The 287,001-nt window shown below is 48.3% G+C and overlaps 4 protein-coding genes across 11 annotated transcripts; 1 reads left to right on the top strand and 3 right to left on the bottom strand.

Annotated features, from left to right (window-relative positions):
* Positions 1 to 124,001: 124,001 nt before the first annotated feature.
* PCMTD2 (protein-L-isoaspartate (D-aspartate) O-methyltransferase domain containing 2) lies at positions 124,002 to 149,095 on the bottom strand. 3 transcript variants are annotated; one of them, XM_016188751.2, is made up of 6 exons: positions 148,973 to 149,095; positions 145,494 to 145,824; positions 143,530 to 143,632; positions 140,465 to 140,636; positions 130,348 to 130,471; positions 124,002 to 126,813 (listed from the first exon to the last, which is right to left on the bottom strand). In XM_016188751.2, exons 1-6 carry the CDS (start codon positions 148,988 to 148,990, stop codon positions 126,437 to 126,439), a joined length of 1,125 nt encoding a protein of 374 aa, XP_016044237.2. In that variant the 5' UTR covers positions 148,991 to 149,095; the 3' UTR covers positions 124,002 to 126,436. The 3 variants fall into 3 exon arrangements, with proteins under 3 accessions (XP_016044237.2, XP_007524502.1, XP_060027657.1); XM_007524440.3 differs by having other exon boundaries at positions 148,877 to 149,018; XM_060171674.1 differs by lacking the exon at positions 148,973 to 149,095 and adding an exon at positions 146,628 to 148,870.
* An 8,145-nt stretch (positions 149,096 to 157,240) lies between these two features.
* MYT1 (myelin transcription factor 1) lies at positions 157,241 to 234,328 on the bottom strand. 4 transcript variants are annotated; one of them, XM_060171675.1, is made up of 23 exons: positions 233,992 to 234,328; positions 213,248 to 213,348; positions 204,084 to 204,138; positions 203,310 to 203,340; positions 199,908 to 199,970; positions 198,431 to 198,681; positions 194,664 to 195,572; positions 192,187 to 192,321; positions 191,938 to 192,028; positions 191,118 to 191,231; positions 189,177 to 189,391; positions 186,449 to 186,573; positions 184,587 to 184,856; positions 177,279 to 177,433; positions 176,000 to 176,062; positions 175,817 to 175,885; positions 172,083 to 172,145; positions 170,640 to 170,723; positions 166,012 to 166,233; positions 164,859 to 164,950; positions 162,906 to 163,009; positions 160,406 to 160,549; positions 157,241 to 158,984 (listed from the first exon to the last, which is right to left on the bottom strand). In XM_060171675.1, the coding sequence occupies exons 3-23, from the start codon at positions 204,136 to 204,138 to the stop codon at positions 158,844 to 158,846; spliced, it is 3,396 nt and encodes a 1,131-aa protein (XP_060027658.1). In that variant the 5' UTR covers positions 213,248 to 213,348; positions 233,992 to 234,328; the 3' UTR covers positions 157,241 to 158,843. The 4 variants fall into 4 exon arrangements, with proteins under 4 accessions (XP_060027658.1, XP_060027660.1, XP_060027659.1 ...); XM_060171677.1 differs by lacking the exon at positions 170,640 to 170,723; XM_060171676.1 differs by lacking the exon at positions 175,817 to 175,885.
* Positions 234,329 to 263,766: 29,438 nt separating this feature from the next.
* NPBWR2 (neuropeptides B and W receptor 2) lies at positions 263,767 to 264,780 on the top strand. Its single transcript, XM_007524490.1, has one exon. It carries the CDS (start codon positions 263,767 to 263,769, stop codon positions 264,778 to 264,780), a length of 1,014 nt encoding a protein of 337 aa, XP_007524552.1.
* Positions 264,781 to 268,278: 3,498 nt separating this feature from the next.
* Positions 268,279 to 283,803, bottom strand: OPRL1 (opioid related nociceptin receptor 1). Of its 3 annotated transcripts, none has more exons than XM_016188748.2 (4): positions 283,500 to 283,573; positions 282,879 to 283,114; positions 272,256 to 272,611; positions 268,279 to 269,992 (listed from the first exon to the last, which is right to left on the bottom strand). In XM_016188748.2, exons 2-4 carry the CDS (start codon positions 283,097 to 283,099, stop codon positions 269,469 to 269,471), a joined length of 1,101 nt encoding a protein of 366 aa, XP_016044234.1. In that variant the 5' UTR covers positions 283,100 to 283,114; positions 283,500 to 283,573; the 3' UTR covers positions 268,279 to 269,468. The 3 variants fall into 3 exon arrangements, with proteins under 3 accessions (XP_016044234.1, XP_016044235.1, XP_016044236.1); XM_016188749.2 differs by having other exon boundaries at positions 282,894 to 283,114; XM_016188750.2 differs by lacking the exon at positions 282,879 to 283,114 and having other exon boundaries at positions 283,500 to 283,803.
* Between the last annotated feature and the right edge of the window lie 3,198 nt (positions 283,804 to 287,001).

Below are 287,001 nucleotides of genomic sequence, written 5' to 3'. Positions count from 1 at the left end.
AGAACCATCCAGTCTTCTGTTTGGGTCAATTATTAGTGCACTGATCTATAAGAGACACTTGCAAGTAAGGATGAAGGTCTCTGTGTTCGTCTTTCCATTTTGCATTGTGGTTGTGCTGGTCATGAATAAAATGCGTTTTTTCTTCCCAGTTTTTCTTTCATGATTTGGGATTTTTGAGGTTATGAAAGGTTCTGCCTCTATGTTTTCTGTAAGTACTGTAAGAGTTTTGTATTTTAACTTTTTTTTTGTATTCTAACATTTACACTCTAATTCTTTTTCTTTTTTTTCACCAGGGTTATCTCTGGGGTTCAGTATATGTACTGCTCTACCATTTTTTTCTTTTTGGTAAAGGCTGAGGAGACAGAGAGGCATAAAGAAAAAAGGCGCCTACAGCACTGCTCCTTCACTCATGAAGCTTCCCCTCTGCACTTGGAGATGTGTGTACTACTTAGTGAGCCACCACACTCAGTCCTTATCTGTGGAGACACTGCCTTTGCCACCACCAGCCTCAGCCTGCACTCTGATATTTTCTGGACTGTGCTCTGGAATCTGCAGAGTGGACCAGCAGATACACAGAGCTGGATCTAGACAGTTCTGCCTGCCTCTTCCTCTGTTTCCTCTTCCTTCTGTGGACGTGGTTAAGCAAGACTGACTTGAAGACAGAATGTCTGAACTGCTTATTTGCATGTGTCGATCTCTAGGGCTACTAAGGGGTTGTCTGGGAGTGCACAATGGCTCCCTGGTACTACTGTGATACTATGCATCTTGGGGAGGAACAAGTGTTCTGCTGGTTTTGTGGCGCTTGACCCGGGGTTGAAGTTCAGATGCTATCAGCTCTTGCTTACTCCTCACTGCTTAGCTCTACAAGTTTTGCTCTCTGCCCTGCTCTGTGGCTGGTCTGGGAGATGTCACTGCTCCTTTGTGGGCCATGTCACCTGCTCAGGTTACCTGTTCAGGTGTGAGCCATGTTACCTGCTCAAGTATGGCCCATGCTATCTGCTCAGGTGTGGCCATGTCACCTGCTTAGATGTGGCCATGTTACCTGCTCAGGTGTAGCCATGTCACCTGCTCAGGTGTGGCTCATGTTATCTACTCAGGTGTGTCCATGTTACCTGCTCAGATGTGGCTCAGTTACCTGCTCAGGTGTAGCCATGTTGCTCAGATGTTATTCAGTCAAAGCCCTTCCTGACCAGTAGCAGAGTAGTGGCTCTGTCTCTTGGACACTCAGTTTCCTTGAGCATCTGTCATAGGACAGTGAGGAAGGTATGTCCACAAGCCTGAGTCTCTGCCTGGCTGAGCTCTGGAGGTGGGGTCAGTTTGGCAGGTGTGGTGGACTTAATTCCAGGAGTGTAGTCCCTGAAATCTGAAGCATTTCATTAATATTATTTTTAACCTGGAGCAAGTTTCAGATGTGCACAACCCAATTTCTTCACCAGGTCACAGGCGTGGCCAACTAGCTGACCACCTAAAGAGTGTGAGACTCTAAAACAGCCTGTGTGAACCACTCCCAACCTTAACCTCTGTTTTTCCTGCCTGGTTCCCCAGTGCTTGTCCCAGGGGAATGACCACACAGGTGAAGTCAATCATCTCCCCAACATACCTCTTCCTCCTCCACTGTCACCGCTTGGATGCATTACTGCTCCTGGCTGAGTTATTTTCTCCCTGGCTGTAGTGGTCCCTGGAGGGGAGACTCTAGACAGCCACCATGTTTCCCTCTCCCCCCACTCCCCACTTTTCCTAGCTTCTGGTGTATGTTAAGCAGAGAGGAACATGGGTGGGATCTTGAGAGCTGGGGGGTCCCGAGTTGCTACCATTCCTGCTGGGCACCCTGGGCTCTGAGCTTGCCAATATCTTCATCTGAGCTGTGGACTGTTCACTGGGTGCCAGGGGGCTTATCTGCCTGGGAGCAGCCTGGGAGCAGCCTGGGAGTGAGCAGAGGCCAAGCCGGCATCTTCCTGAGCTCTCATGAGGACCCTGATGTCCATGGTCAGTGATCTAGTGCACGGCCAGGATATGCCTGGACCAAAACCTCAGGGCCTTGGGAGGAGCCACAACCCCAGCATGTGGTCAGTCCATGGGTATCACCCAGCAACACTGGAGTGGGGTGGTACTTCAGTGCACATAGAAATATGCTGTGTAAATACAGGAGACTAGCTTACTTTCCTTCCTTCTTTCCTTCCTTCCTTCCTTCCTCTCCCTCTCCCTCTCCCTCTTCCCCTTCCTCTCCCTCTTTCTCTTTTTTTACGTGGGCTCTTTAGCCCAGGTCCTCACACATGGTGGCATAGGGTACATCATTGCTCAGTCCCTCATCTAAGTTTTCTCTTACCTGCCTGATATTATGTGTGGTTAATAGGTTCCTCCAGAAGCTGAGACCTCAAGGGTAAGAGCCCACGTGGGGGGTGGGATTTGGGCCAAGAGGAACATGGTGCTCTGTCCTGGGCATAGGAGGCTCTGCCTGGGGTCACTGGGCTCTCAGGCCGGAAGCCCCACCCTCCCTCCACTCTCACTTCCTCTTCCGGTATTTTTGTGGTTTAGATGTCAGGGATAAAGTGGAAATTTGAGGCCAGACGCTGTTACACATGAATCAGGGTGCTGGTGACTGGTGCTGCTACACTGGGTGACTTGTCTCCCAAGAATGCCTGAGTCGGATCCCTGCAGACAGGAGAGATGAGTCAGAGGGTCCCCCATGCCCCACTCTTGCAGTCATGTGATGCTTCATTCTTAGAGTCACTTTCCCCTCTCTCTCCTCCAACCTGCAGCTCCTCTTGGGGCCCCCAAGGTCACTGACTACCTGTGGTGGCCTTGTCCATACCTGTTAACACGCTGACCAGAAAGAGGCCTGGACTTAAAGGAAACCCTGGGGACAGCTGGTAGGTAGCTCAGGGCGTGGGCTGAGGGCTGTGCAAGGCCGGTCATGGAGGGAAGCCCTGGGGTTATGGTGTCTCTCCCTCTTTCTCTTTGTCTCTACCTGTTTGTCACTCTGTACCCAAGTAAAAATGTGACCTAGAGGACTGAGAAAACAGCTCACTTGGACAGTGTGTTGCTTTGCCATGTGTGCGACTCCGGTTTAAATTCGGCCTCCACTGCAGTGAAGGACGTTTTGGTGTTATGGTCTCTCTCTCTCTCTCTCTCTCTCTGTGTGTGTGTGTGTGTGTGTATGTGTTTGTCTGTCTCTCTATCTAAAAATAAATAAATAACCCAGAAAGTTGACGCCTGGCTTCTACCATGCTGAAGGAAGCTTCGGTGCTATAATCTCTGTCTTCATCTGTCTCTCTCTGCCTCTCTGTCTTTATTTAAAAAATTAAAATAAACCAAAATCAAAAAGGTATGAGCCCAGCCTCCACAGCACTGAAAGAAGCTTGGGTGCTGTGGTGTCTTTCCCTCTCTTCCTCTGTCTCTGTCTTTCTATCTCAAGAAAGAAGGAGAAGATAGAAGAAGAATAAAAGGATCTTGGAGAAGTGAAGGCCCCATGACAACAACAACAACAACAAAAAGTAACCAGACTGGTAAGAGTACATGCACGAAGCCTTGACTCTGAAAAACAGCCCTCAGGTACAGAGAGAGCCCCCATCAAGTGTCTGGAGGTGTGTGTGTGTGTGTGTGTGTGTGTGTGTGTAGGGAGAGGGTGCAGAGGCTGGAGCTGGGCTTGCACCTTCTGAAGAAGGTATGAATACCCCCAGATTGAGGGACCACACTGATTGGGGGTGCAGAGTTATGGGAGAGGGGACCCTTAGCCCTCGTCACTCTGTGTCCAGGGCCCTCACAGCTCAGCCTTCGGTCACTCTAGGAGGGACCAGGACCTTGGACAAAGTTGAAGGCCCACCCGAGAGACCCAGAATTGAGGCAGGAGCAGCCCCACACACCCCAGGGGAAGGCACTTTACTTCTGCTATTGCTGGGAGGATGTGCACATCACACACCTCTGCATCACACTCAGGAGGGTGTGTTGCTTGTGAAAGCTCTTTGTTTGGACGCCCAGAGTTCAGTGGAAAAGGGAATTAGTTAGAAACCATTGGAAGGAAATGAGGAAATTATAAAGAACCCCAGGTCCTAAGAGAAGCCCTGCCCAGAACCCAGAGGGGTTCTTGGAGGAGGTTTTCAAGGCCACCTCTAAGAAATGAGTGCCCACTGGGGGTGGAGTACTCAAAAATCAGGGAGCCCACGTCTGCCCAGCTACCTGTTAGCCAGATAAAGTATTCTTTGAGTGTGAAGAAGACCAGGGGTCAGAGACTCAGCTCACTGGGTGGGGCCTGTGTCTGCTTGCTGCTCAGGTTCCATCTCTGGCCCTGCATGGGAGGTGTAGTAACACTAGAAGAAGCTCCAATGTCGTGTTTTGTCTACCTTTCTCTGAATAGGAAAGAGGAAGGAGAAGGAGATAAAGAAAGCAGCTCAGGAGAGGTGAAATCACACACATGTCATACACTAAAAGGGCAAAGACAAAATAAAAAGACTTCAAATAACACAAACCCCATTGATGAGAAAGTGTCAAAAAATAACAGCATGGAGATAACATGTCTGAGTGCACATTTGTCAAAAAGTTCAAATTAGAACCATGGCAGCGGTCTACGGCCATACCACCCTGAACACGCCCGATCTCGCCTCATCTCGGAAGCTAAGCAGGGTCGGGCCTGGTTAGTACTTGGATGGGAGAACCATGGCAGCAGATTCGGAAGGGCTGAGAAATCATACAAAAAAGACTGACAAAAATCTCATCCATTTCCCTGTATATGCGTGTATGCTCAATGCTGAATCAAGGAGGCAGGCAGCATGTCCCAGTGTCAACAGAATTATGTGCATTGTAGAGAATGGAAACCCACAGTACAAGGGGCTAGGGAGATAGTATAGCAGTTGACATAACAGATGTTCACGCCTAAGGTTCAGAGATCCCATAAGCTAGAGCTGAACAGGCTCTGGACTCTTTCTTTTTATAAAAATATAAAAAATAAATAAACAGTATGTAATGGAAATATAAAAATAAATAAATAAATGTTAAACAAGAAATTTACATACATGCCTGCAAAACATGAGAAACAGGCCAGGTGTGGCACACCATATTAAGTGCACATATTACCAAGCACAAGATAAATAACCTGGGTTTGAGCCCCTGCTCCCCACCTGCAGAGAGGGACACTTCACAATCAGTGGAGCAGGTCTGCAGGTCTCTCTCTCTCTCTCTCTCTCTCTCTTTTTCTATCTCCCTCTCTAGTCTGGTCCAGCCTGACCTGTTTCTGGGGCAGCTGATTCTAGAAATTGCTCAGAAGGCTGCAGTCTTATCTTTGGAGCTGCTGTGACTTGGTGTCTGCTGACTGTGGAAGTTCTGAGGATAAGGACCTCTGCCCTGTACCTGCCCAGCAGGTTGGGTGTTAAAGGCTTTCTTTAGCAAGTGCTTGATGTGATACTGTCCATTGCTCAGAGCACTGGGGGAGGAGTCGCCATGAGGGGTTCCAAAGAGTCCTCAGTAGAAGCAAGTACCTGCAGGGTGGTCGTGCCCGTGGTCAGGGGCAGTAGAGAGGGGTGGGGGGCAGGGGTAGTGCTGCCAGCTCATGTGAAAAGCAGCTGTGCCTGGCTTTAGAGTTTTCAATAGGGATCACCCTGGGTTTACAAACTAACTTGGGGAGCCCCTTCTTCCCTCATTCTCCCTTCTTTCTTTTCCCCTTTTCTTCTTTCTCCTCCTCAATTCTTCTCTTTCTCCTCCTCCTCCTCTTCCTCCTCCTCCTCCTTCTTCTCTCCCCCCTCCTCTTTTTTTTTTTTTGCCTCTGGGCTTATCACAGGGGCTCAGTGCTAGCACTACAAATCCACTGCTCCTGCAGCCATTAAAAAAATTTTTGTTTTTGATAGATAGGACAGAGAGAAATTGAGGAGGGATGGGGAAAATAGAAAGAGAGAGGGAAAGATAGACACCTGCAGACCTGCTTCACCACTTGTGAGGTGACCCCCCTGCAGGTGGGGAACTGGTAGCTTGAACTGGGATCCTTATACTTCATACTATCCGCTTAACCCAGTGCACCATCACCCAACCCCTCCCCCTTCCTCCTCCTCCTCCTCCTCCTTCTTTCTCTTTCAGGGACTGTGGAGGCTCAGGCATGAAAGGCTTATGCTGTCCCTCCCACCTAGGAATTGCTTTCAACAATGTGCAGTTTTTGAAGTCTTGAACATGTCTCTCCATTTGTTTAGATTATTTTATAGTTTCTAGTACACAAGTTTTGCACTCCTCTTGTGAGATTTACTCTTAAGATGAAAATAAACTGATGCTACTATGGATTGTCTTCTTAATTGAATTATTTGTTGTTCTTATCAATAATCTAAAGAAATATAATTGACTTTGACACACACACACACACATTTATTTTTGAACTAATCAAGCCTACCACTTTTTTCTTAGGCATCCTTCTATCTTTTCTTGCCCAACCCCTGCCTCAGATAAATTTAGTTCTCTTGTCAATGTCCACTGGATTTTTAAAAATTTTATTAATGACTTAATATTTGTTTACAATATTACAACAGTGGTATAATTTCCCACCTTTCCCACCACTGGAGTTCTGTATTCCCATCCCCTCCATTAGAAACTGCAGTAGTACTCCTAAGGTTGCAGATATGGGTTAATTATTATTTTTACAACTATCTGTCTATATTTTTATATATTGCCTTTTTCCTATGGTCCTGCCTTCTCTTTATTTCTTGACTTTTTTAAAAAATATTTATTTATTCCCTTTTTGTTGCCCTTGTTTTATTGTTCTAGCTATTGATGTCATTGTTAGATAGGACAGAGAGAAATGGAGAGAGAAGGGAAGACAGAGGGAGAGAGAAAGATAGACACCTGCAGATCTGCTTCACTGACTGTGAAGCGACTCTCCTGCAGGTGGGGAGCCGGGGGCTCGAACTGGGATCCTTATGACGGTCCTTGCATTTTGCACCACCTGTGCTTAACCCACTGCGCTACCACCTGACTCTTCTCTTCCTTTCTAAGTCATACCAATCCTTGAATGTCCTTCTTTTGTCCTCTCTCTGGGTCCTGATGGAGCTGGTGTTCAGAGCCCTCTGGTCATCTTCCCCTAATATTTCTCTGCCTCTGTGAATATGGACCAAAATTCTTTTTGGGGTGCAGAAGGTGGTAGTTTGTATCATTTTTATTTTGTTTTGTATATTAAACTATTTTATATCCTTGTATTCCTGCATAAAAATCCTTCTTTATCTTTCTGACTTATTTTGTTTCACATAATCTCTTTAGAGTTCCTTCTATTTTACTATGAACATCAAAATGTCACCTTTTAAAGAACTGACTAGTATCCCACTCCACGCATGCACACATACCTGTATGTGACATCTTTATCCAAGTATCTACTGTCACACTTTAGCTGTTTCTATATTTTAGCTATGGTAAATAGTGCTGTAATGACTTGAGGAACATATTCCTGAATTACTGATTTCATGTTCTCTGAGTAGTTACCAAGAAGCAGGACTGGTAGCTACACTTTAACCTCTGGAAGAGGAGAAGTAGTGTTCTCTTAAATGGTTGCACCAGGCAACACTTGCTAGGCGAGGAGACCAACACTTGCTACTTTGGGTGCTAGCCATTCTTACAGGCGCGAGGTGATGTCTCCTTGGGGTTTTGATTTGTATGTTGCATATTTTGAGGCATTTGTCTCCAACAGTATGATTTTGCTGAACTTTAGGAGGACACAGTTTTAGTATTTGTTGGTGGATTTCTTGGGATTGCACACAGGATCATTTGCAAAATAAGACAGTTTCACTTCTGCTTTGCTCATCCCGCTGTTTTTATGTCTTTTGTTTCACTATGCTGCACTGGCTAGAACCTCCAGTTTGTTGTTGTGTAGAAGCAGCAAGAGTGAACATTCTTCTTTTAATATTTATTTATTTATTCTCTTTTGTTGTCCTGGTTGTTTTATTGTTGTAGTTATTTTTGTTGTTATTGATGTCATCATCGTTGGATAGGACAGAGAGAAATGGAGAGAGGAGGGGAAGACAGAGAGGAGGAAAAAAAGATAGATACCTACAGACCTGCTTCACTGCCTGTGAAGCGACTCTGCTGCAGGTGGGGAGCCGGGAGCTTGGACCGGGAATCCTCACGCTGATCCTTGTGCTTCATGCCACGTGTGCTTAACCCACTGCGCACGACTCCTGAGAGTGAACATTCTTGCCTTATTTAGCCCTTGTCTTAGAGAAATGTGCTGCTTAAGTCTTCCAAGTTTTATTAGCTGCAGGTTTAACCAAATGTGCTTTATCAAGTCAGAAGTTTCCTTAATTCATTTTAGACCTCTCTCTCTCTCCCTCTCGCTCTTTCTTTTACTTCTGGGCTCAACTCCACTGTTCCTGGCAAACTCTCCCCTTTCCCCTTTTCATTTTCAGATATAGAGACAGAGAGGGAGAAAGAGGGAGAAAGAGAGACACTAGAATACTATTTCTCTGCCCAGGGAGCTTCCCCTGATGCTGGGTATGATATTCCCATGTGGTGCTGGGGTCTGAAAATGGAGTCCTCGTGCACGGTTAAGTGTGAGCTCTACTGGGTAATTGCTCTCCCAGTCGCTCCTTTGTGTTTTATCATAAACAAGTATTTTATTTTGTCAGATCTCTCTTGCTGAGTCTATTGAGATGACCTCATGGCTCTGTTCTTTTCAAGGGGCACACACGATTCAGTACTGGATGTTAAACCAATAGCCAGATGTTATGCCCTCTTAAAAAGACATATAGGGAGTCGGGCAGTAGCGCAGTGGGTTAAGCACACCTAGTGCAAAGCGCAAGCATTGGTTAGGATCCTGGTTCGAGCCCCCGGCTCCCCATCTGCAAGGGAGTTGCTTCACAGGCGGTGAAGCAGGTTTGCAGGCATCTCTCTGTCTCTTTTCCTCTCCATCTCCCCATTCTTTCTCAATTTCTTTCTGTCTCTATCCAATAACAAATAAATAAAAAAAATTTTAAAAAAGAATTTAAAAAAGGGATATAAATTCCCTTTGACTCAAAGGACTATTTTTTTTTTTTAACTTTCCTTATTTATTTATTAGATAGAGACTTATTTCCTTATTTATTTATTAGATAGAAGTGGCTCACTACATTCCTGTCCCACATGTTGGAATCCGTATCTATGCCCAAAATTTGGCATCGTGCGAAGATAATAGCAATTTTGAAACCAAAGAAAGACCCAACACTGGCCGCCAGCTATAGACCAATTTCTCTCCTCTCCGTGTATTACAAACTCCTTGAGAGGCTGCTTCTGTCACGTATTTCTCCTCTTACAGAGAAATTCCTATCACCCGCCCAAGCTGGTTTCCGCCCAGGAAGATCTACCTGCGAACAAGCCCTGGCCCTCTCAACTTACATTGAAAATGGATTCCAGAAGAATTTAAAGACGGGTGCTGTCTTTGTTGATCTCACAGCAGCCTATGACACGGTCTGGCACCGTGGTCTCCTAGTCAAGATCTCAAGATGCCTGCCTCCATGGGTGGCCAACACTATATCATTTCTTCTCCAAAACAGAAGATTCCGGGTGCATCTGGGTGACAAGTCTAGCAGATGGAGACTTGTCTCAAGTGGCCTCCCCCAGGGCTCTGTTCTGGCTCCTACGCTATTTAATATTTACATCAATGACCTTCCAGAAACTTCTTCAAGGAAGTTCATCTACGCCGATGACATCTGCTGTGCAACTCAGGCATCCAAGTTTGACATCCTCGAGGAAACACTCACGAAAGACATGTCTCTGATATCTGATTACTGTAAAAAATGGCGACTAATCCATAGCACTGCAAAAACGGTATCATCTGTTTTCCATCTACACCATGCCTCGGCCTCACGTGAGCTTAATGTGCAGCTTGACAATACGAGAATCCGGCATGAAGCCCAGCCAGTCTATCTTGGCGTTACTCTCGATCGCACCCTGTCATTTCACGAACATCTCATAAAAACTGCAGCAAAGGTGGGCGCGAGGAATAACATCATTGTAAGACTGGTCAGCTCCTCATGGGGCACGAGCGCTTCCACACTACAATCATCCTCTCTGGCATTATGCTATTCCACTGCAGAATACTGTGCCCCAGTATGGTTCCATAGCCCCCATGTCCACTTGGTCGATTCCAAATTATATTCCTCCATGAGGATAATTTCTGGAACCATCCGTTCCACCCCGGTTCCATGGCTGCTAGTTCTTAGCAACATCGCCCCGCCAGATATTCGTCGGGATGCGGCATCATCTAAGTTCATTTCCCACGTCTACGCTCGACCGGACCTGCCAATATACGCGGACATCTTCGCCCACCCTGTCCAACGCTTGATGTCTCGTCATCCAATCTGGTCCCCTACGCCTACACTGAACTTCTCTGTTCCAGACTCTTGGAAACAGAGTTGGCAGTCAGCTGAGGTAAAGAACAAACACCTCATCACAGACCCCTGCAAGCGTCAACCCGGCTTTGACCTAGCACGTTATGATTGGGCCCTCCTCAATCGCTATCGAACAGGCCATGGCCGGTGCGCCGCTATGTTCCATCGCTGGGGAGCCAGAGACAACCCGAACTGCCCCTGCGGCTCCAGACAGACTATGACCCACATAGTCAACGACTGCCACCTCTCCAGATTCAAAGGAGGTCTCGAAACTTTACATCAGGCTCAACCTGACGCTGTTGACTGGCTACGGAAGAAGGGCAAACGCTAGAAGAAGATAGAGACTGCCAGAAATCAAGAGAGAACAGAGTGACAGAGAAGAGAGACATATTCCTGCAATACTGCTTCACCATTTGTGAAGTTTTCCCCCTCCAGGTGGGGACTGGGGGCTTGAACCAGGGTCCTTGTGCATTGTAACATATACACTCAACCAGGAGCACCACCACCAGGCCCCAGACGACTTTTCTAAGTTGCTAGACTTAGATTGCTTATGTTCTTATAAGGAGTTTTGTGGCTTTTTTTTTTTGTGTGTGTGTGTGTGTGTGTGTCTGTCTGTGTGTGTGTGTGTGTGTGTGTCTTTGTACTTTTTTTCCCCTTGTGATGTCTTTAACTTTGATTTCAAGATGATGCTGGTATTCTTGCCTCCTCGTGTATGTGTGTGTGTGTGTGTGTGAATCATGTGTGGAGACTGGTATCATCTCTTCCTTCAGTATTGGTAGAACTTGCAAGTGTAGCCGAGCCATTGGACTACTGGTGGGATGGCTTCACTCCTTAACTATTATCTTTACTTTCTCTAGGTCTAATCTGAACCAGTGTCTTATTGAGCGGCTTTTGGTGACGGGTGTCTTTCTGGGAATTCAACATCATTGTAGTGGACCCACTTACTGACATAGTTATGGCTCAGGGGTATTATCTCAGCGCATTGCTCCGCTTTCCTTTCCTGATTTTGCTCACCGTGTCCCCTCTCACCCTCCCACCCCACCCCCTGCAGCCTTAGTTTCTTGACCTTTGACCCTGATCCCAGACTCCCTCTGGTTCTGTGTCTCAGTCCTGAAAAGTGCAGTGGCTGACACAGAAAAGGGGGTAACTGTGCTTCCCCCCTAATTCTTTGTTTTCCTATCTGGGCTCAGGGACCCACGCACCTGGCCCGGGGAGGGGAGTCCTGCTCTAGCAGATGATGCTGGCTGGGCACAGCAGCTACACTGACCAGAAATTCCTTCTCCCAAGGGCAGCACCTGTGTGAGGGCTGTCTAGCCTAGGTGGAGGGTGCTTGGGGTTCAGGATAGGGTAGCACCCAGGCCTTAGGGGACTCATCTCTGCCAGCCCAGACACCACAACCATGTCCTCTGTGACCATCCTTTCAGGATACTGGGACTCTGCCCAGTCACCTTGCTGGCTCAGCCTCCTCTAGGGTGAGGCTGGGGCAGGGATGTTGGGAGTCTCAGTCACACTGGAGAGTGGTCCTTTGCCAGGGCCACTCAGATGACTCAGTCTCCCTTCCATGGTTGTGTCCCCTTAAGAGCCTTAAGAATAATGTTGGGGGTGGGGAGGCAGCTGGTAGCGTACCAGGTTAAGCACACATAGTGCCAAGTACAAGGATCTTGGTTCAAGCCCTTAGCTCCCCACCTGCAGGGGAGTCACCTGGCAAACAGTGAAGCAGGTCTGCAGGTGCCTATCTTTCTTGCCCCCTCTGTCTTCCCCACCTCTCTCAATTTCTGTCTGTACTATCCAACAACAATAATCGCAGTAACATCACTGAGTCCCAGTGATAACCCCAGAAGAAAAAAAAAAAAAGAATAGCATTGGGGGCCAGTGGTAAGCCAGTAATGTTGACTTACCCAGTGTAACAGTGGCTCTGCCATGTGCAAAGACCAGGGTTCAAACGCCCCTGTCCCACCCACAGGGAGAATCTTCACCAATGGTACTGCTGCAGATGTCTGTCTGTTTCTTTCTCCCTCTTTAACTCTCTCTTCCTCTATTGAAACAATGGCCACCAGGAGTGGTGAAGTTGTGTGAGCAACAACCAGCAATAATAAAGCCAGAGGCAAAAAAAAAGGGGGGTGGGGGGAGGGGATGGTGGCATACCTGGTTGAGTACACGTTACAGTGCACAAGGGCTCGGGCTCAAGCACCTATCCACCCACTCCTGCAGAAGGGAGCTTCATGAGTGGTGGAACAGGACTGCAGGTATTTCTCTCCCTCTCTCCCTCTCTCCCTCCTGGCACCTTCTGTTAGTAATGCAATGCAATAGGCACATATATGAATGACTACACCATCCTCACTGATTCCTAACTGCCAGGTACCCTGCTTACTTCATCCCTCTCTAGTTTCTTCCCTTCCACTCAGCCTTGATCCTCCAGAGGCCCAGAGGCCCAGATATGTAACCTGGAAACTTCCTCTGCATTCTCTTCAAAGCCTCTTCTCATTTAATTATACATGTCAAGAAGTAAGTATGGAGAAAAGTACACAAGAAGACACAACCCTTGCATTTAAGGAAAAACTTAGCTGGGAGGTAGCACACATTGTTAGGCCTACAGGTTACAATGTGCAAAGATCCAGGTTTGAGCCCCCACTCCCCACCTGTGGGGGAAGCAGTGCTGCAGGTGTCTCTCTTTCTCTCCCTATCTCCCCCTAACCTCTCTACTGCTGGCTGTCTCTATCCAATAAAGATAATCATAAAAGAGAAAAGGAAAGGAAAGGAAAGGAAAGAAAAGAGAAGAAGAGAAAAGAAAAGAAAGACCCTGCCCAACCACTGAAGTCAACAAGGACAGAGCTGAATCTGGCCTTTAGATTTCACTTTTCACTAAGTGGAGGGATAGAACCTTGTGTTTGTGTCCACAGTCCTCTTAGCTGCATAAAGATGGGGTGTCCATTACATCTGCAGAGGAAAGAGAAGACTGTTGGATAGAGCTGAAAGGACCTGGGGGCTGCTACCCACTGCCCAGTCTCCCAGGAGGCTGTGTTTGAGTCTCCCCGATGGTGAAGGAAACTTCCACAACTTGCACCTCTGATCATAGTTCTAAGCGATTTCTCTGCAGAGACCTGTGTAGGCTCCCTACACCTCAGCTTGTGAGCCCCCCACTATCCATCCCCCACCCCCGTCTTTTGATGACTTTCTCATTTTTGATGGAGCCAAACATGCCAGCCCTTTCCTTGATGCTGTGCCCTGCATATCTGCCCAGCCCTTCCCAACACGTAAACCCTCCTGCCTTTTTTTTTTTAACTCTAAAGTATTGCTTTTTCACATGTGAGTGCCTTTCCATCTGGAAGCAATTTCTTCTTGTGTTTGGTGGGAGATAGGGATCTGGTTTCATGTTCTTAACAAGCAGAACCAGTTCCCTGGCCTGGCCGTCCTTTCTCTGCTCCACACAGCAGCTCCTTGGGCGCCAGCTTCCCAGCTGGGCCCTGCACTGCCCTCCCCCAATGCCATGCCCTTCTGGTGCTTGCTGTGGGGGGCCTCCCTGCCCACCCCTCACCTATCTCTCACTCCATTGATCATGGGCACCCACCACATGTCAGGAAGCTTCTGGGTGCTGGGGATAAGTCACTGACAAGAGTTAGCTGCCTTGGGCTGGGTCATAGTACAGTGGTTCTGCCAAAGCCTTTCATGCCTGAGGCTCTGAGGTCCCAGGTTCCGTCCCCAGTAGCACCATCAGCCAGAGCTGAGCAGGGCTCTGGTCTCTCTTTGTTTTTCTGTATCACTTCTCATTTTAAAAATAAAGAAAAAAAGAAAAAGGAGTGTCTGCCTTCCCCAGCTCCTGTTTGAATGGAGAGCATGCATGAGGGGGACACAGACCGTGAATCTGGTGACAGAAGGTCCCATAGAGAAAGGTCACAGGGGGCTGGAGAGATAGCATGATGGTTCTGCAAAAGGACTCTCCTACCTGAGGCTCTGAGGTCCCAGGTTCAGGTCTCAGCACCACTATCAGCCAGGGCTGATCAGGGCTCTGATATCTTTCTCTGTCAATGAAAACAAATGAAATATATACTAAAAGTCACAGGGGTGTGGAGATGGAGAACATGCTGAAGTCTAAATGATTGTGATGGTGGTAGTTGGGGGGGGGGCAGTGACTTCCATATCTGTACCATCAGCCATGCCCCCATTTCCAGATGATGTGACCCCACAGTCCCCCCCCCCCAGCCTCTCTGCTTTATCTCTCCTGCTGGACCTCTGGTGCTTTCCATATGAACAAGAGGCCTTGTTCACCCAGCCCTCCACCTGGGGCCTGGACTGATGGCTCTTTGCCACTGACTAGCCCACAGGGGCTGCCAGAACCCCACAGGACAGCCCTCCCCCCATATGTGGGGTGCAAGTCCCATCTTTGCAGTGACTCCCCACTTTCCACTGTGGTGACCCCTGAGGCTCTGCCTGCACAGAGGACACCCCAGCTCTGTCCTGGCTCCCTACCCCGTCTGGCACCCCCTGACCCCGTACCATGTGCTGTGTGCCAAGGTTGAGTGTCTTCCCTTATCAGGCCCCTCTGTGCATCCCCCACCCCCAGTCTGGGCTCTGTGGCCTGGGAAGCACCATGCAACCGTGGTGTCTGGTGTCCTGGGCCCTGCACCCACCCACGCAGCTCTGGCCCCTGGGGCCCCCTCCCCCGCTTTTCCCCCCATTCCCACTCTGATTCATCATCTGTTTATTAAACATGTGCATTTCTCGAGCTGGCGCAGTCCTCCCAGCTGTTTGCAATCCATCACCAGCGGTGTCTGTGAGCTCTTCCCACCGCCCAATGGGAAGAGGGGGGACCCTGGGCCCAAACACGGGGCTCGCTGCCCCTCAGTCTATCCGCATGGCCTCTCCAGAGGCGGCTCTATGCTCAGGGTCGTCTGGAAGCAGGAAATGCTGCCCTTAGTGGGTGAGGCCTGAGACAGTGGGTGTTGCCTCAGTATTAAATGAGGGTGTCAGGGGGCTGGGGGGCACAGCCAACCTCACCCACAGAGGCACCCCAGCTGTGTCCCAGCCCTGTCCCAGGAGATGAAAGGGCCAGGCCATGTATGGGATCCCATGATGGGCACAGTCTCACGGCAATAAACTAATCCAGCGGAGGAAATGCCTCCCTCCCAGGGACACAGCAAACCCTGGTGTGTGTGCAGGTGTGGCCCCTGGGCAGCTGGTCCTGCCCCACCTTCTGGAAACAGGCATCCACCTGGCCTGCTGTGAGACTGCCACCTTTGCCCCCATCGTCCCACTCCTGATAAGCCACCCTGAGGGACAGGGATGTGCACAAACATCCAGGCACACGTGTCAGTCTGAGTGGTCACCCTATAACCTGTACCTCAGGGTGCTATAACCTGTACCTCAGGGTGCCTGGCTCTCAGCACAACTGGTTGAGAAAACCCTGCACTGGAATATTACACAGCCCCAAAAATCAGGTGGAGGGAAGATGACAATGTGGAGACACTATGACATGCACAGTGGGAGGTGACGAGGGTTGAGCCATTGTCTGAGTGTTGGCAGGCACAGTACTGGGCTTTTGTGGGAACCCAGGATATGTGCAGCTGGGTGTGTGGCTGCGTCACAGAAGAGGCAAAGTGAAGGACACGGTGTGAGAACTCATGTGTCACCACCCCCATGACAAATGGGAAGGGGACAGGCTAAAATGCCACTGGTGGGGGAGTAAGATGGAGGCCTTTCCTTCTTTTTGTTTTTATTGCCACCAGGGTTATCTCTGGTGCTCGGTGCTGACACTACGAATCCCACCACTCCCAGCAGTCATTCCTCCTGATTTTTTATTGGATAGGACAGAAAGAAATTGGGAGGGGAGGGTTTCCTGCTCATGAAGCTTCCCTCCTGCAGGTGAGAAGTGGGGGCTTGAACCTGGCTCTTTGTGCTTCTTCTCACTTTTGCTGTCTTCAGTAGACCCCGTGGTGGGTTAGCAGTGACCCAAAAAGGGCATCCTCATCTTATCTCCCATATGTGTGACCCTAAATGTAAGCAGGGTCTTCCTTGATGTTCTGTCACTAAGCTTTTAGGACAACCTAGCCCAAGGGCTCTGACAGACAGTGTCACAGGAGAGAGTTCAAGATGGCAGCACAGCCCCAGCAGCTGGAGGGGTTGAGGGTCCTCCCTAGAGCCCTGGGGAGCACAGCCCTGCATGGGGCTGGACTTCTAGTCCCAGGCCTGGCAGAGGGCAAGCTTTGTGCTGATTCTGGCTGCCCTGGGAACAGCCACGGCCAGGGAGACCTTGCTCACGAGGGACATGTATCACCGGACAGGAAGAGGGAGAGAGACCTGCAAATAGGGCTGGAGAAATATCAATAGCTCACCTGGACAGTGTGCTGCTTTGCCATGTGAGAGACCCAGGTTCGAGCCCAATGTCTACCACATTGAAGAAAGCTTTGTTGCTGTGGTGAATTTCTCTATATGCCTCTCTGTCTCTCTCTAGAGAAAAAGGAAGGGAGGAAGAAAGAAAGAAAGAAAGAAAGAAAGAAAGAAAGAAAGAGAGAGAGAGAGAAAGGAAGGAAGGAAGAAAGGAAGGAAGGAAAAAGAAAGGAAAGAAGGAGGGGGTAGGTGGTGGAGCACCTGGTTAAGCACACATAGTATGAAGAAGAAGGATCTGGGTTTGAGTTCCTGCCTCCCAGCCTGGAGAGAGGTCATTTCATGAGCAGTAAAGCAGGTCTGCAGGTGTTTCTCTCTTCCTCTCTCTCTCCCCTTTCCCTCTCAATTTCTCTCTGTCCTTTCCAATAAAAAAGGGGGGGTGGTTTCTGGGAGCTGTGGATTCATAGGGCCAGCACCAAGCCCCAGCAATAACCCTGGAGGCAAAAGAAGAAGAAGAAGAAGAAGGAGAAGAAGGAGGAGATGGAGAAGTAGGGAAGGAAAAGAAAAAGAAGAAATGCTATTTCCTGGGCATTTGGGTGGCTTCCACTCTTTGGCTATTGTGAATGATGCAATTCTGAACACAGGCATGCATATGTCCCTGCGAATTAGTGCCTACATATACTTTGAATAAGTACCTAAGAGTGGCATTGCTGGATCATAAGATACTTGCATTTTGACTTGTTTAAGGACTCTCCATACAGTCTTCCACATGGGCTGCACCAGCAGTGGAGCAGAGTCCCCAAGGAGTCTTTTTGGCACCCCAGTTCCCTCTGGATCTTGGGGTTCCAGTGGCTCCCATATGTGAACAGGAGGCAGAGTGTGTGTTTCTGGGGTGCCACCATCTCTATTTGCACTTGACACAGTTTTGTTTATAGAACACCCTGAGGCATTCACTGAAAAATCTACTACTCAGGCAAACAGACAAGTCTGGCAAAGTGACAGGATACAAGCTCAAAGTACACAAATCAACTAAACCTCGACAATGAACCATCTGAAACCAAGATTCAGACAAGCATCACAGAGAACAAACAAGGACGATGTAACAGGTGGAGGGTCCCTGGCACTCCTCCTCTGGGTCCCTGGCACTCGCTGTCTTGTTCTCATGGCTAAGTGTCCAGTGTTTGTTGAGTAAATGTTTGCTCTTTGGCACCAAATGGAATAGCCTCAGGCCCAGTGTGGACTGGAGAAGGATGTGGGGAGGAGGTGTCCCCCACTGGTAGAATGAGAGTTAGAAGAAGCTGGACTTCAGAGGGGAGGGGCAACTTTTATGCTTCAAAGCACCCGAGAACTCTGAGGAGGTCACCACCCCATAGTCCCATGGCGGTGAGCTGCCATGGCGGTGCCAGTGGTTCTCTGAATCAGAGGGAGAAGTGGGGGGAGCTGGTCTTTCTGTTGACCTGAGGACCTAATGTCAGGCAGGGGCCAGAGGAGGTACTGGTTCCTGGTACAAAAGACTCCTGTCTTTTGTGCCAACACAGTCACTGAGGGCCACCATAACACGCCATGCCATCTTGTACAGAACACTCTGGAATGGGTGTTGGGCCAGCCTGGGGGTGCACAAGCTAGGGGCAGGCTGAGTGGGGTGTGTGTGTGGCCAAACCCTGCCTTCTGCAGATGGTCCACAGTGCCCAGGAAGGGGGACAGCGGAACCGCTGTTCCTGTGCCCAGTGTCTCAGGCTCCAGGTGAAGGCTCAGGAAATGCTTGAGGTTGGGGTGGGGTTTGCTGGGTGGTGACATACTTGGTTGACTGCACATGTTACCATGCATAAGGACCCAGATTCAAGCTCCTGGTTTCCACCTACAAGGGGAAAGCTTCATGAAAGGGTTAAGCAGGGCTGTGGGTGTTTCTCTCTCTTGATTTCTTGCTGTCTCTACCCAGTAAAATTTAAAAAGAAAAAAAATTAAAGAATATTTCGAAATAGATAAATTTAAAAAAAAAAGGAAATGCTTGTGGGGAGGACTCACCTGCTGGGAATTGCTAGCAGGGAGCACGCTAGGTTCTGAGTCAGGAAGCTGGAAGCTCCTCCCATCCCCCTAGTCTTAGATACGGCCTGGGATCACCTCCTGCTGGGTGAAAGCTGGGTGATATGGGTGTGAGCCTGAGTGCTTGAACACAACCTCCCGCAGACAGTCCGCTGAGGGGGTTGTCGGTGAGGCGGTGGGTGGGGCTTTTGTGTGGTGGTGAGATAGTGCTAGGTGGGCTGGGTGTCCGTCCCCTGCACTCTCCCCGTGTGTGGGGGTGTAGTAATGGGCTGGGGTGGCTGGATAGGGAGCAGAGCTGTTCTCCCCCGTCTGCACTGGGGCTCTGGAGCGGATGGGGGCTGCAGTGTGATTGGGAGGGGTCCCGACTCAATCTGCCTGTATGCTGGGAAACTCCTCCCGAAATCCCAGCCTAGTCTCCCTCCCTGCGGGGCAGAGCTCTGGAGGCCGGAGGCACGGGGGGGGGGGGCGGGGCGGGGAGGGCAGGGGGTTCAGGGGCGCCCCTCGTGCCCCACGCTGCCCCCTAGCTTCTGTCCCTAGGGGGGAGGTGTTAGGACCAGGCCTCCTGCAACTCTCCGGGAGGGCATTTCAGGCTGTCCCGAGCAGGTTATATAAGGGCACACTTAGGCCTGCTTTGGTGGTGGGGGGTGGTGGCCTGCCAGGCGCCCCCCTCCCGCTGGGAACCTCATTCTTGCGCAGATGTTCTCTGGGCGGCGGCACTGGGAGCAGCTGTGGCAGAGTCAGGCCCAGCGCTTGTCCATGACCTTGACCCGTTCCTCTGTCCTGTCCTCCACCCCAGTGGCGCCCTAGGGACTCTCAGCTCTGTGACACCCCCCCACCCCCTGCCAGCCGCTCAGTGGAGAGTGCAGGGGCCCTGCTCTGACACCTTGGGGAGCGGGGAATCGTCCCTGTTGACCTCAGGAGAGTCTGTCTTCACTCTTCCCCCAAATGCACCTACCCTTCATCTCTGCACTTGACCTCTCCCTCTGAGGTAATGTCATCAGCCTCAGCATGCCCAAGTGTGTGTGTGTGTGTGTGTGTGTGTGTGTGTGTGTGGTTTGATAGTACACTGGTGCCCCCTTCCCCCACACCCATGTGTTGTGGAATGCCAGTGATACCTCTGAGCCACAGGACTGGGATGCTTCTCTGAATGGCTCTTTGTGTTGTAGCCCTAGGCTTCTCTGGGATGCAGGCTTGGGATTCACATGGGGGAGGCATTTAAAGACTTTTGTCATTGGACTTGCCACTCCTACAGAAACTCAAGCTCGTTTTTTCTTTTTCCTTGGGGGAGGGAGGCTTATAATGCTGGGAGTCAAGTTACCACTGGACACTGACCCAGCTCCAGTCACTCTTGAAGAGTCCCCTGTGCTCTGTCCCCTGCCTTCCTGTGACAGGAAGGAATCTGTTTCTGCATGTGGATCACACACCATGCTGCTTTCTGAAGTGACCTTGGCCCTACTGGAAAGTGTGAGGCAGTTCACTCAGCAGAGCAGATACATTATTCTGCATGAAGACCTGGGTTCAGGACTCCAGGAAACCAGGCAAAGGAGGTATTTTCACAAGCAGGGGATCCGTGCCAGTCTTTCCCCCTCTCTGTCTCTTCCCTTCTACCTAAAGGGTAAAAACGAGTCACAATGGCACACCCTGTTGAGTGTACATGTTGCCGTGGGCAAGGACTCAGGTTCAAGCCCCCAGTCCCCACTTGAAGGGGGGAAGATTCACAAGTGATAAAGCCATGGAGCAGGTGTCTCTCTGTCTTTATCCCTCTCCCCTCTCCATTTCTCTGTCTTGTCAAACTAAAAAGAAAAAAGAAGTCTGCTAGGAGTGGTGGAATCATGTAGGCATGGAGTCCTGGCAATAGCCCTGGTGCCAAAAAATAAAATGATAATCTGGGAAATGCAGCATCAGACCTCCATGAGCTGCCTCCTGCAGGCTGGTGAAATGACCTGAGGAGGGTGGAGGGTCACAGAGGATCAAGAGGTCCTGTCTCAATGGCTTCTCTCAGTGAGGTTAAAATACCATGAGAGCAGGAAGGGGTGAAGCCCTCACTGAGGCAAGGGGGTCTGGCCTGGCCCCTCCAAGGCCCCATCTTCAAGCACAGAGCTTGCTCCTATGGGGCCTGGTGGTAGCTCACCCGGTTGAGCACATGCATTACAGTGCGCAAGTCTCTGGCCCCCCACCTGCAAGGGGGAAGCTTCATGAGCTATGAAGCAGGGCTGCAGGTGTCTCCCTATCTATTCCTCTTTCCCTCTGCATTTCTCTCTGTCTTTATCTAAACTAAATAAATAAACATAAAAAAGACTCACACATGGTATTACACTGGACGTAACAGGATTCCACATCACACTGAGAGGACATTGATGTGGGATGTCCTCTCTGCACTGGGCATGGTGCCTGGGGTTTGGGGACACAGATAGCCGGGTCTCTATACATGTGTGTGGTTAGGGGGCAGACACAGTGTCTGGTACAGTTGGGGCTTAGAAAGATGCTTAAGTTGTCCAGGAAATAACCCAGTGGGTAGAGGACAAGACTCACAGGTCCAGAGTTCAGTCCCTGGCGCTGCATCTGCCAGAGAGATGTGCTTTTATTTTTTAAGTGGGTATTTCCTTTTAAATTTTTATTTTATTTATTTATTTATTGTATAGAGGCAGAGAAATTTAGAGAGAAGGGGAGATAGAGAGGGAGATAGACAGAGAGACACCTGCAGACCTGCTTCACCACTCTGAAGTTTCCCCCTTGTTGTGAGGGCAGGGGCTTGAACCCAGATCCTTGTTCACTGTAATGTGTGCACTCAACCAGTAGTGCTCTTATTCTCTCACTCCCTCTCATGTTAGTAAATCTTCAAAAGAAGAGACTAGGGTGCAGAGTCTGGGTGCCCCGGGGTCAGGACATGGTCTCTTCAGCTCTGTAGGGCTGGGCCAGGAGTGAGTGGCCAGCACCAGGCTTGTTTTTCATCTCATGGCTGTTTTCCATCATCTGGAACTGGAACTTATTGGTTCCAGACGGGCTGCAGCCTGGGCTCCAAGCAAGCACACAAAGGTGGAGCAGACTGGGCCAGGGCGACCCAGCTGGCCAAGGGCAGGGGTGATTCAGACAGACACGCTTTCACTTCTGGGAAGCTGGGGCAGGTGGAAGCCCAAAGGCTGGCAGAGCCTGGAGCAGCTTGGCCCAAGTGAGCTTTTTGGAGCGGGTCAAGTCAGATGTGGGAGAAGAGATGGAGAGAGGTTCCCATGCCCAGAGCTAAGTAGGACTGTTGGTTGAGGTCTCCTCCAGGGGGCTAAAAAGGGGGGGGGGTGGTCCGGGAGGTGGTGCAGTGGATAAAGAAAGGGGGAACTGGCAGGTGGTTTTCCCAGCAGTACACACATGTCACCATGCATGAGGACCGGGGTTCAAACCACAGTCACTACAGGGGAGCACCTGTGGGGAGGGAAGCTTAACAAGCTATGGACGTGCTGGTGTCTCTCTACCTCTCTATATTTCTATCTCTCTCCTTCTCTCTCTTTTACTCTAGCTAGTGGGAAAAAAAGCTTCTAGAAGCAGTAGAGTTGTGCAGTACTAAGTCCCCATGATAACGTTGGGGTCAAAAAAAAATAAAGAACATAGGAGCTGGGGCCTAAGGCATGCCAGCTTGCATGCCTTAGGCTGCAGAGGCCACAAGTTCAATCCTCAGCACTGCCACTTATGTCAGAGCTGAGCAGTATGCTATCTCTCTCTCTTTCTCTCTCTTCCCCCCTCTACCTCCCTCCTCTTTTCTCTCTCTTTGTTTTAATACCTTATTTATTTATTGACTAGAAACAAACAGAGAAAAATCTACATGAGGAGGGGGAAATGGGGGGGGAGACTCTTGCTTTACCACTTGTGAAGCTTACCTCTATAGCTGGGGACTGAGGATTGAAACCTGGTGCTTGGGCACTATAATTTGTGTGTTCAACCAGGTGTGTCACTGCACAGCCCCTCTCTGCTTCAGAATAAATTAAAACAGTTAAACCTAAAAAGAAGGCAGTACTTGGACAGCAAACAATCAGGACAGCTATAAAAACAACCTTCCAGCTCAAAACAGTTCATGTGTCCCTGAGTTCAGCTTTAGACCCTAGGGGTCTCCAGGCACCAGGGATGGGGTCTCCCCATGTTCTGCATGTTTTCTGCAGCTTCCTCTCTGTGCTCGGGATACAGGAGCTCAGAGACTTGGTCCAAACGGTGACATTGGTCTCTGTGTTCCCCCGGGGGGCCCTGGTGTGGTCTTGGAGGGAGGCTGGTAGGGTGCTCAAAGGGCATCAGCTTGGGCCCTGGCATCCTGCAGGTCCAGTGAGGACTTGTGTGACTGCTCCATGATGGAGAGGAGCTGCCTTTGGTTATTCTCGGGCTATAGGAATGGGAGCTGGGGCCAGGAAGTTGCATTGGGTGGCCAGGCCCAGCGGGAGGTGGTGCCTCTGCCTCATGGAGGTGCCAGGCAGGGCCATGCCAGGTAGAAACATGCAGCAAGGGCGGGAGACACAGCTTCCCTTAAGGCCCTGCTATAACCAGAAGGGAGGGCAGCACCTGCTGCTCCAAAGATCAGTCACTTGAGAGGCCAGGGCTGACATCAGGCAAGCAGAGTTTAATCTGGAGCTGCCAAGACCTGAGAGGATGGTGGACTCAGGTCTCCAAAGACCACCTTAGTCTCAGGGTGCCCAGGGGAGAGTTGGTGCTGGGAGGGTTGCAAGTGGAAGCTTCATGGTGGTCTCACCACACAGGCCAGCTTTTTTGCTGGCTGTCATTGGTGTTCTCCAGAAGCCCATCAGTTCCCCTGAGAACATTCTGTAGACCTGGAGGTCCAGAGGGGGCTGCAGTTTCTCATGATGGTGGGGGGAGCTCCTGCTATGCTCTAGTCTGAATACAGCTGGCCTGACCCATGATAAAAGTGTCAACTTCCCAAATGAGAAAGCATTTTACACCTGTGAGAATGCCATACACTAGAAAGCACAGTAACAAAAAGTGCTGGAGAGGATGGAGGGGGGTAGGAATCCTTTTGTGGGTGGGAAAGCAAATTGGTCCAATCCCTGTAGAAAATAGTCTGGATATTGTTCTGGACATTAGAAATGGACAGAGACTGTGACCTAGCAGTTCTCTCCTGGGGACATCTCCAAAGACACCTATCAGAAGAGATCTATGTGTAACTATATTCAGAGTAGCACAATTTGTAATAAAACCAAATTTGGATGCAATCCAGATGCTCAACCACTAAGGGCATCTGAGTGACTAAGGAAGTTTTGTTACATATCCACATGTCCACAGTGGAATACTACTCAGCTGCAAACATGGTGGAGTTATCTTCTTTGCCTAAATGAGAGTGAGTGTTCTGCAGGCACCTGCCCTGGGAGATGAGAAATTGTAGCTATGTGCCAACAACTGTTTTATAAACCATCATCTCCAATAAAATAAATATATTTAATAAAAATAAATAAACACACAGCTACTTCACAAAAATGTCAGCTTCTTCAAGGCTAGCTCTGGGGATCCCGTTGTGGGGGGGGGGGTTCTGGGGGTCAGGGCTTCTGTCCAGGAGTTCACAGATACTGGGAGAAGAACAAGGGGTCTGTAGTGTTTGCTCACTAGCTCCTCCATGGGGAGTGCCCACGAAGCCTCTGGTTCTTGTCCCCCTCATCTGCCCACCTGCTCAGCTCCTATCCAATTGCTCACTCAGGTTTCCCAAAGTCCCAGCAGGTTTGAGGTGATTCCCCGAAAACTCATCTCGACTGGCTACCACGGCTACCCTCTCTCCCTTTCTGACTTGTACCATCAGAACACTGTTAGCAGGGACCAGAGCCCAAGCAGGGCAGGCCTTAGGTCAGATGTGCTATTTCATCTTGTCGGATGGTGGGAAGCATTGGTTTTCCAGAAAGTGACTTCATTTTCCAGAAAGAGAACCTGTTTGGGGGAAAGCAAACAGGATGTGAAAGCTGGTTTTGGCTCTAAGGCCAGACAGGGCCCGTGTCCTTGCTCCTAGCCTGGACTTCTGTCTGGCACAGGAACGCACAACTTCCATCCTCTCTGTCTCTCTCTCTGTCTCTCTCCATCTCTCTCTCTCTGCCTCCCTTCCTCCCTCCCTCCCTCCCCCAGGGCACTTCTCAGCTGTGGCTTATAGTGGTGTTGGCGATTGAACCTGGGACCTCAGAGCCTCAAGCATGGAGGTTGTTTTCAGAACCACTAAGCTACTCCCGCCCCTCCCCACATAGCAGTCCCCAGTCTTTTACTGTTGAAGCTCTTTGTCGGAGCAGCTGCTCCATGTCCACCCTGTGGACACTGCCTGACCCAGCTCCCATCCTGGGTAGAGTCAGAATGGACTCAGTGGCCAGCGCTGGGTCCGGGGACAGAGGGAACCTAGTCCCACACTAAACCGGCTCTCCTAGTGGTCTTCATAAACAGCTACCTATGCAAAGACTGAGGAGTATGATGAAGGTGCCCTGGCCTTGTACTCTGAGGGGGCTCTGTGGTGCTCAGCTCTGCCCACACTGCCCATGAAGGATAGGGGCAAAGGCCCTGGTGATGACATAGGCTGCAGAGACAGAGGGATGGCATGCTTGGTCAGGCTGGGCACAGGACATCAGCAGAGTACTTTTTAAATTGCCATCAGGGTTATTGCTGGAGCTCAGTGCCTGCATAATGAGTCCACCACTCCTGGTGGCCATTGTTACCTTTTTTTTTTCTGTTTATTTGACAGGACAGAAAGAAATTGAGGGGGAAGAGGGAGATAGAATAGAAAGGGAGAGAGAGAGAGAGCAGCCCTGCTTCACTGTTTGTGAGACTTCCCCCTGCAGATGGGGACCAGGGGCTTGAACCCAGGTTCTTGTGTATCGTAACATATGTGCTCAACTGGGTGTGCCACCACCTGGCCCCAAACAGAGCTTTTAAAAATGGATTCCATGCATGCAGTGGTTTCCTGCTGACCACTTGACCTTTGGGGTGGCTCAGTGAAAACAAAAGCCCCATCATAATCCCCAAAATGGGGCTTGGCAAGAAGACAGTCACCTGCCAACCTGCCTTTCCCGGGCAGACGACATCACCAATGTGTCCTGGAACCCCACCTCCCCAGAGCCTTACCCCATTAGGGAAAGGTAGAAACAGACTGGGGGTATGGGTAGACCTGTCAATGACCATTTCCAGCAGAGAAGTAATTATAGAAGCCAGACCTCCAACCTTCTGTGTCCCATAGAGATATTTGGTCTATATTCCCAGAAGGATAAAGAATAGGGAAATTTCCAGTCGAGGGGATGGGGTATGGCACTCTGGTGGTGGAAATTGTGTGGAATTGTACCCATCTTATCCCACAATCTTGTCAACCATTATTGAATCACTAATAATAAAAAAAAAAAAGAAGTTGAAAAATAAGAAAACACAAAGCAAAGCTTGGACTGGGTTTGGTGTATTGCTCCAAAGTTAAAGACTCTGGGGTGGGGGAGAGGGGTCAAGTCCTGGAACATGATGATAGAGGAGGACCTGGAGGGGATTGAATTGTTATGTGGAAAACTGAGAAATGTTACACATGTGCAAACCACTGTATTTTATTGTTGCCTATAAACCATTAATCCCCCAATAAAGAAAAAAAAAGAAAAATGAGGAAGTCACCTTCTTCACCTCATCTGTTTTTTTTTTATTTTTATTTATAAAATGGAAATATTGACAAGACCATAGGATAAGAGGGGTAAAATTCCACACAATTCCCATCACCAGAACTTTGTATCCAATTCCCTTCCTTGATGCTCATATGTGAATATAGAAGCCCAGACCAAATGAACATGCAGAAACAATGGTGACCAAACTGTCTCTTTGACTCTGAGAAAAATGGTGGTAGGGTCGGGGGGCTGGGGAGGGGACTCTCACAGAACTTTTTGGCGGAGGATGTGGTGAAATTATACCCCTGGAATCTTAGGATTTTGGTTTTTGGTTTTTGATTTTTGAAAGCATTTTTATTATCTTTACTTATTGGATAGAGACAGCCAAATTGAGAGGGAAGGGGGAGATATCAAAGGAGAGAGACAGAGACACCTGCAACACAGCTTTACCACTTGTGAAGCTTTCCCCCTGCAGGTGGGGACCAGGGGCTTGAACCTGGGTTTTTGAGAAGTATAATACATGCACTCAACCATGTGTGCTACCACCTGACCCTGTATCTTAGGATTTTGTAAAACACTGTTAAGTCATGAGTCAAAAAAAAAAAAAAGAAAAGAGAACATATAAAGTCCACAAGAAGTAATGGCATTTCAGAGGCACAGAGCTGCAGCATCCCCTTAAGAAAAAATAGAAAAGAAAACAAAAACAAAAAGTTAGAGTCATTCTGCAGAGCCCCAACAGTCCAATTTCTTTTTTTTTTTTGGTTTTTAATTAACTTTTAAGAATACTTTAAATATTTATTTGTTTATTCCCTTTTGTTGGCCTTGTTGTAGTTATTATTGTTGTTATTGATGTCGTCATTGTTAGATAGGACAGAGAGAAATGGAGAGAGGAGGGGAAGACAGAGACGGGGAGAGAAAGACAGACACTGCCTGTGAAGCGACTCCGCCACAGGTGGGGAGCGGGGGGCTCAAACCAGGATCCTTACGCCGGTCCTTGCGCTTTGCGCCACCTGCACTTAACCCACTGCGCTACCGCCTGACTCCCAATTAATTTTTCATTTTATTGGGGAAGGGTTAATGGATTACTATACAGTTGTTAACACATAGGCATAATTTCTCCTCTCCACATGTCAGGTGTCTGCCGAACACTTCTTCCTCCCATCTTGCAGCAGGACCCCAACACCCTCTCCACCCTCCCCGCCACCTTCCCCAGAGTCCTTTGCTTTGGTGCAGTGCACCACACCCAGTCCACAAGTCACCCTGTGCTTTCCCTCTCTGTCCTTGTTTCTTAAGTTCTGCCTATGAGTGAGATCATCTGGTATTTGTCCTTCTCTTTTTTGGCTTGTCTCACGTAACATGAGTCCTTTAAGCTCCATTTAAGACAAGGTAAAGTAATTTTATTTATTTTAATTTATTTTTTATTGGGGCGAGTTAACAACAAATATAGTTGTTTATATATGTGTAAAATTTCTTGATTTTCTGCAAAATACCCAGTCTAGGTCTTCTTCTAGCATCATGCACCAGGACCTGAAAGCCAGCCCTGACCCTACCCACTTCCTCAAAGTCCTTTACTTTGGTGCAATACACAAAACCCAGTCCAAGTTCTGTTTTGTGTTTCCGCTTGCTATTCTTAAGGATTTTTTTTTTTTTTTTAACACCAGAGTCCTGCTCAGCTGTGGCTTGTCCCACCGTGCTGGGACTTGAACTTGGGACTTCAAGGCCTCAGATATGAAAGTCTAGTGTGCTTCCAAATGGTGCTGTCTCCTCAGCCCGGCAATCTGATTCTGAGCCCTACCCTCTTGAGCAGTCTGATAGGGGTGGGTGTGTAGCCCTGGGCTGTTGGGGCGAAACCTGTCCCACACGCTCATCAAATGGGTCACGGTGGAAGTGTAGCAGTAAAACTAGCTGAGCAGGGGCCGGGAATAGCGCACCTGGTTGAATGCATATGTTTCCATGAGCAAGGACCCTGGTTCAACCCCCCTGGTCCCCATTTGAAGGAGAAAAGCTTCATAAATGGTGTTGCAGGTGTCTCTCTCTCTCTCTGCTTCTCTATCTTCCCCTTCCCTCTCAATGTCTCTCTGTTTCTATCCAAAATATATAAATAAATATTTAAAACAACTTAAAAAAAAAGCTATCTGAGCAGTCACTTATGACTTCTGAATCCAACCAGGAGGTGTGAGGACACACACACACATAGCCTTCCTTGGGTGAGCCTAGGGGGTCCTGTGCTTAGTGAGACAGGCCAGAGAGAGGAAGACAGACACCAGAAGACTCCACTCAGGTGTGATATAGAGAGACATAGGGGGAAAAAAACTAAACAAAAAAGAATCACGTAGATGATAAGACCAATGAAGTGGCAAGGGAGGGGGACATGAGTGGATAACCAGGGCAAAAAGAGAACTTTACAGTGGAGGGTGAATTTGGCAGAGAGAGAGAGAGAGAGCGCCAAATTCACCCTCCACTGTTGGACCTCTGCAGCCCCCAGTATCCTCTCTGCAGACAGGACTAGCTGTGTGCTTAGATGAGCCTCTACTTTTTTAAAAGCATATATATATATATATATATATATATATATATATATATATATATATATAATTTATTTATTCCCTTTTGTTGCCCTTGTTATTTTATTGTTGTAGTTATTATTGTTGTTATTGATGTCATCATTGTTGGATAGGACAGAGAGAAATGGTGAGTGGAGGGGAAGACAGAGAGGGGGAGAGAAAGACAGACACCTGCAGACCTGCTTCACTGCTTATGACGCGACTCCCCTGCAGGTGGGGAGCCAGGGGCTCGAACTGGGGTCTTTACGCCGGTCCTTGTACTTTGTGCCACCTGTGCTTTACCCGCTGTGCTACCACCCAACTCCTACTTTTTTTTTTTGGCACTGCTGGCCATTTTTCCTTTTCCTTTTTTAAATTTATTCTTTCTTTCTTCTTCTCCTCCTCCTCCTTTTTTTAAAAAGATTTTTTAATATTGATTTATTTATACCTTTTTGTTGCCCCTGTTGTTTTATTGTTGTAGTTATTATGGTTGTTGTTATTGGTGTCGTTGTTGTTGGATAGGACAGAGAGAAATGGAGAGAGGAGGGGAAGACAGAGGGAGAGGAGGGGAAGACAAAGGGGAAGACAGAGGGGGGTCTCTCTGTCCTATCCAACAATGATGACATCAATAACAACAATAATAACTACAACAATAAAATAACAAGGGCAACAAAAGGGAATAAATTATATATATATACACACACACACACACACACACACACACACACACACATATATATATATATATATATGCTTTTAAAGATAGACATCTGCAGACTTGTTTCATGGTTTGTGAAGCGACTCCCCTGAAGGTGGGGAGCCAGGGGCTTGAACCTGGATCCTTATGCTGGTCCTTGCCCTTCGCGTCATGTGCGTTTAACCTGCTGCTCTACCACTGCTCCCTTCCTACTTCTTTTTTTATTAGATAGGACAGAGAATTAAGAGGGGAGAAGGAGATAGAGAAGAAGAAAGAGATGCCCTTCTGCTCTCCCTCCTCCTCTCCATTCTCCCCCTTCATTCTCTCCTTCCTCCCCCTCCTCTCCAGTCCTCTTCTCCCTCCCCTTCCTCCCCCTCCTGTTCCCTCTTCCTCCTCTTCTCCTTCCCCTTCTTCCCCCTGACCCTCCTCCCCTTTGCTCCCCCCTCTCCTCTCCCTTTTCCTTCCTCCCCCTTCTCCCCTCTCCTCCCCCTCCCCTGCCTCTACCATCTCACCAGTGAGCTTTTAAAGCACCTGCTGCTGTTGGGGTCCTTTTCTAAAGAGCCTGTGATGTCTGCTCTCTCCCAACCATAGTCCACCAAGACTCCAACAGTCATTCTGGTTTGTCTATGTGGGTGTTGGGACTCAGAGAGGTTAAGACACATGCTCAGGGCCACACTGCTATGAACCCAAGCTGGCTCCAGATCCCAGAACTTTTGATTTCCTTATGGCTGCCCCACACTAAAGATAGCAATCTTAACTTCCAGAATAGTCTCCCTTCCCAGGACAGTCTCCCTTGCCAGGATGAACCCGTTCTTGGCTGCAGCCCTGGGGACTGAGGTCACAGGTTCCCTTACAAGAGCAGGGGGCAAGGGATCTGAGGCCAAGGTGAACCCCTTTGCCATGTGCCACTTGGGGACAGCCTGGTGAAAGCAGGGTTGAAATTACTTCCCCCAGCAGATATGTTCAGTGCTCTGGGCGCAAGCCCTTGGGCCTCATGAGGGCACCATACATGGCATCAGGGAAGCTCTTTGAGCAGTGGCATGGTGCTGTGGTCTCTCTTCAGCTGTGTCTCTCTGATTTTTTTTTAGTTCGCTAGGACCCATGGAAATAGCACAGATATGAGTCCCAGCAGGCCCCAAATAAATAAATACACAAATGCTCACAGGCAGAAAGCAGAAGGTGAGTATGTGAGGGTCAGCTGGGGCCACGGCTCAGTGCCCCCGGCACACCCCTGTGCTTTGTCTGTATCAGCACGCTCCCCCGTGGCCTGTTTCCTTCATAACAGGATGACAGGCGGGGCGGTCCAGGGGCTGAAACATGGAGATAAGCCGCCATGGCATGGGTCCCCCCCCCCACCCCAGAGTTGCCCCCCTTCACATTGAAGCTGTGAGCCAGGTGGTTGGCAAGGACCCCAGGGACCCCGACTGGCCCCAACCAACTGTCAGCAGATTCCTCTTGCTCACGGTGGAACTGTATTCATGACTGACTGGAGCAGCAGCCTCAACTGACCGCCGGCAAAGTTCTAGGACTCCCCACGTGGGGTTTGCCACAGGTCCCTGCTCCTTCCTAGCTGCTCTGCCTTCTCCAGGCACCTCAGCCAGCAGGCAGGATGGACTCCAATGCTGTTTGCTTTGGAAAGTTCACCCAGCTGCATTTTCATGAGGGAACTTTCCTGTTTTTCAGGTTGTTGCAGAAACCAGTTTTGGGAAGAAAGAAAGAAAGAAAGAAAGAAAGAAAGAAAGAAAGAAAGAAAGAAAGGAAGGAAGAAAGAAAGAAAGAAAGGGAAAGGAAGAAAGGAAGAAAGGAAGAAAGAAAGAAAGAAAGAAAGAAAGAAAGAAAGGAAGGAAGAAAGAAAGAGAGAAATGGAGAGAGAGAGAAAGAAAAAGAAAGGGAAGGAGAGCAGGAGGCAGGAATGGAAGGAGGGAGGGAGAGAGAAATCTGGTGGTGGCACACCCAGCTGGGCACACACATTACAAAGTACACAGATCTGGGGTCAAGTCCCCAGTCCCCACCTTCAGGGGAGAAGCTTCACCAGTAGTGAACAGTGCTGCATACAACACTCACTCACTCTCTCCCCCTCCCTCCATATATTTCCCTTTTAATTTTTTATTTCTGTCTATCCAATTAACAAATAAATAAAATATTTTAAAAGAATGAAAGGAGCAAAGAAAGAAAGGCCAATGCTTTTTACCATTTTATAATATGTCACCATTATTCCAACAGTCTAGAAACATCTCCACCACCTAGTCTGTTAGCTGGCACTATGGCATCTGGGTACATTATAGCTGGACCTTGAGTTGCCACCCCAAACTCTCCCCTGGTCGGCTGCAGTGATGCTGTTCCAGGGTTCAGAAAAGCCACCCCATGTCTCAATCATGGGTTTGAGGGTCAGGATGAAGGTGGGTCTCCGTACTGTGTCAGGTCCCTCATTCTAGAACCCAGGTCCAAGGACTGAAGCTTCCCTGGCACTGCCTCTGAGGCCATGAGGGCACCTTAGCTCCTGCCACCCTGTCCCATCTGCCCATGTTGCACTGGTCACAGCCCCCACGTGGCCTGACACAGGAGGGACGGAGGGAGGGAGCAACAAAGCATCTCAAGACTGGCTGCAGGGTTGAGGGCCCAAGTCAGCATAGGTGGAGGTGTCCCCAAGGCCCCCAGGTTCCCTATGTCCCAAAGAACCATGCTGACAGACCGAGGAGGGTGCAAGCTCACAGAATGGCTACAGGTGCACCAGCGAGCTACATAGAATCCTGAGCCCAGAGAAGTCCCCCATTCACATTGAGGTTGGGCCCTGGTGATGGGGGAGCATGACAAGGCCCTGCCTTGTGGAACTCTGGAAACAAGCCCCAACCCTGCCTCCTCCACCTGTCTGTGGCAGGCTGCAGTGGGCCTGCCCCTGTCCCAGCTCTAGTCCCCAGAACCTGTGAATGTGGCCTTATTTGGAAAATGGATCTTGCAAGAAAAAATGTGAACTTTACTATTATTATTATTGTTATTGTTATTGCCAGAGTTTTGTCTTTTGTCATCTGTAGGCTTTTTCTGAAAGAGAGAGAGAGAGAGAGAGAAGGAGAGACAACCCAGCTCTTAAGCTTCCCCCAGTGCAGTGTGGTCCTGGCTCTGATCTGTGCTTCATGCATGGCCAAGCAGGTGCACTGTCCAGGTGAGCTATCTTGCTGTCCCTAAAGATATGATTACATGGGGGCCAGACTGTGGTGTACCTGTTTGAGCAAACACATTACAATGAGCAAGGACCTGGGTTCAAGCCCCTGCTCCCCACCTATGGGGGAGGGGGCTTCATGAGTGAAGCAGGTTTGCACGTGTCTCTCTGTCTCTCTCCCTCTCTGCATACCCCTTCTCTCTTGCTTTCTTTCTGTCTCTATCCAAAAGTAAATAAACAAATATTTTAAAAAGAAGTGAAAGCCAGTGTGGTGACCCCAGCAGGAGTTTGGGACTATCAGCATACAAATGATGTCACCCTGAGGAGGTGCTTCAGAGAAGGGAGTGTATAAAAGCAGGGACTTGGAGCACATGAGTCTCTTTGGCTGCTGCTGCTGCTGCTTCTGGTCAGAAGCTTCTTCTGGTCAGGTATCCGCCATGGCTGCTTCTCCTGGGAACTGAGCACGTGTGACTCTGCTAGCCGGTAAACTTTTAGACCCCTCTACAGCCATGAGCAACCTTTACCAGAGCTGATAATTGTTTATCTTATGGGACTCAACTTCGATAACCATATTCAGACTTTATAGACCTAGCGTACGCTTAACCCTTGATGCTAAGTGCTTATTTTGCCTTTTACCTGTTTCACCCTAATAAACCGTAAATTGATTAAACCAGTTCCCAGCTCCCGCTGTGAATTCTTCTATATGTGCCAAAAGCAGCCCCAACCCCCATACCTCTTTTTAAGTTAATTTACAACAAGCCAGGAAACCGAGGGTGGGATGAGGGGCTAAGGGAAAGCCAGGCAGAGAGGGGGTGAAGGTGGGAGTCATGGTCACAGGCTGCAGAGTAGGTAGGCAGAGAGAGCCCCATCTGGAGCCTCAGAGTGGTTGCAGACACTGTGTCATGGACTTCCAGTTCCAGCAGCTGGTTAGGGCAGTGACACAGCACCTTCTCACCCCCCAGAAGGCCTCTGTTTGATGCCCATTTTCAGGAGGAAAAACAGAAGCCCAGAGTTTAGACTATTTTTCTACAGTGGCTGCTCAGTGGAAAGGGAAGAGCTTGTTTCCTCCAATACCGCTGCTTTGGCCCTCAGTCTCTGGCCCAAGAGAATTTTGGGAGACGGGGTGCTGAAAGCTAGCTCACCAAGCAGGGCGGGCACCTTGCTGTGCATGTGACCTGAATCTCAGCCCCAGCATCATGTGGGAGGTGCTGTGACACTGGGGAGGCCCTAGTGCTGTGGTATCTCTTCCTCTCTTCTCTCTGTCTCTTTCTCTCTCTTGAATAAAAGGAGCCAGGAGGGGTGAAATCATATACATGCAAGGCCCTGACTTGAGAGTATGGAGAATTATTCTCAAGAGACGTCAGAGAATAGGAGACTTGAGACTTTTTTGTGGGGAGGGGGGTTCTTGATGAGGAGCAGAGAGAGCAGTGGTGGGCTCCTTGGCCTGCCTGAGCTGGAGAGGTTAGCTGAGCCACAAGAATTTTCTTGTGTGTGGGGAGTGGGGTGGGGGGGGAGGGGGCTGTCCTGGAAGCTCTCCCAAGAGCCCCCAGCAATAGCAATACCTCACACGCAGCCCTGACATCGTTGGGCTGGAGAAGTCATGCTCAGCCAGGCCAGTTTGTTTTCACTTAGACAAACACCCTGAGCCGAGCACACAGGACGCTTAGAGGGGCTGGGGCAAGGGTCAGCTCTGTTTGACATTCCTCAGCGTGAAGGGCACGCTTAGAACAACAGGCGGCCGTGGCTCCCTGGAGCGGCTCCAGCAGGCGCCAACCCCCCGGCCCACATCTGCTGGCTTTGTGGGAAACACGTTTGGGATTGTTTGGGTCCGAGCCTCTGCTGCCGGCTGCCGCTGAGCTGTGTTTACCAAGTGGGGGCCATGGGCCGTCAAACTAAGACAGGCCCACCCGTGGAATCTGACTTAGGGCACCCAGTTGTAGGGATCCCCAGCACATCTGACGTAGACTGAGTCAACGCTCCCCTGCCCAGAGGCCTAGTGCCTCCCTTGGTCCATCTGTCCATCTGTCTTTGAGGCCCTGGCAGCACACAGGACTGCTGAGTGTCCTGGTGTCCTCAGGTATGAATGCAGACATGACTGAGGGGAGGGGAGAGGGGGAGGGAGGTCATTGAAGGAAGCTCAGTCTAGACGTGCTTGCCCAGCTCCTGACATGTGAACCCACCTCTGTGCTTTCAACCTCAAGGGGGCCCACTCTTCTAGCACAGAAAACACATCCCACACACATCTGTTTCTACCCACCCTTCCTGAACATCTGATCATCCAGTCAGCCACTCTTGGCACTATTCACCCATCATCCATTCATCCATCAGTCCATTCATCCATCATCCATCTACCATCCACCCATCATGCATCTACCTCCACACACTCATCCATCCATCTACCACCCATTCATCCATCCATCCATCCAACTATCTACCATCCGTCTATCATTCATATGTCCATCATTTATCTATGTATTCAGCCATCAATAATGATGGCTGAATACACACACACACACACACACACACACACACACACACATTCACACACTGCAGTCCCTGGGTTGCTTCCATCTAGCTGACCCCAACCTCCCCCACCCCTGGTACACATTCTAATCCCAGCTGGGCCTTTTGCTCCCTTTTGGGGTGTGTGGGGGGTGGCTGCCAGCTGCTCCCAGCCCTGTCCCCTCCTTGGAGGCCCTACCCTTTATAGCTGGATTAAAACTTTCCTCTGCAGCCAGGGAGGTGGTGTAGTGAATAAAGCACTGGACTCTAAAGCATGAGTTTAATCCTCAGCACTGCAAGTACATGTTAACCTCTCTCTTTCTCATTACTGAATAAATAAAATCATTTACAGAGATTTCACAGGAACTTCACCTTGGTCTCCTGCCTGTTAACATCATAGAGATGATAAAATCTTAATCGTGCAAAACACAGCAACCCAAGTTCCCTTTGTGCAGTTGGAGGCTATCTGCAGGGAAGTGGTATCACTGAAGGAACAAGACCTTTTAGTTTTATGCCCACGACAAGCTTGAAGATGGAGCAAAGGGAAAGCTGTGAGGCCCTGAGAAAAGCCTCCATCGGGGTGGCTATACTGTCAGGCAGAGGCTTTGGGGTGTCAGGCAGAGGCCCTGGGGTGTCAAGCAGAGGCTTTAGGGTGTTTGGCAGAGGCCTTGTGGTATCAGGCAGAAGCTTTGGGGTGTCAGAGACCTTAGAGTATCAGACAAAGGCCTTGGGGTGTCAGAGGACTTGGGATGTCAGACAGGCCAGACTCCCTCTGGGGTGGACACTGTAGTCAGTGGGATCTTTGGCCAGGGCAAAGCCCCTACCACTTGGAAAACCTGATTCCAGAAGGAGGCATCATGCCTGAGAGTGTTTCTTAGTAAAGGGGGGATGAGGTAGAGTTGAGTACAGAGCAGTCAGCCCCCAGAGCATGTGTACAGGAGTCTCTGAATGTCTGTCACCTCAACAGCTTAGTGAGTCTGTGGGGGAGGAACTTAGGGCCCCCTTCCTCTTGCTTGCAGGGACCCCTGGCACTGGGCTCAGGAGCAGAGGGGCCTCACCCCTGCTGGTGCATAGAGAAGGGGGACACGGAGTGGTCTGGGGTCTCTACCCAGCTTGGGTCATGTGGGCCCAGTGAGAACCACTCCTGAGGGGGCCACAATCCCAGCCCTGGCCTGAGGTGTGTGAGTGTGCCTTGCTGCATATGTGTGCACATGCGTGTGGACTGCAGGGCTTCAGGGCACAAGCAAAGCGGGGCTGCAGGGTGAGGCAGAGCATGGGCTCAGCCTGGGGTCCCTCACAGGCTGTGTGGGGGTGGCTGGTGCTGAGGCCACAGGAAGAGCCTGGGACCCCGGGAATGTGTGGGGGACGCTGTTTCCCACACACTTTATTTCCTGTTGTAACACACGTCAATGTCATGACAGAAAAAGCAAGCCCATGAGAACACACAGGTCTCCTCAAGCTTCTCCCCTGCAGCTCTGGAGACTGGCTGCTGGCCTGGTGTGGGGGTGTCTGAGGTTCAGCTCTGCCTCCCAGCCTTCTTCTGTTCTGCCCCATTAGATAAAATCTGGAGGAGGGCTGTGGAGGGGCTAGGCCTTCCCTCCCTCTGGAGCCTCTGTGTGTGCCCAGGCCCCCAGCCCCCTACTGGTCTCAGGGCCCTTGGGGACCTGGTGTGGTCCTTGCACTGTAGGATTGGAATCTTTGGCCACTGTGAACTTGTCTGTCAGGGCAGTAGGACCGCGGCCTCTGGTCTCAATGTCCACCAAGACCACACTGGAAACTGGGGTAGGGCTCTGCTGGAGGGGGACTGGAGGGTGGGGCAGGGGGGTGAGTTCAAGATGAAGCAGAGGTTGGGGTGGGGGGCAGGGACAAGGGATGAGGGCATGGGCACCAGAGATGAGGAGGGGTCCAGAATGGGGGAGGATGCAGAAGTGGGGGAGTGGGCTAGGGACCAGGGAGGGGGAGGGGGTCAGAGACCAAGCATGAGGGTAAGGATGGTGGCAAAGACGAGACATGAGGACCTCAGGGATGAAGGAAAGGATCAGGGGTGGGGACAAGACCAGGGGTGAGGGCATGTGGACCAGGGATGGGGGGATGGGGACCAGGGATGGGGAGATGGGGACCAGGGATGGGGAGATGGGGACCAGGGATGGGGGGATGGGGACCAGGGATGGGGAGAGGAGTTCAGGGATAGAAGTTTGGTGACAGAGCTGGGGACAGTTATGGGGCACAGCTACTGTTCCTGAGAAAGGGACACCTTTTTGGTCCCAGCAGAGCCCATACAGATGACAGGAATGGATATGGACCCAGCAGGTTAGGGCCTATACCCTTTAACTCTGGCCTGAGCTCTGTGAGCCTAGCACCTTCCTCCCTGACACCCACCTCCCCCAAGCTCAGCAGGTACATGGAGAAATCAAGGTGGGAAGAAATTAAGGTCAAAGAATAGGCCAAATGCAGAAAGACCCCCTTGCCCCCAGAATCCCATGGGCCCTTCACCTGGGTGGGGGTAGGGGGTTGAGGAGAGAGATGCAGGCAAGGTGGCTGCTTGGGGGAATGTCTGATCTGGGATACTCTGGCAGGCTGGGGAGACCCCACTTCTGCTGGAACTGTGTTGGGGCTACTGATGAACTTGCCTGGCTGTTGGCAGGGTCCTGCCTGCCGGGCAGGGGGCTTGGAGAACCCCCAGGTGGGGAAACTGATCCAACTGGGGGAGTTGGGGGAGGCTGTATTCAGCCCCAAGGCCACTCTGTTGTTCTTTGGTGGAATTCAGGACCTGGGCTTGCAGTGCTGTTGGCAGGCTCCTTCCAAGGGGCAGGCCTGGCCAGAGTGCTCCCACCTGGTAAGGAGGACCAGCCCTCTTGCCTGAGAGTCCACACCACTCAGGGGGTCTTCACAGTGGTCCTGAGCCCAGCTGCCTCCCAGCAGTGCCCCCTTCCCTCACTGGCCTATCCTCAGCTGCTGGGTGGGGCAGTGCCCAGTCCCCTCCCTTGGCCCCCTCCCTGGACTGTGGTCTCCGGGATGTGGAGGAAGCCGGCCTGTGTCTCTTGGACCTGGACCCGGCCTGCGGTCACTGCCTGCAGACACACCCTGACTGGGACAGGCCGTCCCCTAGAACCTGGGCTTGGGGCAGGAAATGGGCTCGGGCTGTGTAACCGAAATAGCTCCTAACATCCCAGAGCCTTATCTGAGGCTTGGCCAGAGCCTCTGCTGCCTGGCATCCCCAAGTGGAGGAGGGCAGTTGAGGGGGTATTGCAGCCTGACACAAGGCCAGATGCCCCATTCCCACTGGGCCATGTGGACTGTGGCTGCAGCCTGTGCAGTGGCAGTGGGAATGCAAGGTCCCAGGCCCAGGGTCTCCAGTCTGGCTCTGAATCACAAGCCTGGGGGGCAGCAGAGCAGACCCCACATGGTCTGATGTCCCCAGTATTCCTGTGGGGGCAGCTAGGAGAGGCCATGGGGGATGGCCTCCCAGAAGTGGCCCCAGGATGAGAGGAAGGAGTGGGTTCAGAGGGAACCTGGCCACATCATGTCAAACCCCCCACACCCACATGGGGGTACACAATAACCCCAGAAGCTCCCTGAGCCCACCCATGCAATTGGGGAAGGAGGCCTCCTGCTGCCACCTGTCTCCACAATCCCCTAGCCCACTGTGGGTTGAGAGTCCTTCCCCAGCTGGCCATCATGAGGGCTTGGTGTGGGATGGGGAGGGGGGACACAGCCCCATTGCCCCGCCCCTCCCACTACAGTACCCACTCACACTCCCTGAGGCCCCAGGGTGTGGGGGCAGGAAAAGTACCTGGACTGGGTCCTGCTGCTGTTTCTCAGGGAAAAGTCGGCCCCCTTTCCAGACCCCACTCCCTGATCCCCAAGCTGAGACTCACAGCAGCCTGCCCCCGCTGGGTCCTGCCCCCACACCGCATGCTCTGCAGGCATCTGGATCAAATAACTGGCTGACAGCGCCTGTATGAGTGAAAGGGAAGGTTCTGGAAGGCACAGCCACCGCAACTCATTCCAGTGCCCTGCACCAAGGGGATGAGAGGGAGACTCAGAGCACACATGGGGGGTGGGTGGGTGGGGGTGGACAGTGACTGAAAGGGCGTGGGGAAGGGGCAGTGAACACATCCTGGCTATGCCCCATGCCTTCCCATCTCCTGCCCCTGCTGTGTGACCCGCACCCTCTCTGCCCTTCCCCTGGGGAGCAGTAAGAAAGCCTTCCTACTGAAGCACTCCTGGGATGCCTGTACCCTGGGCTGGCGGGGGGGTGGGGTGGGGTTGGCGTGCTATAGCCAGGACCCTCCAAACCCACCCTACCCATCCTGGGGTCACTTCCAGGAGGATGTCCTCTATGGCTATCTGCCATCCCTCCTGGCTGGCCCCACAGGGACACTGTAGACAGCAGGCCACATGGGGGTCTGCTCTGTTCCCCCAATATCCTGTGGCTCATAACTGAGAGCCAGGCTGGATCCCTGGGCCCAGGAACCTGCATTCCCACCTCCCATGCCCTACATGCTGCATGGAAAGCTGTCTGAACAGGAGAGGAGAGGGTCCCTCTGAGGGTCCAGGTTGCTGGGCTGGGCTGGGCAGGACACCTGCTGAGTCCTGGTGGTTGTCTTGAGTGGGAAGACCTGTCTAAAAGTAAGGTCCTGGAGGAAGCCTTCCCTGAGATAGAGAGGGATAAACCTCACCACCCCATTCACAGGACCCTATTCCCCTGCTCACCCCCTCTGTTCTCCCAGGGCCAAAAAAGTCTCCATGGAGTACCAGACACACCCTGGGCAGTGGATATAGGGTGTGCCTACAGTGTGGCCGCCCCAGCCCCAGCAGATGACACCCAGAGCCTCAGACCCCATGGGTGCCCCACTCAGGGTTGCCTGTGGTGTCAGGGGCTACTGCTTCTCCTGCAGTGACTGCTTGGGGCTGCTCTAGAGTCTTCCTGGAAAACCCTCCCACCCACTCATGGCCATCCACACCAGACCTTCTTCCTCTTCTTTTTTTTTAAATTTCTTTATTGGGGAATTAATGTTTTACATTTGATAGTAATACAATAGTCTGTACATGCATAACATTTCCCAGTTTTCCATATAACAATACAACTCCCACTAGGACCTCTGTCATCCTTTTTGGACCTGTATTCTCCCCCCACCCCCACCCCAGAGTCTTTTACTTTGGTGCAATACGCCAATTCCAGTTCAGGTTCTACTTGTGTTTTCTCTTCTGATCTTGTTTTTCAACTTCTGCCTGATACACCCAACCTTCTATGCCCACCTGAAGGGCTTCAAGTCACATTCACAAAGCCCTGGGCTGATGGTGGCTTCTTCTCTTAGACAGCTCTGGCTTTCTCATTGCCTCTGCTTTCGACTTCTTACCTGTCTGACAAGCATTAAAGATCACACTGTGCTCATGGAATTGCTTTTAGAATTTTTCTCTTGCTCTTTTGTCACTTTTCTATTCAGTGATTTGATTGTTTCCCCTTCTTTCTTTTTCTCTTTCTTTTCTTTTCTATTTTTTCCCACCAGAGCCCTGCTCAGCTATGGCTTATGGTGGTGTTGGTAGTTAAGCCCGGGACCTCAGAGCCTCAGGCATGAGAGTCTTTTTGCAGAGCCATTATGCTGTCTCCTGAGTCTGGATTTTTTTTTTTCTTACCGGTTCAGGGAGCTCTTGACTCTGATAACAGCATCTAGGTTGACATTTAAATATGTGCTCCAAACATGTCACTTAACATTTTACCTCTCAGGAGGCTAGGAGATGGCTCAGGTAAAGAACAAACATCACCACATGAAAAGACCCAGATTTAAGCTTCTGGTTCCCACCTACAGATGGGGAGGCTTCATGAGTGGTAGAGCAGTGTTGCAGGTGTGTCTTTCCTTTTTCTCACCTTCTCCCTCTCTGTCTTTCATCTTCTATCAGAAAAATAAAAGGAAGAGAGAAAGAAAGAAAGAGAGAGAGAAAGAAATAAAAAGAAAAAAGGAGAAAGTGACCCCTGGGAATAGTGGAGTCATATAGGTGTGGAGGCCCAGCAGTGACCTTGGTGGTAAACACAAACACATTTGACCTCAGGGCTGGGTGGTGACACACCCAGTAGAACATACATGCTTTAATACTCAAGGACCCAGGTTTGAGCTCCCAGTCCCCACCTGCAGGGGGAAGCTTCATGGATAGTGAAGCAGGGCTGCAGGTGCTTCTCTTTTTCCCTCTCTATCTCTTGATATCTATCTCTCCTCTTGATTTCTCTCTCTCTCTCTCTCTCTATATATATATATATATATATGTGTGTGTGTGTGTGTGTGTGTGTGTGTGTATAATAAAATACTTAAAACACTTACAAATAAAATATTATAAAACCTGTTATATTTTGTAAATATTTATTCTGAGATGGTAGTTTCACATGCAGAGAGAGAGAGAGAGACAAGCCAGAGCACAAGTCTCTCACATGTGGTGCCAGGGGCTGAACTGGGAACCTCAGGCATGAAAGTCCAGTGCTTTACCAGTTGTGCTACTTCCCCAGCTGTTCTCAGAGTGACTGTCCTCCCTGGGAGCCCTCACATGTTATGTAGTGAAGTTCATAGCCGTTGCCTCGAAGGCCTGGGCTTCCAGCATCTTCCTGCCTGCTACACACACACACACACACACACACACACACACACACACACACACACACACACGGCCCTGCCTTCTGCAGCTGAGCTTCCATAATCCTGCTTTTCTGCCTTTAATCTCCCTAGTTTATTTTGGGGTCTGGGGCGAGACAGAGTGGAACCGTTTTTTCCACATTAAATCCTAGATATCACAAGTTCTGGAAGACACAAATTACAGTTTAGGGGCTGGGTGTGCAGGGCCTGGGGCCGCCTTCAAGGGCTGGCATCCACACTCTGCCCTAACAGCCAGGGGTAGCCAGTGGTGGAGGACATCCTAGCCTTTTTCCAAAAGGCTGACTATGTCAATTAAATGCTTCCCTTTGCATGAATTACTGGGGACTGGCTGGGGGAGTGTCTCTGGGCCTAGAATGAGCCAGGTGGTCTGATAGAGCCTCTGCTGGCCCTGGAGATAGGGGTGGAGGCGGGAGTTGGGGTGGGGTGGGTAGGAGGGCATCTCCCCAGCCTCTGAGTATTCCCCAGGCTTTGTGAGGGATCCCCAACTCTTCTTCAAGCTTCCAGAAGAGATGAGGGTGAGGTAGGGCAAGGAAAGGAAGTAGCGCAAATATCCAGGTGATTGTGACCCTGGGTCACAGGGAGGAAGGGTGAGGTCAGGGCATGGCTGAGAGCTAAGCCAAGGGCAGGTGAGTTGTGGCAATCTGGCCTGCAGAGGGACTCCTCCCCTGAGCCTGTTAATAGCCTGACCACAGTGTCCTCTTGCCTTAGGAATGGCCCCGACACCTCACTGCCCCCCAAGGGCCCGGGCATCTCAGACACCCCGACCAGCCTTTGGAGTAAGAAACCAGCTCAAGTTGGGGGTGGGGTGGAGGGGAGGTTAAGAGCGAACAGCTCCAGAGGAACCCCAAAGACCTGCACCCTGCCCTCCCAGATATTGAAGAAGCAGTAGCCTTCCCTAGCACCAGTTTCAGAGTTCCACAGCCAGAAATGGATGCTGAGTGTCCCTCTTGTTACTCAGGTTGACACTGGGAACACCCCAACCATACCCCTATCTGCAAAGGCAGTGGAAGCTACCCCCCTCCAGTTCCCAGCTCCCAGCTCAGGGCTCGGTTGCAACACTTCCCTGTAAAAGCAACTAAAACAGAAGTTGATGTCTTCCTCATAAGGAAAATCCATAAACCAGTTAAAAATAGTTCTTGGCACAACAGTGTCTCTCAGCTGTCACAGGAAACACGTGAATTAGGCTCATCCCGAATGGTGGGACAGTGGATACAGGGTTGGGTAGGGATCCCTCCAGGGGTGCCCCAGTGAGGACAGACCCCAGACTATCCTCCTACCCCCCTTGAGGACACAGAAACCCAGCTGACTTTGCTGATGGTCACTTCTTGGTCCAGAGCTTATCACCAGCTACAAGAGCTGAGCCACTTCCAGATCAGTGGGCCCTGGCACAGCATGGACTCACAGGTTGCTGAGGGGGGCGGGGGTTAGCTCCCCATCCACTCAGAGGGAAAGGGGCACCACATAGCCTCTGGGTCACTCTGCCTGTGTGCTTGCAAAAGACAGAAACTTCATGCTGTCCACAGACGCAGAGACCTGGCACGCCCCCTCAAAGCCTACCACAGCAGCTGAGGCCTGGTCATATGTCAGCTCTGTCATCATCCAGGAAGGGCTGTCTCAGGCACTGGTGCAGGCCATGGAGAGGGGACCCTTGGTCTCCAGTGACTCTGGGACTCAGGGCATGGGAACATGTCCACAGCACACAGAGGGCCCCTGGCACCTATGGGTGCAGGCTCACACTTGGAGGTAGAGGGGAATAGGGTCTGTCCCCAAGCACACAGGCATTTCCTTACCTTCTGAAGCTAAGCCAGCATTGACCAGAGGCTGTGGAGGGAGCTCTGCCTTCCCGGGGTGTGGGGTCAAGGGGCTGAACCCCAACCCCAGGGCCTGAGTGGGGAGAGACAGACTTCCCATCTGTTGCTCACCTGAGGCTCCTGGCCAGGGAAGTTGGGTGCCCAATGCACCCTGCATGTCAGAGGGGGAAGGCTGGCCTGGATCAGCCTGTGTTGGGGCCTCTCTCTGCCTACTGGTGGGGGGGTGGGTAAAGGAGGTGTGTTTGGGGCAGAAAAGTCCTCCAAACCAACACTGTGAGGGCTTCCTAGAAAATATCCCTGAGGATCAAAAGTAGTTTTCCTTTTTAAAAAAATCATTTATTCATTTATTTTGGGTAGAGACAGAGCAAAATTGAGAGGTAAGGAGATAGAGAGGGAGAGAGATAGAGAAACATTTGCAGACCTGCTTCACTGCTCTCAAGGTTTCCCCCTGCAAATGGTGGGGGCAGGGGCTCAAATTCAGGTTTTTACGCATGGAACTGTGTGTGTTCACAACCAGCTGAGCCACTGCCTGCCTGGTCTGAGTAGTTTTCTTATCATATACTAAAGTCCATGAAAGTACTTGGCCATGTTTGACTCTCCCACCCCACTTCAAGGATCTTTGTAGATCCTTGAAGCCTTTCAGACCCTGTGCCCTAACCTTTAGGGCCAGCTGGCTGAGGAACCCTTGTGTCTAACTGGCCTCCTGGGGACAGCCACCCTGCTCTGCTCAGCATGACCTGAAGGGTGGCAGCCCAGCCCCTCCTGCCCAGTGCCCACATGGGTGTGCCTGCTTCCCATGCAGGAGCACATAGACATGTGCATAGGCCTGCGTGCATGTGTGTTCCTGCATGTACAGACATGCACACCAAGGTAACAAATATGCACACACATGCACAGATGTGTTTACAGTCCTACATGCAAACTGACACATACATCGTGGGTATGTTCATGTACATACATATACTCACATTCTTGCACAAGTGTGTGTCCCTGTGTGCACAGACTGACATGCATGCCATGATTGTGTATTATATACATGTATACATGTGTGCTTCTGCATGAGCAGGCTGACATGTACATCATGGATATGAATATATGCACACATGTGCTCCTGTGCAGACATGTGCTCTTGTGTGCACAAGCTGCCCTGCACATCCTGCCGACTGCATGCAGACACACAGGTGCTCATATGCACACACAGGGCTGAGGTCCCACTCCTCCTGCCTCTTGGTGCCTGGGACCCCGCAGTGAATGAATGGTGGACGTGCAGGCAGCCTGGACTCTGACAGCAGAGGGAAAGAGCCAGCAGACAGGGCTGAAGGGCTGAGCTCTGAAGCCCAGGCTGCCTTCTCCTCAGGCCTCTCCCAAGCTCCCAGCAAGGTTATGGGGCAGATACGAACTGGTGGGAGCTACTGGTTGCTGTGGGGTCTTCCTGTAGGGTGACACTGTTGCTCCATCTCCTCACCTCCTTGTGGGCTCACCGTCCTACTCCTGCCCTCTTTCCTGTGGGTACCACTGAAATAAAGTATCTCAGCTGGCTGAGGTCTCCTGGGATGAGACTGGCACCCCTCAGCAGTACAGCAAGCTCTGCTCCTCTCTGGGCCCTATCTTGCCTCTAGGAGCTGTAAACCCCAAGATACTTGTTTGGAAGAGTCCCTCTGGTGGTCTGGGCAGTACCCCTATCCCATCTCCTGGGAGAATGGAGAAGCTCACCTGGACAGTGCGCTGCTTTGTCATGGGCACAACCCTGGCTCAAACCTGGCCCCCACTACAGTGAAGGAAGCTTCAGCACTATAGCCTCTCTCTCTCTCTCTCTCTCTTTCCTGTCTCTATCTCTATCTACAGAAAATAAAAGAATGCAGAAGCCTCTTCCCCCACTATCCCTCCAGCCACACACTCCTTCCAGCACCTTAAACCCTCTTTGTGGTTGAGAGAGAACTCACCTGGACATGCACCTGCTTCGCTGAGGGCATGACCCAGGCTCAGACCCAGCTCCCAAGGCCTTGGAGAAAGCTTCAGTGCTGTGCTGTCTTTTCTTCTCTCTCTGTCTCCATCTTTCTCTTTCTATCTGGACAAGGAGAACCGGAGCCGTGAAACCCCAGTGATAACAACAAAACCTAATAAAAATAAAATAAACAGAAGCCACCTCTCTTGGGCTGAGAAAGAGCTCACAGAAGGACATGAGCTTTGCCACATGCACAGCCTGAGTTCGAGTCCCAGAACCACATGGGGAGTGTGTTAGCAACAAGGAAAGTCCAGGAGCTGTGGTGTCTCTTTCTGTCTATAAGAAATAAAAGTGAAAAAGTCAGCCTAGGAGTGGTGAAATCACACACACAGGAATGTCTAGAGTTTCAAAACCATCAGCTCCTTGCAGACTGACCAAAGACTGTGGTACAGACCTGGGGCTCCTACAATTATCTGGGGTAGCAGCTGCAGGCTAGGCCAGTAGCATCCCATAGCTGTGTACTGTGACCCACTGGCACCCAAGACTCCTGTCCTTCCTGAGGTAGGGTGCTCCCCAGGGAGGGAACGGTGCTCGTGTGCTGGAGTCACCTGCCAAAGGGGCCTTATGTGTCACACCCTCCACGCTTCCCACTGGCTGTGAGGTGCTGGGGTGCCCAGGCCAGGGTTTCCTGAAGACACCAAGGGCTGAGCTGGCACCCCTGCTGTGTGGGCAGAGGCGTGCTGGCCTCAAGGGTGGGGTGCAGTCCAGTCAGGAGCTCCTCTGGCTGAGTCACCCTCTGGCTCCAGGACGCCCAGCCGCATGACTCTCCCCACAACCTCCCAGGGCACTTTGACTGCTGGATGTGAGCTACTGAGTACCCAGGCCAGGGGATGGGGGCTCATTCAGGGGGTAAGAACTTTCAAGGCTGTCCCCAAGTCAGCAGGGGTGTGGCTAAGGGTCCCAGCAGGGCGAGAGAGACCAGCCTTCCTCAGCTGGGTAGTGCATCCCGGCTCCTTTCTCCCTGCCATCAGGACCCTCACAGGAGCACCAACCCATGCTTGGGAGACATTGGGGCTTTCAAGTCCTCACCAGTGCCTCTTCCTTCTCTGTTCTATTTTTGTTTTGTTATATTTTGCCTTTTTTGTTTTTATTGCCACCAAGGTTATTGCTGGGGTTCAGTACCAGCACTATGAGTCCACCATTCCTGGGTAGCCATTTTTTCTTTCCACTTTATTTGCTAGGACAGAGAGCAATTGAGAGGGGAGGAGAAGATAGAGAGGGTGAGAGACAGAGAGACACCTGCAGACCTGCTTCACCACTTGTGAAGCTTCTTCCCTGGATGTGGGGACTGGGAGCTTGAACGTTCCTGCAGCTCCACCTGCTGGTTTTGGAGAGCTCGTGCCTCCTGACATCTAGAAGGGGCCGCCTCCTCCCCAGCCTTCCTGGGCCTGGTTCCTTTGTCCCCAGGTCTCTATGAAAGGCAACACTCTCTCGGAAACCTGTGTGACAGTTAAGAGCTCACCTGAACAAGTCACATAGAGTTGGGCCAGGTCTCCAGTTTCCCACTTTCAGCAACAGCAGCTCATAACTTCACCCCACTAGCTCTCACCCCAAACCCTGGGTGTGGAGAGCGTGTGTGTGTGTGTGTGTGTGTGTGCGCGCGCACGTGAAAATCTGCCCTCACCTCACCTGCTTCTCAAAATTGAGACCCCAGACACCCACCTTGCCTGTGCTGACTGAACTCTTTCACCTTCCCATCAGGACTCATTTCATCTGAGACCCCAACTCTGTGTGGCAGTGCTCCTGGAAGCAACCTGCTTTAGAGACCCTAGAGGTGGTGTAGTGGCTGGAGGATGGACTTACAAGTGCCAGGTCCTGAGATTGATCCACAACATCACATGTGCCAGGCTGGTGCCCTGGGGCGCGCTCTCTCTCTCTCTCTCTCTCCATATATATATATATATATATATCTTCCACTTTTCTTTTTTATTTTATTTATTTATTTATTTATTAAAAAATATTTATCTATTTATTCCCTTTTATTTATTTTTTAAAAAATATTTACTTATTCCCTTTTGTTGCCCTAGTTGTCTTCTTCTTGTAGTTATTATTGTTGTCGTCATTGTTGGACAGGACAGAGGGAAATGGAGAGAGGAGGGGAAGACAGAGGGAGAGAGAAAGATAGACACCTGCAGACCTGCTTCACCACCTATGAAGGGACTCCTCTATAGGTGGGGAGCCGGGGCTCGAACTGGGATCCTTAAGCCAGTCCTTGCGCTTTGCGCCTCGTGCACTTAACCCGCTGCGCTACCGCCAGACTCCCCTTATTTTATTTATTTTTATCAGAGCACTGCTCAGCTCTGGTTTACGGTGGAGTGGGGAATTGAACCTGGGCCTTTGGAGCCTCAGGCATGAGAGTCTCTTTGCAGAACCATTATGCTAACTATCTCCACAACCCCCACTTTTCTTACATTAATAAATAAAAGATGTTTTTAAAAGTAGACAATCTGCTTTATTAGGGAGGAAACTCTTGGAGACAAAGCCCCAGTTGACATCCTCAAATCTTCTCCTTCTCCTTCTTCTTCTTCTTTCCTCCTCCTCTTCTGCTTCCTCCTCCTCTTCCTTCTCCTTCCACTAGTTATCACTGGGACTCAGTTCCTGCATGGCCCCACTAGATCCCAGCAGCCATTTTTCCCCTTTTTGATAGCAGGTGAGACAGAGAGAGATGAAAAGGAAGAAAGACAGCTGTAGCACTATACCACAAACTTCTGAAGCTTCCTCCTGCAGGTCAGGACCAGGGAAGGTCTTAAACACATGTACTCTACTGGTGTTCCAACCCCCTTGAGTCTTTTCTCTGCCCCCTCTACACACACACACACACACACACACACACACACACACACACACACACACACACACACACCAAAAATGAGACTATGCTTTGTAACAGTGTGACCTAGAACCTGTTGACTCAGACATGGTCACACAGATAGAAGATTCATAGACAGAATAGAGTGTGGGGTGGGTCAGTTGAAAGATGATTCAGATACAAACATATGGTTAGATAGGTTAGGATGATAGATAGACAGACAGACAGACAGACAGACAGAAAGAAAGACAGAGTAAGGGAGTGGATATATAGATAATGGATAGATGGAGGGATGGATGGGATAGTGGATAAATAAGTAGATGATAGGACAGATAAAATGGAATGGTAGGATAGTAAATAGATGAAAAATGGATGGATGGATGAATGGATGGATGGATGAATGGATGGATGGATGGATGGATGGATGGATGGGATGGGATGAATGGGATGATAGAGATAAACGCTATGTAGACGATACATAGATGAATGATCTGATAAACAGGTGATAGATTAGGTAGATATAAATATAGACTAGCCAGGTGACAGGTAAAAAGTCTGAGAGAGCAGAGTGGTGGCTCCCTCATGAGCTGTCCGAACTCAGGGCCCTTGGGAACAGGGACAACCTGCTGGAACAGAGCTGTGGGCTCAGCAGTGCTGCCCCCTACCCCCACCACATGGGCTGAGGCCCAGGGAGGGGAGAGGAAGACATGGGGGCCCTGTCCATCCTGGGCTCCCAGAATCCCCTCCTGGGGAGGATCCTCGGTGTGTGTGCTCATGGAGGGACATGAGGGGGGCCATTCCCACTCCCTAGCCTCTGAACAGTGCTGAAGCACTGCAGGGCCCATCAGAAAATGCCAGAGGGCACATCAGTGAAAATCACTTGTGTCCTTGACACTGTCCCTGCATCCACCTTTAAACTCAAGGACCTCAAACTGAGTCAGCCAAGCAGCCGAAACAAACACCCTCCCTGTGAGGAGAGGACAGGACGGAGACACAGGGACAAGGCAACATGATCCATCCCTAGGGATTTCTGAGACATGACCCCTCATGAAATTGCAGCCAAGGAAGAGTCCTGGGGACTGAGGCTCCAGCCACCAGCCACCCACCTCCCTGCTGCTCCTGGCCCCTCCAGGCCTGGCTATTCCTACCCCAGTTTCCTAGTTGCTAGCAGTCCTAGCTTTGGGGTCCACCCCCGGGAGGTGGATGCTTCCCTGTCTTGGGGGTCCTGGCTGTGTGGTGGGGAGGGAGTGGTTCACTTCATGAGCTTGTGTTAGGAGTCCTCCCCCAGGAGTCAGAGCTGAGTGCTCCTCCTCCACACCCACGAGTCCACTCTCAACACGAGGAAACTGCTGACAGGTCCCACAAGGTCCTTCCAAGCCTGGCAGGGGGCATCACGGGAGCCAGAGGCTGAAGGTCACAGGCAGAGAAGGAGCACAGATGGAGCCAGACAGAGCCAGGAGAGCTAAGAGCAGTGTGGGCATGGGCGGCGTGCCTGGTAGAGAACAGGTTACCATGCACAGGCCCCAGTCCCCACTTACAGAGGGGAAGCTTCACGAGCAGTGAAGAAGGGCTACAGGTGTGTCTCTGTCTCTCTCCCTATCTCTTTCTCCCTTCTCAATTTCTCTGTTACATAATAAATCAATTAAAATGTATTTCTAAAGGGTGTGACTATGATTGTGCCTGGTGAATGAGGTGTGCATAGGTGTGTGAGTGACTGTGTGTGTGCAGATAGTGTATGTGAGTAGGTTGTGTGAGTGGGTACACACAAGTGAGCACGTGTGAGTGAGCAGATATATGTGACCGTGGATATGATCACATGTGTGGGGCATGGATCACTGCATGTGTCTGGATTGTGTGTAAGCACATGAATGTGGGAGGGTACATGTTCAGGGGATGTGAACATGTGATCCATGTGGGCTTTGTATAGATGATGTGTGTGGGGGGGGTGTGAGTGTGCAGTTGTGTGAGAACAGTCATGTGGCATGTAGTTTGTGAGATCTGTGTGTGTGACCCGTGTACATGAGTGTGCAGATTCCTCAAATGCACAGATGTCTGTGAGAGTATTGTAGTCTGTGTGTAAGATGTGGGTGTGTGTCAGCATGGAGTGGCATGTGGACAGGTATGTGTATGGTATCATATATGTGAGTGTATGTATCATATATGTGAATGATGTGGGGTGTACACATGTGTGTGTTTGTGTGTCTTGTGAACTGTGGTTCACACAGCCCTGCACCCAGAAGCAGTGACGGTCAGGGACCCAGGACACTGGGGGGTGAGCTCTCACCACCCAACAGCCCATCAGTGGCTTTGCAGGTCTTCATGGGGACAACCACTGAGGTGATGGTGTCAGGAGAACTTGAAGGGTGGTCCGAGGTTCCCCTGAGCTCACCGAGTACATTCTCAACTCCTTGTCTCAACTCCTGGCTCCCCTCTGTCCTGCACACAATTCAAGCTTGAGCCTGACCCCCACAGCCTTGGTGCTGTGGTCTCTTTCACCCTCTTTCTCTCTGCCTCTGTCTGAAAACACAACAAAACAAACAAACAAACAGCAATGGTCCCCACAGCTGGCTCCTTACTGAGCCCCATGAAGGAGCCTATCATCCTGTGAACACAGATTCCCTGGCCCTGGGGGGGGGGGATGGGAGTGGGGGCTCTGGCCTTGCCCATTTGGAGTGGGTCTTGCTGCTCTCTGCTGGCTCTGCAAATTCAGATGGTTAACTTGCCTCCCTCACCCTCTGCTGAAGTTTCTTTCTTTCCTTCTTCCTTCCTTCCATCCTTCCTTTTCTTTCTTTCTTTTAAAATGCTTAGAAACATTTTATCTACTTATCTTTACTTATTAGATAGAGACAGCCAGAAATCAAGGGAGTAGGGAAAGACTGAGGGGGAGAGAGACAGAGACACCTGCGGTACTGCTTTAACACTTAAGAAGCTTTCCCCCTGCAGGTGGGGACTGGAGGCTCAAACCCAGGTCCTTGCACATTGTAACATGTGCACTCAACTAGGTGCACCACTGCCCAGCTCCTGGAGTTTCTTTTTAAATTAACCTGTAAGTGGTGACCAGGTCTGCAGTTTCCAACAACTGGATTCTAGCTTTGGGTGCACTGCAGGCTCCATTACCCACAGTTTCATCTTACAGACAGACATGTGCACAGTTCACCTCCTGCACCTGCATGTTGAGATCTTTTTAACCAGCGTGGTGCTCTGCTCTAGCTTATGGTGGAGTGGTGATGAACCTGGGATCTTGGAGTCACAGGCATGAAAGTCTACAGTGCAACTGACTGATGGTGTCATCTCCTTCCCCAACTGGAAAGGCAATTCTTTTATTCTTAATAGAGATAGATATTGAGAGGTGAGGGGGAGAAAGAGAGAGAGAAAGGGACCAGGCTGTGGTGCACTGGTTGAACGCACATAGCACAAAGCACAAGGATCCAGGTACAAGCCCCCAGCTCCCCACTTTCAGGGAGGTCGCTTCACAAGCAGCGAAGCAGGTCTGCAGGTGTCTATCTTTCCCCATCTATCTATCTATCTATCTATCTATCTATCTATCTATCTCTCCTCCCCCTCTCAATTTCTCTGTCCTGTCCAATAAAATGGAAAAAAAAATGCCTGACAGGAGCAGTAAGTTCGTAGTGCTGGCACTGAGCCCCAGTGAAAACCATGGAAGCCAAAGAGATAGAAGAGAAGAGAGAAAGATAGACACCTGAAGACCTGTTTCACCTCTCCTGAAGCATCTGTCTATCATAAAATTGTCCCAGAGCAGTACATTCCTGATGAAGGAGGGGGAGGAAAGGTCATGACCCTCTTCTGTGCTCTACATGTAATGAAATCCAGTCATTACCAGAGTCAGTGGCCTGCTCTGACCACCCAGCTAGCTCCTACATCCCCATTGCCCTGGGCTCTGGGGCCCCCTACCACAGGGCCTTTGCATATCTCATTTAACTGCTAGAAGCCCCTCCCCAGGTGTATGCACACTCCTCACTGCTCTGACAACTCTGCTCATGTCTTATTTTCCAACCTGATATGTCTCCCTGCAAGAACCACCACTCCCTGGACACAGGACTCTCTCTTTCCTCCTGCTTCCCAGGCACAGGTGTGATGCTCACTCACAGCAGCTGTGAATAAACTGGTAAAGAACCAGAGGGGAGGGGCTGCCTCAGTCCCTCCTATGGCCCCAGCCTCAGTTTGTGGGCACAGAGCACACAGCTGCCTCCTCAAGAAGCAGCCTTCAAGCCTGAGTCCATTCTGCACTGCTGGAGGCTAGTGACACTGTTCTGGGCCAGAGTTCCATACATGGGGACATGTCCCCAACAGGAAGGGAAGAGGCCTCCCTGATGCACCTGCTTCAGTAGTGCATCGGGAAAGTCTCCAGCTGTTTGGGGGGCCAGTTGCCTCACTGTAAGAACCAGCCCCATTGGACTGACAGTCCCCAGGTGTCCAGTGCTGTGTCTAGCCCGCCCTCCTGCCTGGAGCTTGCTGCAGCCAGTATGACGGATGCCAGTGCTGCGTACCAGGTGCCAGAGATTCCCTGCTCTGTGTCCTGGACAGTCTGTGTTAGCAACTGCCCCTGCCTGCCTGGCTCCTGAGGGTGAAAGACAGACAGCTGCAGCCTCAGGAGGACATGGGATGCTCTTTAGGACACTGATTAGCTGTTTGTGTTTGTTTGTATGTTGTTTTTGCCAGAGTACTGCTCAACTCTGGCTTATGGTGGTGCTGAATATTGAACCTGGGACTCTGAAGTCCCAGGCATGACAACCATGATGCCCCTTTTCACACTGAGATGGATCATGTTGTTTCTGCAGCAACAGCACAGCTTGCTACCTTCTTTAGTATGCAGTGGGGGCCTTGTGGTCTCCTGTCCTTCCTGTACCCCCAAAGTTCCTGGAGCAGGAGCCTGTTGGGGAGCCCTTCCTTGCTCCTGTGTGCTGTGAACAGCTCCAGGAGGAGGATGAACAGCTGAGTTTGTGATGAAGGGAGAGGTCTGCATCTGACCATCCCACACCTATGCTGGTGCTGCATGCCTTGGCTTGGTCTCCTTTTTATTTCCTTCCCCCGCTCATCCTTTCTTTCTTCCTTTCTTTGAGACAGAGAGGCAGAGAGAAAGTGAGAGACCACAGCACCAGAGCTTTCTCAATGTAGTGGGTGATGCACATGGCAAACCAGCACACGATCCAAGTGAGCTATTTTTGCTGCCCCCTGATCTCCTGTTCAGTATGGGAAACAGCAGTTCTGAAAACTCAAAATTTGCCCAGGGTTCCACAACCACTGGCCACACCCCAAGGGCTGGTAAAGTCGTGCCTAGTTGTAGGTTCAAAACATCTCCTTAATGGTGGGTGCTGGTATCTAGAACCTTCCCTGAGGGAGCTCAGAGCAAGAGAGGCAGGCAGTAGGAACCACAAACCACTGTAGCAGCTTAAGGGAATCAGCAGCTCCCCTGCTGTAGCAGTGGGGACTTGCCCCCCCAAAAAACTGCCAGCTACTGTTCAGAGTTCATCTTTGCCTTTCCTTGGCTGCTCCCCCCTGCAAGTGCTCCCACTGAGAGGTTGAGCAAAAGCCTTTCCCTTCAAACTCAGTTCAACATCACTGAGGTCATATAGCCCTTTAGAAAGATGCTTAAATATGAGGGAAATGTCCCTTTTACAAAAAAATGCAGACACAGAAGCTAGGTGGTGGTGCACCTGGTTAAATGCACACATTACAGTGCATAAAGACCCAGGTTCAAGCCCCTGGTCCCCACCTACAGGGGGAAAGCTTCACAAGCGGTGAGGAAGGGCTACAGGTGTCTATTTGTCTCTCCTCCTCTCTATCTCCCCTTTCTGTCCCAATTTCTCTGTCTCTAATAGTAAATAAATACATTTTTTTAATACAGACATGCAAGCTTGTAAAATCACCCCTTAGTCATGTAGCAAGGATCCTGGGTAAACAACACCCTTGCAGAAGACGCAAGAGTCTGGATTTTAGATAGGGAATGGTGTCATTTCTCTACGCCCATTTAAGCCTTGATGCTCTGTCACCAGAGGGAGGTGGCCCAGACTCTGGTGACAGTGGCTACTGCAAAGATCTGCCAACTGAAGGCATACCAAACCAAGATATGTCAGAGAGAGTTCAAAGGTGGCCCATATCAAACCAGGAACCAGCTTCTGAGTCCATGAAAGCAGCAGATATAGTAGGAGCTTTCCAGTCTGGAGAGAAAGAGTAGAAACAGTGCCGGGATAAACGCTGGCTACTTCAGCATTTGCTCTGTGGTCATGCCAAATCCTGATAGCTTAAAACCTAACATTTACTTGTGATTCTGCAGGTGGGCTGTTTGAGTTGGCTCAAGAGGATGTTGATTTTTGCTGGTTTCCCCAGCACTCACATACTCATTGGCTACAGGACAGAGGCAATTGTTCATATATAGATATTAACTGTTTTCTGTGTGGATTTCGAACCCTGCCACTTCTCTGGGTTCACTTGTTAAACCCAAGGAACAGTTCCCCTCACTTTAACATTCTCTCACTCGCGCACATTCTTTTTCATTTTTGTCAAATCAGAATTTCACAGCGAACCAGAATCCCGGGTGTTTCCACTCCGTGGAGAGAAAAATGGGTTATACAGATCAAATGCAATTGGGTTGCAAAACTAATTAAATACCCGGGAATGAAACATACACCTTACCTCACAGGCAGGGATGGCTGCCAAAAGCGTTGTAGGAAATGTAGTCTTTCCCCCCGCCTAGTGGTCCAGAAGAGGTAGCGGGGAAATTGCCTGGGTTGTTTTGCGCATGCGCGACCCCACCCCCATTCCTCCTGCAGTGGAAATTCTGCGTCCCGCGATTTTCCGAATTCGAGTGTTGGAGGTGGCAAGGACCAGACTCCTCAAGGTCGGTGTGGGATGGAGGGAGGAGGCTGGGATGCGCGAACTGCGAGCGGCGGGAGGGGTGGACGGTGCAGAGGTTGCAGAGGTGAGTGCTCCGCGCAGGGTCTCGGGTCCCCCCGCCTCCACTTCCAGACGTGACACCCCGCGGGCTGCTTCTCTGTAGCTGTCCAGAAGCGCCTCACCCCCAACAAACATTTTTTTCTGTTTTATTGGATAGGACAGAGAGAAATTGAGAGGGAGGAAGAGATTGAGAAGGAGAGAAACAGACAACTGCAGACCTGCTTCACCGCTTGTGAAGCGAACCCACTGCAGGTGGGGAGCAGGGGGCTCGAGCCTTGAGCATGGTGACAAGTGCGCTCAACCGAGTGCGCCACCGCCCAGCCCACAGATAAAAAAAATTTTTTTGAAAGAATTTGTTTATTGATTCATGAGAAAGGCAGAGAGAGAAAGAAGCAGACACCACTCTGGCATATGTGCTGCAGGGGACTGAACTCAGGACCTCACGGTTGAGAATCCAGTGCTTTATCCACTACGCCACCTCCCGGACCACACAGATAAAACTTTTTTAAAAAAATTTTTTTAAATATTTATTTATTCCTTTTTGCTGCCCTTGTTGTTTTATTGGTGTAGTTATTATTGTTGTTATTGATATCATTGTTGTTGGATAGGACAGAAAGAAATGGAGAGCGGAGGGGAAGACATGGGGGGAGAGAAAAATAGACACCTGCAGGCCTGCTTTACCACTTGGGAAGTGTCCCCCATTCCTGCAGGTGGGAAGTGGGGGTTCAAACCCAGGAGCCAGGAGCTCGAACCAGGATCCTTATACCGAGGTCCTTGCGCTTTGCGCCACTTGAGCTTAAGCCACTGCGATACTGCCCGACTCCCCAGATAAACCATTTTTAATTGCCTTCTCCCATCTGTCATGCATAGAATATTGCAAACCACCAAAATGGGATTTTTTTTCACCCCTAGACTTCTCCCTCCCGTGCTTTCAGGATTAATCTCATCTACTGCTTTGAATGTTGTATGATGTCTGCATTGGTGATTGCACATAAATCTAGGCACTTTCTCCTTTACCTTAGAATTGTCGTTTCTTGGCAGAGTGGGAAGGATGGGTTTGCTCAGTGGGCAGGTTTGATTTTTCCTAAGCTGCCCCATGGTCTTCATCTGTGGTAACCACCTTGGGAGTCCAGTGAGAACATTTAGAAGTCAGACATGTTTCAGCATGGATCAAAACACAGATTTTATTCTTAACCTCTCTTCCTTTCTTTCTCAAGACACAAATCTTAATTTTTAAGCTTCTTTCCACCAGCGCTTCTGTCATTTTTATTTAATATAAAATATGCAACTGTGTTTTTTTAAATTTATTTTTAATTGCCACTGAGGTTATTGCTGGGATCTACTGCTTTTTGTGTGTGTGTCTCTGATAGGCTAGAGAGAATTTAAAGGGGGTGAAGGAGATAGAGAGGGAAAGAAAGATACCTGCAGACCTGCTTCACTACTTGGGAAGTGTCCCCCATCGCTGCAGGTGGGAAGTGGGGGGTTCAAACCCAGGTCCTTACGCATGGTAATGTGTGCCCTTAACCAGGTGTGCCACCACCCAGACCCTGCAATTGTTTATTTTGAATTAAAAGATGACCTAAAGTGTTTTCAGACTCTTTTATTTAATTCTGTTATAATCTCAACTGATCACCTAAAAATTAGTACGGCATGCCAGATGGTGGTGTAGTACTCAGGGACCTGGATTTAAGCCACCAAACCCACCTGCAGGGGGGAAGCTTCAAAAATGGTGAAACAGTGCTTCTCTCTCTCTCTCACTCCCTTCACAATTTCTCTGTCTTTATCCAATAAGTGAATAAGTAAATTATTTTTTTAAAAAATTAGGGAAGTGGTCCAGGAGGTGGCACAGTGGTAAAGCATCAAATTCTCAAGCATGAGGTCCTGAGTTCAATCCCTGGCAGCACATGTACCAGAGTGATGTTTGGTTCTTTCTCTCTCTTCCTATCTTTCTCATTAATAAATAAATAAATTTTAAAAATAAGTCAGTCTTTAAAAAAAATTAGGGAAAATTGAGTGTGTATTTGTCATAGTAATAATGATTATGGATTCTGTTCTATAGTTGGTTACATTTTTGACTGTGATAAAGTATACGTAATCTCATGTTCATCATTTTAACTATTTTTCCACACACACCAGTTCATTGGCATTTAGTGTGGTTAGTGTTGGACAGTTGGTACCATCTTCCATCTCCAGATTATTATTATTATTATTATTATTTTGTCTCCCACAAATGGAACTATACTCTAAGCACCAACAGTTTCCTCAGTCACACCCCCTGGCTTCAGTGACTTTGACTGTCCTAAGATCATCATCTAAGTAGAATCATACAATGTCTGTTCTTCTGTGATTGTATATTTCACTTAGCTTAATGCCTTCAAGGTTTGGCCACAGTATAGCATGTGTCAGAATTCATTATTTTCTTTTTGTTGTCACTAGCATTTCTTCATCAATATTTCATCACTCGGAACCAACTTCTCCTGCTATCAAGACAAACAAAGGGGAAAGACACCACAGCATTGAAACTCCTTTTGGTGCACTGTGGACAAGACATGAACCTTAGATAAGACCATGGCAAAGTAGGCAACAACTCAGGTGAGCTGTCTTTCTGGCCCTAAAGTTAAATTCTTCTTAAAAGCTTACAAAGATCTTGTAAAAATGGATCTCCCATCCCTAGATTTATGGGGTAGAAAAGTGAATTTCAGTGTGGTTTTAAAATATCACATTTTATAGTTGGGTATTTAAAAAATATTCCTTTGGGGAGTCAGGCGGTAGTGCAGCAGGTTAAGCACACGTGGCACAAAGCGCAAGGACCAACATAAGGATCCCGGTTTGAGCTCCCATCTCCCCACCTGCAGGGGAGTTGATTCACAGGCTGTGGAGCAGGTCTGCATGTGTCTATCTTTCTCTCCCCCTCTCTGTCTTCCCCTCCTTGCTTGATTTCTCTCTGTCCTATCCAACAATGACAACATCAATAACAGCAACAATAATAACTATAACAACAAAAACAATAAGGGCAACAAAAATAAATATAAAAAATATATATTCCTTTGAACTTGGAGCTTTGTGAGTGCCTGTCTGCATGGAACATCACAGCTTTTGGTCCTAGAACGTTCTCGGGGTGGTGGGATCTGGGGGCTTTGGTTCTAAGGTAGCACAGCCATAGGAGTACTACAATAGATGTTGCTTGTCCCAGTAGTAAAGGCTGCTCATGTGTAGAGGAGGGCACTGGGGTCCACTCTGACAAACACTGCAAGGTCCTCCACTGTGGTAACTGAGGTGCCTGTAGCTATAGTTGGGGCTGTGGATGTTCTGGAGGGGGAAAGCTGCCCTGGTCCTCTGTAGAACAGGCTTCCAGGCACCATGATGGTGCTCACCACATGACTGGTAGGGCAACTCCTACCTTCTGTGTTCCTGGACACTGTAGCTGAGCTGTTTCCCTCACAGCCTTTTCTGTGCAGGTCTCTAGGCATTGAGTCATGGTGCTGCTTTAAGCTCTTCCTTGGACTCTTGAGCCCTCCAGAACTGTTTTCCATTTATAGATAGAAGATTGTTTCTTGTGGGGGAAATAGTGGCTCACATTTCCAGGCTGCCTTGTTGCTGGCATCACTCTTGAGTGGGGCATCTTATAAGGGTCCTCATCAGGTGAGGCCAGTGTAGGGAAGAGGGAAGGCATACATCAGGGGGGCGAAAGCAAGGGGCTTGAGAGAGAAATGAAGCGTCAGGCTACCAGGGAGCAAAGTTCAGGCTTGTCAGAAGTTTCCTGTCCCCCTGTGAGACAGTCCCCACATATCTGATCCCATACATTGTCACATGAGTGCAATCTCTCATCCTTCCTTCCTTGATAAGTGTCTGTGCACTGGGTCTCCAGTGCCCATTCAACCCCCTCCCTTGGCAGCAGCTCTGACCTTACAGATTACATTTGCAGTTGCCTCATAGCTCCACAGGAAAACTAAGCATCATTTATCTTCAGTGAAGCAACTTTATGGTGCAAGGTGTAGTATTTTTTATCCCAGACTCCATTGAATATATTGTTGGCATAGTTCCTCTAGCATATTATTCTACATATATGTTTTTAATGGTTTACAAACCAGATCACACGGTCCTTTTTTAAAATAGTTTTAGTATTTGTTTTCCCTTTTGTTGCTCTTGTTTTTTATTGTTGCTTTAGTTATTGTTGTTTTTTATGTTGTTTTTGTTAGATAGGACAGAGAGAAGTGGAGAGAGGAGGGAAAGACAGAGAGGAGGAGAGAAAGACAGACACCTGCAGACCTGCTTCACCGCCTGTGAAGCGACTCCCCTGCAGGTGGGGAGCTGGGAGCTCAAACCAGGATCCTCGCGCCAGCCCTTGCACTTCGCACCACGTGCGCTTAACCTGCTGTGCTATTGCCCAACTCCCCACAAGGTCCTTTGAGGAGCATAATTTACCTGTTAACAAAGACAATTTCAGTTTTGTAAGTGAAACCTTACCAGTACTTTCTGGAACTAATGGGTTAATGGGGCGAGGGGGTGGGGGTGGTGTTAGGCTAGTTCTTCTGTAGTAGCTTAACTCACAATCTAAAGAACAGAGTATAGTGTGTCCTATACAAGATAAAACACATGAAAAAGAATGAACTTCCAGTTCAGCCTTGGATTGAGGAAATGTATGTGCTATTACAGGGGATGGTGTTGCTTGAGGACATGAATATGAAGTTCACCTGGGAGAAGTGGCAGGCCCTGAGTCTGAAGGCCCTTTACAGTGATTTGAAAGTGGGTGAGTGAAAGTCCCAAGTTAGTGCCAGGGACACACACTGTGTTTTTTTTTCTTTCCCCTTGTTGTTTTTCAGTGATCTGAAACTTGATGAGATTAAGTGTTACTTAAATTCAGTATCATAGGCCAAAAAGAATGTGGGTTATCCACCCTCCTGGTCAAAGGTTTAAACTGTCCCTTCTTGGCACAGCTCTTAAACCTGTATTGACATCATTCCTCAAAGGCTGTGAAACAGTTTGGTGAGGGCCAGCATTATACTTTACCCACAGGGCTTTGTGCTACCAAACCTGAGGTGATCCTCAAGCTGGAGCAAGCAACAGACCCATGGACTGTCAAAGTACTGTCAGACCAGAACCTCTCAGGTCAGTCAGTGCACGCTGGGCAGGGGAGAGCCCAGCAGACATTGTCTGTGTGGACCTGTGGTTTACATGTGACTGTCCCTAGAACCCCACCATCCAGTTATTAGCCTGCCTGCATGTGGTCTTTTTCTCCATTTTAAAAATGTTTGCTTAGACTGACCCCAACTCTCAGCCCTAACTGCTTCCTTCTCTTGCTTAGTTACTGTTTCTAGATTCTTAGTTTCACTTCATGCCTCATCTTTCATAAACTTACTTTCTCACAGGCATGTATTTGTAATTTGTTTACGTCTTCATGTTAAATGGAAGTGTTTGACATTGATGAGTTTTGTAGTTGTAGGGACCACAGCAGTCATAAAAAAAAAAAATGGTCATTTTATGGTGCTTGTGTTGAGAAGAAAATAGAATGAATATATGTGTTGAAGTGAGCCCCAGAGAATGTTTGGCCAGAATGAGAGAGAGAACAACAAAATGTTTTAAAAAGTATGCTCAGAGGCTTGTTTAGGAAGATTGTTAACATAGTAAGTCATCTACATTGGCAGGAGTAAAATTTGAGATGACAGTTTCCTAATTTGAGTATGTATCGATTACATATGTCTATGTGTAGAGAGGCCCAGGAGGCAATCCTTGTGAGTCGCATCAGAATTGTGACACAGAGATGGCTCAGACAAATTGTTGCACACAGAAAAGGTTGGTTGTGTAACTTAAGAAGTGAGTTAGTTGCGTTGGTGAGCATAGCTGCCTTCCAGGAAATTAGTGTGTGAGTCCAAGAAGCATGCCAAGGGTTTTAGGTTGGGAAGCTCAGGTTTTGGGAGTAGAGTTTGAAGTTAACATTGTTACCTTTAAAAACAATTGTGGAAATTGTTTTTTAAAAATGAGAAACATACATGGGACTCCAATTTTCCTGTAACTAGGAAATAGAGGCAACTCAATACAAGATAAAAAAAAAAAATACCTTAAGCAGAATTATCAACTAGGGGCATGCATGCCAAAAAGGGGAATAAGTATACAGGGATTATTGTTTGAAAAGGATCTGGAAAGAGGGCTTTACAAAATTGGTGGGCACAACGTAAGTTGCACAACTTAAATTTAGAACAATTAGAGTGGCATAAAGTCACAGATCATAGTTTTCTGTAATTGTTGGGGTTCTGAGAAATGAGTGATGTAGTATATGATTAGAAATTTACAGAGAGCTATCTTTTTTTTTGGTGTAGAAAAGACAAACTTTTTAGAAAATTCTACAGATGCCTATAGTAGTTCCCTAGAAAGAAGTAAAAATTAAACCAATGGAGATGCAACATCCTTGCTCCTTTGCATTGTTCCAACTTTAATAACAGGCAGGTGGGCTGCTTCCCCATATCTAGTGATTAGCTGACCCAAGAAAAGCAGTCCCTCTCCAGAGCTTGAATGATCAGGAAAAGACCAACACTTGACACCCATAGTCACTCCATTAGAAAAAGAAAGAGGAGAAACAAGATAAACACATTGTAATTAAAAAGCTCTCAGCTGAGGGGGACTGGGCAGTGGCGCATCTGCTGAGTGCACATATTAACATGTGTAAGGATGCTAAGGAAGAAAAAGTTCTCATGTGGAGGAGTATAAGTTCTTTGCTCTGCCCTTTAGTTTGTACACCCCATCTGTTACAACTCCAGACTTAATTGGTATACAAGCAGCATTGTTCATGAGAAAGAGACAGGCTGCCTTTTCAGCTATCAGGTGATCAAGTCCTCATCTGTTTTGTAGTAAAAGATGGTTAGTGAGTGGATTTGGTCTTGTATTGCTACCAGCCAAAGTACAATGTCCTCAAGACTTTCTTTCAGCACCCAGGACACTTGAACATATTGGGGAGTTAGACAGTCCCAATCCTGCTGTTCCTGTTTCTACTCCTGTCAGGATATCCAGACCTTCCCAGAAAGAAGTCAGCTGGACAGCTTGAGCTGGGCAAATGGGTTGGGTAAGGGAGACAGGAATACGGAAGGGATCAGAAGTGGAAGCAAAGGAGTCAGACAGGTGATCTCTTACAGACTATGTAGAGTAAATGTAACAACCTTAAATTGGTCTTGACTCACCAGCATCTGATTGTCATACTCTGTCCATTTTGTCCTCACCTTCCCTCTCTCTGTGTCTTTCCTTTTGCTATTGTTTGTGCTCCTGGTTCAAGTCTTCTACTGATCATCTCAGTTAGCTTGAATCCCTTTGCTTCTTTTTCTGAGGGACTCCTTTCAGTAGCTTTTTAAAAATTTTTATTTATAAAAAGGAAACACTGACAAAAACCATAGGATAAGAGGGGTAAAACTCCACACAATTCCCACTACCAGAACACCATATCCCATCCCCTCCCCTGATAGCTTTCCTATTCTTTATCCCTCTGGGAGTATGGACCCAGAGTCATTATTGGGTGCAGAAGGTGGAAAGTCTGGCTTCTGTAATTGCTTCTCCACTGAACATGTTTTTTAAAATTATTTATTTATTAATGGGGAAGATAGGAGAGAGTAAAAGAACCAGACATCACTCTGGTATGTGTGCTGCCAGGGATTGAACTCAGGAATGCATGCTTGAAAGTCCAATGCTTTACCCATTGTACCACCTCCTGAACCACCTTTCAGTAATTTTTATTTATTATTGGATAGATATAGACATTGAGAGGAGTAGGGGAGATAGAGAGGGAGAGAAAGACAGAGAGACATCTGTAGCCCTACTTCACCACTTGTGAAGCTTTCCCCCTATAGGCGGGGGGACCAGGGGCTTGAACCTGGGACCTTGTACACTGTGTGTGTTTAACCAGGTGTGCCACCGCCTGGCCCCTTCAGTAATTCTTTTAAGACAGGTTTAGTGGTAGCAAATTCCTTTAGCCTCTTTATCTCTGAGAAGACTTTTACTTTCCCCCCTCACATTTGAAGTATAATTTAGGAGTGTATAGTATTTGTGATTGGCGGTTCATATCTTTTAGTACTTCAAATATGTCATTCCACTCCCTCCTTGCCTCAAGGATTTTTGATGAGAAATCTGATGAGAGCTTGATATGTCCATTTCTTCCTTTCTTTAGCAACCTGAAATGTTTTCTTTGTCCTTGCTTTTGGATAGTGTTTCATTGTGATGTGTTTTAGTGTTTCATTTTAGATTCAGGAATTTGGGTATTTTTTCACCTTCCTGGATGTCTAATTTGAATGTTGCCCAGGTGAGGTAAATTTTTTGTTGTAATCTCTTTGAATATGGCCTCTGCTCTTCTCCCTCTTGTCTTCTTCAGGGATCCAAATAACTCACATTTGCCTTTTTAATGTAGTTTGCTACACTGTGGAGAATTGCTTCATTTACACTAAACCACCTATGCCCAGCATCTTTAAATTCAGAGTGTTTGTTGTATATTCTAGCTCTGGTATTCTCTCTTCTACATGATTCAGTCTATTTCCTAGGCCTGCTATGTGAGCCTGAACTGCATTAAAAGGGTCCTTTGCATATTGTAATGCTATAGTTTTTCTTTCATGCTTTCTAGCCTCAGTGAACTCTTGAATTCTTTTGTATTTTGTAACTCCTTGGTAAAATGATCTTATAGTTCTTGGCTATGTTTCTGCATACACATAATGAGTTTTCTAAACTCTTTATCTCATGTGTCCTCCAGTTGTGTATATTCCTAGAGTTCTTCTGTAGCCTGGTTATGTTTGACCTTTTAGTGTTGTCTCTGTTGTTGAGTCAGCAGGTGGTGCTGTGGCTACAGTGCTGGATCTCTATATATTATAAAGGGGGAGGTTTAGGGGAGTGTCTACTGAAAACCAGTGGCTCGATGTATGCCTTAAATCAATAGGACCTTCAAGTAGAAGCAGAACTTACCTTTCCAGCTAGCTGCTGGAAACAGGTTACCCTCCATTGAGTCCTTAGTGGCAGTGATAGACTGCACAACCTTAGTTCTCAGCCAGGTTTATTTCTTGTCCAACTAGTGAGTCCATGCAAACATTTCAATATCCTAGTGCCCCTAGGGTGGTCACAAGTTAAGCACCCAAGAATTTCCCTGCCTGCCTTTATCCAGCAATGTACTCCACTACATAGCTGCCAGTATGGCATTGGCTGCTGACACATATAGTGTCTTCAGTACTGCAGATCTCTTCCTCACCCCTATTCTGCTCACTGCCTATGTGTACCTGCACCTACCTGTGACTGTGTTTCTTCAGACTCTTAGCTGTCATTTGATGAGGTTTCAGATGATTTTTTTTTTGCTGCTTTTTTCTAGTTTTTCAGGGGAGCAGATATGTGACTACTATTACTCTATGACCATACCTCTGGAAGGCTTCCTGATGTTCTCTTTATGTTTACCTTAATAACAGGTGTAAGGAATCTGGATAGGCTTAGATTTCTCAGCAACTAGTTGCTGTCTATAGTTAGTAGATTGGTCTTAGAGGTGTATATATAGTATCTGAAAAACGTGGAATGCTTCACAAATATGCATGTCTTTTCCAGGAGCCATGCAAATCACCGTATGGCTTCATTTTTTTATCCATGCTGCTGAAATAAACACTTTTTAAAAATAAGATCAGGATAGCTTTGAAGTATATGGGAACATTCTCATATAATAGTATACAGTCAAATTATTTGTTAATTAGGAAGCTATATGGTGGGTACATTTATTCTCAACAGTTTCCCAGTTTAACCAAGCAATGGTAGAAATAGTAAACAAATAGGCCAGCCTGTCATTTTTTCTACATAAGCAACAATTCATTTTTACTTTCTTAAATTTTACTTTAAGTGGTATTGTATGTTTAAGTCACACAACTATTGAAACATTGCAAAGTGGCAATAAAAACTATACCATTGGAATAAAAACAATTAGATCAGTGCAATATAATTGAAAAAAATAAACTCAGAAATATATGAGCACTCAATCCTGACAGTGAAGCCATGTCAGGGTTTCTGGCGGGGTGATCTCCAGGGGAAAGGTAACAGACCGGTTCTTTCTCACTCAAGACAGGGGGACGACATGAAGTAAAAGACACTGGGGAGAGCTGCAGCGTGCTCAGACCTCAGATCTCAAGTCTCAGGTCTCAGGTCTCATTTATTAGCAGGTGGACATGAGTTAAATAGAAACCAAACAATGGGAATTATTGAAATATGTCAGAAATTACAGGTTTCTTAAAGATCAGCGTGCCCTTATGGTAGGGGGCTGGTATGACAAGAATTGATGAGATACAAGACAGTTATTCTCCATGACGCAAGCAACTTAATTATCCAAAGGTATTTGAGAGAAGCATAGGGGTTAAACCAGTAGGGTGAGACAGAGAGAAGATGGATATCAAAAGGCCATATAGTTTGGAATTTCTCTTGTCTGGGGTCTGAGGTGTATGATGGAGTATGTGATAAGGTGTGTTCTTCTGTGATCAGGAGGTAAGTTGACTTGGGTAAGTGAATCTTAAAGTAGGCATCCATGTGGCCTGCAGTTAATGGGGAGAAGTATTAGGGTTTCTGTGGGCCTGAGAGTCAAGAAGGAAAGAACTAAGTCTGAGTTTCTCCCCTTTTGCTCACCTCGGTTGAAAGAGACTAACCAAGAGGGTATCTTCTCAGACCTCATCCAAGGATGGGAGAGTTCTCCCTAAGCTCTATCAAGCTTACACATAGTCCCAACAAAGCCATACATGCACAACAGATACTAAACAATCTCAACTAAGCTGTTCAGGTAAGTAGGCACTCACATGCAAAAGAATCAAAATGTATTACTGTATAACTGTATATGCAAAAATAAACTCAAAATGGAAAACAGATATGGACATATGATCAAAACCCATATCTATATAACTTAATGATAATATATAATACCACTAGTATTAAAGTTATCTTCAGGAAATCAATCCCAATGACAAAAGGAATACAAACAAAGCTTACTAATTAGTACTATATCAAATTTTTAGTCTTTTTTATAGCAAAACTAAGTGTAAACTGAATGAAAATATAGCCTCAATGGGAAAAGATGTCTGCACATAATATTTCTGACAAGGGGACGGGCGATGGTGCAGTGGGTTAAGAGCATGTGGCGCAAAGCGCAAGGACCGGTGTAAGGATCCTGGTTCGAGCCCCCGGCTCCCCACCTGCAGGGGAGTCACTTCACAGGCAGTGAAGCTGGTCTGCAGGTGTCTATCTTTCTCTCCCCCTCTCTGTCTTCCCCTCCTCTCTCCATTTCTCTCTGTCCTATCCAACAACGAACAACATCAATGATGGCAATAGTAATAACCACAACAAGGGCAACAAAAGGGGGGAAAAGTTGCCTCCAGGAGCAGTGGATTCATGGTGCAGGCACCGAGCCCAGCAATAACCCTGGAGGAAAAAAAAAAAAAACATTTCTGACAAGGTTTTCTTAGGTTATACATACTTATGAAACTCAGCAACAAACAATATAATGAAAAAATAGGGAGAATATTATAATAGATACATGGCCACTATAACATGATGGTCATTATCACTTACTAGGAAAAGAAATCAAAACTACAACTACTTCAAATCTATGAATATGACTTACATTAAAATGAACAATAATAGACAGACTTCTGGAAGCGGGGCTACAGAACAGCAGCAGCTGTGTTTCTCTTCTCTCTTCTCCTGGGTCAACTAGAAATACCATAGGAGATCACCTGGGACCACAACAAGACAGGACTAGAACAACTTCAGGAACCCACCAGATCACCGGTAAGTGCAAAAATGTGTGGCTCATGGACAGAGAGGAGCCAAAGGAGAGATTGAGTGGCTGGTAACAGTCAAACAATTTACTGGTTGAGGCACCATCTCCAGTCTGTTTTACCAACAAAAAGATGGGTGAAGGGAGGAGAGGACTTTGCTAAGACTCACCAAATGCAACTGCGAGTCTCCATTGCTACTACCCCCAGAGGTTGGAGCAGCAGGAAGGAAGCTTTGTGCTGACATCTGGGGACAGAGAATGGACCAGGAAACTCAGGAGAAGATCTACACCCTGGTGGCCTAGCAGTGGAGCTGTGTGGTGGGAGCCTTTCCACATTGTTCTACTGATGAAAACATGGTGAATAATTGCCTCAGAACTTACAGACTATAAACGGGACTTGTTTAGAAACTCACAGGGCCTGGCAGTGCTGCCTGACTTGGCAGAGAAGCTGAATTGAGTCCAGAGCTTTGGATTGTTGGGGTGTAAGAGACTCTTTGCATGACCACCATATTATCTCTCCCACACCTTGCTTTATTTTTTGGTCAGGAGTGAGTGATTAAGCTAAGAAGCCTACTTATAGTTTAAAAGCCCTCAGGGCTCATAGCCTACAGGGAAGAAAAAGAACAAAAGAGGCTTTAACAGCCACTGTGCTCCAACTCAGGGATTGAAGTAATATTGAAACAACTGTTAATCTCCACAATTGTGAACTCTTTAAGTACTTTACTTAGACACAGGTCAACCCAGGCAAGAGTGATCAGTAATTTGAAAAGTACTGAGAGATGGACCCCATAACACATACAATGGATAAACCAACAAGAAGAAATATTGGAGAAATGAAACAGGATAAAAGTCCAGGGCAAGCCCCCCAAAGGGTAAAGCACAAAATAACAAGGTCAACATCCAAACACTAGTTAAGGAAATAGTCATGGGAGTGAGTAAAGAGTTTCAAAGAATTGTCATCAGAAATGCAGAAACAACAAATGAGACTCTGGAAGAAAAAAATTATTATCTCAAAGTCATTAGAGAGCTGAAAGCTGAAATAGCTGAGCTAAGAGCACAACTAGCTGAACAAGCTAATACAGTATCAGAACAGGGTAACAAAATAGATGAACTACAGAAAACAGTAGAGGGGAGAGAGAATAGAATAAAAGAGGCAGGAAACAGAATTAGCAAGATCGAGGATATTCATAGAGACAACTATAAAAGAAGTAAGAGAGCTCAAAGTGATTAAGAGATACTTAAAACAACAACAGAGACATATGGGATGACTTCAAAAGAAGTAATATATGTATAATAGGCCTACCAGAAGAAGAAAGATAGGGAGAGGAAGAAAGCATTCTACAGGACATAATAGATGAGAACTTGCTTAGTCTAGATAATATAAAAGACATAAAGGATCAAGAAGCCCAGAGGGTCCCAAACAGAATCAACCCAGACTTAAAGACACATCATATTTAGAATGGAAAGGAATAATAATAAATAAAGGATCCTGAAGGCTCAAGAGAAAACAAAGAGTCACTTACAGAGGAAAACCCATAAGATTAGCAGCCGATTTCTCGACACAAACATTACAGCCAGAAGAGAATGGCAACATATTGAGTGCTCGATGAGAAAGGCTTTCAACCAAGACTACTGTATGCTGCTAGACTGTCATTCAGACTAGATGGAAGCATAAAAACCTTCTCAGACAAACAACAGTTGAAAGAACCAGCTAGCACCAAGCCTGCCCTGAAAGAAGTTCTGAAAGTTCTCCTATAAACAGTCAGATCACCATAAATATGCCATATATCAGAACACTCTAAAAACTACAGTAATGGCATTAAAGTATCTTCAATCTATGATATCAATAAATGTCAGTGGCCTGAATTCACCTATTAAAAGGCAGAAGATGGATCAGCAAACAACCCAACCATATGTTATCTGCAGGAATCCCACCTAATTCAACAAGACAACACACAGACTCAAAGTGAAAGGATGGAAAATTATCATACAAGCCAATGAGCCACAAAAAAGGGCAGGAACAGCCAATTATTCTTATATCTGACACAATAGACCTTCAAGGAAGAGTTAATACCTCTACTTTTAGAAGTCTTCCAGAAGATTGAAGATCCAGGAATACTCCCTTCCAGCTTCTATGAAACCACATCACTTTGATGCCAAAAGCAGAGAGGGACACAACCAAAAAAAAAAAAAAAAAAAAAAAAACTACTGATAACTCTGATTAGCATAGATGCTAAAATATTGAACAAAATTCTAGCCAACCAGATACAGCAGTCTATTAAAAAGATTGTTCATCATGACCAAGTGGGGTTTATCCCAGGGATGCAAGGTTGGATTAATATATGGAAATCAATCAACGTGATCCACCACATCAATAAAAGCAAGACCAAAAACCACATGATTATATCAATAGATGCAGATAAAGCCTTTGACAAAATCCAACATCCCTTCACAATCAAAATGCTACAAAAAATGGGAATAGTTGGAGAATTCCTGAAAATAGTGGAGTCTATATATAGCAAACCTACAGCAAACATCATACACAATGGTGAAAAACTGGAAGCGTTTCCCCTCAGATCAGGTACTAGACAGGGCTGCCCACTATCACCATTACTATTCAACATAGTGTTGGAAGTTCTTGCCAGAGTAATCAGGCAGGAGGAAGGAATTAAAGGCATACAGATTGGAAAAGAAGTCAAACTCTCCCTATTTGCAGATGACATGTTAGTATACATAAAAAAAACCCTAAAGAATCTAGCAAGAAGCTTTTGGACATCATCAGGCAATACAGTAAAGTGTCAGGCTACAAAATTAACATTCAAAAGTCAATGGCATTCCTCTATGCAAACACTAAGTTAGAAGAAGATAAATGGAATCAAATGGTAGCACAGCAGGTTAAGCACACATGGCGCAAAGTGCAAGGACTGGCGGAAGAATCCCGGTTTGGGCCCCGGCTCCCCACCTGCAGGGGAGTCCCTTCACAGGTGGTGAAGCAGGTCTGCATATGTCTCTCTTTTTCTCCTCTTCTCTGTCTTCCCCTCCTCTCTCCATTTCTCTCTGTCCTATTCAACAATAATAACTACTACAACAATAAAAACAACAAGGGTAACAAAAAGAAAATAAATAAATGAAATCCAGAAATCAATTCTTATTACTATAGCAACGAAAACAATAAATATCTAAGAATAAATCTCAGCAAAGAATTGAAAGACTTGTTTACTGAAAATTATGAGTCACTACTCAAAGAAATAGAAAAAGACACAAAGAAGTGGAAAGATATTTCATGTTCATGGGTTGGAAGAATTAACATCATTAAAATTAATATACTACCCAGAGCCATATACAAATTTAATGCTATCCTCATCAATATCCCAAACACATATTTTAGGATAATAGAATAAATGTTACAAATGTTTATCTGGAACCAGAAAAGACCTAAAATTACCAAAACAATCTTGAGAAGAGAGAACTGGAGGCATCAAACTCCCAGATCTCAAAGTGTAATCAAAACTGCTTGGTACTGGAACATGAATAGACACACTGACCAGTGGAATAGAATTGAGAGCCCAGAAGTAAGCCCCCACACCTATGGACATCTAATTTTTTACAAAGGTGCCCAGACTATTAAATGGGGAAAGGAGAGTCTCTTCAACAAATGGTGTTGGAAAAACAGGTTGAAACATGCAGAAGAATTAAACTGAATCACTATATTTCACGGCAAAGAAGTGAAGTGGCTCACTTCATTCCTGTCCCACATCTTGGAATCCGAATCTATGCCCAAAATTTGGCATAGTGCGAAGATAATAGCAGTTATGAAACCAAAGAAAGACCCAACACTGGCCGCCAGCTATAGACCAATTTCTCTCCTCTCCGTGTGTTACAAACTCCTTGAGAGGCTGCTTCTGTCACGTATTTCTCCTCTTACAGAGAAATTCCTATCACCCGCCCAAGCTGGTTTCCGCCCAGGAAGATCTACCTGTGAACAAGCCCTGGCCCTCTCAATACATTGAGAATACATTGAAAATGGATTCCAGAAGAATTTAAAGACGGATGCTGTCTTTGTTGATCTCACCGCAGCCTATGACACGGTCTGGCACCGTGGTCTCCTAGTCAAGATCTCAAGATGCCTGCCTCCATGGGTGGCCAACACTATATCGTTTCTTCTCCAAAACAGAAGATTCCGGGTGCATCTGGGTGACAAGTCTAGCAGATGGAGACTTGTCTCAAGTGGCCTCCCCCAGGGCTCTGTTCTGGCTCCTACGCTATTTAATATTCACATCAATGACCTTCCAGAAACTTCTTCAAGGAAGTTGATCTACGCCGATGACATCTGCTGTGCAACTCAGGCATCCAAGTTTGACATCCTCCAGGAAACACTCACGAAAGACATGTCTCTGATATCTGATTACTGTAAAAAATGGCGACTAATTCCTGGCACTGCAAAAACGGTATCATCTGTTTTCCATCTACACCATGCCTCGGCCTCACGTGAGCTTAATGTGCAGCTTGACAATACGAGAATCCGGCATGAAGCCCAGCCAGTCTATCTTGGTGTTACTCTCGATCGCACCCTGTCATTTCACGAACATCTCATAAAAACTGCAGCAAAGGTGGGCGCGAGGAATAACATCATTGCAAGACTGGCCAGCTCCTCATGGGGCGCGAGCGCTTCCACACTACGATCATCATCTCTGGCATTATGCTATTCCACTGCAGAATACTGTGCCCCAGTATGGTTCCATAGGCCCCATGTCCACTTGGTCGATTCCAAATTATATTCCTCCATGAGGATAATTTCTGGAACCATCCGTTCCACCCCAGTTCCATGGCTGCCAGTTCTTAGCAACATCGCCCCGCCAGATATTCGTCGGGATGCGGCATCATCTAAGTTCATTTCCCACGTCTACGCTCGACCGGACCTGCCAATATACGCGGATATCTTCGCCCACCCTGTCCAACGCTTGACTTCTCATCATCCAATCTGATCCCCTACGCCTACGCTGAACTTCTCTGTTCCAGACTCTTGGAAACAGAGCTGGCAGTCAGCTGAGGTAAAGAACAAACACCTCATCACAGACCCCTGCAAGCGTCAACCCGGCTTTGACCTAGCACGTTATGATTGGGCCCTCCTCAATCGCTATCGAACAGGCCATGGCCGGTGCGCCACTATGTTCCATCGCTGGGGAGCCAGAGACGACCCGAACTGCCCCTGCGGCTACAGACAGACTATGACCCACATAGTCAACGACTGCCACCTCTCCAGATTCAAAGGAGGTCTTGAAACTTTACATCAGGCTCGACCTGACGCTGTTGACTGGCTACGGAAGAAGGGCAAACGCTAGAAGAAGAACTATATTTCACCAAACACAAAAGTAAATTCCAAGTATATCAAGGACTTGTCCATGTTAGACCAGAAACTATCAGATACTTAGAGGAAAATATTGGCAAAACTCTTTTCCACATAAATTTTAAAGGCATCTTCAATGAAACAAATCCAATTACAAAGAATACTAAGGCAAGTATAAATCTATGGGACTACATCAAATTAAAAGCTTCTGCACAGCAAAAGAAACTACTACCCAAACAAAGACACCCCTCACAGAATCTGAGAAGGTCTTTACATGCCATACATTAGACAAGAGGCTAATAACCAAAATATATAAAGAGCTCACCAAACTCAACAACAAGAAAACAAATGACCCCATCCAAAAATAGGGAGAGGACATGGACAGAATATTCACCACAGGAGAGATCCAAAAGGCTGAGAAACATATGAAAAAATGCTCCAAGTCACTGGATTGTCAGAGAAATGCAAATAAAGACAACAATGAGATGCCACCTCACTCCTGTGAGAATGTCATACAACAGAAAAGGTAGCAGCAACAAATGCTGGAGAGGTTGTGAGGACAAAGCAACCCTCCTACACTGCTGGTGGGAATGTAAATTGGCCAAACCTATGTGGAGAGCAGTCTGGAGAACTCTCAGGAGGCTAGAAATGGACCTACCCTATGATCCTGCAATTCCTCTCCTGGGGATATATCCTAAGGAACCCAACACACCCATCCAAAAAGATGTGTGTATACCTATGTTCATAAAAGCACAATTTGTAATAGCCAAATCCTGGAAGCAACCTAGGTGTCCAATAACATGAGTGGCTGAGCAAGTTGTGGTCTATATACACAATGGAGTACTACTCAGCTATTAAAAATAGTGATTTCACTGTTTTCAGCCCATCTTAGATGGAGCTTGTAGGAATCATGTTAAGTGAAATAAGTCAGAAACAGAAGGATGAATATGGGATAACTCACTCACAGGCAGAAGTTGAAAAGATCAGAAGATAAAACACAAGTAGAACCTGAAGTGGAGTTTGTGTATTGCACCAAAGTAAAAGACTCTGGTGTGGTTGGGTGGCTGAATACAGGTCCTGGAAAAGGATGATAGAGGACCTAGTGGGGGTTGTATTGTTATGTGGAAAACTGAGAAATGTTACACATTTACAAACTGTTGTGTGAACACTGAGTGTAAAACAATCCCCCAATAAATAAATTTTTAAAAAGAAGAACAGTAATAGTTTTGAGTAGGATGTGGAGAGAAAATTGAAACTTATACATTGTTTGTGGGAATTTGTTGCTGCAACCATTTTTGGAGCACTGGAACTTCCTCAGAAAATAAAAATAGAGGTACATATGAGTCAGTACTTATCCAGAGAATATAAAAAATTAATATGAAATATTTGCTTTTGAATAAAAATTCATCCCCACCCCAGTGTAGTTTGCAGCAGTGTTTACAGCTGCTAAGGTATGGGAAAAAGCTGGATAATTTAGGCGTATCTGATATGTAATATATGATGGAATTTAGATATAGAAATGGTGAAATTTGGGGGTTGGGCCGTAGTGTAGCAGATTAAGCACACGTGGCGCAAAGCTCAAGGACCGGCGTAAGTACCCCAATTCGAGCCCCTGGCTCCCCATCTGCAGGGGAGTCACTTCACAGGCGGTGAAGCAGGTCTGCAGGTGTCTCTTTCTCTCCCACTCTCTGTCTTCCCCTCCTCTCTCCATTTCTCTCTGTCCTATCCAACAATGAATGACATCAGCAACAACAATAATAAGCACAACAAGGCTACAACAACAAGGGCAACAAAAGGAGGAAAAAATGGCCTCCAGGAGCAGTGGATTCCTGGAGCAGGCACTGAGCCCAGCAATAACCCTGGAGGCAAAAATAAATAAATAATGAAACTTTTCCATTTGCAGCAAAATTAAAGGAACTTGATGTTTATACAAAGTGAAATAGGACAAAAAGTAAAAGACAAATTATAGATAATTTTACCCATAAAATTGAACAGATATAATGATATTAAGGTAAACCACTTAATATTAACAATCGAACCACTACCTCAATGAGTTGTGCTGAAAATAAACAGCTTCATTCAGAACCAAAGAGAGGATGTAATGAGAGCACTGGCACCTGTCCTCTTCCAAATTACTCTGTCTGACTAGGGCAGTCAGAGTAATTTTGCTACTTATGAATTTATTCTCATGTAAGATGCTTACTTCCTGATCATAGACATACATCATCATTTGGAGTATTCTGATTATTATTGGAAATGGTAGCTAGTAGCACTGTTGCTGATGCATCTCCAGTTACATGTAATAGAACATGTGTCCCATGGAAAAAATGAGTTGAGAGTCCAGGTAGAACTCAGTACTTATCAAAATGCTGCTCAAATTTGAATTTCCAGTGACTTGGGTCTCTTTTCTCTTGAAAACAATTCTTCCCTTGAATACTGAAGTGACACATTGTTTTGAGAATGTATTGAGGTCAGGAAATAGCTACGCATGTTGTCTGCTGCTTGCCTTAATTTGCGTAGGAGCATGGGCTCAGTCCTAGCACCATGTGAGAACCCCATGGAAGATGGAGTGATTTGGTGTGTGTGTGTGTGTGTGTGTTTCCCCCTTCACACCCTCTTAAAGCATAAAAAGTTATCTGAGGTAGACAGTCATGAGTTCCCCAGTACTACATTAAAAAATTAAAAACAGTATGATTCTCTGTTAAAAGGATTTCTAACTGTTTTTCATTAAATAATTCCCCTTTTAAAATCTCAGGGAAGCTGTTTCCTATCAAATCAAACTGATAATTTTTAATATTTATTTATTCCCTTTTGTTGCCCTTGTTTTATTGTTGTAGTCATTATTGTTGCTGTGATTGATGTCATCGTTGTTGACTAGGACAGAGAGAAATGGAGAGAAGAGGGGAAGACAGAGAGGGGGAGAGAAATATAAGACACCTGCAGACCTGCTTCACTGCTTGTGAAGCAACTCCCCTGCAGGTGGGAAGCCAGGGGGTCAAACCAGGATCCTTAAGCCAGTCCTTGAGCTTTGTGCCACCTGCGCTTAACCTGCTGCACTACTGCCTGACTCCCCAAACTGATACATTTTTTATTGCACTATTTTTTTGTTGAGGGGGTTAATGCTTTACAGTGCAATCATAGATATATGTATATAATTTCATTATATAAAAGTCCCCGAGTTTTCTTTATTGCACATTTTTTTAAAGCTGGATTTTTTTTTTCTCATTTTAGATTCCACACTGTAAGTGGTCAGTTTGTCATCAACCTAGAAAATCAGAACAGACATCCATGGCACAAAGGCAGACTCCAGCAGAAAATCAACTTTAGAAAAAACCGATGTTTTGAAAACATTCAATTTGAAATCAGTCCATAACAAACATTTCTTAAGAATAATGCTTGAGGAATTTGATGTATCTAAGAATGAGTTCCATCCTGTGACTCTGATGTAGAAAAATCAAGGGACTATATAACTATCAGTTCTTCCGAGCATCCTGGTCTTTATCATATAGTTAAAATTTTGCACATACCTTTTGAATGTACTTTCAAATTGCTATCAAAACTTAGAAAACTTTTTACCACAAGTCACCCCTCACTGTACAACAGAGAGCTCATGCAGAAGAAAAATCCTATGAATGTAAAACATGTAATAAGACTTTAAAATGGAAATTGATCTCAGAGAAGTCAAACAAGTGAGAAGCCTTATGCTTCTAAATAAAGAAAAATGTTCATCTGAATTCAACCATTAGTAAACATCAGTCAGGTCACTAAGGAGAGAAACCCTGTGAAATGTCAAAACTGTAGGAAAACATTCTACCGGAAGTCAGAACTTGGTGTCTGTCATACAAACCACATGAGAAAGAAGCCCTATGAATGTAGAGAATGTGGTAAAACTTTTGCCCATAGGTCAGCTCTCATGGTACACCATAGAATTCACGCAAGGTAGAGACCTTATGAATGTTGAGTGTAAGAAAACTTTTGACCAGAGAACAACCTTCACTAATCATCTTAGAATACACACTGGTGAGAGACCAAAGAATGTAGAAAAACATTCTGTTGGAAATCATGTCTCGTTAGCCATAAAAGGAGTCACACAGGAGAGAAACCTTATGAGTTTGTAAACATTGTGGGAAAACTTATACTTATAGGCCAGCTCTAGTAGCACATCATAGAATTCACATAGAAGAGAGACCCCATGAATGTTAATGAGTTCAACCTTAACTTGATCTGAGAATTCACACTGGTGAGAGATCCTATAAATGTAAAGAATGTAGAAAAACTTTCTGGTAGAAATCACATCTCATTAACCATCAGAGAAGTTACACAGGAGAGAAACCCTATGAGTGTAAAAAATGTGGTAAAACTTTTGCCCATAAATCATCTTTAACATTACATTATAGAATTCATACAGGGGAGAGCCCCTATGAATGTAAACAGTAAAAGAAACTTTCAACAGGAGAACCCTCACTAAAAATTTGAGTATTCACACTAAAGAGAGATTCTACGCATGTAAAAAATGTATGAAAACTTTTTCACCAGAAGTCATATCTGATTGTACACCAGAGAATTCATGCTGAAGAGAAACTCTTGAATGTAAATAATGTGGGGAAACTTCAACCAAAACGTATCTGTATTGTTATACCAGAGAACTCATGAAAGGGAGGAACCTAAGAATGTAAGAAAACTTTCAAGGACCATAGCCCTCACTGAATACACTCAGAAGTCTTTGACTTTAAAGAATGTAAGATAACCGTTAGCCAGAGTTCAACCTTTGCTGAACACTGGGAAACTCGCCTGGGAGAAAACTTATGAATGTAAAGAATATAGGAAGACTTACCATGAGTGGTCAGTATTCAGTAAATGATTTCATTTTGGAGAGGTACCCTATAACTGTAAAGGGATTAGGAGCACTATGAGAACTCATATCTCGGCATCACAGAGCTCACTCTAGATTGTAATCGTGTATGGCAAGGATTTACCATGTGTTCACCCAAATGTTCCTTTCCTCCTGGCTATACAATTTTCATTTCTCTGCCACCAGTTACTATGGATAGGCTCCTGTAACACCTCAGGCAAGCAATGAAGATTACCTCTAAACCAGGCAAAGAATAAAGTCTTCATTTGCCTCTATTTAAATCCATGTCCATCTGCCATTAAATGAGAGTGTCCCAATTCTACCCAGTGTCTCTTGCCTGTATCTCATCGTCTCTTGAATGAGTGAGGGGGAACCGGTCACTTGCCTTCCTAGCTGAAGAGCCAGCCCACGTAAGCACCGGCAAACACATATGTTGACTTAATAACTGGATTAAAGCTATATTTTTCTAGGTTGATATAAATCATTTTCATTTATCATTCTCATTTGCAGCTACCTGCACACCTCAGTCATGACTCATCTGCACTATGAAGCTATTCTCAATACTGTTTCAGCATACCGGTTGCTGCTCATTCAAGGGAAACCTCTCGTCTACTTTTAAGTCTTCAGTCTTCAACTAGGCAGTTTCTTCTTTCTACAAAATATAAAATTGCCTACCCTTTTTAAAAATCACTAACTTATTTGCATTGGAGAGGAGGAGATTTTGGAGAAAAGAAAGCACGTACTGTTCTACTAGTCAAATGTTTCTGCCCCCCCCCCCACGCCCAGTCTTTGGTGCTCTCGCATGATGCCAGGGCTCAAATCCAATGTCTCAAGTATCTAAGTCATGACCAACTTCCCCATCGTCATTCTCTACTCAGAAGAGTCTAGTCCAGCCTTAAATTTAATCTCATGGAGAAATAGAGACACCTGTTTCATGAAAAACTATATATAATTACATTCTAAGTATCCATCAGCTAAATGAAGTCATGTAACCACAAATAATTTTATCCTAAAGACACTAAGTGACAGCAACTGTACAAACCCATATTAAGAGCTATATGTGGGGCCAGGTGATGGCATACTTGGTTGACCACACACATTACAGTGTATAAGGACCCAGGCTCAAGGTCATGGCCCCCAGCTGCAGGTAAGTTTTTATTTTTCCTAGTTCCACAGGAGAACTGTCCTATGGTCCTATGGTCCATTTCTTTTTTCTTCATATTTTTATTAATTATATTATTGGATAGAGACATAAATTGAGAGGGAAGAGGGATAAAGAGGAGGAGAGACACCTGCAGGCCTGCTTTACCACTTGTGAAACTGCACCCCTGTAGGTGGAACTAGGGGCTTGAACCTAGGACTTTGAGTACTGTAATGTGTGTGCTTAACCAGGTGCACCACCACCTGGCCCCTCGGTCCACTTCTTTATTTGGCCTTTTCTTTCACTTAGCACAAGTTAGTAAATCCTTGTGGGCCAGTAGTAAATACAGTCATATCATTCTGCAGTTTCCCAATACTCTCCTTCCATATGAATACATTCTATCCTAGAGTAGCACATCTTAGAGACTAAACATAAATTGGCTTGCAGCGCTGGATGCTGTGGCAATCTGATGGTGTGTGGACTCAATGTATCCACTCACCTTCTTCAACCCAAGCTGCACAGACTCCCTGGCTCCATCACCCTCAAAATCAGCCAGTGTGCTTCTGTGCCAGACTCTTTGTACTTTACTGTCTCTTTGCTTGGAACTGTTCCCAGCTGCCAAGATGACTTTCCTCTACCACCTTTAGAACTCTGCTGAAATATCACTAAGAAGCCACAGTCTTACTTGCCCATGTAAGATGGCAACCTCTTGACGCACCCAATCTTCCATTTCTGCTACATTTTGTTTTTCTCTGTAAAACATTTCACTTTTTTTGTAAAACATTTCACTTTTTGAGTATGTGTTCTGTCAGTTTCATCTTTTCATCACCAAAAGTACATGTCCCATGAAGTTCTTTTGTTTTCTCAGTGCATACTTAGGGCTGAGAATGTAAGAAGTGCTTGACAAGTATCTGTTTTGCTCATCTGCATGGGGCCTCTCACACTGACTGTCAGCAGCCTCCTGGCCTCAAAAAGTGTGGGGATGGAGGTGCCTAAGTCATCGGCATGGCAATGTCATCAGATGGAAGTGCTGGTAGTCGGGGGCCGGGTGGTGGCACTCCTGATTGAGTGCACATATTACAGTGCACAAGGACCTGGGTTCAAGCCCCTGGTCCCCACCTGCAGGGGGAACGCTTTGCAAGTGGTGAAGCAATGCTGTAGGTGTCTCTGTCTCTCTCCCTCTCTCTCCATCTCCTCTCAATTTCTGGCTGTCTCTAATAAATAAATAAAGATAATAAAAAAGGAAGTGCTGGTGGTCGTGGAGGTGGGCTATTAGCAAACTGTCCAGAACCAATATCTTTGGATTACCCTTCTGTGGGTCGAGCCCTTCGGACTCCATGCAGACATGTGTCTGCTCACCATGAATCCATGGAGCTACAGAAAACAATGAAGACCAACTAAGTGATAACCAGTGAAGCTCACTGTCATCAATATTTGGGCAGCGACTCCAAGGCAGGCAGAGAAAGAGGACACTTTTAGGTGTTCCCTGGATCTGCAGTCGGAAGGAAGCTAGTCTCTTGTATGAAGAAGCTCATCCCATGTGGCGTAGGGGTGCGTTTTTGCTTTCCACAGGTTCTAGTTGGTGTTGGGGAAGAATATTCAAGATGTTCTCAGGAGTCAGTCAAGCCCTAGAGAGTTAATCGTGTAGAAGGCATTAGTTTGACTCCTGAGCTCTGACTTCCTGTATGTTTCATTTGTAGAGAGTAGGCTGGATGGATAACTACTGGCTGGATTTCCTGGTCTCCTTGCTGCAGAATGAGAGCTGGAGTCTTATTTGTGTAGGTAGCCAGGCCACTGCAGAATGTTCTACTTCATATTCATTCTCATGAAGGGCTGGTCCAATCCAGGGGAAACTAGAGTTCCCGTCTCTGCTGCTGAAGATGCGAGTCTTCATTAGAGAAAACTGTCTAGAAAGATATACATTGACTTTGTTTAGTCCATCTGTATATGTAATCTGATTGCCATCTGTATCTTTCACCCTTGGTCCTCACTTGTGGTTATTATCTCACTTGCGAGAGATTGTTCATTTCTGAGAAAACTGTGGAGTCCTCATCTTCACCTCTGAAGAGTGTGGGTTTCTCTTTGGAGTTAACTGTCTGAGGAATGGAAGCCATGGTGTGTATCATCATATCACCGTGACAGCAGGTCATCATAGAACTTTCTGAAGGTTCTCCACACTATGATCCAACTGTGGGTCCATACACCAGTGTCTGAAGGTCAAGTCTCTGACCATGTGCCGTTATTCTCAGCTTCTGTTGCTGCAGGTGTTGGGATCTCTTCCTGCCGGCGCAGGCTCAGAATTAGCTCCCAGAGGCCACTGGAATTCCTTTAAATTTGTACATTGACATATTGAGATTCAATGTCTATGTGACTGAACTTTCCCTTTTCTTTACTCTCTCTCCTTTCCTTCCTCTCTTTTTCTATTTATCTTTCTTTTTCTTTTTTATTAGTAAAGTTACCACTGAAGTTTGGTGTCTGTCCTACAAATTCACTGCTCCTGGTGGCCATTTTTAAAAATATTTTCTCTCTTTGATAGGACAGAAAAAAGGGGAGGGGGGCGATAAGGAAGGAGAGAGAAAAATAAGAGACCTGCGGTACTTGTGGGTAGGGGTGGGGGCATGGTTTGGACCTGGGTCCTTGCACATGGTAACGTGTGTGCTCAACCAGGTGTGCCACCACCCACCCCCCTGCCTGGCCTTTCTGACTGAATTTTTTTAATGATATATTATGTATTATTGTATAGAGACAGAGAAATTGAGAGGAGAGGTGGAGATAGAGAACAAAAGAGACAGACACTGCAGCCCTGCTTCACTACTTGTGAAGCTGTCCCCCTGCAGGTGCGGACCAGGGACTTGAACCTGGGTCTTTTTTGTACACTGTAATATGAGTGCTTGACCAGGTGCTCCACCACCTGGCCCCCATAGGCAATTTCTGGAAGTAACTTTTTTTTTTAATTTGGTTTCCTTTTTTTTTTTTTTTTTTTTTTTGCCTCCTGGATTATTGCTGGGTCTCGGTGCCTGCACTACAAGTCCACTGCTTCTGAAGGCTATTTTTTTCCCTTTTGTTGCCCTTGTTTATCATTGTTGTTGTTGTTGTTGTCTTTGTTGCTGGACAGGACAGAAGGAAATCGGGAGAGGAAGGGAGGACAGAGAGGGAGAAAAGACAGACACCTGCAGACCTGCTTCACCACTTGTGAAACGACCTCCCTATAGGTGGGGAGTTGGGGGCTTGAACCGGGATCCTTATGCCGGTCCTTGTGTTCTGCATCATGTGCGCTTAACCCGCTGCGCTACCACCCAGCCCCCTGGTTTATTTCTAAGTATATTTTATCTTTAGTTCTTGTAAAACTTTTATTTTCTGTTTTATTCCTAGTGCACAGTGAACATTTATTTTGTATACTTTGTAAATGGCAACACTGTAAGGGAATATTTATGTGCTTGCACACAGTTTAAAAAGTAACAACAAGGGGAGTCGGGTGGTAGCCCAGTGGGTTAAGTGCCCATGGCGCGAAGCGCAAGGACCTGCGTAAGGATCCTGGTTTTGAGCCCCCGGTTCCTCACCTGCAGGGGAGTCGCTTCACAAGCGGTGAAGCAGGTCTGCAGGTGTCTATCTTTCTCTCCTCCTCTCTGTCTTCCCCTCCTCTCTCCATTTCTCTCTGTCCTATCCAACAATGATGACATCAACAACAGCAATAATAACTACAATTAAAAAAACCAAGGGCAACAAAAGGGAAAATAAATACAAAAAAATTACAAAAACTAACATCTTAAAAAATATAAAGGTAACATACTTTTTGAAGTTTCTGTTATCTTCCTTTTTATCTTCTATTCTGTTATAAAAAGATGGGGGCCAGATGGTGGCACACCTGGTTGAGTGCACATGTTATAATGTGCAAGGACCTGGGTTTGAGTCCCCCAGTCCTCAGTTGCAGGGGAAGCTTTGAAAGTGGAGAATCAGTGTTGCGTGAGTTTCTCTGACTCTCCTTCCTATCACCCTTCCCTCTCTATTTATGGCTGTTTCTATCCAATAAATAAACATAATAAAAATATTTTTGAAAACATTTTATTAGTGGTTTAACAATGACTTACAACATTTAAGGTAATGGGGTGGAATTCTATACCATTCTGAGCAGAGTTTTGTGTGTCCCTCGTCCCTTCCAGCAGTGTTTATCCCAAGGTCACAGATACGGGTTGGCTATATATCTAAATTTATCTGACATCTATCTATATATCTATTTTTGTCTTGCCTCCGCTTCCTTTTTAAGTAACACCTACACCTTTAACTGCTTCCAAGTGCCCTTTTTCCTCTTCCTTCACAGATAAGAGAAGCAGTGCCTGACTTCCTCTGATGTTTTCCACATTCTCTTCCCTTTCGGTGGTGTTATAAAAACAAATGTTTCGGTATCCCAGTGGAAATGGAATTCAGAGCCCTCTGGTCATCTTCCCCTAACATTCTCTCCCTCAGGAAGTATGGACCAGAATTCTTTTTGGGATGCAGAAGGAGGGAATTCTGTCTTCTTTACTTGTTTCTCTCCTGAATGTGGACATTGGCCAGTCTATCCATGCCCCCAGCCTGAAAAGTGACAACTTATTCAGATATAATTTATATACCAGAAAGTGCACTTTAAAAATAGTATTTTTATTATTTCATATTCCATAGTTTTACACTGAGAGTGAGAAGCCAGAGTACCACTCTGGTACATGGATGCTGGGCTCAAACCAGGAGCCTCAGGCATGAGAGCCCCTCACTGACAATTGAGCGCTTTCCCAGCCACACCACTGAGTTCACTTTTTTTCTTCTCTTTGAAAATAAAGAGATTTCTAATTGAGCCCAGGGTTTACACATGTGGGATATTGCTCAGTGACCTCTATGGCCTCATTTAAAAAAAAATTATATTTATTTATTTTCCCTTTTGTTGCCCTTTTTTATGGTTGTTGTAGTGATTATTGTTATTACTGATGTCGTCGTTGTTAGATAGAACAAAGAAATGGAGAGAGGAGGGGAAGACAGAGAGGGGAGAGAAAGATAGACACCTGCAGACCTGCTTCACCACTTGTGAAGCAATTCCCCTGCAGGTGGGGATCCAGGGGCTTGAACTGGGATCCTTAGGCCAGTCCTTGTGCTTGGCACCACGTGAGCTTAACCCACTGTGCTACTGCATGACTCTCCATTATTACACTTCTTAATAAACACTTTTTCTTTTCCTTCTCTCTTTCGTTCCATTTTTCTTCCTCCCCCCCCCCCCCACAAACAGAGAGAGAGTGTGTGAGAGACCACAGCACCAAAGCTTTCTTCTCTGCAGTGGGGCCTGGGCTCGAACCTGGTCACTCACATAGCAAAGCAGTGCACTATCCGAGTGAACACTTGGGCTGGCTCATAACAGCCTTACTTTCTTTTTGCCCCCAGTGCCAGGACCTCACATAAGTGATTCCACCACATCCTGAGCCAGTTTGTCCCTATTCTTTTCCTCTTAGAGGGGAAGGAGAGAGAAAGTCACTTCAGTACTGCTCCATCATCTCTGGTACTGCCACCCCGGAATTATGGAACTCCCATGTGGTGCCAGGGCTTGACCTGAGGGCTTCCCACATAGTGAGGTCTGTGTCCTACCTGGTGAGCTGTCTCCTGGCCCGTGATGTTTCGTTTTAATAACATACTGATATTTATGGCAAATGTCTCGTGTTTTCTCTTTAGAGTGGATGATGAACTTACTGTTGGATACAGTGCGGGATAAAACCTCTCCAGCTGACCTTGTCCACCTGGCTTTTAAGTTTCTTTATATCATCACCAAGGTAATGTTCACGTGACACTTTACAGTTGAAAGAACACTTGGTCCAGAAGTTTACCTTCCAAATGCTGTTTCACAGGAGGGATGCTTCTCAAACCCAAGTTAAGGGCATTTTTCATATTTGTTTATTTTTGCCTCCAGGGTTATCGCTGGGGCTCAGTGCTTGTGCTACGAATCCACTGCTCCTGGCATCCATCTTTTTCCATTGTTGTTATTTAGGGTGTTTTTCTTTTTATCACGTATTGGGGATCAGATGCTATGACCCCAAGGGGCCCTTTGACTAACGGATGGATGCCCAAGATGCTTACCATTTTGTCTTTGCATAGCTCAGACACCTTCTAGATAGTGAAGGAGGTGGGGGGGGGGGCAGAGATGACTAACACAGGAAAGTCCTTTACATGAAAAACAACAGTGGCCCTCGCTAAGGGGCTGCCTTAATGCATCTGGAGGCCTTTGAGGTTCTTGGGGACTTAGTCCTTATAAATGCCAGAGGGCCACCATGTACAACAGAAAAAGCCAGTTTTTTCCTGTGACATGATCTGTGTTTCTGATGAACCACATCTAAGATCAGTTGGGACAGAACACTGGTAGTGAACTGATTAAAGACAGAGAGACCCGTGCTGAGGCCGGCTGTGCTGCTGCACTGGGCTCAGTGCCGTCTTCTCTGCTGAGTGGGTGGCCAGGTCATGACATTGCTGACAGGGAGAAGATGATGCTTTTCCTATTGTCTGTCTACATAGCGGGTCAACGTTGTTGTTTTAATCTGATAGGTCCAAGGATATAAAACGGTTCTTCGTTTATTTCCTCATGAAGTAGCTGATGTGCTGCCCGTTTTGGATATGTTCACAGATCAGAACCCAAAGGATCATGAAGTGAGTGTGCAGCCCCCTTCTTCTTTTCTGCTTTCTTCCCTTTTGCTCTGACCCTGCATGGGCGGCCTCACTGCCCTGTGCCCTCCATTTGATCTCAGCATGCTGTTTTATGCCACTACCCTCCCCCCTTTGTCCTGTGGCCTTTTTCTTCATAGTTAAGAACATTATTCTTTTCTATGGGAAGGCTAATGGTTCACAGTGCGGTTGTAGACACACAGGCACACTCACTCTTCTCATTCCACGCTTTTAGCACTTCTCTGGTTAGTGGTGGTGCCTGGAATTGAACCTGGGACTTTAGAGCCTCAGGCATGAATGTCTTTTGCATCACCACCGTGCTATCTTCTTTGCCAAATTGTTTTTTTTTTAATAGGCCTTTTGTAACATGGGCTCAACCAGGTGCACCACCACCCAGCCACCCTAGGCCTTTTGTAACAAAGGAAAACGTGTGCAAACAGTTTGGCGATCTAACACATGCAGGTTTCTATAGCTTGCTCATCACTATATTGGGGACTCCTGCGATCAGGTTTGGTACCTCCATGGGACTTGTAAGGACTGAGCATTTGGTTGTTCTCATGTGAGTTAGTAACAGCAGAGTCAGCGGAGGGAAATGACACACAGTAAAGCAGAGGAGAGCAGGAGCAGGCTTCTAGCTTCCTGCAAGTGGACAACATGCATGCGGAACCCTGGGCAAATTGTGATGTGTGAATTATGGTCCAGAGACCAGAGCCCAGGGCCCAGGCTCTTACCAGGGTGGTCATGTGAGTATTTTCTGTTGAGCGTGTCCCACAGATGCAGGCTCCCAGGAGGACAGCAGCCTCAGCATAGGCCTTGGCATAGGCCCCAGGCACAGAACCGCCCTGCTCAGGCTCTGGGTTTGCCCTCATGCCCAGCCTCGTAGGAGTGTGGTCAAGCCATGAGCTGTGTTCTCCACATCTTGAGAATGCCTGCTTCTGATTTTTTTTTCTGCCAGGATTATTGTCAGGGTTCTGTGCCTACAGAACTCCTCCACTTCAAGTGGGCTCAATTTTTTTTTCTTATTTCTTTATTAGGGATTAATCTTTTACAGTCAACAGTAAATACTATAGTTTATACATGAGTAACATTTCTCAGTTTTCCACACAACAATACAACCCCCACTAGGTCCTCTGCCATCATGAACTCTCCTCCCGCCAGCCACCTCAAAGTCTTTTACTTTGTGCAATACACCAACTCCAATCCAAGTTCTGCTTAATGTTTTCTTTTCTGATCTTGTTTCTCAACTTTTGCCTGTGAGTGAGTTATCCCACATTCATCCTTCTGTTTCTGACTTATTTCACTTAACATGATTCCTACAAGCTCCATCTAAGATGGGCTGAAAACAGTGAAATCACTATTTTTAATAGCTGAGTAGTACTCCATTGTGTATATAGACCACAACTTGCTCAGCCACTCATGTTATTGGACACCTAGGTTGCTTCCAGGATTTGGCTATTACAAATTGTGCTTTTATGAACATAGGTATACACACATCTTTTTGGATGGGTGTGTTGGGTTCCTTAGTGTCGTATGCTTTACATTGGTTTGTTCTAGCCCTCCCCCCGCCAAGAGAATTGGATCAGGCCTGTTAATTTCGCGGGCCTGCTTGGCCCCGCCCCAAGGAACCCCGGGAGAGGGTTCCTGAGTTTGAGAGTGGCAGAGTTCCTGGGTTCCTGAGTTCAAGAGTGGCAGAGTTCCTGGGTTCCTGAGTTCGAGAGTGCGAGAGTTCCGGAGTTCCTGAGTTCGAGAGTTTCAGGGTTACAGAGTAAGAGAGAGTTCCAGTGTGCCAGAGTTTCAGAGGGTTCCCGAGTACAAGATTTTGAGAGTTTCTGAGTTCGAGAGTAAGGGAGAGGGTTCCTGAGTTCCAGAGTTCGGGAGTTCGAGAGTTTGAGAGTCAAAGAGAGAGAGTGCTTGTGCCGCCGCAAAGAGACAGCCGAGTTCTGTTTGGTGATTAGTTTGTCTTAGTTTGTGAATCGTTGTTCCTGAATAAAGAAATACAGCTTCCCTGCCCAGCCGTTGTCTCCGCGTCTCTGTTACCCGCTGTGAAGCAAGCCAGCCCGGCAAGAGCTTCCGAAATTTTAACAACAAATGGTGCCCACGTGGACCTGACCTGCGCATCTCTCAGATAAGTAAAGACAATTTGGCTACCTATGCACTATGGCCTTCTCTTCTGCTTGTGAAGAGATCTCCAAAGGCCTCTGCTCTTTCTTCACGAGACTGTTTTGCTGTTTCTGGCACATTTATCTCTGGACCACTCTGTGGTTTCCACTCGCTCGGGCGAACTCAGAACAGCCAGCGGGAAGAGCCAGCGGGAGAGAGGCGAGGCGCGGAGCTGCTGTTTCCACCTGGTTAAACAGCCAGCCAGTCGGCTGCGCCCAGACAACCCCGCGCACCGCACCCGCAGCCCCGCAGCCCCGCAGCCCGCAGGAGGCTGACGCCAGCCCGCAGGAGCCCGATGCCACCATGCAAGAGCCCAATGTCAACACGCTGGAGCCCGAAGCCAACACACTAGAGCCCGATGCCAACACGCTAGAGCCCTATGCCAACACGCTAGAGCCCGAGGCCAGCCCACAGGAGCCGGCTCTCCACCTCGTGGCGCAAGACACTGGACGCGTGATCCCTCCACACTGCTCAGCCACTGCGAACAGGGCAGCAGACATGGCAGGGCCATGGGGCAGGGCCGCGGCGGCCTATCATGGCCGCCACCCCTGGGCACCTAGGCCCACGCCTTCTACAAAGATGGCCTGCCTGCCCTCTTTCTATGAATTCTGGAACCATCCCGGGCCTCCCGGACCCCCGGGCTCCCTGCCGAAACTGGGCACACGAGATCTCCAGCCGCAGGTCCGGTCTGAAGGCAGACAAGCTGGAGTACGCAGAGATTTGTACAGAGATCACAACCTGCAATTCCTAGAAGTGGAGCTACACGGGAAGCCACCTCCAGATGGTGAACCCCCCCCCCCAACAACTAAGACAGTACAGATTTAAATTCGTGTTTAAAATGACATGTCTTCGTAACAAAGGTTTCTCTCCTTGTGTATTAATGACCATGTTTATGTGTATGTTTAAAGTTTGGTAAACAGTAGCTTTAAGGCTAAATTCTTACTAGTCAAAGTTAAATGAAAAAGGTTTTCAACGTAATTCTCATAAAGATAAAAATTAACTTACATTTAAAGTCTGAGGTAAAAATTAGTTAACAATCAATATATTTTAACTAAGTTGGTCTAAACAAAAGGTTAAATAGACTTGTTGATATGTAAAACACTACCTTCTCTATTAGAAATGGTAGATCGCACAATGGCTATGCTAATTATTCTCATGCCTGAAGTTTCCTCTCCGGCCCACACCTAGGGTGTGTCTCCATCTTGAATGGGTGTAACAAAAGGTTAAAAGATGTTGTTGATATGTAAAAGTCTCAAATTCCTTCTCTATTAGAAACGTTGGATCGTGCAGTAGATATGCTAATAACAAGTTTTGTTTCATAGTAAGTAAGTTGCAGCCAGCTGCCTGTGGGACCCTAGGCCGTTCCCCGCCCCCATGCAATTGCCCGTCGAGGCAAGTAGCCCCCCAGAGGCAAGAAATGTTTTTTTTTCAGATATGGCCCCCTCAGGCCTTCCCTTGGCAACATGCTGGGTTTTTTTATATATGTTTCTGTTCACCCCACACCCTTGATACTATAGTCATTTAGTTAAAAAGAAAAGGGGGAATTGTCGTATGCTTTACATTGGTTTGTTCTAGCCCTCCCCCGCCAAGAGAATTGGATCAGGCCTGTTAATTTCGAGAGCCTGCTTGGCCCCGCCCCAAGGAACCCCGGGAGAGGGTTCCTGAGTTCGAGAGTGGCAGAGTTCCTGGGTTCCTGAGTTTGAGAGTGCGAGAGTTCCGGAGTTCCTGAGTTCGAGAGTTTCAGGGTTTCAGAGTAAGAGAGAGTGTCAGAGAGAGAGAGTTCCTGAGTCTCTGAGTTAGACAGAGTTCTTGAGTTTCTGAGTTCCAGAGTAAGAGACGGTTCTTGAGTTCGAGAGTAAGGGAGAGTGCTTGTGCTGCCGCAAAGAGACAGCGGAGTTCTGTTTGGTGATTAGTTTGTCTTAGTTTATGAATCGTTGTTTCTGAATAAAGAAATACAGCTTCCCTGCCCAGCCATTGTCTCCGCGTCTCTGTTCACCACCGTGAAGCAAGCCCGGCCAGCTAGAGCCACCGAAAATTTTAACAACACCTTAGGATATATCCCCAGGAGAGGAATTGCAGGATCATAGGGTAGGTCCATTTCTAGCCTCCTGAGAGTTCTCCAGACTGCTCTCCACATAGGTTTGGCCAATTTACATTCCCACCAGCAGTGTAGGAGGGTTGCTTTGTCCTCACAACCTCTCCAGCATTTGTTGCTGCTACCTTTTCTGTTGTATGACATTCTCACAGGAGTGAAGTAGTATCTCATTGTTGTCTTTATTTGCATTTCTCTGATAATCAATGACTTGAAGCATTTTTTTTTTCATATGTTTCTCAGCCTTTTGGATCTCTCCTGTGGTGAATATTCTGTCCATGTCCTCTCCCTATTTTTGGATGGGGTCATTTATATTTTGGTTATTAGCCTCTTGTCTAATGTATGGCATGTAAAGACCTTCTCAGATTCTATGAGGGGTGTCTTTGTTTGGGTAGTAGTTTCTTTTGCTGTGCAGAAGCTTTTAATTTGATGTAGTCCCAGAGGTTTATACTTACCTTAGTCTTCTTTGTAGTTGGATTTGTTTCATTGAAGATGCCTTTAAAATTTATGTGGAAAAGAGTTTTGCCAATATTTTCCTCTAAGTATCTGATAGTTTCTGGTCTAACATGGACAAGTCCTTGATATACTTGGAATTTACTTTTGTGTTTGGTGAAATATAGTGGTTCAGTTTCATTCTTCTGAGTGTTCCAACCGGTTTTTTCCAACACCATTTGTTGAAGAGACTCTCCTTTCCCCATTTGTCTGGGCACCTTTGTCAAAGATTATGTGTCTATAGGTGTGGGGGCTTATTTCTGGGCTCTCAATTCTATTCCACTGGTCAGTGTGTCTATTCATGTTCCAGTACCGAGCAGTTTTTATTACACTTTGATATCTGGGAGTGTGATGCCTCCAGTTCTATTCTTTCTTCTCAAGATTGTTTTGGTAATTTTAGGTCTTTTCTGGTTCCAGATAAATATTTGTAGCATTTGTTCTTTTCTCCTAAAAAATGTGTTTGGGATCTTGATGGGGATATCATTAAATTTGTATATGGCTCTGGGTAATATATTCATTTTAATGTTAATTCTTCCAACCCATGAACATGAAATATTTTCCCACTTCTTTGTGTCTTTTTCTATTTCTCTGAGTAGTGACTCATAATTTTCAGTATACAAGTCTTTCACTTCTTTGGAGAGGTTTATTCCTAGATATTTTATTGGTTTTGTTGCTATAGTAAAAGGAATTGATTTCTGGATTTCAACTTCTTCTAACTTAGTGTTTGCATAGAGGAATGCCACTGACTTTTGTATGTTAATTTTGTAGCCTGACACCTTACTGTATTGCCTGATGATTTCCAAAAGCTTCTTGCTAGATTCTTTAGGTTTTTTTTATGTATACTAACATGTCATCTGCAAATAGGGAGAGTTTGACTTCTTCTCTTCCAATCTGTATCCCTTTAATTCCTTGCTCCTGCCTGATTGCTATGGCAAGAACTTCCAACACTATGTTGAATAGTAATGGTGATATTGGGCAGCCCTGTCTAGTACCTGATCTGAGGGGAAACGCTTCCAGTTTTTCACCACTGAGTATGATGTTGGCTGTAGGTTTGTTATATATGGATTCCACTATCTTGAGGTATTTTCCATCTATTCTCACTTTTTGTAGTGTTTTTTAAAAATTGTCTTTATTCTTTTATTGCATAGAGACATCCAGAAATTGAGGGGGAAGGGGGTGATGAAGAGGGAAGGAGACAAAAGAGACACCTGCAGCCCAGCTATACCAATTGTGAAGCTTTCCCCCTGCAGGTGGGGGCCGGGAGTTCGAACTAGGGTCCTTGTGGATTGTAGCATGTGCACTCAACCAGGTGCACCACCACACAGCTCCCTTTTGGTAGTGTTTTTACCATGAAGGGATGTTGGATTTTGTCAAAGGCTTTCTCTGCACATATTGATATGTATTTTGGTCTTGTTTTTCTTGATGGGGTGGGTCACGTTGATAGATTTATCTATATTAAACTAACCTTGCATCGCTGAGTAATAGCACTTGGTCATGATGAATAATCTTTTTAATATACTGCCTTATCTCGTTGGCTATAATTTTGTTCAATATTTTAGCATCTATGTTCACCAGAGTTATCAGTCAGTAGTTTTCTTGCTGTTCTTGTATCCCTGTTGGCATTTGGTATTGGAGTGATGTTGGCTTCATAGAATCTGGAATGGAGTATTCCAGTGTCATCAATCTTTTGGAAGAGTTTGAAAAGTATTAGCTTTTCTCTGAAGGTTTTGTAGAATTCATTTGTAAAAAACCATCTGGTCCAGATCTTTTATTCTTGGGAAGGTTTTTGATAACTATTTCAATTTCTTTGGCTATGATTGACCTGTTAATATTTTCTAGTTACTCTTTCTTTTATTTTGGAAGTATGTGGGTATCTAGGAACTCATCCATTTCTTTCAGGTTCTCTAGTTTGGTGGTATATAGTTGTCTATAGAAGCCTCGCATAATATGTTGAATTTCAGCGTTGTCTGTTGTGATAATCTCCTTTTTCATCTACTTGATTTATTTGGGTCATCTCCCTTTCTTGTTTTGTGAGTCTGGTGAAAGGTTTGTCGATTTTGTTCACTCTTTCAAAGAACCAACATTTACTTTCATTGATCTTTTGTATGGTTTTCTTATTTTCAATGTTATTTATTTCTGCCCTAACTTTAGTTATTTCTGTCCTTCTGGTTGCTCTAGGGTTCCTTTGTTCTTCTTCTCAGGCTTTTATGTATGTAATCATGTTGTTTATTTGAGCTTGTTACTGCATGTGTGCTTGTATGGCTATGAACTTCCCTCTCAGAACTGCCTTAGCTGTGTCCCAAATATTTTGATAGCTTGTATCTTCATTTTCATCGAATTCTAGAAACATTTTTATTTCTTCCTTAGTTTCCTCTTTGACTAAGTAGTTAAGTAGTATGCTGTTGAGATTCCATATTTTGGGACTTTCACCAATTTTTTTATTGTTAAGTGTTAATTTAATTCCATAGTGGTGTGAGAAAATGCTTGGGATTATTTCTGTGCTCTTAAATTTGCTTACACTGTCTTTGTGGCCTAACATATGGTCTTTCCTTGAGAATGACCCATGTGAACTTGAGTAAAATGTGTATTCCAGTTTCTTGGGGTGAATTGCTCTGAAAATGTCCAATAGTTCAAGTTTATCTATCTCCTCATTTAACTCCCTCATTTCTTTATTGTCTGCCTGGATGATATGTCAAGCTGAGATAATGGGGTGTTGAAGTCCCCTACTGTTACTGTGCTGCTGTTAATACATTGATGTAGTTCTTTCAGTAGATGTTTTATGTATTTAGATGGCTTCTCATTGGGTGCATAGATGTTAATAATTTTTAAGTCCTCTTGATTGACTGATCCTCTGAGCACTAAGTAGTATCCATCCCTATCTTTTTTTATTTTGTTTATTTTAAGGTCTATTTTGCCAGATATAAGAATGGTTGTTCCTGCCCTTTTTTGTGGTTCATTGGCTTGTATGATAATTTTCCATCCTTTCTCTTTGAGTCTGTGTGTTGTCTTGTTGAGTTAGGTGGGATTCCTGCAGACAACATATGGTTGGGTTGTGTTTGCTGACCCATCTTCCTACTCTCTGCCTTTTAATAGGTGAATTCAGGCCACTGACATTTATTGATATCATAGATTGAAGATACTTTAATGCCATTGCTGTAGTTTTTAGAGTGTTCTGATATATGGTATGTTTATGGTGATCTGATTATTTATAGGAGACCTTTCAGAACTTCTACAGGGCAGGCTTGGTGCTAGCTGATTTCTTTCAACTGTTGTTTGTCAGAGAAGGTTTTTATGCCTCCATCTAGTCTGAATGACAGTCTAGCAGCATACAGTAGTCTTGGCTGAAAGCTTTTCTCATTGAGTACTCGATAGATATCTTGCCATTATCTTCTGGTTGTAATGTTTGTGTAAAGAAATCCGGGGCTAATCTTAGGGTTTTTCATCTGTAGGTGACTCTTTATTTTTCTCTTGCAGCCTTCAGGATCCTTTCTTTATCCTTATTCTTTTTCATTCTAAATATGATGTGTCTTGGTGTCTTTAAGTCTGGGTTGATTCTGTTTGGGACCCTCTGGGCTTCTTGATCCATTATGTCTTTTATATTATCTTAACTAAAGAAGTTCTCATCTATTATGTCCTGTAGAATGCTTTCTTCCCCTCCCTTTCTTTCTGCCTCTGGTAGGCCTATTATACATATATTACTTCTTTTGAAGTCATCCCATATGTCTCTGTTGTTGTTTTAAGTATCTCTTAATCACTTTGAGCTCTCTTACTTCTTTTATAGTTGTCTCTAATTCATCCTCGATCTTGCTAATTCTGTTTCCTGCCTCATTCATTCTATTCTCTCTCCCCTCTACTGTTTTCTGTAGTTCATCTATTTTGTTACCCTGTTCTGATACTGTATTAGCTTGTTCAGCTAGTTGTGCTCTTAGCTCAGCTATTTCAGTTTCAGCACTCTAATTACCTTGAGATAATTATTGTTTTCTTCCAGAGTCTCATTTCTTGTTTCTGTATTTCTGATGACATTTCTTTCAAACTCTTTCCTCACTCCTGTGTCTAGTGCCTCAATTAGTATTTGGATGTTGTCCTCATTCAGATGTGCTTCTACTTTTAGGGGGCTTTTAACTGGCTTTTGTCCTAGTTCATTTCTCCAATGTTTCTTCTTAGTTTAACCATTGTATATAGTGTGTTATGAGGTCCCTCTCTCAGTACTTTCAAAACACTGATCACTCTTGTCTGGATTTACTTAAAGGCGCTTAAAGCGTTCACAGCTGTGGAAATTAACAGTTATTTCAATACTATCTCAATCCCTGAGTTGAAGCACAGTGGCTGTTAAAGCCTCTTTTGTTCTTTTTCTTCCTTGTAGGTTATGGGAGCCTGAGGGATTTTTAACTATAAGTAGGATTTTTTAGCTTAATCACTCACACCTGACCAAGAGATAAAGCAGAGTGGGGAAGAGATAGCACAGTGGTTATGCAAATAGTCTCCCACAGCTCAAGGATCCAAACCCCTGGGCCCAATTCAGCTGCTCCACCAGCAGCCACAACCAAGCCTGGCAGCAACACATATCCTTGTGAGTTTCTTTTTTTAATTTTTTAATTTTTTTATTGTTGTAGTTGTTGTTATTGGATAGGACAGAAATGGAGAGAGAGGGGAAGACAGTGAGGAGGAGAGAAAGACAGACACCTGCAGACCTGCTTCACTGCTTGTGAAGCAACTCCCCTGCAGGTGGGGAGCTGGGGGCTCAAACTGGGATCCTTATGCCAGACCTGAGCTTTGCGCCACCTGTGCTTAACTTGCTGTGCTACCGCCCAACTCCCGCCTTGTGAGTTTCTAAACCAGTCCTATTTATAGTCTGTAGGTTTTAAGGCAATTATTCACCGTGTTCTTATCAGGAGAACAATGTGGAAATTCTCCCACTATACAGCCCTACCTCTAGACCACTAGGATCTTGAGTTTCCTGGTCAGTTCTCTGCCCCCCAATATCAACACAAGGCCTCCCCACTGCTGCTCCAGTCTCCAAGGGGCAGTAGCAATGGAGACTCAAAGTTGCATTTGGTGAGCCTTAGGGGAATCCCTCAGTAATCTTTTTGTTGACAAAACAGACTGGAGGTGGTACCTCAACTGGAAAACTGCCAGACTGTTACCAGCTGCTCAGGAGCATATATGGGTTTTAGCCACAAGAATCTCTCCTTAGGCTCTTCTCTGTCCACGAGCCACACACGTTTGTACTCACCGGTGACTTGGTGGGTTCCCAAAGTAGTCCCAGTCTCATCTTGTTGTAGTCTCAGGTGATCGTTGACCAGGGAGAGGAGAGGAGAAAATCGCAACTGCTGCTACTCTGTAGCCCCACCTTCCAAACACATTCTATGAAACTAACATCACATTAATCACTAAAGCAGAAAAAGAGTCTACCAAAAACAGAAGAAATATAGATCTATGTCCTTGATGAACACTGATGCAAAGATCCTCAATAAAATATTGTCATAAAATTCAACAACATTTCAAGAGAATAATTCACCAAGACAAAATGGGGTTCATCCCTGGGAATCAGGGATGGTTCAATATTTTCTAGTCAATCAATATAATTCATGTGTCAACAACAAGAAAAATAAATATAAGATGGTCATATGAATTTAGGCAGAAAATGTATCTGCCAAGATCCAAAATCCATTTATGATAAATTACCTCCATTAGGAATAGAAGGACAGCTTTTCAGCATAATAAAATCCATATATAATAAGCCCACAGCAAACATTATTTTCAATGGGAAATACTGAAAGCTTTCCCTCTAAAATCTGGAACCAGACATGGATGTCCACTATCACTACTATTATTCAACGTAGTTCTGGAGGCCCTCACCACTGCAATCAGGCAAGAAAGTGACATCAAAAATATACAGATTGGAAAAGAAGAAATCAATTTATCACTATTTGCCAATGATATGGTAGTATACCTAGAGAATCTCAAAAACCCCCGTAAAAAAAGAAAATAATAAATTCAGTAAAGGAGAAAGATGCAAAATTAACATTCATAAATCTAGCATTTTTATATAGAAATGAAAAATTAGAGGAAAGGCAATCAAAGAATTTAATCCCATTTACAATTAAACCTAAAAAAATAATAAAATACCTCAGAGTGAACCTCACAAAAGAGTTAAGGACCTTTATAAGGAAAAATATAGAACACTGATAGAAGAAATAGAGAAGGGCATACAGAAATGGAAGAGCATTCCTTGTTCCTGGATGCCGGGCTAGCATGGGGGTGCCTCCTCCCCGTGTGTGTGCTCTCTGGGTTGGAGAGAACTCTACCTGACTCAGGCTGGGCTGCTACTCACTCAGCGATGTGGAAGATAGATGACTCAGGAACTCATGGCAGCGTGGTAATGCAAAAGGATCTATTTATCAGAGAGCCAATGCTTTTATAGGATAAAGCCAGAAGTGGCAAGTCAGAAATGGAAATGGCTAGGAAAGGGGCTGGAAAAGCAAAAGCATGCTGGGAAGGTAGAAGCTTCCTTAGCAACTGTTGCGAGGGTTTTAATCAGTGTGATCAATATTACCCTGCAGGCAGGGTGGGTCTCAAGGTAGAAAGAAGATAGATCAATGGGATGGGTGGGGATCTTTCAGACAAAACAATGACTATGTAAATAGACAATAGTATCAGCAATGCAGGATGGAGGGGAGGGGGCTGGCTTAATGCCCGAAACCTGGATTGGAAGAATACACATTATTTAAATGGCCATTTTACCAAAAGTCATCTACAGTTTCAATACAATCCCTATCAAGATCCCAATGGCATTTTTTCAAGGAAATTGAACAACCTGGAAAAGAAGGTCATTTCAACAAACAGTGCTGGAACAACTGGACAGACATATACAGAAAAATAAAACTAGATCATCATCTAATACCAGGCACCGAAATCAGATCAAAATAGATCAAAGATCTAGACATTAGACCAGAAAGTTTATAATGTATAGAAAATATTGAGGGGGCTTGAACCTGGGTCCTTGAGCACTGCAACCTGTGCACTCTACCAGGTGTACCACCACCTGGCCCCACCCCTCATTTTCAACCACTATGTTCTTTCCAGAAGCAAATGCTAATGTCATTCTTGCATACAGACATACTGCATACACTTGTAGAAAAGGTCTCTGCATTCACAACTGATAGCAAAATGCATACACTGTGTCACACAACTTTTTAAAAAAATATTTGTTTATTTATTAAAAAGAAGGAGAAAGAACCAGAGCTCTACTCCACCACTCCTGAAGCAGGTATTGACCTGGGGCTTAAACCCTGGTCCTCACTCATGGTAATATGTGTGCTGTACTGGGTGTGCTGAACTCTTACCTAAATTAAAAAGGAAAAGGAGTTGATCATGGTCTTTAAAATTCTACAAATGCCTAATTCCAGAGATATAGTAAAGAATCACTATTTGTGTTGTGGCGTACCTGGTTGAGCACACGTTACAATGTGCAAGGACCCGGGTTTGAGCCCCTGGTCCCCACCTGCAGGGGAATGCTTTGTGAGAGGGGAAGCAGTGCTGCAGGTGTCTCTCTGTCTCTCTCCCTCTCTATCACTCCCTTCCCTCTCCTTTTCTGGCTGTCTGTATCCAATAAGTAAATAAAGATAATAAAAATTTTAAAAGAATCACTATTTTTAAAGCAAATTTGTTTAACACATCACAGGGAACGGAATAATTCATGCAATTCACACATTAAAATTCACTGTTTACAAAACCTCTGTCCTCGAGAGTTGGACAGTAGTGCCACAGGTTAAGTGCATGTGGCGCAAAGCGCAAGGACCAGTGTAAGGATCCTGGTTCGAGCTCCGGCTCCCCACCTGCAGAGGAGTCGCATCACAGGTTGTGAAACAGGTCTGCAGGTGTCTGTCTTTCTACCTTCCCCCCCCCCCCCGTCTTCCCCTCCTCTCCATTTCTCTCTATCCTGTCTAACAATGATGACATCAATAATAACAATAATAATAACTAAAACAACAAGGGCAACAAATGGGAAAATAAATAAATTTTTTTTAAAAAAAAGAACAACAACAACAACAAAACCCTCTGTCCTCAATACTCCTCCAAATGCTCATAAGCAACCTGACCCAAGGTGTTTTGCTGCCACTTGGTGGACATGCCATGGAATGCTCTAAATAGAGAAAAAGTGTAAAGTCCCACTTCTTTTTCCTTTGGTAGTTACCAGGGTTTCACTGCTCTGGGATGACTTTCTCGGACAGAGACAAAGAAAAAGAGGGAGAAAGAGACTGTAGCACCAAAAATCCATTCAATATAGTGGGTGCTGGGCTCAAGCCTGGACCATACATGTACAAAGCTGCAGACAATCCAAATGAACTATTTTGTCAGTCCCTCAATGCATTCTTTAAATATTAATAAATATACACATAACTTCATCTTAAAAACAATAGTGTGGGGCAACAAAATAGGTCACTCAATAGTGCACTGCTTTGCTGTGTGCATGACCCAAGTTCAAGGCCAGCCCCCACTTAACTGAATGAAACTTTGGTCCTGTGGTCTCTTTCACTCTTTCTCTGTGCCTCTCTAAGAATATCAATTAATTAGTTAATGAATATAGCAATTGTGATGGAACAGTTAGTGATAGAGGAAGAGAAATGACAGCCTAAAGACACCCTGCCCCAGGGTCTTCTGGGAGGATTGAATCAGTCCCAGCTGGTGAACCCATTTCCAACAGGACTTGACATCCTCTGGAGTGGAGATAGTGTGAGAACATAGGGTGGGGGTGGAGGGAGGAGTTCTTAATTTGAAAACATTTTATTAGAACCCAAGCAACTCCTATACAGGTCCCTGCATATGTTCTCTGGTTCACTTTTCATTTAAGACATTTTTACTTAGTCTGAAGAAAGAGACAGAAGCTTACATGAGACACAGAGAGATGTCGAAGCAGTAACTGGGGTGACAGAGGTTTAGAAGCTGGAGCCTCAGGCAAGCAAGTTCTGTGCTCTGCCTCATCGAGCTGTTTCACCCAGTACTCTCCAAGTCCCAATAAAAGGTGGATTAAGAAGAAGTTCTAAGGCAGACTGCTTACCTTTGTAGTGGCTCTGCACAAAGCCCTTCATGCCTGAGGCAGAAAAGCTTTAGGCTCAAACTGCAGTCTCAACCAGAAACCAGAGGTACACTCCTCTGGTAAAAACAAGTAAACAAAAACATTTTAAAGGGGACCTGGTGATGGTGCATCGGCTTAAGTGCACATAGTATGAAGAACAAGGATCCCAGTTCAAGCCCCCCAGCTCCCCACCAGCAGTGGAGTCCCTTCAAAAACAGTGAAGCAGGTCTGCAGGTGTCTATCTTTTTCTCCCCTTCTGTATCTTCCCCTCCTCCCAATTTCTCTCTGTTCTATCCAATAAAATGGGAAAAAAAATGGCCACCAGGAGCAGCAGATTTGTAGTGCTGGTACTGAGCCCCAGTGATAGCCCTGGAGGCAATAAAATAAAATCAGAAAAAAGAAGTTCTAAGGGGTCAGGCAGTAGCATACCAGATTAAAAGCATACATTATCAGGGAGTCAGACGGTAGGTGCAAAGCACAAGGACCGGTGTAAGGATCCCGGTTGGAGCCCCTGGCTCCCCACCTGCAGAGGAGTCGCTTCACAGGCGGTGAAGCAGGTCTGCAGGTGTCTGTCTTTCTCTCCCCCTCTCTGTCTTCCCCTCCTCTCTCCATTTATCTCTATCCTATCCAACCATGACATCAATAACAACAACAATAATAACTACAACAATAAAACAACAAGGGCAACAAAAGGGAATAAATATTTTTTTAAAAAAGAGAGCACACACTTCTGCAACCCACAATGACCCTGGGTCCATGCTCCCAGAGGGATAGAGAGTGGGAAAGCTATCAGGGGAGGGGGTGGGATATTGGGAGATTGGGAGATTGGGTGGTGGGAACTGTGTGGAGTTGTACCCCTCCTACCCTATGGTTCTGTTAATTTATCCTTTCTTAAATAAAAAAAAAAAAAGAACACACTTGGAGTAGGGCACCAAAGTAAAAACCCTGGGTTAAGGGTGAGGGTGGATGTTCAGCTTCACGGGGGGGGAGTGGTAGTGGGGGTGGAATGGGACACAGTCTTTTGGTGGTGGGAACGGTGTTTATGTACACTACAATTAATCTGTAGTCATGTAAATCACTATTTAATTAATATGAGAGGGAAAAAATGGATTAAATATCTCAAACTTTTTAATGCACAGACCATAGGCTGAGTCTTTGATGTGCTGACTCTTCTTAAAAGCTTAGGCCAGGGAGGGCAGAAGCAACTGGTGGCACAGCTATATACAAATAATGTCAAAGGACATAAATTAACCATAATTTATGGTTTAATTAATTAATCATAATTAACCATATATTTATTTAACCATAATTAACCATATATTTATGTTATGGTAATTTATGTTATGTTGTGTATGATACAGCAAATCCTAACAAAGAGATTTTTCAATGTTAAACCAATTGCCAAATAATGTGATTATAGCAATAACTATCTATTGCCTTCTTAAGCCCTAAGACAGCAGGAACCTCCCACTTCCTCTATAGAGCCTATATTTCCCCAGTCCTGGAAACTCTAGAGTGGGGCTCACTTTCCTGCAGGCTTCTCTTAATTCATACCAAATGATATCGCATCTGCTGATCCCAACCTAATCAACGCAAGGAATACCACCCAGATATGCTTCACTTCCGACTGTGTCCAGAGAGGTCAGGCATGGAATGTCAACCCTTCAGCCTCATTACTCGGGTGAGGCCTTTCCTTTCATAGGATTCTCTCATTCCATTCCAGGTGGTTTACTTCCTAACAAAGTCCCAAAACATAGATATAGACCAGGTCCCCTGAGATAGAGAATATGTTCACATGTATCCATAAATCAGGGCAAAATATATAACTGGAAGCAAAAGTACACAATAGTCTGCAGTGAGTCAGTATGAAGTTCATAATGAAAAAGTGTCTACTTAGACTTAGCTACCCTCCTCACCTATTTCCTATTATACTTCCCTCACTCACTCCCAAGCTATCCTTATTAAAGCAAGAACTGCAAAAGCTGAATAAGGGCAAGAGACTGGCATACTTTAACAATGACTCTTTAGTCACTATCATCAGCTGGGGCCCTATTCAGGGAGTCCAGAGATTCCCAAATAGACATGATGGGCCTAGACCTTGAATAAGTCCCTCTCTCCATTGTTACTGGTCATCTCTATCAGGAACGACAAAAGAGACCCCTCTGTGGGCCCCCACAGGACCTTGCCTTCAATGTGGATCAACAATGGTAGAGAATGTTCCATCCTCCGAAGGGAGGCTGGACAACATACTCTATGCTACACCTGAGGAAGATGGGTCCTGATATTGGGGCAGCTTGGAATGTTCATAGAATGTGAGGTCGGATCTACAGGGATGCAGTGTCACACAGACTCCTCAGCTGAATATGGGCCCCAGATCAGATCAGATCAGATAAAATCAATGAGATTTACAGTTAACAATATTTATATACCTTTCCCATATTTGGGAGCTACTCTCTTCCCAGATCCATCTTTTTGGTCCTTTTTCCAGCCATGACATTATCTTCCCAGACAATAACTAGGATCTACCTGCATACCAGATTGCAGGGTCAGGGGAAAAAAAAAAAAACTATTATAGCCACAGGCTCTTTAGAATATAACTAAATATGCCTACTAGCTATCTACAGAATGGAGATCCCCCCCCCCCCCCGCAACTCTTCAGCTGCACTACTCCAGCCTTTAGGTTCATTATTAGCCAACAACTTGTTTGGCTTTATATGCCAACTCTCTTTTCAGCCACCAGGTTCCAGATGCTATCATGATGCCAACCAGACTTCCCTGGACAGACAACCCCACCATTGTGTCCTGGAGCTCCGATTCCCCAGAACCCCACCCCACTAGGGAAAGAAAGAGAGAGGCTGGAAGTATGGATTGACCTGTCAACACCCATGTTCAGTGGGGAAGCAATTACAGAAGCCGGACCTTCCACCTTCTGCATGACCTTCTGCCAGACCTTCCACAATGACCTTAGGTCCATACTTCCAGAGGGATAAAGAATAGGAAAGCCATCAAGGAAGGGGATGGGATATGGAGTTCTGGTGGTGGGGATTGTGTGGAGTTGTACCCCTCTTATCCTATGGTTTTTTCAGTGTTTCCTTTCTATAAATAGATTTAAAAAAAAAAAAAAAGCACACTTTATCATGTGTGAGGACCCAGGTTTGACGTCCCCTCCCCACCTGAAGAGGGGAAGCTTCATGAGTGGTGAAGCAGGTCTACAGGTGTCTCTGTCTCTCTCCACATCCATCTCCCCTCCCTTTCTCAATTTCTATTTGTCCTATCAATTAAAATAATAATAATTTTTTTTATTAAAACAAGGAGAATGGCTGCTGGGAGTGGTGGATTTGTGGTGCAGGCATTGAGTCTCACCAATAATCCTGATGGAAAAAAAAAGTAGTTCTGGTCAACTGACTTGATACAGCATAGAAAAATGAACATCTGTGCAGGAAGCCAGGGAATTCCATCAGGCAAGAAGGCTTAGGGTGCTTATTGTGGTGATATGTCTCCCTCGTGTGGACATACAGTAGAATGCACCACAAGAGATGGCATAAAAGGTATTTTTAGATATTATTAAATAGACTTGTAAATTCATTATAAAGAAATAGAGTAGTTGGGCAACTAGTTCAGTGGTGGACAGGGAGTCATGCATGTCTGAGGTCCCAGGTTTGATTCCTGCTGCTCATTTGCCTGACTGCTGCTATGGCCTCTCTTAACGCTTCTCCTAATATGTGAACATCTTTTGGCAAGAATGAATACATGAAAAGCATGGAAAATGGAGACTACCCAGGGATATAGAAAGAGAGGGAAAAAGGCACAGCTGATTTTCCAGGGCCCTTAGATCCAGAGATCCTGGTCAGAGATCCAGGAAGAGCAGAGAGCGGGATTTTTGTCTCTCTGGACACTGTTCTGCTCTTGGAAACAGCCTGGCACTGGGCTGCAAAGACCACACCTGAAAACTTAGCTTGTTGGGAAATAATGTTGTGACCGAATCAGCAATTGGCATTACTTTTGCAATGACCCAGTACTACTTCTTTTACCTTGAAAATCTAATTTGTGAGCAGAAGGTAGACAGCATAATGGTTATGCAAACAGACGCTCATGCCTGAGACTCCAAAGTCCCAGTTTCAATCCCCCACACCATAAAAAGTATCAAATTTGTATTTTTCTCAGGGATCTGGAGCCAGGGAAGTCTTAAAGGAAAATGCGAGAAGATCCCCTCTCTGTAGAACCTGCTGCCTCCTGCACAGAGGACTAGCTTGTTCTGAATATTACCCTAGAGGAAAGGGCCAGATTTGGAGTTCTATAGGTGCTACCCCAGAACTTGGTGATTTTAGTTGACAGTGGATTTCTGTCCCTATCATCAAGTGACTCCAAAGTATACACAGCTATGTATACAAATCTAAGTGTACATAATGCCAACAGAACTGGGTACTATCCCAGTGCCAGCCCTGGTGCTCTGTGCTCTGGCATGACTACAAAACATGCCAGAGAGCAAGCACTCATCAGGAGGCTCTGCAGATGAGGAAACTGAGTCTCAGGGGCTCTAGGAGACTTTACTGTGGTAACATATTTATAAGCATGTGAGCCAGAATTTGAACTTGGACATCTACAGTTTTAACCACTGTGTCCTCGTTTGCTACACACTGAAGACTTTGGCCCCAAGAATGTCCCATAGCCACTACACCATCTCTTGCTCACTGTCTGTGACATGGAAGGGACTCAGAGCCCAGCCCGTCCTAAGTGACCTGGATCTGCCCTGCTGTCTCCTTGCCAAGAACCCACCAGCTTCCACACCTGCAAGGACACAACCCTGAATATATTAGCTGGGAAGATACCCTCTTCACCAGCTAATCCACTTGCTACAGGAAATCCCGCTCTCACAGAGTATGTCTCTACAACATGTCAGCACATGCGTCTAATTTCTGTCCTTTGTGAGACACAGAAAAAGGCAACCCACTTCCCCCAACAGTCCTCTACACATTCTGGAGACAACTGTGCTGTCTTCAGATACACCACCCCTCCTCCCCAGCCCTCACACAAAAACAAACCAAGACACTCATTTACCTGTTGAGACTGTCAGTAAGATGCAGCTGGAATCCACACCACAGAGCAAACACTCTGCTGTCTATGCACTCAGGGGAACATGGAGCTGGGACTCCAAGAGAGATGCTGAAACACTCACACAATCATTTTACAAGGTGGGGAATTAAAGACTCTGTAAGAATACCTGGAGGGGTATGTTGAGACTCAGAGGAGAGCTCTTCCAGCTGGTCTAGAAGTGAGGGTGAGCAGAGGACACGCTTTTTCATCTGGACTTGAAGAAGGTTCTTGACCATTTGCTGTTGCAAAGAGCCATGGTCTGGGGCCCCTGGGTGTGTAATGGCAAATGAGTAGGCTGGACTAAGTCTGCTACTGTAGCTGCCTCTCCCTCTTACCTCACCTACGAAGTGGAACTAACCACACCTTCCTAGACTCTGCGGGGGGGGGGAGGGGGGGGGCATGAGATCAGGTGCAAAGGGGACCACCTGTAGACCACAGGCTCCCTGCCGAAACTGGGCCCCCTGGCAGAGATCCCAAACTTGGGTCTGAAGGCAGACGAGCTAGAATACGCAGAGATTCATCCAGAGATCGCAACCTACAATTCCTAGAAGTGGAGCTGCGCGGGGAGGCCACCTCCGGATGGTGACCCCCCCCAACAACTAAGACAGTATAGATCTAAATTCACATTTAAGATGACATGTCTTAGTAACAAAGGTTTCTCTCCTTGGGTATTAAAGACCATGTTTACGTGTGTGTTTAAAGTTTGGTAAACATTAACTTTAAGGTTAAAAATGTAACTTTAAGGCTATATTCTTACCAGACAGAGTTAAATGAAAAAGGTTTTCAACATAGTTCTCATAAAGGTAAAATTAACTTACATTTAAAGTCTGAGTTAAAAATCAATATATTTTAACGAAGTTAGTCTAAAAAAAAAAAAACCTGCGCAAACCTAGGGTGTGCCTCCATCTTGAATGGGTGTAACAAAAGGTTAAAAGGATGCTGTTGATATGTAAAACTCTCAAATTCCTTCTCAATTATAAATGTTAGATTGTGCTATGGTTATGCTAATGATTCTCATGCATGAGGCTTTTTTCTTTCCATGCTTCTTATGTTTACCTTTCCACATTCTATTGTTTAAACTTTAAACAACCTTAAAATCATACTAAAAAAGACTTCCAATTGTAATAGAGTTATCAGTTGTGATAAACTAACCTGCTACAAGTTTGTTTCATAGTAAGTAAATTGCAGCTGTCAAGTTCTCTACAGAAAAGCAGAAGTCCGAGAGGCAGGAAATGTTTTTTTTAAGCTGATAAAGTTTTGCCCACAGAGACAAAAAATGGCCCCCTCAGGCCTTCCCTTGGCAGCACACTGGGTCTTGTTACTCGCTTACATGTTTCTCCATGTTTGTGCCAGTTTCTTCTTTGAAAATGCCTGTACGATATAGGTTTCTGTTCACCCCACACCCCTGGTACTGTGGTCATTTAGTTAAAAACAGAAGGGGGAATTGTTGCTATGTTTCATATTGGTTTGTTCCCCTTCCCCCAACTCTGAGAGAATTGGTTTGGCCCTTGCTAGTTTCGTGTCCAGCTTTCTCCCCGCCCCCTATGCTAAGGACGTGCAGAGTCCCAGCAGCAGCCGCGGAGGAAGAATGATAGGGAAGCACATGGTGTGGTGATTTGCCTGTTCGTGAATAAAGATTAAACTGCAGCTTCTCAGCCCAGCCGTGTGTCCCCGAGTCTCTGTCTCTGTCTCTGTCTACCGCCGCGAAGCTAGCCCAGCCTGCTGGAGCCTCCGGAACTTTAACAACAAATGGATGAGACGATGAGGAGGTGAAGAGAATACTCTCAGTAGCAGGAAGAATTGGTCAACCATGTTTTCTGTTTTGGAAATGACTCTGGCATGTCCCAGTTTGGAGACAGGTGGGGAGATGAGAAGATATGAATCTGGGGGGACAGTCCTATGGAGAAGCCTACTGAGAGGACAAGACACTTAAGTCAGAGAGTTTTCACTGCATCTGGGGACTGGCGAGTTGATCGCACAACAGGAGGCCCCCTCATTTGCTCATTAAACTCATCACCTGTGGAAGCAGAGCTGTCCCAGCGCAGGCTCAAGGACGTTAGGGGGTGCAAGGTGTGCAGGGACATGCAGACACCCTCTGCCAGGAGTCTCACTGCATAGAGGCACAGCACTTGCCTCCACAGGGACACTAACAGGGCTCCCTCTGAGTCAGGGCTCTCAGTCAGGGAAAAGGAAAGACAAAGCCAATTTAGTCTGAGCAGGCAGGCACTCAATCAGTCCCCCTCACTGTAATCTCTGAAGCCTCTGAGGCCCCTACAATTCTATAAACTTACACCTTGTCACAAAAAAATGAAATATATATGATGAAACCCAGAGCTTAAAGATAATTTGGTGCAATGTGAGTGGACCAGAGTTGAAGAGCCAGGCAAGAGAACACATTCTCACAACCAGGCTGTGGAATGAATGAGTCCAGCTGTAGTCGGAAATCAGGATCTACAGTGTAAGCAGTCGCCCTGGGAAGGAAAATCAGTTACAGGCAGCCAGAATCCAGGAGCCTACTTGTATTGGCAGCACTCTGACCTTGGACGGCTGGTCACTCCTCCAGGACATGGGACTGACTGTCCTGTCCTGCAGTGTGAAGGCTGGGCTCATGCATCACTTCCAGCCAACACAGGCTGTGAAAGGGAGACAAGTACCCACAACCACACACATTGGCTGACCTGAGGAGGGAGGGTGACAGCCTTAGTGAGATGTGACAACATGGACCCGAAATAGCCTATGAGTGACAGGAGGGGTTCTTCACTGCTGTGGAGTCTTTCCACACTCACAATCTCAGGCTAATTGTGATTAGACTGAGTGGCCTCAAAATACACCCAGTCTGCTCTCTTCAGAACCACTAAGTGCACAAAGGGAGAAAGAACCCACCATACCCCCAGCAGAATGTGGTGGCCTGGGGTGGCCTGGAAGGACAAGTGCGTGCGTGCGTGCGTGCGTGCGTGTGTATGGTGGGGGAGATCCTAATGGAGCTAAATTAATACTGACACATTAGTAGCCATGTACTAACACTTATTCCAGAGTTTCAGCAGATGTAGCATGTTGTTTAAGGGAAATCTGGGAGAGGGCATTTGGGAATTTCCTGTATATCAAAAAATACAATACAAGGACCGATAGCAAGGAGACTGCTTCAGAGGGGAAGGGCATGGAAGGCCTCATCACAAAATAAAAACATTGGTTATTCTTTATAAACACAGCTGCAAAGAAGTAGATAAACCAGGGAATTGGGCGGTAGTGCAGCAGATTAAGCGCAGGTGGCACAAAGTGCAAGGACCGGCATAAGGATCCTGGTTCAAGGTTCCGGCTCCCCACCTGCAGAGGAGTCGCTTCACAGGCAGTGAAGCAGATCTGTCTGCAGGTGTCTGTCTTTCTCTACCCCTGTCTTCCCCTCCTCTCTCCATTTCTCTCTGTCCTATCCAACAACAACTACAACAATAAAACAACAAGGGCAACAAAAGGGAATAAATAAATAAAATTTAAAAATATATAAAAGCTGTGAAAAAATAAATGTATCTTTTAAAAAAAGAAGTAGACAAACCAACTATTTGGGTAGTTCCCAGGAATTGGGAGACAAAAACAACTGGAATCCAGGAACCATCAAAGGACAAGTCCTGGCTTTCAGTGGAGCCCATGCTGGCCTGGCTTAGAAGAACACATCAGGAATAGACACCCAGCCCCACTCAACTAAGTTTGCCCAGCCCACGGATGAGATAGGCCAATCTGACCATACTCTTCCTGCCAAAAGGAAGTTCACATGTTCTCAAGATAACTTTATTCAGAGTCGCTGTGAATTTTCACATAAGATACTTAACACAAAATATAGCAGGCCTGACAGGAAAGTGACAAAATCCAATTTGTTTTTAATTGTATTTATTTTGGACATAGAGGGAAACTGAGAAGGAAAGGGGAGATAGAGAGGAAGAGAAAGACACTTGCAGCACAGTTTTGCCACTTGTGAAGCTTGCCCCCTGCGGGTAGGGGTCAGGGGCTTGAACCCAGGTTCTTATGCACTAACATGTACATTTAACCAGGTACATCAGCACCTGGCCCCACAAAATCCAATTTTCAAACATCAAGCAATGGAAATGTACTAACATACAACCCAGATGTTAGAATTAGAGGGGACAAGATTGTAAAACTTATTAGAAGTATCTACAAAACAGAGACCTCTACCCAGCTCTTCATCTGCACTATTCCAGCCTTTAGACTCATGCTTAATCAACAACAATTTGGGTTTATATGTTAATTCTTCTTTCAGCCACCAGGTTCCATATGCTGCCATGATGCCAACCAGACTTCCCTGGGCAGATGACCACAACAATATGTCCTGGAGCCCTGCTTCCCCAGAGCCCCCACCCCACTAGGGAAAGAGAGAGGCAGGCTGGGAGTATGGATCGACCTGCTAACGCCCCTGTTCAGCGGGGAAGAAATTACAGAAGCCTGACATTCCACCTTCTGCGTTCCATAATGTCCCTGGGTCCATGTTCCCAGAGGGATAAAGAATAGGAAAGCTATCGGGGAGGGGATGGGATGTGTAGTTCTGGTGGTGGGAATTGTGTGGAGCTATACCCCTCTTATCCTATGGTTTTTGCCAGTGCTTCCTTTTATAAATAAAAATTATATAATAAATAAATAGAAGTGATTCGATCCTGAAGGGACAGAGAGAGAACTCACTGGGTAGAATGTATACCTTGCCGTATGCATGACCCAGGTTTAAACCCCAATACTGCATGGAAGGTACAATGGCACAAGAGAAGCTCCAGTGCTATGGTTCCCTCCCTGACTCTCTCTCTCTCTCTCTCTCTTTTTTTTTTTTACATTCATGCTACAGTGTATTTTTTGACATAATGCTCTATACCTGGAACTTTTAAAATGTTATAAATCAAAGTTACTTCAATAAAAATTAACTATATTAAGAAGAAAATTAAAAGACTGATTCAAGCCTAGAAGAAGAGTTGTGAGATTGTAGTCATTGGAAAACTTGCTACTATAACCATGTTTTCTTTACAGGTAAATCTGAGTTTCTCCTCAGCCCAGGGTTTGCCAACCTCAGACACCAATGTGAAAGTCACTGCCACTCCTCAGTCCCTCTGTGCCCTGCGGGGAGTAGAACAGAGTGTTACTCATGAAGCCTGAAGCTGAGCTCACACCTCAGTCAGTAAGCCCCATTTCAGTATGGAACGTCAGAAAATGCATATATGCAAAAATTATTTTGGGAAGTTGAAAGTTAGAACTCAAACAGCCAAGTTCTTCAGTCTCAGGCATAATGAGTAAGTTATATTTGAGTTGGTATTTAGTTCAAATAGCTAGCATTGTGTATCTAGAAAAGTCTTTTTGTAAGTAGATCTTGACTAACAAACATTTGCTAGAACTGCTTTGTCCTTCATTTCCCTCCCCTATTTGCTTGTTTTTCCTATTTCTAATGTGTTGTTAGTTCTAGTCTACTGCTATTCACCCACTTGGAACGTGTGTTCCTTTGCTTCCTCCTTTCTCGTGAGACTCGGTTCAGTAGTTCTTGTAAGGTGGGGTTGATTGTGGCAAATTCCTTTAGTTCTTGAATATTTGAGGAAACCTTTATTCCTCCCTCATATCTGAAGAATAATTTAGCAGGATACAAAATTCATGGCTAGAAGTCCCTCTCTTTTAGAACTTTGAATATATCATTCCACTGTCTCCTTCCCTCTAGGGTTTAAGAGAAATTTCCCGTAAGTCTGACAGCAACTTCTTTCCTTTCCCTAGCAGCCTGTGACATTTCTCTCCTGTAATTGAATTTTTATAGTTTTACAGTAATGTGCCTTGGAATTGGTCTTTTTATATTTATAAATCTGGGTGATAGTTCTGGCTCTTGATTGAGACTGTTCTGAGGGTTTCCTAAGTGAGGAAAGTTCTCAGCTAAAATTGCTCTGAAAATGGACTCTGGGCCTTTGGCCTTGTCCTCCTCAGATGAACCTATGACTCTTACATTCCATCTTTTCATGGAGTCTGCAATTTCACAGAATTGCTTCAGTCTTTCTGAACCATTCCTCTCCATCTTTGAATTGAAAGAGTGGAGTAGCCATATCTTCTAGATTGGAAATTATTTCTTCTGAATTTGTGAATCTGTTTCCTAAACCTTCTACCTGGGCGTGGAATACAGTTAGAGTTACTCCCTGGAGTTCTGTTTGAAAATTTTCCTTCATGCTTCCTAACTGCTTAGTGAGTTCTGACTGAAGTTCTTCTTTCAAGCTTTGAAGACTCTTAGTGAGCTCTGTTATGAGTTCCTCTCTTGAGTGTTTTAATTCTATAATAAAATGCTTTTTCAATCTTGCTTAGATTCTTGGAGAGTCCTCACAATGAGCTCTGTGTAGTCTGTCTCTGAGAGTCTCTCTAAACTTGGATTTCCTCTGTTTCATTCCTGTTTGGCTGATATGGCATAGTTAGCTGTTTACATCACTAATAAATACACATTAAATTTTTTTAAATGGATAAACAAACCTTTTTTTAAAAGCCTGGTCGGAGTGGAACTGCATAGATACATAGCCCTAACATATAAATAAACCGACAAATAAATAAATGTTCCTGAAACAGATGGAGAATTTTGCCAGTGAGCAAGAATATAATTTAAGGCCTTTCCCACTATGAGACAAGTTCTCAAGATCTTCCCGCACAGTCATCACCGCCCAGCTATCATCCACATTGGTCTCCAGCTCCCACTGATTCTGTGCTCGGAGAAACTAAGATGGAACTTTCGGAAAGCAAACTGGCATCTGTTCAGTGATCTTACCAACAAATATATTCCTGCAATTCCAATTAACTCTATCTCCTCTGAAGATTCCTATAGGCGCTTCCGCCAAGCCATCTTCAAAGCAGCTTCCCAAGCCATTCCTCGTGGGAGACGTGCTAACTATACGCCTTGTCTTGATGCTGAATGTGAGCAACTACTAAAGCAGTATGATGAGTCGGGCGACCCAGATGTGGCTGACCATCTCATTGCCTCCCTGGATGCAGCACGCCAAGCCCGCTGGCAACAACTCACGGAAAGTCTGAACTTCACCCACTCAAGTAGGAAGGCCTGGAAGCTTCTTGACAGACTGGGTGCCGGGAGCCAACCCCCTCCCGTCTCCCATCCTCCCATATCTCCAAACTCAGTGGCCAGTCAGTCACCTAACTCAAGTTGGACGTGCTAAGATCGACCCAGTCTGGAAAAGAGAAATTTCCCATGAGTGGTCATCCCACTTCCGGTTATCTTGTCCATCTCCAAAACTCTCTCCCTTTACACTGTCTGAACTGGAAGACGCTTTGAAGAGGGTTAAACCAGGAACAGCTGCTGGCTATGATAACATCACCCCAGAACTCATTCTTAACCTGGGTCCCGCGGCAAAGAAGTGGCTCACTTCATTCCTGTCCCACATCTTGGAATCTGAGTCTATGCCCAAAGTTTGGCGTCGTGCGAAGATTATAGCGTTTTGAAACCAAAGAAAGACCCAACACTGGCCGCCAGCTATAGACCAATTTCTCTCCTCTCCGTGTGTTACAAACTCGAGAGGCTGCTTCTGTCACGTATTTCTCCTCTTACAGAGAAATTCCTATCACCTGCCCAAGCTGGTTTCCGCCCAGGAAGATCTACCTGCGAACAAGCCCTGGCCCTCTCAACTTACATTGAAAATGGATTCCAGAAGAATTTAAAGACGGGTGCTGTCTTTGTTGATCTCACAGCAGCCTATGACATGGTCTGGCACCGTGGTCTCCTAGTCAAGATCTCAAGATGCCTGCCTCCATGGGTGGCCAACACTATATCATTCCTTCTCCAAAACAGAAGATTCCGGGTGCATCTGGGTGACAAGTCTAGCAGATGGAGACTTGTCTCAAGTGCCCTCCCCCAGGGCTCTGTTCTGGCTCCTACGCTATTTAATATTCACATCAATGACCTCCCAGAAACTTCTTCAAGGAAGTTCATCTACGCCGATGACATCTGCTGTGCAACTCAGGCATCCAAGTTCGACATCCTCGAGGAAACACTCACGAAAGACATGTCTCTGATATCTGATTACTGTAAAAAATGGCGACTAATCCCTAGCACTGCAAAAATGGTATCATCTGTTTTCCATCTACACCATGCCTCGGCCTCACGTGAGCTTAATGTACACCTTGACGATACGAGAATCCGGCATGAAGCCCAGCCAGTCTATCTTGGCGTTACTCTCGATCGCACCCTGTCATTTCACGAACATCTCATAAAAACTGCAGCAAAGGTGGGCGCGAGGAATAACATCATTGCAAGACTGGCCAGCTCCTCATGGGGCACGAGCACTTCCACACTACGATCATCATCTCTGGCATTATGCTATTCCACTGCAGAATACTGTGCCCCAGTATGGTTCCGTAGCCCCCATGTCCACTTGGTTGATTCCAAATTATATTCCTCCATGAGGATAATTTCTGGAACCATCCGTTCCACCCCGGTTCCATGACTGCCAGTTCTTAGCAACATCGCCCCGCCAGATATTCGTCGGGATGCAGCATCATCTAAGTTCATTTCCCACGTCTACGCTCGACCGGACCTGCCAATATACGTGGATATCTTCGCCCACCCTGTCCAACGCTTGACGTCTCGTCACCGAATCTGGTCCCCTATGCCTACACTGAACTTCTCTGTTCCAGTCTCTTGGAAACAGACCTGACAGTCAGCTGAGGTAAAGAACAAACACCTCATCACAGACCCCTGCAAGCGTCAACCCGGCTTTGACCTAGCACGTTATGATTGGGCCCTCCTCAATCGCTATTGAACAGGCCATGGCTGGTGCCCGCTATGTTCCATCGCTGGGGAGCCAGAGACGACCCAAACTGCCCTGCGGCTACAGACAGACTATGACCCACATAGTCAACGACTGCCACCTCTCCAGATTCAAAGGAGGTCTCGAAACTTTACATCAGGCTCAACCTGACGCTGTTGACTGGCTACGGAAGAAGGGCAAACGCTAGAAGAAGAAGAATTTAAGGCCTTATTTATTATTTATTTATTTACTTATGAGAAAAACAGCAGCATCACATATGCTGCCAAGGATCAATCCCAGAGCCTCATATAGCAGACCATGTGCTCTACCTGCTGAGTCATTATCCCTGCCCCAAGAAATCTATTTTTAAAAAGGAAATAAGTGGGGAGGGGGCGGTTAAGGGGGAAGCTAGCATAATGGTTGTGCAAGGACTTCTTCACTACTTCGTATATACTACTTACAGAATATATACATATACATATGTGTTGTATGTTTCATATTGGTTTGGTCTCCTTCCTCCACCTCTGGGAGAAATTGGTTTGGCCCTTGCTAGTTTTGCGCCTTACTTTCTCCCCGCCCCCTATGCTAGATAGTGTGAGAGTTCTTGGCACGGCCGCGTGAGGAGAAGGATGGAGGACAGATCTGTGTGGTGATTAGTTTGGGTTAGTTTATGAATCGTTGTTAGTGAATAAAGAAATACAGCTTCCCGGCCCAGCCGTGTGTCTCTGGTCATCTCTGTCTACTGCCGCAAAGCTAGCCCGGCCTGCTGGAGCCCCGAACTTTAACGACACATATGTATATATATATATATATGCTTGTGTATATAAGGTATCTAACGTGTCCTTATATACCTTACAGACACATGTATCCAAGGTGTCTTAGACACATGTATCTATGGCGTCCTCCTGCTGGGAAACATTCATATCAGATGTATCTAGGCTAATATCTGATAGGTTCTGCTTCCATTGAGCCATCTGAGTACTCCTCAAACATAGCCAGGTCCACAGGCCTGAGCCTGAGGGTAGCCAAAGTTCCTGGACATTTAATGTCTTAGTCATTGATATGGAAAAGGCTAACAATAAGCTAAGTGATAAACAGCATTCATGTGTTAATTTTAAACCTGCTAGCTTTTGATTCAGTTGCCAATACCTTTATTTCAGGTACCTTTTAAAAATTTTTTATTTATAAAAAGGAAACACTGACAAAACCATTGGGTAAGAGGGGTATAGCTCCACACAGTTCCCGCCACCAGAACTCTGTATCACCTCCCCTCCCCTCATAGCTTTCCTATTCTTTATCCCTCTGGGAGTATGGACCCAGGGTCATTATGGGGTACAGAAGGTGGAAGGTCTTGCTTCTGTAATTGCTTGCCTGCTGAACATGGGCATTGGCAGGTTGATCCATACTCCCAGCCTATCTCTCTTTTTCCCTGGTGGGGTGGGGCTCTGGGGAAGCAGGGATCCAGGACACATTGGTGTGGTCATCTGCCCAGGGAAGTCTGGTTGGCATCATGGCAGCATATGGAACCTGGTGGCTGAAAGAAGAATTAACATATAAACCCAAACAAATTGTTGACTAATCATGAACCTAAAGGCTGGAATAGTGCAGATGAAGAGTTGGGGATCTCCATTTTGTAGATAGCTAGTAGGCCTATTTTAATTATATTCCAAAGGGCCCACAACTATACTAGTTTTTTTTTTTTTTTCTTCCCGAGCCTGACATCTGATTATCTGGGGAGATGGTGTCATGGCTGGAAAAAGGATGAGGAAGCTGGATCAGGAAAGAGAGTAGCTCCCAAATATGGGAAAGGTGTATAAATATTGTTGACTGTAAACCTTTGGGACCCCATAAGACCTTGCCCCCAACATGGATCAACCATGGTAGAGAATGTTCCATCCTCCAAAGGGAGGATGGACAACATACTCTATGCTATACCTGAGGAAGATGAGTCCTGAAATTGGGGCAGATTGGAACGTTCCTACTCATGACCACAGAATGTGAGCTCAGACCTACAGGGATGCAAAGGTCACATAGGCTCCTAAGCTGAATATGGGCCCCAGATCAGGTATTTTTAATCATTTACCCAGGGTTGTTGCGATTTGTATCTGAAACTCTGCATGTTTTTTTGTTTGTTTTTGTTTTCCTCCAGGCTGGGACTTGGTGCCTACAAATCCACTCCTGGAGGCCATTGTTTTCATAGCATATGATGGAGAGAAATTGAGAGAGGAAGGGAAGATGGGGGGAGAGAAAGATCGACATCTGTAGACCTGCCTCACTGCTTGTGAACTGACACTCCTGCAGTTGGGGAACCAGAGGCTCAAACTGGAATGTCTGTGCAGGTCCTTGTGCTCCTTACTATGTGTGCTTAACCCGGTGTGCCAGTGCCGGGCCCCCACTCCAGATGTTTTGTAAACCTTGTTTATAAAAGGGCCCTAGGCCTAAAAGAAATGTGTTTTTTGCTAGCCATTTCTCACTTCTATGATGGTGAAGGTCAATGGAAGGACACTTGCAAGCCCTCAATTAACACACAAAACTCTAGTCTCTTTAAATAATCTTTTGTGAAGCCTACATTTTCAGGCACTTCTACAAATACAATCGTCTGGCCAGGCCCCTATATCAGGTTCAGCTATAAAGCCTGCTGTGTGGGGGTTGGGCAGTAGTGCAGCGTATAAGGACCAGCATATGGATCCCTGTTCGAGTGCCCAGCTCCCCACCTGCAGAGGAGTCGCTTCACAGGCAATGAAGCAGGTCTGCAGGTGTCTATCTTTCTCTTCCCCCTCTCTGTCTTCCCCTCCTCTCTCGATTTCACTCTCTCCTATCCAACAACGAGCGACATCAACAACAATAATAACCACAACAAGGCTACAACAACAAAGGCAACAAAAGGGGAAAAAATGGCCTCCAGGAGCAGTGGATTCATGGTGCAGGCACTGAGCCCCAGCAATAACCCTGGAGGCAAAAAAAAAAAAAAAGACCTGCTGTGTGGGAGTCTGGCAGTAGCATAGCGGGTTAAGCGCACGTGGCGCAAATTGCAAAGACGGGTTAGGATCCCGATTCGAGCCCCCAGCTCCCCACCTGCAGGAGAGTTGCTTCACAGGCGATGAAGCAGGTCTTCAGGTGTCTCTTTGTCTCTCTTCCTCTCTATCTCCCCCTTCTCTCTTAATTTCTCTCTGTCTCTATCCAATAACAATGAAAGAAAGAAAGAAAGAAAGAAAGAAAGAAAGAAAGAAAGAAAGAAAGAAAGAAAGAAAGAAAGAAAACAAAAAAAGACCTGCTGTGTGCTGAATAAGGGCAAGAGACCAGCATACTTTAACAATGACTTTTTAGTCACTATCAGGCCATCCCATCAGCTGGGGAGTCCTGAGATTCCCACACAGACAAGATGGGCCTAGACCTCGAATAGATCCTTCTCTCCATTGTCACTGGTCATCTCCATCAGGAACAACACAATATCCCTTTGTGGGCCCCCATAGGGCCATGCCCTCAATGTGGATCAACAATGCTAGAGAATGTTCCATCTTCCAAGGGGAGGCTGGATAACATACTCTATGCTACACCTGAGGAAGATGGGTCCTGAAATTAGGGCAGCTTGGAACGTTCCTACTCATGACCACAGAATATGAGCTCAGACCTACAGGGATGCAGAGGTTACATAGGCTCCTAGCTGAATGTGGGCCCCAGATCATATCAAATCGATGGGGTTTACAGTCAACAATATTTATACACCTTTCCCATATTTGGGAGCTACTCTCTTCCCAGATCCAGCTTTCTCATCATCTTCCCAGCCATGACATCATCTTCCCAGACAATAACTTGGGTCCATCTGCGTATCAGAGTTGAGGCTCAGGAAAAAACTAGTATAGTCATGGGCACTTTGGAATATAACTAAAATAGACTTACTAGCTATCTACAAAATGGAGATCCCCAACTCTTCATCTGCACTATTCCAGCCTTTAGGTTCATGATTAGCCAACAATTTGTTTGGGTTTATATGTTAATTCTTCTTTCAGCCACTAGGTTCCAGATGCTACCATGATGCCAACCAGACTTCCCTGGGCATGTGTCCTGGATCCCTGCTTCCCCAGAGCCCCACCCCACCAGGGAAAGAGAGAGACAGGCTGGGAGTATGGATCGACCTGCCAACGCCCATGTTCAGTGGGCAAGCAATTACAGAAGCAAGACCTTCCACCTTCTGCACCCCATAATAACCCTAGGTCCATACTCCCAGAGGGATAAAGAATAGGAAAGCTATGAGGGGAGGTGAGGTGATACAGAGTTCTGGTGGTGGGAATTGTGTGGAGTTGTACCCCTCTTATCCTATGGTTTAGTCAGTGTTTCCTATTTTTATATTATTATCTTTATTTATTAGATAGAGACAGCCAAAAATCAAGAGGGTGACAGAGAGGGAGAGAGACAGAGAGATACCTGCAGCACTACTTCACTCACAAAGCTTTCCTCCTCCAGGTGGGGACCAGTAGCTCAAACCTGGGTCCTTGTGCATTGTAATAAGTGCGCTCAACCAGGGGCGCCACCAGCCGGCCCCCAGTGTTTCCTTTTTATAAATAAATTTTTTTTAAAAAAGACGTGTTTTGTTTTTGGCCAATGTGATTTTAAATGACAGGCTGTATGCTTGAATGAGATTACACTTTGCCACTTGCTCTCCTGCAACTCTTACATCACCATGAGGCTATCCTGCTGGAAGGTATGGGGTAGATGCCTGCCACAGGGACTTCAGTTTACATGAGCTGATCAAGCAACTGATCGCAGACATGAGGGTGTGTAGCTAGGAACAGCAAAATAACAACTTAGCTGAGCCTTACCCACTAGATTCTTAGACTGGAAAGAAAAAAAGGTGCAAATGCCAACCAAGTCCATTGCCCAATCGCTGAAATGGCGACTTTTCCTTCTCTATTGTACTTCTCCTGAGCCATCCTCTCCCACCTCCACACACACACACAAAAGGATGTATTTAATGCTACAGTATTCCTTATATATTCATTTATTTATCACCAAAGACTAATACAATGAACATAATAAGGCACTAAATAAATTAGTTAACATGGATAAGAAATGTTTAGATAGAAATATTAAATGTTGGGGGTCAGGCGGTAGTGCAGCGGGTTAAGCGCACGTGGCGCAAAGTTCAAGGATCTGGGGAGGGATTCCCGGTTCAAGCCCCCAGCTCCCCACCAGCAGAGGCATCGCTTCACAGGCGGTGAAGCAGGTCTGCAGGTGTCTGTCTTTCTCTCCCCTTTCTGTCTTCCCCTCCTCTCTCCACTTCTCTCTGTCCTATCCAACAACGAATGACATCAATAATAACAATAATAACCACAACAAGGGTACAACAACAAGGGCAACAAAATGGGGGATATTGGCCTCCAGGAGCAGTGGATTCATGGTGCAGGCAATAATCCTGGAGGCAAAAAAAAAAGATGTTAAATGTTGTGATGAAAAATATTTGATGATAGGCCAGTTGTCCTCTACTAGAGTGACTTTGCCTCCCAAAGGACATTTTACAATGCCACACATGATATTACTACAATGCCACTCTAACACTTTCCATTGTTCAGTGCAGTTCCAGGGGCTATGAAAAGTCTGGGGAATGGAGAACCAGACTCAACTTCTCGATGGAAATATTAGAACACATTGTAGAATATGTGAAATGGGGCATATCAGTGTATCCGTCTTTTATTTATTTATTTTTTATATTTATTTATTTATTCCCTTTCGTTGCCCTTGTTTGTTGGTTAGTATGCCAGCTCCCCCGGCTTAAAGCTTCTGTCTCTAATCCTGCTTAACCAAGCACCGGCTTGCCTGCATGGCATTGATTTGATTCCACTCAAAGCTGCGGTCTATTTACATAAACCATTGTTAACTAAGCACCACCCTCCCTCCAGGGCATTGGTTTAATTCCCATCGGTTCACCATGTCTTTTTGCTCTGCTCCCTCTCCTTGTCACACCCTGATTTTTCACCAACCTCTTTTTTCACTCCACCCTCTCTACGTCACACCCTGTACAGGTTCCACCCTACTTGGCTAGATTGGCTCCAGTTGAGTTCTCTCCAACCCAGAGAGCACTTGCTCGGGAAGAAGCACCCTCAGGCTATCCCAGCACTTGTTTTATTGTTGTGGTTATTATTGATGTCATTGTTGTTGGATAGGACAGAGATAAATGGAGAGAGGAGGGGAAGACAGAGGAGGAGAGAAAGATAGACACCTGCAGACCTGCTTCACCACTTGTGAAGCAACTCCCCTGCAGGTGGGGAGCCAGGGGCTCAAACCGGGATCCTTACACTGATCCTTGCACTTTACGCCACCTGTGCTTAACTCGTTGTGCTACCGCCTGACTCCCTAGTGTATCCATCTTTAGGAGATACAGAATACACTGTCCACTTTCTTGCCAGAAAGTTCATAATACTTCCTCATAACTATTTTCACATTCTACTAGGTTTCACAAAGGTCTCTTTACAAAGTTGTTGTGTTGAAGTCTGTTGATAGACTCTATAAGCTCAGTGAGCATGTGGGCACTTTGGGCACTGTGTGTGATTGCTTTTATAAGATGACTTGTGACATGACATGTCTGGCTACTTGTCCTGCACAAGTAGTAACACAGAAATGGGCTATTAGAAAATAAATAGTTCATTCAAGAAGGCAGAGGGTTGGAAGGCACTTATTGTCACTAGTCCATAGAAATTTTAGTCTTCTTTTTTTTTTTTTTCCCTCCAGGGTTATTGCTGGGCTCGGTGCCTGCACCATGAATCCACTGCTCCTGGAGGCCATTTTCTCCCCTTTTTGTTGCCCTAGTTGTTGCAGCCTCGTGGCGGTTATTATTGCCATTGTTGACGTTGCTTTGTTGTTGGATAGGACAGAGAGAAATGGAGAGAGGAGGAGAAGACAGAGAGAGAGGGGGAGAGAAAGATAGACATCTGCATACCTGCTTCACCGCCTGTGAAGCGACTCCACCGCAGGTGGGGAGCCAGGGGCTCGAACCGGGATCTTTACGCCGGTCCCTGCGCTTTGCGCCACGTGCGCTTATCCCACTGCACCACCACCCGACCCCCAGAAATTTTAGTCTTCTAAAGCACACCATCAGTCCCTGGGAATGACTTCAAAGAATTTTTTAATTGATATTCATTTATTTAATTTTTATTTATAAAATGGAAATATTGATAAGACCATAGGGGTACAATTACACACAATTCCCACCACCAGAACTCCATATCCCATCCCCTCCCTTGATAGTGAGACTTCAAAGATTCTTAATGTGCCCTCTTGATTCATTTTCCCTTTACAAGGTAGCTTGATTTTTTTTTAAATAAGCAACTGTTATTTTTTTGTTTCATTCTTTGCCCAGAGAACTCTTTTCTTTTATTTCAAACACATTTATCTTAAAACTGATTGGATTTCTGATATACTGAATTCTCCATCAGCCAGAATCATGCCCACATTTATTCTGGAATAGGAGCCAGTCATCCTTGAGCTGAAAGTGACATGATATGTCCCCCCAGTAAAGGTCCTCAAGAAAGGGTCTTACAATAGCACTATTTACTATTTTTGTTCTCCTTTACTGCTTATGTGTGGATGAGTTCCTTCGACTGTTGCTTGTCTGAAAATTCTTTGTTGTCCCTCCATCAAGTCTTGTTGATAATCTAGCAGGATAAACTATTCTTGGGTGGAGGTCTTTTCTACTCAGAAATTTGAAGATACCATGCCAGTCCTTCCTATTCCTTAGAGTTTCCTTTGAGAAATCAGCTGGCAGTCTTATGGGATTTCCTTTATATAGAACTTTGCTTTTCCCTAGCAACCTTCAGAGAATCCACTTTGTCTTTTATCTTTGCCATTTTAATTATTACGTACCTTGGCAAACTTGGGTTTGGATTCTTTTTTTTTTTTTTTTTTTTTTGAAGCCTGTTGAACCTCCTGAATCTGGAGGTCTGTCCCTTTTAGTTTGAGGAAGAAAGCCATGCCCAGGAGAGCACAGCCCTTCTCCCTAACACTGCTCTGAGCAGGCACTTCTCTATTCACCAGCAGCAACTGCTACTGTAGGGATGGGAAGACTGAGTTGTCTACTGTCAGACCACTCCCAGAAGGCAGGAGCACACATACATAGCTTCAGTTCATCCAGGGTTTCAGTTACTAGTGATTGGGTTCCCAGAGTTTGACATAGCGAACCAGGCTGGAAACTAAGCCAGAGTGTTCCAAGCAGGACACAGGTACTCACCATGCATGCTCAGCCTGGCCCCTCCCTTCAGCATCCCTGTGAATATCAGTCAGTCTCCTCCCACAAAGGGCAAGGCTAACTCCAGGGCAGGCAATATTTCTTCAAGTGTGAATTCTCTCCTTACTTCTTATATTCCTACAGCACAAATGTTCTTCCTCTTGATGCGATCCCTTAACTCTTACTTGTTTCAGTGGTTGTGTGTTTTCTTACTGTTTTTTTTTTGGGGGGGGGGATGACTTCTATTTTATAATTCTTCTTGATTTTTGGTGTCTGTCTCTGCTGTTTTAGCCCTGCCACTGCACACTCTTCATTGCTCTGATCACTGTTAGGAACTTCTCTATATATTCCCTCCTTCTCTGAGGTTGTTTGTCCTCCACAATCCTCAGTTCAACGGGCATTTGTAGGATTATAGCTTTGGTTAAATTTGGAGTTTTCAAGCTGCTGTCTGGAACCAACAGTGAAGATGAGTTATACTGGCTTCCTACGATGTGATTCTCCAGGAAGGCGCTGAGTCGGTGGGTGTCAGGGTCCTTACAGAGACAAACAGAGACAAGAAGTAGGAAAGCTGTACCAGGCACAGGCTGAAGCTGGGCAGGCTTGACTGGCATGTGCAGAGTTGGCAGCAAGCTGAACCCAGCAGGTACCACAGTCGCAGGCAGCAACAACAGACACAGCTAGGCAGTGATGAGAACCCAGGTGAGCACATGCCTGGAGAGATGTGGAAGGTTGTAATTTTTAAAAATCTGTTTCTGCCCTAAGTTCATCCACAACAACCAAAACAACAAATAAGGGAGCCAGGAGATGACTCACCCACACATGCTTCCCCACATACAAGAACCCAGCTCAGAGCCCCTGACCAGCATATGGGAGCAACTGCACCTGGACCTTCCACAAGTGCTGGGGTGATATGTTTCCTTTCCTCCATCTCTCTCTCTCTCTCTCCCCCCAGCTTCCCCCCCAATCTTTAGAGAGAGAGAAATAGCTCACTTAGTGCACTGTTTTGCCATGTGTCCAATCCAGGTTCCAGCTCAGCTCCCACCACATTGAAGTTTTGATGTCTCTGTGTCTCTCTCTCTCTCCCTCCCCTCCCTCTCTGTCTTTGAAAGAAAGGGGGGGACAGTCCACTGGGGAGCAGAATTTTGCAGGCACAGAACCCCAGCCATAATCCTGATGGAGAGGAAAAGCACCAAGTGCAACAGCTGGGAGAACTGATCTGGTTGTGATGGGCCTGTAACCATCGTAATACCTTCACCACTTCTCTAGTGTGGGAGTTAAGTAATTCACCTTTCCCTGATGTTGTATTACAGGGAACTGGAAACAGAAGTACAAATACTCTTCGTGTGAACATGGAATTGGGGCTTTGGGTATTTATTTCACTGCTCTGAGCCACTTTTTCATTCAGAAAGAGATTGGAGGCGAGGGGTGACGCCATGGCACTGAATCCTCCTCCTCTGTCACGCTATCTCCAAGCGGTGCCAGACCTCAGACTGGCAAGCACACATGGCAAAGCACACAACCTACTCAATGAGCGATCTCTGACCCATATAACAGACTGACTTGGTGCACGCAGATTCCTCACCTGCTGTTGCTTTACACACTTTCCATCTCTTGAAACATTCCAGTTTCTTTGACCTGGAACAGGTGCTGTCCATGCAGTGCTCCCTTTGGTGAAGACACCAGGGGCTCCACATCGTCACCCAGCCTCAGCTTTCATTACCTCCCCCAGCTCTGTAAAAACGTTTCTGACCCCCCTCCACATCTCTTCTAGACCTTCCTTAAATGCTGCCTCCCCTCCACAGCCTCGAAGGGTTTAAGGTGGCTCCAAGCTGGGGGCCCATTCCCCAAGCCTCTTGCCCTGCATGCTTGCAGTTACCACCAGGGGTGTGGCACAGCTCAGCGCTTCCTGATAGGACAGTGACCACTTCAGCCACATCGTGGATACATGTTCATGGTGCTGGTCACGTTCCTGTTGCTGTGTGAACAGCCCAAGAGCTTTTCAAGCTCCTTCATTGAAACCCTAAATCCACTATGTGCTCATTGCTGGTTTCCCACTCTTGCCACCTCTAGTGACTGTCCCGTCTCTGATTTGGGCCACTGTGCGTCCCTGTGCTGCTAGCCTATGTCACTTAGTACAGTGACTTCAACCCAAGGGTGTGTCTTCACATCCACTTCACACCAGAAACTGAGTGCAGACACTTGGAGAGCCTCAGGGGTCAAGAGATGACTCACCAGTACAGTGCGCACCCGACCACATGTACAGCAACCCTCGAGGAAGGCAAAGGCCACTGGGCCTGGACTAGTGAGCAGTGTTGATTCTTCAGCTTCTTTCAGAAAAAGCCAGGACAGTGGTGACTGGACACTCTTCAGTCACCATAACTCAGATTTCTAGGAAGGAAGCAGTCTTCCTTGATATATCCAAATACCCCCACAAAAGCCATCTCTACCTCGCCTCCAGAATCCCACTTGTGAATCAGACCCTCTGCCAGAAAGAGAGTTCAAGGTGGCAGCTGTTCCTCCCCTAGACCCCAGTCCTTACAGACACCCCTAGCCCTCTGTTGCCCAGTAAGGGTCACAGCTTTTACTGTTTTCTGCAGAATGGGAAAATGCCGTCAAAATGGAAGCCCACTCTTGAGACCTCTGTTCTTTCTCTCATGTGGTCGGAGCAAGCACTCTTGCCTGGCTAGTCCATCTCTGCCTGTGTTAATGAATGTTCTTGGTTGGTACACAACTAAGTAATAATGCACATTGTTGTAAAAAACATAGGAATCAGGGCCAGGCGGTGGTACACCCAGTTGAACGCACATTACAATGCACCAGATCTGGGTTCAAGAGCCTGATCCCCACCTACAGGGGGAAAGCTTCACAAGTGGTGAAGCAGTGCTGCAGGTGTCTATCTCTCTACTCCCCCTTCCTCTCAGTTTCTGGCTGTCTCTATCTATCCAATAAATAGATAAAACATTAAGATTCTAGGAAAGAAGTGGTTTATTTCTAAGATTTGTTTAATGTCGCCAAGCATTTCGATCCCACCTCAGGAAAAGAAGTGATGCCAAGGTTATTGTGCAACATTTATTGATACCCTTTGTTTATCTGTCTGTGTTAGCTCATTCAAGTCTTTGTTGCCTTTCCTTGTATCATCCCCCTGAAAGTGCCAAACTGGCAAAATAACTATTACATATACAGTGGATTTTTATATTACAGTCTTAATATGTACACATCTGGTATTTGTTTTGCACAAGTCTATGGCTTTACTACATTTCCAGGCACAAGTTACATATAAAAACACAGACTACTCAAAACCTAATAGTCAACAGTTGTCGGAATATGGTTTACAACAGAGCTCCAGACCAACAGACTACAGAATTCATCTGTCTGGAAACAAAAAGTAATGCATCGGACTGAGCTGTGGCATAAGGTGCTAAAAGTTACCATCCTCCTTTATTTGAGTAAGATAGACACCAAACTATTTCACATATATTATATCTGTATATATATATATATATATATATATATATATATACACACACACACACACACACACATATATTTAAACCAAATTCTGATTTAACAATCACAGAATGGCAGCATGTAAATACAAAGTGCTAGGGAAGGCTTAGCATACATTGGAGAAAACTGTATCTTTTGCACTGTCATGTTTTTACAGTTTAGCATAAAGGCAAATTTGGTTGAAACAAAATTCATATACAACTACGGAGGGTGGCTGAATCAAGCTTCCTGAAGTGACAGATTCCATATATACTATTTATTTAATATTATCTCAGAAAGAAAGGTCCACGTATTTCAGAGATGTCTGAATCTGCAGACTATGGAGTGTGACCAAGCACATGTCAATCATGCACTTCTCCAAGGATGAAGCCTGACTGAGTTAACAAGATAGCTGTGAAGTAACTGTCTTCAGTTTATAAATCTAGGGTAATTTACAGATTTTTCTCAGCTATTCTAATGTACATAGTATCTTGTGATAACATTTAGTAATTAAATTTTATTAACTAAAAAAAGGCAGAAAGGTAAAAAGAAAAAAAAAAAAGGCAGAAGTCAGTTAAGACAGTAAGAATGCAGGCATCAAACCCCAGCAATTCCCAAGAGGCTAAGGAATAGAATCAGTGATGAAACTCTGGATGCTTCCTCTGGATCATCTCTGGATCTAGGTATTTTGTTAAATTGTGTATTATTTTCTTTGAGCTAAAAGGTTTGACAAGAATGAATGTTTTGGAAGGAGAATATGATGTCAATACATCCTGCCATCTGACAAGACAGGGCCTTCTTCTAGACTCATCAGATGCTTACGATAAAAAGCTCTCAACACTCCAGGCCTGGAGAAGACTGATTTTTCAAGACACTGAGAGTTAAGCTGTTTTAAAATAAGAGAGCCACTAAAACATAATGATTTGAATAAAACACTAAAACAAAATGATTTGAATAAAAATCCCAAAGCTAACAAACTCATCTCCCAGAATTCTAAAAGAGAAAAATCTATGAAATCAGTACTCCAAAAAAAAAAAAAAAAAAAAAAAATTAAACTGAAGTTAAAATGGTGCAGTGTCTGCAATAAAGCCCCTAATCTATTTCTTTTGGTCTCCACACTTTCCCCCACTGGCTGCAGGGGGTAACCATAGCCACCCACAGGGGCAAACAGTCATCCTTAACATGAGGTGACAGTCTTTCACAACTGCCACACAACACTGGTTTCATTCCTCAGGATATTCTTTAAGGAATTGCTCAATATTGGCCCTTTTGAAGGAAACATAAAAAATGCCTTGAATTCTAGAAAAACATCTGAGTGTGTCCAGTATTTTTATTCTTTCCATGTCGCAACTTTTCTTTTTGCAAATTGTAATTCACAACCCATAGATCTAATCAGTTTACCTGAAGTAGGGGAGGCTTGTCAGTTATGTTCCCTCTGTGTGGAAAACCGAAAGTGAGTGTAATTTGGTGCCAATAATTCAAAGGCTGATGCTATAAGATGCAAATTGGGCCTAAGTGTGTTGGTCACCTCCACTTAGCAGCTTGTGTTTTGCTTCACAGTTCATAGACCACAAAGGTTAATCGCAGCTTCAGTTTTCGTTTTTAATGCAGACACGTGTATGTTGTGAGAAACAGCCATCTCTACGTGCAGATTTGGTTTCCTCAGAGCTAAAAAGTACAGACACTCCACTGGGAGTCTCTACCTACTGGGCAAACATCCTCCTTATGCACTTTACACTAGTCAGATCAAGTTTAGGGAAAGCAGACCCACTGGATAAAATTCTAGAGGACAATCAAGAACAAACCAGGAAAAGCGGTGTGGAGAGGGAGGTGTGAGCTTCCTGAGGCATGGGGCCCTCAGGGTAGCAGGTGGGGTGCCAGGCTGCAGGCTGCTCTGCCGCCCCCAGCTCACAGACCTACTTTTCTCTGTAATAGAGCAAGTAGTACTTGAGAGGTTCTGGGAGGGGGAGGCTCAGGACTTTCTCTCGGAGGAAGTTCACAGGGGGGTCTGGCTTCGATTCAGTCTGGGTTTTCTCTTCTTCCCTCCCCTCCTCTTCCAAGTCTTCGCAGCTGTTGTCATCCGAGGGGTTGGAGATCCTACTGGCAAAGACCTCTTTGTCCAAGAAGACGATCGTCTCCATGCGGCGGCGGCGCACTCTCCTCCGCTTAAACCTGGGTGTGTTCTTCAGTCCATTTCCATTTTTTATCACTGTTTCCTGGTTGATGATCTTTTTAATGGTGCCTCGGATGGCGATGCGGGCCAGGTCCTGGAGGCTGCGAACTGCCAGGGGTGCTGTGGCACAAGGAGTGAGAGTCAGAGCCCAAGTACTGCAGACCCTGGTGCCACACTGGCCCACCAAGAGCAGCCAGGGGAGCTGGCTCAGCAAGTAGAGGGGAGACTTGCATGTGTGAAGCCCCAGGTTCCATCCCCAGCATCATAGGTACCAAGTGGTGCTCTGGCTTCTCTCTCTGAAATTCTATATACATAACTATGTAACTATATAAGTAACTAATATCACAAAACTATGAGAGTATTCCATACTAATGTCAGTTAGTGCTCTAATTTGTAATCATAGAGTACTTTATAAAAGATACTTTTCACATTGTACTTGTTAACTTGTTAAGGAACCCTTAACAATTCTTCGTGGCAGGTCAGCCAGCTGCAAAATAAAAACCCAAGTTACAGTTTCTATCTCCATAAGAATTGTCAAGCTGCACTGCCTTCATTCAAATAGTGTGTCTTGTTTGCTAGTAATACAGTTAATATATAATCTTCAGTAGTCCTTATCTCTTTTTTTAAAATAATTTCTTTTTGTTTCCCTTGTTGTTTTATTGTTTTAGTTAATGTTGTTGTTATTGATGTCGTTGTTGTTGGATAGGACAGAGACAAATGGAGAAAGGAAGGGAAGACAGAGAGAGGGAGAGAAAGATAGACACCTGCAGACCTGCTTCACCACTTGTGAAATGACTCCCCTGCAGGTGGGGAGCCAGGGGCTCAAACTGGGATCCTTACGCTGGTCCTTTGTGCTTTGTGCCACGTGCGCTTAACCCACTGTGCTACCACCCGACTCCCAGTAGTCCTTATTTCTATTTAATATCTTCATAGTATTTTAAAAATTCAGTATTTGCACATTTTTTATCAAAATACAGAAAAGCAAATCCAAATATTTTTTAAAGATTTATTTCATCTGAGATAGAGAGAGGGAGAAAGAGAGACACTTTCACATGAGAGAGGGAGAGATCAAAGCACAATTGATTCAGATAACATGAGGTGGCAGAGATGGTACTGACAGCCTCTGGTATGCAGGTTCTGAGTCCCACAAACTAAGTTGAACTATTTTACCAGCCACGCAAACATCTTGTTAAAGACCTGCTTCATTTATTTCATAAAATCTAGAGAGTTGCACACAATAGAGGCCATAGCACCACTCCAGTTCAGGCGGTGTTGGGAACTGAACCAGGAGCCTCAGGCATGTGAGTCCTGAGCTCCACTACTCAAATTACTCCCCCAGTCTAAACATTTCTGAAAGAAGAAAAACTCCAAAGCACACCAAGGAAAAATCAATGCTGGCAATTAGATAAAAGCTCGCAATTAGATAAAAGCGCACAATTCATGCCTGGAAAGTATCTAGTGGGCAGAGTGCATGCTTTACCAGGTCAATTCTCCTTCACCAAAGTGGTGTACCAAGGGAGCCCCATGGAGGGTGAAGGGTGGAGCAGTGCTCTAATGGCCCTCCCCTCCTGGCCACTGCTTTTTTGTTTTGGGTTTTTTTTTGTTGTTGTTGTTTTGTTTTGTTTTGTTTTTGCCTCCAGGGTTATTGCTGGGGCTCAGCGCCTGCACTATGAATCCACTGCTCCTGGAGCCCATTTTTTCCCATTTTGTTGCCCTTGCTGTTACCTTTGTTGTTATCTTATTATTATTGTTGTCATTGCTATTATTGTTGTTGGATAGGACAGAGAGAAATCAAGAGAGGAGGGGAGACAGAGAGGGGGAGAGAAAGATAGACACTGTAGGCCTGTTTCACCACCCATGGAGTGACCCCCCTGCAGGTAGTAAGCCAGGGGCTTGAACCGGGATCCTTTCGTCCGGCTTTACGCTTCACACCATGTGCACTTAACCCACTACACTACCGCCTGATCCCACCCCCCACTGCTGCTCTTTTTCAAAGTACAGAATGAAAAGAGCTGGGCCAGGAGATTTGCCAGCTGGGTCAAACATACACAAGCCCCTGGGTTCATTTCCCAGTGCCATAGAAATAGGAAAAAGCTCATGATTGAGTTTAGGACAGACAGTACACATGTGACTTTTCTGACAAGTCTGGCTGTGTGTTTAAATCCATTAAGCTGACAACCAAAACTACTTTTCCCCTCTAGTACTTAACTACTCAAAAAGGACATGACAACCCGGGGGCCGGGCGGTATCATGGAAGGTTAAACGCACATGTTGCAAAGCGCAACAACTGGTGTGTGTAAGGATCCCTGTTCAAGCCCCGGCTCCCCACCTACAGGGGGGCTCGCTTCACAGGCAGTGAAGCAGGTCTGCAGATGTCTATCTTTCCCCCTCCACTATCAATTTCTTTCTGTTCTATCCAACAACAAGGGCAACAAAAATGGGAAAAATGGCCCCCCAAAGCAATGGATTCATGTTGCAAGCTACAAGCCCCAGCAATAACCCTGGAGGCAAAAACAAAAAAGAAGAAGAAGAAGAAGAGGTGGTCAAGTGGTAGCGCAGCGGTTAAGAGCACATTGGTGCAAAGCGCAAGGACCAGTGGAAGGATCCCAGTTTGAGCCCCTGGCTCTCCACCTGCAGGGGGGTTGCTTCACAAGCGGTGAAGCAGGTCTGCAGTTGTCTGTCTTTCTCTCCCCCTCTCTAGACTTCTCTCTGCCCCATCCAACAACAGCAATGGTAATGGCAACAATAATGACAACAAGGGCTGTAATATAAAGGGCAACAATAAATGAGAAAAAATGCCCTCCAGGAAAAGTGGATTTGTGGTGCAGGCACCGAGTCCCAGCAATAACCCTGGAGGCAAAAGTAAATTAAATTAAATTAAATTAAAATAAAGAAGAAGTGACAACCCATACCACAGGAGGGCTTATATGTTGTCTGGACTCCTTCTACCCAACTCAGCAACCTGCGTGGTGTCTCTGCCTACCCAGCATTCCCCAGACCCAGAATGATATAGAAGAAATTCTACAAACTCTATTAACTCTGGATGGTAGAATCATGGGAAAATTATGTTTCTGCCTTTTTTTCTTGCATTTTTCAAAATTTTCAAAATGATTAGACTGAAGAACACCACACCAAATATTTTATTTTAAATAAAATCATTTTAATTCTTATTGATGTCAGTTTTTCTTTAAATTGTTTTTGTAGATTAGGATTAATGCTGTCTGTGGTGTTTGATCCTTCCTAGGCTATGCCCTGGAGGGGTGAAAGGCCAGGCAGAGTGAGCCCCAGCCCCAACTCAGCAGGATGGTATGCCTGGGAGGCATCTTGTGACATCACAGGAGCCCCTGGTAGAGGTACAGGGCCCCTTCTCTGCAGAACCTCCACACCAACCAGCTCACTCCCTTCTAGCGGTCTTCTGCTTTCAATGGTGTGAACAGCAACAGCTCTTTCTAATATAAAAGACTAAAATAACCCAGCAGGGACAAAAAAGCAGACTGAAATATTTTAAGTGTCTGAAACTCTTTTGTAGAATCTTAAGGCTTCAGTGTGGGAGTAGTGATTTTCTTTAATATTAAAAGGTTCTTTACACACATTGTTTCCCTTTAAATTCTAGAAAGAAATAATCTCAAGCTAAGTAAAGTTCTTTGTACTTACGTAAATGAACAAGTCTTGACCTTCCTGACTCTGAATGGCAGGGCTGGATCAGAGGAGCAAAAGAAACAGCCAGGATCTTCTTGGTTTCCCAAGCAGAAGGACCAGTGCGTGTTATCTTGGTCAGCTGTTCAAAAACCAAAATAAGGATATTTTCTAAGGTTTGGCTACTGGCACATTATTTCTAAATGTAACCTCTTCCTTCATATAATCTGATCAAACACAGATACACTAATGAAGTCATCTGAGAGTTCAACAGAGTCAATGTTGAGGTTAATCTATAAGCAGTGTGTGTGTGGTGGGGGGAGGGCTTCTAAAGTAAAACACTGAAGAGGAGCTGGGGAGACAACAAAGAAGACTTTCCTGCCTGAGGCTCTGAGGACCCAGTTCCAAGCCCAAGCACCACAATCAGCCTGAGCAGTGCTCTGGTCTTTCTCTCTGTATCTCTCTCATTAAGATAAAACAACAACAACAACAAAGTACTTGTTGTACTTTGTTGAGAGAGAGAGAGAGAAAGAAAGACATTGAAGACACAGCTACCTGTGATGCTTCAACCAGGACTGAATCTGGACTTTTTTTTCCCCTTCTGGTTAATGGGACTTCAAAGGCTTTCTTGCATCAATGGGAATTTTGTGAGCAAACATCAAACAGCAGCTACTATTACAGAATCACCATTAGTTCCTAAAGGGAAGCATGTCATCCTGGTGTGTAGGAATTGACCCTCACTCTTAAACAATGATGCTGGAGAAGTTAAAAAGAGTTCCTTCTGATGTGGCCCTAGAGAGCAGTACAGGCCGTCAAAAAACAATTCCTGTGAACCACAGTTATGTGGAGCACCAGAAGAACCAAACTGGACAACACACCCCTCATGTCAGATGCCAACTCTGCCAATCTCGGAAAGGCCCAAATAGGTCACAGTGCTATTTCTGGTCAGCTCTGTCATGCTAAGATTATATGCTCTCTTGTCTAAAAATATCTAAGCCAGATGCAAATCCTTTAAAAATGAAGATTCTGTGTCATGGATCTTAAAACTAAAAAGGTTAAGCACCCATGTACTAAATAAACACCTGCAAGTTAACAGTGTCCTTATATATTATCAACTACTTTGTTTTTCAAAAACATTTTTAAAAGAATTTCTAGTTATAATAAATTATAACTAAAATTTCTGTATATAAGTGTGAAGCTTTAAGGCTAAAAATCCATACTTCATATTCTAGATGAGTAGATAAAATATGTAAAAATGCCTACAATCTTCAAATTAATCTAAATGTGCACAACTCCAACAAAAAGCACAACACAGGAGTCGGTAGCGCAGCGAGTTAAGGACACGTGACACAAAATGCAAAGACCGGCATAAGGATCCCCGTTCGAGGCCCCGGCTCCCCAACTGCATGGGAATCGCTTCACAGGTGGTGAAGCAGGTGTCTGTCTTTCTCTCCCCCTCTCCATCTTCTCCTCCTCTCTCCATTTCTCCCTGTCCTATCCAACAATGACGACATCAGTAACAACAACAACTACAACAACAATAAAAAACAAAGGCAACAAAAGGGAAAATAAACTAAAAATTTTTTTTTAATTTTTAAAAAAAAGCACAACAAATTTATGACATGGCAAAGACATCTAATGCCATCTGTATGAGTAAACACACATTTAAAACAATATCCTGGGAAAGCAAAGAAACCGGGAGAGATCCCGCCCAGTTTTAATTACTCTAGTGTAATTGAATAGGTGGTACTGTCCTGTACCTTTGAGGTACCTGCTCCTATGCTGCTGGCGGTTACCTATAAGCAATCAGTGGGCTGTCGAGACAGCATGATGGTTATGCAAAAGACTGTCATGCCTAATGCGCTGAGGCCCCAAGTTCAATCCCCACCACCACTTTAAGTCAGAGCTGAGCAGGGTTCTGGTAAAGAAAAAAGAACAGCGATTGGCAAGGCAATAAATATAGTGTAACCAAGCACTTATGCTTTTGAGCCGGTACCTGGAGGAGGCCATGTATACTTAGACAAAGACTAACAATGTCCAGGGAGTCCAGTGGTAGCGCAGCAGGTTAAACACACGTGGCACAAAGCACAAGGACTGATGTAAGGAACCCAGTTAGAGCCCCCAACTCTCTAACTCCCCACCTGCAGGCGAGTTGCTTCACAGGTGGTGAAGCAGGTCTGCAGGTGTCTATCTTTTTCTTCCCCTCCTCTCTCCATTTCTCTGTCCTATCTAACAATGACTACAACAACAATAAAAAACAAGGGCAACAAAAGGGAAAATTAAAAAAAAATTTTTTTAAGTAGGGCACCAAAGTAAAAACCCTGGGTTGAGGGTGAGGGTGGATATTTGGCATCATTGGGTGGGGTGGGGGAGAAGGGGGAGGAGGGTGGGATGAGACAGTCTTTTGGTGGTGGGAATGGTGTTTATGTACACTCATATTAATTTCTAGTCATATAAATCACTAATTAATATGAGAGGGGAAAAACTGATTGAATGTCTCAAACTTTTTAATGTACAGACCATAGGCTGAGTCTTTTGATATGTTAACTCTCTTAATAGCTTAGACCAGGGAGAACAGAAGCAACCGGTGGCACAGCTATATACAAATAATGTCAAAGGACATAAATCATGGTGATGTATATGATACAGCAAATCCTAACAAAGAGATTTTTCAATGTTAAACCAATTGCCAAATAATGTGATTATAGCAATAACTATCTATTGCCTTCTTAAGCCCTAAGACAGCAGGAACCTCCCACTTCCTCTATAGAGCCTATATTTCCTCAGTCCTGGAAACTCTAGAGTGGGGCTCACTTTCCTGCAGGCTTCTCTTAATTCATACCAAATGATATCGTATCTGCTGATCCCAACCTAATAAATGCAAGGAATACCACCCAGGTATGCTTCACTTCCAACTGTGTCCAGAGACATCAGGCATGGAATGTCAACCCTTCAGCCTCATTACTCGGTTGAGACCTTTCCTTTCATAGGATTCTCTCATTCCATTCCAGGTGGTTTACTTCCTAACAAAGTCCCAAAACATAGATATAGACCAGGTCCCATGAGATAGGGCATATGTTCACATGTATCCATAAATTAGGGCAAAACATATAACTGGAAGCAAAAGTACACAATAGTCTGCAGTGAGTCAGTATGAAGTTCATAATGAAAAAGTGTCTACTTAGACTTAGCTACCCTCCTCACCTATTTCCTATTATACTTCCCTCACTCACTCCCAAGCTATCCTTATTAAAGCAAGAACTGCAAAAGCTGAATAAGGGCAAGAGACTGGCATACTTTAACGATGACTCTTTAGTCACTATCAGGCCACCCCATCAGCGGGGGCCCTTTTTGAGGAGTCCTGAGATTCCCAAACAGACATGATGGGCCTAGACCTTGAATAAGTCCCTCTCTCCATTGTTACTGGTCATCTCTATCAGGAACAACAAAATAGACCCCTTTGTGGGCCCCCACAGGACCTTGACTTCAATGTGGATCAACAATGGTAGAGAATGTTCCATCCTCCAAAGGGAGGCTAGACAACATACTCTATGCTACACCTGAGGAAGATGGGTCCTGATATTGGGGCAGCTCGGAACATTCCTACTGATGACCACAGAATATGAGGTCAGATCTACAGGGATGCAGAGGTCACATAGGCTCCTAAGCTGAATGTGGGCCCCAGATCAGATCAATGAGATTTATAGTCAACAATATTTATACACCTTTCCCATATTTGGGAGCTACTCTGTTGCCATATCCAGCTTTCTGGTACTTATTCCATCCATGACATCATCTCCCCAGACAATAACTAGGATCTTCCTGTATACCAGATTTCAGGCTCCAGGGGGAAAAAAAAAACTAATATAGCCACAGGCCCTTTGGAATATAACTGAAATATGCCTACTAGCTATCTACAAAATGGAATAACCCCCAACTCTTCATCTGCACTACTCTAGCCTTTAAGTTCATGATTAGCCAACAATTTGTTTGGCTTTAACTTCAGCCACCAGGTTCCAGATGCTACCATGATGCCAACCGGATTTCCCTGGACACCATTGTGTCCTGGAGCTCCGATTCCCCAGAACCCCGCCCCACTAGGGAAAGAGATAGGCAGTATAGATACACCTGTCAACACCCATGTTCAGAGGGGAAGCAACTACAGAAGCCAGACCTTCCACCTTCTGCATCCCATGATGACCTTGGGTCCATACTCCCAGAGGGTTAAAGAATAGGAAAGCTGGGAGCGGGAGCTAGTGCAGCGGGTTAAGTACATGTGGCGCAAAGTGCAGGGACCATCATAAGGATCCTGGTTCAAACTCCTGGCTCCCCACCTGCAGGGGAGTCCCTTCACAGGTGGTAAAGCAGGTCTGCAGGTGTCTTTCTCTCCCCCTCTGTCTTCCCCTCCCCTCTCTATTTCTCTCTGTCCTATCTAATAACGACATCAATAACAACAATAATAACTACGACAATAAAACAACAAGGGCAACAACAGTGAATAAATAAATATTAAAAAATTTAAAAAAAAGAATAAGACAGCTATCAAGGGAGGGGATGGGATACGGAGTTCTGGTGGTGGAAATTGTGTGAAGTTGTACCCCTCTTATCCTACGGTTTTGTCAATGTTTCCTTTTTTATAAATAAATTAAAATAAAAAATAAAAAAGACTAAGAATATAAAAAAAAACCTGTATACCTATTCATAGCTGCACTGGAATTTTGGGCAAATGGCCTAAAAGGACCCAAATGCCTATCAAAACAAACAAATCACATTCTTATATTACAAAAAATTTGGGGAGCAGAAAGGTGATACTAATATATGACTAAAGTAATCAGAAAACAAAAGCTGAGACTTTTTCATTATTACTGTTATCTTCACTGGTGATTTGAGACCACCAAGCTTTCTGATGCTACTACTCTCACTGTTTCGGGGTCTGAAAATCACCACCATATTAAGATGGAGAACTAACTGATAAGTGTGTATATTCAGACCAAACCACCACAGCACTCACCCATTTCTCTCCCTCTTCTCTGACCTCCCTGGTCCCTGAGATACAACAGTGAAAGCAGCCAGTACGTAACCCTATAGCTTCTAAGTGTCCAAGTGAAAGGAAAGTCACACATCCCTCACTTTAAGTCAAACATTAAAAATGATTAAGCTTAGTGAGAAAGGCATACTGAAATCCAAGACATGTCAAAAGGGAGGTCTCTTGTGGCAAAAAGCTATTCAAACTGTGCTGCAAAGGAACAGGTCTTGAAGGGCATTAAACATGTTGTTCCAAACAAACTAGTTAGTTGCTGATAGAGAGAAAGTCTAAGCAGCCTGGATGGAAGGTCACCCCTGAGATTACTGAATCCACAGTCTGGCCCACAGCAAGGTTTCAGTGCTTTTTAGTTCTCTGAAGGCTGAGAGAAGTGAGGAAGCTACAGAGAAGCCTATGCCCAGCAAAAGCTGGGAATCCCTAGCACAAAGGTACATGGTGAGGCTGCAGAAAACGTAGCTGAGAACACTGATGAAGGTGAACACACTCAGCAGCAGATTTCCACGCACACCAAGCTGCCTTCCCCATGAGAGATGTCACATACGAGTTTCACACAGGCCCTAAAGGTCAGGCTGCTTCCTGCTGGGGCTAACACAGCAAGTGCCTCGGCGTTGAATCCAGTGCTCATTTACTATCCTGAGAACCATGGGAACTTAGCAATGACAGTAAATGAACCACAAAGCCAAAGTGACAGCATAGCTGTTCACAACATCCACTGCTCATGAGTGTTTTAAGTAGGTTTCTGATATACTACACAGAAAAAAAAAAAAAAAGAAAAGATTCCTTTTACCATATTACTGCTCTGTGGTCAGAGGACTATAGCAAATTCCTTGCATACAAGAAAGCCTGGACACCACATACCAAGAGCTCGCTCCCTCTCTTACATCTACACATACACACAATATATAGGGACATGCAAAAAGATTCTGAATTGTGCTAACACAATTCCGTTCTGCAGTGCATGGACCAAGGAGTTGTTTCACCTTTACAGTCTCACTACTTAGTAAATACATTTCATACAGCTCTAACTGCTGTAGTGACTCCTCTGACGGATCTTGGCAAAGGAAACTGAAAACCTTCTGGAAAGTAGTCACCATTCTAGATGCCACTAAGAACATTTGTGATTCATGGAAGAAGTCAAAATAAAATATCATGAACATGAATTTGGGAGAGGTTGATTCCCACCTCACCATGGACTTTTAGACTCAACACTCCAGTGGAGGTAGTAACTGCAGAATGGTATAAATAATGAGAGAGCCAGAATTACAAGTGAAGCCCCAACTGTAGCCAAACTGCTGCAAAATTGGGCAGCTGCTTCTTACAGATAAGTAAATAGTTTTTTGAGCTGGGATCAACTGATGACAACAAAGGATTTAGAATATAATTATGTGTATATACAGTGTATAGACTTCAGGCTGCTGGCCACATCCCCGTCCCACGATATACAGTGTATAGAAAGAAAAACAGATTACAGAAGAAAATATTCCTTCAGTGCGATGGGGGCTGGGTTCAAACCTGGGCTGCGCACATGGCAAAAAGTGCACTATCACCAGCCTAAGGATTTAGAATATTACGTAAATTTGATAAAGTAGTGGCAGGACTTAAGTGGACTTACTTCAATTTTGAAGGATTTTCTAAGGCATATAAAATGCTATCAGGGGAGTCGGGCTGTAGCGCAGCGGGTTAAGCGCAGGTGGCGCAAAGCACAAGGACCGGCATAAGGATCCCGGTTCGAACCCCGGCTCCCCACCTGCAGGGGAGTCGCTTCACAGGCGGTGAAGCAGGTCTGCAGGTGTTTATCTTTCTCTCCTCCTCTGTCTTCTCCTCCTCTCTCCATTTCTCTCTGTCCTATCCAACAACGACAACAACAATAATAATAAAACAATAACTACAACAATAAAACAACAAGGGCAACAAAAGGGAATAAATAAAATAAAGAAAAAAATAAAGAAAAAATAAAATGCTATCAAACAGCATCCTATGCCACAGAGAACTCCATCACAAATGGAAGTCAAATGAAGCAGCAGACTTCATTGTTGTCTTATGTTAAGAAACTGCCAAGACTTTATGAAAATGGCTACGGTAGGGCCTGGGCGTGCACAGCATTTTATAGATGTAACGTTGTGCACTCTTCACTAGACTACAGCTTATACAGTGCAGCTTGAACATGCACTGGGAAGCCCAGAGACTCTTATCACTTGCTTTATGGCAATCTTCCCTTTATTCCTTTATTCTGGTGGTCTGAAACCAACACCACAAGATCTCCACAGTGGGTCTATGCCAGTATGAACTAATGGCGTGCACTGTGTATCCATGTGAACTCCCAGGCTCTAGAGGTTCACTGAATTAACTCACCTACCACTAAAAAGCACCCAGAGGTTCCAGATGTGAGCTCCAGACACCAAGTCCCATTGAACTGAAAATGAGCAGGGGTCCTTAGAGTAACAGGTAATTCTAAGTTTGCAGAAAATATATATATACACACACATACATATACACACACACACAAATATATATATAATAAAGTTGAAAAGCAGAATTTATCATTTATCCTTATTATTACTATCACCTCAGGATAACCAAGAAACTGATGAGAGTATTTCTCTTAATGTAAGTATTCCAACTACTAAGTGAAAAATAAATGGTGGGCTCAGAAAGTGACCGCCCCTGGTGAACTAGTGTGTAAAGCCATGCTCACAAGCTGGCACGAGGAGAAAGGTGGCAGCAGACATGGTGTCAGAATTTGTGTGGAGTACTGTGGACGATGACATGATAGGGGTCTGAATATACAGGTGGACTTATAATCTGGCTTCTTCTCTATCTGTGGGTGCTACTTGTCTGAATCCGCAGTGCAAAGCCCACTTAGATAGAGGGCCAACTGCCAAGTTATTTGTAGATTTTTGATTTTGAGAGAGGGGTGTGTCTGTAGTCCCTCCATTGTTCAAGGACCATTAGCACTGTGACACTGCTAAGTATTCTTATTCCTTTTACCCCCCAAAATGAGTAAACTGGAACCCACTCAGGTCTTGAATGCCAACTATCACTTTATAGGGAATACAGAAAACAGAAAGAATAGACTAAAAACTTATACCCACAGGTGCATAATCTCCAAATCCAGGGTGTAGGAAACTCTAACACAAAAATAACCTGATTTATTCAACAAATTAACAATAAGGAAAAAATAAGGCAAGAGGAAGAAAATGAACTTACAGATTCAGAAACACAAGAAATGTATCAAGTATATTAAAAGGAGCCTCATCTGAATTAAATTTTGAGACAATCAGAAAAATTTAAACAAAACTGGGACATTTTTAAAGATACTGAGAAATGGCTAAGTAGCTTCAGGCTGATAATGATGTGGTCTGTTGAAAAACCAGATGTGGTCAAGGGCTAGGAAAATACCACAATGGTGATGCAAAAAGCCTTTCAAGTCTCAGGTTCTGAGATCACAGGTTCAATCCCCAATGCCACCATCAGCCAGAGCTGAGCAGGGCTCACGTTAAAAAATAATAAACAAGGAGGGAGAAACAGCCCTGGAGCAGTCCACTCACCTACAAAAAATAGTAAATAATAAAAATCAGATGTGGTGTATTTAAAAAAAAAAATCAGAGTATTTATCTTATACAAATAATTGCTGAAATACTAATGGATAACTTTTTTTTAAATTCCAGATATTCACTCCAGGCTTTCTACAGCAGTAACACTGAAGACTATGCACAGGCTAACATCCAGGTGTTGAGAGCTAGATAATAAACTATGATCAAAAATCAATGGCTCCAAAGTCTACTTGTGGAGTTGGGCGAGAGCTCACCAGGTTGGGCATGTGCCTTGCCAAGTGCACAGCCCAGGTTCAAGTCCTGTCACCACACAGGAGGTGCTAACATTGGAGGAAACTTCCCATGCCTACCTCACGATGTGAGTGAGAAGTAGCCTGAAGCTGTGAGATCACACACCCGTTAGGCTCTATCTCCAGAAAAAGAAAAAAAGAAATCTTATATTAATGAACTCTCTCAGGTTAAACATATATACAGTAACATTTTTTAATTTATATGGCCCAGGAGGTGGCACAGTGGATAAAGCACTGGACTCTCAAGCATGAGGTTCTGAGTTCAATTACTGGCATCACATGTGCCCGATTGCTGCTGTGATTCCTTGATTCCTTCTCTAGTTCCTCTCTCACAAATCATTTATTTATTTACTTTAAATCAGAGCACTGCTCAGGTGGGGCTGGAGACTGAACCTGGAATCTGAGAGCCTCAGGCAGGAAAATCTTTGGCATAACCACTAGGCATCTCCTGAGGCCATTTTTTTTTTTTAAGATTACAAGACTTCTAAATAACTGTCACTACAGTACAGATCGTGAGCAGTTTTTCTAGTGCTTCCACTCCAGGGGGTTTCTAAAATGAAGAACTATTTTTCAGGTGGGGGAGACAGCATAATGGTTATGCAGAGAGATTCTATGCCTGAGGCTCTGAAGTCCCAGGTTCACTCCCACTAACCACCACAAATCAGAGCTAAGCAGTGCTCTGGGAAAAACAAAAATTATTTTTCCGATCAAAAAAATTTATTTTTTAAAAAATGCTAATTTTTTTTATTTAGAAAACTGTGCAAAAATTTTTCACAATCTTGTAACATTTTTGTTTTGCCAAGTTTTTTGTTGAGAGACATTTTCCTGATGACCAATTCAAGTCAGGATAATCTGCTCATTTAATAGAATCTGCTTTCCCCAACGAAAGATAGCATTTAAAACACAGAAAAACATACATGAGCAAATAGAACTCTCGGGCAAGATTCCTACCAAGCAAGAGATTCTAGTAAAATACTGCCACAGTATGAATAATAAGAGCAGGATGACTCTACTGATTTATACAGCTGTGGAATAGGGGTGGAGAGAAGGGAGGGGAGAGAGAGAAAGGAGGTGCCAGGGGCTCACAGCATGGGTCCAGCTCCCACTCAGGCTCTTATTACCTGTCCCTGCTTCTTTCCTCATTGATGATAAAGGGAGTTAGGAGAACAAAGAAAAACACATGGAACTTCCTGGAACAGACCTTTATAAATAATGTAAAGAGATATCAGCTATGAAGGGGCTCTAACCTTCTCTTCTAGAGGCATGACAAGGATACCCCCAACTTTGAGAAGATTCTTCATATATTCCTCATGTTCTTTCTGTACACCGGCCCCACAGTAGACTCGATCATACTGAGAGCAATCTGGAGAAATCTCCAAGCAGTTGCCAGTCACAAAGGAAGGTTCGCAGAAATCAAACCTAAAGTAAAAAGAGCTTCCAGTAAGTAAAATAATCTATTAACAAATCTGTACAGCAAGTCTATGCTAGCAACAGGTTATGTTTTCACTGTAAAAATCCCAGGACCAGGCAGATAGCAGAATGGTCATACAAACAAATCTTCATGCCTAAGGCACCAGAGGTCATATTCAATCCCCAGCACCACCATGAGCCAGAGCTGAGTGGTGCTTTCGTTTAAAATGATGATGATGGCAGTAACAACAACAACAACAAAATAAAATTACATGCAGTTTACAAGTCTAAAACCTAAAAGCCAAGGCCCAGGAGTGTTGTTAAAATTCGGAGGCTCCAGCTGGCCGGGCTAGCTTCACGGGTGGGTAACAGAGACGACCAGAGACATACGGCTGGGCAGGGAAGCTGTATTTCTTTATTCAGAACAACGATTCATAAACTAAACCAAACTAATCACCAAACAGAACTCTGCTGCCTCTTTCCCCCGCGGCGGCGCCAAGCACTCTCTAACTCTGGAACTCTGGAACTCTCTCGGGGTTCCTTGGGGCGGGGACAAGCGGGCCTGCGAAACTAGCAGGACTGAACCAATTTTCTTAGCAAGGGGAGAGCTAGAACAACCCAATGTAAAGCATACAACACAGGAGATTACAGCAGCACACAGGACTGCATGCAAGAAGTCCCAGAGCTTAATGATGTTCTGGTGAAATTTTTTTTTTAATTTATTAGGGAATTAATGTTTTACATTCAATAGTAAATATAATAGTTTGTACATACATAACATTTCCCAGTCTTCCATATAACAATACAACCCCCACTAGGTCCTCTGTCATCCTTCTTGGATCTGTATTCTCCCCACCCACCCACCCAGAGTCTTTTACTTTGGTGCAATACACCAATTCCAGTTCAGGTTCTACTTGTGTTTTCTTTTCTGATCTTGTTTTTCAATTTCTGCCTGAGAGTGAGATCATCCCATATTCATCTTTCTGTTTCTGACTTATTTCACTTAACAGGAATTTTTCAAGGTCCATCCAAGATCAGCTGAAAACGGTAAAGTCACCATTTTATAGCTGAGTAGTATTCCATTGTATATATATATATACCACAACTGCTCAGCCACTCATCTGTTGTTGGACACCTGGGTTGCTTCCAGGTTTGGGCTATTACAAATTGTGCCGCTAAGAACACATGTGTACACAGATCTTTTTGGATGGGTGTGTTGGGTTCCTTAGGATATATCCCCAGGAGAGGAATTGCAGGATCATAGGGTAGGTCCATTTCTAGCCTTCTGAGAGTTCTCCAGACTGTTCTCCACAGAGGTTGGACCAATTTACATTCCCACCAGCAGTGTAGGAGGGTTCCTTAGACCTTACAACCTCTCCAGCATTTGCTGCTGTTACCTTTTCTGATGTATGACATTCTCACAGGAGTGAAGTGATATCTTATTGTTGTCTTTATTTGCATTTCTCTGACAATCAGAGACTTGGAGCATTTTTTCATGTGTTTCTCGGCTTTTTGGATCTCTTCTGTGGTAAATATTCTGTCCATGTCCTCCCCCCATTTTTGGATGGGGTTATTTGTTGTCTTGTTGTTGAGATTTGCAAGTTCTTTATAGATTCTGGTTATTAGCCTCTTGTCTGATGTATGGCATCATACATACAAAATATTTTTTAAAGTAGTAGTAATTAACAAATAAAAGCTAACATCAAGACTTCTGAAAAGAACTATAAACTGTAGACATTCTTTTTCTATATATATATATTTATTTTCCCTTTTGTTGCTCTTGTTTTTTTTACTGTTGTTGTAGTTATTATTGTTGCTATTAATGTCATCATTGTTGGATAGGACAGAGAGAACTGGAGAGAGGAGGGGAAGACAGAGAGGGGGAGACAAAGATAGACACCCGCAGACCTGCTTCATGCCTGTAAAGTGACTCTGCTGCAGGTGGGGAGCCGAGGGCTTGAACCGGGATCCTTAAGCCGGTTCTTGCGCTTTGCACCACATGCGCTTAACCCACTGCACTACCGCCTGACTCCCAAACTGTAGACATTCTAAATAAAGCAGCCTGGTAGACAGCTCAGTTGTTACAGTGCTGAACTTGCAAGCATGAGGTCTTGAATTAGACCCTAGCACCGCATGTACCAGAGTAATGCTCTGGCTCTTTCTCTGTCCTCTGTCATAAATAAATATCTGAAGAAAAAAATAAAATAAAATAAATGATGAAAGTGAGTTTCCAAGTTTAAAACAAGGTCCAATCATTTGTTGTCTTTATTGTTTTTATAAATCATCATTTTACCCAATATCTACTGAATGAGTGAGATGAGAGTGAAAATGTATTTGATCTCCCTACAAAAATGTAACCCCTGTAGTCCAGGAGGTGGCTCAATGGTAAAGCTTTGGACTCTCAAGCATGAGGTCCCGAGTTCGATCCCCAGTAGCACATGTGCCAGAGTGATGTCTGGTTCTTTCTCTCTCCTCCTATCTTTCTCATAAATAAATAAAATCTTTTTTTTTTTAAAAGTAACCCCTTAAGTAGGACTACTGTCTTATTTTCAAATGGTAAGTGCTCGTTACATGTACAGTTTAAGGGAGGAGGAGGAGAAGCAGTTCTATTTAAGAAACAACTAGGTAATAAAATGCCTGAATTGGGAACATGAAAACCAAGCAAAATGAACGCTCTTCTTCTATTATTATACCAATATAAAATTACCTGCTGAAAGTCACCAGTTAAAAAAAAAACTAGTCCTCAAAAACAAAAAGTATGTCAAAATAACTAGAACAGATATATATGTCACTATCTTGCCACAGTTTAGTGATTTTTGCTGGTGTGTACTGGTAACTGACTTCACTCTAGCTAGCCAAAAGTATGTTATGATTCACACCCTAAGCCAGTGTTGGGCCTTACTTGTCAAAGCTGTCACTTGTTCTGATGAAGAAGTCCAGTTTCTGCTTTGCATACTCTATTACATCCGAATGAAGCTCCACTCCATGGTTTACACCAAAGGGGCCTAAAAGGTTTCAGAAGAAGAAAACTTTTAGAAGACAGGGAGACTCTTGATCTGTTTCTATTTTATCAATTCCAACACAAATAATTTAGCCTAAATAATGTAGGAATTCAAAAAGGTTTTGAGGTCTGGCTACATTATTGGGCCTAAATAACCAAGCTTATTGTGCAGGTGGCTTCTACTCACCAAATACAATGAATGCCATGACACCACCCTTTCCCACAGCCCTCTGAAGACTGGGTTACTCTGCTTTCAAACTTTAGAGTCATTTTAAAAGGTGAACAAGTCAAGGTCTGAAACCAATAATTCATGGTTTGGATAATGAACTGAAGAATGCACCTATATTTTCAAATAAAACTGGGTGCAGGCCTGTTTTCAATAACAACCTCCTCCCCCCCCAAAAAAAAAGTCATGAGAACTTTTTAAAATCAAAGAAAATTTGTTAATAATTTCAAACAAAGCTGTAAGAAAAGCTGTGAGCTGACTTCATGGTTCACCTGTTCCCTCCAGGTCAAGTCTGGGTGAGAGCAAGCTACACAGCTCAGTGAAGAGCTCAGGTGAATCATTCACATCAAGGTCAAGAACAGGCAAGACATATCCTTGCTGATGGACGATCAACAGCAGTCCCCTCTCTGGAGGGGTGAAGAGCATCTTTGCCACTGGGGTACTGATTCTACTCTGCACCCTTTCTGGGTCATGCTTACATGGAGATGAATACACACATGTGCATTTTTGCCAAGTTTCACAAGTCACAATTATTCTTGCATTATAGGTAAGTTGTATCTCAATTCTTTTTCTTTTTAAATCAGCATATAAAAATCAACAGGGCATGTGGGCATACATAGATACTGAAAGCACAACGGGGGGTCAGGGAAGTGGTTTAAGTGTTAAGAGCCCAGAACTTGCATACCTGAGGCCCCAGAGGTACAAGTTCAATTCCAGGTGATAAGAATAGAGCTAATCAGTGCTCTGGCCTGTGCCCACCGCCACCCTGTCTCTCTGATAAAATAAATAAAAGCACATTGGAGGGCTCAGTCCTACAGTCTCAGAGAAATTGTGGTAAATGAGCAGCCTCTGCACATCTTTTTCTTTTCTTTTTTTTGTACTTTGTCCTTGTGTGAATTTTGCCTCATTCCTAGCACAAGAGCATTATTCAAGGTCAAGCTCCCTGAGACAACCGTATTTGTGATTCTTTCTCTCGTCTTTCACATACATATTCTCTCAAAAAATAAATAAATAAAAACTGAGGCCAGGAGGTGGCACACCCAGTTAAGTGCACATATTCCCATGCATAAAAATGCAGATTCAAGCCCCAACTGCAGGGGGAAGCTTCTCAAGCAGTGAAGCAAGTCTGCAGGTGTCTATCTTTCTCTCTCCCTCTTCACCTTCCCCTCCCCTCTCAATTTCTCTCTATCCTATCCAATAAAATTAAAAGAAAAAGAAAAAAAAAAGGGAAAAATGGCCACTCAGAGTAGTGGATTCATAGTAGCAACACAAGCCCCAGCAATAGTCCTGGTGGCAATTTTAAAAAAGAGTTAGTTAATTTAACATATTTTAAAAGTTATCTAATACCACTGTGATCAATTCTCATATGCAATCTCACAACTCACTTTTTTGGGAAAATATGCTAAATGGCTTCAAAAAGGGTTAACTTTTGCAATTCATTTCTTCCCTAAAACTTATTTTAAAATAAACATTATACAAATAGGGACAGGAACTGGAGGGGTCTCTTGCTCACCTATCCAGTGTGAACAACCCCAGGTAATTTCTAGAAGGCCCAGAGCAGGTAGACTCAGCCCTACAAAGAGGATACCACCAGGGAACTCTCCTCCTGGACCATGAGGCCTAGTTTCTCTATATTTACCTAGAATGAGCCCCACCATGGAGCTGAGGTACCCAGTTCCGCTGCCCAGGTTCAAAAACGAGAGCCCAGGCTGCAGGTCCAGGGCTTCCATCACCTCTGAGTAGATGCAGGGAGCAGACAGGTGGATGTTGCCATGCTTCCACGCCAAGTCCTTATAGGCATTTTCCTTGAATTCTTCAAGGTAGTAATCTGCACGATCGATAGCTCGGAAAGCCTGCTCTACCAGCTCTGTCCGGATGTACTGTGCTTCTTTCAGATTATCGATGAGCTCATCGTTGTCTTCACCGGCACTCACAGCACCTCCCATCTTCAAGATCACACACAGGCAGTGCTGCAGGGAGACATTATTTGAAAGCGTTATTTTCACTAAAGAACACAACAATGAAGCTCAAACCCACACCAATTTCAAACAGTGACTTCTTAAAATAACAGAGATGGAATACGGTGTGCTAGCAACTTATGCCAGCCCTGAGGTTGTCAGATTTAGGGGGGATTATTTTTTCCATTTAAATTTGTTCAGTTCTATCGATTATATATCCGTAACTTATAAGGACTGAATTTGCATGAACTTGAGGTCCATGAGAGACTCCTAACAACTTTGTATCCTCAAAGTATGACTTAAAAAATTTAATGAAAGTTGCCAATATAAAAAATATCTAGGATTAAAATTATCTTGAATTACCTGCCTTATAGGAATATGTCTACATGGACTGTAAATATGAAAAGAGAGCCAGTATCTAAAAAAATCATTCTAGTATCAACTCTTCTTTGAATATTTCAAAAGCTGAAAACCTTTTTTTTTTTTTTTTTGGTAAACAACTCTTTAGGAAAAAAAAACAGCTGAAACACAGGTTATTTGTTGTTTACTTGAAATCCAAACTCAACTGGAGTCCTGTATCTTATCTGGCTAATCTACACCCCTACATACACATAAACATCAAGTCAAATAATCCGTTCCTGTGAATTGATGCTCAAAGGTGCAAGTTTTAGGTAAAAACATCAACGGAAACCCTCCCGCGCAATGGATCCCCTTTAACTGTGTAAGTTCAGAATCTGCTGCAAGGTTCCAGCTCCCTGTGCAGTGTAGCTCAACAAGATTCCCTACAATTCAACAATGAAAAGTGCGTTTCTTACCTTCTTCCCAACAGCCTTCAAGTACCAGCCTGTTCTTCCCTCTGAGCCAACTACTAATAGAAGACACACCTTCATCTAATTGTGGGGAAAATACTCTAGTCTCCGGAAGATTGACTCTTCATACTTACCCCAGGTTATGTTTTCAATAATAGTTTTACTTCTAGAAAATGGCAATGATTTATACAATGTCTGATAGAAATTGCTGGAGGGATGCACTAGATGTCACAGAAATTAATACGACTGGTCATAGTAGCAGTATTACCAAGTTGATATTTGCTTTCCTCCCTCACAACCCTTTGAACCACAGACTCTTTTAAGGATGGACACACACACATAGGTACAGGAGTACACAACTGGCAAGAGTGAAAATACACCCTTCCCAAGTGCACCGAGTGTGTGCAAAGTGGGAGTGAGTGCAGACAATGCTCTCCCTTGGTGGTCAGGACAGTTTCTCATTCTCAGAGCTGAACTTTTCAAATCAGCAGGGTGACCCAGCTATTATTCTATACTTTGTCTGTGTTTTGTGTTGTTTTGGAGCCCATTTAGACCGTGGCCCATGGCCAGCTCACTCAGCCAGGTGGGAGAGCTATGAGGTGCCACTTAAGCCTGGCTAAACTGCTGGGTTCTGATGGTGAACACACCCCACCTGCCCCAACATAAGCCTGTGTCACTTCAGTCTGAATGGCGTTAACAGTTCTGTCTGGGCTGAGGAGACAACAGAAAGGTCCAGCAAAAGCATTTCCTGCCAGAGACTCTGAGCTCCCAGGTCCAGACCCCAGCACCACCATCAGCCAGAGATGAGCAGGGTTCTGGTGTGTGTCTCTCCCCCTTCATAGCTCATTGAAATAAGTGAGCAAACAAAACGTAGATATTTGAAGATTCTATTGATTCTATTTCAGGAGGTGGGTATGAACTTTATATGAGGTATATTTCGTTTTCTACTAAGCACCCTTCACTTACTGTCTACTTTGCCTCACTTCAGAAGGAAGGCCAAGGGCCTGTGTGAGAGACCTTGTCCTGAGTGCTGGGAGAGGCGCCCACGTGTGATGTCACCACAGTGAGGGAACAGCTGGGATTCAAACCCAGGGCCTCTCACAAGCTATTCACCCCTGTCCACGGTCCTGGAGCAAGTCACTCTGAGGGAGCCTGGGGGTGGGGGGTGGAGCCACCAGGCTCTGCACCCCCCTCTGTAAACAATCACTGTCCACTCCCGAGCAGTCCTGATGCCAACAAGCCCAGGCTGGACCCGATGGATCCAGGCCCTGCCCTGGATCAGAACCTGCCCTCGGGTCTGCAAGCCCCCCAGGTGGGGGCAGGTGGGCCGGGAAGGCCTGGGTGGGGGAAACCCAAGCTGGAAGCCCGGCGGTGTCCTGGCGTCTGTGGGTCTATCAGAGCGGGTGTCACAGCTTAAGGGAGACATGGGGGGCCAAGGCCAGGTGCACTGCCCCCACAGGGCTGTGACAGGAGACGGGCTGCCTGCACACCCCACCTGGCCCAGGAGCCGCGGGGTTCATAGAGGTCGCCCCACTTTCTAACAACTGCCAATTGTAGACAGGAGGCTGTTCTCGTGGGGGAGGGGTGTCCCCCAAGCCCTAGACAGGGGCTGGGAGATCCCACCAGGAGAGCTGAGACCCCCACCCAGTCTGCAGCTCAGGCTACACCCAAGCAGTCTGCACCCTGCTCCCAGCTCCCAACACTCAGCAGAGTCGCCTCCTCCAGACTGCACCCAGGGGAGCCGAGGGCGGGAGGCGGGTCAGTGTAAGGAGTGCACCCCCTCCCCAATGCACCCCAGCTTGGTCCCCCAGGTCCCCCCAAAGTCTGAATGGAGGTGGCGGGGGTCCGGGTCAGGCGGTGACCCCGTCCTGGGTCAAAGGTCCCGAGATGGGCGGCGCATTCACCCCGCCTGAGACTGGGGGGCCCTGGGGAATCCTGGGGGCGGCAGAGGCCACCCTGCTCTTGGGGCGGAGCTGGGGGTGGGAACCTGCCTGGGGAGATGGGGGCATCGGGAACTGGAGGGGCACCCCGAGACGCCGATGGGGGCGCAGGGGAAAACCCCCCCAAACGAAACCCGTGGTGGAGACGCCCCCATCAAGAGACACCCATGGGGGACGGGACGCCCTAAAAACAGACGCCCCCACCACCACCAAACAGACGCCCCTGGGGGAAGGGACGCCTCAGAGGCGAGGCGGGTCGGGCGCTCTGGGTGGGGCGGACGCCGCCCGATCGCCCGTCACCACAGGCGGCTCTACCTCGGGGCTCAGCCAGCCCGCATGAAAGACCCCGGGGCCTCGGTCTGCAACTCCTCAGCCGCGTCCCTCGCGTCCGCCCGGGTGCGCTGTGCAGACCTCCGCCTTCGTAAACATCCGCCGCCGCCACTGCGCCTGCGCGCTCAACGGCCAGACTGCGCGTGCGCCGGAGTGCAGTGGGGGGCGACGGGGTTTAAAGGGGTGACGCCACCTGGAGTGGTCCCCTAGTGCTGGTCACAGGGCGCGCTTCCTGCCCTAGGTGCTCCACCCTACTGACCTCTGACCTGTGGAGAGGAGGCCAGCTTGGATGCAGAAGTCAAAAGGCAGTCACACGCTGAGCCAGGACCCTAGAGTGGGCCTGCCCTGGGCAAGGGACAGTGCAGGGAGAGGTGCTCAGTGACAATGATAATAATGGGGACTGCGGAAGGGGCCTTTGCGATGCTGTTGGGGCAGGGGAGTGGAGGGCAGGAGCCCACTGTCCATCCCCCTTCCTGGCTTCAGCCTCAAAAGACACACAGACCAGCTGGGTCTGGCAGCCCAACACCTGCCTCACCTAACCTATGGGTGCATGTATTCCACCACCTGACCTGCGGGTGCGCCCCCACCAGACCTGCAGGAGCACGCCGACCTGACCTGTGGGTGCACCCCGCCTCCTTTCTGGACCTCAGCAGTGAGGCATATAGCTGGAGTCTAAGCTCTCTAGCAACGTGAGCCAATTTGCAGAGTAAATTCCACCACAGACTACTGAAGACACCCCCCTCCCCCCATGACCAAAAGACCCAACTGAATGGAGTCTTCAGAAATGACATGCTGCCACAAGGATTGCGTTCCTGAGAGATGGTGGGGCTTGGGCAGGGAGGCGCAAACTGGTAACATTTCTGTGAGTCTTAACAAGCAAAGAGAAACTGCTTTTCTAGTAGGAATAGAAATGGAGATGACATGGCAAGAAAATGGATTACAGCCCAAGAGGTAGCACAGGGAATAAAGCCGTGGAATCTCAAGCAAAAGGCCCTGAGTTCAGCCCCCAGCGTCGCATGTGTCAGAGTGATGTTCTGGTTTTTTGTTAGGTTGGTTGGTTGGTTCGTTGGTTGCTTGGTTAGTTGGTTTTTTTTTACCAGAACACTGCTCAGCTCTGGCTTATGGTGGTTCGAAGGATTGACCCTAGGACCTCAGCTATGAGAGTCTCTTTCCCTAACCATTATGCTACCTACCTCTACTCCTATCTTCCTTTCTATCATAAATAATTATTTTCTAAAAAAGAAAAGGGATACTATACAGATGTGACCTCCCTAGAGCTGGGGGTTGGGGTGGGGGAGTGTTGCTCCAGGACAGCATGTTGAGTGGGCACTCAGGATGCCATTCCAGATCCTGTGTGTGCACCAGTGTGTGCACATCCCACACAGAAAGTGCCAGGCCAGCTTCTTGTCTGCCTTCTTTATTTGTGGCTGAGTCAGAGCTGCTTCACACCAGCCTGGGCTCCCCTGGTTTGGGGTGGACAGTGTAGACTGAGAAAATGGCATGAAGGGTAAGGAGTACATTTTATTTAGTCAGTGGTTTAGTATAGGAGTCTGAAAGGCTCAGGCTATCTTTTGGTTTTGCAAAGAAGGCTTGGTGTTCAGGATACATAGTGCAAGCAGATTGGACAGTGAAAGCAGCAGTCTCAATATAGGTGACCTCAGGCTGCAGATACTTTGAGAATGAGGCTTTGCTCCCTCCTCCCACTGGGCAGAGTCCTACCTCCAGCATAGAAGGGGGAGCAGAGAGGCAGAGTCAGGTCAAGGGGCAGAGACAAGCAGGATGTGGAGTTGAAGGGGTGCCCTTGCAGCTAGCAGATGTGCAGGACAGGCGTTGCTGGGGCTGAAGAGGCGCTTTGGAGAGTGAGTTCTCCCTGTAGAGACTTCCTCTTGGGACCTGGCATTCTCTGTAACTTACAGAGGGGATGGGGGTGGGGTGGGGCTGCACAGATTTGTGGGAGCACTTAAAGCCTGAGGACCATGGGACCATGCACAGAGTCACAAAGTAGGGCTGGGGAGACAGCATGATGGTTCTGCAAAAGACTTTTATGCCTGAGGCTCTGAGGTCCCAGGTTCAATCCCCAGCACCACCATCAGCCAGAGCTGAGCATGGCTCTGGTCTCATCTTTCTCCATCACATACTCTCTCTGATAAAAATAAATAAATACATATTTTAAATGACAAAGCAGTTTATTAGCATTCTACAAACCAAAAAGCTTCATCAAAAACACCAGATCCACCTTTACATTGGAGCAGACAGCTTAGTTTCTGACCGGGAGCAGGTCTCAGTCATTGTTGGGTATTGACTCTGTGGCTGTGTGTGGTGCCTCCTGCTGGCACCCTGGAGGCTCTGCAGAGGCTGCAGCAGGTGCAAGCCTGGCCTGGTCATCAAACCAAGGGCTGTGGTTTGCGGCAGCTCCTTTGTCTTCTTGGAAGGAGATGGCCACACATCACTTCTGCCTCTGGGCATACAACTGCAAGCCCAGGAGGAGGGCAGTCAGCACACTCTGCACTCATATCACTGTCCTCATTCAGATACCACCCTGAACCTGGGAAGCCCAGAAGGATGCCTGTCCTGCTTGTGTTCACCAGGAGGGGCCTGAGGCTCGCTCTGCTCCTAATACAGCTTCTGGAAAGTGCTCTGGGTGGGCAGTCCAGCCCCACCTCTCACCCTGGCTGTGCCTGCTGCAAGCCTGCTCTCAGGGGTCTAGTGTGGGTAGACCAGCAGGCCTGTCTCCAATCCCCCCAACAGCTGCTGACCCAACTGGAAGTATGGTGGCCCTGTAGCTCTGGTCACTTGTGCTGGCCCCCCAAGGTGTCACAGGCTCAGGTCCAGCTCTGCTTGGTGGGGTTTGCAGGATAGACTGGGGGATACTAGCTACCCAGGGAGGTGACTGTCCCTATGGCCAGGACAGAAATGAGGGAAGAGCCAATGGAGGGCTGTGACGGAGAGACGTGCCCTCTGCCATCCATGGCAGGGACGGTGGAGTTGTGAGGCTGGGAAGGTGTGGGTACAGGGCAAGGTGAGTGATCGGCACCGACAGCAGATCAAGGGAGGCACCTGTTCCTCCCCAGGTACGGGGTCTGGGTATCCATGCTCTAGCCTTCTGGATGCCTCCTCAATTCCGAGTCTTCTACGATAAGCACATGCTGGATCTGGGAGATCTGGCAATACTGGATGGCCAGAATTAACCAGGTTATTGATATGTATGGTGAGCTGATCATGGGTGCAGTTCCAGTCAGAGTGGATTTATTTAAAAAGAGTCTTCTATTAATTCCGATTCATTTGGAAGTCCACTGGTCTCTTGTTACTTTGACACTTTCTAATCTATTATATTTTATGATTCCCAACACAGTCAATTTTTTTATATTTATGTATTTATTTTCCATTGTTATTTTTCATTGGTGTTATTGTTGTTGTTATTGATATTGTCGTTGTTAAATAGGACAGTGAGAAACAGAGAGAGGAGGGGGAGACAGAGAGAGAGAGAGTAAGACAGACACCTGCAGACCTGCTTCACCGCCTGTGAAGAGACTCCCCTGCAGGTGGGGAGCCTGGGGCTCAAACCAGGATCCTTATGCCGGTTCTTGCACTTTGCACCATGTGCGCTTAACCCGCTGCGCTACCGCCTGACTCCCCCAATACAGTCATTTTAAATTTTGTGTAGAAAGCAGAAGAAAGTATTTGCTTACTGAAGCCGGGGTAGGGGAGAAAACCTGTATCTGTTCAGGGTCGGCAGGCTGCTGTTACAAAGTGCATTGTATTCCACAATAGAAAGATGACAGTGATTGTGGACCATCTGCTCCAACTTGGTCAGACTTTGCGAGAGTCCCTGCTGAGTTTCAGTCCACAAGTTGACACTCAATTAGGTCCTTATGATGCCTCTTCCATACTTGGGGCATGTCTTCTTGGGAAGACTGGAAAGGCTGGTCTAAGGCACTTGCAATACTGGAACACAACAACTCCATGGTCACTGTCATCTTTCTATTGTGGAATACAATGCACTTTGTAACAGCAGTCTGCCAAGCCTGAGTAGATCCAGGTTTTCTCCCCCACCCCGGCTTCAGTAAGCAAATACTTTCTTCCATTCTCTACACAAATTTTAAAATGACTGTGTTGGGAATCCTAAAATAAAATAGAGATCCCTTGGTATTTGTCCTTCTCCATTTGGCTTACCTCACTAGGTATGTCTTCAAGTCCTGTTTCACTTTTATCAGTAGTACCTCTTACTTTCTTCTCCAGTGATGCTGAGAGTAATATATGTCCCCTTTTTGAGGATGGGAAAGAAGTATCTGTAAACTTACTGCTGTAGTCCCCATTCCAAGGACCCCCCCATTCCCAGAGGCCTCAGCTGTCCCTGAGGGCTGTCCCTCCTTCTCCCTGCACCCCAGGTGCTGTGACACCCCTGTGGATGCTGCTCACAGTCGACTTGACTAACTTACTAAGTGGAGACTGACTTACTAGCAGACACTATGTCTTGTTGATTTATTTGTTTTGCCAGAACATTGCTGAGCCTTGGCTTGTGGTGTTTTTGGGGACTGAACCTGGGACTTCAGAAACTTCAGATATGAGAGTACTTTGTAGAATTACTGTACTGCCTCCCCTATCCCTGTTGCTGAGCTGAGAACCTGGCACTGGCTAAGTATGTTCTCAGAGAGTCAGGAAGCCCAGGGCAGGCTGCAGCCCTGAAGGGGCATCTCTGGAGAAGTGAACCCCATGTCTGGCTCAGTTGTGCAGCAGGTAGTCAGGCTAGTTGCCCCTCTGGTCCTTGATGTCATGAGTCTGATCCTCATGGACTCTGGTGGAGGTCATGGAGTACTGAGCACTGAGAACCTCTCTCCCACCTCTCCCACCTCTCCCACCTCTCCCACCTCTGATTCTTGTTCCTTCCAAGGAGGCTGACTCCAGACTACCAGAAATAGAAATTCAAGGCCTGTTTTTTTCCCAGAGGTGTTGCTATAGAGATTTGAGATAGACAGGCCCCTGCCAGGTCACTGGACTGACCTCATGTCCTATCAGGCCTATACTCAGTTCCATCTCACCCAGGATGAAAATAGACATGGAGGCTTTGCTCAGAGGGGAAGGGAAGAGAAGTATCCAGGCATGAAGACCTGGGAAGATAGAGAGAAAAGGAGTGGGGCTGCAAGGAAGGAAAGAGGGCTGAGAAGAGAACACAGTGCAGAGAGGCCTGAGCGGAGGCCTCAAGAAAGGAGGCAGAAGGAATGGAGGGAAGGGAGGCAGGCCACTTACCTGCCTCAGGGCTCCCATCTCCATTTCCAGTCTGTTCCCTTCTGGTCCTGAGGGAACAACCTCCTAACTGGCCAGTCTCCTCCCCAGTCAAACAAAGGCCCAGAGGACTTGTCCCTTCTGCTGCTGGGGTGACATCCCTCACACTGTCCCTCAGGAGTGTCCTCAGGGATATTGCCAGGCTGAGCTCTGTACTGGGAGAGTGGGGGCTACAGCTCCACAGAGCCCCTGAATATAGGCCAAGCCTTGTCTTGTCTTCTCTGTCACCTGGTATGGGGACATGTCCCTGTGTGCAGGCTAGTTGGTTGGGGGTGGGGGGTGCAGTTGCTGTGGAGCCAGAGGCCTTCAGGCACTTCCTCATGGGAGTTATTGATGCCTCAGAGGTGGCTCTCAGTCAGATCAGACCCCCATCCCCCTGCTGCAATGCTGGGGTGCTGGGGTGCAGTGGGAAAATGCCAGGTCCTGAGAACAGCTCAGGTCATACAGTGGCCTGGGGGCCCCTGTCCAGGTGTCCTTCTTTGCTGAGGCCCTGTGGCTGTCAATGACTGGTCTACAAATGGGGAGCAGTGAGTCCCAAAGAAGCAGGGGCAGTTTCCCATCCCCACATTCCATTCAGGGACCTCCAAGAGGGCCCTGCTACAGCCTTCCCCCCATCCTCCCTGTGTGCATGGACCCTCAAGGAGCCATTACCCCTTCCAGGCCCGGGCAGCTCCCCTACAGGACAGCGTCTAGGGGACCCTGACACGGTGAGACAGGAAAGTGCCGTTGGAACCCCATCCATGCTCAGACATTCAAAGCCTCTTTGCCCCACTTACTCCTACATTTCCACAGTAGTGACCTCTCTGCTCCAACAGGCAGGGCTAAGCCTCCTTTAAGAAAACATTTTATTGGGAGGTTAATGGATGACAGTGTAGTTGTTGACACACAGGTACAATTTTTCATCTCCCTGTGGTGGGTTCCTAGACAACAATCTCACCCCCAAGGCCATTTCCACCATCATACACCAGCACCCCAAGTTCCTCTCTGCCTCCTCCCCTACTTCCCCATAGGTTTTTGCTATGGTCAGTTGCCACATGTGCAACTGAGCCTCCCTCTCTGCCTTTCACCAAAAAAAAAAAAAAAAAAAAATTTGTTGCTGGGAGTATCACAGAGCCCCAACTAGGCCCTGGCAACAAAGGAAGGAAAAACAGAATAGTTATAAGAATATAAAATTCTGGGAGCCAGGTGGTGACATACCCAGTTGAGCGCACATTACCATGCACAAGGACCCAGGTTCAAGTCCCTGGTGCAGAGGGAAAGCTTCATGAGCGGTGGAGCAGGGCTGCTGGTCTCTGGTCCCTCTCTCTTTCTCTATCTCTCCCTCTCTCTCTCCCTCTCTCCCTCTCCCTCTTTCTCTTCTCTCCCCCTTCTCTCTCGATTTGTCTCTATCCAGTAAATAAAAAATAGAGCATTTTTATAGATGTAAATATTTTTAACTTAATTTTATTTAACTTGATAAGAAAGAGAAATTGAAAGAGAAGGGAGATAAAGAGGGTGGAAGAGACAGAGAGACGACGGCAACACTGCTCTGCACATCGTGACGCTTCTCCCACCACAAGTGGGGAGTGAGGGCTCGAACCGGGGTCCTTGTGCATGGTAATGTGTGTGCTTAATCAAGTGCACCACCAGTTGCCCCCCAAAAAATATATATAATTATTTTTTAATAGGAATCCTGGGTTACTCATCTTTACCAGCACCTAGAGCTGGGCCTTTGCTGCTGTTTTGACAGATCCTGAGGAAAGATCAGATCCCTGCTGGTGGGTGAGTGGTATGATAGGGGGTCCCAGTAGGGGGTAGGGCATAACTGGCTTTCTGTGTGTCTTCCACGTGGCACCAGGGCTTGAGCCCAGAGACTTGAATGTGCTCTACTAGGTGAGCTCTCTCTCAGCCAGGGGGAGCCCCAGAAGGTGCTAGAATCAGGAGGGGCAGGCTTGGGGGTGGCCTGGGGACTCCCTGCACAGAGAGGATGAGGGGCCTGGGCATGGAAATGGAACAAAACAAGCAAAAGAACAATTTCTGGGGAGGCCATGTTTGCCCTGAGACTGGTGGGGTGCAGGGAAGGGCACACCTAAGGAGGGGACGGCATGAGCATGGGAGACAGGCATGCAGGGTAGAGGCTCCCCACTATTGCAGGTCCCACTGAGAGGGTTGCTTCACGCCTCTAAGACCCTGGCACTCTCCCAGCCTTGCTCCTTGACTCCGGGAGTTTATCCTTGGGGCTCTGGATCCTCCGGGGGGGGGGTGGATGATGGGGGGGGGGGACACTGGGGTGGCACTCCAGCAGAGGAGTGGCCCAAAAAGAGGTTTCAGAATATCTCTAGGGGGTTGGTCAGACAGATATCTCACTGGGTGGGACACCTGCCTTGCCTTGCTCATAGCCCTGGTTCAAACCTTAGCACATGGGCAATACCATGGCTCCAGAAGCAGCTCCCTCAGAGCAGCCCCCCTTCCACACCCCAGCCTAAGAACCCCAGCAGAAAGATTTATCCTCAGTTATTTTTAAATAGTTACTTCATTTATTTTAATGATGAGATAGGTACAGAGAGAGACCAGAGCACTGCTCAGCTCTGGCTTATGGTGGTGTTGGGGATTGAACCTGGGACCTCAGAACCTCAGGCAGGAAAGTCTTTTGCAGAACCATTATGCTGTTTCCCAGCCCTTTTTTAAATTTATTTTATTTATTGGATAGAGACAGAGAGTACTTGAGAGGTAAGGGGGGAATATTAGATAGTAATGACAGTGCTGCTCATGATATTCCCATGATGCTGTGGGGCCAGGGACTTGAACCCAGGGTCTCTCTCCTATGGCCAAGTATGCACTCTACCAGGCTATCTTCCAGCCCCGGACTTCTCCCTGCTCCTGAGACAAAAGTGACTGTGTGGGCAGAGCCAGGACACCATGAGCGCACATCCTGAAACTACACCTCAGGTGGCCCCTCAGTGGAGATGTGTGGGTCCCCAAGTGCTACCCCACCCCCACTCCAGGAGGGTGTGAGCACATCCCAGAGTGAACTCCCTGGAGCTCAGGGACAGAGACAGCGACATGACAACACACATGGCTCCCAGGCACAGTCACAGTGGACTTTTATTAGGAAATCACCCTGCGGACACACCGTGAAGTGCTGTGCTGTGGGCTCAACGCATTTCCTGAGGAAGGAGGGTCACAGTATTGAAGCTGTCAGGGGAGCGGGGAGCCGGGGGCACCTCTCCCTCACAGCTATAGGACTCAGCCGCAGAGAACCGGCACACAGGCGCAACACAAGCAACACACCAGGGCACACACGTGTCCCCTCACGGCAATAAATAACACAGACGCAACTCCATGGGCTGCAGGCCAGCCCTCCAACCAAGGGGAACAGAAAGGCAAGAAAGAAAACCGGCAAAAGTCTCTCTCTCTCTCCATCAGACCATCAACAGTGAGCTCATCCCCAAATTATCAAAAGTCCTCGGTTACAAAATACTTCTTTAAAAAAGTCTATTCTTAAAAGAATAAATAACAAAATATATGAAAAATAACTTGGTCGCATCAAAATTATAACTGGAAGTTACAGCAAGTTCTTCTTTTTTTTTTTTCTCCCCTGTGGCCAGGCCTGTAGTCAAATAATTTTGCTTTGATTCCATTCTTTCCCCTTCTCGTGATGCCTCGCAGTGGCGTCCCACTGACATAGTATAAAATCAATAAATTAAAATGTGAAATAAATAGCAGACATTAACATAAGGGGTGGCAGATATAAATACTCACATCTTCGGACAAAAATTAAATACTTTACAGGAGAATCAAACTAACTACTTTTTTTAAAAAAAGGATTTGTCTTCTTCTTCCAGGAAGTGCAATTTCTCTACTTTTAAATACTAACTTGGAATGGCAGATACAATCAATTTGGACTCTATTTACACATTAGGAACACCGTGTTTTGAACACAGGACAAGAGAAATTTGCTTTTTTTTTTTTCCATATCTGGAATGGACAAAAAAGGAAGTGGCCTCCAGTGAGGGGTTCAGCTCCTGACCTCACCCATGCTGTCCCCACCTGGGTCCAGCTCAGCCCCACTCTGGGGTATGTGGCAGTTGGGGGTGGGGTGTTGTCCCACTCCTGGGTTGACGCTGAGAGCAGGAGACCTCAGCCCCAGGAGGAAGCAGGACCATGGGCCTGCTCTCACTCAGCCTCCAACAGCACTGCTTTCCACCCTCAACACAAAACTGAATCAAATGAAAACAGAAGACACATTTGCCACGTGGGCCTCACAGAGCAGACACATGGCCCCGACGGAGGTTCGGGGGATGCCATGTCCCTGCACCCCCACACCCAGCTGCTCTCCAGCCTTGACAGACAAAGGAATACTGTGGTTCAAACTCCAAAACTTCCCTGAGAACCTAGTCCATGAGCTCCCGCTGGAAACTTTGAGATGCTCTTCAGTTTTCTTTCAGAAAACAAAAATATAAATTGCTTTGTAACACTCCGTGCTCCCCCCCGTACCCAACACACACACACACATACACACATACACACACTCACTCAGCAAGCACTTCTGAGGGGGCCGCTCACCCCTCCTTCCCAAGGCTGCCAACCAGAAGTTGTTGTGAGGTGTCTCTCCTCAGGAAGGGCAGAGCCAGAGAGGTAAACGGTGGAGCTGAGTTGAGGGGCCCTGGGAACCCCACCAGGGCCAAGCCTACACCTGGATGCCCCTCACAGCCTGCTTGATGCTCTCCAGGAGGTCTTTGTTCTCAGGGTTCTGGTAGCACTCCTGGTTGGAGTACATGTCAGTGAGGGTGCTCACGTAGGCGTCGAAATTCTGCTCACATATTGGCTCCTGGGGAACAGAGACAGTTAGGGGGCCCCCATCCACACAACCTGACTCAGGGGTTTCAGAAACAACAAGGCTAGTGTAGATATGTCTGCCCTCTCATCTCCCTATCCACACCCATGTGAGGAAGCACTCCACCCGTCACTGAGACAACCACACGCTTTGGATTTGTTGCTTTTTTTTTTCTTTCTCTCTCTCTTTTCTGCCACCAGGGTTATCATTGGGGGGGGGGGGTAATCTGTGCTTGCACAACTACCACTCCTGGTGGATTCTTTTTCTTTAAAAACAAAAACAAAATAAAACTTGGGAGCCAAGCAGTGTGCATTACCATGAACAAGGTCCCAGGTTCAAGTCCCCACTCCATAACTGTGGGGGGGGGAGGCTTCACAAGCAGTTAAGCAGGTACTGCAGGTGTCTCCCTGTCTCTCTTCCTCTCTATCTCCCTGACCCCCTCTCAATTTCTCTCTATCCTGTCCAATAAAGAGAGAGATGGGGGGCTGAGTGGTGGCGCACCTGGTTGAGAGCACATGTTGCAATGCTCAAGGACCTGGGTTCAAGCCCCAGTCTCCACCTGCAGGGGGAGAGCTTTGCAAGTGGTGAAGCAGTGCTGCAGGTGTCTCTCTGTCTCTCTTCCTCTCTGTCTCCCCCTTCCTCTTGACTTCTGGCTCTCTCTATCCACTAAATAAATAAAATTAAAAGATTAAAAAAGACAGAGATAGGAAGGAAAAATGGCTGCAAAGAGCATTGATTCATTATGCAGCACCAAACCTCAGCAATAACCAAGGTGGCAATAAATAAATAGCTCTTATGTGTGTGTATGTATATATATATATATATATACACACACACACACACATATATATTTGATAGAACGGAGAGAAATATAAAGGAGAGATAAAGAGGGAGAGAGAACACCTGCAGCACTGCCTTACTGCTAATGAAGCTTTCCCCCTGCAGGTTGGGCCTGGAGGTTTGAACCTGGATCCCTGTACATGGTAACATGTGAACTCAACCAGGTGTGCCACTGCCTGGTACACATCTTCTCCCTCCCACCCACCCCCCTCTCTTTTAAGATAGAATGTGAGAGACAGAGAAGTATCAAAAGGCAGAAACATAGAGAGGGAAAGACACTAAGCCACCACCACAACCTTCATAAAATTTCTTCCTGCAAGTGCTCCCACAGGGCTGCCAGGAGCTCAAACCTAGGCCCTTGTGCATGGCTATGGGTGAGAGTCTGGCTGTGTGTGCCCTCAGGCACCAGCATTTGGTTGCAGACCCCTAGGAGGCAGAGTTGCCATAGAAACAGTCTCCACTGCACCATGTGGGCAGAGAATTCCCACAGAAAGTGAGGGTGCATGGCCAGAGGGCCCCTCCCCAAGTCCCTCCCCATCCACTGGCACTTGGCAGTGGGCAGCAGGCCTGCCTACCATGTGGGGAAGGCGGATGTTGGCAAGACTTTGGATGAGGGCCTGGCTCAGTCCTGACAGTTCCAGAAACAGGGCTTCATTCTGCTCCTCGATGATCTTATTCTCCTCCTCAATGTTCTTCAGGCTCTTCTCCATGGAAGAGATCTGCAAAGGGCAGACAGCCACACCCAGGCACTGGGACCCTGTGCAGTGTCCTCATGCCCCCACCCGGGCACCAAGCACACAGGTGCACTGTGATTCACTTGTTTATTTATTATTGGATAGAGACCGAGAAATTCAGAGGGGAGGGTAGACAGAGAGGGAGAAAGATAGTGAGACACCTGCAGCCCTGCTTCACCACTCCTGAAGCTTTCCCCCTGCAGGTGGGGACCAGGGGCTCAAACCCTGGTCTTTGTGCATTGTAATATGTGCATAATATTTATTTATTTATTTATTTATTTTAAGATAGAGACAGAAATTGAGAGAGTGTTGTAGACAGAGAGAGAGACAGAGAGACACCAAAGAGACACCTGCAAACATACTTTACCACTTGTGAAGTGTCCCCCCTGCAGGTAGGGAGCCAAGGGCTGAACCAAAATCCTTGCACAAGTCCTTGCATTTAGTACTCTGTGTGCTTAACTGGGTACACCACCGCCTGGCAGGTGGTGTACCCCCCCCACCACAGGTGCACTGTGCATGCCCCACATCCCAGACCCTGCCCCTGGGTGGAGGAGGGACATGTGACCCAACCTGAGTTGTGTGATGGTCACTGTTCTGTGCCACAGGGACATTGAGAGGCACGGAAGCCAACAAACCCCCGACCTCCACTGTCAGTCTTTCTGCTCATTTTGCCATGCTTCTCAGTGGCTCCCTCTGCAGCCCACAGCGGTAACTGCAGCGCCCTCTGCAGCTCACAGCCTTGTCCGCTGCAGTTCAGAGCAGTAACTGCAGCGCCCTCTACAACTCACAATGGGCAACTGCAGCTCACAGCAATATTTCATCCCCACTAGTTAACAGCTGGTGACTTGTGCATGGCACCCTGAAAAGTACCCGAGACTCCTAATATGAACAGTTTTCTGGGCCCAGGTGGGCACAAGAGAGAATTTCTAGTCTGAACCAAAAGTTTCTCCCAAAGGGACTCTCAGGGTCCCAGGTTGGGATCTCAGAAACTTACACAGGGCAAAAGCCGGAGCAGTCCCGCCTGCTCCAGGTAGCTCAGGCCCTGAGATTCACAGCCAGCACAGGGAAGAGACACTCAGCCAGGGCTTGACTTACAGAATCCTGCTGGAAAGGGCAGATCTCAGTACCCTGCACTTCCTCCCCTGTGACACACCTTTGGTTCTGAAAGGTCTGAGTGGGGTGTGGGGACCTGTCTCCTCCCGCCTGCATCCTTTTGATTCAGATCATCCTGGGGTGGGGGTGAGGAGGAGAAGCTTGTAAATTCTTCTCAATTTCTATCAATCCTGACAAATAACAACAGAAAGAAAAAAATGGCCACCAGGAGTGGTAGATTTGTAGTGCCAGAGATAACCCTGGTGGGAATAAAATAATAAAAAGAAACATTTTTGCCAAATAAAAAGAAGTGATGGAACCATCCCCAGAGCACTTGGACTCTCAGACAGGGAAGAGCAGAAGGTAGAGAAGGAGAGAGCCACACAGACAGCCCAGCCCTCCCCTGCATCCTGTGCCCAACAAGCAGCCATGATGCCCAGTGAAAATCCCTCTTGATCCCCAGGGCGGCTGCTATTTTTAGAAGGGCTTCTGAATAATAGGAGGTCAGCACCAAAGCCTGTTCCCCGGAGGAGGGAGAGACAGTGTTACAAGACACAAAGTACAGCAACATGTCACATGGAAGTCTCCGGAAAGGGAGCAGGCCATCCCTCCTCGGCCTCTCCACCTAGAGCCCTTCAAGGTCTTCAGTCACCTTGCCCCTCTGGCCCCCTAGCCATGGGGGACATGGTGATATGAGGTCACTCCTCTATGCCCCCAGGTCTGCCCTGTTCTTCACTCATCAACCAATGATGGGGAGTGGCATCTTTGTCCAGAGAAAACCTGTGCTGCTTTTTGTTGTTGTTCATTCATTGGTGGGCGGGGCAGGAAATCAAAGGATTTTGATCCAGACTCAAGGATGCTCACTGACTCCATCATAGAATCATTCTATGCACCTTGCAACAGTCATATGGAGTGGAATCCTTTCAGTCCCTCTATTCTGCCCTGGAAGGCACAAAGGTGCAAAGAAGTCTGGCATGTGGGACAGTACTGGGCTGGAACCCAGGTCTGGCCAGGCTCTGAGTGCCAACAGGACTGCCAGCCACCAGGCCCACATGGCTGCTGACACTGAAAGTATCTCCTGCCTCTGTGCTGGGCCTGGAGCTAGCCAAGCCTGCCTGCTGGCTGCCTGGAGGAAGCCAAGGGCTCAGAACCACATTGTACCCTGCCTAAACACTCCAGCCAGGAGGCTGTAGACTGGACACCAGGGCTGGGGAGAAAGGGATGGGAAGGGTTAGGGGGAGGCACCCACCTGAGACTGCAGCTGTACCATGGCTGCCTCCATCTCTGAGTTGGACTCATTCAGGTCATGGATCTCCTGGTTCAGCTGCTTGATGTCCTCATCATTGTCTAGCACTGCCCAGAAAGAATTGGGGGTCATAGAACTGCCCCTTTACCCAGGCCAGCATGGGGGGTTGTGGGAGTCAGGCTCTATGTTGAACCAGGGCCCCCCCTTTCCAAGCAGCGGCCATTTGGCCTGGTCTCCCAACTCTCATGTACCATGCTGGGTGAGTCCATCTTGACTCTGGGCTGAGTGTCCAGAGTGCCCCCCCCCCAGCCCTGGGCTAGAGTGTACACATGCAGACCTCTGGTGGCAGCAACTGCTAAGATAAAAATGGGAGCTCTGGGGCTGGGCAGTTGCACACCTGGTTGAGTGCACATGTTAAAATGTGTAAGGTCCCAGGTTCAGACCTGCACTCTCCACCCACAGGAGGAAAGCTTCACGAGTGGTGAAACAGTGCTGCAGGTGTCTCTGTCTCTATCCATCTCTATCGCCCCTTCCCTCTAGATTTCTGGATGTCTCTATACAATAAATAAAAATAATTTTTAAAAGTTAAAAATGAGAGGGGTCAGGTAGTGGCACACCAAGTTAAGCGCACATAGTAAAAAGCAAAAAGACTAGCTCAAGAATTCTGGCTTGAACCCCCATCTCTCCACTTGTGTGTGGGGGGGGTCATTTGCTCCACAGGCATTGAAGCAGGTCTGCAGGTGTCTGTTTCCCCCCATATCCCCCCATCTCTCTCAATTTCTCTCTGTCCTATACAAAATAGAGGGGTGGGGGAATGGCCACAGGAGCAGTGGATTCATAGTGCAGGCACTGAGCCCTAGTGGTAATCCTGGAGGCAAAAAATAAATTAAGTTAAAATTAAGTTTAAAATGAGAGATATTGAGTCAATATGACAGTGCACAGCCTAGGCTTTGAGCCCCCCCTCCCCCTGCACTGAGGGAAGCTTCAGTGCTATTGTCTCTTTCACACTCAATCTCTCCTTCTCTGTCTCTATCTAAAAGAAAAATAGAGAGAGAGAGATGGAAAGAAAGAAAGAAAGAAAGAAAGAAAGAAAGAAAGAAAGAAAGAAAGAAAAAAAGAAAGGGAGGAAGGGCAGGTAGTGGCACACCTGATTAAACACACAAGAATTTGGGTTTGAGTCCCCCATATGCAGGGGGTCTGCTTCACAAGCAGTGAAGCAGGTCTGCAGGTGTCTATCTTTTTCTCCCCCCTCTCTATTTCCCCTCTCCTCTCAATTTTTCTCTGTCCCATCCAATACAAATTAGGGGGGAGGGGAAAAATGGCCACCGGAAGCAGTGGATTTGTAATGCTAGCATCAAGCCCCAGCTATAACCCTGCTGGAGAGAGAGAGAGAGAGAGAGAGAGAGAGAGAGAGAGAGAGAGAGAGAGGAAGAAGAAGGAGGAGGAGGAGGAGAGAGAGATCATAGCACCAGAGCTTCTCTGGTGCTGTGGCATTCCCCATGCTGTTCTGGGGTTCGAACCTGGGTCATGGCCTGGCAAGGCATATTCCCTAACTGGTGGGTTAACTCTTTACACTAGAGAGAAAGAGACAAGGGGGAGAGGGTAGGCTGGAGCATCCTCAGCTCTGTAGTGTCAAGGACTGAACCTGGGATCCTAAGAGGACTCTGAGACCTGAGGCTACAAGGACTGTGCTCTCACACTGAGGTATCTCCCTAGCTCCACAAAACCAGAAGAGGGATTCTGGCACTGCCAATGCTCACCCACTTTCAGGTCAGAGCAGCAGCCATGCATGGTGGGGGCCCAGCACAGGCTGGCCAGAGGCTCAGAGCCATAGCCAGGACAACTGCTAGGAATCCCTCCTGGTGGGGCTCTGCTCCAGGGATCTGTCCCCCTTTGTATCACCCACCACCTGGGGGACAAAGGCCATGGACAGGGCTTGCAAGAGGGCACCCTTACCATCACTCGTCTTGAACTTGGTGCTGAGAACCTCCTCCCCTGAGAGTTTCCCTTTCTTCCCAGCAAAGGTGGCTCTGGGGCAGCCAGACAAACTGGAAGCAAAGGGCACACGCTGTGGGTCGGGCTGGAGACACGATGGGCTCGTCCACACGTGGACATGAAAGCTAAGCCGCCAATGATGGGCAGCCTGGGAGAACACCCACCTGAAGTGTTCTGGCTCCTGGCCCCCCACCCCTGGTCCCCGGCTCCCTGTCCTCACCCCTTGCCATGTAAGACCAGGCATGCCCAGCTCAGCCACTGCCCTCAAACCTGGCCAGGTGGCAGGTAGTCTGGGACAGGCACCTGCCTCCTTGTGGGATAGCCCTTCTCACTCCTCCCTGCTGTCCACCTCCCACATTGCCCTCTCCCAGCTGATATGTATTTACTCCTCTGCAGCCTGTGCCCTCCTGCCCTGCCCGGAAGAGGGCAGGCCTCTCTGCTCCCAACTCCAGAGCCGACTGGGCTCTCCATGAACTGGATAGAGAGAGAAGAAAAGGGCCAGATGGCAATTCAGCCTGTAGAGTGCACACGTTACCATGTGCAAGGACCCATGTTCAAGACCCTGGTCCCCACCTTCAAGGGAAGCTTCACAAGCAGTGAAACGGGACTGTAGGTGTCTCTCTGTGTCTCTCCCTATATCCCCCTTCCTTCTCAATTTCTCTTTCCTATCAAATAAAATAGAGGAGAGGAGAGGAGAGGGGAGGGGAGGGGAGGGGAGGGGAGGGGAGGGGAGGGGAGGAGAGGAGAGGAGAGGAGAGGAGAGGAGAGGAGAGAGAAAGAGAAAGAAAAGGCTGCTGGTAGTGATGAATTCACAGTGTAGGCACTGAGCCCCAGGTTCAACCTCGGTTGGAAAAAGGAAAGAATAAGAAAGAAGAAAAAGAGAGGAAGGGAGGGAGGGAGGGAGGAAGGAAGGAAGGAAGGAAGGAAGGAAAGAAGGCAGGCATGCAGAAAGGAAGGGGGAGAAGGAATGAGCCCAGCCCTGTCTGCTGGTACTAAACCTTTCTGTGGCCCTATACCATGGCTTCCAATCTGGGCCTTGCTTCTCCAGAACAACCTTCGGTCCACACCTACCAAGTAGCAGCTGTGGCCTGAGGCTATGGGGGAGGCCAGATACCTTCGGTGTGTGAGGAAGCTCCCGTTGGCATGGCCGGAGCCATCGCAGCCTGGCGTGGGGCAAGTGGGCCCCTCGTTCTTGAGTGACTTCCAGGAGAAAGGCGCTCCGTTGAGGGAGCCCTCCTTCTGCCGGCGTGCGGCCAGCGGACAGCCTGATGCGCTGCGGTGAGAGGCGTACTTGCCGCTGATGTGGCCCAGCCCCACGCAGCCTGGCACTGGGCACCTGTGGGCAGATGGGGGTATGGGTGGGCACAGGTTGGGCAGGGAGGGGCAGAGACCTGAGGTCCAGACAGCCAGGCTGCTGGGGCTCCAGGCCACACTGTCACTGACAGGGGGCGGGGGGGGGGGGGACAGCAGGAATTAATGGCAGCAGCTCACTCAGTCACTCTGGGGATCTGCCACCCATGTCTCACCCCCAGCCACCATGACCCCAGCCCGCTGGGGCTGGCTCTCAAGGGCCTCAGGGTGCACAGGTCATCCCAGCAGCATGGAGTTGAGTTGCTGTTTGACCTGAAAAGAGGTCTGTGACCTGCTAAGTAGGTCATACTTTCTGAATTTTTTTAAATGGGGGGGGGGGGGGGCGGGGGAAATGGGTGGTGGCGTACTTGGTTAAGTCCACATAGCACTAAGCACAATGACCTGTGCAAGGATCCAGGTTTGAGCCCCTGGTGCCACACCTGCAGCAAGCAGTAAAGCAGGATCTCTCTCTTTTTCTATCTCCCCCTCCCCTCTCAATTTCTCTCTGTCCTGTCCTATAAGATGGAAAATAATGGCCACCAGGAGTGGTAGATTTGTAGTGCTGGTACTGAGCCCCACTGATAACCCTGTAGGAAAAAAAAAAGTATTGGATCAGAGAGAGTTCACAGGTGGAGTGCATGCCTTGCCACACATGTAACCCAGGTTCAAGCCCTGGCATCACAAGGAGCAGGGAGGTTCTGCTGCTGGCATGTCTCTTCCTTTCTGTTTCATTCCCTTGATCTCTCCCTCATATATATGGCAAAAGGGGCAGAAAATTGCATATATACAAGGCTCCAGCTCTGCCAAAGAAATAAACAGATAAAGTCATCTGATTCCACCAGGCAGCCCTTGCCAAAAATTTGTGCCAGGCGAGGGCCAGTGTCACATTAGGTCACAAGTGCACCCTAAGCCTGCAGGGTCCTCATCTTAGAACCCCAGACTAAGGCCAGTCAGAACATGGTGTCCTGGCACCCTGGCTTTGCAGAACCTGAGGTGTGCATTCTCAAAGTGGGACATGAGGCCACAGAGCTCACGTGGGAAGGACTCCACTTCAACATCCCAGCTGCCCAGGGCTGGCATCTCCCACTGTTCATGATGCTTACCCGGAGGAAGAGAATCTTGTAGCAAGAACCAATGCTCAAGATACAGGTGTAATAACTGGAGGAAGGTTCAGAATAACCATCCCCCTCCATGCTGGCTATAGAAACCATATGAGCACAGAGAGCAAGGGCTTCCAGGTGTCTCCTCACAGCCAAGAGCACCTCCCTCCATGTCAGATTTCTAGCATCTGGCTGGAGCATATCTCCCAGGAACCAATTCCTTATGGCCCATAAGTTCCCATCTCCCACTCCCGCTGATCCTATCTACTCCCCATCAAAAAAAGCCCAACTCACTCGACTTGCCATTGGTCACCCACTTTCTGGGTGCTGAAGACCCTACAGACACATGGTACCCCAAAAGGTGACATGCTGCCCCAGTTTACAGAGAGTGCCTTGGGCTCCCACTGACTGCTAGGAATGTCACCCAGAACCATGACCCCACACTCCTGACACCTGCCCCAGATCCCTTCTCATGATGCCCCTCCCACAGTGCTGAGCCTGCCCTGCCCTCCTACCTCCCACTGGGGGCTACAGGGGCCAAAGAGGGCACTCGGCCACCAGCCAGAGTCCAGGGACCCCTGTGGTAGGCTTGGGAAGCTCCATTTCCCATGCTCCCCAAGCCATGGGGTCCTGAATTTACACAAGTCAGGATCTCTGCTACAAGACCTGAAGGCGGGGCAGCACAGCCTAAGCCACAGCCTCTTCACTTTTTGCAAAGCACTGAGCTTCTGGAGACTGATTTCTGACTCATCCTTGGGGCTGGGCAACAAGGGACTTGACAGTCACACTGCTCTTTCCCTTTACTCCCAGGGCCCAGACTTTTTCATTCTCTCCCTCTCCCTCTCCCTCTCCCTCTCCCTCTCCCTCTCCCTCTCCCTCTCCCTCTCCCTCTCCCTCTCCCTCTCCCTCCCTCTCCCTCTCCCTCTCCCTCCCCCTCCCTCCCCCTCCCCCTCCCCTCCCCCTCCCCCTCCCCCTCCCCTCCCCCTCCCTCCCCCTCCCCCTCCCCCTCTCCCTCCCTCTCCCTCCCTCTCCCTCTCCCTCTCCCTCTCCCTCTCTCTCTCCAAGAAGGCAGAGAGAGTGACAGAGACAACAGCAACAAAATTTCCTTCAATACAGTGTGAACTGAGCTCGAACCAGGGTGCCACACATGGCAAAGCAGTGCGCTGTCAGGGTGAGCTATTTCACTAGCCCAGAGGCTCAGATCTTCAGAACCCGCGTGTAACTCACTCAGGAGAGGCAGGAGGGGCACCACTCTACACTCCCAGGGGGGCTGGTCCTGGGAAGAGGGGGGTCTACAGGAATGACTTGTTACCAATACCCCTGGTCAGAGCATATCTGGCTTGCTAACTGCTAGCTTGCTGGGCCCAGCTGGAGGCCTTCCTGCCACCCCCATAAGGGAACAGCCACCTTATTTTTTTCAATGACCAGGTGTTTGGTTGTGACCAAAGGGATTCGCCATCAAGTGCTGGTAAAACTTTTTTTTTTCAGAGCTCTGCTTAGTTGTGACTCATGGTGGTGCTGGGTGAACCTGGGACATTTGGTGCCTCAGGCATGGAAGTCTTTTTGCATTGCCATTATGCTGTCTCCCCAGCCCTGATGTGACTTCATGTCCAATGCTGCCATCACTGATGGTCCTAAAAGGCACCTGTGATGGCTCTGGCCGCCGTCTGCACAGGCTAGGAGGTAACAGCTGGTTATACACACAGCTAAAGTTCAAGGCTAAGGAGAGCCCTGCCCCACGCTGCCCCCCTCATCCCCATCTCTGCTGTGCTGCCATGAGAGACTTTGGTGTTCTGATGGTGCTGCCTAGCTCCTGAAAGTCACAACCTCCTCTTGGCTGCAGGAACCATGTTTAAGAAGGAAAACAAAAGGAGGAAGAGGAGGGGGCACAAAAGGGAGGAGGAGGAGAAGGAAAGCAGTGTTTGGCAAGGAACTAGAAGGAAGGTAACCATTTCCCCAGATCGCTGATCTTGGGGAAAATGCTGATCTTGGTTTGACAGTTTGCAGAGGCAGCACAATCCACCAGTGACATCAGAGCCCCGTCTGTCTGCTCCCTGACATACTTGCCAGCACCTGGGCATCCAGCAGCAGGTGCTCACACACCCAGGATGGTGTCTTTTGCATTTTTGATTAACATTGCTTTTTATTATTAACATTTTTTAAATTAATGCCATAAGCTAATTCCATGCTAAGACTGTCACTTTTGAGGGGCTGATGCCCCCTTTCCTGTGAGATGAAGAATGCAGACATACTGGATTTCAAGGCTCAGCATCTTAACCACCCTTTCCTCCTTTCCCCTTCACCCAACCTTTTCCTGCCATGCCAAAGTCACACAAGTTATAGTACCTGAGGGGAAGGGTTGGTGGGGGCTTCCTGTGCCTAGGAAGCAGGGGCTTTGCTTCTCTCAGACTCGTCAAATGTCTCAAGTCCCCCACAGAAGCCCAGAGGCCCCCATGCCTGTATACTTTCTGCATACAGTGACACAACTTTTTCCTCTGTAGGCATCCCTGTGTGTGATGTGATATCTCTCTAAAAACAGTGATAGAAATAAATCTAGAAAGAATTCAAAAGTAGCTGCCTGGGAGGTGGTTTAATGGGCAAAGCGTATACCTGGTAGGTATGAGGCCTCGGGTTCCATCCCGGCACTGCATATGCCAGAGAGCTGCTCTGGTCTACCTCTCTTTCTTCACATTCATGGAACAAATCAATATGTCTAAAAGTATAAAAAAAATTACTAAAGGGGAGTCGGGCAGTAGTGCAGCGGGTTAAGTGCAAAGAGCGGTGTAAGGATCCCGGTTCAAGCCCCGGCTCCCCACCTGCAGGGGAGTTGCTTCACAAGTGGTGAAGCAGGTCTGCAGGTGTCTATGTTTCTCTCCCCCTCTCTGTCTTCCCCTCGTCTCTCCATTTCTCTCTGTCCTATCCAACAATGACGACATCAATAACTACAACAATAAAACAACAAGGGCAACAAAAGGGAATAAATAAATAAATATTTTAAAAAATTACTAAAGGGCCAGGACAGTGGCACACCTGGTAGAGAGCACATATTACCATGATCAAGGACCCAAGTTCAAGCCTCTGGCCCCCACCTGCAGGGAGGAAGTTTCATGAGCAGTGAAACAGGGCTGCAGAAGTCTCTCTGTCTCCCTCCTTCTCTGTCTCCCCCTCTCAAATTCCCTCTGTCTCTGTCAAAAACATATTTAAAAATAATAAACAAATCATTTTAAATGGCTGAAGTCAACAGGCAGAGGAAAATGCTCCTTGTGCAGAGTGAGGCCGGGTGCCGACTCACTTCATGAGCTCAGGGTCTTCCTTGTCGTCCTTCGTGGGAGTCACCTTGGTTCCGCTTTTCTTGGCACGAGGGCAGCCTGACAAGCTGGTTTGGAAAGAGGAAAAGATGCCCCATGTTTCCAGGGGGGGCAGCTTCTCACACCCCTCTACCTTGCCCCGCCCCTCGAACCCTGTCACCAGAGACCCAGACAGAACCCCAGGAACCTGTGGGTTAAGATAAGAACTGTGACAGAGACTGTGTAGTGGCACATCCAGTACAGCACATAAATTACTTTGTATGAGGACCTGGGTTCAAGTCCTGGCTCCCCACACACAGAGGAGAAGCTTCAGGAGTAGTCTCTCTCTCTCGCTCTCTCTCTCTCCCTCTCTCTCTCTCTCTCTCTCTCATACACACTCTCTCTCTCTCCTCCTTCTCTCTCCTTCTCCCTCTTTCCCTCTCTCCCTCTTTCTCCCCCTTCCTCTCTTTTTTTTCTTTTTCTTTTTTCTTTCTTTTTTTTTTTTTGCCTCCAGCGTTATCGCTGGGGCTTGGTGCTGGCACTACGAATCCACTGCTCCTGCTATCATTTTTTTCTTTTTTTTTTTTAATAGGACAGAAAGAAATTGAGAGGGGGAGGGAAGATAGAGAGGGAGAGAGGAAGATTAGACACCTGCAGATCTGCTTCACCACTTATGAAGTGACCCCCTGCAGGTGGAGAGCTGGGACTGAACCAGGATCTTTGCACTTTGTATTATGTGCACTTAACCCAATATGCAGCTGCCCAGCCCCCCTTCCTCTCTTTTTCTATCATTATTACTCACTCTTTATTTTAAAAAAATATGGCTGTTACTTCTGGTAGAGCACTGAGCCTTAATGAAATCTCTGGCTAGGAAAAAAACAAAACATGTATAGGGCCAGGCATGGTGTACTCAGCTGAGTGCACATGTTATAATTTGCAAGAACCTAGGTTCAAATCCCCAGTCCCCACATGCAGGGATGAAGTTTCCTGAGCGGTGAAGCAGTGCTGCAGTCCTCTCTCTCTCTCTCTCCCCCTCCCTCCCTCCCTCCCTCCCTCCCTCCCTCTCTCTTCCCTCTCCATTTCTTTATGTCTCTATCCAATACATAAATAAGTCAAATATTTTTATTTTATTTTTTTGTGAGCAGGAGCCCCAGGCCTTTGCTGCAAGGGGTAATATCTGGAACCATCAACAGTTCAAATGAAAGAGGTAGAGTGGACTCTAGCTTCCCATTTTATCTTTTTTTTTTAAGTACATTTTATTTATTTATGTTAGAGAGAGAGAGAGAGAGACCAGAATACTATTCAGCTCTGACTTATGGTGGTCCTGGGGATTGAACCTGGGATCTTGGAGTCTCAGGTATGAAAATCTTTTGCAGAACCACTAGACTGTCTCCCAGCCCCTTTCCGAGCTTTGCAGCATTGGAAGGCTCCAGGCCATGGAAACTCACCTCCGGTGTGATGCATAGTTCCCCGTGATGTGACCTGAGCCATCACAGCCAGGTGTGGGGCACCTGCAGAGGACAGAGGAGCTGGGGCCAAGGCCTGTGGACATGCTTGGTCCCACAGGGATGGCATCTGACCTTGACCCCAAAATGGGCCCAGTCTCTCCCACCCCAGCTCTGAGCTGGTGCACTCCAGCCTGCCTGCTCCACTGTGGGAAGCCTGACATCAAGACCTAGGGGCTTAGAGCTCTGCCACTCAGTCTTCCAAAGGTGTCCAGGAAGGTCAAGAGACAGAATGTGTCCACTGAGGGTATGATAGGCTACTGACTCTGCCTTCTGTGAGGGTCTAGAAGGTTCCAGAACACATATGGGCTTGCTTTCTTTCTTTTTTTCTTTTCTTTTTTTTTTTTGCCTCCAGGGTTATTGCTGGGGCTTGGTGCCTGCACTATGAATCCACTGCTCCTGGAGGCTATTTTTCCCATTTTGTTGCCCTTGTTGTTACCCTTGCTGTCATTATTATTGTTGTTGTCATTGCTGCTATTGTTGTTGGATATGACAGAGAGAAATCGAGAGAGGAGGGGATACAGAAAGAGGGAGAGAAAGACAGACACCTGTAGACCTGCTTCATCGCCTATGAAGCGACCCCCCTGCAGGTGGGGAGCTGGGGGCTCAAACCAGGACCCTTAACCCGGTCCTTGCACTTTGCACCATGTGCTCTTAACCTGCTGCGCTACCGCCTGACTCCCACATATGGGCTTTCAATATGAACACTTGGGAAAGCAATCGAACATTTGAGACATGTTTCTCTTTCCTGAAACTTGGGTAGGTTCTCACAGAGGGCTGATAAACAGAAGTTCCTTGCAGACACATAGATACACACATGCCATCCCAGTACTGACCATCTGGGGGCGCTCTCACTCAACAAGTGCAGACAGAGGTGGAAACACAAATCACAGAAGCCCAGCTCTGTGCATCCCACCCAGTCTTTCTAGAATATTCTCAACTCTCCTCATCCCTGTTTTGGGGGCCACACTTCAGAAGCCTCCCTGGTCTGTCAGCAAGAAACCTAGCAGAGCACCGTCCTGTCTGTTTTGGGGGTAAGTCAGACCAGTGGAATCTGGGCTGGCCCCAGCCCCATCCTGTGTGGTCACCCATCTCTGCTGAGGAGAGGGTGGGGGTGGTGGTGTCTGTGCTTGAATAGCAGCCTCCCACTACCCCCACGAAGGCTGGTGATAGGCTTTCTGGGAACAGCCACACTCCTGCCCACAGTCCCAGAACACCACCTGCTCAGGGTCACACTGTGCATGGAAGTTTCTCCATTCCAGCCCTGTGTCCCCATGTGGCTCGGCCAGCAGAGTCCCAGGCCCCTGTGACAGACAGCAAGTGGACTCCTGGTCTGGTACACCTCCAGCCAGCCAGGGCTCAGGTCCACTCTGCTCCCCACAAGGTTCAGCACAGAGGCACAGGTGAGCTGCCTTGGAGGTTCTGCTCTGCTGACACAGTGGGAGGCAGCCCAGACCCGCATGTGGGGGTCCCTGTCAGCCCCAGTTCTGGGCGCTCAGGGTCCCCCCCTGAAGCATATAGCCCACACTCCTTGCTGAAGCCCAGCTTGGTGACTTTTGCTAAGAGTCACACCCAAGATAAGATTTGCTGCAGTGGGTGCAGAAGCAGGCATCTGGGGGACTGCTTTAGGGCTCTGGGACCCCTTTCTTCCCTGCATAGAAGTAGGACCTCCCCTACTACAACTTGGGGTGTACCAGCTATCACCTTGGACCCCCAATTGGTCTTATTGGGTCACCCCCTCCTCTGTGCAGAGCTCCTATCAGCCTTTAGCAGACTGTGGCTGCACCCCAGGTACCCCCCCACCCCTGCCCACACACATCACAGCCAAAGTGAACTGCATGGTCAGAAACAGCTGTGGCCCCAGCCCTGCACATCAGACATGTGGAGGGGAAGAGCAGGTGCCCTTGGGATTCAGTGAATACACAGAAAGAGCCCCCTAGTGTTGTATGCTTTACGAATTTTAACAACACCCTAGACTGTCACTGTTCATAGCTGTTGCTGGGAAGCCCCCAAACACACACACACAAAACAGCCCTGTGGGTGGCCCCGTGGGGGATGAGCCACCTTTACCCACTGTGGCCACAGGAATGGTCAGTCCCCCCACTGGACTGAAGGAGAGTGGGGACACCAGGGACACAGTGGAGCCTGGCCTGTGCCCAACCCAGGCTGACACTGTGGTCTGAGGGAGGGGTGAAGTGGGGTACCCTGACGGACAGACGGAGGAGGAGGGAGGGGGAAGGGTCCTCAGCCCAGGCTGGTGACACCTTCATAGAAGGGAGACATTCTGTTGCTATGTCCCATCGCTCTGTGGGCTCTGAGTCTAGCTGACCCTCCCAGGCAGGTGTGGTGGGGGGCTTGACCTTCAGGTTCAAGGGCCAGAGAGCCACATGCCACCCGCAGAAAGTCACCACATCATCCAAGGAAAGAAAGCAGAAGTAGAAAAGACAGTGGGAGGGAGGACTATGAGGACAACATGAAGGGGAGGTAAGGTAAGGGGAGGGGAGAGGAGGAAAGGAGCTGTAGGGGAAGGGTTGGAGCCTGCAGGGCTGGGTGTTCCTGCTGGATTTGGGGGGCTTGGCACAGAGTGCAAGAGTGCCCACAGGCTGCCGTGGTGAGCTGAGCCTCAGAAAACACTTAGTTCCAGCTGTCAAAATCTGGAAGGGGCATTTGGTGGCAGAAGGCAGCAGGGAGCCACTGTTAAGGAACAGCATGGACATGCCTGTGCCCTCAGCAACCCCAGAGCAGCAGAGGCCAGGCTGGCAGGGTGGGGACACCCAGAGGACCACAGGACCTCCTGCCCTGCTTCTAGATCAGCCTTGGAAGCCTTGGCATCATCAGCAGCAGCTCATTCAAGAGGCTCCAGCCCCCCAGCCCCTGTCCGGCCCTGGAAGCCCAGGAATCACGGCCTGGACACTGAGCCCCCCATGAGGGGACCCCAGGGAGGGAGAGGAAGGGCCTTCCTTCCTTGGCTTCACAGCTCATCCTGGGAACCCAGGGCCGGTACCACATGGCTGGGGATCACACCAGCTGTCACATCACAGGCATGAAAGTCAAAGGCCGTGACAGCCTCCAACTCCAGCCCTGAGGAGACAGGGACATCTGGGAGACCTCTGGGTGCTGGCAACAAGCAGAGGTGCCAAGCAGGCTAGCTGGTGCCCAGGGAGTTAGGGACAGGGTAGAGCGGAAGCTGCAAGGGGACAGATCAGCAGAGAGGGGACAGGTGAAGAGGGAAAGCTGGGCTGGGCAGACACCAAGGGCCTGAGACAGAGGCAGCCAGAGATGGAGGCAAGGAGGCGGGAGAAAGGAAGGGCAAGTGACCTCATCAGCCTTCGGGTCCTTTAACAAAGCCTGCAGCCTATGGAGCTGTCAGAGCATGCAGGGAACCTCAAAGGTAGAGAGGAAAGCTCCGGGCCCTGCGAGGGACAGACAGGGGGCAGCCCCCAGCCTGCAGGGACCTGGGACTGCAGCTCAGAGCAGAGGGCACAGACAGCAGCGGGGACAGCCCTAGCCAAGCAAAATCGGCCCCCTCCAGGGCCCTCCACTCCACTGTGTCCACTGGGTGGGCTGGCCCAGGCAGGGGGCCCTGGAAAAGGCCGATTGGGGCTGAGCCTCTGGGAAGGAGAAAGAGCAGAGCGGGAAGCCGCCCCGAAGCTGGGCAGCTGGGAGGGCAGACATACTTGAGGTCAGCAGAATGGGCAGCCATGAGGTTTCTGAGGCTCTTGTCAGCAAGAGGGCAACCAGAGAGGCTGAAAGAGAAGAGAGTGGATATGGGGTGAGCCAAAGAGGGGGAGCAGAGGAGGACAGCCGGAAGCCCCACCGCACAGCACCCAGGCCCAGCGGGCCCCGGGCAGGAGACAAACCTGCGGTGGGAGGCATAGTTCCCAGTGATGTGGCCACTGCCGTCACAGCCGGGCGTGGGGCAGCTGGACAAAGGAAAGAGAGGGTCAGAGCCAGAAGCCCCTGCCGCCTGCCTGTCCACTCCCGCCCCAGCACCCTGCTGCCATCTGCCCCATGGGAGGCATTTTCAAAGAGAATCTCTATGATCAGGGGTCCCCTGTCCCCCTCGTCCTGCTCTGGGGGTGGCCCAGGCACATGCACCCCCTCCTCTGTGCTGTGGTGGAGCCCCACTCAGTGTAGAGAGGACAGGCACACTGTGGCCACAGGAATGGTTAGTCCCCCACGGGACTGAAGGAGAGCAGGGACACCAGGGACACAGTGGAGCCTGGCCTGTGCCCAGCCCAGGCTGACACTGTGGCCCAAAGAAGGGGTGAAGTGGGGTATCCTGATGGACAGATGGCTCCACAGGCCAGAGAGATCGTTCACTGGCTAGGATACCTGCCTTGCCTTGTGTGCAGACTCAAGCCCCAGCACCATATGGAAGTGCTAAAACCCCAGTGGAAGCTCTGGTGCTAGATATCTCTCCTTTTTCTCTCTGTCTAGCTCTGTTTCTATCTCTTGAAGAAAAAAAATTAGCAGGGCTAAGAAGAAAGCATAATGATTCTACAAAGACTTTCATGCCTGAGGCAGCAAGGTCCTAGGCTCAATCCCCAGCACCACCATAAACCAGAGCTGAGCAGTGCTCTGGGAAAACAGAAAACACAAACAAACAAAAAACTAATACAAAAAGTTAAAAACAAAAAGGTAAGGAATTTGTATTAAAAACAAAGTTAGGGCTGGTGGTGACATACCTCGTCAAACACACATGTCACCATGCAGTAGGACTCAGCTTTAAATTCCTGGTCCCCACCTGCAGAGGGGATGCTTCATAAGTGGTGAAGCAGGGCCACATGTGTCTCTCCCTCTCTCTCTTTCTCTCCTATCTATCTATCTATCTATCTATCTATCTATCTATCTATTTCCCCTTCCCTCTCAATTTCTCTCTGTTTCTATCCAAAACAAATTAAAAAAAAAAAAAAAGTGAGCAGGAGTAGTAAAGTCACACATGCATGAAGCCCTAGCGTGCAGAGAGCAGAAAGAGGGCTCTAGGGAAGGCCGCTCACCTCTGCCTGAGGGTCAGGTGGTCAGGCCAGGGGGACAGTCCAGCCTAGGCTAGGACAAGGAGGCCGTGGTGTCCGGCTTGGAGCTGGGTTTTCCCACAGCAGCTTGGGGAGGATTCCTGGGGCCCCAGCAAGGACTTACGTGAGCAGCTCCTTCTTTATGTCCTTGGAGAGGAACTTCAGCTTAAAGTTGGTCAGGGTGACTTCCCCCGGGTACTTCCGCTCCTCAAAATTCTCTTCCGACACTTCCTGGTCATCTGCTTCAGAAGAAGCAAAAGAATGGGCTGCTGGCTCTGACTGCAAAAAACCAGCGGGGAGAGGCTTTTAAGCAGCTGGTGGAGGGTGGGGGTTGTGGGGGCAGGCGCCTGACCCCAAAGCTGAAGGCCAGGGACCCCACAGGTCTGTGCTGTGGCCTTCCAGGGGGCTCTCTTGTTTCGCAGGAGACAGTGCCCCTCAGGGGCTGGCACACACCCCACCTCTGCCAGGGTGTCAGAACTGTCCCCAGGAACATGGGGGCCAGGATGCCCTCCATCAACCAGCTCCCAAATAGCAGGTGCCACCCTGAAGCTAGGTGCCCTAAGTAGTGCCACACTGAGAGCACTCGAGCAACATACCAGCTGCGACACACACAGCTTCCCTGGACCATCCCGCTCTGCGCCCCCACTATGTAAACCAAGGCTGGGTCACTCCCCTCACAAGGGTGCTGTAGACAGAGGGTGACAAGGACAGTCTCAGCCATTGAGGCAGGGCCACAACAGTCAGGACGGCCAAGCAAGCTTGAACCAGAGCAGCTCACTATTGGAGACAGGACAGGACAGAGGGGCCTTTCTTTTTTTTGGGGGGGTGGGGTGGGGGGAGGTCCTGCACACAGAGAGTGGTGTGAAGCTGCATCTCACACTGCACATTGGAAGGCAAAGGAAAACCAATGGAGCTTTGATTTGAAAATATAAGTGGAAGCGGGGGGGCTGGGCAGTGACACACCCAGTTAAGTGCACTTAGTGTGACATACAAGGACCTGGGTTTGAGCCTCTGCTCCCCACCTGCAGCAGAGACACCTTACAAGTGGGGAAGCAGGTCCTCTGCAGGTGTCTATCTTTTTCTCACTCCCTCTATCTCCCCTCCTCTCAATTCTCTCTGTCCTATTGAATGAAAAGGGGAAAAAAAAAAAAAGCACCAGAAGTGGTAGATTCCCAGAGCTGGTACTGAGCCACAGTGACTGAAAGCAAAATAATAATAGTAGCAATAGCAGTAGCAGTAGTAGTAGGTAGCAGTAATAGTAGCAGCTGCTGCAAAAGAAGCATGCCAAGAAAACATGAAGCAAGTCCCAGTGTCATTCCTTCAGCCTCTTAGGGACCAGAACAGCCCCCACCCCGGATTTCTGGGGAAGAGGAGGCTAGACTTGAGAGATCTGGGAGTCACAGTGTTTCTCTGTCCCAGAAAGAATGAGAACAGAGGAGCCAGGAGGAAGTAGACAGTCACCATGGTTTGAGCCCCAGCACCAAGGGAAGCTCTAAGAAAGGTAGAGTGGTGTTTTAGTCTCTCTCTCTCTCTCTCTCTCTCTCTCTCTCTCTCTCTCCCCACTTGACTTAAAAAGGAAAAACATTGGGGGTTGGGTGGTGGTGCAGTGGGTTAAGCGCACATGGCGCAAAGCGCAAGGACCGGTGTGAGGATCCTGGTTTGAGCCCCCGGCTCCCCACCTGCAGGGGAGTCATTTCACAGGCAGTGAAGTAGGTCTGCAGGTGTCTATCTTTCTCTCCCCCTCTCTGTCTTCTCCTCCTCTCTCCATTTCTCTCTGTCCTATCCAACAACGAACAACATCAACAATGGTAATAATAATAAACACAACGAGGCTACAACAACAAGGGCAACCAAAGGGGAAAAAAATGGCCTCCAGGAGCGATGGATTCATGGTGCAGGCACCAAGCCCAGAAATAACCCTGGAGGGAAAAAAAAAAGGGAAAACATTAAAAGTCTGCCGGGAGTACTTTAACTGTATATACAGAAGGCCCCAGCAGCCAATAGAAAAAGGAGGGGAATAATAACAGGGCTGACAGACAGTTCCCCCAGAAGAGCACACACTTTATTGATCTGGGGATTCAAGCCCCAGCACCAACTGGGAGCATCATGGATGACACCATGAATAGTGGAGTGATGCTGTAGTGTCTCTGTTTGCTCTCTCTTTCCCTTTCCCTCACTAAAACTTTAAAAGGAATGGAAAAGTCTGATGGGCATAAGCACAAGGACCTAATTCCACTGGAGAAGAAAGAAAGAAAGAAAGAAAGAAAGGAAGGAAGGAAGGAAAGTGCCAGATAGTGGCACACCTTGTTGAGCTCACAAGTTATAGTGTTCAAAGACCCAGGTTCAAACCCCCAGTCTCTACCTACAGGAAGAAAGCTTCACAACTGGTGAATCAGTGCTGCAGGTATCTCTTTCTCTATCTATCTGTCTATCTATCTATCTCTCCCTTCCCTCTCAACATCTTTCCATCTCTATTGAATAAATAAAGATTTAAAAATTTATATAAAAAGACCCTATCTGCAGTGGGGACACTTCACAAGTGTCTCTCTTCCTCTCTATTTCCTCATCCCCTCTCAATTTTTCTCTGTCCTCTTGAGTAAAACAGAAAAAAAGAAATAGAGGGGGAATGGTAGATTTCTAAAGAGAGAGAGAAATAAAGAAATATAGATAGAGGGTTGGGGTAGATAGCATTGTGATTATGTCAAAGACTCTCATGCCTGAGGCTCTAAACTCCCAGGTTCAATCCCCCTGCACCACCATAAGCCAGAGCTGAGCAGTGCTCTGGTAAAAAAAAAAAAGAAATATAGATAGATAGACAGACAGACAGAAGTGAAAGGAGAGAGGGAGGAAGGGAGGGAGAGAAGGAGGGATGGAGGGAAGGAGGGAGGGAGGGAGGGAGAGAGGGAGGGAGGAAAATCAGGCAACTATAGACATACTGTTTGGAGGCCCTGCCTGGCTTCAGCCTTCCTCTAACAGTCAGGGAGGAAACAGAAAAATTAGTGACTCAGGCCAGCTCCCCTCCACTTGGGGCTCAGTATGAGAGGTACACCTCTTCTGGAGCCTAGCACCCCTCACCCCCACTGAGTCAGGTGCCCTCAACCAGGGGAACAGCCCGCTCCTCTAGCAAGGTGGGGGAGTGCAAGGTGGGTGTAGGAAGCCAGGTCCCCAGAAGCACCAACCATGGGTGGCAGGTCTCCAGCCCCCTCCTCCCTCACAGGTCTGGCCTCCTGGTGCTGGGACTTGGCAGGAGGAAGGAGAGCAAGAGAGGAGGAGGAGGTGACCAGCAAGCCCCGCATGCACCCATATAGCCGGGCTCTGCTTCTAAAAGCACCCCTCTTTGAGGGAAAGCCCCACCTCAACCCCATCTCAAGTACGGAGGATGATAGCCAGTGGACCAGTCCACTTTTCCCATGCCTTGACACTGCTCAAAGAACCCTGGCCTGGTGCTTTTTGCCAGTGGGCACTATTCCCCAAGGGGAGGAGGCTCCCAAACCCCCAAGGGGACAGGCATGCTGGGGACACCTGGGGATAGTAAGGCGGGACTGATGCTGAAATTCAGGACATCTCTGTACAACAAGCAGATGAAAGCTGTGGGGGTGGGGGGGGAGGTCACAGAACCAAGGAATCTGGAGTTGTACCCAAGTTGTCCTATGAAGAATATTTAATTTATTTAATTAATTAATTTGTATAGATTGAGAGACAGAGACAGAAAGGCGAGACACCTGCAGCACTGCTACATCACTCATGAAGTTTCCCCCTTATAGGTGGGGATCTTGGGCTGAACCTAGTTCTTTCCCCCATGGTAACATGTGGGTTCTACTGGGCACATGACCAGCTCTCTACTTATTTGTTTTTAAATATTTATTTATTTCCCAATTGCAAAGAATACTAAAGCAGAAACAAACCAATGGGACTACATCAAATTGAAAAGCTTCTGCACAGCCAAAGAAACTATCACACAAACAAAGAGACCCCTCACAGAATGGGAGAAGATCTTCACATGCCAGACATCAGACAAGAAACTAATAACCAAAATATACAAAGAGCTCAGCAAACTTAGCACCAAAAAAGCAAATGACCCCATCCAAAAATGGGCAGAGGATATGAACAAAACATTCACTTCAGAGGAGATTCAAAAGGCTAACAAATATATGAAAAAGTGCTCCAGGTTGCTGATTGTCAGAGAAATGCAAATAAAGACAACATTGAGATACCACCTCACTCCTGTGAGAATGGCATACATCAAAAAGGACAGCAGTAACAAATGCTAGAGAGGCTGTGGGGACAGAGGAACCCTTCTGCACTGCTGGTGGAAATATGAATTGGTCCAGCCTCTCTGGAGAGCAGTCTGGAGAACTCTCACAAGGTTCTAGCCTTCCAGATGATCTGGTAATTCCTCTCCTGGGGATATACCCCAAAGATTCTCATAATGCCCAGTCAAAAAGATATGTGTTCACCTATGTTCATTGCAGCACAATTCATAATAGCTAAAACCTGGAAGCAACCCAGGTGCCCAACAACAGATGAGTGGCTGAGAAAGCTGTGGTATATATACACAATGGAATACTATGCAGCTATTAAGAACAATGAACCCACCTTCTCTGACCCATCTTGGATGGAGCTAGAAGGAATTATGTTAAATGAGCTAAGTCAGAAAGATAAAGATGAGTATGGGATGATCCCACTCATCAACAGAAGTTGAGAAAGAAGATCAGAAAGGGAAACTAAAAGCAGGATCTGACTAAATTGAGAGTAGGGCACCAAAGTAAAAACCCTGTGGTGAGGGGGGAGGATGGACATTTGGCTTTCCGAGGTGGCAGGGGGGCAGGGGTGGGTGGATGGGATGGGCCACAGTCTCTTGGTGGTGGGAATGGTGTTTATGTACACTCCTATTAAATTGCAGTCATACAAATCACTATTTAATTAATACAAGAGGGGAAAAATTGATTGTATGTCTCGAACTTTTTAAAACACAGACTGAGTCTTTTTAATACATAGGTTGAGTCTTTGATATGTTGACTCTCTCAAAAGCCTAGGCCACGTAGAACAGAAGCAACCAGTGGCACAGCTATATACAAGATGCTGGGTATTATACAGCAAACCCTAACAAAGGGACCTTTCAAAGTTAACCCAATTACCAAATAATGTGATGATAACAATAACTATCCATTGTCTTCTTGAACCCTAAGACATCAAGAACCTCACATTTCCACTATATTATATATATAGAGCCTATATTTCCCCCAGTCCTGGAACATTAGGGTGGGGCGCACTTTCTTGCATGCTCCTCTCAATACATATCAAATAATATTGCATCTGCCAATCACAACCTAATCAACACAACGAGTGCCACCCCAGCATGTTTCACTTCAGACTGTGTCCAGAGATTTCAGGTGTGGAATGACAACCCTTCAGCTTCATCACTCGACTGAGACCTTTTCTTTCATAGTATTCTCTAATTCCATTCCAGGTGGTTCACTTCCTAACAAAGTCCCCAAATCTAGATATAGACCAGGTCCCCTGAGATAGAGCATATGTTCACATGTGTCTATAAACTAGGGCAAAATATATACCTGAAAGCAGAAGTACACAAGAGTCTGCAGTGAGTACCCCCCCTCCCAACACTTCATCTGCACTATTCCAGCCTTCAGGTTCATAATGGTTCAACAATTTGTTTGGCTTTGTATGTTAACTCTCTTTTCAGCCACCAGGTTCCAGATGCCAGCATGATGCTGACCAGACTTCCCTGGACAGACAACCCCACCAATGTGTCCTGGAGCTCTGCTTCTCCAGAGCCCCAACCTACTAGGGAAAGAGAGAGGCAGATTGGGAGTTTGGATAAACCAGTCAACGCCCATGTTCAGCGGGGAAGCAATTACAGAAGCCAGACCTTCCACCCTCTGCAACCCACAATGACCTTTGGTCCATACTCCCAGAGGGATAGAGAAATAGGAAAGCTATCAGGGGAGGGGGTGGGATATAGAGATCTGGTGGTGGGAATTGTGTGGAGTTGTACCCCTCCTATCCTACAGTTTTGCTAATGTCTCCCTTTTTAAATAAATAAATAATAAAAATTTTTAAAGATTTATTTATTTACATCCTCATGTTAGCTCTCAAGCTCAAGCAAAGATTACTAATACATAGGCTCCTATAAATATTCCTAAAATAGACTTCCTTCTACCCTAAGGTCCCTACTTTCATCTGCTCTATTTCTACTTTATGGTTCCTGTTTATTAAACATTTTGTCCTATTTTCCATCTTTCAGCCACCACATTCCATATGATACTATGATTCCATCCTCACTTCCCTGGGCAGATGACCTCATCAATGCTTCCCAGAACCTCAGCTCTCCAGAGCCCTACCTCACTAGGGAAAGATAGAAACAAGATGGAGGTGTGGATGAACCTTCCAATGCCCATGTCCAGTGGATAAGTAATTACAGAAGACCCCACCTTCTATATTCAAAAATAATTTTGGTTCATAATCCCAGAGGTATAAATGATAGGAAAAGTAATCCAGAGAGCTCTGTACCCCTATTCCATCAGGACCTGGAGTGTTTGTCACCAAGAATCTTGCTTTTATAGCATCAATGAAAGGGAATCAAATCTGGAGAACACCAAAGGAAGCCAGGAAGTATTTCTCTTATGTGAGAGAGAAGAGGGGGGGAAAAAAAGACATTTGGAAGTAGTAATAGGTGTATGAGGTGAAGTAGAAAGGAAGTGAAGGCAGGACTGTTGAAAAAATGGGGAAAATTATATATAGATAGTTAAAGAATCAGCCCATATCAGTGACATTGGGAGAACTACTGCAATTTCCGATAGAGTGGACGGGACACAGAACTCTGTATGGAATTTACCCCTACTATCTTACAATTTTGTAAATCAATATCAAATCACTAATAAAAAATAAAAATTATGGGAGTCGGGCGGTAGCGCAGCAGGTTAAGCGTACGTGGCGCAAAGCCGAAGGACCTCCCTAGGGAGAGAGGCATGCACTCTGGCCAACCCTACCAACCCGCCCAGTTGCCACCTCAACCCTGCCAACCTAGGCCCCCTGCATAGTACCCATCTCGGCCCTCCTGCAGCCACCTCGGCCCCGCCCACTTCCACCCCACCCACTACCTCCCGGCCACGCCCAGCGTCCAACCCAGTCACGCCCACCTAGGCCCCGCCCAGCACCCACCTCTGCCTCCTGCAGCCACCTCGGCCCTGTCTAGCGCCCACGTGGCCTCGGCTTCGCCTCGCTCACCATCCACCCGATCATATCCCACCTCTGGCCAGCCCACCGAGCCATGCCCACCACCCGACCAAGCCCAACATCCACCTAGACCACGCCCACCACCTAGGCCACGCCCACCACCCACCTCGGCCACGCCCACGTAGGGCCAGGGTCCGCTCAGCACCCACCTTTGCCCACCCACCGCTGCACCCACCTCCTCGGGCTCCTCCTCCCGCTGGCGGCTGGACTTGGTGTAGTCCAGCGGCCGGTCCCACTCGTCCTGGCGAGAGGCCTGGCTGGACTGGGGCGAGGTCATGGAGCTGCTGGGGGCGCTAGTGCTGCCGGGCCGCTGAGGGGCGTCGGGGGACTTCACGCTGGGGCTGCTGCCACTGCTGCCGCCGCCCGGGAAGGCAGCGTCCCGCCGCCTGTGCTTGTGCATGCTCAGGTCCAGGGTCCCGTTCTCGTCCACCTCAATGTCCACTGACTGCAGGGAAAGGGGGCCCAGGTGAGAACCCGCCCTGACTCCCCCCCCCCCATCCAGGGCCTGAGGCAGACGTGCCCTCAGAGGGAAGTAGAGAGAAGAGGTACAGGGAGGGGGGCCAAGGAGATAGCACAGCAATTTACACAACAGACTCCCATGCCTGAGGCTCTGAGGCCCCAGGTTCAACTCCCAGCACCAACATAAACCAGGACTCTGGTGAAAAAAGGAAAGGATTGAGTGAAAGAAAGAGGGGGCCAGGTGGTGGTCACGGGGTTGAGTATACATGTTACCATGTACAAGGACCCAGGTTCAAGCCCTCACTCCGCACCTGCAGGGGGGAAGCTTCACGATTGATGAAGCAGGTATCTCTGTCTCTCTCCCTTTCTATCTCCCCCTCCCCTCTCAATTTCTCTGTCCTGTCAATTAAAATAAATAAATAATGGAGGTATAGGGGGAGGAGGGAGCAAGAGAAGGTAGGGAGGTAGGGTGTAAGGGAAAGAGAAAGAAAGTGAGGAAAAGGTCCTCACAGCACTGAAAGAAACTTAGGTGCTATGGTGTATTTCTCTCTGTCTCTTCTATTTTGTTTATTTATTTTTTTATTGCCACCAGGATTATTGCTGAGGCTTGATGACTGCATGACAAAGTCACCTCTCCTGGAAGCCACCCCCCCATTTTTTTATAGAGCCACAAATTGAGAGGGGAGGAGGCAGGAAGAAAGAAACTTGCAGACCTGTTTTGCCACTCATGAAGCTTCCCCCGAAGATGGGGACCAGGGGCTTGAACTGTCTCTGGCTATCTGAAAAAGTCAGCCTGAAGGGCTGGGGAGACAGCATAATGGTTATGTAAATGACTTTCAAACCTGAGTTTCTGAGGTCCCAGGTTTAATCCCCATCACCACCATAAGCCAGAGATGAACAGTGTTCTTCGGTTAAAATAAATAAATAAAATGGGAGTCAGCCAGTAGCGCAGCAAGTTAAGCGCATGTGGCACAAAGCGCAAGGACCGGTGTAAGGATCCTGGTTCCAGCCCCCAGCTCCCCACCTGCAGGAGAGTCGCAGGTCTTTCTCTCCCCCCTGTCCTCCCCTCCTCTCTCCATTTCTCTCTGTCCTATCCAACAATGATGACATCAATAACAACAACAATAATAACTACATAAAAACAACAAAAGGGAATAAATAAATAAATAAATAAATAAGTAAAATAATAAGCTAAGAAGTCAGCCTGGAGTAGTGAAGTCCCAGCAATGACCAAAAAGAAGAAAAAAGGAGAAAGAGGAGAAAAATGGAGTGGGGAGGAAGGAAAGGTCCTGACTTCCTGCTTCCAGAACTCTGCTCTCTCCCTCAGCCCCCGACACCACAGAGCAGATCCTGGAGGTCAAGATGAAGTGGGCCCCTCAATGTCATGGACCATGCTGGACAGGTGTCTGTGTCCCTGCTGGCCTCCACCTCCTCAGGCACTGTACCCCAAGACCCCCAAGCTGCATCCTCGTGAGTTGGTGACACAGGGTGGAAGCTAGGTACCCAAGCCTACTGTGTGCAAGCAGCACTCAGCCTGTGTGGAGTCAGTACCCACCCCTCCTGGAAGGGGACGCCCACCTTGCCAGGCAGGTCCTGGGGCTTGGTGCTGAGGTTCTCAGGCATCTCCCAGCAGCGGGTGGAAAGGTTGAGGATGGCAGTGGCGGCCATGTGGGCGGCCTCGGCGTCGTGCGCGTAGTCGAAGCCTGCAGAAGAGCAGGGGGTGGGGAGTCGGGCTGTAGCGCAGCGGGTTAAGCGCAGGTGGCGCTAAGCACAAGGGCCCGCATAAGGATCCTGGTTCAAGCCCTGGCTCCCCACCTGCAGGGGTATCGCTTCACAAGCGGTGAAACAGGTCTGCAGGTGTCTATCTTTCTCTCCCTCTCTCTGTCTTCCCCCTCCCCTCTCCATTTCTCTCTGTCCTATCCAACAACAATGACTACAATAATAACTACAACAATAAAACAACAAGGGCAACAAAAGGGAATAAATAAATAAAAATAAATAAAATAAATAAATAAAAATAATATAAAAAATTAAAAAAAAAAAAAAGAAGAAGAAGAGCAGGGGGTGTAGGGGCTGTGCCCTGGGGGAGAGGCCTTGGGGAAAGGCTTGGCTGCAAAGGGAACAACACTGTGCTGCACCACAGGAGCAGCTGGCAGGCGGGGGAGGGGGGCTCCTGGGGGGCTGGGAGCATAGGGGCAGCTACAAGACAGGCTCACAGCTGGAGGTCGCCTCTCCTCCCATACCGGCTGCTCTCCTGCTGGGTGTGGAGGGGATAGTTCCAAGTCAGACCTGAGCAAAATCTGCACAGAAAACAACACCCTCCAAAGACATCCATCGGCCCTGCTAGTCCTTCCTTCCTTCCTTCCTACCCCTCCATCCTTCTCTCTCTCTCTGCCCCCAGGGTTATCACTGAGGTTCAGTACCTGCATTGTAAATCCACTGCTCCTGGTGGCACCCCCTTTTTTCCCTTTTCTTTATTTGGTAGGGCTGAGAGAAATCAAGAGTAGAGAGGGAGACAGGAGAGAGACACCTGCAGCCCTGCTTCATCATTTGTGAAGTGTCCCCCACACACACACACAGGTGGGGAGCAGGGGCTTGAACCTGGGTCCTTGTACATGGTAATGTGTGTGCTCAACTACATAAACTACCGCCCAGCCCTCTGGCCTTGCTATTTCAAAGAAAGCGGTCTCTCTCTAAAAGCATCTCTCTAGATGCTTCCTGAGATGCTGAAGGTGGGAGTGTCTTTAACTAAGATGGGTGTTTAGGTCATTCAGATAGAGACATTTTATACCCAAAAAGGGCTTGGCTACCCCACTCAGGAAAGCTATAAACAGACTGCGTATATGGATCAACCTACCAAGGCCCATGTCCAGCGGAGAAACAACTACAGAAGCCAGAACTCTCACCTTCTGCACCCCAAAAAGAATTTTGGCCTAAATTCCCAAAGTGGGAGAAATATTAGGGAAGATGACTAGAGGTCTCTGAAACCCAATTCCATCAGGACCCAGAGAGAAAAAAGGAAAAAAAGAAAGACATTTGAAAGTAGTAATAAGTGTAGGTGTGACTTAGGAAGGAAGAGAAGATAGAACCATAGGGGGGGGGGGGAATGGACAAAAAAATAGATCATTATAGAAATAATAGGGAGCCGAGTGGTAGCATACCCAATTAAGCACACATTGTACTATATATGTAAGGACCCACCTCGGCTTCAGTCATCTTGATTATTAATAGAGTTCCTTAACATTTTGGAGGCTTTTTCCAGTGAGATTGACAGGCCACAACCCCAACGTGGCTTTTGAGGGTTTTGAGCCCCTGCTCCCCACCTGCAGTGGGGACACTTCACAAGCAGTGAAGCAGGTCTACAGGTGTTTATCTTTCTCTCCCCCTCTCTGTCTTCCCTTCCTCTCTCCATTTCTCTCTGTCCTATCCAACAACGACGACAACAATAATAACTACAACAATAAAACAATAAATGGGGGCTCAGGAGGTAGCATAATGGTTATGTAAAGAACCTCTTGTACCTGATGTTCTGAAGTTCTAGGTTCAGTCCCCTATACCACCATAAGCTAGAACTAAGCAGTACTCTGGTTAAAAAAAAAAAAAAGTTGATGGTGGGTGCCAGGAGACAGCTCACCCAAAAGAGCACACACTTCATTAAATGCAAGGATCTGGAGTTGAGTTCCCAGCTGTCACACCGGAGCTCTGTGCAAAAGAGGAACTTTACGAGTGGTGGAGCAGTGCTGTGATATCTCTCTTTCTCTCTTTCTGTCTCTCTCTTTCTCCATGTGGATAAAGCATCAAACTCAAGCTTGAGGTCCTGTTTTCCCTGGCATTGGATGTGCCAGACTGGTGCTCTAGTCCTCTCTCTCCCCATCTCTCTCTCTCTCCTTCTCTTTCATTAATAAATAAATTGGAAAAAAAAAGTGGGGGTGGGGAGAGTGCACCAGGAGAACAAAGTCCCAGAGAAAATCCTGGTGTCAAAAAATAAAATAAATGGGGAGAAGGAAAGCTTTCAGGTCCTGGTACATGATGATGGGTCTCATTTGGGAGTGAGAGTGTTTTACATCTTGTTGAGATGAGAAATGTTACCCATGTGCCAACAACTGTGCTGTAAACCATTAACCTCCCAATAAAAGTAAAAATAAATAAAATAAAATAAAATTTAAAAGTTGATGGGGAGGACAGAGATGCCAAAGAACACAGCTCAGTGACATCCTGGTCCCACTCTACCCCCCCCTAGACATTCCCTTCCTAGGTCCCCTGTCCCCCTCAAATCTTGCCTCCCCATGTCCACACACACACTTACATTTAAAGGCTTTCGGTGAGGTTTCGCTGGTTTGAATCTTTGGGGCAAGCATGCGTTTGCCAAACACCTGAGCGTCAAAGCTTGCATAATCAAAGGCGACCTTGGAGAACTTCTCCAGCTCCTTGGCCAGGTTGGCCCTGGGCGTGGCAGGAGCCCCACTTGGCCGGTAGCTTCCATATGGAGGCACCTCCAGCTGCTTCACAAAGCACATGGGCCTGGGCATGGGGAGAAGCACAGTGTGGTAAGCCAAGGATTTAGGGAGCCCTGCTCCCAGCCCAACACCCCACTCCATGGGAGTGGCGGGTGCATGTCCCCTGAGAGGTGGCCATCTCCCTATGATCAGGACTGCCCAGGGAAGCATCCCTGGGAGGGGCAGAATTCCAGAGGTAGAAGAAGGAGTATTTGGAGCACCAGAGGGGAGGTGGTGAGAGTGAGCCTTGGGCGTGGGCCAACCCAGTCCTCCCCTGGACAAGGTGTGGTCCCTACTGTCTTCTGCTTAAATCCAGTTAAGGTGACCCTTATGGGCTGCCTGAAGCATGGTAGGCAGGCATGGAAAGCCCACTGCACGTGGTCCTGCTACTGAAGCTCTTGGAAGAGCTCAGATTTTTCTCTTTCTTTTTTATCCCCTACAAGGGTTTATCACTGAGACTCTGTACCTGCATGATTGCACCAATTCCATTGGCCTATTTACTATGAACAAAGACACAGATTCAAGCCCCCACTCCCCATCTGCAGGGGGCACTTCAGGAGTGGTCTCTCTATCTCTCTCCTTCTCTATCTTCCTGTCCCTCTTCAATTTATTGCTGTCCTATCAAATAAAAGAGAGAAAGGAGAGAGGAAGGAAAAAATGGCTGCCAGGATCAGTGGACTTGTAGTGCAGGCACTGAGCACCAGCAACAAACCTGGAGGCAAATAATAATAATAATACCAGAATCTCTGGCCAGTATGAGAGCCCAGTGGTGGGGGGGAAATACGGATGTGTAGGGCTAAAGACATCCCATAGACAGACTTTGATGATACCCCAGTGCTAAGCGAGGAAGCCCTACCCTCACTCAGAGACTCCTGACCTAGGCCCACAGGATGAAGGCTCAGTAGACACTGGTGGGGGCAGGCCCCAGTGAGTTTGCCAGCAGCCAAAGAGAAGCCAGCAATGCCAACCCATGCTGGGGGTGACAGCCTGGTATCCAATGCTTCTCCATGGGAAGCAGGTGCAGCAAAGGGCTCTGAACGGGGGTTGGAAGCAACAGGAATGCCCCCAGAGTGAAGTTGGGTGGAGGGTGTGATTGGGGAGGACAGGCTTAGGAAGTAGGGTACAGGTGAAGCACCACAGGGGAGAGCAAGACTCTGCAGCCTGCCTGTCAGGATGCAGGTAGCAGCACCGCCTTCAGGGAAAGTATGACCTGGGGCATGTTCCAGGGCCCCAGCCTTGTCTGTGGCAGCCACATGGGTGGTCTTTAGAAGGTCCTCACTGAGTCACATCTACACAAACACACTTCCACACATGTGCCCATTACTGGCTCAGTGTGGGGGTGGGGAGAGCACCATCCAGGAGAGGCAGGAGAAGGGGAGGCAGAGCAACAGCCAGAGCCTCCTGCTGCTGCTGCTGCCTGGACAGTGGTGCCCCTCAGCTGGGGGTCAGTCCCCCTCAAGACAGGACCAGCAGGCCCACAGGGGAATTCAGAACATTCCCAAGAGGAGAGATCAGAAGCCATTGGGGGGGGGGGTGGTATTTCTGCACTGGAAATGAATGACATTATCCCATGTGCTCCCCCCCAAACCACCCTCAGTTATGCCCCCTGAGTATCCTGGGGAGGCTGGGGCACTGGTATACAACACACACACTCACACATACAAACACACCCAGCCACAGGCACGCACGTGCATATATGCACCCAGGTGCATGCAGACACAGCCTCGAGGCTCCCCCCAATGCTTGCCCACCTGAGGATCCGGTCCGAATTGGAGCTGTTCTTGGAAGTCTCTCCTGTCGGTGGTGGTTGCTTTTCATGCGACTTGGCTAGTTTCTCAGCAGCAGCAATGGGGCACCCAGACAGGCTAAAGAAGGGACCAGGAGAACCACTAAGCCGACTGTTCCCTGGGGTGCTGCCATCTGAGCTACCTCTCCGTGCCCCCCAGACAGATGGAGGTCTTTCCACAGGGGATGCCACAGCACAGAGACCATGTGCATCCTGTACCTGCACACAGGTATCTGTCTGTCCCTCTGTGGTCTGGAGACTGACCTGCCTGTCCTTTCCCCTTGCCACCCTCCAGAGCTAGGCTCTTGACCTGCCAATGACTAGTGTTTTGTTAGCAGCCAGCTCCCACCCAGGTCCTGACCTACGCCAGGGGGTCCCTACCCCGAGTCCTGAGAACCAGGCCCCTCTGACCAAGCAGGTGCCCAAGGACCTGAGAAGTGCCCTCAGGGACAGCCACCCACAGCCCTCTGCAAGAGGACAGAAAGCTGAACCTGGTGCCCAGGAAGCCTGGCTTCCAGCAAGCAGCTGCACTCTGCCACGAGCACAGGCTGGCAGCCAGAAGTTCCAGAGTGCAAGCAGGGCAGCCTTTCCCGGCTTTCCCAGAGCTCTCCCCTAGCCCTGGCCTCTGGGCACCCTGCTCACACCCTGGGGCGACTGAATCTCCAGGTACCATTCCAGGTGCCTGGTCTGGAGACTGCTCTGGGGGCAGTGTGCAGAGAGAGATGGTGGCTGAACCCAGGCAGGGGTGCATGCAGCAAACCCCCTCCTCTGCCAGGTCCCTGTACCTTCTGTGCGTGTTGCGGTTACTGTTGACGTGGCCCTGGCCCGTGCAGCCGGGTGTGGGGCACTTGAGCACGTTCTCGTGCATGGCCAGGACTGCAAGAGAGGGATGGAGGGTGGGGGTGTGAGCATGGCTGAGGTTGGGGGTGGGGCAGTAGGAGGGAGGGAGCAGGCAGAGCTGTGACAGGGGATGGAAGGGAGGGGGGGCCCAGGCTGGCATGTCCAGGGGGTTGTCTGCTGTGCACATGACTCACTCTCGGGGGGGATCCTGTCCTTGTGGGGGCAGCCAGACAGGCTGCGGTGGTGGGGGTACAGCCCCGTCACATGGCCCGTGCCATCACAGCCTGGCGTTGGGCACTTGATCTCCCGTTTCTCGGCTCTTGAGGGATCTGCAGACATGAGGCCATCAGAGAAGACAGGTTGGAGGGACAGAGTGTCCCCCCACCTCCATTCCCAAGAGGGATTTGACAGGGGGTGACCCAGAAGGACTGCCCCGCCTCCACCCTAGACAGCAGGATGGGCAGCATTTTAAATGGATGAGCCAGGGCTAGAGAGAGCTCACTGGACAGGGCACATGCCTTGCCATGAGTGCAAACCAGGTTCAAGCCCCAGCACCTCATGTGGGGTGGGGGAGTGCTATGAAACTGGAGGAAGTTTCTGGCGCTGTGGTGTCTCCCCAGTCTTTCTATCTCTCTTTCTGAACCATGGGGAAGGGGGAAGTGGCCCGGAACAGTTAAATCACATGTGCATGGTGCTGGAACTCTCCCCAAAGTAAACAGCCAAAAGGTATAAAATTTAAATAGTACAATCTCAATGATGCCACAACTCCCCCCCCCATCCCCTCTTCCTCTCCTTTCCTCCTCCACTCCTCCCCCTCCTTTCCCTCCTCCTCTCCTCCTCCCCTCCCCTCACTCCTTTCCCTCCTCCCCCTCCCCTACTCCTTTCTTTCCTCCTCCCACTTCCCCTCCTCCTCCCCCTTCCCCACTCCTTCCCTGCCTTTTTCCCCTCCCCCTCTTCCTTCTCCCCCTCCCCCTCTTCCTTCTCCCCCTCTACCCTGCAGGTCCCCTGCACATCAGAGGCCCGGCCTCCCTTGTGGAGCATGACAAAGCCCCTAGGACATGGCTTTTGAGATAGTCAGAACCAGGGCCTGGAAGGGAAGTGGCCAGGCCAGGCCAAAGCCAAATAAACAGAAACCAAGAGGTGAAACAGCCTGCTCACCAGAGTGTGAAGGGGTCAGTGGGGAACTCCCACAAGGTCATGGAGCCCTCAACCCACCCTATGGAGCACAGTCACAGAGCCAGTCAGAGAGACAGCTCACTGGGAATGCTCTGGCTGTGGTGTCTCTCCCTCTCTCTGGTTCTCTCTGTCTCTCTGAGTGAATGAAAAAGATGCCCTGGCCTTGAGGACACAAGAAGGCACAGTCACAAAAGGAACTCCCAGCCCCGGGGGAGGGGGGCAAGTCCCCCAAGGAGGCCCCATGGGGCAGGACCTCTGACTCAGCTGCTCCAAGTTCATGGGGTTAAGAGGTGGCTTGCTTAGTAGAGCACACACTTCACCATGAAAGAGAGCCCAGGTTCAAGCCCTCCGCCACCACATGGGAGCACCATGCACACTGGAAGCTCCACAAGTGGTGGAGCAATGCATACGTGCCTCTCTCTCTCTCTCTCTCTCTCTCTCTCTTTCCTTTTATCTTAGAAAGGGGGGGGGGTGAGTAGTGGTACATACAGTTGAGCATACAGGTTACCATGCTCAAGGACCTGGGTTTGAGTCCTCACTCCCCACCAGCAAGGCTTCATGAGTAAAGAGAGGTGCAGGTCTGCACCTCTCTGTCTCTCTCCCTATCTCCCTCTCCATTCTTAGTTTCTCTCTATCCTATCCAATAAAATAGAAAACATTTTTAAAAAAATTTTTAAGGAAAAAATGGCTGCCAGAGGCCATGGATTTGTCTTGCAGGCACCGAGCCCCAGCAATAATCTTGGTGGCAAAAAGTAAGGAGTGTTCCCCCTCCCACCATGGAAAGGTGTGGATGTTGTCCCCAAAGGTCTCCAGGTCCCTGTGGCTCACACAGTCTCCTGTCCCCAGGTTCATGTCCTCAGGTCCAGGATGTCTATCTGTCTTCAGGTATGAGTCCCCCATCATCTGGACCAGCTGCTGCCTATGCCATGTGTCCTCATTCAGGACAATCCCCCACAGAGGCCACCAACCTCAGGCCTAGTCTGCAGTCTGCACACCTGCCACACCCCACCCCAGCCCACACAGGCCCCAACACCTGACCCCACCTCCTAGGATCTGATGCCACCTTCTCAGGAGTGTCCCTGCAGCCTCATCTCTCAGGCCTCAGACAACCCGAATCTAAGGCCTGAGCCTCCCTGGAAAGGTGTTCTCTAGATTGAAACCAAGTCCCCATTTGTATCCCTTCAGCTGTGCCCCTCAGCCTCTGCCCCCGGCCTCTCCTAGGAGTGTTTCCAGAGTGCTTGTGCCCCATGTCCCTGCCATCTGACCTCTGTCCCCAGAAGGGCTCCCCCAAGCCTGTCCCAGAACCCAGCTGCCCCCACCCCACCCCAGGAAGCCTTGGTTTCTCCTGACCACTGGGCCCTGCTCACAGGTTCTCCCACTCAACACCTCAAGCTCCTGTCTCTACCTGGTCACCCTAAGAGCATCGTGAGCCAGTATCCTTGGTGTCCCGGCCAGCCCATGTGTAGCATGCCCCACACACACCAGATGAGTCTACCTTTGCTGCAGTAGCTCTTCCGAGAGGCGTCCAAGGGCCGCACCCCCTTGCTGGGCTCCCCAGGGCCCAGCGGGGCCTGCTCTGTGGGCGGGCAGCCGGATTCACACACAGCGCGCACCTGCTCAGCCTTGAGGGCGATGGCCTGCTCCAGGAGGCCCAGGTTGCCTCGAGTCATCATGTCGTACATCTCCGACTCATCAGTGACAGCTGACTTCTGAGAGTGGGCATCCTCGTCCTTGCCATCATCCGAGCGCACCTCCACGATGACTGCATACTCAGGTTTGGGGCTGGTAGCCAGTGGGCAGCGGGGTGTGGGGGCCTTGGGTATGGGACCGTGGGAGGTGTCCTCCTGGCAGACCACATCAGATGAGCCCCCCTCCTCTTCCTCATCATCTTCATCCTCCTCTTCATCCTCCTCCTCCTCTTCCTCCTCCTCCTCATCCTCCTCCAACCTCAGGCCCACACTCAGCTTGCTGGGCCCTGCACCAACCACACCAGCTGGGGACTGGGGCCCAGGCTCCTGGGAGGGCTCACTGCTGACCTCAATGACCTCCTCTACGTCCTCTGGCTGGATAAATATGTCCTTGTCACCCTCATCACTGCTGCCCCCATCCTCCTCCTCCTCTTCATCCTCTTCTTCCTCCTCTTCCTCCTCCTCCTCTTCATCCTCATCCTCCTCCTCTTCCTCTTCCTCTTCTTCCTCCTCCTCCTGAACCAGGTGCACCAGGCCAGGCCCTGACTTGGATGCCTGACCCACCTCCCCTGCTGCCAGGGTCTCCTCAGCAACCTGGCCCAAGTTGAGGAGTGACGTGGCAATGATCTCCTGGTAGCTGCTATAGCCACCCTTGGAGGGGCCTGAGGGGCTACTGAGGGGATGGGGTCCCAAGTGAGACTTGATAGGGCTCCTTCCTGAATGGAAGCAGACAGGCTGTGAGAGAGAAGCACCTAGGAAACACAGCAGGGTGGTCCCTACTTCTGCCAGCCCCCAGGCCCTCCTCACTGCAGCTTGGTGGCATCAGGGATTAAACCTGGGACCTTGGAGTCTTAGGCTGAAAGTCTTTTACAGAACCATTATGCTAGTTCCTCAGCCCTGTGTCAGATTTTTTTTTCAAATGTCTTTCCAGCAGGAAATGAGCTTGTTGGGTTTGTTTGTTTGTTTGTTTTGCTGCCAGAGTTAGTGCTAGGGTTTGGTGCTTGCACAATGACTCCACCACTCCCAGTGGCCTCCTTTTTCCCCCCTTTTTCTTCCTTCCTTCCTTCCTTCCTTCCTTCTTTCCTTCTTTCCTTTCTTTTTTTATAAAGACAGAGAAATGGGGGAATGGTGGTGCACCTAGTTGAACACACATGTTACAATGCACAAGGATCTGGGTTTGAGCCCCCAGTCCCTACCTGCTGGGGGAAAGCTTTGCTAGTGGTGAAGCAGTGTTGTAGGTGTCTCTCTGTCTCTTCCTCTCTGTCCCCCCCTTCACTCTCAATTCCTATCTGTCTCTATCCATTAAAAGAGATAATTCAAAAAAAATTTTTTAAGAGACAGAAATAGAGGAGGAGGTGGGAAAGAGAGGGAGAAGGAGAGAGATGAACACCTTCACCATTCCTGAAGCTTCCCACCTTGCTGGTGGAAACTGGAGTCTTGAACCTGGATCCTTGCATGTGGTAATGAGTCTACCAATGTCTGACCCCAAATTTGTCTATTTCAAAGGACCCAAATTTAAGTCCTGGGACAGGTGTGACTGAGAGGTGAGGACTGTCCACCTCAAACAGGATCTGCTTGTCACAGAACACAGAAGCCAGCCCTGTGTCTGTCCACTCCTTTGCAAGAAAATAGGAAATTGGGAAGCAAGTGTGAGTCCCCCCCTTGGACTTCCCCCCAAATAAAATAAAGATCCAGCAGGATGGTGGCCCACATGGTAGAACACACATGCCAGGATCTGAGTTCAAGCTCCAAATTCCCACGTGTGGTGGGTGGGGGAAGCTTCACAAGTGGTATTACAGGTATCTCTCCGTCTCTCTCTCTTTCTATAGCTCTCTCTTTTTTTTTAAATATTTATTTTATTTATTTATTCCCTTTTGTTGCCCTTGTTGTTTTATTGTTGTAGTTATTATTGTTGTTGTCATTGTTGAATAGGACAGAGAGAAATGGAGAGAGGAGGGGAAGACAAAGAGGAGGAGAGAAAGATAGACACCTGCAGACCTGCTTCACCGCCTGTGAAGCGACTCCCCTGCAGGTGGGGAACCGGGATCCTTATGCAGGTCCTTGTGCTTTGCGCCACCTGCGCTTAACCCGCTGCGCTACAGCCCGACTCCCCTATAGCTCTCTCTTACACACCTTTTATAAAAGAAAGTTTTTTTAAAAAGGGTGATCAGGTGTTGGTGCACTAGGTCAAACACAAAAAGAACTAACTATACACAAGGATCCTAGCAAGGACTTGGGTTTGAGCCCCCAGCTCACCAACCTACAGCAGAGGTGCTTCATAAGTAGTGAAGCAGTTCTAAAGGTGTCTGTCTCTTGTGTCTTACCCTCTCTATCCTTCTTCCCCTCTTCATAACCCTGGGGGGGGGGGAAGCAAGGGGTCAGGCGGTACTGCAGTGGGTTAAGCACATGTGGCACAAAGTACAAGGACCAGCATAAGGATCCTGGTTCAAGCACCCAGCTCCCCACCTGCAGGGGGGTCGCATCATAGGCAATGAAGCAGGTCTGCAGGTGTCTATCTTTCTCTCCCCCCCTCTGTCTTACCCTCCTCTCTCCATTTCTCTCTGTCCTATCCAACAACAATGACATTAATAACAATAATAACCACAACAATGATAAAACAACAAGTGCAAAAAAAGGGGAAAAAATAATAAATAAATAAATAAATAAATAAGCAGAGTCTGGGTGGTAGTGCACCTGGCAAGGACCCAGGTTCAAGGCCCCAGTCCCCACCCACAGGGGGGAAGCTTCACAAGCAGTGAAGGTCTCTCTCTCTCTTTCTCATGCCTTTCCCTCTTGATTTCTGTCTCTATCTAAATATAAATAAACAAAATATTTAGAAAAAAATCCCCAGGGGCCATACATTGGTACACCTGGTCAAGCATGCACACATTACAGTGTGCAGGGACCTAGGCTCAGATCCCTGGGAAGCAGGGTTGCAGTTGTCTCTCTGTATCTTTTCCTCCCTATTTCCCCCTCCCTTGTCAAATTCTCTCTGAATAGATCCAATAATAAGTAAAATAAGATAAAAAGATTGAAAAAATTTTTAAAAGCCCCTGGGGATAGTAGCATTGTGCAGGCATCAAGTCCCAATAATAACACTGATGGCATTTCTAAATAAATAAATAAATACACAAATATCCAGCTCAGACCCTGGAGGTTTAGAAGACATGAGCAGCTTTGGGGAGTATTGAAGAATTTGAACCCTGAGCCTCAGTACAACTCCCAAGACTGCGCAAGGGTAGGGTAGACCCCCAAAGAGAGAAAGTACTAGCAGGAGGGGCCCCCTTCATCCCCAGACCTGAGACCCCCCTCCAGCACCCTCACTAGCAGGCACTCTCCCCCTGTCCCCCTGGATGCAGCTGCCTGTCCACCTCTATCTCTCCCAAACACGACCACAATGGCCCTCAGTGTTCACAGGCAGACGCACCCCGGGGTCCCCCCTCTCCCTCTCTAGGAAGCCCCAGCAGGCAGGAGGGACAAGCCCTCGCTTGTTCTGGGTGGGCTCTCTGCGGCCCTTTAATTGGGGGGGCCACACTGAGCACCCTTTATTCAGGGCTCAGGAGCAACAAAGCACCTTCAGCTGCCTCGGGGGGCTGCCGCGCCTCCTCCCGACCAGGCATGTCCGCCTCATTCTCGTCCATGCTTCCTTCCGACTCGTCCGACACAGAGGCGCCCTTCACCTCAGTCTCCTCACTGCCGTCACTGTCCAGACCATAGCCCTCGTCCAGCGCCAGCTTCAAGGGGTGCGACTTCCGCTTGCATGCCAGGTGCTCGGCCTCTGTACCCTCCAGCTTCCTCTTCTTAGCCAGGGGACAGCTCTGCAAACTTGGGGGGGAGGTTGCCGCAGCAGGGGTCAGCAGTGGCACCCCACCTGCCACTCTCCACAGCTGCATCTCCCTGCTTCTTCTGTCCCCAGCCTCAGGCTCATTGCTGGCAGGGGATCTTTCACATCAATTGTCCCAGGAGAAAATTTGGTCCTGATGGGGTGTCTGGGACTAGCTCACTCCACCATGCACAAGGGCCTAGGTTCAAGTCCCTCTCACCACATGGGAGCACCATGCATGGAAGGCACCGCGGTGTTGCTTCTCTATCTCTCTGTCTCTCCCTCTCTGTCTCTTTCTATCTCAAGCTAAAAGGGAGCAGTGAAATAGTACAGGCACAAAACCCCATTCACAGAAAAGGTTCATGATGGGACCAGGTGGTGGCACACCCAGTAGAAAATGCATGTTCTCATGCACAAGGACCTGAGTTCAAGCCACTGGTCCACACCTGCAGGGAGTACATTTCATGAGCAGTGGAACAGGGTTGCAGCTGTCTCTCTGTCTCTCTTCCTCCTCCATCCCTCTCAATTTCTCTTGATCTTTATCCATCAAGTGAACAAATAAAAAATATTATTAAATGCTTAAAAAATATGAGGGCTGGGGAGAGAGCATAATGGTTATATAAATAGACTCATGCCTGAGGCTCTGAGTTCCCAGGTTCAATCCCCAGCACCACCATCAGCCAGAGCTGAGCAGTACTTTAGTGAAAGAGAGAGGAAGAGAGAGAGAGGGAGGGAGGGAGGGGAGGGGAGGGCAGGGGAGGGGAGGGCAGGGAAGGGCAGGGCAGGGCAGGGCAAGGCAAGGCAAGGCCTGATTTTGCTCTGAATTTCATTACTGCCCGCACCAGCTTTGTAAACCCAGTAGAGAGAGTTGAGGGGGGTCTCCCCAGGCTGCTCTACTCTGTGCCTTTCATCAGAATCAGATCCCATTCCTTCCCTCCTACCAAGTGGTGGCCCCAACTCCAGAAGGTCTACCCTCTGAAGCTGAGCATCCCCCTAGAGTGACAGTAGTGACAAGTAGGTCACAACTCCATGTGCTCTGGGCAGCCCCCTAAAGGAAGCCCTCCAGCACAGGAATCCTTTGGCAGCAGCACAGGTCCCAGGGAACCGGCTCAGAGCAGACAGCCTTGGCAAAGGTTCTAGATCTGTGGAAGACCCCAGAGCAGCAGGGAGGCTCCAAAGCCCCAAAGTCCCACAGCTCCACCTCCCTCTCAGGGCCCAGGCCTCTTACCTGCGGTGCCTGGAGTACTTGCCCCGGATGTGTCCAGAGCCCGTGCATCCTGGTGTGGGGCAGCTGGTGGGACACAAGGGTGGGGCAACATCTGGGTGCTGCCCAGAACATGCCCCCAGGCCCTGGAGGACCACCCCCCACCAGTTCATCTGAGCAATGCTGCTAGCGTTTCCCAAAAGCTGAGCAGACCAGCTTGGCCCACTTGCAGAAATCAATGACTCCTTAGGGATGACAGGGGTAATTAACAACACATAGGACAAGCACCCCTCCAGTCAACCACTCCCAGACAACTCCTCATTTTGCCATTGTGCCCCTCCTTCATATGGAGACTGCCCCCAGGCTCCAGGGACAGAGAAACAGGGCCTGCCCAGCCATCCTGGAGTCCAGAGCCATCGGGGCATGCTCAGGCTAGTGGTGGGAAGGACAGTGGTCTCTGCCTGGAGTCCCCAGCTGGCCAGGCAGGCAGGTGGGTCAGGCAGAGCCACACTCTAGAATCTGCAGCTTGAGCTGAGTCTCAGGTACCCAGCCAGGGAGGGGAGCCAGGAGGACCAGTGAGAAGACTGGAGACACAGAGAACAGAGCCCCACTCAGCTCTGATTCCTGGTGGAGCTGGGGGTTGAACCTGGGCCCTCTGGGGGCACAAAAACCCTGTGCTCCAATGTGCTGAACTATCTCCCAGGCAGCCAGCACCGGGCTCCTTATAGTACCTGCCCCAGCACTGAGAGTGAGACACCTACAAGTCCCTCACCTCCACTATCCTCTCTCTCTCTCTCTCTCTCTCTCTCTCTCTCTCTCTCCTCCCCCACACAGAGCCAGACCACAGAAAGTTCTGGAAACTTCTGATCATGGGCACTTACCACACCACCCAGTGTTCTCAAGCTGTCAGGTGCAGCCATGGACCTAGGAGTCCACTCTCAGCTTTAGGGAGCAGTAGGATGAGGCCAGCAAGATAGGGAACACATGGTGGGAAGGGGTCCCCCTCCCTGAGATGTCTGGGATAGAAAGTCCTTGCTTTTTTCTTTTCCTTCCTTTGCTCTTTGCTTTATTCATCGTTTTATTGTGAGGAGCCAAAGCCTCTCACAGGTACAATTTCACCTCTCCTGGCCTGCCCTTTCATTCAGATAGAGAGGAAGGGAGATACCACAGCACCAGAACTTCTCCAGGTGCCATGACACCTCCCATATGGTGTTGGGGTTCCAACTGAGCTGCTTGCATAGGAAAGCACATGCCCTCCCCAGTGAGCTCTCTTTCTGACCCCACAGTCCTGTTCTTAACAAATCCAGGTGCCAGGGCCTACTCTGGGATCAGGTTTCCTTGTGGAGGAATAATGCAGGTCTCCTACACACACACACACACACACACACACACACACACACACACACACATCCCTAGAGACTCTCTGGAACCCCCTTGTGGGGTGGGGCAGGGAGGAGGGATAGAGATGAGGGCAGGGGACTCTGAGGGTGGCCCACTGCTGGCTGCAGCCTCACATGCAAGCTACCCAGGCTGGTTCAAGGACTGATTTTCACCAACTTCACAAAGAACTGAGCAGACAGGAGAGGAGGGTAATGAAGAAGTGGGGGATGGGAGGGCGGGGGGCTGTGGGATTTCTTTCCAGACAGAGAGGAGCTGTGCTGTCCCACCACCTCCACATCCCACCCCTCCCAGCCAACCCCCCTGCTCTCTGAAGTCTGTGCCCCTCACTGGCTTTCACTCTCTCAAGAACTAGCTTTGAGACTTTTCACAAAAGTGCCTTGTTACTGGGGATTTGGAGCCAAGGTCCCAATTAGTCTACTAATCACTGAGTTAATCAGGCAATTAGGTGACAGCTGCCACGGAGGCCTGCCTGTGGGACCCTGGCACTGCCCCCACACACGTCACCTGCTCCCAGACACACCTTTGCCTGCACCCCTGACCCAGGCTGTGTGTGAGGCCAGTGTGTGAGCTGCTGAGCATTCTGGGGGAAAGACTAGAACCCCCAAACCTCCACAACTGTTATGTAACAGACTGGCCAGGACTAAATGCAAGTTGAGTGGGGGGTGGGGAGCAAAGTGGTTTTGTAAAAGATTTTTATACCAGAGGCTCTGAGGTCCCAGGTTCAATCCCTAGCACCACCACAAGCCAGAGGTAAGCAGTGCTCTGGTGTCTCACAATTTTTTAAATCTTAAAGTTAAAATATATATACATATATAATATATATACATATATAAAATATATATATACATATATACACACACAGAGACACACACATATATATATATATTCCTCACTGCTCCAAGCCAAGTCCTTAGGGAACCTTCCAAAAGGGCCACATTTATTGTGCCAAGTGACAGAGGGACAATGGGACACATCCACCTGTGGGCCTACCTACACAGGCTCCTTCAGGGTTTCTTCTGTCATTTGTTCCTCACCAGAGGGAGCTGACCTGGGTGCAGGGGGAGGCCTGGCCATGGGCCCTGCAGCATCCAATATAGCTCTGGCCCTCTAAGCCTCAGTTTCCCTTCTTCCCAATTGAGGTCACAGCATTACCAGGCTGTGCCCCTGCACACATGCTCCCCACTGGGGCTCTGAGCTCTAGGCCCTCCATGTCACTCCCTCTGCATCTCCCACAACCCCAGTGGCTAGCCTGCCGAGTGCTGGGGTAACCATGCATGGGATCAGAAACCCCCAGCAGCATTGGTGGTACAGTGGTGAGCATAGCTGCCTTCCAGAAACCCCCAGCCTCCAGAGCTTGGTGACAGTCAGGAAGCAGAATAGCAGCCTCTTCTGGAGGGCCTAGCTTATCTGTGGTCTCTCTCTTCTGAACTCTGAGCAGACTCTGGAGAGCCAGGATGAGAACCCAGAGCCAGCAAGGCCAGGATAGACAGGCATACAGACGACATAGGGACACTGTCTCCCCAGAAAGGCCTGGCTCAAGCCCAGGGATAAAAGCCAGAAGGCCAGGGGACATAGGCCTGGGGGAAGGCAGACTGACACACACACACACCCATGCCAGCCTCTGTGCCTGGGGCCAGTGCATAGCTGCAGAGAGCTGCCCTCTTCCTCTTCAGGACATGTGTCCCCTGGGACAGTGGCCTGGAACCTGGAAGCCTTGGGATCAGCTGCCACCAGGTGACCAGCAAACCAATCCACAGCCGGGTCTTAAGGGGAGCCTTGTTTCTGGGCAGACAGCCATTCAGGATGCATCCCTGAGCCACTACCATGGTACCCAGGGACCATGGTGGCACTTAGTGTGACCAGTCTGTGCCCCTGACTTGAGGGAGCTGCAAGACAGAGGTAGGGGAGCTAGTGGGACACACAGCCAACAGGAGGGGAGAGCAGGGAAGCTGGTATCTGGGAAGTGCCAGTGTGGATGCCTTGGTATTCAGGGCCGGGGTCAGGCAGGCAGGAGGCCTTTCTTACCTGAGGTCAGCGCCTGCAGGCTCCGGGGGTGCTGGTGAGAGAAAGAGGTTGGGGGGGACACAGGGCATCAGAATGTGAAAGTCACATCACCCAAAGGGCACAAAGGAAGAGGGCTAGAAGACAGCATAATGGTTCTGTATCAGATACTCCTGTCTGAGGCTCTGAGATCTCAGTTTCAGTCCCCAGCACCATCCCTCTCATTAAAATAAAAACAAAGCAAAACAAACTATATATATATATATATGTGTGTGTGTGTGTGTGTGTGTGTGTGTGTGTGTGTGTGTGTGTGTGTGTGTGTGTAAATACCTGAGAGTAAAGGCAGAACACAAGGATCCAGGTGGAAGCTCTCCCAGTACAGCAAATGCTTTACCTTCTCTAGGACCCAGGTTCAAGCCCTCTGCCACCACATGGGAGTACCACACACAGGGGAAGCTTTACAAGTGGTGGAGCAGTGCTATGATGTCTCTCCTCCTCTCTCTGTCTCTTTCTCTCTCTTCATCTCTGCTGGGGTACCCCCACAGCTCCCCTGCAGGCAAGATCTTCTGGGTTAAAGCCCCACCACAAATCTCAGTGGGCAGCTGTATTAGACTACAAACACCCAGGACAGGAAGGAGCACCCCAGGACTTGAGCACGGCTGTGGGGTTCTATTCTTTCAGGAAAAAACATCAGAAAAAGCTGTGCAGACAGCTCTTGGACCCAGGATTCAGCTGGAGTGGAGTTCTGGACTGTTCTGGCCAGCCCATCCAAGGAAGCGGGGGGGGGGGGGCACTCACCTCGGAGGGCCTTGGAGCGGGTGCGAGTGCGCTTGTCCTCATTCTCTAAGCTCATCTGCAGGTAAGTATAAGAACAGCTATTAGCAGGGATACCTGACACAGGGCCTGCAAGGGGCTTCCTACCATCTTGCTGGTAACAGTGGGCCTATGGCGTCAAATGAGGAGGACTGAAGGGCCTAGGGGCAGGAATAGAGCCTGGGGGTGGGGAGGAGGGTAGAGACTGCTGCTGGGTAGAGGTCAGATGTGCCCCTACCATCTCCCACTCCTGAACTTTCCAATGCCCACCACCCCCACTTCCTTCTGGGTCTGGATTACTAGCAGGGCCTGTCTCCTATGGGTGTCAGGGACAGCTCAGATCTCTGCAGAGTGTCACCCCAGAGAGTGCCAAAGGAGATGCAGCTTAAGCTTGAACCCCAGTGTGTCTTCTTGAGTGCATGCATTAGCAGGCGAAAGAATCCCAGTTCTCCAGCTGCAGGGGCAAAGCTTCATAACTGGTGAAGCAGGTCTCCAGGTGTCTCTCTTTCTCCCTCTCTCTCTGTCCCCCTGTCCTCTCAATTTATTTCTACCCTATCTAATAAAAAAGAAGGGAGAGGGAGTCAGGTGGTAGCGCAGCGGGTTAAGCGCAGGTGGCACAAAACACAAGGACTGGTGTAAGGATCCTGGTTTGAGCCCTCTGCTCCCCATCTGCAGGGGAGTCGCTTCACAAGCGGTGAAGCAGGTCTGCAGGTGTCTTTCTCTCCCCGGCTCTGTCTTCTCCTCCTCTCTCCATTTCTTTCTGTCCTATCTAACAACAATGGCATCAATAGCTATAACAATAAAACAATAAGGGCAACAAAAGGAAATAAATAAATAAATAAATGTTTAAAGAACAAGAAGGGAAGGAGAGAGAGAGAGAAAAAAAGAGAGAAGAAGGAAAGAGGGAAGAAAGGAAGGAAGGAAAGAAAGAGAGAGAGAGAGAACTCACTGGGAGCAGTGGTGGATTTGTTCTACAGGCACTGATCTCCAGTAATAAACCTCATGACAATAAAAACAATAATAATAAACCAACAGAAAAGGAAAAAGAAAGGGTGGAGTGGTAGTGCATCTGGTTAAGTGCACATTACAATGTTATATGTAACAATACCTTTGGTCCCCACCTTCAGAGGAAAGCAGGTCTGCAGGTGTCTCTCTTCCTTTATCTCTCTCTCTCCATTTTCCCTCTCACTTTCTCTCTGTCACTATCTAGTAAATAATAAATACAATAAAATTTGAAAAAATAAAAAGGAAAAGGAAATAATGACTTTGGCATGTTCATATAGAGAGCAAGGGTATGAGCCTGCATAGGAGGGAAGGCTTTTGGTCGGTCTGTGTCTGCCCTTCCTCTCCCCTTTAATGTAAGCCAGAAAACTATTTGTGTGACGCTAACTTTACATGAACTTCTCTGAAAACTCCAACAAAGGACCTGTAACTCCAGTTACTGAGCCCCTCCACTTGCAATGAAAGCAATTCTGCATGGATGGGGAAGGGGAATCATTCCAGATGAAGGTGGCTGTCCTGGCTGGAGAGGGTGTCTATTTATCTTTTTTAAATACTCTCACAATGAGTAGGTTTTAGTTTTGTAATGGCAAAGAAAACAGAGTGTGTGTGTGTGTGTGTGTGTGTGTGTGTGTGTGTGTGTGTGTGTGTGTAAAAGAAAGGCCTCACAAGTGTATGATTCTGTAGCTCTAGGCTGCTTTTTCATTCTGACAGATACCCAGAGAATGAGGGAGAGGCACCACAGCATGGGGACCTCCTCCAGGGTCACAGCACTTTCCATGTGGTGCCAGGGTTCAGGCTAGGACACTAGGCATGGCCAGCAGACACCCTACCCAGTGAGCTGTCACTCTGCCCCCACCAACTCTTTTCTCTTTTTCACCTTTTCCTTCTGTATTTCTTTCCTTCTTTTTTTTCTTTCTTTTTTGTTGTCACCAGAGCTCCAAACCAATATTTTCTCAGATAGATAGATAGATAAAGACTTACTCCATAGCAATGCCACTGAGGGCTGGCCCCAATCTGGGTCCTGTGCATAATAAAGCAAGTACACTGGGACTGGGCAGTGGTACACCTGGTAGAGCACACATGTTACCATGTATAAGGACCCAGGTTCAAGCCCCCAGTCCCCACCTGCAGGGAAGAAGCTTCATGAGAGGTGGAGCAGTGCTGCAGGTGTGCCTCCTTCTCTGTGTCTGTCTATTTCTCTGTCTTTATTAGAAAAGAGGGGAAGAGGGAGTCGGGCAGTAGCACAACAGGCTAAGCACACGTGGCACAAAGCACAAGGACCATTGTAAAGATCCCGGTTCAAGCCCCCAGTTCCCCACCTGCAGAAGAGTCACTTCACAAGTGGTGAAGCAGGTCTGCAGGTGTCTGTCTTTCTCTCCCCCTGTCTGTCTTCCCCTTTTCTCTCCATTTCTCTCTGTATTATCCAACAACAACAAAATCAATAACAACAACAACAATAATAACTACAAAAATAAAGCAACAAGGGCAACAAAAGGGAACAAATAAGTAAATTTTTTTAAAAGAATGCATCCCTTTAAAAAAAGAAAGAAAGAAAGAAAGAAAGAAAAGGGGGAGGAAAGAAGGAAGGAGGAAAAGGACCACTAGGAGTGGTGAACTCTTATAAACACCAAATTCAAGTGATAAGCCTAGTGGCAAAATGAAAAACAAATCCTGGAAATAGGGGCCAGGTAGTGGCACATTTTTGGTTGAGCACACACAGAGCATAAGGACCCAATTTTAAGTCCCCAGTCCCCACCTGCAGGGGGGAAGCTTCACGAGCAGCGAAGCAGTGCTATAGGTGTCTCTCTGTCTCTCTTCCTCTCTGCTCACCCTTCCCCTGTCAATTTCTTTCTGTCTCTATCCAATAAAAAATTTTTTTAAACTCAGAGGCAAAAATTAAAAGGCAGGTGTACTGTTCTGTCCAGAAGGGCTGGCCTGCCCCCACCACCAAACACCTCTGAGTGAGGCAACACTGAGTCTCCAGGACACAGAGCCCAGAGGAGACTGAGCCAATTCTCTCATCACCATGCTGAGCCTATGAAAGGAAACAAGGAAAATTAATTTCCCTGCTCAGCCTTCCTGAGCCCAGCCTGTGGGAAGCATCAGCACTCAGCAGAAAGCCATCAGAGGGTGGTGAGTAGGGGCTCTGTCTGCTAACTGGCAGCCCTGCATGTCTCCTGGGCTCACAGCACCCCCACTGGACCTGAGTACAGCTGCCTGCCAGCCACCCCCCTCCCAGAGATGCCCTAGGAGGCAGGATCCCTTCACTGTCCCCTGGACTCTGTACCAGAGTCCCTGAGCAGCCTCCCTCAGCTGCCCACGCTCTTCCATGAGCGAGCCCCTCACATCTCCTTTGGGAAGTGGGGGGTCAAAGTAGAGTCCTTGGGAGGGTGAAAGGCAGGCCCAGGGGTGGAGGGTCATGCATGACCAATCTGTGCAGGAAAGTGGTTACTCTTGTCTCTCATGGGCAGAGAGCCACATGCACCCTACATACCCCAGAAGAGCCCATATCATCACCCTCTACCCCAGGACCACTTGTCCCAAGCCACAGTGGAGCTGTCACAGAGAAAGATGAACAACTGGGGAACCAGGTGTTGGCACACCCAGTTAAGCTCACAAGTTACCATGGGTTTGAGCCCCCATTCCCCATTGGCAAGGGGGAAAATTCATGAGCAGTAAAGCAGGGCTTCTGGTGTCTCTCTGTCTCTCTCCCTCTCTGTCGCTCCCTCCCCTCTCAATTTTTCTCTGTACTATGTAATTCAAAAATTAAAAAGGAAAATGGTCACAGGGAGTGACAGATTTATCGTGTAAGCACCAAGCCTTACTGATGGCAAAGGAAGGAAGAGAGAGAGAGAGAGAGAGAGAGAGGAAGGTAAACAGCAGGACAGAAAGAATACAGAAGGAGTAGAAAGACAGCAGGAGCCCTGCCTAAGTGGGAGCCTGGGCCCCCAAATAAGTAAGAGACCCACATCAAGCTATCTCTGAAGAAAGAAGGGAAGGGATTCCCAGTAAGATGAGAGCCACAAAAGGGAACCTCTGTGGGCCACACCCGAATGAAGTGGTCATCACTTTGTTGTGGAAGAGAATCAAATGGGGAGGTGATGGAGGAGGGGGTATGATTTATATAGCTACTGAGTCAGGACCAGGGAGTCTTACAACCTCCCAACAGCACCCAGAGCCCATGGGGCACCCTCAGCCCCCAAAGTGGAATCTCTCCCCATGGACCAGAGGCTCATGGTTAAAAGGGAAGCAAAAGTGGTACAAAGCGCAAGGACCGGCATAAGGATCCCAGTTCAAGCCCCCAGCTCCCCACCTACAGGGGAGTCACTTCACAGGCGGTGAAGCAAGTCTGCAGGTGTCTATCTTTCTCTCCTCCTCTCTGTCTTCCCCTCCTCTCTCCATTTCTCTCTGTCCTATCCAACAATGACAACAACAATAAGAAAAACAAGGGCAAAAAAGGAAATAAATAAATAAATATTAAAATATATTTATTTTTTAAAAGGGGGGAATCGAGGAGCAGGTGTCAAAGGGCTGTCTTGATACTGAGAGGCTCAGGCTTCAGTGTGGGACCAGAACAGAACCCACCCCCACCTGGGGCACATAATGGTGCTAATGTATCTCCCTTCCCCCCAACCCCCCACCCCCCACCAGCAGAAATGTAATCCACAGCGCCCTTTTTCCTCCCTTGTCAGTTTCCCCAAGGAAATTGGCTAGCATTTTGCTGGGTTAAAGTGTGCCTGGGCAATTTGGATTTCCTGAAGATAAATTATTCATATGACAGAGAATAGAGAGAGCTGCAGGGAGGCGTGATGGGACACTGCCTGCACTCAAGGAGCCCCCCACCCCACTCCACCCCACTTTTGATGGAGCACACAGCTGTGGCTGCAGTCACTAATGAAGACAGTCCCCTCGGTATGTGTGAGGGGGCTTTGATTTTAAACAGAGGACAATACTGAACAGAAGGGGGAAGAACTCTGGACTCTGGAAACTTGGGTCTCTGTTCTGTTCGCCTTAGCAGCTTCTCCCTCCAGGAGGAAGCAGGGTACTTCGGCAGTGGGTGCTTAGCTGCACCTTGGCCTTCCCTGCATGAGTGCTGAGAACCACCCAGGCTGGCATCACCACACCTGCCCACAGCCTGTACATCAGTAAAGCTGACTCCTCATGAGAGGGAAGCCATGTGACACTTCCCAACTTGTCATTAATTCCTTTTTAAAACTCTCTGCTTGGGGCCCAGGTGGTCCGGTTAAGCAAACATGGTGCAAAGCGCAAGGACTGGTGTAAGGATCCAGTTTGAGCCCCTGGCTCCCCACCTAAAGGGGTTCACTTCATAAGTGGTAGTGAAGCAGGTCTGCAGGTGTCTATCTTTCTCTCCCCCTCTCTGTCTTCCCCTCCTCTCTCCATTCCTCTCTGTCTTATCCAACAACAATAATAACAACAACGATGAACAACAAGGGCAACAAAGGGAGAAAATTAGCCTCCAGGAGTAGTGGATTCGTAGAGCAGGCACTGAGCCCCAGCAATAACCCTGAAGGCAAGAAAGAAAGAAAGAAAGAAAGAAAGAAAGAAAGAAAGAAAGAAAGAAAGAAAGAAAGAGAGAGAGAGAAAGAAAGAGAGAGAGAAAGAAAGAAAGAAAGAAAGAAGAAAAGATAAAAGAAAAGAAAGGAAAGGAAAGGAAAGCCCTCTGCTTATTTTGAGCAAAAGCCAGCCAGCTTCCCCAGGACTGGGAAGCCTAGGGAATGAGTGCACACCTTACCATGTACAAGGACCCGGGTTAGAGATACCACTCCCCACTTGCAGTTACCACTCCCCGCTTGCAGTTCACTTCATGAACTGTGAAGTAGATCTGCAGCTCTCTCTCTCTCTCTCTCTCTCTCTCTCTCTCTCCCTTCACCTCCCCCCTCAATTTCTCTATGTCTCTGTTCAAAATAAATAAATGCTTAAAAAAAAATAACATCAGGACTCTGGCCTTGGGGATGAAAAGGCCCTGTGAGATGGCTGGTCCCCCTCCAACCCGCCCTCTCTGGGAACCAGTGGCCTCTCTCTGGAACCCAACCTGCACCTGGCTTTGCCTGCAGGTTCCCTACACTTCTTGACCTCTCTCCTGCTCATGAATATTGCAGTCTCTCTGCTCCGACTGGAAGAAGGCAGCAAGGAGTGAGTGCTGACACTCCAGACCTACCATTGGCTCTGCACTGCCCTCCCACAGTCCCCCCACCCCCTGCCTGTGCTAACTTGCTTAACTCCCTCACAAGAGTGCTGCTGCTCTGTGCTCTTTTCTATTTTTCTTTAGTTAAGCCAAGATGGGGGGGGGGGGGCTGGGCGGTGGTCCACCTGGTTGAGCCCGCACGTTACCATGTGCAATGACCCAGGTTCGAGCCCTTGTTCCCCATGAGCAGGGGGGAAGCTTCACAAGCAGTGAAGCAAGTCTGCAGGTGCCCCTGTCTCCAAAGAAAAAGGAAAAGGAAAGGATTGGAAAGGGGAAAGGAAAAGCGAAGGAAAGAAAACTGCTGGATTCTTAGTGCTGGCACCAAGCCCCAGTGACAATATTATTTAATTAATTAATTAATATCAGGTATAAGGAGGCACTGTTTCAATGCAAGCAGGTTCTCCCAGCCCCTCACAACCACCTGCAGAGCACCCACCCTCCCCAGAGCTATGCATTCCCCAAGTTGAACAGTCCTGGCTCAGGACCCAGCAAAGCAAGCACAGTCACCTGCCTGGACCCAAGCCTTGTGCTATCCCTCACATGCATGGCCAAGGTAAATACCAAACCTGATTGTCAAGGCAGTGAAGCCCAGACAGAACACCCCCCAACCTCACTTAGCCAAGAAGGGCAGCATTCCAGCATAGTCCCCACCCCGGGCCCAGCCACAGCTACTGTCCACACTGGTTTCTCCACCAGGAGTCAGCCCCCCAGGGCCTTCAGCACACACACCACTTCCCGTTCTGGGGTCTCTGAAGCTGAGCCATACATCCTTAGCCCCCACACACATGGCTCCTTAGCGCCCCTGGTTCCTCACTGACATCTCCAGCACTCCGCTGCATGTCTGGAGTCCTCCTGCCAGCCCCTCACTGCTGGGCCTCCAGGCAGCTGAGCAGGAGCCTCCTCCTGGGGCTGTAGGAACGTCACCCCACAAAGAATGTCTTTCTTGGGAGGGGTTCTGCTGACATCTCCACACATGGGATTCTGGTTCAGCCTGACCCACAAATTAAAAGTCACAACTGCATAACAGGCACACTCACAGAGCAGCCAGGTCTGGGCCTGCTGCCATTGGCAATACCAGTTAGATAAGGTTTCCACCTTGGGTGAGGTGGGGGGCACAAATGTGGGGAGCCCTCCCCTCATGGGCTAAAGTGTCTGCTCAGAGAAGCAGGAAGGCCTGGATGAACACCCAGAGGCCTCCTCCTTCTCCCTGCTTATACACCTCATCTCCCTCTGGGTCCTATGTGACTTGGGCCCAGGGGTTTTCTTCTGCAAGATCAGGAGGAGGTCTAAGGACCTGGCTGTCCCTCCTCCTTCGCTCCCAGAGCACAGGCTGTGTGCCCCCAATCCTGCACCTCAGCAAGACCCCAAACACACAAACATCTCATCCTCCTCATTCTCAGGCTCCTTGGAGCTGTCCACAGCCTGGTGCTGAACTGGGAGGCTGAACACTGAACAATGAACCCTGAACACTGGGATTCCTCCTCTCCTTCTGCCCTCTGGGGCCCAGCCCCTCCACAGCCCTATCCAGGGCTCGACCCAGCTGGCCACAGGGTTCTGGTCTGCTGACAGCAGTCTTGGCCTCCTGAGCCTATCCACAGGCCTTCTGGAGAGAGACAACCAGGCTCCACTCTTCATTTTAATCATCAGAGCCCAGCCAGGCACATTAAAGGGATATGACTAAGAGAGCAGGTCCCCAGCCACTGCTGCTGCCAGCACAGGCAGCCACATCCCCCCAGCTTGTCACATCGTGGCCTCAGGGATATGGCAAGTGTCTTGCCGCCTCTTGCACTTCTGGCTTCAAAGCAAGGAGCCTTTCGTTCAGCCCACCTCTGTCCAGTCAGAGCTGGAATGAGGTGAGATGACTGAGGCACTGGCCCCTGTGCACAGACTCAGCAGTGGAGGTCAAGGATAGCTGATCTCAATGCCTTTAGATGCTGAAATCTGTGTGAAGGTCTGAGGAGAACAAAATGCCAAACTCTGAAAGGCAGGACCAGCATGAGGGATGTTCTTTCTGCCTTGGCCCTCAGGATGGTTCAGTCGCAGGGACAAAAGTATCAGCTGCTTAACACATTACTTTCTAGTCACTAGCCACAAAAGAAAAGTGGGGTGTGGGGGTGATAGCTCACCTGGTAGAGCACATGCTTTACCATATGTGAAGACCCATGTTCAAGGCCCCGATCAGCACCTGGCAACACCATGCACAGGTGGGGGCTTCACAAGAAGTGGAGCCATGATGTGGTGTCTGTCCTGTCTCTGTCTCTTTCCCTCTATCTGAAAAAAAGTTCACCAGGAGCAGTGGAAGTGAAACTCTAAGAACAAAATTACAAAGGAAGAAAGAAAGAAAGAAAGAAAGGAAGGAAGGAAGGAAGAATGAATGAATGAAAAATGGGGGAGGAGGAAAAAGAAAGAGGGCTGAAGAGACAACATAATGATTCTGCAAAAGATTTTCCTGCCTGAGGCTCTTAGGTCCCAGGTTCAGTCCCCAGCACCACCATCAGCCAGAGCTGAGCAGCACCCTGGCTTTTCCTTCTGTATCTTCTCTCTGTATCTCTCAAAATAAAATAAAAAAATATTTAAGAGAGAGAGAAAAGAAAAAAAAGAAATGAAAAGAAAAGAAAAGAAAAGAAAGAAGAAAAGAAAGAAGAGCACTGGCCTTAGAGAGCTGCATGCAAGCACCCTCAGGCGGGGTGCTGCTCTGTCCCCTCCCCGTCTGAACTCCATGTTTTGGTTTGGGTGCCCAGTGAAGACCACCACTGTGCCTGAGTAGTGACAGAAAGTCCTGGTTACTGCACACGACCTAGAGGGTCAACTGCCCTGGGAACCGCCACCCCCCCCAAGGCTTGGCGTGCTCGCCAGTGCCTGTGACAATCTGGACTTGGGAGTGTCACCTGTGGGTGGGCCCAGGGCAGGTCAAGGGGAAGGCTATGCCTGGGCATCTCACCTTGCTGCGTCTGCTTAGGAGGAGTCTTGAAGTCCGGCAGGTGCTGCCCTTATCGCCGTGTGTCCACCTCTGGCTCAGCAGCTCACCCCGGAATTCATTTTCTGAAGGTCAGAAGAGGGGAGGCTGATGAACAGGAGGAAGGGGGGATGCTGTGGACACCCCATTCCCAGAATCCAGAGGAAGAGAAAGAGGCAGTGCCCCCCAGGGGGTTCCAGGGACAAGGGGACAAGGGGCTGTGGGAGGGAAGCGTCTGGCTGGGTCCCTCACACAGTGGTCTGGGCACTGGACACTGCTTGGTGCCACACCCCTACTCCCCCCCAGGGGGGCATATGTGGCTTTGCACCTTCATGACCTCCCACTTTGACCAGAGGGGTGGTGGGTGTGGGCAGGTGAGGGTCACCCTTCTGTCTCCAGCGGTTTCACTGACACTTTGTCCCCCCACCTCCTGGAGCCCTCCCTGTCCCTGTGTGCCTGCCTGTGGAAGGAGGGGCACCCCCTCCTTTAATATTTAATCCTACACATATATTCACACGTCGGAGCCTAGGCTGAAGGCATCAGCTGGACATGACAAAGACACGCATTGTGTACCTATTCCCTGCGCTGCGCCCTGTTGCCATGGCAACCGGCTTCCTACCCTGCCAGCTTCAAAGGAAGGTCATTAAGTAACCAACAATAAAAACAGGAAATGAATATTCCTGCACACCCAGGCTCTCTTCTTCCTGGCAGGGCCTTTGGATTCCAACATGGAGGTCACACCCATCCTTGTTCTCCCCTCCTGGCTCTGAGTCCCCAAGGAGGATTCTAGGATTCCTCCATTCCTGAATACCCCTCCACCCCCAACCTCCCTACTTGATTCCCACAGCCCTGGGGCATCAGTCATAGTCTTCCTGGGAGCTGTAGCTTCCATCCATCAAAGGCCTCCAGGAGCTACGCCCAGGGGGAGCAAACCAGTCCTCTGAGGGCAGTGAGAGATAGATGTACTCTGTGTACCTACTGCCCCCGCCCAGGTCTCAGGCCTGGCTTCCCCTAAAGGGCTGTGAGCTTCAGGACCCTTCTAGGACCCCCAAATATTCAGCCCCTCACAACCAGGGCCTCAGCACCCATGTTCATGCTTTCAAATCCATGCTGGGAGTGTGGGCATGGCCCTGGGGAGATGCCCCAGGACCCTGCACTCACAGGGAGCTGGGGAAATAGCTCAGCTGGTAGAGCATCCAATCACTTCTGACCTCTCCAGATGTTTCACTTTGTTTGCACATTTTGACAAAAACAGTTCTAAAATGTGTTCAGTGAGCCCAGGATCACAAATGAGCCAAACACTTCCCACCTCCCTGCACAAAAATGAACTCAACACAGGTTACAGGTCTGAATGTAGGCACTAAGCCTCAGAATACACAGGAGAGAATCTTCCCAACTTGATCACAAGTCATAAAAGACAAAAACAGATAAACCAGACTCCATCAAAGTTTAAAACTCTTGTACTTCAGACAGTGCCATCACTGGTGTGAAAAGACAGCTCACAGAATGGAAAGGACATCACAGGCCACATATCTTATTAAAGGATTTTCTCCATAATAAATACTCTGGGAGGTGGTATAGTGGAAAAAGCACTGGACTCTGGAGCTTAAAGTCCCAAGTTCAATTCCCAGCATCATAAGCAGAGTGATCCTCAGTCCTCAGGTTCTCTCTCTCAAATAAATAAATAAATAAATCGTTTAAATAAAAATAAAATGAATATATTTTCATTTTTTAGATGTTTCCTTCATGAAAGCACTAACTCAAAGAAACATATGCACCCTATGTTCACAGCTACATTATTCACAAAAACCAAAGAATGGAAGCAACCTACATGCCCATCATCAGATGACTGGCTAAAGAAGTTACAGGGTTAGAGCACCAAAGTAAAAACCCTGCGGTGAGAGGGAGGATGGACATTCGGCTTCCCGGGGCGGGGGGGGGGGGGGGGGGGATGGGACATAGTCTTTTGGTGGTGGGAATGGTGTTTATGTACACTCCTGTTAAAGTGTAGTCATATAAACCACTATTTAATTAATATGAGAGGGGAAAATTGATCATATGTCTCAAACTTTTTAAAACACAGACTGAGTCTTTTTAATACATAGGCTGAGTCTTTGATATGTTGACTCTTTCAAAAGCCTAGACCACATAGAACAGAAGCAACCAGTGGCACAGCTATATACAAGATGCTGGGTATTATACAGCAAACCCTAACAAAGGGACTTTTCAAAGTTAACCCAATTACCAAATAATGTGATGATAACAATAACTATCCATTGTCTTCTTGAACCCTAAGACAGCAGGAACCTCACATTTCCACTATAGAGCCTATATTTCCCCCAGTCCTGGAACATTAGGGTGGGGCCCACTTTCCTGTAAGCTTCTCTCAATCCATACCAAATAATATTGCATCCGCCGATCGCAACCGATTCTACGCAACGAGTGCCATCCCAGCATGCTTCACTTCAGACTGTGTCCAGAGACTTCAGGTGTAGAATGATAACCCTTCAACTTCATCACTCGACTGAGACCTTTTCTTTCATAGTATTCTCTAATTCCATTTTAGGTGGTCCACTCCCCAATAAAGTCCCCAAACCTAAATATAGACCATGTCCCCTGAGATAGAGCATATGTTCGCATGTGTCCATAAACCAGGGAAAAATATATACCTGAAAGCAGAAGTACACAAGAGTCTGCAGTGAGCACCCCCCCCCAACACTTCATCTGTACTATTCCAGCCTTTAGGTCCATGATTGTTCAACAATTTGTTTGGCTTTGTATGTTAACTCTCTTTTCAGCCACCAGGTTCCAGATGCCAGCATGATGCCGACCAGACTTCCCTGGACTGACGACCCCACCAATGTGTCCTGGAGCTCTGCTTCTCCAGAGCCCCAACCTACCAGGGAAAGAGAGAGGCAGGCTAGGAGTATGGATCGACCAGTCAAAGCCCATGTTGATCGGGGAAGCAATTACAGAAGCCAGACCTTCCACCTTCTGCAACCCACAACGACCCTGGGTCCATAATCCCAGAGGGATAGAGAATGGGAAAGCTATCAGGGGATAGGATGTGGAGACTGGGTTGTGGGAATTGTATGGAGTTGTACCCCTCCTATCCTACGGTTTTGTTAATGTCTCCTTTCTTAAATAAATAAATAAATAAATAAATAAATAAATAAATAAATAAATAGAAGTTACAGGGTATTTACTGCATGGAACACTACTCTGCAAGCAAAAAAGATGATATTGTGTCCTTTGGGACAAAATGGATGGAATTGGGGGTGATTACGCTTAGTGAAATCAATAAAGAGATGAAAGACAACTGTCAGATGGTTTTACTCATAAGTGGAATCTAGAGAACTGATACACATGAACTTGAGGAAAAAATAGAAATAACCATCTCTTTCCAAGACTTTGTGAGAACTATAGCAGTTATCGTTGAGAGAATGGAGGTATAGAACGTTGGTAGTGTGTGTGGTGTGGAACTATGCCCCACATTCTTACAATCTTGTAACTTAAAAGTGGAGCTTGGAGTAAAGATTGCTCCACACTGTGGGGCTGTCTAGTGGAAAGAGAGCTTTGGGTGTTCTTTAGATTGACCATTAAGAGGATGCTCACATACCAAAATATTAATTGGGGGATCCAGAGATAGCTAGCACACTGGATAGAGTACCCAGGTTGGAACCCTGATACCACATGGGAGATACTACAGCACCAGGAAAAGCTCTGAAGCTGTGATATCTCTTCTCCTCTCCTCTCCTCTCCTCCTCTCTCTTTCCCTGGTAAGAAAAAAAAATTATACAGAAGTGGTGAGATCACCCACGGACAAGGCTCCAACATGGCAAAAATAAATAAGTTTTTTTTTTGTCCCCAACAGGAACTGTGCACTGCCTCCTGCCACTGTGTGTGAGCCCGTGGCTTTGGGCTATGTGGCTGATCACAGGCCACCTCTGGAGACATGCATCTTGCAGCAGGGAGTGGGCTGCCTTTGGCTCTCCAGGTGTGGGCTCTGGCCCCTCCTGATCACCCTGCCAGTCTTCTTCCTGGGCAGGTTGGATCCAGGAGCAGCAGGAAGGTAGATCAGTGTCAGTGATGTGGGATGGGCCAAGGAACTCCAGTTTCCAGCACCCCCTAGACAGAATGAAAAGGCTTACTACTTAGTCTTTCTCCCTCCCTCCCTCCCCCCCCGACCTTGAGCTGACCCATCGTGGATGCTAGTGTGAGCAGGGCCCCAGGTTCAATCCCCACACCACCATAAGCCAGAGGTGAGCATTGCTCTAGTAAAAACAAATCAATCAATCAATCAATAGAAAGGAACTATTTTCTTTCATCCCAGTCCTTATACAAACCTCCCTTATTGCTACTCAGACTTAAGACAGAGTTCAGGGTGGCAGCAAGAAGGGGGTTAGAAGAAAACTGCAGAGGGCTGGGGAGACAACAAGATGGTTCTGCAAAAGACACTCATGCCTCGGCTCTGAGGTTCCAGGTACAATCCCCAGCACCACCATCAACCAAAGTTGAGCAGGGCTCTGGTATACATCTATATCTACATCTGCATCTGCATCTGCATCTGCATCTACATCTATATCTCTAACAAATAGCATTTAGAAGAAGAGGAGGAGGAGGAGAAAACTCTTAAGAAAAGGAGAAGGAGTCAGGCCTTAGTGCAGTGGGTTAAGCGCACGTGGCGCCAAGCGCAAGGACCAGTGTAAGGATCCCGATTGGAGCCCCGGCTCCCCCTGCAGGGGAGTCGCTTCTCAGGTGATGAAGCAGGTCTGCAGGTGTCTGTCTTTCTCCCTTTCTGTTTTCCCCTCCACTCTCCATTTCTCTCTGTCCTATCCAACAACAACAACAATAACTACAACAATAAAACAAAGGCAACAAAAGGGAATAAATAAATAAATATTTAAAAAAAGAAAAGGAGAAGGAAGAAGGAGGAGGAGGAGAAGAAGGAATAGGAGGATCAGGAGGAGGGTCAGAGATAGTATAGTGAGTAAAGCATTGGACACATAAGCTTGAGGTCCAAAGTTCAGTCCCTGGCATCACCAGCGTGATGTCTGGTTCTTTCTCTCTCTCCTTCTATCTTTCTCATTAATTAGTAAATAAAATCTTGAAAATATATAAAAAGAAGGGAGTCAGGTGGTAGCGCGGTGGGTTAAGCGCACGTGGCGGCAAAGCACAAAGACTGGCATAAGGATCCCAGTTCGAGCCCCCGGCTCCCCACCTGCAGGGGAGTCGCTTCACAGGCGGTGAAGCAGGTCTGCAGGTGTCTATCTTTCTCTCCCCTTATCTGTCTTCCCCTCCTCTCTCTACTCCTCTTTGTCCTATCCAACAACAACGACATCAATAACAACAAAAATAATAACTATAACAACAAAACAAGGGCAACAAAAGGGAGTAGATAAATATCTTTAAATTTAAAAAAAATGAAAGAAAGAAGGACTGGAGAGTCAGGCAGTAGCACAGAGGGTTAAGCACATATGGCACAAAGCGCAAGGACCAGAGTAAGGATCCCGGTTTGAGCCCCCAGCTCCCCACCTGCAGGGGAGTCGCTTCACAAGTGGTGAAGCAGGTCTGCAGGTGTCTATCTTTCTCTCCCCCTCTCTGTCTTCCCCTCCTTTCTCCATTTCCTTCTGTTCTATCCAACAACAATGACATCAACAACAATAACTACAACAACAAAAAAAAACAAAGGCAACAAAAAGGAAATAAATATTTTAAAAAATAAAAGGAGAAAGAAAAGAAGAAACTGAAAATGCAGACTAGAGGCCACACCAACCCTACAAGGACCCAGATTCAAGCCCCTTGTAGGGGGGAGCTTCAAGTTCAATGTCCAGAACATCATAAGCTGCCCCCCCACCCCTCTCTGTATCTTTCTATACCTCTCTCATTAAAAAAGTAAAAAAAAAAGGGGGAGCAGGGCAGTAGTGCAGTGGGTTAAGTGCACATGGCATGAAGCACAAGGACTGGCTCAAGGATCCTGGTTCAAGCACCCAGTTCTCCACCTGCAGGGGGGTTCACTTTACAAGCAGTGAAGCAGGTCTGCAGGTGTCTTTCTCTCTCCCTCTCTGTCTTCCCCTCCTCTCTTGATTTCTATCTGTCCTATCTAACAACAATGACAGCAATAACAACAATAACAATAATAACAATGATAAACAACAAGGGCAACAAAAGGGAAAAAATAGCCTCCAGGAGCAGGGGATTCATAGTGCAGACACCAAGCCCCACGATAACCCTGAAGACACAAAAAAAGAAAAAAAAAAAAAAAAAGGGAGCCAGGTGGTAGTGCACCTGGCTAAGTGCACACAATACAGTGTGCAAGGACACAGGGTCAAGTCCCTGGTCCCCACCTGCAGGAGGAAAGCTTCATAAGTGTTGAAACAAGGCTGCAGATGTCTCTCTGTTTCTTTCCCTCTCTAGCTCTGCCTGTACTTAATCTCTCTGTTTCTATCTAATAAATAAATAAAATATTTTTTAAAGTAAAAACAAAATGGGAGTCTGGCAGTAGTGAAGCACACATTAAGCACACACGGCGCAAAGCACAAAGACGGGCATAAGGATCCCGGTTCAAACCTCCAGCTCCCCACCTGCAAGGGAGTTGCTTCACAAGTGATGAAGCAGGTCTACAGGTGTCTATCTTTCTCTCCCCCTCTCTGTCTTCACCATCTCTCTCCATTTCTCTCTGTCCCATATAACGATGACAATATCAATAACAACAATAATAATAACTACAACAACAACAAAAAGGGGGCAACAAAAGGGAAAATAAATATTTAAAAAAGTGAAAATAAAATATTTTCATGTAGAGTCGGGCAGTAGCACAGCGGGCTAAGTGCACATGGTGCAAAGCACAAGTACCAGCGTAAGGATCCCCACCTGCAGGGGAGTCGCTTCACAGGCAGTGAAGCAGGTCTGCAGATGTCTATCTTTCTCTCCCCCTCTCTGTCTTCCCCTCCTCTCTCGATTTCTCTCTCTCCTACGTAACAACGACATCAATAACAACAACAATAATTACTATAATAACAATAAAAAACAATAAAGGCGACAAAAGGGAAAATAAATATATTTTTTAATTTTTTAAATATTTTAATGTAGAATAATTAAAATGCAAAAACATACTTAACACACACACAGAACCAGCCATCTGGCCCAGAGCCCAGCTCCACGTTCAAGAGGAAGCCACACCTGGGAGCCGACAGACCCCAGCAAGCCAGACCAGTGGGTCACTGTAGTGTCATCCCCTGGGCAGGGGTATCTGCTTCCCCCACAGTGTGAGCACTGAGGTTCACTAGGTGAGGGGATGGGATGACATACAGTCACCAGGAGATCATGATTCTCACAGCTGAAACAATTCTGGAAAGGAAGCAACCTGGAGTCAGGCCTGGAGGGTGGGATAGGGGATGCTGGAAGGCAGAAGTCAGAGGATTCAGTGTGAACATTTGGTTTTCAACATAGAAAGAGGATAGGGTGGTCTGAGAGGTGTTGCAGTGGATAAAGCATTGGACTTTGAAGCATGAGGTCCTGAGTTCAATCCTTGGCAGCACATGGACCAGAATGATGTCTGGTTCTTTCTCTCTCTTCTCCTTTCTCATTAGTAAATAAATAAAATCTCTTTTTAAAAAATAATAAACAGGGCAGGGGAGATAGCATAATGGTTATGCAAACAGACTCTCATGCCTGAGGCTCCAAAGTCCTAGGTTCAATCCCCCACACCACCAATAAGCCAGAGCTGAGCAGTGCTCTGGTGTTTCTCTCTGTCTCTCTCTCTCTCACCCCCTCTGCATCTCTCCCAAAAATAAAAATAAATAAAACATTTTTTAAAAATAGAGGACCAGCAAAATAGTTCAGTTGGACAGTGTGCTGCTTTGCCATGTGCTCGACCCAAGTTTGACCCTGGCCCCCACTACATTGAAGGAAACTTCAGTGCTGTGGTCTCTCTCTCTCTCTCTCTCTCTCTCTCTCTGCCTTTCTTCCTTTATATCTCTGAAAGAGAAGATCTACTCAGTGAAATAAGTAAAGAAGCAAAATATGGGGAGTCGGCAGTAGTGCAGCGGGTTAAGCACATGTGGTACAAAGCGTATAGACTGGCATAAGGATCCCGGTTCGAGCCCAGCTCCCCACCAGGGGAGTCGCTTCACAAGCGGTGAAGCAGGTCTGCAGGTGTCTTTCTCCCCCCATCTCAGTCTTCCCCTCCTCTCTCCATTCCTCTCTGTCCTATCCAACAATGAAGACAGACAACAATAACTACAACAATAAAACAAGGGCAACAAAAGGAAATAAATAAATTTTTTTTAAAAAAGAAGCAAAATATGGTTTCACTTGCATGTGGAAAAATGGATGACCAATGCAAACTAAACTGCGAATAAATAAATAAATAAACAAATGGGAGTCAGCGGTAGCACAACGGGTTAAGCAAACATGGTGCCAAGCGCAAGGACCGCATAAGGATCCCAGTTCGAGCCCCGGCTCCCCACCTGCAGGAGAGTCACTTCACAGGCAGTGAACAGGTATGCAGTTATCTATCTTTCTCTCCCCCCTCTGTCTTCCCCTCCTCTCTCCATTTCTCTTTGTCCTATCCAACAATAACATCAATAACAACAACAATAATAACTACAACAATAAAAAACAAGGGCAACAAAAGGGAAAATAAGTTTTAAAAAAAAAACCTAATAAATAAATAAAACTGTCAGTCTCTGTGATAACTATGGGGCTGGAGAGTGAGGGGAAAGGTGAAGGGGCACAGGAAATTTGAGGGGATGCAATGAGTTGAAGACACACACACACATGAAACTATAACCATGACATTTTAGAATCTTGTAAACCAATACAATAAATAAATAAGAAGTGGCTTAGTGTTGCTGAGGAGTTATTCTGATGCAGTCTCCGCCCCCAGGTTTCACTACGCCGTGCGAAACCCTAGCATTGCCCCCTTCAACCAATCCTGGCCCTACACGTCACTCCTGGTTGTCGCCCAATAAAAAGCCCCCTCACCCCCCCCCTCTCTCTGGGCTCTCAGCTCTCCCTCTCTGAGGTCTCGCTCCCTGCTCTCCCCCTGTGGTCGGCTGGCTCCACGTGGTCTGAACCAAACCCCCCCATCCTATAATAAAGATTTGTGTACCCCTTTGCTCTGGACGTCCGCTCTCTTCTCCGTGGTGCAGCCCGACACCAGACCACCACAACAACATCTGGCGCCCAACGTGGGGCACGAACCCACGACCCTGAGATTAAGAGTCTCATGCTCTACTGACTGAGCTAGCCTTTCCCCACCCAAGCAGGGAATGTTCCTTTACACACCAATCCTTCCCTTCACACCACACTGGCTTTTACTACTCCCCTACTTGTCCCTTCCTATTTTGTTATATCATTTAGGCTTATGCCCAAAAGGTTTCTGCCCCATGATAGGCTTTTACAGACTTTGTACATCTTATGCAATTACTAGATAGAAAGATAGAAAAGATGTAGAGATATTGTGAAGAGATGGTTGAGCAGGCTGCGCTTAAACCTATGAGATGAGTCTCTCCAGGTAAGTCTCTCTCTCTAAAGAGGGGTTGAGCACAGGAGGACGCATAAATCTCACAAGGTTTGCAGCCATTTAAGCCTTCCCTCCTGCACAGAAAGTCCTACATCTTCCCACCTGAGCATGGCATTCCTCTAAAACATTTAAGCCTGCTCCATTCCATTTTTCTTTACTGTGTCCATTTAGATATAAAGGGATAGGAGGAGATGTTGCTGAGGAATTATTCTGATGCAGTCTCCGCCCCCAGGTTTCACTACGCCGCGCGAAACCCTAGCATTGCCCCCTTCAACCAATCCTGGCCCTACACGTCATTCCTGGTTGTCGCCCAATAAAAAGCCCCCTCACCCCCCCCTCTCTCTGGGCTCTCAGCTCTCCCTCTCTGAGGTCTCGCTCCCTGCTCTCCCCCCGTGGTCGGCCATTGCCGGCTGGCTTCACGTGGTCTGAACCAAACCTCCCCCCCATCCTATAATAAAGATTTGTGTACCCCTTTGCTCTGGACGTCCGCTCTCTTCTCCGTGGTGCAGCCCGACACCAGACCACCACAACAACAGCTTAGGAGGTGGCACTGGATTCTTAGGCATGAGATTCCAAGTTCCATCCCTGGCATTGTGCATTTAAGAATGATCCTCTACTTCACAGTGTGTGTATGTGTGTGTGTGTGTGTGTCTAGGTCTACAGCAAATAAATAGATCTACAAATAAGTGAAGAAGTAAATGCAGACACAGGCTGTTTGTATGACAGTGGCATGCACACATGCACGCACTACTCACGCAGGCACGCATACACACAGACACACACACACACACACATGTCCAAGAGGCTCAACACCTCACCGTGAGGGACTTGAGCCCCAAAAGGTGGCCTCCAGGTCAGGCAGGGGATCCATAAGAGACAGAGTTCAAGGAGTGAAAGGACAAAAAGCCAGCTTGTGTGGGCTCCCACCAGCCAGCAGGGACCATCTGTACATCTAAATAATTAGCACATCACACTGAAAAATCCCCCCTTTCAATTGAACTGGTATGGATAAATGGCAGAGTGCAGGACTTGCAAGTGTGAGGCCTCAGATTCCATCCTGGGAACACATACACACAGAGAGACCAATGCTCGGGCCTCTTCCCTAGTCTACCTCATAAAAATTAACAAGTGATCACAGAAATGTCTGAGGCCACAGATTCAGTCCCTAACACTATATATGTGGTTCATTCTGGTTCTCTCTCAAAATAAATTAATCTTTAAAAATGTGTATCATGGTGGTCCGGGAAATGACACAGTGGAAAAAGCACTGGATTCTCAAGTAGGAGGTCCCAAGTTCAATCCTCGGCAGCACATGTACCAGAGTAATGGCTGGTTCTCTCTCTCTCACCTCCTATCTTTCTCATAAATAAATAAATTCTTTTTAAAAAATGTGTATCATGAGGCCAAGTGAAGATGCAGCTGTTTTAGTGCACATGTTATAGTGCACAGGACCCAGGTTCAAGCCTCTGGTCCCAACCTGAAGGGGGAATTTCATGAATGGTGAAGCAGGTCTGCAGGTATCTCTCTCCCTCTTACTTCCTATCTTCCCCTCCTCTCTCAATTTCTCTGTTTCGACCCAATAAATAATTAAATATATTTTTTTAATTTTTTAAAAATATTTATTTATTCCAGGAGTTCTGTGGTAGCACAGCGGGTTAAGCGCAGGTGACAACAAAGCACAAGGACTGGGAGGAAGGATCCCAGTTCAAGCCCCCGGCTCCCCACCTGCAGGGGAGTCGCTTCACAGGCAGTGAAGCAGGTCTGCAGGTGTCTATCTTTCTCTCCTCCTCTCTGTCTTCCCCTCCTCTCTCCATTTCTCTCTGTTCTATCCAATGACATCAATTACTACAACAATAAAGCAACTAGGGCAACAAAAGGGAATAAATAAAAAAATATTTTTAAAAATTTATTTATTCCCTTTTGTTGCCCTTGATGTCTTTTATTGTTGTAGTTGTTATTATTGTTGTTATTGATGTCATCGTTGGATAGGACGGAGAGAGGAGGGAAAGACAGAGAGGGGAAGAGAAAGATAGACACTTGCAGACCTGCTTCACTGCTTGTGTCTATCTTTCTCTCCCCCTGTCTCCCCTCCTCTCTCGATTTCTCTCTGTCCTATCCAACAACAACAGCAATGACAACAATAATAATGACAACAAGGGTAACAATAAGAGCAACAAAATGGGGGAAATAGTCTCCAGGAGTAGTGGATTCTCAGTGTAGGCACTGAGCCCAAGCAATAGGGCTGGGGAGACACCATAATTGTTCTGCAAGACTTTCATGCCTGAGGCTCCAAAATCTCAGCCTGGAGCCTCAGCACCACCAGAAGCTAGAGCTGAACAGAACACTAGTTTTAAAAAAGAAAAGAGGGTCTGTGGTCCAGGAGGTGGCACAGTGGATAAGGTGCTGGATTCCCAAGCATGAGGCCCTGAGTTTGATCCCTGGCAGCATGTGTACCAGAGTGATATCTGGTTCTTTCTCTCCCCTCCTCTCCCTCTCATTAATAAATAAATAAAATATTTTTAAATGAGGGTCTGTGGTTGACATATTGTAACATATTATAACATACGTTACAATGTTCGAGGACCCAGGCTCAAGTCCCCAGTTCCCAGCTACAGCAGGAAGCTTCATGAGTGATGAAGCAGTGCTACAAGGCTCTCTCTTTCTCTCTCTCTCTCTCCCTCTCTCTCTCTCTCTCCATATATATATATATATATATCCCTCTCTATCTTCCCTGCCCCTCTTGAGTTCTGTCTCTATTATATATATTTTTTTTTATTTTTTTTTTTAATGAGAGTCTGAGACAGAGAGAGTTCAGCAGTTAGAACCAAAGCCAACTCCATGAGCAGTTAGGTATGCTGAGATCTCTCTCCTCTTTCTCTACCTCTTCATAAGTATATAGAGTAGAAAGAAACTGGGCAAGGGAAGTCACTTGGCAATAATACATATGCACAGGACTTTTGCTTATTTTACACTTTTAAAAAGTCTATTTGGGGGGCCAGGTGGTAGCGCAGTGGGTTAAGCGCACATGGCACGAAATGCAAGGACCAGCTTAAGGATCATGGTTCAAGCCCCCGGCTCCCCACCTTCAGGGGGTCGCTTCATGGACAGAGAAGCAGATCTATAGGTATCTATCCTTCTCTTCCCTTCTCTGTCTCCCCTCCTCTCTCGATTCCTCCCTGTCCTATCTAACAACAATGGCAACAAAAATGGGAAAAATGACCGCCAGGAGCAGTGGATTCATAGTGTAGGCACTGTGCCCCTGCAGTAACCCTAGAGGGAAAAAAATTCTCTATGTCTTTTAAACAACAGAGATAGGGTATGATTTCAGTGCTAAGTCAGTGGTTCCAGTGGGGGCCTATGAGGAGAGACTGAGAAGCAGAGGACCTGGGAAGAGAATGGGGAGGGGGGGTTCCAAGCCTTATAGCTGCATGTCCCACCACCCACAGCTGAGGCCCCAGTCCCTTTTAGCTGACCCTAACACAAGTACTTCCTGAAGCTCACAATGGCCCAAATGTTCTGAGCTGAAGCCACCTCCAGAGCCACTGCCTACAGTGTTGGTGTGAAGGGTTCATACTTCTTACCTCACAGGCCCACAGTCCCCTCTGCACCCCACATCTGCACAATCACAGGAAGGTTTGGTTGGGGGTGGGGGTGATCTCAAGACAAGTGACCAAAAAAAAGAGGTGAGGGGAAAAATAAGGGCATATTCCCCCACACACACACTCTAGAATTCAGAGAAGTGAAATGAAGACTTGCTGAGAGGAGCAAAGACAGACCTGCTTTTGCTGAGTTTAGGTGAAAATGAGAGAAGGGAGCGAGGGGTGGGGGGGGTGGAAGACAGGGGTGGCAGGGGGCAATGATTCTAAAGCTCTGAGCACCTCCTTGTGCCTCAGCCAGGCTGTGGCTTTCTCTATTCAATAAAAGCCAACTGCAAGTCTTGTCCCCTAATCTCCCCAATAGCAGCTCACTGCTGAGAAAATAACACAGATGTAACTTCCAGCATCCACACTTTCTTTTCCATTTATATGCAAATGGTGACCTTTCACCCCAACTTGTTCAAAGAAGTGTTCCCTTAAAAATGCAAATAGCATGTTGCAGGCAATGGCGGTGGCAGGAGCCTTTCTTATATTATTATTATTATTTCTTTTTAACCTTACCAAATGCTGTAAAAACAACAGCTAAACTGCTCAGTGGTAATAATGACTTTCCAAACCAAATCACAGGACTGTCTCCAGGTGGCCTGTCAGCAAAGCCTGCCAGCAGAGGGAGGTGGGGGAGGGTGCCCCAAACCCAGGGCAGGCCAAGTGTCCCCAGAGCAGCCCAGGCCTCCAGCACCAGGCAGAGAGCAAGTGACTCCACTCCTTCTGATGGGGGAGCTTTCTGCCCCAAGGCAATCACCCATCCCCAGGGGATGGCATCACTCCCGGACAAGATGGGTGGGGCAGCTATCAAGAGCCTTGCAGCCTCACAGCCTTCTGGCCTCCAGACTTCCTCTTCTCCCAGCCCCCCAGACCAGCAGGAAAGACAGGAAGAGCAGGAGACTAGGAGGTAGCTCCTGAAGTGGATGTGATCACTTTATGCAGACAACTTGGAGTGAGTTCCCCCACACCATCCAAGCCAGGCTACAGACCAAGGGAGGGCTTAGAAGGAGTCCACTGTCACCTTGAGCACCCACCCTTTGTGTCATGGCTGTGACCCTCAAGTGGTGCTTGCTCACTGAGCCCCAACCAGAGACACACTCAGAGGAGGTGCAACCACTTCTGCCTGGTTCGATCTAGGGGTGCAAAAGGGGTGCACAGAGGAAAGCATGGTAATTGGGGGGAAACCAAAAGGGCTAGTTTCTGGGCCCCTCCTGGTAGGTCTTTGGCACCTCAGGATCAGGAGGAGCCTGCTGGGGATTCTGCCCCAGCAGTCTTGCCCCAATTAGAACGGGCCCTTCATGGAGAAGACAGTACAGCTCAGCAGCCTGTGCTCTTGGCTCAGTGCTTATGCCAGTTCAGGTAGAAGGGGGTCCCAGGCACCCCAACATGAGAAGACAGGCAGGACAAAGGAGAGTACCCTCCAGCCAGGCATAGCCAACCCTGGAGCTTTAAAACCCCTGGTGGTGATCATTCTGACAGCAGCCCCCACCCCCTAACTCCAGGGAACAGAAAGTTCCCTCTCTGGGGGGAGGAAAGCCAGGAGGCCCCAACCCCAGGGCTCAGAGAACCAGGGGAGGCAGTCCACTGGGTGGTGCCAGCACCTGGCACTGCGTATCTGCAGAAGGGAAGCTTAATGAGTGGTGAAGCAGGGTTGCAGGTGTCTCTCCTTCTCTCTCGCTCTGCATTCTTGCTCAATTTCTATCTGTCTTTATCCAATAAATACTAATTTTTTTTTTAATTATAAGGCAGGAATTGGTGGGATCCCACCAGGTACTGGATGTCAAGCCCCCACACTGGCAGGTGAGCTCTCAGGAAATGTTCCCTATGGTCAGGAGAGGAGCTGGACTCTAACTCACATTCATACCCAGATCAGTAGCTCCAGAGGCCAGTGGGGTGGGCTGCAAGGCCAGCGCGGACACTCAGACCCCAGATATAAAGGGAGCCCACACCCAGCAACAAGGTCTGAACCTAGACAGTGAAGGTGTGATTTGTTGCTGGCCAGCACAGGGCAGTTTCCAGAGCTTTGTAGGGTGCAATTCTCATCCTAGCTCCCTCCTCCTCTCGTGGGCTGCTGTGCTGAAGATGCCAGGTCCCTACACTTATGACTTAGAGATGTCTGTCTGTCGGCACACTTTCCCAGTGGTCTCAGTGGCTTCCCATCAGAGAGGGAGACAAGTGCACATTCTGCACAGGGCTCCCAGGCTGTGAACATCACTTATGCAATTTTCCTTCTGACCTCAAAACCCACAACTTGCCAGCCTCCCTGCTGGTGCCCTGTATGCTCAGTCTAAACCCAGGGGCAACACCTGCTTCTGGCTCTCTCTCTCTCTCTCTCTCTCTCTCTTTCTCTCATTGATAAATATTTTTTATTTTTATTTTATTTTTCACCAGAGCACTGTCCAGCTTGGGCTTGTGGTGATGTGGGGGACTGAACCTGGGACTTTGGAGTCTTAGGCATGAAAGACTCTTTGCATAACAATTATACTCTCTCCCCACCCAACAAATAATTGTTCAAAAAAGACTCAACTGCAGGCCTTGAAAGGAGGTGGAGAAGGACTGGGAATCTTGGGGAACCAGGTTTGGCTGTGGAGAATAAGGGAGGAGCTAGATAGACCAAGGGCACTTCCTGGTCACTCAGGGAGGTGGGGTGAAGGTCAGGCTATGGCCTGAGGGTGACCCCTTGGCTGTCTGGGTGATTGGGGGGCCCAGGGCTCATGAAATGAACATTTCAGTTCCAGGGGCACCTCTCACCTGGGGGGTGAAGGGCTCCTGTCTCAGAGTAGCAGCATCCACCCACAGGGTAGATGCATCTAGAACTTTGGTGGAGCTCCATGCCCTGGCATTTTACCCAATCACAATCAGATGTTTGTACCTCCTGTCCTAAAGCCTGCTCCCTGTGTCTGATCCCTGCTGTAGGCCCTCCCCATTCTAAGACCCCACTTCAACCTCAACAAAAATTTGTGAAAAGTAGAGAAGTGACACAGTGGTAGAACTCTGGACTTACAAGCACAAGGTCCTGAGTTCAGTTTCTGGCACGGCACAAGCCAGACTGCTACCCTGATTTGTGTTTTCTTTCTCTCTTTTTCTCTCTCTCTCTTTAAAAAATAATTTTATATGTTATTAATAGTTTGTTATAAGATTACAATGTATACCCACCCTCCAACTGGTCTCTCTCTCTAACTCTAGCTCAAGAAATAAATTATGTGTGTGTATGTGCGTGTGCATGTGCGTGTGTGTGTGTGCAAGAAATCACACAGCCCCAGGTGCATGCTGACAATAGAGGAGCCCACCAATTGTTCAGTTAGAGTCTGCACTGGGGGTGTGGGTGGGGGAAGGAGGAATACTGCCCCAAGAAACACAGAGGCTCAAAGACAGCCTGCATGTCCAAAGCACAGTTCTAGCAGTGGCTTGTCCAGGAACAATAGTCTCACTTGGGCTGCCCACAGAAGACCCTCAGTTTCCTGGGCAGTACTGGAATTTAGTACATCTGAGAATTCAAAAAATCCTGTAGGTGTATCCACTGAAGCACTTAAGAGAGATTAACTCCATGATGTTCAGAAAATGGAGGACAAATCCTAGTGACCTCAAAGCTGTGATTATGACTCACTGTGACCCAACATGTTTGTTTCTATCAGTTTGAGGGCCAGGAGCCCCAAAGCAGCCACTGGTATCCCTATTCCTGCAGAGAAAGAACTTGGGGTGCTCCTTCCTCCCTGGTAGGGAGGCTTAGAGGTGAGCCCTGAGAGCCCTCTTGCTCACTTGAATCCTTTGTAGCTTTTAGGCAGCAAGCAGAAAAAGAAGAGGACCCAGATGGTTTGTGCCCAGGGCCTACAGACCCATGTCCAATACGATCAAGGTGTGAAGCCAGGCGTGAGGGTGAGGTGGGCTGATCTATTTGAAGCTCAGGCCAGATGGCACCTCCACCCCACCCCACCCCCAAGTTCTAGAACCCACATGCATGTCCTAGGATTCCTGCCAGGCGGGGCCAGGAAGTAGAGCACACACACACACACACACACACACACACACACTGAGGAGGCAGGACACTTCCAGGAAAAGCATCCCCCTCCAGGGGCCTGAGCAAAAGCCTGAAGGTGGGACCACAGGACTAGGCAGTGGAACTGAGAGACCCTACACCTACCACAGTGCTTCCCGACCTCCCCCTGCCAGTTCACCTGACCAAGCAGGTGCACTCCCAGTCTGGCTGGGAGCACAGGTGAACACTGGCCCCTGAGCCACTTTCTCTCCGGTGACAAGAACAGTGCTTGACTTTTTTTAAGCATAAATTCCAAAGTGGACAGGTGAAAGCTCCTCTTTGCACAGGAAAAAAAAAAACCTGTTCCCCATCCATAAGATGAGTGATGCAGAGGAGGACTCCATGACACCCAGCTGCAGAGGAGAGCATGTGCAGCCAAGCTGGGAGTCCACTCGTCAACCACAGGTCATCTACACTCACGTCTCAGCCAGAAGCATCCCAAGCTCTGTGAATGTGTCCCTCTCTCTTTTTTTGTTTGCAGTTTGATTTTTTGACATTTGGTGAAATGTAGCCATTCATGAAAGACAGAAGCTATGGAGACCCTCTATTCCCCAAAGGCCTCAAAACATCCTGAGCTGGACAGCAGAACTCCCCAACCCCCAGAAAGGCCTGAGCCTAGGGTCCTCAGAACAGAAGTCCCCTGGGAGTTAGGGGTGAGGGTGGGTGCAGCACAGGGCCGGTGCTCTCACCCATTCTGGGAAAGTGCTTTTCCTTTAGACTGACTAATCTGAGCCACCAAAGACCCCTTTTCCTGGAAACTCACACCACAAAATTCCCGTTCAGATGGCATCTGTAAGTAACTAACTCTTGGTTTATTCATGAGCGAGCTCCCAAGGAAAGAGCAAAACCTGGGAGCTGGGGGGTATGAAGCAGAGTCCCCCAGCCCTCCAGCAACACTTATTCCTGCCCAGTTTCTACTAGATGGAAAACAGCTAAGCTGGGCCCAGCCCTGTCTCCCGGGCCAGGACAGTGCAGCCTCACCACCAGTGCCCTAGGAGCTTCCAGCCTGACTGCACCTGACACCGCAGCCAGCCAGCTGCTGCCCTTCCTCCCTGTCTACTCCCAGCCTGTCCAGCTCCTCACTTGCCCCCACCAGCCTTCCCCCTGGGGGCCACTGCAAAATCTGAGGGCTCCTCTCAGGCAGGGAGTCAGCTGGCCCAACACTGTGCCAACCAGCCTCCTGGGCCTGGCCCCCAGGGGAGAGGGGTTTAGCCAGGATGGGCTGCATTCACACCCTGCTGTCACCTCTGACCTCCTGGGCACACCCAGGAACTACAGGCCAGAGGAAAATGATCAGACCTGAAAAGAGGGGTACAGAGTCCCAGGGCCCAGCCTAGCCTCTGCCCATCAGACTGGCAGTACAGTGCCCCCAAGGGCTGGGGTCTGTACACACTTGTGGCCTCTCTCTGAGCTTTCTCTGAGGGACCTCAGGGCCACTGTGCATGACCCCCATGCAGGACAGAACAACTATGCAGTCCTAGAAACCCTGCCTACTCTCAGGGCCACCCAGAACCTGGACCCCCCCTTTAGGCATGGGGTAGCTGGTGACAGCTACCTCTTCCAGGGCTCTTGTGGGAGGACCTGGGGCTCAAACCCCAGGACTCAAATGCCAGACTATGTCCAGACATATGAGTATGGCTCACATTTTAGAAATAGCTCCCTGAAGGAGTCGGGCGGTAGCACAGTGGGTTAAGCGCACGGGGTGCAAAGCGTAAGGACCAGCATAAAAATAGCTCCCTGAGGCCCTGGGGATCCCAGAACAGGAAGGCCTCTGCTTAACTCTCAAACACCCAAACACCCAAGGGGAGGGGGCCTGATAGGACCTCCAGTCCCATAGGACAGAAGGGCTGGTCGAGATGCTCTTTCTCTCTGCCAATAAGCTGCCCCCCCTCCAGCTATCCCTGTGACAGTGGGTGACAGGAGCCTGCAGAGGCCAGGCACCTGTCCTGCTAGTGAGACTGCCTGGCTGACACCTCAGAACTCCAATGGCAGGCTCTCCCCAACTCTTTTGTTTACCATTAATTAGCAGGCCATATGGAAGGAGATGATAATCACAGCCAAGGACCAATGGCAGCAAAGTCCTGCTGGTGGAGCCTCTCCCGTATCTGGGCAGGCTGAGAGTGAGGGCAGCAGTGGGGGAAGACACCCCCTTTGCTGCCCAGGGTGAGGGCAGGACCGGCTCTGCCAGCCACTTCCCCAGAAAAGCCAAGCACCCCTTCACACCATAACTGAGGGCTCAACCCCTGACACCCCTGCCTGGCTTTTGTTCACTGGGATGCTAGCCTCAGAGCCCTCCATGGTCTTCTCTGTTTATTTTTCTTGTTTGTTTTTGTTTTTAAACAGCCAGAGAAAAACTCTTCACCTCCCATTTCCAAAAGGAAAATGAAGATCATCACTGCCATTACCACCATTATATGACACAATCTGGTGGCCCCCAAACCATAGCCCACTCCCTGTCCCAGCTGGCCCTCCAAGGTTTGGTTTCAGAAATCAAACGACCAACTTTACACCAAGGATGTGCACAAAAACAAAGTGGGCCGGGAGCAAGAAAGTCCTCGGCAACTCAGAAGGAGCAGGTGGGACCCCAGGAACAGGGGCCCCCACACAGCATAACACAAAAGCCCCCAAGGGCTTGTTTATTTTCTTATTCACAAAGGAGAAAGTGGATCCAACGGGTAGGACAGACACAGAGCGAAGAAGACACTCCCGCAGGCAAAGGCGTGACACCGGACACAGGAGCTCCCCTTAACTTCTGGGCCAAGCCTGATTTTCAGCCCTAAAGAGGAGAATCCAAGAATGCTTTCACCATCAATAGCTGAACTACCCAGGGAGAGAAGACCAGAGAATTGGAGGTTCAGTTCCCAGCATCTATCCCACAGACACACGCACACTGGGTGCTGTTCCTTAAGTTTCCAAAGACGAGGCAGAGAACAAAAACGCTCAGGGCACATCTCTGATTGGGGGCTGGGAGGGGTGTGTGGTGGTCCCACACAAGGAAAGACTCCCAGCTCCACACTCCCAGCATGTTGTTTTGTCTTTTGGTTTGTTTGTTTGTTTTTCTAGACACAGAGCTACTAGCTCCCAAGGCTGTGTTCCTCTTCCAGGGATGCACATAAAGTTTTTCACCTCAACGTGAAATCTCCCCACTCTATCCCCATCCCCCACCACTGTTATTTTTTTCTGGGGGGTGAGTTTGCCAGACACCAATGTGTCCACTAGTCTCTCGGAGAAACAAGCACATGAGCAAGCCAAGGAAGGACAGGGAGCAAGAGGAAAAACAAACCAGGGCAGATGCCCAGAAGAATAAAGCTTCAATTCAACAGAAATAATAACCTAAAAAGAAAAAAAAAAGCCCCCATCCCTCCCCACCTGCTTTTCCTACCAAAAAAAAAAAAAAAAAACCTTCATCTTAGATATGAACTCAGCCCTGTGCCCTCTCCCAGCCTCCCGGTCCAAGGGGGTGGGGGGGAACCAAGCGTTGGCTATCTGCCTTTGTCAGCAAAAGAACATAACATTGACTTACCTTTCCCCACAGCTATTGTCTGTCCTCTTGCAAAATGACATCACGGAAAGCAATCATGAAATTTACATGGGGGGGAGAGGCTGCAGGGTGGACGCGTGGGGGGAGGAGGAGGGGAGAAGAAGGAAGGCAGCTGCCTCCCTCTCGGCGTCACATGTGGGGAAGTCTGAGTGCGGGGTTTCAATTAAATATCTTCTCCCCTTCAGTGTGCAGACTCGGAAGCCAGCTAGAGGGGATGTCTCATTTACTTAATGACCGCTCATTAAGCCGCAGTGGCACAGGGCTGGCTGAGAGGCTCCCTTTGTAAATACGCTACCCATGAACCCTTGGGGCTCCAATATATCTGTTTACTCTCCGAGGTGAAATAAATTTACAGTATAGCATCAGAAAGATGGGTCTGCTCACTTAGGAAGTGAGAGGGGGATACCCCCCTCACTGCTGTCAGGATCCCTGTCTCCTACTGCCAGTCTCCACCCACCAGAGACACCTGCGTTCACGCTCTCTCACTCACCGTGGATACCCAGTACAGTTGGACTCCCCGCCCCAGTACAAAACACACAAAAGAGCAGAAAGCATCACAGCCACCGTGCTCACTCCCCTCTGCTTTCTCTGCCAGTGGTTCAGTCCAATAATTCCTAATAGCAGCAACCAGAATGACAGATGCCCTGGGTTAGCACGGCTGCAGCAAAAGTACTTTACAATATTTATTGGTGGTTAGTAATATGACCTACCATCATAAAGAGCGGACTGCAGAATTTATGGCTCAGAAGGACCTGGAGGACTACATATTGTCTCGTCTACATATTCAAGTGCCCTGCCTATCCAAGTAACTTAAATGGATCTATGTGGTTTTTTTTTTAACTTCAAATGAGGTGCCTGTGCCAAAGACCTGAATATCAAGCCATATGCATAAAGACTAGATCAGGAAAAGAGACTTTATGTTTGTCACATGTGTCCTTTCAAAGTTTTGAAATGATAGAGACCTCTCAGAGAGAGCTTGGAGACTCCCTAAAGCATGAACAGTCTACACCCTCCAAGCCACAAAGCTTACCCCTGACAGCCAGAGCAGACAGAGCACACTGCTCAAGTTCTTGGCTGTCTTTCTGAGTCTTTTTAAAAACTGCCTGAAAGGCACTATCCAATGAAAATTGAGAGGGGGAAAAAATCCATAAGCACACAATGGAAGTGCCCACCCACTCTCCAAGCAACCCAATTGTCTGCCTTCTCATCTGTCAGTGTGGGATTCCCCACCCCACCCCCATTCAGGGTAGGCATTTTCTCTGCTAGAAGACCCAGAACCCAGGGCAATTCTGCTTACTGTCCAAAGTCTCTTCTCTTGCAGAGCAAGAACTGTCCACAATCCTAGTCAGGATGTTAAGAGCCATCCTGCAAAATTGGGAAGAGACTGAATATCAGACTCACATAGTAGTGGTGGCTGGGAGCTAGCAGGAAAGCTAGAAAGCCCCTGAATCAGAAACTGCAGAGATTTCAGCCAACAGAAAACATTATTTCTTGGTGAGATAGGAAAGCAGCACTCCCAGCTAGGTAGTACTAAAGGGTCCAGGCTGTGTGCAGAAGCAGCAACCTTCACCTATGACATTCAGTTTCCTTCAGGAGAGCATGCTTTGAGGTTCAGCTAGGACTTTCATAAGCAATGATTCTTTTTTTTTTTTAATCATTAGCAATACTGCCTTTCCCTTTCCAGGTGAGCCAAGGAGCTTCTCCCTTGAAGCAAGTGAATTTGACTCTTATATATACACATTTGTGATTATAGCAGGTGTGTTGTTCTCAACAGATAAAATGCAAAGTGTGCGCAGGATGAAAGAGGAAAAAAAACACAACCCTTCACTGGTCAAACTGAGGATAAAATATGAATTAGCCAAATGAGAACTCCTCCAATGACTACTATTTCTCCATTTTTCTATAACTCATGTGCAGGAGCATAAAAGGACATAGTCAACAGCAGTTCTGAAAAGCCATTCACTATCTCCTCTGGACACGCTGTGAATACTGGGATATTTTGCATCCCAAACCTTTGGCATTCAGAAATTCTATTAAACCCTTATCGCAAGCTGCAGGCTCAGGGCAGCCCCACACACCATTGTTCCATGGCCAAGATGGAATCAAAGGGAAGGGCTGGTGCTGAATCAGCCTTCTGCCCCAACAATGCCCCACCTCTCTCGAAAGCCACTTAATTCAGGCATGAAACTGCCACAAACTTAGGAAACAACAACAAAACCAAGCAGCAGCAGGAAGAAATCAATGCATACAACAAAAGATCTGATGTGGCATCATTATTTCTTTTAAGGAGCATAAATTGTATTTGTACAAACTTAAGTCTTCCAGCCTTTCCCATGTCCCTCCCCCCTTCAAGTAAGCTGGGACTTGCTTCCTGGGGTGGAAATCTATGATGGTTGGGAATGAACCTTGGGACCCCCACCTGCCTCAGGGGGGTGGGGTAGAGATTTCAGAAGGTGCCTGAAAACTTCACATCAGTGCCTATTCCCTGAGCCAGGAGCCAAGCCCTGGACTTGCCCCTGGGAGGTTAAAGCTGCTAAGTCCCAGAAGAAAGGTTGAAGTGAGTGAAGGCTAGAACTCTCTGAGCCACTCCTGTCAAGAGAACAAAGAGGAGCTGCCAAGAGGAGACTTTGCCAGCAAGACTCTAAAATTTAGCAGCTTCCTTCAAGCCTGGGGGAAGGGGAAGGCGGCGGTGGCTGCCGCCGCAGCATCGGCAGTGTGGTCAGCACTCTGGACAGCGCTCCTGCCCGGAGCCCCCCCCACCTTTGTTCTCTGAACACAAGTCAGTACCCTCAGCTGCCGCCTGAGCGTACAGTCCCCACCAACCCTTTCCTGCTCTTTCCCCAGACAGAAATGTTTCCCTGTGGATCATCCCAAACAAGTGAAAACTGTCAGGTTGCTTGTTTGTTTTATAATGATATTTCTCTGTTGCACAGCTGAGCAGTGTTCCTTGAAAAGCTTCCTCCCTCCCTCTCTCCCTTCCTTCCTTCTTTCCTTTTTCTTTAATTTGGGTAAAGTCGTGTGTGGCTTTTAAGTTTGGGATGATCCACAGGGAAACATTACTGTCTGGTGAAAGAGTCCTCAGACTCAACACAGAAGAGAAAGGAGAAATTCTGCAAAACCCACACTGGGGGTGGTGGCTGTTTGCGAAGGAAGTGCTTTGTGTGAGCTGGGGGTGGGGAGCAAGGGGGCAACGGGCGGGCTTAATGATCACTTAGCTGGCAAGATCATTCCGAATAAAGTGTAATTACTTGTGCGAATCCGCGTACAGACATTCCAAGTGTCAGTTCATTTGCTTCATAAGAAGGAGGGGGAAAAAAAAAAAACTCTTTCAAGTAATGTGGGTCTGCAACTTTTCTGCATCTGTAATTGGCACCACCTTCCCTGGCGGCGACCAGCTGGGGGTGAGGGTTTTCTTCTCTCCCTTCTGAAAGCTTCCCCTGCAGATGGGCGCCCGCCTTAAAGCTGCAGACGACAATTAGGGCCGTTGTGTGCAGCACCGAGATGGTCAGCATTAATATTGTATAGGAACAGCTGAGGGCGGGGGGTGGGGGGAAGGTGCTGCCCCAGGCAGCTCTGGCAGATGGAGCAAACAAAACCGAGAGCCACTTTCACCCACACTCGGGGCTGACTCTGCCTGCCTGTCTCACACTTTGCTGCAGCAGATGCTTGAATGCACCGGGCACGTCCAGAGCCTCCTTCACACGCATGGGCGTACGCACGCACACACACAAACACACACACACACACACACACACACCACGAAAGCCGTAGTGTGAGGCTGTTTGCTGCTGAAACATCAAACACAAAAAAACTCTGACACTTCATGAATAGGTGTGCACCCACAAACACACGTGTGGAAGGCTGTGGGAGGCTCCTCTCGAACTTACTCCAGCACCCCATCTGCTGGTCACATGCACAGAGGAACCACCTGCAGCTCATCCTCAAGGAGCAGGGCCACCACCCCCATCCCACCCCCACACAGGTCCCTTTACAATGGACAGTCCCAGGGTTCAAGTCACACACAGATTCTCTCTACCTCTTCATCTCTTGGAACCCCACACCCTCTGCCCTCCCCACCTCCACATCTCCCCAACTTGGAACAAGCCCCTCACCCTACCCCCCATAGCCAGTGCAGAGCACAGGACCAGTAGGGAGGAGGCCCTGGGCCTCACAGGAGTGGCATGTAACTGTCACCTTCAGGGATGCCCAGGGGAGAGCACACATCTCCTGAGTCTCTTTGGCAGAAACATCAGAACAGGTGTGGGAGGGGGTGGGGAGGTCAGGGTACGCACCCAGGAAGGTCTCACAGAGCGTCATCCTGGCAGGGTGGGTGCACCTCCACACCAAATGGGGACACACGGTCACTTCATGCTGGAAAAAAAGTTAACTACACAAACTTGTGCTCCAGGGCCCTGGAGGAGTCCCTTGTCCATCCAGCCAATCAGGAGCAGGGAATGGATCATCACAAACTGATGCCTGAGTCTGCCAATGAGGAGGCCTGCCCCACACAATGAACCCCAGGCCCCAACAATGAAGCCAGTCTGCAGGTGGGGGTGGGAGTAGGCACAGCCCCCTCTCAGAAGAAGGGGAGTGGCCCTTCCTAAAGATGGTCTCTCCCTTTCTCCTCCCACAGCCCCTCCCCTTATCACTTTTGCCCAGACCCCTCCTCCCTCTCCCCTTCCCGCTCCCCCCTCTCTCCTGGCTTCTCTGCAGGCCTGAAACCAGGTTGGAAGGCCAGTGGGTGTGGGGGTCAGGAGCTTTAGTGTTTCCCCGTCAACAGATATACCAGGCCTCTGCAGCCCCTGAGCTTGGGCTCCCTGTGGACCAGGGGCAGCCTCCACCTTCTGAGGAAGGAGCCTGGGCCAGGAGTGTGCTGGCCCAGAGTCATAGAGGGTGTCGGCCTGGGGAGCTCTGTTCAGACCAAGGGCAGGGGCAGGGTTGGAGGGTTTCCAGACATGATTCTACTGTACTCAGCCTCTTCCCACCACCCTTCACTGCTCACCGGACACTTTGAAGCAAGGAGCTCAACTATGAGCTGGCATGGCTGGGCATTGCTAGGTTTGAATCTAGATGTCTGGCTGCTTCTAACCCCTGAGTCACTTTCTTTGGAGCTATTCCCCACCCCCTTACATCCTCAGCCTCAGCCCCCTGGTGCCTACCTCCCTGTGAGCAGATGTCTGTCCTCACCTGGGGAGGCATCACAGGGAGAGGCAGGTTCAAGTCCCAGAAGAAATTCTACATCAACCACAGGCAAGGACCCAGGTTCAAGCCCCCCAGTCCTAATCTGCAAGGGGAAAGCTTCTTGAGGGGTGAAGTAGTGCTGCAAGTCTCTCTCTTTCTCCCTGTTTCCCTTTTCCTCTCAATTTCTCTCTGTGTCTATTTAAAAACATATGTGGCCTTTGGAAGCAGTGGATTCCTTGAACAGGCACTGACCCCCAGTGATAACCCTGATGGCAATTAAAAAATTAAAATCAAATTTAAAACCATACATTCATTTGCTCCCAAAGGTGGGACACGGGCCTAGTAGGGCTTTCTCTAGTCGTGAACGGTCTCTGGGTAGGACAAGCTCTTGGGAGCTGGGGGACAGAGTCCTGGTCTCCCCCAGACAGGCCTCACGAGGTGAGAGGCCTCAGAGCTGACTGGGGCTGGTGAGCTTGGAACAGGAACTCTGTGCTTTGACGCAAGTCCTCTGAGGCCTGGCCAGGATAACCTAGCACACCCAGGGCCCTCACAAGCTAGGGGGGTAGGTGCTGGGGGTCAGCCTCACCATCATGGAGCCAGGAGGAAGCAGGCATGGGACACATTCAGGCTGTCTCACAGTCACATCATCCAACTGTCCCACCTGGGCATAGCACCCACAGGTAAGGACAGCTGGGCAGGAAAATGGGCGATTGAGTGTGCAGCCTGTCCAGAGAGAGGATGATGACCAGCAGGGACCACTTGTAACTGCAGCATGTAATCCTGGAGGCAGCCTAGAGGAGGGTTAGCATGGGGGGGCAGTGGGGAGTAAAGGTTGGAGGACAGCACAGGTTATCAGGAGGACAGGCACAGGAGGACACAGGCAGATGGGGTAGGGTTGGGGGTGGGGCCCAGCAAGGCCAGACAAGCCTCAAGACAGAGGGGGGCTCAGCAAGAGATGGGCACTCAAGTGGGGGGCCCCCATGTTAGCCCGGGGGAGACTATTCTCGGGTTTCTAAGAATAGTGTCTGGAGCCCCTGCCCCCACTGGGCCATCTTGAGAATAGGGGGTGGGGGGGCAAGCAGAGAGAGCCAAAGAAGCAGCTGGCCCAGCTCACACCTCCCCTTGGGGTGTCCCAAGGGCTGAGCCTGCCTGGGGCAGAGCAGCTGACAAAGAGCAAAGTGACAAAGGCAGAGGGGTGCTGAGGTGGAGTTAGAGGGCAGGGTCATGGTCCTCGACACAGAGGAAAGACCACAACAGAGGCAGGGATGGGCCTGGGGTGGAGATGCAGAAGTCAACCACAGATGAGCTGGGCTGGGCTGGGCTGGGCTGAGCTGGGCAGAGGGTGGACAGTGGGTCCCTAGGGTGCTAACTGAGCAGGGACAGCAGGGCAGGAATGGCAGCCACTGGGTAGGGAGGCGGCCCTCTGTCCCCTTCTGGCCTCGAAGCCCTGCAGGGGGTCATGTCCCTCTTGTGGGTGCAAGCCTGTATGGATACACGTGTGCATGCATGCACGTGTGGGAGGCCAAGGACACGCACCCTACTGGCCAGTGCACTCGCCCTGGAATCTGCACAGGGAGCAGATGGCCTCGGATATAAAGGGCGAGAGGGAGGGAGGCTGGCCGTTGCCATGGCAGGCAGGCAGGCCAGGCCTGCTCTGTAGCAGTCACAGAAGAGCGGGCCCCAAATGTCACTGGGCATTTGAAGGGGGGTGGGGGCAGCAGAGCCCCAGGAAGGGCGCCCCCTAGCCTGAAAACCAAGCCCCCAAGGCTTTCAGTGGAGCTGAAGGGCACCCCTCCCCCCAGTGAAGGTCAGGGGCCAGGGAGGGAGGGCCTGGCCATATCAGGGGAAACACTCCCTCCTGGCCTCCCAACACAGAGCCCAGGGGGCTGGGGAGGCAGCATAGCAGTTCTGCAAAGTCTTTTTTTTATTATTATTTTAATATGTATTTATTTATTTATTTCCTTTTTGTTTTCCTTGCTGTTTTTATTGTCATTGTAGTTACTGTTGTTGATGTTGTCGTTGTTAGATAGGACAGAGAGAAATGGAGAGAGGAGGGGAAGACAGAGAGAGGGGGAGAGAAAGATAAACACCTGCAGACCTGCTTCACCGCCTGTGAAGGGACTCCCCTGCAGGTGGGGAGCCAGGGGCTTGAACGGGGATCCTCTCACTGGTCCTTGCGCTTAACCCTCTGTGCTACTGCCCGACTCCCTCTGCAAAGTCTTTGATTGAACCTGAGGTCCAGGTTCAATCCCCAGCACCACCATCAGCCAGAGCTGAGCAGTGCTCTGGTCTCTCTCACTGTTCTGTGTCTTTGCATCTTTCTCTCCATACCTTTCCTGTGTATCTCATTAAAATAAATAAGTAATGTACTGAGAAAGAAAAAAAAAAAAGACAGAGCCCAGGGATGTCTTTGCTGGAGGTCATGAGTTGCCCTTGTCAGGGCGTGGCAATGCTTCCTGGTGAGTGAAGGGTGACAGGGCAGACTCCCCCAGGGAAAGGGGAGGGGACCAGAGCCCAGAGGTGGGGGGGCAGCTGGTGCCCAATGCCACCAATGAGGGGACAGCTCTCTTCCATCAACCCCCAAGCACACTAGAGCTGAGGGAAGCAAGCAGGACATCCCTACTGGTCTCTGCATCCTCCAGGTGCATAGGGGCTCAGGAGAGGCAACACCCACAACCCAGGAGATGTGAACTCCAGGCATCAGACAGGCTGCAAATACCTGCCAGCAGAGCCCTCAGCACAGGCAGGGAAGGAGAAAGCCTCTGTGTGAGGAGGGGTTGCACTGGAAGAGGAGAAAGGGGGAGTGGTCTGGGAGGTGGTGCAGTGGATAAAGCCTTGGACTCTCAAGCATGAGGTCCTGAATTTGATCCCCTCTGGCATGGCATGTGCCAGAGTAATGCTCTGGTTCTCTCTTTCCCTCCCTCCCTCTCTCTCATTCATATTCATTTATTAATAAATAAACCTTTTTAAAAGACTGATTTATTTATTTATGGCATACTTGGTTAAGCGCACATATCTGGGTTTGAGCCCCCATTCCTCACCTGCAGGGGGAAAGCTTCACAAGTGGTGAAGCAGACTTGCAGGTGTCTATCTTTCTCTCTCCCTCTCTCCCTTCCCTCTCAATTTCTGTCTGTCCTGTCAAAGGGCCACCAAAAGCAGTGGATTTGTAGTGCTGGCACCAAGCCCCAGCAAAAATCCTGGCGGCAAAAAGAAAGAAAAAAAGTTAAGATTTATTTAAAGGGGGGGGCAGGTGGTGGCATGCCTGGTTAAGTGTACATATCACCATGCACAAGGACTGGGTTCAAGCCATTGGTCCCTACCTGCAAGGGAGAAGATTCATGTGAGGTGCAAATGTCTGTCTGTCTCTCTCTCTCCCTCTGTATCCCCCTTCCCTCTTAATTTCTCTCTGTCCTATCAAATAAAATAGGAGGGGAAGAAGAAGGAACATATGACCTCTGGGAGCAGTGGATTCATAGCCCTGGCACCAAGCCCCAATGATAACCCTGGTGGCAATAAAAGAAGAAGAAGAAGAAGAAGAAGAAGAAGAAGAAGAAGAAGAAGAAGAAGAAGAAGAAGAAGAAGAAGAAGAAGAAGAAGAAGAAGAAGAAGAAGAAGAAAAAGGAGGAAGCAGGGAGGAGGAGAAGGAGTAGGGATGGAGAAAGAGTATAGAAGCAGGAAACATGGAATGGGAACATAAACCAACATGAAAGGGCAGGACAGCAGGGACAGCTAAGGGGCCAGCAGAGGTTCAAGGGACATGTCCCCAGCACTTCCATCCAGGACACAGACCACAGGATTTCTGGGGCCTCAGACAGTGCAGCCAGCACCTCAAGCCAGGATGGGCCTAGCAGCTCTGCCCAGGACCCCAAGGTCATGCATTGCCTAGAAGTTCCCAAGTCCACACCCAACTACCTCCCCTCACCAACCACAGATGAGAAGAGCTTGCACCAAGGCGAGTCAGGATGGGAGATACTTTGGTCCAGGGGTCCAGACTATGAGACAAAGCTGACAACACAGTGTCACAAGAACCAGGGGGCACATCCAGCATGAGCAGATCAAAGTTCAGCCCCTTTTCCAGCTGGACTGTGCTCAGGATGCTGCTGGCTCAATGACCCTCTGCAGGGCCCACCCACCGACCAGCATCCCAGCCTGGCCCCCTGAGCGCCAGCCCTCCACAGGGGACCCTGAAGTCTGCACTGGAAGCCGGTGTGGATGAGCGAGTGGGTCCTATACACACCACACCCATCCACTCCCCACTGCCCAAGCAGGAGGATGTGGTCAACAGGTGCAAGGACTCAGATTCAAGCCGCCGGCCACCACCACTAGGGAGCTTGTGCAAAAGGGAAGGAGTGGGGACAGAGACAGCATAATGATTATGCAAACAGACTGTCATGCCTGAGGCTCCTAAATCCCCAGCACCACCAAAGCCAGAGCTGAGTAGTGCTCTGGGGGGGGGGGGGGAGATAATAATAAATTAATAATAATAAAGGAAGGGAACTCCTGAGTGGTAGAGCAGTACTCTGGTATCTCTCTTCTCTCTGTCTCTTTCCCCCCTCTGTGTCTCCTCACCCTTTATGTAGAGAAAGAAAAAAAAAAAATCAGATTCACTGGGAGAAATGGAATTACGCAGGCATGAAGCCACAATGAAAACTATGGTGACAAAAAAATTTAAAAACAGGCGCACGGATGGGCTGGCGGGGCACTAAAGACAGAAGGAGGGTTCCTCAGAAGCTCCAGACCCCAGGGCCTCCCCTGCACCCCCCCGCCCCGGGCACAGCAGTGTCTGAGGCGCTGACAGGGGAGAACCCCGCTCTCCAAGTGGCCATTGTCCGGCCACCTGTGCTCCCCGCGGCGACCCCCTCCTCAGCTGCCCACAAGGGCACCTGTATGTAAATCCTCAGCGGGCCCCTAAGAACCAGTCAGGAAGGAGGGCGGGCTCGGTGGCGGCATCCGGGGAGCTGAGACCTGGTCCTCCCATCAAGGGAGGAGGGGCTGGAAGCCCCGCCCAGAACCGGAAGCTCTGCCTCCACCCACCTCCCCACACCACCCCCCAAGGGGCCCTCAAGACTCAGAGCACACAGACAAGTCGCTGAGTTGCCACAGCAGCAGCAAGGGACATGCCAGGCACCTGTCATACACGGTGTCACAGGAAATAAGCACCTGGCTGCCGGGGACAGTGACGCCGCCTGCTCTGCCAGCTCAGAAGGGTGCCAGGACTTCTGAGAATCCACTGACTTGGCTGCAAGGGACCCTCACAGACTGCGGCTGGGAGCTAGCCCACCCGGTAGAGTGCAGGCCCTATCCACCCCAACACACACACCACTACCCTCCCTCCCCCCACTGTCTGGGAGCTCTATGCACAGGAAGGCTTCACGAGTGGTGGAGCACCGCTGCTGTGTCTCTCCTCTCTCTACCTTTCTCTCTCCCTCTCTGTCTCTCACCTTTTATCTGGAAAAGGGAAAAAATAAACAATTCACCGGGACTGGTTGAGTTGTGCAGACACAGAGCCCCAGCGAAGCTCTGGCAGCAGAGCTCAGTAAATACTCGGGGGGGGGGGGGGAGGGGCTTCCTAGCCCCCTTGCTCCCAGCAGTGCTTGCTTGGCAAATGCCCAGAGTCCAGCTAGAGTGAGGAGGCCTCTAGCCACAGCCAGACCTCCACAGAGGGCCATGCCTTTGTCCATGAACAGAGGTAGGCATTTTCACTTCACTGGGACCCTGCTGTCCTTGACAATCACCACTGACCCCACTCAGCTGGGGGAGGGGGGTTCTCACCTGTGTGATTCCACTGCTCCCACAGACTTTCTCTTTTCTTTTCACATAGGGAGCAAAAGAGAAAGATAAAGGAACAGAGAGAGAGAGAGGAGAGAGACACTATTGCACTGCTCCACTGCTGGTGAAGATTCTCCTTTGTGTAGGTCTCCCATATGGTGGTGGGGGGCTTTGAACCTGGGTCCTCACACATGGTAAAGCATGTGCTGTCCTGACTGAGCTATGTCCTGGGCCCCTTACTTAGCCATTAGACCAGAAAGTCTCATCAAAGTCTCCCAGGTTATGGGGGGTTGGTCCCCCCAGGGGCCTGGCTTCTGGAAAGACGGCTCTAGGGGTTACACTAACTGTAACCCCTCTAAGGCTGAGTTCAGTACTGCCCACCACACAAGGTCTGAATTCAAGTCTTCTTTTTCTTTCTTTTCTTTTCTTTTCCTTATTTATTATTATTTATGTTTTTTTTTTTTTTTTTTGCACTAGAGTTATGGCTGGGGCTTGGTTCTCTGGGGCCACTTTTTTTTTTTTGAGAAAGAAGTAAGGGAGATAGCATAATGGTGATGTAAGAAACTCATGTATAAGGCTCCTGAGGTTCCAGGTTCAATCCCCCACTCCACTAGAAGCCAAAGTTGATCAGTACTCTGGTAAATAACAGTAACAATAATAATAATAAATAAATAAAGCATTCTGGTCTGGGGAGATAGCATAATGGTTATGCAAAACAATTTTCATGCCTGAGGCTCCAAGGTCACAGGTTCAGTCCTTAGCACTACCATAAGCCAGAGCTGAGTAATGCTATGGTAAAAATGTAAGATAAAGTAAAATAAAATAGAGAGATAGTGGAAAGGAGAGACACCGTGGTCCAGGAGGTGGTACAGTGGATAAGGTGCTGGACTCACAAGCATGATGTCCTAAGTTCGATCCCTGGCAGCACATATACTAGAATTATATCTGGTTCTTTCTCTCTCCTATCCCTCTCATTAATAAAAATAAATAAAATATTTTTAAAAATTTAAAAAGGAGAGACACCAAGAGTACAGGTCTACCACTCTAAAGCTTCCACACAGCAGGTGGGGACTGGTGGTTTAGACCTGGGTCCATGTATGTTATAACATGTACTCTACAGGGCTCACCACTGCCTGGCCCTCTTGAGCTTCCTTCTTGCAGAACCCTGTCAGGCCCCCTTGTTGGGGGGAGCCCTCTGTCCACAACCCCCCCCACCAGGTTGCAGGCTCACCTATGGATGTACACATGGCAGGAGTAGGTCTGCTAAGTTCAGGAGCCTGCCCGGCCTCCAGCAAGGCCTGGCACCTGCCTGAGAGTGCCAGCAGGGCTGCACACCCAAACCTGGGAGGGCCCAGGCTACAGCCACAAGCTGCCTGCTACTCTTCAGCCTCAGCACACACTGATCTGAGGAATGGGATGGGTTGAGGCCACTATGATGGAGACTGCCCCCACAGGACATGAGGGATAGGGAGACACCCTATAGGGAGACATCTGGGAGACACCCCGCCTTCTGCAGAGCCTTCAGAGGACCTGGAGGCCAGCATGGGGAGTAGGAAGCAGCCCTTTCTCCTCCCCACCAGGAGCCCTCTAAGCTCAGAAAGGAGATTCAGACAAAGCTCCATGTCTTTGATGTGGAGAGTCACCCCAGATTCCATAGAATGCCCTTTGGGGTGCTTCTGGGTTATATCCTGTCCTAGCTCACAGGGACTCCCCCTGATGGATGTTACTGGCTGGTAGGGGGCACCTGTCTTCAGCCCCTTCCCCAGGTACACTCCCTCTGATTAGCCAGCTATAGGGACAGCCTCCTCCAGCCTAAAGGACACAGGATCACCTGTCTCCCCTGCCCACGCTGCACCCAACACCCATCTAACATCCCACCTTAGGTGCTGTGGCTTCAAACTGGTCACCTCCACCTGACACACCCCAGGCCCCCTCACCTCCCAGACTGCTGCATCCTGATCCTTCCCCAGCCCCCATATGAAGCTTCCAGAGGAGCACCCCCCCAAACCTTATCCCAATGGCACTAGACAGCCACCATGTGACCACATCCCCTAGCAGCTCCTGGGGGCAGGAAGATAGGGCACTAGGGGACATGGGGACACTCAGGGATACTCGGGGCACTGGGGTGCACTGAGGGACACTGACAGGCACTGGAGGACACGGAGCACCAAGGGACACTATGGAACACTGGGGACATGGGGGGGCACTGGGGACACTGGGGGGCACTGAGAGCACTGGAGGGGCACTAGGGGCCACTGGGGACACTGGGAGACACTGAAAGGCCCTAGGGCTACTGGGGACCACTGGAAGGACACTTGGGAGATACTGGGGAGGTAGCTGGGTGGAGTCTCCAAAGGAGGCCCCTGGAACAGACATTTTTTGAGAGGCTGAGTCTAGGGCAGAGGAGCCACACAAAAGGTCCCCCTTTAAAGTGGCCCACCACCTTCCCTGCCCCCCATTCCTGCACCTGGCATCCCTCCAGGTGCAGCCAGGGGACCTCCCCAGGGGTCTGCAGTGCAGAGGGCCTGTCCACATGGCTGTGGAGCAGCCTTTGCCATGTGGCCTGTGTTGGCAGCACCCACACTGGGAGAGAAGCTGAAAGCAGGACCATAAGCTCAACCACCACCTCCAGGGAGGCTACTAGGGCGGGGTAGGGGGTGGGGGTGGGTAGGGAGTACCCAGCTTGCACTGACAGCTGGGATCCAGGTGTGGGGTGGGGAGCCCTGGGGACCTCAGCAGCTGGGACAGCTGCTCCCTCACACCCTGTAGGAGAGATTTAAAGCCCCTCCTCCCAGTAAGCAAGGCCAGAGGTCAGGGAGGAAAGAGAGGAGGAGGCAGGGGAAGCCAGAGGAGGAAGAGGGGGTGATGAAAGTAGAGGAGGGAGGAAAGGGAGGCTCAGAAGGAGGGGCCTGGGGGTGAAGCTTCTGCCAGCACACCCAGGCCTGGAGTCTCAGGGAAAGCCTTCTGTGTCCCTCCATTCTACCTGCCCAGACTACTCCCCTCAGAGAAGGTAAAGGCCGCCCTCAGCAGCAGCTGCCAGACTGGAAGCCACAGGGGGCAGCCTGAATGCTTTCAGCAGCCCCAGCCTCTAATTCCCCCTAATTACTTTAAAGCTGTACTAATTGAACTGATGGAAAATGTGGGTGAGGGGTTCCAAGAAGTCAGCAGCCCATCCCCCTTCCAGGCAGACACCCTCAGCCAGCCTGGCTTTGTCTCTTGACCCCAGGCCCCGCCCAAGCACCCCCCCACCATGGGCAGTCCCAGTGGCCACAGGGAGGAGGTTGACTTGGCAGAAGACAGGCTCAGGAAGCAGACATACAGAGTTCCCCCAACACACATCAGGCCCATCCCCCAGGTCCTCCCCCACCACCACCACCACACACCAGGCCAAGCTGGCCCCCAGCTGCAGGCCAGACCCTCTGGGCCCCCACCCACAGATCCTGGGTCACTGATAGGACATCTCTGGGCCCCAGAAGAGAGGAAAGGAAGGGGGGTTGCAGGAAGCAGTGAGGCTTTTTCTAGAGCTCAGGGTGCAGAGTGGGAATGGGCTGCTCCTGTCCCAGGGAGGAGACAGCTACCCACTTATCCTAACACCTACAGTTCACTGGGTGGGGTGGGGGGGGTCTCTGAACGTGCCAGCCCACTGCTGTTCCTGTCCCAGCCACATGAGTCACCCCTGCCCACCACCCTGGGCAGCTCCATGGACTTGAGCCTGTTGGCCACTCTGTGCCCCCCTGAGATGTAGCCACTGCAGCTGTGCTTCTGATCTGTTAATATGTGGCACTAAGCCAAGGCCTGGGGGCGCCTAGCAGGAACCAACAAAGGGCTATCCCCCAAACTCCGGGCTCCTGTGTTGACCCTGGTACCCCCACTCTGTTCCCAGGGAGCCCCCTGTGGATAAGGGGTCAGCTCAGCCAGTACCTCCTCGTGTCCACCTGCCAGAGGGGCTCTGACCACACCTGACTGGACAGTGAAAGGGTTGGGGCAGGGAAGGGACTCCCTCCCCCCCCAAGGTGGGCACACTGGGTGGCAGGCCTGCGGGGACATAGGGAGGAGAGCCTGTCTTGAGACAACATGAAAGAGGGGTTGGGTGATGGAGCAAACAAGCATTGGGGTTCTAGGCCTGGCTCCCCACCTAAGGAAGGAAGCTTCACAAATGGTGCAGCAATGCTGCAGGTGTCTCTCTTTCTCCCTTCTCCTTCTCTATTTTTCTCAGTCTCTATCATAATTAAAAAAGGGGAGCGTGAGGCAAAGTGGTGGCACACCTGGTTGCGGGCACATGTTATAGCACACAAGGACCCAGGTTTGAGTCCCTGGTCCCCACCTGCAAGGGGAAAGCTTGACGAGTGGTGAAGCAGTGCTGTCTCCCTCTAAATTTTCCCCCCTCCTCTCAATTTCTGGCTGTCTCTATTAAATAATGATAATATTTAGGAAAAAATGGCTGCCGGGAGTGGTGGGTTCATGGCATAGACATGGAGCTCCAGCAATAACCCTGTTAGCAAAAAGGAAAAGGAAAGGAAAGATGGGGTGCAGGTGGCGGCACACCTAGCTGAGCGCAGTACAGTGCTCAGGGACCCAGGAGCTTCATGAGCAGTGAAGCAGGGCTGCAGGGATCTTTCCCGCTCTGTCTCCCCTTTGCCTCTTGATTTCTGTCTCTATCCAAAAATGAAGAAATAAAAAGAGAGGAAGGAAGGAAGAAAGGATGGAAGGAAGAAAGAAATGAAGGGAGGAAGGAAGGGAGGGAGGAGAAAAACGTGAAGGAAGGTGTGAGCAGACCCTGGGGGCGGGGCCAGGCCAGGCACCCCTAGACACTTGAGCCATGCGGCCTGGTTAGGAAAAAGGAGAGATGGGGGGACTTGGGGTGATCTGGGGAGTTGGACAGGAGGTAGAGACTCCTTGGGCTGCAAGGCTGTGAGCAGGCACAGGGCAGGGGCGACAGGCCAGTGGGCAGCGACCTTCAGGGCAGACAGTAGGGAGGCTGGAGGTGGGGGGAGCAGGGGAGGGGAGAGGACAGTGGCCTGGAGCACAGCTGCCAGAACCCTGGCTAACGGGCATGTGGGAGGGCCGGTTGTGGGGCGAGCGGGAGCCGGCTAATGAGTTGATTGGGAAGCGAGTAAACAGCAATCGCAGGAGAAGAAATGTTTATGGTGCAATTAGCAGCTGTGCCATAAATAAAAGTTGAACTGTGTCTGTTCTAAACTTGTGGAGCCATCGGCTTCAGCACACCAGGAGCCAGCCCAGCTGGGATGCAGTGTACTCCTTGGAGCTGCTGGCCATCTTTCACATCTCCAGCCCTCCTTCCCCTGCTTCCCTGACCCAGGACAGAAGAAAAACGACACCCTCATACTCCATCCCGTGTTCCTTTCCTTCTCCATTGCTGGGACCTTGTGCCTGAGTGAGTCCATCACTCCTAGAGCTGCTGTTTTGTTCAAATAGAACACAAAAAGCTTCCTCTGGGACCATGATGCTTCCCATATGGTACTGGGGTCGGGGCCTGGGTCATATGCATGGACCAGAGGTGTGATGCAGGTGGGAGACACCTGAGTTGCAGGTCCCTGGGAATGTGACTCAGATGTGATGTGGGCCTGGCCACAGACCCCCATGTCCCTCAATGCCTTTGCCCATGCTTTACCCTCCTTTCTCACCCTTCTAGAAAAGTCTGCCAGGAACACTCAAGGTGCCTTGCGTACACAGACTTTCAGCGGGTTTCCATAACTTCCCATCTGCATACACATCCCGGAAAAGCCCAGGAAGTTCTTGGCAAATCACAGTACCCTGGACACACAGAAAAGAACCCTGCAACCACTGATATCACCCCGTGTAGGTGACTCTAATCTGGCAGATTGAACTCCCGTGTGGCACTAATGGAAGAGTAAGTCAGCCCTCTGAGCTTTTTTCTTTTAAGATTAATTTACTAATGATAGAGAGAAGAGAGAGGAGAGAGAGATAGAGGGGGTGGGGCAGAGGCCAGAGCATCACTTTGGCACCATCTGGGGATCTAGTTCAAGACTTCCTGCACCAGAGCCACCTCCTAGGCCACCCCTCTCTGATTTTCCCCCCAATGAAGGGACATGCAGATCAAACTAATTGTCATGACAAGCATTGTTACTTTATTTTTTAGTTTGTATTTATTTATTTTTCCAGAGCACTGTTCATTTCTGGCTTATGGTGGTGCAGGGGATTGAACCTGGGACCTTAGAGCCTCAGGCATGAGGAGTTGTTTGCAGATGTGCTCAAGCACATTTTTTTAAAAGCTTGGGTTTGTCTACTTATTTTGTCACTGGGATTTCCTCGGGGCATGGCTTCCACCTTTCTTGGCAATCTTTTCTTTTTCTTTCTTGCTTTTTTTTCTTTTTTCATTTTTCCATATATAGAGAGAAAGAGGAGAGACATCATAGCACCACTCCACCACTCACAAAGCTCTGCCTTTGCATGGTGCTCCCATGGGATTGCCAGGGATTCTAACCCAGGTCCCTGCACGCAATGCGTGCTCTACCCGATGAGCTGTCCCCCGCCCCCAGTGAGTGCATTTTTGTGGCCTGATATGGAGTTGGCCCTGGGTTCTGTGAGGGTCCTTAGGGTGCCCTGACACTTGAGGAATCACTCATAGCACCTCCACAAACCCCCTGAAGGGAAGAGGTGCCAGGACACCCCACTTCTCAAACAGTCCTTTATCTGGGGAAAGTGGAGGCAGCATACTGGGGTCCCCCCCAAACCATTTCACCAACTCTCTCTGAGAAACCTTGTCAGTGCTAAGTCTCTATGACTGACCCTTCCATGTAAATGCAGCTCTCTGCCAGATAGAGCCCCACCTTCTGGGGGGTGACCCGCCATGAAGTCCACCTCCACGGGCTCCCCACGGGCCGACAACCTGAGCACCTTAGCTCTCCACCTCGTTCCCACTGCTGTGGTCCCCTCCACACCCACTTTCCTGCTCCACTGCCCCTCAGTCTGTCCTAGCAAACCCACGTCCATCTTGCTTCCCCTGCACTCACTGGGACAGTCCTGGTGTGGGACCTTGCCCAGCCCAGGATTCAAAAGGAAAGAGATCCCAAGCACAGGTCAGAGGACCCCTCCCCCATCCCCAACACAGCACCCCCTAACCACCATCAAGCTGAGAAGGAAGTTGAAAAGCTGAGCTGGCCCTTTAATTCCTCTTCCAGCAAAGTCTGCCGACTGTGAAACAACACTTTAATTTCAGTTCCAATTCCACATTCATTCAGAGAGCCACTCTGAGTGGGATTTCATTAAAGACTTTAATAGATTGTATAGGACTTGTCATATCCGGAAAGGTGATGGAGCAAATGCATTTGCTTTGCTTCCAGAATTTCAACAATAGCTCTGAAAAACAAATCCACTGTGAAAATGTAGAGGGGCCGGCCTTGTCCACAGGAGGAGAAGAGAGGTAAATGGGGTGCTGACCTTCCTTGAGCCCTGAAAACAGGACCCAACAGACCCAGACTGTCCAGAGACTTTTCCTCTCTCTCTCTCAAGGCCAGAGAAAGAGGAAAACAGATTAAATTGTGACTTTTCTCTGTTCCTTCTCCCTGCTTCCTATGAATTCCCCCCCTTTTATGAAACACATAAAATTAAAAACAAAAATAATTTGGTTTTTCTCAGTGCTGGGAGATAGCTCAGCCAGCAGAGTGCACACCTCACCAAGCACAACAACCGAATTCAAGTCCCCAAGCACAACATGGAAGTACCATACAAAAGAGGGAGCTTTCGTCATCAGAGAAATGCAGATTAAAACTACATTAAGGGAGTCAGGCTGTAGCACAGCGGGTTAAGCGCATACGGCACAAAGTGCAAGGACCGGCATAAGGATCTGGTTCGAGCCCCGGCTCCCCACCTGCAGGGGAGTTGCTTCACAGGTGGTGAAGCAGGTCTGCAGGTGTCTGTCTTTCTCTCCCCTTCTCTGTCTTCCCCTCCTCTCTCCATTTCTCTCTGTTCTACCCAACAACAACAACAACAATAATAAATACAACAATGAAACAATAAGGGCAACAAAAGGGAATAAATAAATAAATATTATATATATAAAACCACATTGATACAGTCAACAATATTTATACATCCTTTCCCATATTTGGGAGCTACCCTCTTCCCTGATCCAACTTTCTGGTCCTTTTTCCAGCCATGACATCATTTCCCCAAACAATAACTTGGATCCACCTGCATATCAGATTTCAGGCTCAGGGGAGAAGAAAAAAAACTAGTATAGCTGCAGGCCCTTTGGAATATAACTAAAATATGCCTACTAGCTATCTACAAAATGGAGACACCCATTTTCATCTGCACTATTCCAGCCTTTAGGTTCATGATTAGTCAACAATTTGTTTGGCTTTATATGTTAACTCTCTTTTCAGCCACCAGGTTCCAGATGCTAGTATGATGCCAACCAGACTTCCCTGGATAGACAACCCCACCAATGTGTCCTGGAGCTCCAATTCCCCAGAGCCCCATCCCACTAGGGAAAGAGAGACAGTCTGGGAGTATGGATTGACCTGCCAACGCCCATGTTCAGTGGGGAAACAATTACAGAAGCCAGACCTTCCACCTTCTGCATCCCACAATGACCTTGGGTCCATACTCTCAGAGGGTTAAAGAATAGGAAAGCTATCAGGGGAAAGGATGGGATATGGAGTAACGGCGCCTGAACAGGGACCCGCAACAACGTGGGACCTAACCCGCCCATCCCCCAGATAAAGTAAACTTGGCTACCCATCCGCCATGGGTTGCCTTTCTACTTAAGAAGAGGTTTCCCAAAGCCTCTACTCTTTCGTCATGAGACAGTTTCTCTGTCTCTGGAACATTTTGCTCTGGGCCACACTTTGGTTCCCTGACCAGAAACTTTGGTTCCTTATGACCATGATCGTAGAGCTTTGAAGATGCACGGAGATTTCTCCTTGGACTTTCTGCATTCCCTCTCCCATGTTTCCCGAGGAGAAGGACTACTCTAAATTGAATATTCACCACAGAAGAGATCCAGAAGGCCGAGAAACACATGAAAAAATGCTCCAAGTCTCTGATTGTCAGAGAAATGCAAATCAAGACAACAATGAGATATCACTTCACTCCTGTGAGAATGGCATACATCAGAAAAGGTAACAGCAGCAAATGCTGGAGAGGGTGTGGGGTCAAAGGAACCCTCCTGCACTGCTGGTGGCAATGTCAATTGGTCCAACCTCTGTGGAGAACAGTCTGGAGAACTCTCAGAAGGCTAGAAATGGACCTATGACCCTGCAATTCCCCTCCTGGGGATATATCCTAAGGAACCCAACACATCCATCCAAAAAGATCTGTGTACACATATGTTCTTGGCAGCACAATTTGTAATAGCCAAAACCTGGAAGCAACCCAGGTGTCCAACAACAGATGAGTGGCTGAGCAAGTTGTGGTATATATACACAATGGAACACTACTCAGCTGTAAAAAATGATGACTTCACCGTTTTCAGCCGATCTTGGATGGTCCTTGAAAAAATCATGTTGAGTGAAATAAGTCAGAAACAGAAGGATGAATATGGGATGATCTCACTCTCAGGCCAAAGTTGAAAAACAAGATTAGAAAAGAAAACACAATTAGAACCTGAACTGGAGTTGGCGTATTGCACCAAAGTAAAAAGACTCTGGGGTGGGTGGGTGGGTGGGGAGAATACAGGTCCATGAAAGATGATGAATGACATAGTGGGGGTTGTATTGTTAAATGGGAATCTGGGGAATGTTATGCATGTACAAACTATTGTATTTACTGTTGAATGTAAAGCATTAATTCCCCAATAAAGAAATAAATTATTAAAAAAATAATAATAAATAAATTGAAAAGCATTCTCCAGTACCCTGGCAGTCCCCAAGAATGGAGACACGTGGTTAGTTCTACCCTCCTGATTCGATTCTTTCTTCGATGGAAAAAGATGTTTTTAAAAATGGGTGCCTGCAGCAATCCAGCAGGAACCATCAGAAGCACCCTAAATGGAATTTCAAAGAGCTTTTTGGACTAGGATGCCCTCTGGGGACTCATGATGCTACATGGTGAGATCTGGATAAGCTGGTTCAAGGTAAAAGAAGCAAAAGCTGCCTGTGGTTTTTCTCTCGATTCCCCCTTCATTGTTCTCTCTGAATCTCTTAAGTTTGCTGTTTGCTTTCAGTTGTGTTTCATAAGAGAGTGATTTGAATGACTAAATTTTTGTATGACATTGACTTTACAAAAAAAAAAAAAAATGCTGGACGCAGCCATGATTTCTAGAGACATCCCAAAACAATCCAAAAATTGTTTTTTTCTCTTTTGATTTTTTTTTTACGTCTTGGCATAAATGTGAAACGTTTAATCCTGAAAACTGTATGAATATGGGTGGGGTAGATAGCATAATGGTTATGCTAATGATTCTCATGTCTGAGGCCTCTAACCATGGTTCTTCTATTGAGCTTATGCTGTTTAAACAACCTTAAAAAGTTTTGTTTCACAAGTAAGTGAATTACAGCTGTCATCTTCACATGAAAAAACATCTGCTCAAATGGAACCCCCAGAAATCCATTTGGACCCCTGTTCTCTGACATTGCCCACAAGATGGCATGACTACAGCAGCCCCCCCGAAACCAATGATGTGACCTGGCACGACCTGAAGAAACTGATTCACAGACTCCAAATCTCACTCTCAACAGAAAAGCAGAATTACAGTGGTAATTCCAGTGATAATTACAGTGGTTGATCTTCCCCATCGAGACAGACGTGCAGCATTTCATCCCCTGGCATTTCATCCGTGGTCATCTGCTTTGGACTGACACTTCTATCGAACTTACCGGCACACCTCTTGGACACTTTACACAACTTTACAGCAGTTTCCCTTTACACTGCTGGGTTTCTCAAAGACTCTCTTTTGAAAATGCCTGTATGATATAGGTTTCTGTTCACCCCACACTCCTGATACTATGGCTATTAGTTAAAAAGAAAGGGGGAAATGTTGGTATGCTTCTAAATTCTGCTTATAAGACCTTCTGTTTTGATCATCACATTAGGTTCGCTTGTATGTGGTCTATTTATGTAACCACTGTTTTACCTGGGTCCCGCCCTGCCTGTAGGGTATTGGTTTAATCCCCACTGGCTAGATGGAAGTTTTCTATGTTCTGTTCTTGCTCTTTTTTTGCTCCACCCCCTCTCCTAGTCATTTCCTTTAGCTTGCCACTTCCGGTGAAGAGATGCATAAAAGGCGATGTATCTGATTAATAAACGAGATACTGCTTCTCAGCTCAGGCATGAGTCCCTGGTCGTCTGTCTCCTGCCCGCGAAGCTAGTCTGGCAAAAATGGCACCTGAACAGGGACTGGTAGGGATTGTGTGGAGTTGTACCCCTTCTATCCTATGGTTCTGTCAGTGCTTCCTTTTTATAAATAAAATAAAATATAAAAAAAGTAGGAGTCAGGCAGTAGTGTAGTGGGTTAAGTGCACATGGTGCAAAGCACAAGGACCGGTGTAAGGATCCCGGTTCGAGCCCCCAGCTCCCCACCTGCAGGGGAGTCACTTCACTCACAGGCAGTGAAGCAGGTCTGCAGGTGTCTTTCCCCGTCTCTGTCTTCTCCTCCTCTCTCCATTTCTCTCTGTCCTAACAGCAAAGGCATCAATAACAATAATAATAACTACAACACAATAAAAAAACAAGGGCAACAAAAGGGAAAATAAATATTAAAAAATTAAATTAAAAAATATAAGAAAATAAATAAATAAATAAAAGTAAAACCACATTAAGATTCCACATCATACCTGTGAGAGTGGGCTCCATCAATAAAACAAGGGAAGAGAAGTATTGGAGAGGATGTGGAGCAAGAGGAACTCTGCCACTCTGCTGGTGGGAATGCAAACTGGTGCAACCACTCCGGAGAACAGTGTGGAGAATCCTTAAACAAATACAAATGGGAATGCCATATAACCCAGCAACTCCACTGCTAGGCATATACCCCAAAGATATAATAACACTGATTCGAAATGACATATGCACACCCATGTTTATAGCAGCTTTATTCACAACAGCAAAAACCTGGAAACAACCAAAATGCCCTTTGACAGATGACTGAATAAAAAAGTTATAGGATGAAGGTTTAGGGTTGTTCTGCAATATTCTTGCCTTTAGATTCAAATTGTTGATTAGTCAACAATTTGTTCTGCTCTATGTCTTTTTTTATTGTTGTTGTAGTTATTGTTGTTATTGATGTCTTCATTGTTGGATAGGACAGAGAGAAATGAAGAGAGGAGGGGAAGACATAGGGGGAGAGAAAGACAGACACCTGCAGACCTGCTTCACCGCCTGTGAGGCGACTCCCCTGCAGGTGGGGAGCCAGAGGCTTGAACCAGGATCCTTACTCCAGTCCTTGGGCTTTGTAGAACTTTTTTTTTTAAGACACAGAAAGAATGAGAGAGAGAGACAGAGAGAACAGCACTGCTCCACTGCTCATGAAACTTCCCCCATGCTGGTGCTCCCGTGTGTTATCAAGTGCGAGAACCAAGGTCCTTGCATGTGATCATGTACACTCCATGGGGTGAGCTATCTCCCAGCTTCTGAAAGGGCAGTTTTGAATTCTAAATGCTTAGGGAGTCTCAAATGTGATGACTCAGGCACTGTGGTACAGGGACACCAAATGATTTGGAAAGTTGGGGAACAGGGCCACACTCTAAGACCCACAGACCAGGGAGGTGGTACCATGGATAAAGCAATGGAGTCTCAAGCATGAGGGTCCCAGGTTCATTTTTTTTCTCTGACATTTCAGAGCCTCTGGCATCTTCCCTGACAAGCTTTTTTCTTTCCATGTATTAACAGTTTTATTTTTTTAATTTATTTTTTATTTAAGAAGGGGTAAATTAACAAAACTTTAAGTCACACACAGTAGCTACAAGAAGGGCATGAGGCCCTCAGTGTGGGCACCACTGGCTCACTCAGAATGGAGCCCTTGGGCACAACCCGGGACCACTCACTGTGACCACAGATGTGTGAGTAGACCAGAGGCACTTGGGACCAAGTGGGTCCCAGCCCCAGGGGCTCCCTTGAGTATACCCAGGACCTTGGTCTGGATGACAAGTCTTCCTGAAACTCTTAGTCCTGTCCTCTCCCTGATCCCAGGCTCCTCTGCAGCAGTGCTCAGAATTTGCCACTGGGGGGCAGGGTTAAGCTACCCTGTGTTGAGCCAGGAGGTGGGGCCCAGCCTGGGGAAGGAGGGAGGATGTGTGCCAACAATCAGCACCCCCAAAATAGCCCACTCCTGCCAGCCAGGAAGGCCTCTAGGAAGAGGGGGCATCAAGTGGGTCCCTTCTGGGAAGAGCCACAACTCAGGCTAGTGACTGGGCTCCTGATTTCCCAGCTCCCTATAAAAGCTGACGATCTTGGTGTCTGAAAAAGCATTAAGATATAAAGAAGTGTGTGCCGAAATAGCTCAGTTGGGAGAGCATTAGACTGAAGATATAAAGAAGAACAAACTATTTAATAATCTGGAACCTAAAGTCAAGAATATAGCAGATGAGATTTGGGGGGTCTCCATTTTAGAAAAAGTTAATAAGTCTATTTTTGGTATATTCCAAGGGGCTCATGACTTGACTAATTTTTGCTTGAGCCCAATAGCTAACATGCAGGTGGGACAAAGGTTTTATCTAGGGAGATGGTGTCATGGTTGGAAAGAGGACTAGAGAGATGAATTAGGAAGAGAGAAGCGCCCAAATATTGGAAAAGTATACAAATACTGTTAACTGTAAACCCCATCGATTTAATCTCAAGCCTATATTCAGTGCAGGAGCCTGTATAACCTCTGCATCCCTGCAGGTCTGAGCTTGCATGTGTGGTCATAGCTAGAAACGTTCTAGACTGCACCCATTTCCAGGCCCATCTTCCTCGAGTGGTAGAGGATTTTGGCCCAATCTCCCTTCCAAGAATGGGGCTGCCCCTACCATTGTTGATCCACATAGAGGGCAAGGTCCTGTATGGGCCTACAGAGGGGTCCATTATGTTCTTCTTTATATCTTAATGCATCTGCAGACACCAAGTTGCAGATGTTACCATGATGCCAACCTGACTTCCCTGGGCAGACAACCTCACCAATGTACCCTGGAACCTCATCTACCTGGAGCCCTGCCCCACTAAGGAAAGATAGAAACAGGGTGGGCGTATGGATTGATCTGCCAACACCCATGTTCAGCAGAGAAGAAATTACAGAAGCCAGACCTTCTGCACCCCATAATGATCCTGGACCCATGATTCCAGAGAGATAAAGAATACGAAAGCTTCCAGTGGAGGGGATGGGATATGGAACTCTGGTGGTGGGAAATGTGTAGAATCCCACCCCTCTTATCCTATAGTTTGTTGATATTTTCTATTTTTTTTATTTTATAAATCAATTAAATTAAAAAACTGACAATCCAGGAGCAAGAGGCATCTCACCCTGAGAAGCACTTGCCTTCCCATGCAAAGGCACCCAGGTTCAAGCCCTGGCACAATATGGGACCACGAGGAACAGCACTAGGGGAAGCTCCATGGATGTTGGAAAGGGTCATGATGGGTCTCTCTCACTCTCACATGCTATCTCTCAACCTGGGGGGCGAGCGTTGGTGCATCCAGTTAAGTGCACACATTTCCATGCACAAGAACCCAGGCTTAAGTTCCCTCTCCTCACTTGCAGTGAGGAAGCTTCATGAGTGGTGAATCAGGGTTACAGGTGTCTCTCTTTCTCTCCCTTTCTATTTCCCACCCCTCTCAGTTTCTCTCTGTCTTATCCAATAAAGCAGAAAAAAGAAAAAAATGCTAGCATGAGCTCTGGATTTTTAATGCTGACACCAAGCCCCAGTGATAATCCTGGTGGTAATTTTTAAAAAATCATCCTGGAAGCAGCAGAATCATGCAAGAAAGAAGTTAAGGAAGGAAGGGAATAAATGAAAAAGAGAACTGGAAGCTCTTTCTCACAACCCCCCTGCCACCCACATCAAGAACCCCATCCTCACCCACCTACCCCACCTCCTGACCTGCAGCTGCTGTGAGGCCAGTGGTGAATGCAGCTTCCCACTCAGCCCATGGTCCCCAGAAGCCAGCCAGACCCCACCTGTGCCAGTTTTGAGGCTCCAGCCTGGTCCTACCACACACCAGCAAGGGAAAGTACAATCTCAAGCTGACAGGTGAACAGGAGGCACAGAAAGGTTAAGTGGCACAGCCTGAGTCACACAGCCAAGATGGAGCTGGCCCACCGAGTGGGTTGTGGACAGACCTGAGTGTCAGGACCCTCTTCCACAGCAGAGTTGGGGTGGACCCACATTCTTGGGAAGGAGGGTGAGCATGCCACTTTGGGGAGGGGTGAGGCCCCACGGATGTGAGGCCCTGGCTCAGTCCCTGGGCCTTGTGTGTCTGGCCTAAATCTGGGAAACAAGAGCAAAAAAACTGGTGCTCAGGCAGCTCTGCCTGCACATGCCTAGGCCCCCAGCTGTCTAAGTGGATAATTGGAGGCTCATCCTGGAAGACAAGTGGTTGAGAGCCCAGTCCCCAGGGGCCTGAGCCCCTGCTTCTCTGGAGCTGCACAGGGTAGTGGGGGGGATATGCCCCCCAGAGGGGCTGTTTGTCAGCAGTGCTTCTTGCCCCACACCCAGTGGGTATGGAGCCAGGGCCATCATCACCTGATGATGAGCAGGGGCTCAGGCAGGTGGGGTGGCTGGAGCACCTGAACATGTCTCTGTGTGCATATGTGTGCCTGTATACACATGTGAATATGCTTGTTTTACAGTATGTATCCAGTTGTTTCTAATCATCTGTGTGCCCTTGTAAGTGTATGTCTTCCTATGTATGTGTGTTTCTGTGTGCCTATGTGTGTGTGGCAAAGTAACACAGACAGGTGACTATTCACCATGAAGTCATAAGGAGAAAACCACTGACAACAATAGGATCTCAGGGTCCAGCTTCCCACGCCCCCACCCTCGGCACTGTGGTCTCCTGTCCTCTCCCCTCACCCTCCATATGCATCACTCCAGCTCCCAGAGAGGTCCTCTTCACAGCTCCTCCCCCACCCCTGAGCTTCACAGCTCTGCAGAAAGATTGACTAATTTCTGGAAATGCTTCCAGAGAATCACTTCCAGAGAAGACACTCACACACAGTTCTCATCCCTGAGCAGAGCAAAGGCAGGTTGGGTGGTGGGAGACAGTGAAGTGTTGGTCCCCCATAGGATGTAGTGCTGCACCTGACTGGCTGAGGAGCTGGGCAGCCTGCTGTCCCCCAGACTCCCCACCACTGTGGCCCTGGTCCCCCCCACACCAATCTCACTTCCATGTAACAGACTGGTAGGGTGGGGGCAGGGAGGAAAGTCTAAGAGGAGCTCACAAGACACTTCAGGTTTGGGGCAGATGAGAGACCTCACAGGAGTGGCTTCAGGGGGCCATGGAGAGCAGACTACACCAAGACCCAATGCTGGGGAAGGCCAGGGGTGCCAACAGCCACAGGACAGTGGGGTGAGGGGATCCTGTGGAACCCTGGATTCCTCCTAAGATGCCATGGGGGCAGGAAGCCCCAGCATCCTTCCCCAGGAAGCCCCCAGAACCAGCCCAGTGTGTTTGTTCAGCCTCCCCCAAGACAGCCACTGACTGATGGGAAGCCCTGCACACCCCCTCCTTCCAGGATGGTCAGCTATAACCTCCTCAACTAAGGCTGATGACTGGAGGGGAGTGGAGGGAGAGGTGGCCCAGGACCCACTGACACAAGGTTTCATGATCTAGGCATATGTGACCCTCTCCCATCCTGCTTTGTCTCTGAGGAAGGGACCTCCCACCAGGTCCCACTGACCAGCCTCCCCCTCTACCCGTCTCTGGGCCAGCTTCGCACAGCCACTCTTCTCCCTGAAACCCCTGAGGGTCAGCAATATGTGTCACTTTCTGGCTACTGTGCCCCACAAAGCAGGTGCCTACAGGTTCCCAAGTAAGGGTGAGTCGGATCCTTTGAGGTGTGGGGCTGGGGCTGTCAGTGGAGGGGGTGTGGGAGTAAAGGAGCACCCACTATATGAAGGCTAAGTCCTGGGGATGCGGAGCCTCCTTTGGGAGGAAGCCTTGGGTTCTGCCCCATGCTGAGCCCTGGATGCAAAGCAGGGGGTGGGGGTTCAGCCCAGTGATAAGGACACTTGGGACCTTGAGGAGCATATACAGGCTCCTGCTCTGACCAGGGACAAGGGGTTGGGGGACCATAAGTACAATGACAGTCTTGAGACCCTGCCCTCTGCTCTCCATCCACTGTACGCTCCTGAGCCAGATCACACACAAACACACACATACACACACACACACACACTCTCCTACACACACTCTCACACATACATACTCACACACTCTCTTTCTCACACACACACACACACACACATTTCTCTCTCTCTCTCTCTCTCTCTCTCTCTCTCTTTCTTTGTCACACACACATACACACACTCCAGAAGGCTATAGCAGGCACATGACAGCTCCACCCCCCCCCCTAGGGTCCCTCCTCCTTGTCCTTCCCCACTGAGCGCTGCCACCAGTAGAAGCAGGCTTCCTGGGCTGCAGGCTGGGTGGAGGACTGACTGGGACCCACAGCAAGAGCCTCTTGGTGGGGAGGACCCCACCCCCACAGCAAGCCATAGCTACCGACTCACACACCCACCAGAATCACCAACACCACCAGGTGCCACTGGACAGGTGAGAGGGGTGAGGAGCAGGTGGCCAAGGGCATGACCGGAGGGTACAGGCTCCCGAATTATAGAGGGGATGGGTAGGGCTGGCTGGAGGCTGTGTGGGCTATGCGCTGGGAGGTAGCAAGGCAGGGGGCAGTGGAGGGGGTGGGGAGACCCAAGTCCTTCCTCCCCAAAGGTGCTCAGCAGGCATTCCCTGCAGGAAGCGAGGTAGGGGAACCGGCCAGCTGCCCAGGATGCCACCATGCACCCCCAGGCTTTCTCAGACCACTGGCCAGGGTGAGCTAGAGAGCCCCATCCTGTGTCCCCAACCCTGGCAAAGTGGCTACAGCCACTGCCAGGAAGCAGGAGATAGCTGCTGGTCCACACTGACAGCCTGCAGCCATGAGACAGTGTTCCTGGTAGAGCACACACTTCATGCATAAGGATCTGGGTTTGAGCCATACTCTTGGTCACCACATGGAAGCCCCTGTGCCAAGGGGGAGCTTCACAAGCAGTGGATTTGGTGCTGTGATGTTTGTCCTTCTTTCTCTCCCTCCCACTCTGTCTCTGTGTGTGAGTGTGTCTCTCATCTTCTATATGGAAAAAAGAAAACAAACAAAAAGTCCACCAGGAGCAGTGGACTCACAGAGGTGTGATACCCCATCCAAGCCCTAGCTGCAACCAGTCTATCAATCAATTAATACGAAAGTACATAAATAAATAAACAGAGAAAGCCAGCAAAATAAGAGACACTATAATGGTTCTGCAAAAGACTCATGATTAACATAAGAAGGAAGAAGTAGGGGAAGTAATGAGAGAAAGAGAGAGAGAGAGAGCCTGGGGAGACAGTCTAATGTTTCTGCAGACTCTCCCTCTCCCTCTCTGCCTCTCTGCCTTTCCCTCTCCTTGTAAAAGTCAGCCTAGAGTATTGAAGCCCCAGACATGACCAAACCAGACAGCCAGCAGAGACTCACATGCCTGTAGTGGAGTGATGCTCTGTCTTCCCTTTCCTTCTCCCTCTCATGTGAAGCTCTCTGTATATTATGTGAAGCCCAATCGTTCACCTGCCAGCCAGATGCCAACAAGTCTCTCTGTTCCTTCCCCAGAGTCCAGGGCAAGGTGGCCCCACCCAGACACTGGGGAGCACTGCTGACACCCCACCATGCAGGCTGCTGTGCTGGAGCCCCCCAACAGCACAGGCTACCCTTGGCCGAGCTCACCAGGCACCTGCGTGTCCCAGGCCCTGACCACCCACAGCAAGAACGACTCCATTGTGGAAGGGCTGCCAGGCCTATATGTGGCGCTGCCAGTGGTGTACTCAGTCATCTGTGCGCTAGGGCTGACTGGTAACACAGCCGTCATCTATGTGCTCCTGCGGGAGCCCAAGATGCAGACGGTGACTCACGTGTTCATCCTCAACTTGGCGGTGGCCGATGTACTATTCACACTGGTGCTGCCTGTGAGCATCGCAGAGCACCTGCTGCAGCGCTGGCCCTTCGGGGAGCTGCTGTGCAAGCTGGTGCTGGCTGCCGACCACTACAATCTCTTCTCCAGCGCCTACTTCCTTGCTGCCATGAGCGTGGACCGCTACCGCGTGGTGCTAGCCACAGCGCGCTCTCTGCGGGCCCCCCGGGGGCGCACCCTGCGGGCCGCCCGCAGAGCCAGCCGCTGCATCTGGCTGGGTGTCACAGTGCTGGTGCTGCCCTTCTTCGCCTTCGCTGGAGTCTACCGCAACGAGCTGCAGGTGCGCAGCTGCGGGCTGAGCTTCCCACAGCCTGAGCGCGCCTGGTTCCAGGCCAGCCGCATCTACACGCTAGTGCTGGGCTTCGTGCTGCCCATGTGCGCGCTCTGCGGCCTCTACGCGGATCTACTGCGGCGGCTGCACACCCTGCGGCTGCGTTCCGGCGCCAAGGCCCTGGGCAAAGCCCGCAGGAAGGTCACCGCCCTGGTCTTGGCCGTGCTGGCCGTGGGCCTGGTCTGCTGGACGCCCTTCCACCTGGCATCCGTGGTAGCGCTGACCACAGACGTGCCGCAGACGCCGCTGGTCATCGGCATCTCCTACACCATCACTAGCCTCAGCTACGCCAGCTCTTGCCTCAACCCGTTCCTCTACGCCTTCCTGGACTCGGGCTTCCGGAAGAATTTCTGGGCCGCCTTCCGCTGCCAGGGGCCCTGAGCATTCTGGGGAGTCCTGTCCCTGTAGGGGCCAGAGGAGTGCCCCACACACTCACTCATTCATTTGCCCGGCCTACCCATGCCCTCTCCCTGCCCTCTGCACAGCCCCTGTGCTTGGGGATTCAGGGCCTGGCCCCACCCCACCAACATGACCTTGGCACAGCCAAAATCCCAAATGTGCTGACCCACAAAAAGACAGGTGGACAGACGGATGGAAGGATGGACAGCCTTGGGAGGAGAAGGGCATCACCGTCATCACCCTCCCCCATGCCGGTACATTGTAAGCAGAGAACCTCCTTCTTGGGGGGGCTCATCCTGCACCCAAGGCTGCACCCCACATTCAGAACCCCCCCCCAGGATAGAGTCAGGAGGTAGAAGAACAGGGACACTGGGGCCAGGAGAGGTAGGGTCATTACAAAAGCCAAAGGCCAGCCTCCACCCCACCACATGGGGCCATCTCACAACCTGGACATGGGGAAGTTTGGAGGTGACAGGGCCCTGTGTGCTCCCAGACCTGCTGTGCTATGAGGGGGCCATGTCCCTCTGCCAGGACCCCAGTGCACGGTGCACCTATTCCTGTCCCAGGAGTATGGGGGGGGGGCTTGGGCTTTGCTGGCAGGAGCTCCCTGGTGACCCTGGGGTGCTAGCAACTGGAGGCTGTTCTCTGCAGGTCCTAGCTTTGGCCAGGCTTCCCCCATCAGGCTCTGTGCCTGGCACCCCAATCCACTCCCTGCATCTCCCCAGCACCTTCCAGAACCTTCTTGGCCCCCAGTGCCCCAGGATCTGACAGATTTGTGCATTGGGAGTCAACATTCACCCCCTGAGAGGTCCCCCCCAGGTGCATGGGCACTGTCCCCCACCCATCTTGTACTCGAGCTCCTTAGTCACAGGATCCCTGCCTGTCTGTTTTCTGTTCTTGTCTCTCCTCCCTTGATTCAAACAGCCCCCAGTGATCTTCATTGACACTTTGTATTAGTGGCCAACTGCCAGATGATAACATTAAAGCTCCCTGAGTAAACAGATACATGCCAGAGAGGCACCTGGCTAGGATTTGGGCCTTGCCACAAGTGGCCAAACCCTGACACCACATGGGAGGTGCCATAGCACCAGGGGAAACTCTAGGTCTCTGAAGTCTATTTCCCTCTCTCTGGATGAAACAGTTTCCCTGGAGCAGTAAAACTTTGCCTGCAGGAGGCCTCAGCTACACACACACACACACACACACACACACACACTAAAAAACAAACAAATAAGCTTAAGCTTCCGTTGGTGGTGGGCAGTGGATTGTGTTGGACCCTTAAGCATTAGATCCTGTGTTTGATCCCCAGAGATGCTCTGGTTCTCTCCTCCCTTCTCTCTTTCTCTCTAGTAAATAAATATTTAAAATAAACAAGTGAAAACATGAATATGTGTCATCCACAGCTCCTGTGGGAGAGCTTTTGGCTCAGGGTCTCCCAAGGCTATGGCTAAGGCTCCGGTCACCTGAGGGTTGGGTCAAGGCTGGAGGAGGTATTTCCCAGCTAAAGCCTCCAATGCTGCCTGGATGTCCTCACACTGGGTTCCAGCCTACCAGTACAGCCACCCAGAGAGCCAGGAGGGCACCAAGTCCAGCCACACTCCACACTCCATTTATTATTTTTTATTTTATTTATTTATTTATTTATTTTAGCTCCCAGTGACACCCGCGCCTCTTCCAGAAAGAACTGGCTGTTCTGAGGCCCCTCTCCTCCCTGCCTGAAGTCACACCTTCCCATCAGCTTGGCAATTACTGTGACAGTCCTTCTCATCTTGCCTGCTGTTCAGCTGCTCAAGAAGAGAAGTGAGACCACAGAGCCACAGCAGGCTGAGGTGTGAAGGTGGCATGGGGGAACAGAATAAGGGAACCCCAGTCCCCGGGCTGGGGTCTCCCAGTAAGTCCTCAACTTGCCTCTGGCCTCTAGCTCCTAAGGTGGCCCCTGCCCTTAGCAGCCCAGTGGTGGTGGAGGGACAGATGGGTGGGTGCTCCACGTAGGGACTAAGGCAGACCAGGTCCATCCAAGTCTCCCATGCTATCCCCCCATTACAATGAGAGGGGACCCCAGGGATGCCAAGAGGGAGGGGAGGCAGCTCTCACCAGGATCTTGTGAGCCACCCCCACTCCTGTAGGATATCCCACCACCTAGGGTCATCGACCCACTATGATAACCTGAAATGAATAACAAGTGTCCTCAACCACCACCCCCTATCCCACCCCCAGCCAGCTCCAAATCTGTTGGTTACAGTGCCCCTAGTGAGCAAAGCTCAGAGCTGCAGGTGAACCCAGAGCCTCCCAGATTGGCCTGCTGGCCTCCCCCACAGCCTTTACAGAGAGTATGGATCCACCTGTCAATGCCCATGTTCAGCAGGGAAGCAATTACAGAAGCCAGACCTTCAACCTTCTGCATCCCACAATGACCTTGGGTCCATACTCCCAGAGAGTTAAAGAATAGGAAAGCTATCAGGGGAGGGGATGGGATACAGAGTTCTAGTGGTGGGAATTGTGTGAAGCTGTACCCCTCTTATCCTATGGTTTTGTCAATGTTCACTTTTTATAAATAAAAAAATTTTTTTTAAATAAGCCCTTCTAGGGAAGGCTCAGCAAGTGAGGGGCCACACCCAGAGCAGCCAGAGCCTCGGGCAGGTACAGTTCTTGAGGATCAAGGAGGGGCACTGGGAGGCCAATACAGACACATGGAGAGAGGGTGAAGGATGGAGGGTTGGGGGCAACTGGAGCTCGGGCAAGGGTGGGGCTGAAACAGGATGGTGAGGGACTGGAGGAGGCAGAGGGCCTGGGAGCAATGGAACTGCTGTCCTTTGTCCAGGCCTCTGATTTCCTCACCCTGCCCATCCCAGGGCAATCCTGAGCCCTCCAGGCCTGTCTCCTGGACCCCCAAACTGGTCAGCTCTGGACATACAGCCAGTGTACCAGGACAGAGCCACCCACACTGGAGGCTCCCCTACCAAGCCCACAAGGCTTCCCCAGCTCCCGGAGGGGGGGGGGCTAATTTTGTGGCCCATCCTCCCAGACTTTCCCATGATGCACACATATTACCTGCACAAGGACCTAGATCCTGCAGTTGGGGTGCTTCACAGCAATGAAGCAGGGCTGCAAGTGTCTCCCTGTCTCTCACCCTCTTTACCTCCCCTCCCAACTTCTCTCTTTGTCTTGTCAAATAAAAACGGGGGGGGGGGGGAAGGACCACTAGGAGCAGTGGATTTGTAGCACAGTCACTGATCCCTTGTGATAATCCTGGTGGCAAGGAAAAAAGAAAGAAAGAAAGAAAGAAAATAGAAAAGAGCCCCACACACTTTATCATGAGTGAAAGGTACCTCTCCTCAAAGCTGAAATCTTCTGGGATGGGGGTGGGGGGTCCCAACCTAAAGACAGAGCAGTGAGAGACTTTATCCACCCGGAATCACAGTCCCCCCAACACTGATCAGAGATGGCACCCCAATATTACGCTCAGGAATCAGAGCCCTGTTGTGAGGAAAGCCCTGGCGGGCAGGCTGAGTTTATTGGGGCACCTCTTCACCCCCAAGATTAACTACATGCAGAGAAAGTCACACTTGGCACATGCATCATACACAAACACATCACACAGCACAAAGACACGAATGTTTCAGCCTTGGCAAGAGCAGCCTGCCAGCCGTGCAGCCTGCCCTGATTGGCAGTGGATGGCCCAGCCCCCTCCCCTCAAGGGCTCAGAGAAGTCAGTGCAGAGTCCATGCTTTATGCCTGGCAGGCCCACAGACACCTAGCAGGCAGGGGCAGCCAGTTCTATGCTGCAGGGATGTCTTCCAGCTCCTTTGCAAAGAGGGACCTGCTAACTTGATGTCTGCAAGCTGCCCACAACATGGATGGGGGTGGGGGCTGCCCGCCAGACCTGCTTACTAAGCACTCCCAACCAACCTCCGACCAGCTGGGCACTATTTACAGTAAGTCCTGACAGCAGGAATCCCAGGCCTCCCACATAGGTCTCTGGAGATGGATAAATGAGATCGGAGGTACAGAGCACAGCCCACCCTAAAGGCCACCCTGTGGGTCCCAATGGGGTACAGGGTGCCGTGTGCTGCACAACTCTGTTTCCAAGGTAAGTGGGGGGAGGAAGTCGAGAAGGAGGGCACAGAGACCCCTGGAGAGAGTTTGGCAGAATCTGCTTGATATGGAGCAGTCAGGGCCAGGCACAGGGACTGATGCTGGAAGCAGGAAGGTGGCCCAGAGTCAGGGGCCCCTCTTCCCCCTGGGCCAATTGCAGGCACAGTCAAAAATGGGGCAGCATGGAGGCTGGATGAGTCCAGAGCAGCAGCGAGTCCAGTCCCGGGAAAGGCAGCGTCCAGCCCTTGTGGCAGCCCCAGGGGGGCGCTGACCCCTGGCCTACAGGTGCCCAGGGAGCACATATATAGCAGTAAGGGAGAAAGGCCCACCAATTGTGGGCACTTAGACCACGCACGCTCCCTCCACCCGGAAGTCCATGACCCTTCTGCCCTACACCTGGGAGTTGCAGTGCCAGCCTGGCAGCCAATGCCAGGACCCAAGGGCCACATCCCCAAGCCCCCGGAGCCCTAGGGAAGTTGAAGGTCAGCCTAGAGTGCCGTGACCTGTGTGAGCTCCGTGTTGGGTGTGCTGGGGCTCTGCGGGCTGACAGGCCCCAGAGGCAGGTCCACGCCTAGTCACGCGGGCCTGGGCACCGCGTCGGAGGTCTTGCAGGCCAGGGCCACGTCCCTGGCGATGCTGCGCACCCGGTCCGACACGTGGCCGTCGCGGCGCAGAGCAGGCGCGCAGCAGAAGCGGCGGAAGCAAGCCTTGAAGTTCTCATCCAGGAAAGCGTAGAGCACTGGGTTGAGGCAGCTGTTGATGTAGCCTAGCGCAGTGCAGAAGCGCAGGCCCGCCACGGCCGCCTCGCTCTCGGGCTGCGCACCCAGCGCCTGCGCCAGCACGAACACCTGCACGGGCGCCCAGCAACCCACGAACACCGCCACCACCACCAGCACCAGTCGCGTGATGCGCCGCAGGTTGCGGTCCTTCTCCCGCGAGCCGGATAGCAGCCGCACACCCCGCAGCCGGCGGATCATCAGGCTGTAGCACACGGAGATGATGAGCACCGGCACCACGAAGGAGAAGAGGAAGATGCAGATGGCGAACACCGGCCCCCAGTAGTCCTGTGGGCTGGGCATCTCCACCAGGCACTCGATCTCTGCAGGAGAGAGCAGCGCTCAGGAACACCCCCGCTTTCATTTCTTTTCTTTCTCTTTTTAATATTTTATTTTACTTTATTTTATAAAACAGAGAGAACCTGAGAGGGAGGAGGAGGTACCAGTGTGGGAGAGAAACAGAGAAACACCTGCAGACATGCTTCACCTCTCCTGAAGCTTTCCCATTGCTGGTGGGGGATGGGGGATGGGGGCTTGGGACTTGAACCTGGGTCCTTGTACATGGTGATAGGTGCAGTTAACCAAGTGCATCATCACTCACCTCCCCCTCCTTATTTTAATGATAGGAGAGAGAGAAAGAACCAGGCATCACTCTGGTACATGTGCTGCCGGGAATTCAACTCAGGACCTCATCCTTGGAAGTCTAATGCTTTATCCACTGCACCAACTCCTGGACCACAGAGACCTTCTGATTTCTCCCTTCCTTCCCAACCCTCCAGGGTTATCAATGGGGCTTGGTGACAGCACTATTCATCCAGCACTCCCAGGAGGCTTTTTTTTTTTTTCTATTTTCTTATTAAACAGGACAGATTGAAATTGAGAGGAGAGGGAGACATAGAGAGGGAGAGAGATAGAGACACCTGCAGACCTGCTTCACCACTTGTGAAGCTCCCCCTTTCAGGTGGGGATCAGGGGCTTGAACCAGGGTTCTTGTGCATGGTAATGTGTGCACTCAACTGGGTGCACCACTGCCTGACCCTATTTTTTAAAGATTGTATTTATTTAATTATTAATAAAAGAGATAGGAGGAGAGAGAGAACAGCCAGAAGTCCCTCTGCCAGGGACTGAAGTCAGGACCTCATATTTGAAAGTCCAACTTTTTTTTTAAATATTTATTTTATTTATTTATTCCCTTTTGCTGCCCTTGTTGTTTTATTGTTGTAGTCCAACTTTTTTTTAAATTGTCACCAGGTTATCAATTGGATTTGGTGCAGGCACTATGAATCCACTGCTCCTGATGACTATTTTCCTTTTTTTTTTCTTTCTATTTTTATTTGACAGGATAGAGAGAAATTGAGAGGGAAGGGGAGAGAACGAGAAACACCTGCAGTCCTGCTTCACTGCTTGTGAAGCTTCCCCCCCTGCAGTGGGAAGAGGGAGTTTGAACCTGGGTCCTTGCTCATAGTAATGGGTGTGCTCAACCAGGTCTCCAAATGTCTGGCTATCCTGTTACTTACTGATACATTGTCTGCTATTCTATTTCCTCAAGTTACTGAGAAGCTGTGTATAGACCAAAGGAATGCATAGACAGAGGGTGCATGACTACGCTCTGGGGGTCTGGCATCAATTGTCATTATTTGTGTCCTCCTGCAGCAATGCTTCTGGTGTCCCTGTCCTGTGCTCTAATGATGTAATACAGACTTTTGTTAATAAATATTATGAGAAGAGACGGGATGGTGGTGCACCTTGTTGAGCACACATGTTACAATGCACAAGGACCTAGGTTCAAGCACCTGGTCCCCACCTACAGGGGGAAAGCTATGCAAGTGGTGAAGCAGGGCTGCAGGTGATAGGACAGAGAGAAATTGAAAAGGAAAGGGGAGGCTGAGAGGGAGAGAGAAAGAGAGACACCTGCAGGCCTGCTTCCCTGCTTGTGAAGCTTCCTCACAATATTTATTAACAAAGTCTGTATTACATCATTAGAGCACAGGACAGGGACACCAAAAGCCTTGCTGCAGGAGGACACAAAGACAGAGGGCTTTCTCCCTCCCCCTTCTTCTTGATTTCAGGCTATTTCTATCCAATAAATTAATAAAGATTGAATGAGGAAGTGCTGGGCAGTGGTGCACCTGGTGGAGCACACATGTTAGTTACCATGTGTGAGGGCCCAGGTTCAAGTCCCCAGTTCTCACCTGCAGGGAGATGCTTCACAAGCAGTGAAACAGGGCTGCAGGTGTCTCTCTTTCTCTCTCCCTCTCAGCCTCCCCTTTCCTTCTCAATTTCTCTCTGTCCTATCAAAATAAATAAATAAATAAAATGTTTTTAAAAGGAGTGACTATATATATATCATGAAGAGAATCTTTTCAAAGTCACACTCAAAAAACACTGGAGTATCCACTCTCCAGATATGTGTCAGAGTCCTTTCAATCCTGGGGCACATCAAAACCCAGGAACCTGGCCGCAGCCATGTCTACCATACAAGGGTCAGGGCATGAACAGGGAAGGCCTCCCCAAACCAGGAACACAGTCACTCCCCCCCCAAACCAGGGACAGGAGAGCATGGCACTGCAGGAGGACCCCACTGACCTTCGCCCTCCACCTGCGCTGAGCCCATGATGGCCACCGGCACACCCACCACCGAGGCCAGTGCCCAAATGGCCACATTGACAGCCTGTGCTTTGCTGGATGTACGCACGTCCAGGGCACGGATGGGGTGGCAGATGGCCACATAGCGGTCCACACTCATGGCGGTGAGCGTGAAGGTGCTGGTGAACATGTTGTAGTAGTCAATAGCAATCACCGCCTTGCACAGGGCGTTCCCGAATGGCCAGAAGCCGAGGAGCACATCGGTGCCCTGGAAGGGCAGTGTCAGCAGCACCAGCGTGTCTGCCAGGGCCAGGTTGAAGATGTAGATGTTGGTGGCTGTCTTCATCTTGGTGTGCCTGCAGAGAGGACAAGAAGAAGAAGGCTTCATCTGGCCACTCTGGCTGGGCCTGGCATAAAAAGGCAAGGGGGCCCTTCTTCATGGCAGCATGGAGGGACTTCTCTGAACCCCTTGCTAAAACACATGCTCTGTGGCCCAGGAGGTGGTTCAATGGCTAGAGCAGTGGACACTCAACTATGAGGTCTTGAATTCAACCCCCAGCAATGCAGGGGCCAGAGTGAAGCTCTAGTTCATTCTCATTCTCATTCTCTCTCTCTCTCTCTCTCTCTCTCTCTCTCTCCATATATACATAATTTGGGCTGAGGAGATAGCATAATGATTATGCAAAAAATATTTAATGCTTGAGACTCCAAAGGTCCCAGGTTCAACCCAATCCCCCCCCCCATAAGCCAGAGATGAGCAGTGCTCTGGGAAAAAAGTAGAAAAAAAAAGGAGGTGGGGAGGAGAAAGAAAGAAAATAAATAGGTGTAGATAGTATAATGGTTATACAAGAAGACTGCAGGTGTCTCTCTGTCTTCCTCTTCCTTTCTATCTCCCCCACTCTTCTCAATTTCTTTCTATCTCTATCCAATAATAAGTAAATATATATATTTTTTTAAAAAGAAGAAGAAATCATCTCCTTTCCTCATCTTGGATGGAACTTGAGGACATCATATTAAGTGAGATAAGCCAAAAAGAAAATGACAAGTACCAAATGACCTTACTTAAGGGGGGACTTGAGAAATAAGGACTGCCAACAACAGATGAGCGGCTGAGCAAGCTGTGGCCTATACACACAATGGAATACTACTCAGCCGTAAAAATGGTGACTTCAGCATTTTCAGTCAATCTTGGATGGACCTTGAAAAAATCATGTTGAGTGAAATAAGTCAGAAACAGAAGGATGAATACGGGATGATCTCACTCTCAGGCCGAAGTTGAAAAACAAGATCAGAAAAGAAAACACAAGTCGAACCTGAACTGGAATTGGCCAAAGACTCTGGGGTGGGTGGATGGGAAGAGTACAGGTCCAAAAAGGATGACAGAGGACCTAGTGGGGGTTGTATTGTTATATGGAAAACTGGGGAATGTTATGCATGTACAAACTATTGTATTTACTGTCGAATGTAAAACATTAATTCCCCAGTAAAGAAATTTAAAAAAAGAAAAGAAAAGAAATAAGAACTGAGAGTCGGGCAGTAGCGCAGTGGGTTAAGCACAGGTGGTGCCAAACTCAAGGACCAGTGTAAGGATCTCGGTTCAAGCCCCTGGCTCCCCACCTGCAGGGGAGTTGCTTCAAAAGCGGTGAAACAGGTCTGCAGGTGTCTATCTTTCTCTCCCCTTATCTGTCTTCCCCTCCTCTCTCCTCTTTGTCCTATCCAACAACAACGACATCAATAACAACAATAATAATAACTACAACAATAAAACAAGGGCAACAAAAGGGAGTAGATAAATATTTTTAAATTAAAAAAAAAAATGAAAGAAAGAAGGACTGAGGAGTCAGGCAGTAGCACAGCGGGTTAAGCACACATGGCACAAAGCGCAAGGACCAGAGTAAGGATCCCGGTTTGAGCCCCCAGCTCCCCACCTGCAAGGGAGTCACTTCACAGGTGGTGAAGCAGGTCTGCAGGTGTCTGTCTTTCTCTCCCCCTCTCTGTCTTCCCCTCCTCTCTCAATTTCTCCCTGTCCTATTCAACAACAACAGTCATGACAACAATAACAACTACAACAAGTGCAACAACAAGGGCAACAAAATGAGGAAATGGCCTCCAGGGGCAGTGGATTCGTAGTGCAGGTACCAAGCCCCAGCAATAACTCTGGAGGCAAAAGAAAGAGAGAGAGAGAGAGAGAGAGAGAGAGAGAGAGAGTGAGAGAAAGAAAGAAAGAAAGAAAGAAAGAAAGAAAGAAAGAAAGAAAGAAAGAAAGGGGAGTTGGGCGGTGACACAGCAGGTTAAGTGCATGTGACGCAAAGCACAAGGACCGGCGTAAGGATCCCGGTTCGAGCCCCCCGGCTCCCCACCTGCAGGGGTGTCGCTTCACAAGCGGTGAAGCAGGTCTGCAGGTGTCTATCTTTCTCTCCCCCTCTCTGTCTTCCCCTCCTCTCTCCATTTCTCTCTGTCCTATCCAACAACAACGACATCAATAACCACAACAAGGGCAGCAAAAGGGAAAATAAATAAATATTTAAAAAAAATTTAAGGGTCAGGTGGTGACGCACGTGGTTAAGTGCACACATTACAGTGCACAAGGATCCGGGTTCAAGTCCCTGGCCCCCACCTGCAGGGGGAAAGCTTCACAAGTGGTGAAGCAGGTCTGCAGGTGTCTCTCTGTCTCTCTTCCTCACTATATCCCCTCCCCTCACAGTTTCTCTCTGTCTCTATTCAAAATCAATAAATAAAGATTAAAAATTTTTTTTTAATTTTTAAAAAAAGAAAGATAGATAGATAGATAGATAGATAGATAGATAGATAGAAGGAAAGAAAGACTGAGAGGGAAAACACAAAGTGAAACCTGGACTGGTTGTGGTATATTTCACCAAAGCAAAGGACTCTGGGGAGACAGGAAGGGGTGAAGAGAACCTTAGGGCCCTGGTGCAGGATGATGATGGAAAGGACCTAAGTTGAGGGTGAGAATGTTCTACTGAGAACTTTCATGGGAAGATGAGAGATTGTGCCCATGTGTTAACAAATGTACTGCAAAACATTAAGCACTCCCAATAAAAATGAAAATTAATTAAATGCAGGCTCCTGGGCCAGTGGAAGGCATGGAACCTGGGTTGAGCTTGTTAAAACAAGTTCAAGTATTTCTGCCACATGAGAAGAGTTCAGACCCTACAACCTGGCCTGTTTCATAACTGGGGCATGTGGGGCAACCTGACTGTGAGGGAGCTGATAGGGGTAGACTCCTAAGAGAAAGAACCTTTCTTCCTTCCTTTCTTTCCCCACTTTATTAGAAGATCACAGTAGTTGATGACACATAGGTATAACCCGTCATCTCTCCATTACAGGTGTCTATAGGACACTCTCTCCCCCAACCTAGGTCCTTTTCCACCATTATACACTAGGGTCCTAGAGCACCTCCATCCCACTCTTTCCCTCCTTCCCCAGGCTCCTTTGCTTTACTGCAATAGTCCTCCTTCCTTTCAAGTCTCCCCCGAGAACCATTACTCATTAAAATACCGTGCCTACAACTGCCAGCGTTTTCCACACTCCAGAGTTGAAAGAGCACAGAGGAAGGGGCTGGGTGGTGGCGCACCTGGTTGAGTTGTGTTACATATGTTACACATATGTTACAATGTGGGGTTCGAGTCCCCAGTTCCCACCTGCAGGACAAAAGCTTCACAAGTGGTGAAGTAGTGCTGCAGGTGTCTCTCTTCCTCTCTACCCCCCTTCCCTCTTGATTTCTGGCTTTCTCTATCCAATAAATAAATATAGATCATAAAAAATTAAAAAGAAAGAAAGAGCACAGGGAAGACATTCTGGCTCATTCTCTACAGTCAAGACCAGAAATAGTGGCAGGGATGGGAGGGGTGCTGACAGCATCTGAGCTGGCCATGTCTGAGCCACTGGAACAGTTCTGGGAAAGTTGTGGATGACAGTTAATCAATATCTCTTGAATAGTTGTGACAATAGTGGTGGTGGTGGAGGTGATGGAACTAACGGTGAGGTGGTAGTGGTGGTGATAATGGTAGAAGAGGTGATGAAAGATGTGGTGGTAGTGGAGGAGGTGATGATGGAGGTGGTAGTGATAAAGGTGGGGATTATGAAGGTGATCATGATGGAGGTGATGGGGATGGCGATGGTGAGGTAATGGTGATTATAGCAATGGAAGTGATTCCTGTGGTGGTGTGGATGGAGGTGGTAGTGCTTATGGTGGTGGTGATAGGAATGATGAGGGCAGTGACAGCACTTAGATGCCAGAGTTCCATGCCAACTATGCTGCCCTCATGGAACTTTTCTCTTACAGATGGATGAAGAATGAGCACATGGAAGAGACCTGTGCGAGCCGTGTGCAGAATGAAATCATATACATGTGACAATGACTGCACTTTAAAGCATCAACCCCCTCACCAAAAAAGCTTTAAAAAATTTAATATCCCTTGGGGGCAAAAAAAAGATAGTATAATGGTTATACAAAAAGACTCTCATGCCTGAGGCTCCAAAGTCTCAGGTTCATCCCCCCACACACACACCACCATAATCAGAGTTGATCAGTGCTCTGGTAAAAACGGGAGACACACAGAGAGAGAGAGAGAGAGAGAGAGAATCTATCTGAAATAGAGGGAGAGAGAGAAAGAGAGAAAGTGGACCCAGGAGCGATGAAGTCACATAAGCAGCAAGCTATTTTACATTTGTGCAGCCAAAAATAAATAAGAGGAGGGGAAAAAAGGAAAAAAAGAGCTAAGTCATCAAAAAGCATGGAGGGACCTGGCCACAGACTAAGGCAGCCTGGAAAGGCAAGTGATGGCAAGGCTCCAGCCCCATGGCCTTTTGCAAAAAGGCAAAACCAGAGACCCAGTGAAAAGGTGCTGGGCAGGGAGAGGTGAGTGAGCTCAGGGGATTTTAGGATGGTGACACACTCTGTGTGACACAGCAAGGGTGGACACAGAATCTGTCATAAGTGAGGCTCTGAGGGAGTGAGGCTCCAAGCTTCTGTGGGTCCAGCTCTGCTTAGATACACTGTTCCCGTGGAAACCCCACAGCTGGTGGGGGCAGTGGCTGTGTGAGGACTCTCTGTACCTCTCAACCTAGAGCTGCTTTTAAAATACTTCATTTTATAAAGAAGAGCAGGAGGCAATGCAGAGAACTCTCACCAGATAGGCTGCCTGCAATGCTCCTAGCGATGCACTGGACCAGGTTCAAATCCTGGCACCATATGGGAGATGTCACGGCACCAGAAGAAGTTCTTGTGCTCTCACTATCTGACTATATATGAATGGGAAAAAAAGTAGCCCAAAGCAGTGAGATCACACGTGTGGGGCCCTGGCTATGCAATAAATAATAGCTAAATAATACGAAAATAGGGGAGTCGGGCTGTAGCACAGCGGGTTAAGCGCAGGTGGCGCAAAGCACAAGGACCGGCATAAGGATCCCGGTTCGAACCCCGGCTCCCCACCCGCAGGGGAGTCGCTTCACAGTCGGTGAAGCAGGTCTGCAGGTGTCTATCTTTCCCTCTCTGTCTTCCCCTCCTCTCTCCATTTCTCTCTGACCTATCCAACAACGACAACAATAATAATAACTACAACAATAAAACAACAAGGGCAACAAAAGGGAATAAATAAATTAAATAAAATATTAATTTAAAAAATAATAATAATAAAATAAATAATACAAAAATAAAAATTGGGACCAGCAGGAGGTTCATCCGGTAGAGCTCACATGTTACCATCCCCTCAAGGACCTGGGTTCAAGCTGCTGGGAAACCTCATGGGAACACAGGAAGTGGGGCAAGCTTCACAAGCAGGGGAGTGGTGCTGTGGTGCCTCTCCTTTCTCCTTCTCCATCTCACTCCTTTTCTGTTTCTCACTCTATACATAGAAGAATGAAAAGAAAAAGAAATAAAATGGCCACAGAGCAAAAAGTCATGCAGGCAGTGGGCTTCTGTGATAAGCCTGGTGTCAAAAAAAAAATAGGAAGGAAGAGGAAAAATAAGGGGTTGGGTGGTGGCACACTTGGTTAACACACATGTTACAATGCATAATGACCCAGGTTCAAACCCCAGTCCCCACCTGCCGGGAGAAAGCTTTGCAAGTGGTGAAGCAAGGCTGCAGTTATCTCTCTATCTCCCTATTCCCTCTCAATTTCTGACTGTCTCTATCCAATAAATATATAAAGATAATTTAAAAAAGAAAAAATAATAAGAGTCAAGGAGACAGCATCATGTGTCTGCAAAAGACTCTTGCCAAAGGCTCTGAGATGCCAGGTTCAGTCCCCAGCACCACCACCAGCCAGAGCTGAGCAGCACTATGGCTTATAAAAACAAAATTTTTTTGATTAAAATAAAATAAAGGAGTGGGGGAAACTGCATAATGGTTCTACAAAAAGATGCTCAGGGGAGTCGGGCTATAGCGCAGTGGGTTAAGCGCAGGTGGCGCAAAGCACAAGGACCAGCATAAGGATCCCGGTTCTAACCCCGGCTCCCCACCTGCAGGGGAGTCGCTTCACAGGCAGTGAAGCAGGTCTGCATGTGTCTATCTTTCTCTCCTCCTCTCTATCTTCCCCTCCCTCTCTCCATTTCTCTCTGTCCTATCCAACAACGACAACAATAATAACTACAACAATAAAACAACAAGGGCAACAAAAGGGAATAAATAAATACAATAAATATTAAAAAAAAAAAAAAAAGATGCTCAGGAGCCAGCCAGATCCATGTCTGCTTCAGCCCAGCATGATAGTCCATGTGCCCTCCCACTGGGATATACAGCCAGTACACTTGTGCTCATGTGTGCAAGGCTGTGTGCTCATACCTGTGTGCACATGCCCCTACACGTTTTCAACATGCACACAAATACACAGGCCAGCTTCCTTCCTTGGCAAGTGGAGAAGGCATAAACCTGAGGGCAGCTTGGGCGTTTAAAAGATAGGATGAAGGGTGCAGGGTCAAACCCCAGGACCTGCACTGCCTCTACTGCCCTAAGCCTGCCCAAGCTCTGCCCTCAAAGACTCACTTTATGCCTGGGGAGACACACTCAGGCTTAAGTTGTTGTTGTTGTTTTATAAAAATTTTTCCCTCAGGGAGTCGGGCTGTAGCGCAGCGGGTTAAGCGTAGGTGGCGCAAAGCACAAGGACCGGCATAAGGATCCCGGTTCAAACCCCGGCTCCCCACCTGCAGGGGAGTCGCTTCACAGGTGGTGAAGCAGGTCTGCAGGTGTCTATCTTTCTCTCCTCCTCTCTGTCTTCCCCTCCTCTCTCCATTTCTCTCTGTCCTATCCAACAACGACAACAACAATAATAACTACAACAATAAAACAGCAAGGGCAACAAAAGAGAATAAATAAATAAAATAAATATTTTTAAAAAATTTTCCCTCAAAACCTAGATATAGAACAGGTCCCATGAGATAGGGCTTGTGTACAAATGTATCCATAGATGGGAGAAAATATATACCTTAAAGCAAAAGTACACAATAGTTTTCAGTGAGTCAATAAATGCAGCAAGCAAGTAGAAAGACCTAAAAAAAGACACCATAAAATACCTAATCAAGGGGGTCAGGCGGTAGTGCAGCGGGTTAAGCACACATGGCACAAAGTGCAATGACCAGTGCAGGGATCCCGGTTCGAGCCCCTGGCTCCCCACCTGCATGGGAGTCGCTTCACAGGTGGTGAATCAGGTCTGCAAGTGTCTATCTTTCTCTCCTCCTCTCTGTCTTCCCCTCCCTTCTCCATTTCTCTCTGTCCTATCCAACGACAGCAGCAACAACAACAATAATAATAATAACCACAACAATGATTTAAAAAAAAGGGCAACAAAAGGGGGGGGAAGTGGTCTCCAGGAGCAGTGGATTTGTAGCGCAGGCACCAAGCCCCGGCAATAAACCTGGAGGCAAAAAAAAAAAAAAATTAAAAAAAAAAACCTAATCAAATAGTTTCTACCTAGAACTAGACACCTCCTCACCTACTTCCTATTTCACTTCCCTCAATCACTCCAAAACTAACCTTGTCAGACAAAGTAAGGACTACAAAAGCTGGATAAGGGCAAGAGACCGGCATACTTTTAATGATGACTCTTTGGTCACTACCAGGCCACCCCATCACCTGGGGCCCTAGTCAGGGAGTCCTGGGATTCCCACACAGACATGATGGACCTAGACCTCTAACAGATCCTTCTCTCTATCACTGGTCATCTCCATCAGGAACAACATAATGGACCCCTTTGTGGGCCCTTACAGGACCTTGCCCTCAATGTGGATCAACAATGGTAGGAACTGTTCCAATCTCCGAAGGGAGGGTGGGCAACATACTCTATCACTTGAGGAAGATGGGTCCTGAAATTAGTGCAGCCTGGAATGTTCCTAGCTGTGACCACAGAATGTGAGCTCAGACCTACTGGGATGCAGAGGTTACATAGGCTCCTGTGCTGAATATGGACCTCTGATCAAATCAATGGGGTTTATGGTTAAATATATATATTTTTTTTTCTTCAGGGTTATTTCTGGGGCTTGGTGCCTGCACTGCGAATCCATTGCTCCTGGAGGTCATTTTTCCGTTTTGTTCCCCTTGTTGTCACCCTTGTTGTTGTTGTCATTTTTATTGTTATTGCTGTAGTTGTTGCTGGATAGGGCAGAAAGAAATCGAGAGAGGAGGGGAAGGCAGAGAGGGAGAGAGAAAGAGAGATACCTGCAGACCTGTTTCACCACCTATGAAACAACCCCCCTGCAGGTGGGGAGCCAAGGGCTTGAGCAAGATCCCTACACCGATCCTTGCGCTTTGCGCCATGTGCGTTTAACGCACTGCGCTACCGCTCAGCCCCACAGTTAACAATATTTATATACTTTTCCTACATTTGGAATATACTCTCTTCCCTGATCCAGCTTTCTTATTTTTTTAATATTTATTTTATTTTACTTATTTATTTTCCCTTTTTTGTTGCCCTTGTTTTATTGTTGTAGTTACTAATGTCATAGTTGTTGGATAGGACAGAGAGAAATGGAGAGGGGAGGGGGAGAGAAAGATAGACACCTGCAGACCTGCTTCACTGCTTATGAAGCAACTCCCCTGCAGTTGGGGATCTGGGGGCTCAAACCAGGATCCTTTAGCCAGTTCTTGCTCTTCGCACCACATGCGCTTAACCCGCTGCACTACCACCCGACTCCCCCTGATCCAGCTTTCTAGTCATTTTTCTAACTATGACACCATCTCCCCAGACAATACCTTGGGTCCAACTGCATGTTAACTGTTAGACTCAGGCAAAATCTAGTAAAGTCATGAGCCCCTTGGAATATACCTAAGATAGACCTACTAGATTTTTCCAAAATGGAGACCCCAAAATCTACATCTGCAATATTTTTGTCTTTAGGTTCATGATTAGTCAACAACTTGTTCTGCTTTATATCTTAACTCTTTTTCATCTATCTGGTTCCAGATGCTACCATGATGCCAGCCTGACTTCCCTGGGCAGACAACCTCACCAATGTGTCCTGGAACCCTGCCTCCCCAGATCTCTGCCCCACTAGGGAAAGAGAGAGACAGGCTGGGAGTGTGGATCAACTTGCCAACACCCATGTTCAGTGGGGAAGCAATTACAGAAGCCAGACCTTCCACATTCTGCACCCCATAATGATCCTGGGTCCATACTCCCAGAGAGATAAAGAACAGGAAAGCTTTCAAGGGAAGGGATGGGATACAGAGTTCTGGTGGTGGAAATTGTGTAGAACTGTACCCCTCTTATCCTCTGGTCTTGTCAATAAGTAAATAAAAAATGTTAAAAATCTATTTTTTATTTATTTTAATGAGAGATACAGAGAAGAGAGAGAGAAACATCAGAGCACTGCTCAGCTCTGGCTTATGATGGTGCTGGGGATTGAACTTGAGATCTCAGAACCTTAGGCATGAGAGTCTTCCTGCATAACTATTTCCCTAGCCCTCAAAATTCTTTAGACACTGTTTCCCAGCTGAGGGGCCATGTGCTCCCTCTGGTCTGAAGAGACGGGGCCAGTCACTCCCCTGGCCTGGACACCCTGTCCTTCCACCTGAGCCACCCCCATCTTCCACCTGGGTGGGGTTCCTTGCAAACCCCCACTGTCCCCTCACTGTGTACACACTATTCCCACACTGTTCCCTCACCAACCCTACACTGTCTCCAATGTCTCCTCACTATCTATACTACTCCCTCACTGTCCCCACACTGTTCTCTCACTGTCCCCTCTTCATCCTCATGCTATCCACACTGTCCCCACACTGTCTATAATGTCCCCTCACCATACGCTCACTGCCCCTCACTGCCCCCCACCCCCATCCTGCCTCCTCTAATGTTCCTCCCCAACAACCTGCCCCCCCCACACACACACACAGTGTTTTCAGCACCAAGAGACACAGGACCCACACAGTGGAGCCCAGGAGCAGGGCTGAAGGGACCCCCTGGCAGAACCTGTTCCCATGGGTGGCTTTGGGGGCCTGGAGTTCTCAGCCTCCACAGAACCTCCTCTGTCAGAGTCAGCCTGTACCCTCCCTCCCTCCCCGGACAGGTCCCTGAACACAGGGAGGCTAAGCAGTTGGGGTTGGGGGCTGCTGGGCCCCCACAGCCCATGCCTCAGTTTCCCTTCTGCAGCTATAGGGCACAGCCTACCTAAGGATGACGTACATGACGAGGCAGTTCCCCAGCAGCCCCCCAATGCACACAGCCAGGTAGAGCACCACGATGGTAACCTTGAGCCCCAGGGGCAGGAAAGCGCTGTGGCTGTCGTTGAGGGGGGGCAGGCTGTGGTTGGCACCCAGCAGGGACAGATTGCCCTGCAGATGGCTGTCATACAGGTCCTCCCAGAAGGGCACTGGCAGTAGAGACTCCATGCTGGCCACGGGGACCTGGGAGACACAGAACACGTGACAGAGAGGCCCTGAGCCAGAGCAGCCCCCCCACCCAAGGCACACAAGGCCACAAGCACACACACACGTGCACAGGGCACATGCATACAACGAACACAGACAGGTGTGCAGGCTGCAACACACAGAGACACACATGCAGGTGGGGGCATCCTGTGTGGGCAGCAGCTCACACCATCCTGTGTCTACCCTGGGGGCTACAGATGCAGGCACATGTGTACACACATGGACACGGCACATGCAAGCACAAAGGGGACAGGGACCGATAGAAATGTTTACACAGGGAACACAGGATGACCAAACTAGGAGCCCCCCTCCCAGGGTGGTCCAGGTCACCTCCACATGTGGCCCAGAGGCAAGACCTTACCTGGGGAGCTGGAGGCAGCGCCCCTCACCCTGGCTGCTGGTGGTACACAGAGCCCGCTCCCCACCCAGCACCTGCCAGAGGGGCTGGAGGGGCTGTGCTGCGGTTTCAAGGAGAAAGAAGAGGAGGAGGAGGAGGAGGAGGAGGAGAGAGCGGTGGCAGCTGCTCCTTCTCAGCAGACACCAGACCAGACTGCAGCCGCTCAGAGCAGAGCTGGGAGGGGGAGGAGGCTGCGGCTCCTGAGGGGAGGGGCCTGCAGCGGGAGGAGGGGGCCACGGAGAGAGACAACTCCCTCCCAGGGCCACCAGGCCTCACAGCAGCCAGGCACAGACCTCAGGATGTACTCTGGGATAAAGGACAGAGGCAAGCTCACAGCCACGGGTCAGGCACAGATGACACCAGGAGCTGGGGCCAAACAATCACATGAGGACATACAGGAAGGCACCAGCCCAGCTCCAAGAGCTACTTCAGCCAGTAGAGCTCCAGACTGGCCTGCCTGAGGTTCCTGGTTTGAACCTAGATGTTGCATATAACAGAGCAGGGCTCTGGTTCCCCTCACCAGTATAATAAAGAAAATTTTTTTTCCACTTGGGTTATCACTGGGGTTCAGTGCTTGCTACAAATCCACCACTCCCAGAGGCCATTTCTTCTTCTCCTTCTCCTTCTCCTTCTCCTTCTCCTTCTCCTTCTCCTTCTTCTCCTCTTCCTCCTTCTCCTTCTCCTTCTTCTTCTCTGCTGCTTCTGCTTCTGCTTCTCCTCCTCCTCCTCCTCCTCCTCCTCCTCCTCCTCCTCCTTCCTCTTCTTCTTCTTCTTCCTCTTCTTCTTCTTCTTCTTCTTCTTCTTCTTCTTCTTCTTCCCATTCTTCTTCTTCTCATTCTTCTTCTTCTTCTCATTCCTTCTTCTTCTTTTTCTGTTTTTTTTTTAAATTTTTTATTTAAGAAAGGATCAATGAACAAAAAAATAAAGTAGGAGGGGTACAACTCCACACAATTCCCACCGCCCAATCTCCATATCCCACCCCCTCCCATGATAGCTTTCCCATTCTCTATCCCTCTGGGAGCATGGACCCAGGGTATTGAGGGTTGCAGAAGGTAGAAGGTCTGGCTTCTGTAATTGCTTCCCCGCTGAACATGGGCGTTGACTGGTCGGTCCATACTCCCAGTCTGCCTCTCTCTCTTTTTCTGTTTTTATTAGATAGGACAGAGAAATTGAAAAAGGAGGGGATAGATAGAGAGGGAGAGAGAAAGAAAGACATCTGCAAACCTACTTCAAGGCTTATGAAGTTCCCTCCCCTGCAAGTGGGAAGTGGGGACTCAAACCTGGGACCTTGTGCATGGTAATGTGTATGCTTAACTGGATGTACCACAATCCAGCCCCCTCAAGAAAATCTTTAAAAATCATAATAATAGAGCTGGTGAAAGTAGCTCACTTGGATAGTGCATTTCTTTGTCATGTGTGCGACCCAGGTTCAAGCCCAGCTCCCACCACATTGAAAGAAGCTTTGGCACTGTGGTCTCTTCCACTACTCTCTCAGCTTCTCTGTGTCTAGATAGATGGATGGATGGATGGATGGATGGATGGATAGACGGATGGATGGAGGCAACCCAACATCCATCAGATAGACACTCAGGGAGAAGCACACACACACATACACACACATACACACACACTCCCACCTGTACACTGGGACGCAGACCCAGAGCCAGGCCACCCAAGCAGACACTGACTGACCACACCAGCCAGGACAGCACCCTGTGCCTAGTACAGTGGCTCCCAGGGGAACTGGAGTCCAAACCAGCAGGCAAGCTGGCACAAAGCAGGGCCCTGCCCAGCTGCCCTGGGTGAGTCAGAGCCTGGCTGCAAACAGGCAAGACACCAGGACTACCTGTGTGTGCCCAGAATACTGCTGTGTGCCAGCCTGCCAGACATGAACTCATCCCCCCTCCCCACCATGGCCACTGGAGTCACCTTTGCAGGGACAAGAGCATTAAAGCCCCGGGGATGTGATGTCATCTGTCAGAGGGCAGAGAGAGGTGAGAACCACTCCAAGTGTCATCCACCATCTGAGCATCATTTCCTCACAGCCTGCCACCCACTGTACCAACAATGGGGTCACAGCCCAGAGCTGAGCTGCCAGGCCCACCCACTCCCAGGGTCCCTCTCCTGGGCTGCCAGCTCCTGCCCCAGCCTCCACCACCCAGGCTGAAGGCCTGGTTGCTAGGCAACTGCACAGCACCCACGGGGTGGCTGGCGAATCAGGAGAGGACTCTGGAGCAGGCAGGCACTCCAGGACCTAGTCCCAGGCTGTCTCCTGGGAACCGTCTCTGCAGCCAGTGCAGGGACACGTGAGGAGACCTGGGGCATGTCCTCAGGAATGAGGGACACAGATTGACAGGCCTGTAAGTGCAGCAATGCCCAGGCAGGCACCCAGAGGCAGACACACAGGCGGCCACACTCAGAAAGGCAAGCAGGTATAGGGCCAGCCACAGAGACACATGAGCTAGTAACAGCAGAGCCACCAAGCATGGAGCACAGAGACAGTCATGAGATACAGGCAAACAGCCAGCATAGTACTCAAGAGGCAGGGGAAGTAGTGCCCACACTTGGGGCTGAATAGGGCAGGAACCCCAAAAGTCTCAGACTCCATAGTCCTCCCTCTGGAGAACTTTTCCACAGGGAAGCCTCCTCTCCCCTAGACCCTCCTGTCCCAGATGCCCATACCAGCTGTCTGAGAAGTCACAGAGCCCTTATCTGATGGCCTTTTTAAAAAATTATTATTTTTCAAAATTTATTCAATCCATTTTTCCACTCTCATATTAATTATTTATTTGTGAGACTGTAAGTTAATGGGAGTATATATTCCCACCCCCAAAGGTCTGTATCCCTCCCCTTTCTCCCCTTCTTCCCCCCCAGTGAAGATGAACATCTACCCTCACCCTCCACCCAGAGATTTTTACTTTGGTGTCATACTCCAAACTCAAGTCAGATTCTGCTTTGAATTTCCTTTTTTTGTTCTTCTTTCTCAACTTTTGTTTATGAGTGGGATCATCCCATACTCATCTTTGATTTTCTGACTTATCTGACTTAATATAATTCCTTTTAGCTCCATCCAAGATGGGTCAGAGAAGGTGGGTTCATTGCTCTTAAAAGCTGCATAGTATTCCATTGTGTAAATATACCACAGCTTTCTCAGCCACTCATCTGTTGTTGGGCACCTGGTTTACTTCCAGATTTTGGCTATTACAAATTGTGCTGCTATGAACATAAGTGTACATATATCTTTTTGGTTGGGTGTTATGGAGTCCTTAGGATATATCCCTAGAAGAGAAATTACTGGAAGTCAGTGATGGTGCAGCGAGTTAAGTGCAGGTGGCGCAAAGCACAAGGACTGGCATAAGGATCCCAGTTCGAGCCCCCAGCTCCCCACCTGCAGGGGAGTCACTTCACAGATGGTGAAATAGGTTTGCAGGTGTCTATCTTTCTCTCCCCCTCTGTCTTCCCCTCC

Source organism: Erinaceus europaeus, chromosome 14 (genome assembly GCF_950295315.1).
Source record: "Erinaceus europaeus chromosome 14, mEriEur2.1, whole genome shotgun sequence".
NCBI classification, from domain to species: domain Eukaryota; kingdom Metazoa; phylum Chordata; class Mammalia; order Eulipotyphla; family Erinaceidae; genus Erinaceus; species Erinaceus europaeus.
Note: the sequence above shows the minus strand (reverse complement) of the source record. Positions and strands in the feature narration are given on the sequence as shown.

Bases quoted from the DNA above. Each gene is read 5' to 3' on its own strand.
- NPBWR2 (XM_007524490.1), top strand. From the start codon at position 263,767: ATGCAGGCTGCTGTGCTGGAGCCCCCCAACAGCACAGGCTACCCTTGG.
- PCMTD2 (XM_060171674.1), bottom strand. From the start codon at position 146,702: ATGAAGGTGTGTCTTCTATTAGTAGTTGGCTCAGAGGGAAGAACAGGC. The intron at 130,472-140,464 runs GTTAGAGCCCCT...GTTTTTGAACAG, and splicing joins TCATGCCTCTAGAAGAGAAG to CTGACCAAGATAACACGCAC. The intron at 126,814-130,347 runs GTAAGTACAAAG...CTTGTGCCACAG, and splicing joins GTCAAGACTTGTTCATTTAC to CACCCCTGGCAGTTCGCAGC.
- MYT1 (XM_060171675.1), bottom strand. From the start codon at position 204,138: ATGAGCTTAGAGAATGAGGACAAGCGCACTCGCACCCGCTCCAAGGCC. The intron at 203,341-204,083 runs GTGAGTGCCCCC...TTCTCTCACCAG, and splicing joins CCGCTCCAAGGCCCTCCGAG to CACCCCCGGAGCCTGCAGGC. The intron at 191,232-191,937 runs GTACAGGGACCT...TCCCTTCTTTAG, and splicing joins AACCGCAACACGCACAGAAG to CCTGTCTGGGTGCCCCATTG.
- OPRL1 (XM_016188748.2), bottom strand. From the start codon at position 283,099: ATGGAGTCTCTACTGCCAGTGCCCTTCTGGGAGGACCTGTATGACAGC. The intron at 272,612-282,878 runs GTAGGCTGTGCC...TCCTCTCTGCAG, and splicing joins GTCATGTACGTCATCCTTAG to GCACACCAAGATGAAGACAG. The intron at 269,993-272,255 runs GTCAGTGGGGTC...TCTCTCCTGCAG, and splicing joins AGCGCAGGTGGAGGGCGAAG to AGATCGAGTGCCTGGTGGAG.